This window comes from Cryptomeria japonica, chromosome 9 (genome assembly GCF_030272615.1).
Source record: "Cryptomeria japonica chromosome 9, Sugi_1.0, whole genome shotgun sequence".
NCBI lineage: Eukaryota > Viridiplantae > Streptophyta > Pinopsida > Cupressales > Cupressaceae > Cryptomeria > Cryptomeria japonica.
Window position 1 is genome coordinate 608,266,501 of NC_081413.1, and position 288,358 is coordinate 608,554,858.

The 288,358-nt window shown below is 36.4% G+C and overlaps 1 protein-coding gene across 3 annotated transcripts; it reads right to left on the reverse strand.

The window, feature by feature from the left end:
* Positions 1 to 38,370: 38,370 nt before the first annotated feature.
* Positions 38,371 to 217,397, reverse strand: LOC131039839 (uncharacterized). 3 transcript variants are annotated; one of them, XM_057972784.2, is made up of 14 exons: positions 217,207 to 217,397; positions 199,689 to 199,857; positions 199,486 to 199,597; positions 199,202 to 199,286; positions 198,859 to 198,960; positions 198,701 to 198,759; positions 161,195 to 161,248; positions 128,933 to 129,031; positions 128,604 to 128,683; positions 75,277 to 75,493; positions 55,043 to 55,098; positions 54,029 to 54,160; positions 49,430 to 49,613; positions 38,371 to 38,722 (listed from the first exon to the last, which is right to left on the reverse strand). In XM_057972784.2, the coding sequence occupies exons 2-14, from the start codon at positions 199,769 to 199,771 to the stop codon at positions 38,609 to 38,611; spliced, it is 1,377 nt and encodes a 458-aa protein (XP_057828767.2). In that variant the 5' UTR covers positions 199,772 to 199,857; positions 217,207 to 217,397; the 3' UTR covers positions 38,371 to 38,608. The 3 variants fall into 3 exon arrangements, with proteins under 3 accessions (XP_057828767.2, XP_057828704.2, XP_057828838.2); XM_057972721.2 differs by having other exon boundaries at positions 217,198 to 217,397; XM_057972855.2 differs by lacking the exon at positions 217,207 to 217,397 and adding an exon at positions 216,588 to 216,657.
* Between the last annotated feature and the right edge of the window lie 70,961 nt (positions 217,398 to 288,358).

The following is a 288,358-nucleotide window of genomic DNA, read 5'->3' on the forward strand; positions in this document are numbered from 1 at the left end:
AAGGGCTAGAACCTCGGAAGGCTCACTACCTTATTGATTAATTACAATGATGAATTACAACAAAATGAACTCCAAAATAGCATCTACAATGCCTGGATGAGTTCTGATTAAGTGCCAAATACACCGATTGAATCACATATGTTGCTTTGCTTTGTTCTGCCCTGTTCTTTGTCTCAATCAACTACCAGATCAAGAATACGCACGTGAAACTGTGCCAAAATGGATTCTTAATCACCACTTGCTCGCATACAATCATATCATTCACCAAAAAGATCATCTAGACTGGTCTTATATATCCACAATCACAAAATAGATCATTTACCATGTCGGCCTGTTAATGTAACGTGTAGTCATATGTCGGCTAGACCGGATCACCAAAGATAAATGTGGATCACCAAAACAAAAATAAAATGACGTCTCTATGTCAGCCCAATGACCCCAAACATGATTCATTACACCGCAATCACCAAAAAGCTTCCGGACCAAAAACTGCTCTGCTCAACCTGAAATACTAATTGACTGGCTACTGGTTAACGACCTCTTCCGAAAATCAAGATCCGTGATTACAAGATGGGAATCTCATGAAGAGTTACCATCAATGGCAAACCTAAACCAATAATAAACCATCAGAAGCCACCGGATGAGTGTCAATTGCCACAACTTGTTACCCCTAAAAAGTTGGAAAGGAAGACCATGGTGGAAACCCCAAATCCTAATATTCTTACAAGTAAAAGGGTTAATATAAGAAAGTCATTGATTAGATGGAGGATTTCGAGATTGGAAAAAATATAATTAAGAATGAGGGTTTAAGGAGAAAACTGTGGAGAATTACCAAATTGAGACTCAAGGAGTCAATTGGAACGGGAAAATCATTCCTAAACCCTTAATTGAGGCTTCCTTCTTTGGGACCTTAGACCCTACCCTAGACTTACCCAAGGATTTATCTACCTTTGTTGGTAATGCCTCTTCTAGAAGAAACTTTTTAGCTTTTCAATACTATTAAAGGAGCTATTATAGCTTAAAATACCATGAAAAAATGGGTTTTCTTGTGAAAATAAATCATCTTAATATGAAATTGGTTTCTTTGTATAAGAACATGGGAGTTCAACCAACACGCAATCTGAGAAAGGTGATACTAGAATTATTTAGGGTTGGGTCATCCCTAAGATGAATAGAATGGAGAAAAAATTGTCTAAAATGAAAGGTGAGATTATGGTCAACATGGTTGAGTGGAAAAATTGGAAGCATAATCATAATGATAGATCTTCTAACCTAAAAAAGAAACTCATATCCATAAAAGAAAATATTTACCATGTTATTCAAATCAACAAATGCACCATTCACAAAATTACCATAGAAATAGAAATTCTAATTGAGAAATTGAATAATCTTCATGAGGAATAGATTATTTATGTCACCAATAAAAATGTAGTACTTGGGGAGAAAGGTGGGAAGGCTAGCCTAGTACTTGAACCAAAGCTAATAAAAATGATGTTTTTGATGAAGAGAAAAAGGATGTGTTAGAATTTACTAAGCTATATGAAAACTTTTATTAGTAGGCACTTGAGGTAATGGATATCCTTAAGTAAATGTGATCAAGACCTTGGGCTATAATAACTTAGTCGTAGTGTTTGGTATTTTCTATTTTCTTTCTTTTAGGTTGTCTTGTTGGGTTCATCTTTGTAAAAAAAAAATTATGTTTTGGGTGAGTTTTTTCTATCCCTTAGCTTTTTGTTGTAGGGTTGTGGGCGGCCACTTCAAAATATATTATATCATGTTAATAAAAATTATTGAGTTATACCTAGAATAAATAGTGTTTCCCAATGAGAACTAAAAAAAAATCGAATTGCAAAGGAATTAAAATCAATAAAAGGATTGGTATTTTTTTTAATCAAAGTTGATACTAACTTCCCCTATTGCAGCTCCCAAATTGTCAATTATGAGAAATTTTCAAAGTTTTTGAAGATTTATGGTGAACCTTATGGTTCTTCACTCCAAGTCATGTAGTGTTCTCATAGAAGCCATACATTTGAACTAATTAATGAAAACTAGTAAATTCTCTTATGACAATTCCTAATCTATTGTTACCACTACATCTAGTGCAAGTCTAAGTAGTGGTGGGACAAATCTTTCTACCCCTAACCATTTTTATCATGGATTAAGGCACAAAAAACTGGATAGGAAATAAGATGCTACCTCAAGATGTACATGAATTCCAATATCAAGATCTAGCTAGTTAATGTCAATGACTTCCTTAATAGCCACATTTATCTCTTGCAAGGGATAATTGAAGATAATGTTTAAGTGACTTTGTTATATGTGTTCACAAAAAGCTCTTTCTCTATGAATAGAGAACAATAAGGAGAGAGGCTCCATGAACTCAAAGGCCAATATTTGTAAAATATAATAAGATTTCCACAAAATAAATAGTAGATATAAGGCACAATCATAATTGTTGGACAAGATTGCAATTTGTTACCTCTTTATAATAGCATTTTTATTTAAACTAAATGAAATCATGTTATTCATATTGAAAATATATTAATTAGATTACATATAAGGGAAGCGTATCAGTAGTGGTTAAAGCTAATTTTGTGTACCTACAGATCCTAAACAGTAGATTGGATTTCGACTATTTTTTTGTTGTTGTATCTGTATGCAACCTAACTACTTATAGCTAATGTTCTGGCTTCTGGGTAGTAATGACGCACGTTGTGGAATCAATCATGTGCACAAGGGTCAAAAGATACACATTTCAAAATGTCGCCCGATGCCTACTTAAAGATGTTCCAATAACTACCCACTCAAAATTGCCAATACTTGTGGAAAAATGTCTCAGTAGTTGTGCACAAATTCTCCAGTAGTGGTGCACAAATGGGGCAAGTATGGATCAAAAAAGCTAAAAAGTGATCAGTTATTGATACAGGTGAAACTTATTGATGAGCTTTTCATTATCATTTTTCTAGTTCCTTCTAAATTAGTAATTGGAGGGTTGGTTGCACAAGGAGATCGGCTATTGGAACACGATCCCTAACTGGTGCTCTTTCCCTACATAAATAATATTGCTGTACAAGTCTATCGTAAAAAATCTTCAGTATGATACTTTGAGGGGAATGACTATCTAGCTCCTAGAATGTGTCAAACATCTATTATAATATATTTATAATATAAAAAAAAATATAATACCATGATACATTCTAAGAACTGGATAGCCGTATCTTACATTGATGAAAGAATACCATTTTCATTTAAATCAAACTTTTCCACCTTTAACCAGACTGTCGCTGCATTTCAAGACAATGATTGAAGGAGGAGTTTGAGCAGGGAGCTAGGAGCAAGGAGCAGGACCCACAATGAAATTCATTTGCTTTTATGGAGTTGGGTGTAGCAGAAACCATTATGAAATTAACTGACAGAAAGAAACAAATCATACTGAACTGAGCTCGTTCAGTACTGTGAATCTGTTCTTAAATAATGACAGACAGAACCTGTTTTTCTCCTGACTTTTGAGAAGATTCAGAGGCGTGCTGAGGGTGATTCTCGGTGGGTATTACTATTAATATAGATACAACTAAGACAATTTATTGTCATAGTTGTTCATACCATTCCATACTTAACCTGCCAGTTGGTTAGAAATGAATGTGAGCTAATGCAAATGTACATGCAAATTATGTGTTGAGATACGTCTGCAAATAACAGATCCCTTGACAATAACACCTACAATATCATTAGTGAATGGCAGTCTTATTCAAATGATTTTAGAATTTTCAAAATTCAAATATCTAAATGGACTTGTATGTAGTTGTTATGAGTCAATTTAAAGACAAAAGTGTTAATTTATGTGTTAGTGTGTTGTGCAGAAGGATAAACCTTAATTCATTTTGAACCATCAACAAGTTCTCATTCTAATCCATGTTGTCACTTAAGAGGTACTGGGGTTCAATGGAATGGCTAGTTTCCTACCCACCCGCTAAGGTTCTCCCACCCACCACTATTGAGCCCCACCCAACCCCGTTCTCTTAAGTTCCAACCCCATGCTACTTTAGTTACTCGTAGGGCGTCGACATTATATCAGCAGCTTACATAACATCCTAGATTTCACTACATGTTTGTGTTTTGTTTTTTATCATTAGTATCACCTTTCAATCAATGACAAGGGTTTGAGTAAAAGAGATTATTCTTTACCTAGTGAGCTCTTGAATGATGTTTATTGACAACAACCCTTGTAGGTAACATATTCCAAATATGAGGACAAATAGGTTTTAAACATCAATTTTGATGCAAATCATTTCTATGTAGAGGGTTTAGATTTGTCAATATAATTTAGAATCGTAGGCACAAAACTAAACCACAATAGAAAAGAAATTTTTGATACAAAGGCATTTACATTACATCTTCTAGGGTTCTAACATATCAATAAATCTACTAGTGACACCTACCGCAAGGAATCTTCATTGGCCTTATAGCTAAATTTTGTTGTTTTTAATTTAAATTTAAGCATGTACTTCAATATCATTATTAGTTCCAATTTTGTTATTTATGGTTGATTAATTAATTGTCTTTGTTGATGGTTTATATACTCTAGACTTATTTTAAAATGTTATTTGTTTCCCTTTCATTTTGGTGAATTGTAAATTTAATGCTACATCCCCTTAGCCTTGACCTTAATTTTTTTTAATTATTGATTTATTTTTTAGATATCAGGCTTTATAATTTTCAAAAAATATATATCAATTCCCTTTCACTTGTTTCATCCTTTTTAGGGTTTGTTTAGTGAGTTTTTATAACAAAACCTCATTGTCACCCTAGTTTCCCTTTGAGAAGTCCTTGTCTTAATCCTAAAATAACTTTGAATTTAGTTGATAGTATTGATAGATACCAATCATATTGAGAAGAATGATCTTGTTCATGAGGTGCACTTGGAATAAATAGACAGGAACATGATTTTTCTTTTGTTGCACAATTAATATCTTATTAGATTAACAATTTAGCTAGTATTTCTTCTACATATTTTGTTGATTCTCTATCCAATCCATTGATTGATAGTCCCTTTGGTAGACATAATTCAAGACATTAGTATTAAGGTTAGCTTTCTAAATTCAATGTCCTACCCATCCTTATACCTCAACTATCACTTGTACTTTTGAGGGTTCTCATGTTATCCCCTCTTGTACACGGTACCTAATCATCATGTTTGTTCATGTGTTATCATGATTTGTTTTCACCCTACTAATGTCATCCCTTAATTTCATACCATTATTAGCAGGCACATTCACTATTCTAGTTCCATCCCTTCATCTTATCCTAAAAGTAACATATCTTCATGTTGTACTACTAGTGCCACACTTTCTAGTGTCATATCTCTATCTCCCCTTTCTAACATTCCCATCATTTACTATACTCCTCCTAGTACCATACCATTACCTCTCAGTCTCTTTCCTCTTTTTAACCCTCCTACTAGTTATTATCTTCACACCACCTCTATCCTTATTGCCACCCTTGATGTATTATTGAAAAATATTTATAGAGTAGAGCATAAGATTGATTCCATACCTAGAAGATAAGATGCACATGATTATGTTCTAGTACAACAAACACCTCTTTATTTAAATATAATGACTTAACCAAATGTTACATTTTGGTTTTGTGGTACTGCACATCGAGATGTATAAGGTATGGTGTGACCAAATATGTATTTACAATATTTCTAAGTTACTTGTCTAGATTATATGTATGAAGAATTTTGTTGGCCAAATCTCTTCCTTGTATAATAAGGGACTTTGTTACATAATAGTTTTATTCTTTTCCTTATGGGTGTCAAATGTTCCCTCAAGGATCTATCACTTTTTGTGTCAATCAAAGCTTATTTTAGTCTCTTATTTATGAATATGGGTTTGAAGACTACAATTTCATATTAGTAAATTATTATGCACAAGAGCTTAATGAGAGGCTTAATGATTACGTAATCAAATTTTAGTCTTTCTATTCTAAGATGAGGTAACCTTCTTGATGATGAGCTATAAATTATGTCACCAATTAAATATAGTGTATATTTAAATAAATATTTCTCCTATGTTGATTATGTCATCATGTGGAAATCCGTGGAATGGAAATTGTTGGTTTCCAATTTATTGAAGTATGACTCTTCTCATTTACCTTCTATTCCTTCACATCCCCAAATTTTTTAGAGATGAGAAATAGAATAGTCCTAGTACCAATCATATGCTTCTGATGTTATTTCTTTTAATCCTCAAAATTTGAGAAAGCTTATAAAATTAACTGAACACTTAAATATTTTACTACAAATTTCACTTCATGCTAAAATGAGATTATTCCTACTATTTATCCATTCTGGATCAATCTCCTATGTTGATTATATCGTCATGTGGAAATCAGTGAAATGGAAATTGTTGGTTTCCAATTTATTGAAATATGACTCTTCTCATGTACCTTCTATTCCTTCACATCCGCAATTTTTTTAGAGATGAGAAATAGAATAGTCCTAGTACCAATCATATGCTTTTGATGTTATTTCTTTTAATCCTCAAAATTAGAGAAAGCTTATAAAATTAAGTGAACACTTAAATATTTTACTACAAATTTTGCTTCATGCTAAAATGAGATTCTTCCTACTATTTATCCATTCTGGATCAATCTAGAGAGATAAATAAGGGATATTATGATAATGCATTTAATAATTATAATAGAATCAATGGGCATCATACCTAGCGTTGAATGACATTCAAACACAAGACACAAGGATTAATTGATAATTATATGATATTTATAAGGTTTTAATGTTGGGGCTAATCTTTTCATGGCTCCTTTTAATTAAAATTTAAAATTTATACAAATATTTTTTTATTATATAGTCAAGAAGGCAATGTGGACTTTAAGTAGGTACATGAGCATATAAATAGTGATATAGATAGAAATGATATGGGTGATCATCATGTCAGTCTTAATTCACATTCATGTATGGATTTCTTTTGGGCATGGTTTATCCAAAGATTTTATTTAATGTTGAGGATATCCCTCATAATAACTATTATGACCTATCATGTGTGTGGTTCGATATATGGTTATCTATTTTATCTTATTCCAATTAATTATAATAACCAATTTAATACATGAACTACGTTGTTCTTGTATATTAACAACCTTCATTGTGTAGTTTTTAGTTGCGATGTTTTACCATTCTAGGTGTCTCCAATAGGTGGTTCAAGATTTTCTCCAAAGCTGCAGATTGGCTAAATAAGCATATCAATAAATTTTGTTGCAAGATCATGTCTAGATTTCAAGGTATTAAAGTTTCTATTTTTTAAAGTTGTGAATGAAATTTTCGCAATCAATTTTGAAGGCCAAGAGTAGGCCTTATATATATATATATATATATGCATGTATGTATACATGTATATATGTACATGTATGTATGTATGTATGTATGTATATACATATACATACATACATACATACATACATGTACATATATACATGTATACATACATGCATATATATATATATATATATATATATATATATATATATATATATATATATATATATATATATATATATATATATATATATATATATATGTATGTATGTATGTATGTATATGTATCTATACATATATGTATGTATGTATGTATATGTATGTATGTATGTATGTATGTATATATACATGTATATATACATATATACATATCTATGTATGTATGTATGTATGTATGTATGTATATGTGTGTATATATATATGTGTGTGTATATATATATATATATATATGTATGTGTATATATATATATATATATATATATGTGTATATATGTGTATATATATATGTATATATGTATATCTATGTATATGTATATATATCTATGTATATATATACACATATACATACATATATATGTGTGTGTGTGTGTGTGTGTGTGTGTGTGTGTGTGTGTGTGTGTGTGTGTGTGTAAGTATATGTATATATGTATATATATGTATATGTATGTATATGTATATATGTGTATGTATATGTATGTATGTGTATGTGTATGTATATATATGTATGTATGTATGTATATGTATATGTATATGTATATGTATATGTATATGTACGTATGTATGTATGTATGTATGTGCTAATGTCAAATTGATCAAGAACATCAGATGATGTAGGTGGGGAATTAATATGAGGGGTAGGAACAAAAAAAAAGTCTATGATCCATTAGAACATGCAAGATATATGATATACTCAAACTGTAGTACCCCTACTCATTTGAACTCATTAGACTCATATTTTATTGTTTGTTTTCAGTGGATACATTATCATGATGTGTTATTCAGATTTTTATGACATTATTTCATGCTTTATCTGGATATGAGATGAGTAATTTATTTACAGTATTTCAGTACTTGTGATTTATGCCATTTTATGGGTTATTACTATGTACTGACATTTTACTTTATCTATGCAATGTGTAATTATATGTTGTGTCTACGAGTGTATTGGATGCAAGGGGACGATTTTTCTTCACTTATTTCGGTGAGATAGGGAACGTCACGATTCTCCTTCATCTGTATGTATGTTGTGTTTTCTATATTGTATATATGCATGTGAGGTTCGGTGATGCAGGATATTGCAGGTACAAGTATCGAGTGGGTGAGCTCACAAAGCTGGTTCCCACTTTTTCCAACGAAGGAAATTGGCGAAAGTGGAAAATTTTGTTTACGGGGGGTTCGAGCGAAGTGGGGGTGTTCGAACGGAATACCCTTTGGGGTTCGAGCGAAGACCCCACTTCACTTGAACCCCATCTTTCGAGCGAAGCACCTTTAATGCCCGTTTATGTCATTTTTCAATTATAGCGAGGGGGTTAGATCGAACCCCCCTTCATTCAAACCCCCCTAAAAAAGGGGGGTTCGCTCGAACCCCCCTTCGTTCGAACCCCTTTTTTAACACTTCTCTGAAGATTTCTACATTTTTTTGCAAATTTTTTGCCTTGAAGCCTCTGGTTGAAGGCTCAAATGGAATGATCTTGACAACCCAAAATGTAGTATTATAGTCCTTGAAGCAAGGTTTCCAATGAATATAATTTTATTACATATTGAGTTTATTATGAACTTGTTTTTTTAATTTTACCAAATATAGGTTTTTCACCGAACATGAACTTCTCTGTTCAACACATTGGAAAAAATAGGAAACTAATTCAAAAAAATTCTGAAAAATATCTAAGCCCTGGGTATTGATGTCTTCTTTCTAACAAAAAAAATAAAATGGAATTTCGATATATATAGAATAAGTTATGTGTTCAAACATAAACCTATGTCTGAATTATGACTAGTCGGACTTCAAAACTTAATAAAATGAAAAATATTGAACATGTCACTATCAAACCAACTGCAAGCCCTTGATATTGATGTTACAAACCAAAATTCGAAAGAATTGAGTTTTTTTCATTTATAGAAAAAAAGTTATGCGTTTCAGGAGGCACATCACTCTTAAAAAATGTAGTTTGTTGTAAAAAACTACTTTTCGAGAGAGATGGAAAATTTTTTAAAACATCCTTCAAAAAAATTTGAAAAATATATATATAGAATCTACAGACAAAATTCTACAAATCACTAATTTACATCATCTTCAAATTCTTAATAGTTTAAAAGTTATAGTTGTCGGAAGTTGAAGATTATTTTAAAATTGTTCATCTCAGTGTCAAAAGTGGCAAAAAAGTGGGAACCATTATTGTGAGTTCACCCGGGTAGGTACGAGGTATCGTCTCCACCTGGCTTCACAGGTCTGAGTGTGCCTTATATTTTCCGATGGAAGTGGAGGAGATAGTAGTTGACCCTATTTTACTCATTTACACTCGTGTAAGTGTCGTCAGTTGGTCGTCCAGTCAGTTAGTTCGACCTTCGTATTTTGTCGTTTGATCATTTTATGAGTATTTGCTTGATATTTGTTCAGTTTGTGTGTTTTAGTGGATTTGATTAATTAATTAAGTTTATGGAGTTATCTCATAGTTGATTTATGTTTGCATTGAGATTATAAATTTAATTAATTAAAAGAAGTTATTAAATTAAGTTGCAAGCTGCATGATATTAGAAATATATTTTATTTAAATTTTAGTGGAAAAATAAATTAGATTAATTGCATTTATTGTTTCCTAGAATTTTAAATAAATAAAAGAATAAATAAATAAATAAGGAATAAAAGAATTCATTAAAATTATAGCATTGCTTTAATTTCTTTATTTAGAAAACTAATTAGAGTTGCATGAGAAAAGGAAAGAAAGAATAATGATTTTTAATTATTGCATGTTAACTTATCCTTGATTAGAATATTAGAAAAGAAAATTAAATTGCTTTTATTCTAAATTTAGGTTTTTGGGGGAAAAGATATTCAACCTAGAATTTTAGTTTAAAAAGAGGAATAGGTCATTATTTTAGGATACACAAGAAACAGGTCAGGAATTTAGGTGAAGAAATTTATTGGAAGCTTGTTGAAAATATTAGGGCTCTTCTACAGATTTCTTCCAGGAAAGCTACACCAGGTTGGGTGGCTTCTTTTGATTGTTGTTTTTAAGAAAAATTTTGTATTCCTTTCATCTCTTTGAATGATTTGTGTATTAAGGTGTTTGTCAAATTTGAAATCATGTCTGATTATTTCTTATTTTTGGTTGAAGTCCATTCCTGATGTTAATTTCTAGTTTATGAAAAGAAATTATTTCCTGAGTGTTATGGATTAAGTTTTTGAGAAAATTGGGAGAATTATTATGGCAAATATTGCCAAGATTTTTATTATGCATGGAAATTTTAAGATTTGGGAGGAATGGAATTTACCAGAGAAATCATCCTCTCTTGTTGATTTTGTTCTGAGATTTGGCTATGGCAGTTTTTGTTTAATAATCGGATCTCTGTGAAATGGTTTATTTACTTTAGAAAATAAATTAAATTATTAATTAAATTTATTGGGTTATTTAAGTCTTGAAAAAAATAATTTACTTAAATTTTAGAAAAAAATATATATATATTAAATAAAATTTTGTGAGAGAATTTCATTGATAGTGGAAATTTATTTTATTGTTGTATTGAGCAAAGGAAATTAATTTTAAATATATATATATATATATATATATATATATATATATATATATATATATATATATATATATATATATATATATATATACAAAAAAAAAACTAACCCTCAGTAGCACTACCAATGGTAGTATGGCTACCGTGCAGTAGCCTGCGGCAACACTTGCTACCGGCGGTAGCATGTGCTACCTAGGACAGCACGTACTACTGTACGTAGCATGTGTGTGTGTGTGTGTGTGTGTGTGTGTGTGTGTGTGTGTGTATTCATAGTCATATATAAATTTATTTTATTATGGGTATTAAGTTATTTAATATTATTTTATTTCTGTGGGAATTAATTCTGAGTTGATAGATATATATTCTGTAATATAATTTTAAGTGAATTATTTATAGGTATTGAATATAATTTTAATTTATAGCTATAATTATATTTTATTGTAATAACCCACCATAATTGTTACAACAAAAATTGAGTATTCTTTTTTTTTTGTTTAATGTAATCATTATGTTTTATTCAATTGCATACTCTGGGCATCCATCCATTTAGGATTAGGCATTCATCCATCCGGGATGAGCATCTAACCATACGGGTTAGGCAATTGTCCATACGGGACATAAGATTCCATCTATCCAATACGAGATAGGCATCTACCCATACGGGGTAAGCATCTACCCATACGGGCTAGGCATCTATCCAAACGGGATAGGCATCTACCCATACGAGGTGGGCATCTATCCAAACGGGATAGGAGATGCTCTGGCCAAAGACTTAGACTCATCGGGACCATTCGGGTCCTGAGCCACTCACTAAGTACTACACTCTTCTAACAAAAGTGCACCGAGGTCGTCGTCCTTAGGAGTAATTAAAATAATACAAGCTGGAATTCCGCCTCGGAATTTGGCTTAAAGCCTCGGGAAGTCAAGCGAATCCATAAGGGATTCCTTCCGAGTATGCATTGAATTTCTTTTTCAATTTAATTATCTTATCTTTCAGTTAGGATTCTTACTCAACCAAGCCTAGACCCCACCCACGAATGTCTGAGTACGAGGGACAACTCCGTCCCAGGTGAACTCACAATACTGGTTCCCACTTTTTGACCAACTTTGACACTTATATGAATATTTTGAAAAAAATCTTCACTTTCCGACACCTATAACTTTTAAACCGTTAAGAATTTGAAGATGATATAAACTAGTGATTTTTAACATCTTGTTTGTAGATTCTAAATATATTTTTTTCAAATTTGTTTGAATAAAATTTTATTGATTTTTCCATCTCCCTCAAAAAGTAATTTTTTACTGCAAACAACATTTTTTAAGAGTGATGTGTATCCCGAAATGCATAATTTTTTTCTATAAATGATAAAAACTTAATTCTTTTGAATTTTGGTTTGTAACATCAATACCCAGGGCATGCAGTTGGTTTGATAGTGATATGTTGAATATTTTTCATTTTATTAAGTTTTGAAGTTTGACTAATTATAATTCAGATATAGGTGTACGTTTGAACACATAACTTGTTCTATATATATCAAAATTCAATTTTCTTTTTTTTTGTTAGAAAGAAAACATCAATACCTAGTGCATAGATATTTTTCAGAATTTTTTTGAATTAGTTTACTATTTCTCCCAATGCATTGAACAAAGAAGTTCATGTTCGGTGAAAAACCTACATTCATAATAAATAAAATAAAAATATATTGATGAAATTAAATATATTAAAAGTTATACTATTTGGAAAGCTTATAATAAGGACTAAATACTTAAAAAAAATAAAAAATTAAATGAATTAATTTGACCCCCCAAAAGCTAATGTAAAATTGGTTTTTTGTCTGCATTTGATAGATGCAAAGGAGACTCCATTGCAAGTATTATTTAGAAGTAGAGAGGTTCTATCCAAGAAATTTTGATCTAAGAGCCTTTGATTTAACTCTCTTCATTTAATTACTTTAAATGGGACCTCTTAAAGCTTAAATCATTATATTTTTTAAAAAATGTACGATTTTAGCAAAAATCAGGGCGTACCAAAAAGTGGGAACCAGCTTTGTGAGTTCACCCTCCCAAGACTGCCAACATACCCGCTTCGGCACAGGATCAAGGCGTAAAGTATGTAGTTCTATTTTCTATTCTATGGTTTGATATAAACTGATTTGTGGGTACGCAACCCTTTCTAGGGTCAATGTCGCAGACAGTTTCTCTGCGGTTGCTACCCACGATGGTAGCGCTTAAGCGAAGGCTCAAGATGGCCTATTGCTTGTGGCCTAAAATAACTAGATCCTAATTCTCATCATGAGTGTCACCCTTGACCAAATTGCAAATCACCAATATCCCTTCAAGATAAAAAAAGAAATCAATTTCATGAGAGCATTTAACTTGACCATCCCTAAAAGGGGTTTACTATGGTTTATCTCAACGGATGTGAAAATCATTTAAAAGTTATCTTATTAAATTATCGATCCAAGGGGGATTACCCGCCCCTTGGATTTTAACTTCCAAGTGTCCCTTATTACTCCCCGACAATTTATACGGACGATACCACAGACGTCGTTAATGAAACTTTATTAGGCATTAAGTGCAATAGTTCAACACGACGGCATTACCCGTAAGCGTGACCCAGAGGCACCGTATATACCGAACGCTGCTAGTTTTGGTTTTCCAACTTCCTTTGTTTAGTTTCTAAACTAAGAGCTTATGAAACATCATGCTTGAAATATAATTATGAAATGGATGTACATAATTTAAACTTTAAATACTATTTGAAAAAAAGAAATATCATTATTCTACAATTAAACGAATTAATACATGTATTGGCATGGTAATGATAATTGTGAACTTGCGTGTAATTGCATGAAGATAAAGAATGCAAAATAATTTAAATGCAATGCAAAAGTAACGTCATTTACATACAAAATGCAAAAATGCTTTCTCCTATCACGAGACTAATTAATTATAGAGTTACTAATTCCACATGAGTGATTAGCTTATACTTTTTGAAATTTTGGGTCAAATTGAAATAATAAGACTTATTTGTTTTTAAGTAAATCAAAATCATTGATCAAATAATCCAATAATTCCCTAAAGGAATTGAAACAATAATTTGATTTCCATCTTTTGCTAATTTTTAAAAAAATAAATTTAACTAAACAATTATATAAAATAAAAATAAAAAAACTTAAATTTAATTTAAACTATATATATAAAAAAGATAACTTAAATTTTATTTAAAACGATTAATTATTAACATGGCGAATTGTTTAATGTAGTAATTAGGGGGGCTGGGGACCACGGGTCCCATCATCCCCTATTGTCCTGCATGCGCAGGCCCGTAGGGAATGAGGGGGTCGCGTGGTCCCCTCCACTCCCCTGCGGCCACTTACGGTGACCGCAGGGTAGTGGGGGGTACCATTAACCCTGCGGTTTTCAAAACCGCCACCCTGCGTACATCACGTTTTCGAAAATCGTGCAAACATAAATGCAGTATGCTATAATGATAATGTGGCGTTAGTATTAATATGTTAACATTGGAATAATCACTATGTGTGTGTGTGTGTGTGTGTGTGTGTGTGTGTGTGTGTGTGTGTGTGTGTGTGTGTATAAAAATTCTAATTTACAGTTTAATTTAAATAGGTACAGAAAGTAGATTTTGATAAAAAGGATAAAAATACTAAGGTAAACAATAAGGACTCATTCACAGGGTGAATAATCCAAAAAGTTATTCACACAGATAAACAATCCAGGAAGATGAAAGATAGATGATTATGCTGGGAAGTGTAATCTCATAAAATCTACAGAGATAAACTTATATGTTGTTTCCCCACAGAGATTCATTCTCAGAGATAGACAATCCAGATACAATATTCGTTTCCAACCATGAAGATAGATGAAATATGCTGGTAAATGCAAGCTCATAGAGTGTTTTTTTAATCTGATTTTCAATCTAAAACTTACAGAGATATACTTATATGTTGTTTCCCCACAGAGATTTATTCACAGAAATACAAAGAATAATCATACAGATTTAAATATTACAGGGAGAATAGTCGCAGTAAAATCTCAAACCAGACACAAAGGAAATAATCACAGCGAAATCTCTTTAAAGGATGAGATTCAGATAAACAATAACCAGAGAGATGATTCTAGAGAAAGGAAATAAAGATGGTTCTGATTTAGTTCTTCAACAAGAATCAATCTAAAACTTAATAAGAGATTTTAAACAAATTCCTATCAAGAATTTGAAATATATGGATCTAAGTTAAAAAAATTTGAAACTAATGGATCTAAATGAACAAATGAAACTAATTCTTATCAACAAAATTTGAAACAAATGATTTCTAATTTCTTAACAAATTAATCTACTTCCTATCAAAAATTTGAAACTAATGGATCTAATTAATCTAATCTGATTTGCAGCAAAGATGAGATGCATGAAAAATTAAATGGGAAGAACCTGGATGCTTGAAAATGGTGTAGAATCCCCTATGAATCTCCCTTGATCCTTCAACTTGAAAGAAGTCCTCCAAAGCAAAAATCTTAGCTGAAAAATGAAATATGACTACAAAAGAAGAATTTACTTGAAGAAAATCTTTATGGAATTACCAACCCCTTTTTTTGAAAACTTGTACATCTTTTATAAGAAAAATCTCCAAATTCCACTACCTAATTTTTTTAATTGAAAAATAGAGATTCTCTCCCAATTTGGCCTTCATGCAAATTGATTAGACTTAGTGGGAGGAGTTACATGCAAGGTGGTGGAGAAGCCTCTAGAAGCTTCTTATTCTTCCTACAACATGTGCCATTATTTGGGTGAGGAAATTTAAATAAACAATTAAGAAAAAAAAAAGTATATTTTCCATGTGTGTGTGTGATTTATTATTTTTATTCCTTTATAATATTCATTCAATAGTTTAGCCAAAAGAAATATAATAGAGTTTGTATTTTAATCCAAAGGTGATAAAGGAGGGTTGTGACATTTATGAATATAATTAAATTATAGTTTGGGTGTTTTCAGAAAAGCTTATAGATTTAGAGATTTTATATTTATGCTTGAAAACATTAGGAGATTAATGTTTGTGTGATTGATTTAAATCTTATTGGACAAATGACAGCATTGATTGATTTGTATTAAAATAGTTGTATTTTCTTATCTTCTGGAAATTCCTTATTTGCAAGTTATTTATGCTTTTGGCTGTTGTAAAGAAAGATTGTCTGTATTAGGGTCTTGTGTAAATGTTGTTAGCAGTCAAGCTTAATTTCGTTGCAATTCTGGTTGAGTTATCATTATGTCCTTTGTTATTATATATCCTTGGTAAGGTGTTGTTGTATAACCTTATTGATGTGAGTCATTGTGTGTTTTTGTCCAAATGGTCAATCTTGGGTTAGTGATTGTGTATCCTTCACCTGTGGTTTGTCAGGATTAGTTATGGTTGTCTGTTTCACCATAGAGTTCTCGTAGAGAGACATTTCCTGTTAGTGTCCTATGAGAGAGAGTGGATTTCGAGCGGGGGCCATGCTCGAAGTGGATGACAGGATAACCCGTCAAAAGTCAGTTAAGAAGTGATAACCTAATAATTGATTAGGGGGTGGGTAGAATAAATATTAATTAAGATAATGTACCTCGTGCATAGGTGTATTGCTAGTACAGGGCTCATAATGCTACGAGAAGGCCTGGAATGGCAAAATTACCACCTTGTCTTCACGAAAGGATTGGTAGGGTCCACGTGAGACTTAGTTGGAGCCGGAAGCCGGGAGAGGTTACCAGGACAGAGAGCCAGGACCTAGGAGGCCTACCATGGTAACCATCAAGCTATGCAATGACACTCTCTCCTTAGAGTCACTAGTGTTTTGTGAGTTAAGTCACATGGATGTTTGCGGAGTCTTGTAGTTCTTTTGTACTTGTCTTAATTTTCTTGCTTGAGGGTTTTCTACTATCTCCTAGCACGGTGGGGTGGTTCCATTTAGGGATCACATGGTCGGGTGGTAGTGCCACTTCCCATCGGATGTTCTAGATTGTATCTTTAGGCGAGGAAAGGCTTCGATGGTGTTTCTTGGTTTGTGGTTCATGTACCAGCTCATGTTCGTGATCATTGTTCAGTTGAGACCTTGTGGTCATTGTATCAACTTTTATGTAACCTTGATATTGTAACTTTGTATCTGTGGCATTTTTGGAAGCCATGTAATTATGGATATTGTAATAGTATATCAGTGGAATGTATGTCAATTCAGTTGCTTTGATCTTATGTATAAATGTTTTATGGAAATTGGATACATTGGAATACTTTAATTTCTTCGTTATGGAATTTAGATGTATGTGTAGTTTTGCACTTAAACATTTACTTTATCTAATTAAATGGACAATTGAATTAACCATGGTGTTAATATAATCTACGATTAATCTTCGTTGGTAACCCTTAGGAAGTCATGTGTTAGTCTTCCGCTATGTTATTAGACGTGCAATGGTTATAATTAATGCACTTAATCTTTAAAAAAAAAAATTATTTCACCCTTTAGTTGCCTAGTTGTGTTGTTTTCCTTTAGGGTTCCTAGCGGGGCATTACACAAGCTCCTCTAAACTTATCATCATCAAACAATATACAATTTGCATGTACAAGAACTAGATGACCCTTTAGGCATGGAGAGATATTGGGGTTTCCATGCATCTCCCAAAGTCTAGTTCAAAGTGTGTAGAGACAACTAATGTTTGATATAGCACACATAGTACCATTATGGTACTACTCCATGGTGATTTATTGTCTAATGCAATTGGTCCAAGTATGAGCCCAATCAAACAAGAAAAAAGATCTATCCACCTGAGATGTGCAAGGATGTCATTTCGCCAAGACTCATAATTACTTTTTAAAAAGATCACAACAATAGGATGGGTAAAAAAAACCCATGATAACTCTTCAAAATGAAATAATCATACATAAATAAAATTAATAGATCTAATGATGATATCTTATGCAAAAAGATACCTTTTAGGTTCCAAAGCATTCAAGTAATTGACCATAATGTGAAAACACAAAAAAAAATGAATAAAATGTACTTGGGGTAGATTCTAGAAAAATTGCATCTATGGTTAAGAATAGCTCCAATTCACCTTTCCAATGTCACAAGAATTGTAAAAATTAAAGATATTGGTGAAAATATATGAGTTTACAAGTAGAAATAGAAGATTTAACTTTGACTGAGAATAACAAACATCCACCACTAGAAAGAGATCGGAACCAGCCAATAATGAGCTAAATTTAGCCAATCAATAACTAGTAGACACGACCTTTTTTATCTAATTTCTACCAAATTTACTCGCTAATGGCAAAATCTAACAAATAACATGAAAATTTTTTGGGGAAACCCAAAAATCATTTTTCCAAAAAATTTACAGAGAAAAGTTATGGCTAAATCTTGTTCTCTTTTGTAATTTTTTTTTTCGTTTTGCCTGTTTTCTTTTCTCACAAAAATTTATGATTTTTTGCAAACTAGCAGATATCCAAATGGTTTTTGTGGTAGTGAACAAACCCCATAAATTATTTTTCTCTAAGATGAGCCTATTTTTCTCCTCAAAACTACATCTATCATAAAACACACAAGAAGTCAAAAATTTGGTGCTCTAATACCATAAAGAAATTGATAGCTAACCCCACAACTCCTAGAAATCACCTACAACCAAAATTCCTATCACATTTGAAGAGAAAAAGTCATGATTTATACTATGTAGCCTTGTCAAAGAATTTATCCAAAGAGGAATCTGATATTGAGATTAACCTATAATTGAATTGGATAGATTACAATGAACATAATGATTGCTTATAATAGCATAAAGATAAAAGCTTGGAGCTAAGCTATAGGACAAGGTTAAAAGAGAGCTTAACAAGTGTTCACATCATAATGAATAAGACAACATATGCTAAATATAGTTCAATCCAATAAAATAAAAAGAACTCTTAAATTTAGCTTAAGTGAATAAAATAAAAAAGGACCTAATTAGATAATTATTTAGTTGATTGTCCTAATTAATCCAACACACATGTCAACGAAATGAGGGCAGCAAGGAAGAGGAATAGTAGGAATTCATCTGGATATTAGGGCTCAACCAAGAGAACATTTCACCTTGAAATCAATGAAGATGACGAAAAGAAGGTAATAAAAATGAACCCAACCAATTATACCTATCTACTCACCAAACAAAGAGAGAATCATATACTTTGTTTTATACCACCTAATATGAAGGTACACCCAACCTTCTCTTTTATTTCTTCACCAAACTAATAATTTACATACTCTACTTTATACCAGTAGCTACCACTTATACATATACAAATACTTCTCAATTCAAAAAACTACAAAATGGAAACATGGACTTAAGTAAATGTTTTTCTCACAATAGTAAATAAAGATGTACACCAAAGATACACTACTAAAAAAGACAATTGTTGATTGAAAAAAATTAAAGCTAGACATGATGTAACCAATTTACTATAATATGTTCACCATTAATGTCAGAATAAAGAAAACACAAACAACACGAGAAATTAAATTAATTGTCCTCTACACTTCTTCCATTTTGCTTCTACATTGAAAATAAACCCCTTATAACCATAATCTTAAAATTACCCTCTAACAAATTTTTACAAGATTCTAAATTTGTCATTTTTGGTAATATTTCGTATAACTACCAAACTAATTATTGAAAGCTAACTAGAGTGACACTATTTGTGAGGTTTCTATACTAATTGCATGCATGAAATAAAATATAGCTGAAAATTATAATTTTTGAAAATCCTAAAACAAAAATCAAAATACCCAATTTAAAGCCTCATATGAAGGAATTTGACCCAAGAAAAGTGATGAATTTCGTTCCAATCGAATGGTTATGCTTGGCATCTTTTTGAACTCTGCGAGATGTTTCTCCATGGACAATTTCAGCACAAATAGACAATCATCCCTACATTAAAGCATTTAGCAACCCTCATAGGAAAGAATTCTAATGCATTCAAAGAATGAAGGCAACGGAAATGAATAACTATAATCAATGCAAAACATTTGTAAGGCAATGGGAGATCATAAAACAACTAAACTCAAGAGTAGTGCATGGTAGCTAGCTCCAAGATTCTCTCGCCCACTTCATTTTCTCCAAAGTGGCAACCTATCTCAAAACACCCTACAACTATTAAACAACAAAAAACCAAAATTTTGTAGACTACATTATGACCTCAAAGTTCCATATCCTCCTTATCTACGTGAAAATAAAATTTAAAAATTTAATGGTAATCTTTCACGAACACTTATACAAGGCTCACTTCATGATTGATTTGAAAGGGCTTCAGAGACAACTCACAAAAAAAAGCCATCAATTAGACAACTTATTTAATAGTTCATGGTCAATTCCCTCCCGGTATTTATATGAACAAATATGCTTTGGCAAAGAGTAAATAGAGAACATATTTTAATTGTTACTTTCATAATCTGTGGCCATCTAGAAGAGTTCAATAAATGGATTTGGCAAACCTAGCAACGAAAAGGTGAAACTTTCATTAGCTCCTATGCAAAAGGGTTTTCCTTTGTGATTTGTAACAATGCATAACATATAGATTTGTTGCTTTAGAAGGGGTCTTTGTCATGGAACAAAACATGTTTATGCTTAAAATGATGGTTCCAAGACTTCAACCCCAATACAAACATATAATTACAATTTCAACATCAGTGAGAGTTCTCATTCTACAATTATATTTTTAAGGAACCTCATATCTCTCTTGAACTATAAACTCCATCAAGAAATTGATTTCAAGATCAAGAATGGCCAATTCTCACACAACATTTATGTTTTCCTAAATTCTTATGAAAATGAACCTTTCTTATAACTACCAATAAAAATAAAAATAAAGATAGATCTAGATAGATGTCAAAATATGAAACTAAACAATAGATTATAATGCATTAACAATCAAGTGTAAATGAATAATGCATAAGACAAATGAATGTCCCAAACTTTGGTTTTCAACCAAAAAGTTAAAACCACTAAAGTAAACTACTTGGTAAAAGGGGGGCAATCTTAGCCATCAAAACATTTTTCCTATAAATAGGAAAACTACTGAGGACAAAGCTTCCTCTAATTTCATAATTTTTACAAAGAAGGGTTCTATTCGTGTACAATATAGGCCCTTATATCCTTTGTCCCCAAAAGAAATCACTAAAACAAGGTCCTATCCAAGAAGATATAGTGCTCAAGGTTTAACACAAATCACCTTCCAAAAAAGTCCAACTATAAAGTGAATGAAATTCCCAATATGTCTTTCTAGGTAGAAGATTTTCCCCACCAAGTGTGGGTTAAGTTTTGGTTATCATAGGCACCCTTATTCACAATTTTATTCCACAACGCTTTTTTTTATTTTAAGATTTATTTAATGGTTGAGCTCCCAAGACCAAAATTTATGTTAAGTGAAAACAATTCCACCTAACATAAATATAAAAGTATAAATGAATATGATTTCCAAACAAGAAATTTTTATGATAATGGAAAATAAAATTATAAGTATTAAGGAATAAATAAATGAATATTAAACTAAATATAATTCCTAGAAAACATTTAATCAAAATGAGAATTTTAGATTTTATAGCTTTTTTAGTTAAAGTTGTTTATCCAATTATTAACAATAAGGATTATACTTTCTTACAGTTAAAAAAATAAGTTAATCTAGTCAAACAAATTGAAAGATGTTTAAATGTCAAATCAAGTTCAGAATTTAATAATAAATTACTTGTTCGTAGATTTATTGATGATTAGGTTAAAAATGTTTGGATTAAAAAACTTGGTCTGCAAATTTCTTTATTTAGAATGATTCAAAAACGACTATTTATTGTTTTCTTTAAGGATAATAAAATGCAAAATGTAGTTATAGATAAACAATACTGGAATGTTGGAAGTTGTGTGTTTTGTGCCCTTAAATGGTCACTACAAGGTGTAAATGAAGAAGTTCTAGCTTTGTCATGCCCTCGTTGGCTTACCTTAAAAAAATGTCTCGTCAATGATGTGGATCTTCTTACCACGGATTTTGGCTCATGTCTAGAAGGTTTTAAGGATCAACAAAACTAGACCAATTTTTGCTCGCCTAGATGCTAGGGATTCTGTCTCTCTCCCGTTGGGGCTTTAGATTCCAAAGGTCATAGAAATTTCTATGGAAGACTCATCCTTCTCATGTGAAATTGAGATTCTAGGTGGTCTAAATGCCTTTTATTTATGTCGAAAAGAATGACACATTAGAAAAACTCATCCAATTATTCTCATTTGGCTTGGTAATATGGATCCCAAACAAAAATCTAGGACTTTTTAAAGTGCTAGTAATTTGATGATCTCTAATCATGAAGAAGGGTCTAACCCTCCACCGTTATTAGGGTTGATAACCCTAAGCCCTCTATCTTGGATACTAAAGTGGCTGAACTTTGTAAGGATAAAATGGACCCTCTAACTTTCAATAACAAAAGTACCTATGTTGTTCGAAAAGGTTCACAACTGGTTTCTCCCCTTAAGGTTGGCTTATAAAATTTTATATTCTTGACCCCCAAGAATGATAGTGGGGATAGAGCCAGAGGGCTGTTATAGGTTCATGGGCAACATTCCCTCCTCTTTGACTCTTATGTGGAGCCTTCATCTAATTTTTTTTTCATCTTCTCTCCCTAAGGTGTCTTTGTCTGTTATTTCATCTCATATTGCCAATGGTTAAGGTTCCTCTTAACATTTTGTGGTTCCTCATCATTCAGGTAGTGCTAAGAAAAATGTTCAGTAGATTGTTTTGGAAGGTATTAGGCAGAACATTGCCCTCAATTGCAATAACTCAAAATATAACTTATCACGCAAAGTATCTTGAGCATAATGATTTACAACTATCTCAATCTAACTTTTCAAACTTTAAGATGTGAGATTATAATCCTAATCCTCCTTAGGAAAATGAACCTATCTCAATTGTCAAAAATCTAGTTCATGAAATTGAAAATAAAACCCAATATTGTAGGGGTTTGCAGCTTCCTAAGAGTTTGTCAAAATCATATTCTATTATTGAGAATGTCATTAAAATGAATAGTAGCAGTTCCAAGGATATATCTAATGGCTTAAAGGAATATCCAATAGATTTGAATTCTTCTTCAAACATTCTAAAATATGTGAACAATGTTGAACCTAAAGATATAACTTCTAGCTTAGTGCAAACCCCAAATAAATTGGGCTTGGGGAGTTTTGTTTCAAACCACTACCTAAAATCTTCCTACATTGTACAACAAGAATAGAATATTGCTCATAGTTTGCCAATGTATGAAAAGATGAATAGAGAAGCTATCATAAAAGATAACATGGGTAAGAAGGAATCTATGATTCTCAATATCGCTCCAAGCAAATTGGATTTACAAAAAGTTTATTTAGAATTTTCTTTGAACTCTTCAAGCATAGGAAAACATGAGCTCAAGATCCTAGGCATGATTTGATAATGAGTGAACAGATGCAACTAATTCCTATTCAAAATGTTAACTCCATGAAGGAGGAAGAGATAGTCCCAAGCATCCCTCCAAGACAATTGGAATAGGGGAATGTTGATCAAGATTCTACTTTGATCTCTTCAAACACTACCAAACATGGCCATGATTTTGGGCTTGATTTGGCATTAGAAGAGGATTTACAATTAGAACTTATCATGAATGAGACTCTGAACCCTAATAAGGAGGCTTCTAACATCCCAAATAAGACAGATATTGGTAATAAAAGCAAGATTCCTAAATGTGTTGATAGCTTTAGGAAATCAAGCGATATCTCTTAGCTTGGTTTCATGGGGATTCATTGCACTTCTTCAAATATCAGGGGTCTTGAATCCCTTGGTAGAAAATATATTGTTAGAAGATTTCTAAATATGGATAGTAAAAAACATGATATCCTCTTATAAGAGGTAAAAGCTACAAGCTTCATACTTCAGACTAATCTTAAATTCATCTGAAAAGATGTTGTCCAATTTTCCACCAACCATGAGAAAGGAAAAGGGGGTTCAGTCATTTTCCTTTCAAATAGGTGGGCTCAATTTGTCAACTATTCTAGCTCATCCCCATGCAATAGAGCAGTTTGGCTAATCATTAAGAAGGAGGATGTCATTTTTTTATTTTGCTCAATGTATGCCTCTAATGACTATAGAGATGGTTTTGTAATTTCCAAGATATTCTCGAATTATAAGGGGGGATTTCAATATGATTAAAAATTTTGAAGACAAGGTGGGCGGTATAAATATTGATTGGAAAGGTAAACGCAATCTTATGAACCATTTAGAAGGAAAGACGAATGAGAATATGGGTATCCAGTATATATGGCATGATTCTTAAAAGGGCGATAAAAGAATATAATGTAGACTTAATAAATTTTATGCTAATAAGGACTTCTTCAGCTTTGACAATGAAGAAAATGGGTGTTTTGTCAAGGTATATCCTTATTCCTTGTCTAACAATCTCCCTATCAAGGTCATAATTCAGATTAATACTATGGTGACTAAGAGGGAAATGATAGAAACTACTTTATTCTCAACACCAACTTTTTGTTAGATGAAAATTGCAACGATGTTATCCTCACTCTCAGGGAAGTTAATAAATTGGTGCTAAAAGACAAATCAAATACAAAAAGGTAGGAACAAAATGTTAACAACTGGAAAGTAATCAATCAAACCATTGGAAAGAAAAGAGCCTTGGACAAAAGAATGATGGAAGATGGCCCCAAAGAAAATCTCTTATACAGTAAAGCTCAGCTTCAAAGTGACCATACCAACCCAAAATTTATTGAATAATTAGCTGGTATCATAGAATTAAAAAGTTGCAAACTAGCAAAATTCAAGGCCTTAAAGTTAGGGAAAAGATGAAGTGGTTAAGGAATGGAAATAAAGGTTCTAATTTTTTATTTAGATACATACAAAATAAAGGTAGAAGGGGGAGAATATAAGATATGGGCACAAGATAAAATGATATATGATAGTGATGAGATTAAACAATAATTCTTTGCTTTTTATAAGAATCATATTTCTTATGAAGCAAGTAATGTGGATAATCAAAGAGAAAGGGACCTCTGTAAGCAGTTCATTCCAAAAATATTTTCTTTAGAGGATTTTGACAATCTTAATAAGGACGTCACCATTGAAGAAGTTTAAAAAGCAATAAGTGTCTTCAACTATGATAATTCCCCTAGGGATAATGGCTTACATGTTGAATTCTATAAGAAAAATATAAATTGGGTAAGTCAAGACTTGATCCAAGTGCATAATGAAGCTATGAAAAAAGGTTCTCTTTGAAGTAATATCAATAAGGGAGTGATTCAGTTGACTTCTAAAGATGGTGATAGATCTCTAATTAAAAATTTGTGCCCAATCACTTTGCTTAATGTTTCTTACAAAATCCTTCCTAAGATTATTTCTTTGAGGTTAGTGACATTCTTCCTAACATAGTTAGTAATAATCAAATAGGTTTCATCAAAGGTAGCTAGATTCTTGAAAATCTCCTAACTATCTGGGAGGCCATGGATTTGGCTAAGCACTCTAACAAGAACAAAACTATGTTTCTCCTAGACTTTGAGAAAGCATATGACAACGTTGAGTGGTCATTCTTGGCAATGCCTCTTGAAGCCTTTGAATGTCCTAATTAGTTTTGCAATATGGTGAAGACTCTGCTAAAGGATGTTGTTTCCCAAATTGATGTAAATGGTTCCATAGCTGGAACTTTTTCTTTGGAGAGATCCATAGACAAGGATGCCCACTTTCTCCTGCGCTTTTTGTTATTGCGTCTGATACTTTGTTTTATCTTTCAAAGAATCCTTTATGTCTCCTAACAATAGATGTATATCCCTCCCTAACAAGGAGGATCTCCTTAATATACATTTTATTGACGATATTGCTTTATTCTTGGATCTAACTGAATAAAATATCGGGCTCCTTATATAAAAAATAGACATTTTTTTGTCTTGCTTTTGGAGAAAAGGTGTCTAAATTAAATCCCATTCTACTAGGTTGGAATGAATCCCCTCCTCGGTGGCTTAGCAAGTATGACTTTCAATTGGTGGTCCCACTAAGATAGTTAGATATCTTGAAAACTTTTTTTCTATTAATCCGAACTTAAAAGATATGTGGCTCTAGATCAAGAGAAAAATTGGATGCAAAATTGATAAATGGAAATAACAGTTTTTATCTTTGGTTAGAAGATTCCAAATCTGCCAAAAGATTTTATCTTCCTAGCCTTTTTTAATCATTTGTTTAGCTATTCAACAACTATCAGGTCAATTGGATTTTAAAAAGACTCAAAAAATACTTATGGCTGAATGGAAAGGGCAAGAGGAAAAAGCATTCAATCAAATGGGATTGGTGTTGCTTGGATAAAGTCTATGGAGGCCTAGTATTGAAGGATCTAAAGCTTCATGGGATTCCACTTGCTACTAAGTGGATTGTTAAAGCTAGTGAAGGAAATGACCCTTGGAAGGCATTAGTTAGGAATAATATAAAGCTTGTTGTCCCTAAGCAAGCAAAATCTTAGAACTTGCTCCCTTTCTATGATTTTCTTATTGGCAACTTCTCAGTTATTCCTGCAAGATCCATTGTGTTTAATAGTCTCTAAAAAGCTTGGGAGTTGTTGAGCAACAATATTAGTAATAATGGTTTAGTGGAAAACAATAATAAGCTTCATTCTTAAAAATCCATCTGGTAGAATCTAGAGCATAAAAATAAACCCCTTGTCGTGCTTCAAGGATGTTCTACTAGAAGTTGGTCCTTGAAAGGAATCAGGTGTTTTAAGGATATCTTGGCAAAAGATCAATTAAAATATTGGGCTTCATTAAGCAGTGAGTATGACCTTCCTCAATCAAATTGGAGAACCTACTCATTTCTCAAAGAGTCACACAAGAATATGTAACTACCTAAAATCTGTATTCATGAGAATAATAGTGTTAGTCAACTAAAATGGATTGATGGCAATAAAATCCAAAAGGTATCTACTAACCTAATTTAAAGATCTTTAAGTTTCAATAATTCTATTTTAATTGTCATGTTCCCTTTCCAAAAAATAGTTCTTACTGTTTAGAGTAAGTCTGATTATCCAAAACAAAAAAATTAGGACCTACGGATAATCGATAAACATTATCCTTTATGGTTAAATAATCAAATCAGATTTAATGTTGGACTAATAAATAATATTTGAAATATTTTGAAGGAAATTAAAGAGTGAAAAATTGAAAATTACATTTAAGAATGTTAAGTGGCAATTGGCATTTCTTTTACAACATGACCAAGTGGCAAAATATAACCAAGAAAGTTAGGAGGTGGAAGACTAGTCGAGGGGAAGTTACATTCTTGGAAATGAAAGGAATCTTCCCTCTTGATCGTGAGTTTTGAGTATGGATGTTTTTTATTAAAAAAGAAGCGTTAACTAGGGCGTTGACCCTTTACATAGCCAAAAGGCTATCAATTTTAAACAGACCAAGCATGGGTGCAAACCCCAAACAAACAAAGTTGGACAAGTCAAACAAACCTGTCAAACCTACAACAACCCAACCCAACTCAAGAGTGGGGAGAAATACCCAAAACTTCATGAAGGGGGAGCAAGGAAAGGGGGGCAGATTTTCCCTTCTGCCTGCAACAAACAACCATCTAGGCAACACTATCATTAGGAACATTCAAATAAAAATCAGGTGGCGAAGACCCCACAAATTCATTGTCAGACTATTATTGCAGAACAACAATAGACTATTGCATCAAGAGCAAAATCGCCATGAGAAGAGCGAAGTTGTGGAGTAGGAGTAACAAATGTAGGAGCCAAGGGAGCGGAAGAGTCCACGGTAGCAGTAACATCAGCAAAGGCTTCATCAACAATAAGGGGCACCTCATCTCGAGAGGATTCAACTGAGACAGAGTCAGAAGCATTAATTGTCAAGTGATCTTTAGTAGCATCTATTGGCATTGCCAAAACCGGTTAATCCAGAGAACCAGTATATGACAAGACCGATTAACCTAGAGAACCAATATATGAGCTAAGATTTGTCATTGATGTCTAACACTGGCCGGTAGAGTGGTATCAGTGGAGTGGTGTATCTCAGTAGTAAAAGTGTTGACTTGTAAACACATGGAAACAACATGAGAGATAGATGACCAAAGTTTCAATTAGCTCAAGGGAAGAAAGACTAAGCTAACTAGTCTGTCACTCAAGAAGATTGGTGTTGAGGTCAAATCTTTAGGTTGGCCATTCTGATGATGATGAAGTCACAAAAGGTGACTTAGGCAAGAAGGCTTGAGGTTGTATGCAAACCAGAACCTCATTGGCAAACAGGAAAAGAGACTTGATGTAAGCACAGCAAACTAGCAATCAAAGATTGAACCGGTAATGAAGAGCATAGTAGTATACCAGTACACCGGTGAGGCAGAAGGAAGACAGGTGATCACCATAAATCTCGGAGCGGTGATCGGTTATTTAGTTGCGGTGGCAAAAGGTGAGTTGGTGAGCTTCTGTCTACGCCAAAATAAAAGTTGGTGAAGTCAACTTCAGTCATCGTGCAATTAAGCCATGATTACTTGCGGACTTTCTGGTTTGCATTTATAAGACTGAACCCAACCCAGAAGTCACTATTTTTGGTGGATGCGATGGTAGAATTGATTGAGTAGTTGGCAGAATTTTCGCATGGCATGCAAAGCAAGAGCGGGAAGATTTGAATTCTAAATCTACTGAAAATTTGTGATTGTATTGATTAAGGAAACACCTGAAGGTGACGACAAAGAATGTATAAATTATTTTGAGTTCATTCAAAATATTATTGATCGTAAAATTTGCAAAGTACAAATCATGTGCAAGGCGATCCAAAAAGTGCAGAGTAGAGTGTGAGGAAGTGCTACAAGATTTAGCAGAGGAGAGAGTGTATGAGGTAGACTGGCAGAGTGCAGAGCCGAGGATAAGAGGATCGACAGAGTGCAGAGCCGAGGATAAGAGGATCGGCAGATTGCAGAGCTGAAGGTATAAGCAGAAAAGTGGTGTTGTGCAGAGCAGACACAACCGGTGTGGATAGAGTATGATTTACATTGTGATCTGATCAAGCTATCAGTAACTACTTTAGCAGATCATCTTTATGTTGCTTTCTAACCATTGCAACTCAAATCCCTTAACCGGGTGGACTTTAACAAGTCCCTTTGTAAAATCCCTTAACCGGGTGACATCTTAATTGATGTTCCTAACTCCTTTAACCAGACTACCTTTAATAGGGTAAAGGCACTAACAGGCCTTAAACGAAATCCCTTAACCGAGTGGCACCTAACAGTGTCTTTGTAATCTCCTAACAGGGATGGCTCCTCACCGGGCGTACTCCAGAAGAGTACAAATTTTGTGAGTTCCTACTCACACCGTGGTTTTCTCCCATTTGGGTTTCCACGAGATAAATCTTGGTGTCACTGTATATCTTTTCATGCATGTATATTCTCCTGCAGTAATTATGTATATTAATGAATATTAAGTTAGTACATATTTGAGTTAAAAGTTTTAATTGTGAAAAATTGATAGTGTTGATTCACCCCTTCCCTCTCAGCACCAGTTGGGACAAACAATTGGTATCAAAGCACAGATCCTTAGATTCAGAAGAATCTTAACAGCTTAAACAAAGATCCAAGATGATGTGAAAGGAGGGTCCTAAGTTCTCTAAGGAGATTTACACCTTATGGTGTGGCAGAATGAAGCTATATCTAAGAAACCTAGGAGAACATTACTGGAATCATGTAATCACAGAGTACAATGAACCATCAGGGGTTCTCACTCTAGATCAGATCAAGGAAAGGCAAGACAATATTGTTGCTATGGATTTGATTCATAGCACTCTTTCTAATAATGAGTATGTTGAGGTTCAAGATTTGAAAATAGCTTTTTAGATGTGGAATAAGCTGAAGATAGTTTATGGAGGAGATCCTCATGTTCAAAAGGCTAAAGTGGACATCTTGAGAGGAAAATTTGATGAGATGAGGATGCAAGAAAGAGAGAATATAGAACAATATAGTAAAAGGATAAAGGATGTAGTAAATTCCATCAGAAGTGTTAGAGGAAATCTTGAAGAAGATGATGTGGTTAGCAAAATCTTGAGGACCTTGCTATCACAATAAGCCATAAGAGTTTCTGCAATTCATGAACTCAAATCCTTGGGAGCAGTTAATGTTTTGCTTGATTCACTGATTGGAAAGTTGATTGCCTTCGAACTGAGCAACTATGATAACAGTGTACCAAAGATTGATGTTGACTGGGTCTAGTTTCAGCAGCAAATCTTTCTCATCTGAAAATGTGTTGGACTTAGTTCATACAGATCTGAGTGGTCCTATGAGAACCAAGAGTTTCTATGGAGACCAGTATTTCATGTTGTATGTGGATAACTTCTCAAAAATAACGTGGGTTGTATTCTTGAAAGGAAAATATGAAGCCTTTCACATGTTTAAAGTCTTCAAGGCTTGAGTAGAGAGAGGAACCGGTAAGAATCTGAAATGTCTGAGATCAGATAGAGGAGGAGAGTTCACTTCTCAAGATTTTATGAAAACCGTGAAGAACAGGGGATTATGAGACAGATGCTTGCACCCAGAACACCTCAGCAGAATGGAGTTGCTGAAAGAAGGAACAAAACTCTTATTGATTGTGCGAGGACTCTGATGATACAGAAGGATATTCCACATATCTTCTGGAGAGAAGCAGTGAGCACTATTGTGTACACCCTGAACCAGATACAAATAAAGAAAGGGACAAATAAAACTCCCTATGAATCATGGTGTGGATACTCACCTAATGTTTGCTACTTCAAAGTATTTGGAAGCGGGTGTTACATCAAGAGGGATGAGTACTCTTGAAAATTTGATCCCAAGAGTGATGAAGGAACCTTCTTAGGTTACTCCACAAAGAGTAAAGCATACCGGTGTTTGAACAAAAGGAGCGGTAAGATTGTGGAAAGTACAAATGTCAGAGTAGATGAGTTCTCTGAAAAAAATGAACAAGACAGTAAGAGTGAACCAGAGGATTATAAAGGATTCAAGTACACTGCATCGATCGAATCTGTTGAAGAGAATCTTGTTGTACTGGAAAATGAAGAAGCTTGTGAAGTAAAACTTGTGCAACCGGTAGAAGAAGCTCCAAGAAATAAACCGGTACTAGCAAAGTATGTCAAAAACAATCACTCCGCTGAAAATATCATTGGTGGCAAAGATGTAGGAGTACAAACTAGAAGAAGAGCAAGAGAGAATGCATGTCTTCTCTCCATAATTGAGCCCAAAACAACAAAAGAAGCTCTAAAAGATGATGACTGGATCAAAGCCATGGAGGAGGAACTGGAGCAGATTGAGAAAAATGAAACTTGGACTCTAGTGCTCAGACTGGAAAACAAAAATGTAATAGGAACCAAATGGGTGTTTAGAAACAAAATGGATGAAACTGGTCAAGTGGTAAGAAACAAAGCAAGATTAGTCTGCAAAGGCTATGCTCAGAAAGAAGGTTTGGACTATGGAGAAACCTTTGCACTAGTGGCCAGGCTGGAAGGCGTCAGAATTTTGCTAGCCTATGTTGCTTACAAAAATTTCAAAGTTTACCAAATGGATGTCAAATCGAAATTCTTCAACGATGTTTTAGAGGAAGAATTATGCATAGACCAACCGAAAGGGTTTGCATTTGAAGATGGAAGAAATATACTATGCAGGTTGGAGAAGGCTCTATATGGGCTAAAACAAGCATAGGGTTCAAGAGAACCAGTGATATCAGTAACTTGTATCTGAAGACCAGAGAAGAAAGAAAACATCTAATTGTTGAAATCTTTGTAGATGACATCATCTTTGGAGGAGATGATGAGATGAGCAGAAGTTTTGCAGAACAAATAAAGGAAGAATTTGAGATGTCCATGATCGGTGATAAAAAATTTCATCGGCCTGCAAGTCTCACAGCTAAAGAATGGCATATTCATCAGCCAAACTAAGTACATAAGGGAAATTTTGAAGAATTTTAGAATGGAAGATTGCAAACCTGTTGGAAATCCAATGGTTACATGTTGCAAGCTCTCCAAAACTGATGAGGCTCATGAAGTAAATGAGACACTTTACCGATCCATGATCGGTAAGTTGCGGTATGTAGTACACAATAGATCGGACATAGCACAAGTTGTTGGTTTGGTTGCCAGATTTTTTGCAAATCCGAAAGAGACTCACATGGTGGCAATCAAGAGAATATTTAGATATCTAAAGGGGACTGATGAGTATGGTCTCTGGTATCCACATAAGGGAGACTTCAGCTTAAGTGTCTTCACTGATTCAAATTGGGCAAGGAACATTGATGACAGAAAAAGAACTAGTGGAGGTGCATTGTTTTTTGGAGATAGGATTGTGTCATTGACAAGCAAGAAACAAAACTGCATCTCTTAATCCATAGTTGAGGTAGAGAATGTGGCTGTTGTAATCAACTGCACACAGATAGTATGGATCAAGCAATTATTGGAAGGTATCCAAGAAAAGGTGATTGGACCGATAGTGATTCACTGTGACAACACCAGTGCCATTGAAATATCCAAGAATCTAGTGATGCATTCCAAGAAAAAGCATATAGCTATCAAATATCACTATCTCAGGGAGCAGGTTCAAGAAAAGGAAGTGAGGTTGGAGTATATACCAACAAAAGAGCAGGTGGTTGATATCTTCACCAAGCCACTACAGAAAGATACCTTTGAATACCTCATAAATAAGCTAGGGGTGATGCCCCTACCTACAGTAAAGTAGGTAAAAAGGGGCTCTATATCGATATGGCATGATTTCTTTACGAAAAATCTCTAAGACTAGATTGATAAGTGTGCACTACTCCGATTAGGGGGAGCAGACTTGATTAGTGTACTGAAATACATCTTTGGCATTGTTGTCAAAGGGGGAGATATAATTATAGTGTTTGAGCATTGGTAAGTAGTGACTGAGTTGAAGTTGCTGAAACAAAGTATTACCAGTGTTAGGGGGAGATATTCATTACTCAGAGTACAAGTAATGACCGATATAGAAATAAATAAAGAAATGAAGAAAGTACATGCAACTGATAAGACAGATTCTGAAGTGTTGTCATCAATGCCAAAGGGGGAGATTGTTGGCATTGACAAAACCGGTTAATCCAAAGAACCGGTATATGACAAAACCGGTTAATCTAGAGAACCGATATATGAGCTAAGATTTGTCATTGATGTCTAACACTGACCGGTGGAGTGGTGTATCTCACTAGTAAAAGTTTTGACTTGTAAACACATGGAAACAACATAAGAGACAGATGACCAAAGTTTCAAACAGCTCAAGCGAAGATAGACTAAGCTAACCGGTCCGTCACTCAAGAAGATCAGTGTTGAGGTCAGATCTTCAGGTTGGTCATTCTGATGATGATGAAGTCACAAAAGGTGACTTAGGCAAGAAGGCTTAAGGTTGTATGCAAACCGGAACCTCATTGGCAAACAGGAAAAGAGACTTGATGTAAGCACAGCAAACCGGCAATCAAAGGTTAAACCGATAATGAAGAGTGTAGTGGTATACCGGTACACTGGTAAGGCAGAAGGAAGAGAGGTGATCATAAATCTTAGAGCGGTGATCGATTATTCAGTTGTGGTGGCAAAAGGTGAGTTGGTGAGCTTATGTATACACCAAACTAAAGGTTAGTGAAGTCAACTTCAGTCATCGCGCAATTAAGCCATGATTACTTGCGGACTTTCTGGTCCATTCACTATTTTTGGGGCATGTGATGACAGGATTGATTGAGTAGTTGGCAAAAATTTTGCATGGCATCCAGAGCAAAAGCAGGAATATTTGAATTCTAAATCTACTGAAAATATGTGATTGCATTGATTAAAGAAAAACCTGAAGGTGACGACAAAGAATGTATAAAGTATTTTGAGTTCATTCAAAATATTCTTGTTCATAAAATTTGCAAAGTACAGATCATGTGCAACGCGATCCAAAAAGTGTAGAGTAGAGTGTGAGGAAGTGCTAAAAGATTTAGCAGAGCACAGAGTGTATGAGGTGGACCGGCAGAGTGCAGAGCCTAGGATAAGAGGACTGACAGAGTGCAGAGTCGAGGGTAAGAGGACCGACAGAGTGTAGAGTCGAAGGTATAAGCAGAAAACCGGTGTTGTGCAGAGCAGACACAACCGGTGTGGATAGAGTATGATTTACATTGTGATTTGATCAAGCTATCAGTAACTACTTCAGCAAATCATCTTTTTGTTGCTTTCTAACCATTGCAACTCAAATCCCTTAACCGGGTGGACTTTAACATGTCCCTTTGTAAAATCCCTTAACCGGGTGACATCTTAATTGATGTTCCTAACTTCTTTAACCAGGCTACCTTTAACAAGGTAAAGGCACTAACAAGCCTTAAATGAAATCCCTTAACCGGGTGGCACCTAACAGTGTCTTTGTAATCTCCTACCAGGCATGGCTCCTCACCGGGCGTACTCCAGAAGCATACAAATTTTGTGAGTTCCTACTCACACCGTGATTTTCTCCCATTTAGGTTTCCACGAGATAAATCTTGGTGTCACTGTATATCTTTTCATGCATGCATATTCTCCTGCAGTTATTATGTATATTAATGAATATTAAGTTAGTACAGATTTGGGTTAATAGTTTTAATTGTGAAAAAATGATAAAGTGTTGATTCACCCCTCCCCTCTCAACACCGGTTGACGAAGGAGGGGCAAGGAAAGGGCGGTAGATTTCCCCTTCTGCCTGCAACAAACAACCGTCCAGAAAACACTATTATTAGGAACATTCAAAGAAAAATCAGGCGGGGAAGACCCCGCAGAGTCATTGCCAGACTACTGTTGCAGAACAACAATAGACTATTACTGAAGAACAACATCAATAGCAGAATCGTCAGGAGAAGAGCGAACTTGTGGAGTAGAAGCAACAGATGTAGGAGCCAAGGTGGCGGAAGAGTCCATAGTAGCAGTAACATCAACAATAAGGGGCACCTCATCTCGAGAGGATTCAACCGAGACAGAGTCAGAAGTATTAACCTAGTCAAGTTATCTTCAGCAGCATCCTTCCACCAAGTAACAGCGCCTCTACGGCAAGAGAGAACAATTTGAAGCCAAGTGACCTGTTGAGAAGCACCTTCCGCAGTGAAAGGGGAGGTTCATAATCCAACGGTTGAGTCCATGGCCTATCCCCAACCATAAGAACCACATCCCTTGGGAGGGCCAAAGATATGTCAACATCAATCAATAGGTGAGCAAAGGTAGAATGACCGATGGAGAATGTGGCATCATCAACCTTCAAGAAGTTGCCAATGGAGTTACCGATGGCCTCGAAACAAGAAGGCTCCCAAAAATGGAGAGGAAGATTGGAGAGGCAAACCCAAACCGAACGAATAGAGAGAGATTTAGTAAGGGGGTTGAAGGAAGAAGACCATGGCTTAATAGAGAGAGCATGATCCCCCCAAGTCCACAACTTTCCCAGAATCGAATCACGATCAAGAGTAGAGGTAAAAGAAGCAACGAAAAAACCTTTCGCACAAGGGAAAAGTTCAATGCCATGAGCAACTAAAGGCTTCCGAGAATCACTCACCCAGCAATGAAGGTCCGAAAGAGAAGGCCAAAACCCAACAAATATGCAGACCAAAGCATTGCATTGATAAAAATCAATATTCTCCACAACCTCCCGCCCACAAACCATAATAGAGAAGGTCTTGGCACAAGGAAGAGGACGAACCCCCTTGGAAGGATGGGCAACAGATTTGGCCACACGAGCAAAGCTACAATTCCTAGCAAAAGAAGGTCTAGGCAGAGTATTAGCACCCGCAGGAGGGTCGTCAAGAGCACCACCAATCCGAGGAGAGTCCCTATTAACCTAAGCAACATCAGCAGCAGCAAGGGCATCCAAAACTAAAACCAAATCGGAGACACTAGTCGTGGGGGAACCAGCATGAAGACCCACCACCAAGGGAGCATCGCGCACAAACCCAGCAGCAAAAAGGCAAGGGAAGGCAACAATCAAGGGCGCAAAGAAGCAACCCCACCACTACTCACAACAGCAGCAATGCTAATAACAGCTACGCCATTCGCAACAGCAGAGTCCAACGCAAGAGAGTTGTTGCAAGAAGGTGAGGAGTTTGAAAACGCCTAGGCAGGAGACATTCTTGGGAGCAAGGTTCTAAAATGATTCTATGTGAATGTTCAAGTATGGATGTTATTTAGATGGTTTTGGTACCATTTCTCCCATTATTGACTTGATATTTGCTCATTGTTCTGTTGTTCTTCATAGGTTGTCAAACCTGTGGAGTATGAATAACGAGAGTTTGAAGGTTTCCAGGAAGGCTAAAGATGAGAGATTGAGGCTCTTCCAGGTGCAACCTCATATAGAGTTTGCCATTGTGCTGATTTGGTATCAACTTCATAGTTTATTTCAGCAATTTATAGGGGTTTTGGATGAGGGTTTGCAAGAGTTGTATGAGTTTGTATTTCCAAAACTTTATTGCATTTTTAATAACAAAAATGGAGTCATTTGCTACTATTATTTCATGATAATATCAAACATTATAAGTTCCATATCTTGGATTGTGAGTTAGGTGGTGTCCCTAAGCATTTTGTATTGGGAGGTAGCTCGTGGATTGAGAGGATTTGTGTGATTTGTATTTGAGTGTGATTAAACCCTTTGCAACCTTGAGGACATCAATATTACTGTTATTTGAGCATTTTCTCATGTTTTTTGCTGCGAAGAACATTTATTAAGAATTTGGGGAGTTTATCTAGAAGTTGCAATGGTTTATCTCTATGTTTGCACTTCGAATTGTGTTCTATTTGATGTAATTTTATGTATTTAGTAGCAAATTTGGTGTTAAAACCATGAAAAGGCAATAATATACATTTTACATTGGTTGCATTGAGCTTCAGATTTGTTCAGTTGTATTTTGGAGAGGATTTTGGTATACCCGATCTCACCATTTGTGTTATTTGCAAACCTAAGTTCCAAAGAAGTTTAGCATTCCGATTTGATATTAAATTGTAACAAGAACATTACATTAAATTACCTCAACATAACATGGAACTTGTGTTTAAGTGAGAAACAATTGAAAATTATGTTTAAACAACTTTGGTCTAGTAGTTTAGAGCCTAAGAAAGTATGTTTCAAATGGTTATTCTTACTTCAAAAATTGCTTTACAAACTTAATCACCATGATACTAAAATTTGTACAATGTGTAGACAGCTAGAAACTATAAGACATATCTTCTTTCATTGCATCTATGCTAAGGAAATAAGGAACTTATTTTATTTTAATCTTAAAGGATGCAATGACAATGTTAAATCTTCTAAAAACTTATTTAGTACGTTAGATGATTTGAGCAAAGAGTGTAATATGTTATTGTTTATTTTGTCTACTAAAATCTTGTGGTTAATTTGGATTCCAAGGAATGAGGAAAAGTTTCAAGATTAGAGGTCACTTGTTGAGCCTTATAACAGACTCGTCTTTTACAATGTGGCAATGCAAGTAACAAGGATTATGGAGATTTCCAAACACAAGTTTTTAAGGTTGTTGAAAGTTGGAATGGCCAATAGGAACAATATTGAGAGTAGATATTGATTTTCTTAGCCATTCAACAAAGTTGAGCACTCCACCTTCTCAAAGGCTTCCCAAGAATTTCATAGGAAATATAATGACTAGGAGCCTCCTCGAATGCACTAGAAAGAAGACGATGCAAAAGAAAAAAACCAAGTTTCACATTAACGACAATAGATTTGTTGGACAAGTGTGTAGCTTTAGGCATTATGCTTGAAGTTTCTGGATTCAACTGTGTATTTTTTGTTAGCATCAATGTTTCGGATCACACTCCATGATCCATCATCAGGATGAGAGAGAAAATGAGAGAAAAATGATGTAAATACAATATAAGGTGTATAAGAGAGTCAACAAACTAATTAGTATTGAAGTAATTTTAAAGATGTAAGTTTCATTACCTAAGACGTTGTGTGATTTGCTTATAAGAATTTTTTTTCTAAGTTTTGTTGAGCTTTATAGCTTGATCTCTATTGTATTGAACGTTTTATTTTACTATCAATAATATATATATATTTTTTAAATAGTCTTTGTAAAATTAACCATAAGAAATATTCTTGATTATATATAGGTAATCCCAAGAAAAGACATGTTTCCATGATGTGAACTGGTTTTCTTAGTTCTAACAATAAAATATTAAGCATTGTTATGCACATATTAAATGCCAAATGCAAATGCATCCTCCTCGGCTCAAACAATAGATGTGCACATTTGTGTTATTTTGTTAACAAAATGAAATGAATTTAATATTTATCAATCAACATTAGTAAATGGCACTCACAATACAATTAATACTTACAACACAACAATCAGCATGCCTACAATTTCAATATCCTAGGATAATTAAACAAGGTTTACAAAGGAAAGTAAACCTCATTTAAGATTATGGTACAACATTTATTAATATAATCGCACGTGAAATAGTTAATACAAGGAGAGTTCTAGTTAAGATTTATATTATTTTCCAAAACTCGAAGGTTTTTGCATTTGTTGCAAAAGAATGTCTTCTATCGCATCAATAAAAAGTAAAAGACTTTGTCTTCTTGACATATCAAGAGAGTTTGATATTTCCTAAAACAAACCAAAACTATGTTAGCAATAATTCTTTGCAAAAGATTTAAGTATGGAAAGAAAAACATAAAAACTAATAAGATGAGAATTTAACCAAAAAATTGATAATAAATAAGAAATTGTAAAATAATTTTAAACCTTAGAAATTATTATTTTTGTTACATAATTTTTAGACTAATTATTTGACATACTAATTAAGTATACATCTATGTTTTCAAGAATTTAAATCACTATACTCACCCAGAATTAATTAAAAGAAGAAAACCTAAAAATTGATTCTACATTCTATCATATTCTCTTTTCATTTACATTTAGGAAATTCATCACAAATATCTGAAACAAAATGGAAAATTCTAATTGAGCATATATCTAAACATATTTTTATGCTCATAGCAATTATAGCTAGATCTCAAAGCAATTCATTCTAACTTTGCACTCAATAGATTAGACAAAGTATGTGTATTAAGTCCTCTTACCTACAGCCATGTTTACTTAACATTGATTGTAATTGTAGCGTCCTAAAATTGCGACACTTGCAATTTCCACTGCATTTGGGTCTTCACGATGGCGATGCAACACGGAACCTGAATGGAGACCCCGAAACTTGTTCATGACACCAAAAACTGCATTTCTCAGCACCCTGGCCTGATCCTCCTTGCACCGCGCTGTCCCTGGACGTGGGACCATGGCGCCCAGCGCCCTAGTCCCTGGCCCTATTTTGGGCCCGGTCTCTTATGGGGCTTCGGGTCTTTATGTTTGCAAATTGGAAAATAACATTTCCTGGTCGGCCTAAGGTCGGGAAAATCAGTCTTTTAACCCTAATTGACAAGTATATAAACTACTTTTCCTCTCTCATTTTGGTAAGAGGGGAAAAGGCGGAAACGGTATTCAAGCATTCAAACATTCAAGCATTCCTTCAAGCAATTGATCATTCTAAGTCTCCATTCAAGGCTAAGTGTTGCATTCAAGACAAGGATTCAACCATTGAAGAGGAGATCACTTACAACACATTACATACAACAACATTTACACCTTCGCATGTAAGAATACAAACATTCTTACAACAAGGTATCAGTACTTGTTTACATTACAAACATTTACATTTACAGCATTCTCATTTCTTGGTTAATTCCAAAACCGGGGTTTGACCTAAAGGCAAACCCCTCATCCCTAACCCCCCAATCGTCCTCTCTTTTCTGTGTGTAGGTTGCAGGTACGCGGCTGTAATTGAAGATCTGGAATCCTTGTGCAGAGACGAACAGATCCACCTTCGTTTCGCGGATTTTTCGAAGGACCGTGTGCACGCCGGGCGCCATCGTCTCGTCAACTTTCGCTCAAATTTGCAGAACAGCACCGTCTCGACATTTTAATGCTAATTCCAGGTCCGCAGCTTCATATCATAACCCTATCTCTGTTTATAAGTGAATATTTCCCACTTTACATGCATTCCTAGCTTAATCTTTCTATCTACATTTCTTTACAAAAGAGGGTATCCTTGATGTCTTAACCCTTGAAACTCATATAGAATCCAATCTTGCATTGCGTGGGATTGGATCTTGTGGGTTTCAACCCCTCTTTTGAATGTAAAGTCTCTCCTAAGTGAAACCCATCAACCCTAGTGACTCTCCCTTCTCTCTCCTCGGAGTTGGGAAGGGGAGAACGACTAGGGTTCGATTTTTTCCGCTTTACATTTTGGTGAACCCGACGTGAACATCCTCATTCTGATTATTCATGGTTAGATCTGAAAATTTTGCTTCCCTAATTACATTTCCATGTTTGATCTTTTGCAAATTTTAGAGGCTAATTGCATAAAAACCCTAAAATTTTCTTTTTAGTAATTAAACTTGTGAAATGTTTAATTGTTAATACTTGTTCCAGATCTACCCTTCTATTGCAAATTATCAATTCATATTTGTGCTTTAATTCTGAAAATTACATGGTTAAGTGTCAAAACCCTAATTTTTAAAACCTTCTTGATTCAACCTTTGACTGATAATTTCACTAATCAAAACACCTCCAAATCGGCTGTAACTTTGGATTCCGCAACAAAATCATAATATCTTTCATCCCTGAAAATTTGGAAAAAAGTTGCGAGGACCGTGTGCACCCCGAGCCCCATCGTCCCCGACATTTTTTCCGAAATTTCGGGAGCTAGATCTTACTGTATTTTTCTGCTAAAATCCAGAATTTTCGCTGATTTTATCAATTTTAACACTTTCAAAATTAAAGTCAAAGTTGGTCTAGTGATTGCTTGGATTAAGGCTTCTAATCATTCAAAAATTGTTGAAATTGAAATTCATATCAAAATTGTGTTTCTTGTAGTCCTAAATCTGAAAAGTGTGTTAGCATTCATTCGAAATTTTAGTGTTTTATTCAAATTCTTGCAATTTGTGACTTTTGAAATTAGGTGTTTAATTACAACAACTTTGATTTCCACTTTCAAATTCGAATTTTGCATGAAATCGAGTCAACTTTTAAATTTCAAAACTTGCATTGCTTTCAGTATTCCCTCTAAAATCATAAAATTCAAAATTTCAGTTTCCCTCTCTTTTTCAAAATTCAAATTTTACATTTTTCAACAATCTTGGTAGCGTTCAATTTTGAGATTGCAACTTTAATTTGACCTATCTACAGATCGTAAAATCACTCAATTTTATCAGATTGGCTTTAAAATCATCATAACTTTCATCCCTGAAAATTTCGAAAAAAGTTGCGAGGACTGTGTGCACTCTGAGCGCCACAGTCCCGGACATTTTTTCCGAAATTTCGGGAGATTGTCCTGATTGCATTTAACAGCTTAAATCTAGGAGATAGGCTGATTTTATTGAAATTTGCTACCTATAAAATTCAAAATCTTCTCTCTCTCTTTAGTGCATGAGTTTTACAACAATAAGCCCTACTTACACTATTCCCGTTAGACGAAGCCTTAGAATTAAGTCTTTCCAAGGTGTAGTTACTGAGGAGATGGAACCTAATTTGAATGGCCTTTTTAACGAGGACATGGGTAATTCCTCTAATCCTCTTAATGATGAAGAAACTCTCCATGAGGTTTCTGTAGAACAACTTTCAAAATTGGATAACCAATTTCATGATTTTCGACAATGGATGTCTCAAGAATACCCTGATAGTGAAGCTCTTTCATTAATTGAGGGTCTAAAACGTATGGTTCAAAGTGATAAGAATGGAATTGATATTTTGCGTGGTATTGCACACATTGTGGATTCGAATGTGATGCCGATGAAGAGTTGTGCCGAAACTTTGGGTTATACACAACCTCCTACTCAAGTTAATCATTCTATTCCTTTGACGACTCCTATTGCTAGTATACCTACTTTTACATCAAACATAATGACTACTTCAATACAAGACATTCCACCTATGATCACCAGTCATGGGGGCAATCCCTCTTCTTCAATCAACCCTCTTCCTTCATTCAATCCAACTTCTTCATTCATTCCTTCAGTGAGTGTTCCTATTATATCTCCACAAATGAACATGACGCAATGGGGCAATTCGTTTAATCATTCCATTCCTCCTTGTAGTGTTCCTCCTGTCCAATCATCTCCTATGACTAACTATCATAGTGTCCCACCACCTTACTCTCTACCTTCTTTCAATAACATAACACCTCCATCACAATCTAACACATCTAATATGAACTCTTCGACTGAAGCGACCATTAACAATCTTGCACAAACTGTCTCTTCTTTACAGCAACAAATTGCCTCTATGAATCAATCTAAGTTTAGTGTGCCCACATTTGATGTTGCGAGCCCACTTTCTCTTGACATTGATCAAGCTATCCCCCCTAAACATGTTGAAATTCCGCATTTGGAGCTTTATAATTGTAAGGGTAATCCTTTAACACATGTTAAGACCTTTCAAACAATATGTACCGATTTTGCTTCTGACCAAAAATTGCTTGCAAAACTGTTTACTAGAACATTAAGAGATAAAGCCCTACAATGGTATTGCTCGTTGCCTTCTTATTCTATTACTTCTTTCGAACAACTTGCAAATGCTTTTATTCAACAATTTCAAAACAATATAAGTCCTAAAGTTACTTTGATTGATTTAATGCATTGTAAACAAGGTGTTAAAGAAAAAGTGACTGATTTCATTGGTAGATATAAGCATTTGTATGCTCAAATTTCTTTTCCAGTGCCTGACAATGATATTCAAAGAATCTTTATTTCTAATTTACAAAAAGATATTAGAGAAAAACTCCTCTTTTCTGAGTTTACTTCTTTCCAACAGTTGTGTGCAACTCTTCACAATTATCAACTTACTGTGAGTCAAATGGAACAAGCAAATCCTATGACTCCGAGTGATAAGGGTGATAGTAGTCAACAACCATTTGGGAAGTTTAAACCGAACAGAGAGTCCATTAAATTCAATCAAAACATCATCAACAACAATGTGAATGCAGCATCAGGTGTGCCTCCTATTTCTAAGTTTTTCAGGAAAGAAAGAAAGTTTACCCCTTTGAATGAATCATTGCATAGTATTATGAATAAGTTATTGGAACAAAATATGCTTACCCTTCCTCCTATAAGGCAAATAGATCTTGCAAAGATTAATTCACCCTATTTTGATAACAAATCTTTTTGTCAATTTCATCGTCATCCTGGGCATGATACTGAAAAATGTTTTGCTTTGAAGGGTAAAATTCAAGATTTGATTGATAATAATACTATCTCTGTTTCTGGTGTGAATGATAAAGGCAACACATCTGTAGCTCCTCCTAACCAAAATCTTAAGATTTTTACTAATCCATTGCCTTCTCATACCTCTCATGCGATTGATACTACTGATTCCTCTGTCTCACCTGATGATCTTGTGTCTATGACTCCGAATGTGATTAACTTTGTGGAGCAGCAGAAAATCCCTAAAGAATCTTCCATCACATTTGATTCCAGTGAAACTATTAGGGCACCTGATGGTCCTTTATATATAGTTGCAAAAGTCAAGAATACACCTTGTCGTGGAGTTCTTATCGATCCTTCTTGCATGGTGAATGTCATTACTGAAGAGTTTCTTTTTACTTTGCAATTGAATCAAGTAATCTATGACGAAACAAATGTGGTTGTGAAACTATTTGATGCATTTTCTTCTCCTGCAATTGGTTCTATTACATTACCTATTGAGGTCCATAACAAATCCCTTGATGTGGACTTTGCTATTATTCCATCATCCGAACAATTTCGTGTGAAGCTAGGCTATCCTTGGCTATCTTCCATGAAAGCTATTGCTTCTCCTATTCACAAGTGTTTGAAATTTCCCCATAATGGTGAAGTTGTTACTGTCAATCATAGTCTCTTTAAACCAGCTGAAAGAACTTCTAGCGTTCCTATTGATTACTTTTGGCCTAAACAATTTCAATCTCTTCCTCCGCGAAGTGATCATCTTTTCAAATCTTATCAAAAGTGGAAAAAAGATATGATCCTATCTCTAAGTGAACCTAGAACACCCAAACTTGACATTCCTATCATTCTTGAGAAGGAAGTTCTTCCTTTGAAAGATAAAACTAATGTCTTTCCTCAAGAAGATTCCCAACCCATCCCTATGGATGTGACTATGCCTATATCTAATAAACTTCCTAAAAGTAGACCTATACGTCCTCGTCATGATGGACTTGGTCTCCTTCCCAAACCAAATATTCCTCCCTTATATGGAGCAGTTCCTCCTCCTTCCTCTTATGGAGAGAAGAGAGCTTCCTCTTCTCCTATTGTTCAACCTAAGAGACCACAACCTAAACACCCAAGTAATAAGGATGAGAACATTCCTCCTCTTCAATCTTCGCAACTTCCTACTAAGACTAGACGAAATCGTTCTGCACGTGAACGCTGATGAAAGCGTCGTCTTAGAGCTCAGGCAGCTGCTTCTCAAACTTCGCAATCCCCAAAAACACCTTCAGCTAGTATTATTCCATTTTCTCCTCAGCCAACGATTGAGCCGAAATCCCCTAAACATAAGATGCATGATGGTCTTGATCCTGTGCGAGTTAAAGATCCTATTTTTATAAATCTTGATGATGATATAGATGAAAATGTTATTCATGATGCAAATGTTACTCCTGTTCATTCTGATAGTGAATATGAATATGTTGATGTTGATAACCATTTATCTAACGAGTTTTCTAAAGCACTTATCCTAGCTCCTAGACAAGAACAACGTGGCTCGGAACATGAACGTAGCCCTTGTTTGGATCTTGTGATAGCTCCATCTGCTGTGTTGAATGTTCCTCCTCTAGCATGTTTCCTGCCTTCCCGAAATATTGATCAGCAAGATTGGGGGGTAGATGACGTGCTAGACTAGTTTCATTAGCATAGCAGACTCTCTCCTCCTCTCTTGATCTCTTGTGTTACTTCTTCTATGTGTTATTCTCATTCTTCTATTTGTTGTCCTTAGTGTTGTCTACTTGAGGACGATGCAAAGCATTGAGATCTCTTGGTCTCTCTCATGTTGACTCAAAAGACACATGTGTTCCCTTCTTCTAGGTGACCTTCCTTGATTGGGGAATGAAGAACAATTATGCATACATACATATGATATACATGAATTATCATACAGCATACTGACCCCGAGGAAAGCGAAGTCACCTCGTGCTTTGTGTTTTGTGTCTATTATCCTTGGGTTTATCTCACACTTGGGGGCTAAATCCTTGTGATAACGTGCTCCTTTCCCTTTTTTTCATTTCTTATATCTATCACTACCTTAAAGCAATCACCCCCGGTGAGGCGTGTGCGATCGCTTTAACGTAGGGGGGCATACATCTCGTTCATATCTTTTTCAAGATACTTGAAAATTTCTTGACAAATTTAGCTTTGCCTTGAAAATTTTTGATATCTTTCTTGCATGACTCATAGTGAGGGAACCTTACTACTGACAGTCATGGTTCTCCCTCGTGATCTTCCCTTTTACTTTGTCAATCGAAGTCGTAAGATCCTTAGTCCATTGGGGGCTTGGTGTATCTTGCCTCCTTAACGTGGTGAAAGTTTTTCAATGTTGTTTCCTTGTACTTTACCGGAAGTATTGGCATACGCTTATACTCCCGCTAAGGTGGGGGCTAAATGTAGCGTCCTAAAATTGCGACACTTGCAATTTCGACTGCATTTGGGTCTTCACGATGGCGATGCAACACGGAACCTGAATGGAGACCCCGAAACTTGTTCATGACACCAAAAACTGCATTTCTCAGCACCCTGGCCTGATCCTCCTTGCACCCCGCTGTCCCTGGAGGTGGGACCATGGCGCCCAACGCCCTGGTCCCCCAGGACCATGGCGCCCAGCGCCCTGGTCCCTGGCCCTATTTTGGGCCCGGTCTCTTATGGGGCTTCGGGTCTTTATGTTTGCAAATTGGAAAATAACATTTCCTGGTCGGCCTAAGGTCGGGAAAATCAGTCTTTTAACCCTAATTGACAAGTATATAAACTACTTTTCCTCTCTCATTTTGGTAAGAGGGAAAAAGGCGGAAACGATATTCAAGCATTCAAACATTCAAGCATTCAAGCATTCCTTCAAGCAATTGATCATTCTAAGTCTCCATTCAAGGCTAAGTGTTGCATTCAAGACAAGGATTCAACCATTGAAGAGGAGATCACTTACAACACATTACATACAACAACATTTACACCTTCGCATGTAAGAATACAAACATTCTCACAACAAGGTATCAGTACTTGTTTACATTACAAACATTTACATTTACAGCATTCTCATTTCTTGGTTAATTCCAAAACCGGGGTTTGACCTAAAGGCAAACCCCTCATCCCTAACCCCCCAATCGTCCTCTCTTTTCTGTGTAGGTTGCAAGTACGCGGCTGTAATTGAAGATCTGGAATCCTTGTGCAGAGACGAACAGATCCACCTTCGTTTCGCGGATTTTTCGAAGGACCGTGTGCACGTCGGGCGCCATCGTCCCGTCAACTTTCGCTCAAATTTGCAGAACAGCACCGTCTCGACATTTTACTGCTAATTCCAGGTCCGCAGCTTCATATCATAACCCTATCTCTATTTATAAGCGAATATTTCCCACTTTACATGCATTCCTAGCTTAATCTTTCTATCTACATTTCTTTACAAAAGAGGGTATCCTTGATGTCTTAACCCTTGAAACTCATATAGAATCCAATCTTGCATTGCGTGGGATTGGATCTTGTGGGTTTCGACCCCTCTTTTGAATGTAAAGTCTCTCCTAAGTGAAAACCATCAACCCTAGTGACTCTCCCTTCTCTCTCCTCGGAGTTGGGAAGGGGAGAACGACTAGGGTTCGATTTTTTCCGCTTTACAGTAATTAAATTTGAATTTTCCAGAAATAGTTAGACTAAAATTTTAAGACAATGGTCTAACACTAAACACAGAAATGTGAAAATTTATTGCACGAATGACAAGCTTTTCATCAAATTAAATAAAAAACACATCCATCTTTATTATAGGAATTATGTGTTCGTAACTATATTAATATTAATAAGATATGTGGCCTCTCAAATGAATGAAATATTTTTCACTAAGCCTTTACATAATAAAAATTTGATGATCATTTTCTATCTTCTCATAACATTTTTCACTAAACGTTTATATAATACAAATTTGTTTATCATTTTCTATTTTCCCATACTCAAGTCTCTAGAAAATTCAAACACAAGTTATTATATTCATATTTGACTCTCTTTTTTAAGGGAGGCTTACCTCACTAAACATCTCGTTGTATTTTGGTACTAGTCAATTGACATCTATATTGATTAGCTAGGTTTATGCATATACCCCTTTGATGCCCCTCTTTCTCTTCTTCCTTTAAGACTTGTCAACGTTTTTGTCCATTCAGAAAGCATTTAAGTCATTTGGACCAGTCTCCTAAAACCTCTCAACTCCAATTTCACTTTCTCTAACTAATATTTTCTATGACAGTTATAACACCATTTTCTAATCTAGAATACCTTTTGACAATCTAAAGGTTTCTTTACACCTTTTACAAGTTGATGTCTAACTTCCCTCACAAAAATGGGAGCTATCATATTCTATATATGGATAGAGATAGGTTTATGAGACGATGTATTTCTGTGTGCTGCTACTAGAGGATTTTAGGCCACTTAGTTTCATACCAAACATCTAGATCAATTTGTATACCATGTTTAGAACTGACTTATCCTACTTGCCTACTACCTACGGAAATGGTGTAAAGATGGCATACTAAAATGGTGTGTTAGTTGTTGGGACATGTGAATAGATAAGCATCCTAGTTGGGATCGTTCAGCATGCCTCTCATGGCCTATCATGATGCTAGGCAATGATCCAATTGAATTGGATCTATTTCAAGCTTTCGTTACAAACATGATATTGGTTTCCAATCTTGATTTTAGCATTAGCTTTTAACTATTATTAATTTCTTTGAGAAATTACATCTATTAGTGTGATTATTTGTTCCAACATTAATATATATAATTATACATGGAATGTATGCATTGGGTTTACTAAATGCTTATATTATTTAGGGTCAATTAATTATTCATATCTAAGATTTCTTTCTACCATAATTACTAATGATTTTTTTAGGTTTTCTCAAATACTAACAAACAAAAGAACAATTCATTTTAATATTTTGAAAATGTCAAATACCTATAAATATAGGTATAGAATAAATAGTAATTAGATGCAAGGTTGAATGATTTGTTGGCTCACCAAGCATGAGTTATCTCATAAAACCTTTAAGTTTCTATTACTAAGGGAGAAGCATTACAATTCATATCAGGATCGTGCCTTCTATGGTTTTTTATATTGGAGAAAGCGAAGCAGATTCAACCTTGGAAAATGGTACCTACAACTCATGACCCACTATTATCATTTTGTAATCATAAAAGATAATATAAATTGATTAAATAAAAGTTATGTTTACAAAGTTTTGCTCCAAGAGATCTCAAATTTATTTGTTCCATAAAATTGAAAAAGTGCTAGATTCCAGGAACAAAAACTATTCTCCAGCTAACTTTTATGACTTTTATGATATGCAAATTTATGTGTATGTGTATATGTTTATATCTATTTATTATATATACATTGTATATGTGTATAGAGAGATAAAGGTCAGGATTGGGATGTGGGGAATAGAGGCCGTATTCAGAAGTTTTATGTATGATAGTCTAGAGATTTTAAGTATAACAGAAAATTATTAAAAATATAAAATTACATACTTATATTCTTATAGACAATATATATGTATATTTAGTTTTCATATTTTTGATAATCTTTAAAAAAATTAAATATAATAGAAATTTTTAAGAGACTCATAGATGTTTGTACTCACCTAATAGACCTCTTTCTACAAGACACTAACCTTCTATATCTTCATTTCACTTGTAAAAACTAAAACTACATTACACCATTAAACATGATTGGAGTTGGATTTGATTTGTAATTTATAATAAGTTTACACTATTTTTATAATATTTTATGTACATATGTATCCCCACTTAAATTACTTATGTTTCTCCCATTTAAGTATCCTGAAAGTTTAAACACTCGATAAAGGTGTGCATTACTCATTCTAAACAACTCACCTGCATAAATGCAGAAACATGTAGATTTAAAACAAACCCTCCCTCCAATTCCAATCCATAAAAACCTAAAAAATATATTAACAGTAGCTATTGATCTCCAAGCTCCAAATTCGTGTAAAATATTTATTGCTAGAATGAAAAATCTACTTACCATAGCCTTGCAAAGCATAGAGAATGAAATGTCACCAGCAGACTCATCCAGAGGCTTCAACGAAATTAGTTTTAGAGGACTCGTGGATACCGGCCAACTATTAGCAACTTTAATAAATGCTTTGATTCCTCCAAACACATGGACAGTTATAACTTGATCCCTCTCCGAATAACTAAAAGAGTTCCTGTCAAAAAATAAATAAACAATGAGAAATTTTACATAATGTCCAAATATAAAAGATTGCATGATGAATGCGTGCTTAACGTGTGTATCTAGTTCTTACATTTTTGGAGAAATCTTATACTGAGATAAATGATTATTCAAACTACGTCACAATTTCAATTGATAATTTATTTTTTATGAGATATTTACAACATTTCAGAATTTACATTAGGATCGTAAGGCTACTTAATATAGTAATCTAGCCCATGCACTAGGCCCGCTGAATCGGCCTGGCTTTGGAAGGAACGGAGCCTACACAGCAACCAGCAACAAACAACTTTGAACTGACAGAGTAAGGATTTTAGTCATGCACACACAATATAAGAATGCTGAAACCTCCTAAATTTGAGACTTACAAGTTCTTGTTTGCCCTGTAACCAAACTAAGGGCAGTTTGTTGAGAACTCAACCTAGGAGACGAAAATTTGTGATGCCAGAATTTAAAATCTTATTGAACAAACAATGAAGGGGAAACAAGGTTCTGATACCAACTGATACAAGCACACACAAAGTACAAAAAACAAGAGACTAAGTCATAAAAAAATTTAATGCGCTCTCGTAATAAAAAAGGGTTAAATAGATTTTCAATGTGAATGAGGCCTGATAATGTTAGCACGAAATGGCCAAGCACATCCAAAGTACTATAACTTGGGAAGCAAGATACACCTCAATCAATTTCGTCCAAGATAGCAAAAAGTGAAAATTTTGGCGAAACATATGTCCAGAGATTTTAGAAAATCCCAGTAAGAAATTGCCCAACAACAAGAAGCAATCAAAAGCTTACTTAGCTAAATTAAAGAAGTGACTTAACAATAACTTGTCCAAGATCATGAAATGTGAGGTAGATGAAGCAAGACTAAGGAATATTGAGATAGAATGCCAATGATAGAATGTACCGTTAGAGAGAACAAGAAGCAGCGAAGGGTGAGTGCAACCAAATAATCGAAGAGTGATCAGTTGAAAGAAACTTGCGGAGTCGAAATATTCAAGAGATTGCATCAGAAATTAAATGCAAAATCGAATAATCAAAGGGAGAAATTTACTGAACCAAGGATGCAATAATTCAAATAAATGTGTATGGGGATACCACCATAGATCAAAAAAAAAAATTAAATAGTATGTAAAAAATTAAATGAATAAAAATATAAGTATAGCATAAAAAACACTAAAAAGAAAAGCAAACCATTAAAATTTTCCAGTGCAAAAAAGAGATTAGGGAATGAGGTCAATTATTTAGTTATAAGTAGGTAGCGCTAGGGGCTATTTTGGCTTTTTTTTTTTTCTTAATTTCATTTTTCAATAGAAGACTGCTGTTCAAGTCAGGTAACACTTTATAGCACTAAAAAGGTTAAAAAATGCTCTTAAACCTACACATTTCTAGAATATACTTTTGTGTGTAAGAAATTTTCTCCAAATTTAGAACATTCTTTTTCATAAAATATTTGTGAACTAACTAAAAACTTGAATATCAAAATTAATTTATGAGTTCCTTGACAAAATGGTGGGATGCGGTAAAGCTAAGGGTATTAACATAAACAGTGTCTTTACATATCTAGCTAGGATATCTCATTTATAGGATTGACCTATTTACACTTAGCTTAAGTTTACTTAGGTTTTTTATTGTATTTGTCTCATTTTATGTGGTTGAGGCATGTGTCGTCATCATTTGAGACACCTATTGCATGCATACTTGTCACATGCTCACACACTTGTCATGTGAACTCTTAAGTGTTGCATCTTTTGAGGGATAGCCAAAGCTTCACTTCTAAATTCCTACCACCTCTACCTTGCCAATATATGCAACGTTCATCATTGTTTATTAAGCACTCTTCGTTTTCATAGGATACACATTATTGTTCATATCTGTTCACTAGAGGGAGGGAGGTTACCAACTCATGCTTCCAAATCTTGGCATTCTCCAACATGGTATCTAAGCCATGAATGCACATTCCTTCTTGCATTAAGGTGACTACAACACTTAGTCCTATCATTGGAGCATCCCTGAGCCATATAGACATCGCCATTGTGTTCAAAAAGCCCAAGAAACATAAAAATATCCTTCGTTTCGTCAATTTTTGTGATGTCCCCTTTTTGGATTACCGTAAAATCACAAATTCAAGACAAACTTGCTAGTTAATTTCATTTTCAACATAAACTATGGTGTAATCCCTGCAATAATGTTTAGCCAATATTTGAAATGTAATTCATAAGACCAATTAGGGTTCTAATAGCATACAAATGTTCACATATAATCAATTGTACTAATAATCATTTGCAATAGAATTCCCTAATTAAATCATATAATGTTCATTGAACGTAAAAGTAAATAAGCAATTAAAATCACATACTTAAATCTACAGTTCAACCATAATAGGGGTTGAATGAGGGGAGCACAATAAGGTGCCCAAAGCATCCTTCAAGCTAAGCCCAAAGGTGGATACAACAACCACTTGGCCCACATGTGGCAGGACGTCATCGATCCAACATGGAGTGGTCTACCTAGTGGGGGAGCTCATCTCTACCCTCCCCAATTCATATCACCTTATTCACTCGATTATGATTGTGACTTCTCTTAATTCAATTCCAACAATCAACCATCGTTGAGGTTGGAAAGGAAACCGCAATAGGGTACTTGAAATAGTCCTCTTATCTAAGCCCAAGGGTAGAGTACAACACCCTCCTTGGCCCGAATGTGGTAGGACATCATCCAACCATCATGGGTTGGCCCACTTAGAAGAGAACTTCATATCTGCTCTTCCCCCTTGTATTCCTTACTCGCCTCCACATAATTGCTTGTTGGGGAATAAGTAACTTAATGAATAAGGAATACCATTTCATATTATTGCCTATACAAAATATATAAAGGTAATGTATTATATATACTATCACATTGCATACCACAATTATTTACTATATCACCAAATTGCTGAATGAAAATGCAGGTTCTTATATTAGAGATGAACTGGTCTGATTCCTTGATCTTGTTCGATGTCTTTCTTAAATTGAAATATCTCCTTAAGTAGCCTTCAATTTACCATGGAGGGTTATGTCCCTTCCTTTGGTCACAGCCCTTTTCAAGAGTGGTGTCTCTTCCAACTCATGGTTGTTAACATGCTGAAATCACTGCCTTTATCCATAATGAGATTCGCTGCCTTTATTAACAATGATATCACTGCCTTGATTAATGATGAGATCGCTGCCTGGATTGATATCGCTGCTCCACAACAATTATATGTGCCTTTGTATAGTGATCGTTTTGTATTTATTAATCTAGGCATCAGTACTGGGTTAGATTGCTAACATCCGATATGATAGAATTGATATCTTCTTTGTTTGTCTTGGTCCAATTTAGATTACAGAAAATTGTGCTTTAGCCACCATCCCCACATCCTCTCCAAATTTTGGGAGAATGTTTGTTGTCCCCAAAGCGCACCCCTGCCTCCCTGGTTCTAAGACTCTGTGGAATATTGTTTACTTGAAGTAAAACAAATAAAGGTGAAGAGCGAGAACTGCATGCCACACTGGAAATTAATATTAACTACCCTGGCATAGGAGCTTCTGCCTAGTTGATTTGTAAGTTGTGGCACTGTAAGAAAATGTTGGTGTTATCATTATCTGTGGAGATGTGGAACATGTAAACTGGTTGTCAAGATGAGGCTCATTCATGTTGGTCTAAGCAAGTTGACAATCATCTGCAACCTACCGTGAATCTGCAAAAGCCTTACTGTATCAATTGGAATCTTAATTAGATGGGTTTCTTGATTCTTCTCACTCCCCTCTAGGCTCTATGTTACCTCTATTTGGGAAATTTCTTATGCGTCGTTTCAGTGTATTTATGATTCAATATATCGGCATTTATGCTTATCTTGCTTTCAAGCCAACATCTGTGTAATCTCTACATCATGACTTAGCCTTACAGGTTTTTGTATCTTCATACTTCTGCATATATAATCTTAATGTTTCATTTTAACAGAAGAAAAATATTCCTTCGATGTCATTACTTATTTTATTGTGTAAATAATGTGAGCAACTTTTATTCTGCATGTTGTCTCTTTACTTTTCAGCGGTGACAAAAAAATATTAATGCACTAAATACCCATAACAGCATCTAGAAAAATTTCCACTCAAATGAAGCAAATTATATTAATTGGGAATATTTAGCACTTGTAAATGTATGTTTCCAACCTTTCCACTCTAACCTCATGACACTGGAAAGGAAAAAATGATAAAAGCTTAACTGTAAGAAAAGTTAACAGAAAAATTAAATAATACTAAAATCATAGCTATTATAAATCGAAGGATGCAAAATTGCTAATCACCAATTACATTCTCTACAAAAGAAATGTTTAGCACTAGTTAGTAATAGAAAAGAGCATACCGAGAAAGCTTTGCATCATGCTCGAGTAAAGCCAACCTTATATTATGGCAATAAATGCGAAACTGAATCTCTTTCACCAAAAACTCAAATCGACCTCTAAATTCTGCTAGGGCAATTGCTGTCACTGGATCACTGGAAGAATGTGTACACCACTTTAGCAATGTGTTCCATCAAACATAATCATAACATGAACATGGATAAAAAAATGACAAAGAGAAAACACATACACTATCAAGCTAAAATATCACCAAGTGAAAGATTACAGAATATATACACTATAGCAAAAGAGCAGAAAGATCATTAGCTTCCTTCAGTCCTTACTATATTCTACACTGTTTATACCGAAAATATAAAGTGTTTTGCACATATTTAAATTATACAGCCATCTACATGAGAGTTATTCCCGACAAAAACAAAACTAATATTTCCATAAAAACAACTATTATCATTTCTTAAATGGTTTCTCCACAACTCGTTGCAAGTTGCTGCAATTTTTCATATGCATAAAAGAATTCAAATTTTCTCTCTTTGCTACTCTAAAATGTTATATAGTAGAATATCCAAGCAAGCAATATCATTAATAAAATGAAATGTATTTCTACAATTTTACAAATAAGTTAGCAACTACTAAACTCACTATTTACATCGTAGTTAGCAACTATAAGAAAAAATTCTAAGCAAATCCACCCAAATACTATAATAATATTCTAATGTTGAACCTTGTGTATTTATTTTATATTCTACTCTCTTAAATTTTGTATTCAATGGCAAATAGAAATCCTCCATAGTTATTATAATAATCATTTTTTATGTTGGTCTTGATTGAGTATAGTTTGCCATACCTAACAATATCAAAATTTCTTGTTCCAATTAATGAAATGGTTTTTATTTAAAAGGAAAAATATATACAAGAGAAATCAAAACATATTCGTTATACAGTAACAACTTTTAATGGGCATTTCTAAACATTTTTCTCTTTATGCTTAAAATATTTACTAAATGAAAATTAATTACCTTCTTACTTTGGCAGCATTGACGATATCATCTATAGGCACGTCATTTGGAATAAGCTGTAGAAAATTGAACTTTGATTAAAACTTCATGTCATGAACAGTGAAAGGGCTATAATTAGTTTACCAAAGATACTAAGACAAGTACATTGTAAATATCCAGTCTTAAGGGCAATACACAACCAAAACTTCTAAAAGAATATTTTAGAATTTAAAAAAAAAGAGCTATTATTAAAATTTAAAAAAATCAAGCAAAAATATAAGAATATTATGCACATCCATGAATCACGTGATATAATCCTCTTTTTTTCTAATGAGCCTAGCCTTTCACATACATTACATTTATTTGAAATGAACTTGGAGATTAAGCAGAATTGAATTGGAATTTTCTGGTCCAAGAAGGTTTCCTTCGGAAATTTAAGGTCTGTTTTGGAGGATACTACTACATGAAATTTGATATACTTGTTATATGCACATTTTATACCTATTGAAATTCGGTGACAATGAAAGTTCCAATTTCAACTTCAGTTGATTCAAGATGATATACAACCAACCATTTTGGCCAAAAATCTGACAACAAGCATATACCACATCAACTATCTAGCCAGTGGATACTATTTAAAGAACAAAAGGGCAATCAAAATTTTAGAAGGCACTAACTCTCTAGAAGTAGCTATTTGGTATTACCAAGACCATTTGTAGTTTGTATATTTTATAGTTCATCACCTTCTAAACAAATGATTTGGGAATTGTTAAGGCATTTTAACACAAAAAGGGCTTGCAATAGCACTTATTTATCATGGACATGCATAGAAATCTTAACTAATTGCTCAATTTGTAACACGTTTAGAATAAAACTTTGCATCCAACAATGTTCTTGTCCATATAATAGCATATTCCACCTTCAGTATACCATTGCTTCTACATGATTCGAATTGTTCTCTTCACTTGTGTTATCTAAAATTTACAGATGTATAGTATATAATTTCAGATAGTCCCTTCTACAAACTACAAAGTAAGCTAAAATTTCTTATAGATCCTTGAAAAGCCAAGAATGCTTTCAAAGAAACAAAGGGCTTTCATCCTCTAATTCCAACAACCAATGGCCATTTGTCCACTAATCACAATATCTTTTTGTCCACAAAAGATCACTTGAACACACGGTGCCTAGAAGATACGAAGAAATCACATGGATACTTACAATTGAAATGTTTTCCTAATTTTATATGCTACCCACTGGAAAAAAAAAACTAGTTTGCCTAGACCCAAAACGCCGTGAAGGCCCAAATTTGAATTATACCTGCTACATCACAAGTAGACCTTACAAACGTTTTCATAAGAGGTTCAAAATTTCTCCTTCCTTTCGACTTGGCAATAGTTAGGGGATAGCTCTAACGCTAATCCCCATTATGTCAATGAGTCCCTTCTACCCTTTTTCTTTATCGCAGGTCACGCGATATCCTCAAATGCCTAATCTCCAACAACTCTCTTGCACGCAACGGGTAGCAACCTTGATCCTTGGTCTCTGACAACACTTTGGCATGCGTCAAGCAATAACTCTGATCCTTAATTTGTGATAACTCTCTGGCATGCATCAAGCGACAACCCCAATCCCCGACCTTCGACAAATACTAGGCATTAGTCAAACAACAACTTTGTAACCCCAAGATTGCTTGTCATCAAGCAATGCCAATTAGGATGCTCAAGAAGCACAGACCTTTCCCATGTGGCATCTTCAATTGGTATCTTTTTCTACGTAACAAGATACTCTATGACGCTCTTGCTCCTCAAGTTTTTAATGTGAATTTCCATCACCTCTTTTGGGATCAAAAGCAACTTTCCCTCATCATCCAAGGACAGAAACTTGTCTAAGGGTGTAATGTGTTGACCAAGGACTTTCTTCAAACACAACATGAAAAACACTATGAATCATGTTGCTCTATGGAACCTCCAACTCATAAGCCGCTTCACCTATCCGCTTCACAATTCTGTATCGTCTATAATTTTAGGGTTTGAGTTTTTCAACTTCACTCTTCTTAATACAAGTCTATTTATATAGTTGCAATCTCAAGAAAACCAAGTCTCCCATCTCAAAGGACCTCTTTGTTCTTCTCTGATCTAGGTAAGTTGTAGTCAACATACAATGTCTATTGTTATCTTCATCATATTGGTTATTCGACAATGTATTAAGTTATTTGTCATTCTCAAGTAGTTATAAGCATTGGTTGTTTGATAGTTGTGTTCCTCTTGGTAACCGTCAGGTCATTTAAATACATTGTGTATCGTTACAAAATGCGGTATGATAGAGTCAGAAGAACTGTAAAATTGGCGAACCATCTCTGGTCTTCTTCTCTGTAATAATTTCATGTGCAAATAAAAATATATTTTACTCTTATATATGTTATACATTGTCATCTTTATTATTGCTTCCCATATTTAATTTATCATATATAGCGGTAAACATTTGGTGTCGTTTCCTTAAAAGAAATGGGCAAGATTGTGTGATTCTTGCCCTTAGATCCCAATAAAGAAGAGAAGAGGCCACAAGATGGTCTTGACTGAGCGATCAAGAGATCTTTACAAATTGTAGAACAAGGAGAAAGAAGAAGAAGAAGATTATGAGAGACATTTAAGGAAAATCCAGTCGAACGATTCCATAGTCAAAGCCCTACCTGAGAACAAAGTAAAAGCTAAAGAGTCAGTAGGAGTCGTAGTTGAGAGGAAACAAAACCACCCAGTGAGGAAGCCACACATCATACGAAGAGTGAGTGGGAGGAGATTGCCAGACACTTACCACTTCCGGATGAAACATATCTCGACCTTGTTGACCACGCAAACAACCCATTTGTACAATCAATGTCGAATGAGGAGTAGGAAGAGGGTTTCCCTCCTAAATTCACAAACATATTCTGCCACAATGACAATCTATCCATCTCAAGGGAACAGAGAATTGGAGGATCCAAACTGAAAACCCCCTGACGGAAGCAACACAGGAACGAGTATGAGTCTGAAAGTACTCGAAGTGTTAGGGACGCTAGAGGTGGATGTATAGAGGACGCATGCGTGGCCAATATTGCACGGAAAACATTGGAACATAGCGGTCAAAACAATCCACCCAATTCCAACACACAAGGGAGTAAGCAGGCAAGAAAGATGGTGACTCTTCCAACAAGTCAGAATCTGGATCGGCAAAAATTGCCAAAGTTCATGGGAAATGGGTTGGAGGATCCTACGAGGCATTGCGAGACGTGTGTAGCCATCCGACTGGCAAGTCGTTAGTTAGACAAAGACTATTGGTTGAAGGCATTTCCCACAATGTTACGAGGAATAGCCATCGACTGGTTTACCAAACTAGAAGATGAACACACAGAATCTAGGGAAAAGTTGAAGAAGGTGTTCTACATAGAGTTAAAACTCTTACAAGATGACAATAAAACTGGTGTTCAAATCTATAATACCAAGCAAGGGAAGCATGGGAACTTACGGGTGTACAATCGTAGGCTCAAAGAGTTGTTGAGTAAGATGGAGAACCAACCAGCAAACGGGTTGAAGAAGAGGTCGTTCATTGAGGAATCAATCTCTTCTCTAAGAAAGAAAATGAAAGTGGTACCTCCGTCATCATACGTCGATGCGTATAATCGAGCGATAGGCATTGAGAGCGAGTCCAAAACATCCTCTCGGAGAAAAAGGAAGATTGACGACAATGAAGCACCAAAGGTAGAAGCGACGAAGAATCCAAAACGGTTCAAGCCCTACAACGGGATATGATGAGAATGATGAAAGGAAGGCAAAGAAAGGAACAAATAAAGAAACTAATGAACTATGGTCTGCTAAGTGCAAAATTGAGGGGTACATGAAAGGTAATAGTCCTAGAAATATGTTTTCTGAGATTTACCAAGTGATGGGTCATTCAATAAAGGAGTGCCCATATAATTTGAAGACTACAAGTACACAAGTACTCTTCACACAAAGAGTCCACTCCATTGAAATCACATAATGCATCATTGGGCAGTTATCCAAACCAACGAGAATGGTGAAATCAAATATAGTACGACTCCAAAGGATGTCCTATCATACAATGCCAACAATGTAGTGAATGGGGACACTTTGCAAGAGACTGCCCGAATAAGAAAGACAAAGTACAATTATTGTGCAAATGGTGTGGAACAGGTGCCCATGAGGACATTGATTGCCCAAAGCAAAAGGTTATTAATATGTTGGACGTGGAGGAACAAGACAAGGCAGTTCTAGCAATCACGTGGGCGAAGCAACTAGCTATAGTTGAGATGGAAATCATGGGGAAGAACCTCACATATACCATCATCGATGGAGGCTCAAGAGTAAACGTACTACTAGAAGACACCTGTAAGTGCCTCAGGAAACCAACCCACTGGCCACCAACATTTCACCTTGTAGTTGTCAATCAACATGGAATCAAGCCATTGGTGAAGCTAATGTCGTAGAAGGTAACGATCGGGACCCAACAATTCCTCTTGAATTCTGTGGTCGTTCCATTAAAGGAAGAAAGCATATGATGCACTACTCAGGAGAGGATGGTTAGTAGCTGCGAAAGCTGATCACAATTAGGTAAAGAATACAATCTCCATTGAGAACAAGGGTTGAAGTATTTAATTGGTTTCAAGAACCAAGCCGTTAATGAGGAAATAGCTTCCTCGAACTCCTCAAATTCACATTCAAGAGAACAATGGATGAAGAGTCAAGGTCAAATGGAACCAAATGACAAATGAATTTTGGAGTTAAGAGCAAAGAAACGAGACTCGGACTCGACTCGGACTCGGGACTCAGAGTCAGACTCGGCTTCAGACTCGGCTAGACTCAGGAAAGTGAAAAACTCAAGAAATTTAGAGATTTTTAAAGATTTAAAACATGTTTCAGGCACCCTTTATTGAATACACCTTAAAGACACAATAACATCATCAAACTCGGCTCATTTGATTACATACACAAGTATACATCAATCACATAAGCATAAACGCAAATTGTAGCTGAAGAAAATAAAAAACATAGATATATAAATATTGTCAAATGTATACAATATTACAAAACTCATGGAATAAAAAATCCATGTCATCATATGATCATCATCAAATGTTTCATACAAATACCAAAGGTAAATACAACTATAAGCCTATGGCTCAGAGGAGCTAGCACGGCTGCACCCTCCGGCCCCGGCCCCCTGCGAAGGCGTCTAAGGTAGGTCCTGGATGATTCGACAGCCATAGCCGCTCCCCGTGACACCATGCCATGCTCACCAACATCAGGAACATCTGTGTCACTATCTGCCTCTGAATCTCCTATCTGTGCTTGTGCTCTTCGCTCCTCCTCTGCCATGGCTACAGTCTTAGGCTCTATATCTACCTGGTCGATCCAATCAGTGTCAGACTCGGAGGTTAAATTTTCCCTACTTCTATCGACGCAGTTTCCCCCCATATTTTTCGACGAGGGTTTGGGGGCAGCGCCCCTTGCGTGCTCCCTGTCACAATACAAGGCGAGGTCGAGGGGCAGCGCCCCGCGAGGCCAAAAAAAACTTATTATTTAATAAAGGCGTTGGGTGCTATTTTTCTATTGGCTGACATGTTGTAACTCTATTTTTTCTCATTCTGAGGCGAAGGTTGTAGTGAACAAAGACGAGACCATTCATTTAAAAAAAACTTTTTAAAATGTTTTTTTTTGTCATTTTACATAACCCAACCAATAGCCGAGTTTCAGGCACTGGACTCGCCGAGTTTGGCGAGTTTCAGGAACTGGACTCACCGAGTTTGGCGAGTTTCAGGCACTAGACTCGCCAATTCGGCGAGGCTGGTGAGTTTGCTCGCCAGACTCGTACGAGTCCGAGTCCGAGTCCGAGTCCTAGAGACTCGGCGAGCATGTCTTGGACTCGGACTCGCCGAGTCTGACGATTTTCTGGCGATTTTCGTTTCTTTGGTTAAGAGTCATGCTCAGAGGATGAAACAAATTCTTTTTGTGCCCTATTTCACTGGCAAATGGAGGACTATGAGGTATTTTCGTCAAGGTGTAATTTTCTTGAAGCCATAAGTCTTGGAGAACACTTGATAAAAGTATGTAAAATTGTGGATGATACAACTGACAATATGTAATGTGGAGCATATAAATAGATGTTAAGGAAAATCAACTTCACCAAAAATCTAAACGAAAAGAAAGAGGAAACTAGGAGGGATGGACAATGGAAAGAAAAAGGAAAAAATAATGGAGTCAAAAAAATTAAAAAATTTAAAGAGGAGCCTACCAATGAGAAGAAACTACGGCCAACAAATATTAAGTTTAGAAGGAAAAATTATGGGAAGAAGAGGAAAATAAAGGAGTTCACAAGAAAAATAATAAATTTCAAAGGTATTAAAAATTAAAAATTGTGACTATCAAAAATGTGGCTTTTAGAAAGCACATAGTACGACACAATATGATACCACATTACAAAGTAAACTTTATAGAGGAAAAATCGATAAGATGTTATCAGGCTGCCAATTATAAAGCAAAATTGAGTAGACTTATTATGGTACAGCCAATGAAGCTACGATCATATCTCTCTACAACAACCTTGGTCGTACGACCACTATAGGCACAATAACCTCCATCTAACATACAGGTATCACTTCCAAGAGTACGACGTTGGTTAGCAAGAGTACAGACTCTCAGTAAAAGTACATGGCACAATATTCCACTCCATGGCGTACGACTTTCGTCCTTACGACCTGTTGTGACCATTTCACACATCGCCCCATCGCAAATGGGGACCCCCTCTTTTTGCTCGTTTTTCCCTCGTTTTTCGCCTTCGTTTTTAGGATTTTGTTAGTCAATCAGTTGTCTGGATTTAGGGTCAACCCTTAGGGTTTTCATTTCTGTCTTTTCAAGCCAAAATCCAGTCGTTTCGAGTTTTTTGAGCTTCCTTTTCGAAGGATGCTAATTTTGAATGCAATGAATTCGCCAGAGTGGTCTAATTTTCAATTGGGATGTGATGCAGAGCTTAAATTTGTCTAAGTGTTGGAGATGAAATGTGAATTTTTGTCTGATTGAATATTTTTGGCCAAATTTTGACCTTTTTGATTTTTGATCCTAGGCATTGGAAATGATTTGTTTTCGCCTTGTGAAGTGTTAAAATGTGTAAAATCATGTTATTTTGGCCTGTAGGAGCAAAATCGCTCCTGTCCCTCTGTGAAGGACGGGAGCTCGTTTTCAAATATCTTACTATTCCTACAGAGTCCAGATGAATTACGAATTGGAAGTGATGGAGAGGGGCGAGATCTTTCCATTGAATATAAATTGAAGATTTTCGTGAGCACAGAAATGCCTCCAGGAGAAAAATCGCTCCTGTCCCTCAGTGAAGGACCGGAGCTACAAATCCAATTTTGCTTTGTCCTTGCGGGATTTCGACGACTTGACGATTTGAAGAGGTCCAAAGGAAGATGTTTTATCAGATGAATATAATTTGAAGTGCAAATATGAAGAAGAATGGTCCAGAATGCTAAAATCGCTCCTGTCCCTCAGGAAGGGACCAGGGCGAAGTACATTATAGCTCCCGTCCCTCTCCCAGGGACCAGAGCGATACTCTTCATTGGGCAAAATCCAGGCCAAGATCAAGTCAAGTTCATGTTTGGTGGCAAGGAAGACGGTGAAATGAACTCAGTGAATATAAATTGAATATTTTAAAATGTCAACAAGGGCCCCAAAATGCCTAGTTCGCTCCTGTCCCTCAGGAAGGGACCAGAGCGATTTTTGTTATAAATGATTTTCTTGCCATGTTTCAATCGATCCCAAGGCATGAATGAATGGAAGGACGCATTACGAACCCGTTGAATATAAATTTGGAAGCTAGCAAAGTGAAATGAAGACCACAAGAGCAAGTTCGCTCCTGTCCCTCTCCAAGGGACCAGGGCGATACAGTGAGTATGTTGCCTTTCCCTCAAGTTTAAGACCGATCCAAGACAAGGAAAAAGGTGGCAGGAACGTCTTAAGACATTTTTAATCAAACACAAGCATCAAGGTCGTCACGTTGGAAGGATTTGCGCTCTAAGACCCCAGATCGCTCCTGTCCCATGGGAAGGGACCAGAGCGATATTTCCATTAAGGCATAGATTTCAAGAGACAAGCAAATATCAAGCTACCACAAGGATCGAAAGGACGTCATTACACGCGTTGAAGATAATTGTAAGTTGAAATAAACAAGAACAAGCTCACAATGATGAATTTCGCTCCTGTCCCTCAGGAAGGGACCAGAGCGATGTTGAGTATATTGATCAATTCATGCAAGAATTACGTTGAGTCAAGGCTTCACAAGGTTGTAAAGGGTTCAAGATGTCTTTTAAAGGTGACATGCAAGAGTTTTGAACATCCAAACGTTATCAATCAAGCTAAGGAGTCCATATCGCTCCTGTCCTTTGGACAAGGACCAAAGCGATTTCATCAACAACACTCATACTCCTTCAAAGTCAAGGCAAAGCGAGGATGGACGAGGTAAAAGACGTTATTTCGAAGGCAATAAACAATGAACCAAGGTTAAACGTTACCAACTTGAGCTCAAAACGGAGAAAAAACATGGATCGCTCCTGTCCCTCTCCAAGGGACAAGGGCGATGATCCTTATAACATCAAAGGTACCTTGCAAAAGCAAGTGGGACGTGCGTGGAATGGACTAGCAATGATGTTATTCGCCTAGCAATGGAAGTTCGAAGATCAAAGATGCAAGATGAACGTGAAAACATGGAGATCGCTCCTGTCCCTCTCCAAGGGACAAGGGCGATGATACATCTAAAGACACTCATGCGCACATGCAAGGCAATCTAATTCGAAGAACCCAACAAGATGATCGATTTGGAACGTGGAAATGAAGGAGTTGAACGTTGAAAACGCAAGAATCATGACAAAAATGGTGAATCGCTCCTGTCCCTCTCCAAGGGACCAGGGCGATGAGGTACGTCCACTTCATTTTCAAATTTTTGGCGCCAAATAAACCTTTTTAAATTCATTTTAATGCCAAAATTCGATAAAATTTAAAGTCCTATTTAATTGGCATTTAATATGGCGTTTTGCATTAATTAATTATTTTGCCTTGATTTAAAAAATCGAAATTTATTAATTAAAATAAAAGGCATTTAATTAATTAATGAATTAAATAATTAAAAGTCGAAGAAGAACGCTCATGCATGTAAGTCGGCCTTGTTATTTTATTTAAAAATCGTTTGAAATTGCTTTATTTTATCAAGTCGACCTTGAGGGTGAATTGTGATGTGAGCGCTATATAAGGGGGGTAAAAACTATCATTTCTACATCATTATTTTACCTTTCTACATGCGAATTGAGGAAGACGAAGGAAAGTGCGAAGTGTGTTTGAGGTGGTGCGAATTTCCATTTATCCAAGGTGGCGTTAGTAATCAAAGGTGGTGCGATAGCTCTTCATTTGAGCGAATTTGCTAAGATTTGAAGACCACGTTAAAAGTGAACTTGAAGATCACATTGAAGACAAAGGTGGCGAAATTGATTTCTTGAGGAGATAACGTTAAAGATCATTCATACCTCAATTTGGCCTAGGCGAATTTTGTCTTTTTGCATTCTAGAGTTAGCTCTCTATTGAGGTATGGCGATTTGATTTTTATTGCTTTATTTATTCATCGTCATATTTTAAGTTTTGAAATTTTGAATTTTGAATTTCTTAGCTCAATCTTTCATTTTTTTTTTAGGAAATGATAACTCTAAAGACTTATCATGAGGTTTCCTAAAAACTTTATCTCTCTAATCAACGTTATTCATTGCAAAATATAGTTCTCATAATGAAATGTTGTGTAGGTATGGCGACCCCGAAGGCGGGAGCATCCACCAGTCGCTCAGCTCTCATGAAAGAGGATCAGAAGACCGAAGAAGTGGAGACCAAGATCGTGTCGAAGTGGAGCAACATTGGAGATACAAACTTGGGGAACTTTAGCACGAAGAAGTTTCGAGAGGTCCCTTACATCGGCAAGCCATCACCCGTCGCCCGGAGAATAATAGAGAGTGGCATCATTAAGGCGGCCGGTTTTCCTCCAGCTATTCAGTGCCACGAGTTGATGATCGAGTGCGCTCGTCACTATAATCCACAGTCCAGGACGATCGTGTCCAATGAGGGAGACACTTTGGCGTACCTTTCAGAGGAAGCTATAAGTGAAGCTTTCCATCTTCCAGAGCACAGGGACATGATATACAAGAGCATAGAAGGAGCCAGATCAATGTACGATGATGATCCAGATGCTTGTCTAAGCATAATTAACAAGAACTGGCTACTCAAGAGCCGTCCCCGTCTAAGCAAGATCCCGAACACACCGCACAGGATTGATTTCCAGGACGAGTACAGAGATTTGATTACCATGCTCAACCGAGTTACAGGAGCACCTCATGCCTTCTATTTTGAGAAGTGGATGTTTTACTTCATCCAGGTGATTGTTCAGGGTAAAGGTACGATACATTGGGCTAGGATGATTAGCCATTGCTTAGACGTACAGTTGAGGAGACTCAGGGCTACTAAGTCCTTCCACATGAGTTCATACGTCATCTATGCTTTGATCAGGAGTGTTGAGTACGCAGGACTACCTCACAGAGGAATGATTGGAAGAGGACCCGGCGAGGTCAGAGCTTGTGATTCCTATGCCTACTTGCATCATCCGCCAGGGAAAAACTACAAGTTAGTTAATGATACCTTCACGATGAACATCACAAGGACGTTGCAAGGAGGGATTCACAACAGATTATCTCAGGATGCCCAGGAATTCATCAAGAGGTACGGTGCTTGGTTCATTCAGTTTCCCAAATTCACTTACATTAGAGTGCATGGATGTCCTTTACCTCTATACATGTTGCCGAGGTATCCGACAGACAGAATTGTGTTACTTGAAGTAACAAGACAGTTGGCAGCATATGCAAAGGCATTCAGGCACAGACATCAGAATGGAGTCCAAGTACCTATTATTTTGGGTAATTCAGTTGAGGTATGTCCTAATGTTTTAGCCATGGATGACGCAGAGAAGGAGTTAGCCTTGTATTCTTTTTCTTCTTTTGCTTGGAGAAATAGCTTTGATCCACATGGACATTTAGAGGAGACAGTCGGCAGAAGATTTAGACATGAGTACCAGATTGAAGATTTTATGATGAACCTCCTAGATGATCTTGAGGTGAAACGGAAAATGCATTCTAGATTACCTTTGGATTTCATCAGGAAATGCAGGATTTACAGAGTGGCCGACCAAGCTCAGGACAATGGTAGACATATCCAGTCTTCCTATGATAGAGAAAGCAAAACAATAGGGTTGGATTGGAATGAGCCCGAGGTCGTGGATTTAGATGCTTTGATGGCACCAGTCTTGTCTTGTACTCACAGATGGGTAGACGTTCAGCATCAGAAGTTGAGAGAACAAGGCATAGCTATGTCTTTCACTTTGGAAGAGAAATCAGCCGAAGGTGGAGCCAGTGTGAGTGAAGGCAATCTTAATCCTAGGAATTCAGGTGAAGGTAACCTTCGATGTGCCAGTGAGGGCAATCTCCATCCAAGAGGTTCGAAGAGAAAAGAAAGGTCAGAAAAGAAAGAGTCTTCCAAGAAAAAGCAAGGGGCCAACAAAGATCAGGCACCAGGTACTTCTTCTAGATCAGAGAATAGAACAATTCAAGTAGAAGAGTCCATGGAGTCTATGGTACAGAATGACAGGCAGGAGGAAGGATAGGCACAGCATGTTTCGTCAGATGAATCTCTCCAAGACTATGAGTTAGAAGAAGATAATGAAATGACATCTCCTCCCAGAGAAGAAGAAATGGTGCATAAAGAGATTCAAGTTCAAGAGACAAGATCGAATATCCCAGATTGGTTGAAGGAAAGATTGACTAAGGTGATCGTAGTAGAGGACGAGGACAATGCAATTGATTTAGAGAGCCTTGTTGGACGCTCACGTGAAGTAACAGAAAAGAAAAAGGCTACAAAGATGTCCAAGATGATTCGAGATGAGACTGGATCCAGAAAACTGCAGATAGCTACACCGGCAACAGACAAATATGAGGGTGAGATCCTAGCAGAGGATTATGAAATTCAGACAATCGAGTTAGGACCATCCACTGCAGAGCAGACAATGGATGATGCCACCGACACATTTGAGGCATTGAAGGACAAGCTTAGAGAAGAAATGGAGAAAAATAGAAAGCTTGAGAGAGAGGTCGGTGCATGGAGGACATATTTCAGTCACATCAATGAACCTTTGGGACGTCAGGATCCAGTTAGATCACCAGTGCAGGCATTGCCACTTCAATCAATCAATGAAGCAGAAAGATTCAGGAACCTGGTTCAGCGTACATGTAGTTGGATGGATAGATCTCATACGGTGGCCATAGAGTTTGTTACAAGGATGATGAAGATCATTCATCAGGCTATCCAAGTTCTTGAGATAATCCACAAATTGATGACAACAGTTGCTGCATTCGCCCATACCAAGGACGTTGTCATTCCTGTCTTGAGAGTTATAAGACACACATCAAGGAGAATTTTAGCGCAGGAGAAGATCTTGGAGGGTGATTCTCACAGTTTGTTCCAGTGGTCAACCTTACTCCATATGAAGAATGTTTTCTTCGAAGACATCAGTGTTAGATGTGGCCAACTTGAGGAAGTGATCAATCCGATCCAGGACAGAGTATTTGAGGTACTTCGTACCATTCTTGGCAGACGGATCGAGGTCGAGACAGATGTGGATATGCAGGAATTTGAGGATAGAATCAAGATCATCTTTCGCAAGGACGCAGATGTTACAGATGAGCAGTATGATCAGATGTTTGCCACCATGCTCCTGATTGATAGAACGAAGGAACTTGAACCTTCATGGGACGCGGCTCTTCTAGATGCATTCGATCAGGTCATCCACTTAGAGGAGAGTATGAAGAATCTTCCCGAGATTCCAATCACAGAAATCGAAGGAATCGTGACAAAATTCATTGCATATGCTAAGAAAGAGAATTGGAAGGGGAATAAGATTCTAGATGAAAGGTTGTTACAGATGACATGACATCTTATTTCTCATTGGTTGATACCTCCTAGGTTTTTGTGCCGAATTTAATATTTGGCTATGTATTTAATATTGTTCAGTAAAAGGGAGGTCATTTGTAACAAACCCTAATTAGGGTTTAGGTGTCATGATCTTGTCCGTTGATTTACTTTCAATCTGGACCTTTCATTGTAACTGGGGATGCTATATATACCCCCATTTTTCATTTCATTGAATAATAGTATAATAGAGTCAATAGAGTAAGAGTCAATAGTTGATGTAAGAGAGATTAGAGTTAGAAGCAATTTTATTTTGTAGCAAGATTGAGTTTTGAAGAGAGAAATTCAAGCAATTGTTGTACATGATGACTTGGAAATCAATAAAATATTGAAGTTATGGTGTTTTGTTGCAAATTTCTTGAGTTATCTTCATGGTTGTTTGATCTACTTGAATCGTGCTCAATCAAAGTAGTTTGTTAAATTTGAAGGACAAAGTGTGAGATTTGATATTTGGTAGGATTCGTAATCCAAACCACTAGCTTCTTGCTGATTGTAGGAACGCCTTGCGTGGTCGACTGGAGAATACTTTGAGTCCCTTAATCTTCAATCATTATTGTATCTTGGATATGTACCTTCGTAGTAGTGTCCTTGATCTTTGATGTATTGAGTATCATTTTATTACCTTAGAAGATCGCACTAATTTCAATTGAGTTGTTATCTTATGGCAAAATTGAAGTTGGTTGAATTTTGCCAAGTCTCGTCCATACTAAGTCATTCATAGGGTTAGGCTAGATTAGACCTCTTTTAAACCCTACTCCTTTTGCTATTTTTGAAAGTTTCTTTAGTTTAGAAAATCTTTGAACTTTTGGAATACGTAAGGCCCCTTGGAGGAAACAGCAAATCACATCATACCACTAAAAGCTTGTCCACACGTAGAGACCCTACTAAAAGAACCTTGGAGTCTACCTAACTGATCCTTCGTGCAGATCTTCAGCAGTTAGAGACTATTTTCTCAAGCGAGGATAAGATGCCTATTGGTATTTTATTCTGTGTATGATTGTGTATAAAATACACGTCAACACGACCTCAGATCAACGTACGGTGGTCCTCAACTACCATTGGATGACCTTTTGTACACTAGGCTATCACCATACAAATCACAAGTTACAAAATTGTGCGACGGTTTATTCATTTACCTACGATTTCCTTTTTTCCAAGTGTACCATTTAGCTTGTGCAGCAATGTACGAACAAAAAACTTAGTTTCCTACATACGACCTTTCTCATGCCTCGCTATTCACCCCTCCATGCAGAAAAACATTTGCAACGTATGCCCTAGTCCGTATTGCATCGTATAGCGGCCAAAGTATATTCTCAATGTGCTCCTCCCTATACTTAGCATACTGGATCATTGGTATGTGTGTTCTCCATCCGTATGACTGACTCTTAGAAGCATCATACAACAAATTGGCATTCTTGCATCATACGGAAGCACAACCATCTGAAGGTGCAATTCCTTTACAAGGTATGACCATCAATTTTGAAGTGGAGAGTACAATTTGATCATTATTTTCACACAAAATCTCTATTTTCAGTCTTTGTCAGCATTGCTCTTGGCATCTTCAAAAATTAGGAAAGATATATTTTACTCTTGTATCTGGTATGCATTGTCATCTTTATCATGACTTCCTATGTTTAATTTATCAGATATATTAGTCAACATAAGTCTTCTATTGATTTTGTGCTCATTGCAAGTTATCCTTTTGTGCACTTAAAATCTCTTAATTGTGATCCATCAAGACACCTGCTATCGATGCTCAACAATTTGAAAGCAACAGATTAGTGAAAGATAGCGCATCATAACCATATAGAGCCCTGTAAGGTGTAATCCCAATGGAGATGTGTTGTGAGGTATTGTAGCAATATTCACCCAAGTGCAACCACTTGATCCATGCAATATCCTGGCCTAAAACGTAATTTCATAAGTACCCCTAAATCCACTTATTCACTATTTATGTTTGTCCATCAATTTGGGAATGGTAGTTGGTATTTGGTGTGAAATGTATACTTGTGAAGTCAGATAATTCTTGCCAAAAAGAACTAAGAAATTTGTTGTCCCTATCCCTAATAACATTCTTGGGCAAGCCATGTAATTTACATATCTCCTTGAAGAATATGTCTACTACTTGAGGTGCCTTGAAATCTTAAGCAATAGTAATAAAATGTGCATACTTTGTCAATCTATCAACCACAACATCAATACACTCTCCACCTTGTACCTTGGGTAAATTTGTGATGAAGTCCATGGATAAGCTCTTCCATTTTCGTTCAAGAATTGGTAGTGCTTTAAGAAAGCCTGCTAGAAATATTTTTTTCTCTTGTTTCGTTGACAGATCATGCTTTTATAACATGCTTATGGACATCCTCCTTCAAACCCTTCCATGTAAACCCCTCACGGATCTGCTTGTATGTCTTATTTGACTTGGGCCAGCTCCAATACTTTCTCCAAAAGAATCACATTCAACAACTAAGGGAAATGAAGAATCAAGAATGTCAAGCACAATAATCAACCCAATCAGCCATTTTGTCCTTATCTTTGCCCCCAATGCTACTGATATTTTCCTCTTTCTAGAGCCCTTTCGTATCTTTGAATCAGCTGCATACAACAATTAACCTAATAGGTTGGCAAGATTACTACTCTGATACTATTGTAATGTCCCTTGCTAGATTTTTAGTCAAAATAGCAGATTTGCAACAAACAAAAATGCTCACAAACAATAGCTAAACATCAGCAATTTAGTTATACTCAAACAACATGAACATACTAGATAGTCAACATATGAACATGCACAAATTGAATCAAACTCCACCAGAAAATTAAAGTGATTTGAATCAGGTCTCAATAACAATGGATTGTCATAACAGGTACCACACAACAACACACGAAATTAACTAACAATGTTCATATTAATTCACTGAACTTTCCTGCATATCCTTGAAGCTCCAATGCACCCCCTATGTGAGAATGCTCTTAAAGAACCAACGGATTTTCATCCTCTGATTCCAACAACCAATCAATTTTTGCCCACTAATCACAATCTCCTATGGCTTTTCATTAATAGAAGGTCACTTGAACACAGTGCACAAAAGATATGATAACATCTCATGGATACTTACAATTGAAATGATTTCCTAGTCTTTATATGCTACCGACCCAAAAGATCAAACTAGTCCACCTAGATGCAAAATGGTGTAAAGGCCCAAATTTGAATTATACACGTTGCATCACAAGTCAGCCTTATAGGTGTTACAATTTTTTTTGCCGGGGGTTTGAAGTTTCTCCTTTGTTCCCGACTTGGCATAGGTTAGGCAGCAACTTCGATCCTTGATCCTTGTTTTTTTGTTGAGTCCACTCTATCCTTTTTCTCTAGCACGGGCCCGGTGATGTCCCCATACATCGATCTCCAACGACTCTCTGGTGTTCGTTAGGTAACGACTACAATCCTTGATGTCCTACAACAATTTGGCACACATTTGATGATATCCCCAATCCCCGATCTCCAAGAACTCTTTCACAAACGTCAAGTAGCATCTCCAATCACCAATCTCCAACAACACTTTGGCACACGTTCAGCAAGAACTCCAATCCTCAATCTCCGACAACACTTTGGCATGTGTCAAGCAGCAACCCCAAACTACAACCTCTAACAACTCCTAGGCACAAGTCAAACAACCACATCGATTCTTGAACTCCAACTTCACCCTAAGCGAGCAACATTTTATCAAATGTTTGAAAGAGGGACATGTCTGAAAACCCTAAAGTTGTGATTATAGTCACTACTCCTTCCCCTACTAACATATGTTTAGACGTGCTTGTTTCCTAAATGAGTCTCCTTGAATTGTAATTATAACCAACATTCATGAAGAAATAATATATGGATAGTGTAAATGACTACTTGTGAAATTCACCTTGAAATAACTCAAAATATATAGAAAGAGTCCCACAAAAATAAAATTTCTAATAGAAATGCCTTTGCAAATAATTTATCGATCCTGGTACCAATTCAAGTTTAACAGTTCGGTTCACAAATTTGGCCAAATCAATAGGTTCCTTTCGAGTTTTGCAACCTAATAAATTAATAAGAATATACATATTTCTTAATATTATGAACCTTATATTTATAAACAATATTAATAAAATTCATATATAATTATAACACATAGTTCTATGGAGTTTCTTGATGGTACGACGTGGGAAGGTGGGGACAGATTTTGGTGACGGGTGGACCAAGGGCCTAAATTTGGGGATGGCGAGGGGACGACAGCGGGGCAGCGATGGGGGGGCTACATTGATATACAAATCGAGGTGAATTGAAGTCGTCAAGGCAAAATCTCAAATATAACACCTATGCGAGTGCCCCATGAAAGGCAAACTGGTTTTCGCAAAGTTAAAGGTTGCAATCAGTATGTAATGGCAAGTGCCATATAGAAATCGACCTGGTGTCATCCATAACGCAGGTGGCAGAGGTGGTGGTGCTTTGGGGGGACGCTTCCCCCAAGTCCCCAAGTCTTGGATTGGTCCACCTATCGAGGACACATGTTTCTGTGGGGGAGACACATCCCCATGGAACACTGTTATAATATAATAATGAAGTAGAAATAAATTTTATATTATAGAACTTATATAATATCACTAAATTATTATAATTATAATTTAATAATAATTATTAATAAATAGATAACTAAATAAAGTTTATATGTTACCATCATAATCTCCAAAAGTTCATAAACCAAATAAATAAATAAAATTTAAATACCCAAATGAATTTTTATTTTACTCAAACCAGCACTCGTAATTAATTGAAATGGAACCGACTGGATTTACTAGAACTACAAGTACACCATTCCATCCGCTTTTCTTTTGTCCAGATCTACATGCAAACTAAGCCTTTCCTAGCTGTGAACTTTCCCCTGTGGGATTTTTTGTAATGGTACTATGATTCTATGAAGAAATTTGTACAGAAGATTGCGTGAGCAAGAGTGCAATGCATGCCTGAAAAAGCAATCATGCCCAGCAATAAACGGATTTATTTTTTATGCATCCAAAAACAATTTAAAAAGGCAAAAAATAAAAAATAAAAAACATCAATGCATTCTAGATTCTGTAAAATTTTGCAGGCTTCAACGTGGGCTCATTTAGGACGTACCCACAAGCTAAATCACGACTACTAAACACACCCCTGCCTACACCAAACTAGGTTTCGACACCAGAGAGGATTCAGAAGGCAACAAAAATGAACTGGTAACACATATCAAAAGCCTTCAATACTTAACAAGTGCGGAATGCTCCAAGAGGCTCTTTAAAGAAATAACATAATGTTGTGGAACATAGAAAACAAAAAATTGAGTGACCTATAGAAAAAAAGGAATTTAAACAAAAAATAAAATAGACAATTTACAATTGGTGAGGTTGAAGTGTATTCACCTTTACGCTTCTATTTGACATGATTTCATGCTTAAAGCTTTTGTCAAGCTTGCTAATTGACTGCAGTTAGTAGCAAGGGCACCATAAAAAAATCTTAATTATTGATAACCTTTTTCAATGGTTTGGGGTTCCTCTATTGTCAGACAATTATTTACCTGTGTTCTATGACTTGTGACTTAAAAAATTGCACGGGTCTTCTGTCACTGGCAACCAAGAAAAACTCATCAAACAGGATTAAGAAAAGCAGTAACGAAAGGAGATAGATCATCAATCAAGGCATGGATCACCTTATTTGAGGATTGGTTGTGTCATATAAGAGCTTTCCATACTTATTTAATGAGAAGTACATTCTCTGTTCTAAATGGGGGAGTTATGTTTAACCAAAGAATCTCAACAGCTCATTTTTTGTCCCGCCAAAGATAAACTTAGGGCCTTTCCATTAAAAATTTATCATATGCAGATGCGACTGCTAGATTCCATCCTAAGTTTATACTTCTAGGTAGATTATTGTAAAAGACACATTTCAAACCCCCTGATGGATGAAAATGAAATGTGTCATATCTACTCATAGATAGCTTTGAAAATGAGATCATTATGAGCCACTCTGGCCATTAAGTGCTCTTTGTATTGATGTATTGGCACATAACTTTACCAAATCATTACTGCAAAGAAGACAACATAATTCTGACTTTTATTTAAATTAATCCGACAACGCTCACTTGGAAAGGACTACTATTTAAGTTGTAATACGCAGTTCCATTATAATTAATTATGTTATTCTCCACCGCACTGTATGTAAAAGTATCAGTAATTTGAAAAATGTAAATCCTTCAATGAGCCAGTTTCCACATTTATAAGTTTGTTCTGGAAAAAACGATTCATCCAAGACACAGAAAATTTCAATTTGGGTTGATGAACTGTAATATGACTTAAAATGTAATTCACAACTGTATCATCAAACCAACGAAAGCTCAGTTGCAGCGCACCCTCACTAATGACTGCAAAATTAGTGCAATTCATTGACTTGTCTGTATGTTTGCAACGTCAAGAAGACAAGATGCCAGTGATGTGGGAAGCAGTCTGGGTGAACAAAAATATTTGTGGTTTTGCAAGGCAGAGAAGAACATAATCTTTGACTTCATTCATCTATGTTTATGCATTTTCATCATTAATGAAGTTTGTTCATCAGAGAATTGGCAGCCTTTAAATGTGCTTAATTATGTTGGAGTTTTGAATTCCGTACGAGGATACTAGTGTTGCTTCAGATGCCATAGTCTGATTTTTTTGGTTCCTGTTCTTAAGGTCAGTACCTAAAGTATGCTTGAAATCTACTCGGAATTGTTCATACATGTCATGGTAATGCCAGTATCCTAGTAAACCTGATCTCATTAGAGAATACAAAATTATTAAAACTTAATAGTAGATTGATAAACTTTCTCAAACAACCATTGTCCAAGACTCCAAAGGATTGGAATCATACAAGAAGAAGAGTGCCTATATTATAAACCCTCAAAACTGAATAAAACTAATATAAAGCACCAGTGCAATGACCCAGGACTTCATGTCTTTATAAAAATAAAAGATTAAAATATACACCATCCCCACATACTTAGCCACCCAACGTAAAGCCTGTCACATTCCCATGAATCAATCACAACCATATTTCCTGCCATTCATAACAAATACTATGAGATTTCCAATTTATGGGAATATGGAATAAAAACTGAAAAGTACCTCTGCATCTTGTAGTGTCATGTTTTCTGCCACTGTTTTTATCAGTAGCCTATGATCCACAGCGAATGACTCTTTAATGCAATCAAATTTGAATTGACATAAGGAACCTCCCAATGCAGGGATACAAGTTTTCAGTGATAGCTGAATGCAACCATTCACAAAGCTAATATCCTTTATATCACAAAGAAGATCTTCAACCATTCTGATGGCCTCAATCCTGCAATAAAGGGGAAATTGTCATTGCTTTTACGATCTATCCATCATCCAATTTAAAATAAACAAAATAAAAAACAACAGAAAAGACTCTCAAAAATGAGTAGTATGCTATGTTCCCCAGTGTTTTGGAGACGGCAGTTAATGACAGAGACAGAGACAGAACGAGAGGAAGACTCAAATTTCTAAAATGTCGACTAATACTGAGTAACATGAAATTAAGATTGAGACAGTGACAACAGTATAGCAGCAATAAATATATCATGACAGCAGCAACAGTAGTATAACAGCAATAAATACAGCATGATTCAGATTGATAACTAATTATATAAGTTATATAACAGTTAATGGTTATACAAGTCCTCCAGATTCATTAAGGAATTTTAAAACAAAATTATTTTAATCTCATTAAGTAATTTTTGTTAGAAACATTATAAAAGGTTGCCTTGCCATAGTGGACATTTGGCCATCCACAGGACAGTCAAGGGATATCTCAAATGTCCCCAGCCTCCTTACGGATGGCCAAACTTTCCTGCAGTGTTTCATGTTCCCACAAAGTGTTTCCAAAACATTTTGGAATTTTGAAAAGTTTTGGGTATGGGCAAGGAACATCGCCTGCCATCCCGCCGGACGTGACATGCAATTGGGATGGTAGCATTGATTTGACGGCCAAGGAGATGTCCCCTGGAACACAAGTAGTATACTGTCAAAACCCACAATCAAGACACCACATGGTTTCTCTTTTGTTCCAGCTGACATTTCGTGCAATACTATTTGCAAACTTACATGACGACATTAGTTGACCAAGTACAATGGACATCAATTACTAGTTTCTAGTAAGAGATCAAATAGAAACTCACACAACAAAACATGGCACCAAAGAAAAAGAAATCGAATCACTTTGAAATGAGTCAAGCACAAAAGCAACAGAAAGAAAAGAATAAGACATCTTTTTACCAAGAAATGCATCTTATATTACATCTAAAAACAAAAACAAATTACTTTCACTCAAAAAAAGGGTTTGATTCTACAGATATATATGAAATTACATTAGTGTTCATTAATGACAAATGTCACCTATACGACACTAACAAATGGTACAAAAAAAATACCTAGAAAGAGATGTCCATGAAAATTCCCTAAAACAATAAAGGCACTGCTATAAAACAAACAAGCAGTGTACAGCAAAAAAAGTAAGCCCAAAATCATCTATAAACTAAGAGCTATGAAATTACAATGAAATACAACCCAAGGTTCAATTGATGCCCTAAGATACAAGAAATCTAGTAGTCAGAAGCATCTGTAGCACAAGTTTGTCAAATCATCAACCAAGATGAAATCCCAAACGAAGGCATTGAAACACTACCAAAATTTGCAGACAATGGAAGAAACCACTGAATATCAACATTTTGTGGGGATTCCTCCCAAGAGATCCATTTGATGCCCCCAACATGTTGGGAACCCCAGGGACTTGTAGATTTGAAAGGGACATCCCCCTTTTCAATATTAGAAAGGTTACTCCTATCAGAGCAAAAAATTTAAAATTAAAAACTAGAAGGTAACTTTTCTAGAAAAATAATGCTAAAAACCCCTAAAAAGCTAAAATGGGGAGAATTATCACTGATAATTCAACATAATGTAATTACTTTTTGAAATTTCAGCTTCTTTAAATTTGTTTAAGTTGTCTTAATAGCTACCCCCAACAATCCCTAATATTCTAGAAAAATTTGCCATTCTTTAAACCAAGTCCACACATCCCTTCGCCCCCCCTTCAATAAACTTGAGGAAACATTAATGAAGGCTTCATTAAAGGTTATTTGTTACCCTTTATGAGTGTCCATGGAAGAGACATCTTTTCCAGCCACTTATTCTTTGTGTTTGTGAAATGCCTTGAAGTCTGAAAGAAATGTTCTTGCATGATGTTCTTTTGAGTTTAATGGTGCAGGCATGGGATGGGTTGATTGGCAAAGTATCATAAGTAGTAGTAATGGAAGAAAGAGCAGTTGTATGAATGGTAAAAACTATATGTAGAAACATTTAATGTTGAAGCAACATTAAAAAGAAAATCATCACAAAATTTAGCAAACCAATGGATTAAATTAATGAGACTAACACTATAATTGCTATCATGTTATTGGTCTAAAGATTCTTTGTATCTTAAGGCCTCCATGTTCTTTTCTTGGGCATAGCTAAACGAGTAGAGATCATTGAGAAAATAACTATCAACATAATCTGGAGTAGACATATCAATGTGCCAAGTCTCAACAATTGTGTCATTAGGCTAATTGGAGAGTCGTTTGGGTGTTAGTTTCTTAGGTAGGCATGCATGGATAGTCACTTCTTTATAAGGTGTATTCTTGCAAGATCTCGGTCAAAGGTTAGCGATGACTATTCAATAACATATTGGGGAAGATTGGTTAGTTTGTTTAATGTTGAGTTCAGTGGGCTCACCATCATCGAACATAAGGAGACTAGGTGGAGAATGACCCACAAGTTCTAGTTGACAGCTATGGTTTCTAAAGATATGATGAGATTGTTTGCTCTTTGATAATCTAAAAAGGCGATAAACAGTAATGCATTAGAAGTGAGGATTTTGTATGTTGTTGTTGTTGCCCAAAGTTCCATGCTTGATATCACCTTCTAACTTATAAATGGATTTAACCTCAGAAAAATTAGCACATTAGCAAGCAAAAGGAGCATGGCTCTCATACAATGGGTCTATGAGTGACCCGAAAAAAATTTAATAGGAAATTGAAAATTTGAGGATCACATCTTTCACACTTACAACTTTAAGAGGTAAAATGATGGATGCCAAATGATTCCAAGGCAAGGTTGTTCCCTTCAATAATAAATTTGGCGAGCCTACCAAGTGCTTTAAAGCTTGTCGATGAGGTATCTAAGAATTTTAATTAAATATCAGGGAGACTACACAATTTTTTACGTCTTCACCTATGAACCCTTACTCAACATGAATGTTGGATTTTAGTGAGCAATAGAGGTCAAACATAGACTCTAAATACGGTCTCATTAGGTTTCATACATTCTAGGAGGAAGTTATTTGATAAGGATTGGTCCATTATTTGGTCTAAGTTCGTCATATTGTTGCTAAATGTTTTCATCAAAGCAATGAAGAGGAGCCTCTAGGTCCAATGAAGAAGGATTAAGGATGTTCATTCCAAAAAGAATCTTCATGAATTTATTATAATGTACAATTGAGGTACTCATGATCTAGAGGAATTGTATTTCACTAGGTAGTTTTGCTAACTCAACAATACAAACCCACTCATCAAGCTTAGGTTGTTCCAAAGTGGCTTTTCAAGGAGGGAATTAAGTTACGAAATGTTGTAGAGCTTTGGAAGGGATGCCATGTTTGGTTTCATCTTGAGATCATCCTTTGGCAGTAATCAGTGATTAGTGGCTTCTTCAAGTGAGGATAGAGATTTAGATGTTTGGAATACAAACTTGGGTAAGTGGGTGCCCTTAATTGTCCTAAGGGAATATATAAGCATCCATTTAGTAGCCCACAATGATGCGATTAATAGCACATCGCATGCCAAAAAGTATTAACCACATTTTCATCATGAAAGATATCATTAGAGTAAAATAACACAGTACAACATTACTAATTAGTTGTTGACGGCGGTTGCAATTTCTAGGTGGGCAATAGCTAGGCGGATGGATTCATATTTTGTCTAGGTCAATGGGTTTGTTTTGCCTTTAAGAATTTCCAATCTCTTATAAATCTTGGTGTCGGCGTCACAATTTGTAATTAACATACAGCATAAAGCGAGTCTACATAGATTATGACAATTCTCATGGGAATGCCCCTTGTTGGAGTGCTGCCATCAAAATTTGTTGTTATTGTACCATTGTGGGAGAGATCTAGAGGTGTACATTTCATGAAACTAGTTATTAATGTTTTCGGCATCAATTGTTTAACTTCAATGATACGTAGGGATGTTCAAGAAGCGTTAGTTGGGATAATGTTAAGATTGGGAGGGAATAGAAATCTTAGCATTAACAAAGAAAAGGCTTATTGAATTCTATGATAAGTCGCCTCATTGTACAACAAGAATCATAAGCAAGAGTCACGAGAATTCATTATTCTCTTTTAAATGTCATGTTTGATTTGTTCCTAATAAGCAATTTGGTGATTGTGCATTGATCTACTTGCTCAAAGTAACTTGTGAGATGATCTTGGTATTAGTCGGGTCAATTGTTTTTTCTAAGGTGTTAGGAGAGGAGAATTATTTGTACTGAAGCTTAGGCTATACTGCTATTAGAAAGAGTTTAAATAACCCACCATACTTCATATTATATTCAACTTTGTTAGTTAGAGTCATCCATCCTTTGAAGAAGACATGGGCAATCTCAAATTTAGATTTCTTGGCATTAACAAAGTTGCTTAAGTCATCCTCAAGTAAGGTACTAGCTATTAATTCTTCAAGTTAAGAGTTGATCAAATGCTTAAAATGAAGGATAAAATGTGAAACAAATTGGTTGCACCACCATTAAGACATCTCCAGTCAATGTTTCCATAAAGAGATCTATTGCAATCTATTGGTTGATGTTGGCCCAATCCTTATAGGGATTTTTTGAAGGCATTAAGGTAACAGGTCGTTATTGAGGTAACACGTGGAGTATTAAGAAGCATAGTAGGTGATGGTGGGAGTGATAGAATTAATATCTATGCTATCAATGTAAAGGACATAAAGACCTATTTGCAAGCATCTAAGCAAATTATTGTCGACGAGAAATTGAATAATGTCTCAGACTTACATGTATAAAAGGAGGTTCGAATGAATATTAACCTAGGTTGCCCCAAATGATTTTTGAGAACTACTAGAAAATTTAATTATTTTTTGTTCTATTGGGCATCAATGGCAATTGTATGTTGGTTAAAGGAACACAATGGACCACTGAGAGGGGGGTGAATCAGTGGTAATCAAAAAAAACTTTTACCTTCTAAAGATCTAAGCAACAATAACTTTAATCACAAAATCTATGAGCGGAGATATAAACCACATCAACACACACACACACACATAGAGAGCAAACTCATTACACAAGAATATACGAGGAAAACCCACGGTGGGGAAAAACCTTGGTGAGAAATGTTGTTGGAGACTACTGCTCCAATCTAGCCTCACAAGTAAAACATATTACAGCATTTAGGACACCAACCCAAGGAGCACCAACCCCTGATCTTTAGGGCACCAGCCCAAGGAGCACCAACCCCTAGACTTTACAGCACCAACCCAAGAAGCACCATCCCCTAGCTCTAAGCACCCACTCAGAGATTACAATAAGTATAGATTACAAAAACAAGTTATATACCTTGTTGCAAATGAGGTTTTGCAACACCTTACTGATCTGCTCTCTTTCTGATCTCTTCTTATCTCTGTTCTCTTCTCTACGTCTGTCTCTGCACTTGATCTCTTCTCTTTTCTCTTTGTCTCTTGCTCGAATCACTTCTTTTCTTCTACCTTTTTGACTTGGCTCTATACGCTTTGGCTTTTGTTGCTCTCTCACTTGGTCTCAGTTGTGTTCTCTGCTCTCCTTTTTCACCCTGCAACTACAAAACACCATACTTTGTTCTCTCCTGAGCTTCTTTTCTTCTCCACACCAGCACACGCTCATCCAACTCACATCAACTCCACTATGCCAACAAGTCTATGTTTTTGTATTCAACATCCACCTCCAAGGGGTCGATGGATCATAACTCATCACATACATGACAACCGTTGTTCTTCCACGTTGTCATGCCACATAGTCTGTACAATTCCCTACGCACATGCAGATCATTCATTCAATCGGTCCAGTTGGCAACCCGAGTACCCAAACACACAAATAGCTAACCTGTGTACATGATCAACTTTGAATCTAAGCCATTGATTTGCTCGATTCAACCAAGAAGACTTGATTGTAATTGTCATTGTGGCGGTTCCACGCACCACATCATCCCTAAGTTCTCCTCTGCCTACTCTGCCACTTGTCCACACAACTCTCCCATCTCAGTTGCCTCAACTACTCCTATTGAATCACATCAAATGCCTCTCCATTCAGTCAGCTCTGTAATTGCAAGATTTCCCTCCAAGAATAGATTCAAAATCTAATCTCCTCGACCTTTGAGAGATTGTGTTTTCTTACTGATCAGATTCTCTGTACACCACTTAGTTAGATAGTCATCATCCATAAATGCATTCTCTGTACATAAATTACTAAACTTACTAATCTCAATCTCCTCTTCAAGGATAGGATCTGCTGTAGATTGGATTTTCGTCCTTGAATCGACCACCTGCATTGAATGACCCTGCTTTGTTTTCTTCTTTTTCATCTCTGTACTGTCCACCTTCTGCACTAGGTTGCTATTTTTAGCAAACTTGATCTGCCCAACAGATGTGTTCCAACCATTGTTGATCATCTCGAGCCCATCAACAGACTGCAGCAGGTTCGCCATTCTATCATCACCGACTTCTGCATATCGGATTCGTTTTTTGTCCACCAAGGAGCTTCATGTCTTCATCTCCTTTGTCCAAATCATTTGATCAAAGTCAGTTTGCCACCATGTAGATCAGTTCACCTATCGGCATGCAGACGTATGGCTAAAATCATCTCCTTCAACATCCAAGTCACTTGGTCAAGTCCGGTCAACATCCACGTAGACCTCTGAGTCTATCGTCTTGCAGTCATGGCAGCAAAGTCGATCACAATCTTCAAATATGTCAGCAAAATACCCTTTCATCATTTCGACAGGTGTCCTCTTATTTGCTCCATACATGCCACGTTGTTTGGTCAAGTTTGGTCAATGCCCAGGTGGACTATCGGGCTCTTCATATTGTGGCTAATCTTCGTGTTATACGCCTCAAAGTCTATCGACAGGCATTCGTGGCATCAAAAGTCTTCTGAATCATCATCCAAGTCATCTGGTCAAACTTTGTTGACCGCCACGTGGATCTCTGCATCTCGAGGACCACTATCTTCTTGCCCTACAAGACCATCTGCATGTCCAAGTTACCCATGCGAGATAAGCCTACGCGAGATAAGCCTTCATTATCTTTGTGTGGTGTGCCTTTGCTTTTGTTAGCCCGCACAACATTAGCAAGGTCTTTTAACTCATGCGGCATAAGGATTCTCCCTTTTTGTCTTCGCTCGTTAAGCAACTCGTTATCTTACGGCCCTTTCCTTATCCCGTTATCCCTGCGGAGATGCACGGGATAAGGAAACCTTCTTTTTCCTTTGTATTCTTATCCCGCAACATTGTTCTTGCAATTGTAAACCCTTGCAGGATAAGGGTTTTCTTCAAGGCATGCATCGCTTGTTAGCCCGCATGACATTTTGTGTGCGTCTTAGCCCATATGAGATAAGGGAATCTACAATCTTCCCTTTAGTTCCTTATCCCGCATGACTTTTGTTAGTCACACCGCAGGATAAGAGAGAGTATCTCTCCACTTTGACCTCCTTTGACTATCCTTATCCTACAAGGTTATCTTACCTTGTATAACATGTCGCGGGATAAACCGAGCAACATAACCTGCATATTATTCACATCTTCGTCACGCATGTATAACATGCCGCAGGATAAGCCAAGTAGCATAACCTTCGTGTTATTGACAACCGCGACTGATACTACCTGTAACTGTATGCGATAACTTGCGTGTTATTAACAACCGTGGTCACATAACCAACGTGTTATTCACACTTCCTATCATAGTACACAGCAGCCCTTTGGTAATAGCGATAGTGATAACCTGCGTATTATTGAGAACCCAATCGCGTGTTATTGACATCGGCAATTACACTTTTCCTGATTCAAACCAGTTTGCTTGATGCCTTCACCGCTGCATTGCCCTTTGTCTTCTTCATCCAATTACTTGTCCTCTTAGAATATTCCAGGCTTGCCTTTTGTATCTCCTTGTGCGTATAACATGGCATGTTATATGATGTTGCAATAATACTTATGCCCTTGGTCCTCTATCCACCTTTATCAACCTCCATGTATACTGATTTATTGATTTAGCCTGCACAACTCTGCTACCCAAATACAACACTATATCAGCTACTCTAATCTTCCTCTAGGATGTTCATCATTGTTGCATCACTGAACTTGCCATCTGTTGTGCGTTATGCACACCCACACCGTATGTGACGGGGACCCCCCTTTTGTTGCCCTTGGTCCGCTCCATGGATGGGGGCCCATGTTTGAAACCGTGTCTGCAAATATTGACAAAACTACCTACAATCGCCTGATATTCGCCGAGTATGGTCTAATCTTGAAAGAAGGCTCGAGTCGCAAGTCATGTAGATGCAAGATGGTGAAATAGTAGGTCATTATCATGTCCAAGATCATCGAGATTCCCGAGCAGTGGCCATGTTCAATATCAGTGGGTCGAAGCAAAGTTTTGAGGTTCGTGTGCTGGAGGACAATTTGCGCATTCCTCTCAAAATGTCAGGCAAAACACCTCCCAAGGCCAAAGGTAGCACGATGAAGCCTTCCAATGTTTTCAAATGCCCTCGAATCACCAAATTGTCTCTCATTTCGCGTAGAAATACCTTGTATACCCGAACTCCATCAAAAGAGAAGTCGCACATTTTCCTGTGAGTGGCCGAAAAAGGACATCAAACTCACAAATTCGGCCCATATGCCGAAATGCGAAATTCACCAAAACTCACAATATCGCCTCATTAGGCCGAAAGTCCAAATCGGTAAAATGAAATCTCAAGTCGCATTTGGAGCCTTTTAGGCCGAAAATGAGGTAGAAACTCAAATTAGGCCGAAAATAAAGGTTTCAAATCGCACAAATTTGGTCCCCAAGCCAAAAATGATAAAGGGGGAATCAAGTCGTGCCTTAAGGCTCAACAAGCCGACACAAAAAAAAGAGACGCCAAGTTCATCAAAATCAGCTCAAAACCCAAAATCGCGCGAGTAGGGTAAAATGTGCGAAGTTTAAAGCAAATCATTTCCCATGCCAAAATCGCACAAGGGGCTTAAAAGACTCGAAGTTAAGAGCAAATACGTTAAAAATAACCCTCTCAAATTGCTCAATAGGCCCGAAATTTGGTAAATAGGCAAATAAACATTCAGAAGAAAATCTTGCAAATAACCAAATTCGGCAGAAAATCATGAGCAAAGGCACCTCAACTTGTGCTAAAATCTCACGTTTAGGCTAGAAATCCTGAAATTTGGCAAAAGAAGATAAATGAAGTTTTTTCAAACTTCACATTTTGATGAAAGGGCCCAAAATTGTGAGGAGGCGATTAAGGTGTGTTTTTTTTTAAATCTCTCATTTTATCCTTTCGGTCCGAAACTTTCAAAAGGAAGAAAAGACGTTTAAACAGAAAGTCTCGCATCTTGGCCAAAAGGGCCGAAATGTGAAGGGGATTCATTTTAAACATGAAGAGCAAATCTTGTATTTACCTTCAAGGGTTCGAAATTTGACTAAGGAGGCAAGAAAACATTGAAACAAAGTCTCTCAAAAGGCCCCTTAGACCCAAAATTGCAAAGGAGGCCCCTTTACAAAATTTTAAATCGCTCAAAACATGTAAAAGGCCCGAATTTCATCTAAGTAAGAGAGCGAATCAAGAGCAAGGACCGAACTTCACATTGGAGAAGAGGGGCATTTAAAGACAGAATTTAATATGATTGTTAAATTAATTTATTTAATTTTTAAAAATGATTATTAAAAGTGGAATTCATTGTTTGCAAGACAACGTTACTGAAAGAGCCCGACGACAACCTGAAACGCAAATTGGAGACGCAATCGCGAGCAACGCCGGAAGAGGAAATGAAGAACGTGTTGCAGAGTGCAAGACGAAGCACGGGGAAGCGCGCCATCACCAGACCTCCGGAAAACGAGATTGAAGACAGAGCACAGAGTGCTACAAAATGTACATTCTCAAAACAATACACTTGTGGAAGAAATTCCAGAAAATCAGTTTAAAAAAACTGATTGTTTATTGTAAAACAAGAACTGCTTGTGGGCCCCGTCTAATGAATTCAAAGTGAGGGGACACGGGTCAATTATCTCTAACTGCCAAATTGACTAAATTGAAGCCAAACAGTTGTAGGTAATTGAGATAGTGTTTGGGTGGATAACTAAGAATTGAGTAGGCAAATCAGGGCCCTTGGATGTAGTCAATCCTAGCCATCGATTGAAATTGTAAAATCTATAAAAGGCAGGGGCCTTTCTCTTGTATGTCATGTCCCCTTTTTAGCTCTGTCTATCAGAGACATGTGAGTCAGCTTATTATGGGGTCTTGTAGGCTGGCAATGGTGGATAGAGACTCAGTGAGGATATTCAGTGTTTGGGATTTGGTGTTCTGGCAATAGTAGACCAGTTTGGAGCAATTCCTTAATTTTAGGAGGCAGTTCCTACATTTGTGGAGGCTATTCCTACTATTTAGGAGGTTATGACAGTATCCAGGGTTGGGTTTCCATGAGACTATTCCTTGGTTTTAGTTTTAGAAGATTTGGGTATGTTTCCTAGTTTCTAGGAGCATCCCTAGATTTTAGGGATAAGATTGCCAGTGGATCCATGATTTCCGACTTCAGTCACAAACAGGTGGCAAGGTCTGTTTCAGGCTTTTGGAGTCGTTTGAGCCTTCTGCAGCTATTTGGGTTATATTTTTAATATATTTAAATATTTCCTAAGTTAGCGTTTAATTAATTAAATAAGGCTATGTTTATAGCCATTTTGGAGTAATAAGGGGTTTTTGGCTTCACCTGGATGCATATGCCCATGTGTGATAGCTCGTTGGAAAGGTCTTGAACTTTTCTAAATGTTTCCCATTTGTCAAGAACCCTTTTGATGAACGGAAATCTTTTATATTAAAAAAGTGGCGTTTTCTCTATACTTGGCGACTAAAAATGAGAAATAAGACTTTATTAGCCTAAGCGCACTTTTCATACACTTTTAGGGTTCGAGCTAGAGGGGGGGAGTTATAAGGAGATGGTAACCTAATTATCACTTACCTTTTACACATTTCATCTTTGATTTGGAGAATTTGCTTTGGAGAGAGATTCACCATCTGGGACGAAAACCCCAGGGTCTTGCCTGTCTAGGACGTAGCCCCCAGCACAGTGGTTATTTGGTTCTTGCATTCAGTTTTCAGTGCCTTAGAGTTGGTACGATATCTTTTCTGGAGGATTCAGTGAACAGAGTTAGGGTTCATCGTGGAGATTGGGGTTTCCAGCTTGGCATCACCTAACAGCCGTACGGCTGTACTTTGTAGCCATTTCTCTTCCCACGTGGAGCTATGTAAGAGCTTGGATGTTTGCCGCAGCCTCCTTCTTGATTACAGTATTCACTCTTCATCCAAGTTGGACTCATCGTTATTGTAATCTTCCTGGAATTGTTTGGAATCACTATCTGGATAATTATTTGATTTAAATAATCAGAAATCTGCTTGGTACGATTCTGATTTGGCTATGTATGAACATTTATTTCCAGTACTCTTTTCATGTACTTGTTCTTCAATTATTACTTGGTGAAAAACTATCAAAAACACAAAAATAAACAAACCTTCTGCAACTTCTGTCTATTCTCTAAAACCATCAAAGGAAACACAGGAAAATATAGTTTATTAATTTAAAAACTACAGCAGATCAGCAAGGGGATCCATCAGGGATCTTTCATTGTAAAGGGTTAGATTCTAGTTAGATTTTTAGAGTCAGACTGTTAGAAAAGGTTAGAGTTTTTGTAGAAAGTTAGATTTTAGTAGTTAGGAATAGAGTAGAACTATTGCAGAAATTCTTGTAATAGCAACTGAAATCCATATATGCACAGTGATTTGGTGTTTATCATCTTCGTTTTATTTTGTGTGCAAGTATTTGATGGATTCGGGTTCATACCATTGGGGATATGTTGATTGTGTATCCCTTTGTATGGTTAGTCTGAGCCTTTAAAATCGTGTTTAGTTCAATTGCAAGTGTTCGTCTGAGCTACGTCAGAATTGGGTGCTTAGGCATGCACCTACAGTCTGAAAATCTTCTAAGTCTCCCTTGAAGATTGCACCTTTCTTGTGAGGTTGTGAGTTATTCTAGCCAAGCAGGGATTGGTTATGTCAAATCTTTCTACCCACACACCAGTCTTGTTAATTTTTAGGTCTCTTAAGCCTTCCCTTTTGATTTTATTCCCTAGTCTGAGAATCGCAGCAGACCAGCTTGTTGTAAACGTAAGGCCCCTTGTGCTCCTAGCAAATCACATCAACCGTTGAGCTATCCCGCAGTCATGACCTGACAGTTGGAACCTTGAGGTTGTCCCCTTTGATAAACTAAAACAGCATTAGGGATTCCTTACACAAGAGAGGATAGGATACTCAGCAAGTAAATTCTATTCTGCGTAGGCCCGGTAGAGTTGTAGCGATACGATTTTAGCCACGTCAACACCATCCTGATGTTTCTCCATGCCTTTGCATCTCTCTACCTCTCCATCCAGTGGGTGTCCTGCATGTCTCTGCATTCCAGTGAGCGTGGAGCTATCACATGCACATTCTTCTTCAAGCTGCTCATGGCATTTATGGCACTTATCATCTCCACTGTTGACATCAATCAACTTTGCATGCCTACTACATCTACTAAATCTGCAACCTACAAGATGACATGTCTGCTTCACATCAATGGCATCAATGGCACTCTTCTGTAACTCCACCAAATCAGCCTTGAACACACACATGTTGACATCAATGACAACTTCAATGCCAACATTGGCAACATTGACCTAGGTTGCCCCAAATTATTTTTGAAGAGTATTGGAAATTTGAAATGTTTTATGTTCTATTGGGCATCAATGGTAATTGCCAGTTGGGAAAATCAATCCATAAGTCCCATTTGGGCTGGAGTGGTAACAAATGGAGTGGGTGTGGTAGTGGATTAGTGAATGATGACAAGTTCGATGCTAGAAGTACAAGGCATAAAGGAGTTGGAAGCTAAAGGATTGTGGACCATCAATCTGGTGATGTAGATTGGTGTGGAACAAATCTGGAGCCACGGAGTATTGGTAAGGTGACGTGCAAGATTTAGCTATTCTTCAACAAAAGGATCTATTTCAATATTACTATAATGTCCTATGTCAGTAATCTTGGAGATCCTATAGGGGCCAAGCATGTTAAAAGTGGCTTTGTCGAAGGATCTAATCTTGCTTGTAGGGCTATTAAAGATTGCACTAAATTTCGTAGAACAAAAAATTTTGATCGAATTTAAGTCTTAGAAGACGTTATCTTTGATGCAATGGAATAAACAACTCATTTCATCAAAACTTTCGTAAGTAGATATAGCTTATTGTAGGAATGGGACCTAATTGAATTTTGCCATAAGGAAAATATTCACCAAAAGGAAAGTAAAAATGACCCAGTCAAACACAGAGTACCACTCACGTCTTATTGAACAACTAATGCTTATAGCAATTTGAAGGTCTATAATTATATTATCATCAATAAGCTAAAGATAGAAGCCCTTTCGTACTAGATAGTCAATAATAATAATCTATACATGCTATTAGAAAGCGCAACATATTAATTTCATGGAAATCAAGGCCATAGGTTACCATCTAGTTTCATACTAATTCTCAAATGATTTGCACTACTCTGTGTATTTTGTTTGGCTTTGTCCACACTTAGCTCCCTTAGTGATTCTGATTTGCCTTCCAAATTGTGCTTCCTTGTTTACCGTGATTTTTGCCTAACTACTTGATTATTAATAAGTTCAAGTTTTAAGCCAGGGTAAATTTTTGTAGCAATTAATTGTTTTATTTTATTTACCCGAATTTCAAGGTCCTACATGATCTAATATCTTGGACACATCTAGTGATTGATCAAATCATCATTTAATTTCCTTGTATTATTTCTTTGAGATCCACTTGCAAATTATATCAAGCAACTCCTGATTGTTTTTGTTTTTAATAGTTTGACTAGATCTTGGACCCAACCTACGACTAAATTGAAATATATAAAATGATTATCTCTAGACTGAGACTTATAGTTATCTTTCACTTAAATCTACAACCTAATATGCAATTAAAGTAGATTATATATTCTCATTGCATCTATTTTAACATCAGCAATGTTGTCCCATTTTTATCTTTGATCACTTCAAAATTGAGTTTTGGAACCAAGCTGACACTAAACCTCGATTTATAATTTTGTCACATCGATATGTAAATCAATGAACTTTTCCTTCCATAGCCTTTAATTCACATCTGACTGGATCTCAAACCTGATCTGAAGTTTAAATCCATTTATTTTCATACTGAATTTGGATGTCAATAGTTATCCTTTGTCTCAAAATCAAATCTCTTTTTCCTCCTATAAAAATCTAGGGCCAACTTCAAAAGAAATTTAATTTAATTCTCTAATCAATTTAAATTCGTATCACTTGTCTTTTCATTGTTACTTTTGTTTTGTCAATCCATTGATTATCAGCCAAACTTTATAACCCTAGTCATGTTCATTTTGAGATAGACAATGATTTTCATCTTTGGTGTCTGTTGTGACCATTTCACACATCGCCCCATTAAAATGGGGACCCCCTTTTTTTTTGCTTTTGTTTTGCCTGTTCTTCTCTCTGCTTTAGGGTTTTGAATTAAATGAGTGAGTCGTCTGGATTAGGGTTAAGCTTTAGGAGTGGCCTTTTGATATTTTCAAGCCGAGTCCAGTCTAATTTTGAAAGATTATTGAGCATCCTCGCTGAGATTGCAATTTTGAATTAGCTTGAGTCTGTCAGGAAGTTGAGTATGTCTCAGGATGAGTCCAGTCAGAATTTTGAAGGCACATTCAAGTTATGATTAAGTGTTAGCATTTCAATGATTGAATTATGCAATTTTGTCCGGGTGAATTTTGCCCAAATTTTTGAAGGTTTGCTAACTTGCCCCTGGCCTTGGAGATGACCTAATTTTGCCTTGTCAAGTGATTGAAGACCAAAAATGTGGATATTTTGGCCTACAAAGGTGAAATCGCCCCTATCCCTCACCCAAGGATCAGGGCGAAAGTGATATTTTGTGCATATTGGTTATTGACTTGTTTAAATTGTTTTGTGCAGGATCGCCAGGGGATACGATCGAACACGAATTGAAGATTTTGAAGATTTCGAAGACTCAAAACGATGAATTTTGAAGATTCAAGACAACTTCGCTCCTGTCCCTCACCCAGGGACCTGAGCGATTTTCCTCAAACACATCTCCTTGGACATTTTTTTGGATTTTGAGTCTTGGTCATAGCTTACAAAACGATGGTATCTTCCCCAGCAAAGGAAATTTGAGATGATAATTATGAAGATTTGACCCTAAGGACCAAAATCGCTCCTGTCCCTCACTGAAGGACCGGAGCTTGTTTTTCAAAGTTGCACCGTCCTTGCAGGGCCAAGCTATTTTTTTGATTGGAAGAGGTCAAGGAGGGCACGTTTTGTCCATTGAATATAATTTGAGCGACCAACTAACAATGAAATATGCTAAAATGGCAAGGATCGCTCCTATCCCTCACTGAAGGACCGGAGCTTGAATTCCAAACATACGTTGTCCACACAAGAGTTAAGTGATTTTGCGATATAAGGGGGTCAGGAGAAGAAGGCTTTGTTCATTGAATATAACTTGAGCCGTCTGCGAAGTTGAAAATCAACCCAAATTGGCTAAGGCGCTCCTGTCCTTGACCAAGGGACGAAAGCGAATATCAAAGGTAGCTCCTGTCCCTCTCCTAGGGACCAGAGCGATTTTCAAGCTTGATATGAAGGAAAGAGGGTATAGTCACTCCATTGAAGATAATTTTGAAGGTTGCAAAACGCAAAGTGAGCCCATAATGGCCAAGGCGCTCCTGTCCCTCTCCAAGGGACCAGAGCGATTTCCTCATAAGGCAAATTTCCCGCAAAGTTAGAACGAATTTCATGTTGGAGATGAGTGAAAGAAGGCACGATCAACCCGTTGAAGACAATTTTTGAAAGTTGGCGAAACACAAGTGAGCTTATAAATGCAAGATCGCTCCTGTCCCTCTCCAAGGGACCAGGGCGAAATATAGATTGTCTAGATTTCCCTTCCAAGTTTGGTCGGATCCAAGCCAAGGCGCATGATGGACATGATATTAGGAACGCTTCGAAGAGGAACAAAGTTGCAAAAACCATGAGAACTTGATGGAAATGGCCAAAGCGCTCCTGTCCCTCTCCAAGGGACCAGAGCGAAATATTCAAGTATGCCTAATTTTAAGAGGCCACTTTCGTTTCAAACATTCAAGATGGAGTAAGCAATAACATTTTACGCCTTGAAGACAATTTGATATCAATATGATTGAGGATTTGCGCCATGGACTAAAGTTCGCTCCTGTCCTTCACTGGAGGACCAGGGCGATTTCTATTAAATTAGTCATTTCCTTCCAAAACCACGCCAAGGCAAGGTCATGCAAAGTCCAAAATGCCTTTCGAAGGACGATGAACAAGGAGTTAACGTCAAAAGTTGATTAATTTCAAGCTCCAATGCAAAGTTCGCTCCTGTCCTTCACTGGAGGACCAGGGCGAAAATCCTTGGGATAGCTCAGTTAGTCTTGAAAAGGTGAATTGGACATGCATGAAGCGAACAATAGAGATCATTGATTGCCTCACATCATAAATTGACAATTTGGAAAACGAAGATCAAGGACAAAAGGATGAAATCGCTCCTGTCCCTCACAAAGGGACCAGGGCGAAAATGGTTCTAAAGAGCATTCATTCAAAAATTGAATAGAGCAAACTCAAAGTCACGAATGAAAACCCCATTTGGACGTAAAGAAAGAAATTTCGAACGTAAAAGGCAAGAAGTATGAGGTCTAGAATCAAATCGCTCCTGTCCTTCAGTCAAGGACCAGGGCAAAATTGCTTTAAAACAAGTTCCTTCCAAAGATGAAATAAATTAAAACCCAAATGCCAAGCAAGAATGCTATTTTGGACATTCAAGATGGGACTTTGAACGTGAGAAGCGAGAGATACAAGGCTAAAATGAAGGGGCGCTCCTATCCCTCTCCAAGGGACCAGAGCGATCTTGTTAATATCTATTGTTTTCCATGCTTGGGCGCCAATATCATTCGAATTGCATTAAATGCCAAGTTCGATAAAACCTTGAAACATTTTGAAATTAAAATGACATTTAATAAGTGCGCATGGTATTTAATAATTAATTTTAGCCTTTTAAAAAATCGAAATTCAATTGCAAAGGCATTTAATTAATTAATTAAATTATTAAATGAAAGGAGTGCGCTTGGGGTTTTATTTTAAATATTTTATAAAGCTCGGCCTCCTTTTTTATTTAATTTTGCTTATTATTTGTTTCATTTCCACCAAGTCGGCCTATGGGAGAGTATAATGGTGAGCGCCTATATAAGAAAGGTACTTTGAGGCATTTTAATCCATCATTCAATCATTGTTTACATGCGATTTGGAGGAGCAATAGAAGGAGCGAAATCTCATCCAAGGAGAAGTGCGAGTTTTGATCCAGGAGGAGTGCGAATTTTGTTGGAGGTAGAGCGAATTGTTCCTCAAGGCGTTGAAGACCCACAAGGTGGTGAAGTTGATGAAGGAAGCGCCTTTGCTAAAGGACTTCGATATTCATTTTGCCTAGCAAATCTCTTAATTTTTGCATCTTTTTTTAGAGCTAATTCTCCAAGAAAGGTATGGCCAAATCTTCCTAGCCTAATTTTGAAATTTTGAAATTTTGAAATTCCAATTGCATAATCGTCATATTTAGGAAATGATAATTCAAAGATTTATCATGAAGTTTCCTAAAGCTTAAACTTAATCTATATTTTTACGTTCCAAGATATATTGCTCATTATGAAATGTTGTGTAGGTGTCAAGATGGCGACCCCAAAGCCAGGAGCATCCACCAGTCGTCCAGCTCTCATGAAGGAAGATCAAAAGAATGAAGAATTGGAGACCAAGATCGTGTCAAAATGGAGCAACATTGGAGATACCAACTTGGGAAACTTTAGTGTGAATAAGTTTCGAGAGGTCCCTTACATTGGCAAGCCATCACCTGTCGCAAGGAGAATAATTGAAAGTGGCATTATCAAGGCGGTCGGCTTCCCTCCTGCAGTCCAGTGCCATGAGTTGATGATCGAATGTGCCCGCCATTATGACCCACAGTCAAGATCGATCGTGTCCAAGGAAGGAAACACTTTGGCTTATCTTTCAGATGAGGCTATCAGTGAAGCTCTCCATCTGCCAGAACATAAAGACATGATTTACAAAAGCTTGGAAGGAGCTAGATCCATGTACGAAGATGATCCAGACACTTGCTTGAGCATCATCAACAAGAATTGGCTACTCAAAAGTCGTCCTCGCCTGAGCAAGATTCCCAACACACCACATAGGATCGACTTCTAGGAGGAGTACAGAGATTTGATAACCTTACTCAATCGAGTTACAGGCGCTCCTCAAGCCTTCTATTTTGAGAAGTGGATGTTCTTCTTCATCCAAGTGATAGTTCAAGGAAAAGGAAGAATTCATTGGGCTAGAATCATTAGCCATTGCTTGGACGTACAGTTGAGAAGACTGAAAGCTACTAAATCCTTCCACATGAGCTCATACATCATATATGCCTTGATCAGGAGTTTTGAATATGCAGGACTACCTCACAGGGGAGCGATTGGAAGAGGACCTGGAGAGGTCAGAGTTTGTGACTCTTATGTTCATTTGCATCATCCACCTGGGAATAATTACAAGTTAGTCAATGATACTTTCGAAATGAACATCACCAGGACACTGCAAGGCGGGATTCATAATCGGCTATCTCAGGAGGCACAGGAACTTGTAAAGAGGTATGGTGCTTGGTTTATCCAATTCCAGAAGTTTACATATATTAGAGTTCATGAGTGTCCTTCACCTCCATATATGTTGCCAAGATATCCGACAGACAGGATAGTACTACTTGAGGTGACTAGGCAACTGGCAGCTTATGCGAAAGCATTTAGACACAGTGAGATCGAGGGAATCGTGTCCAGATTCATTGCATATACTAAAAAGGAACATTGGAAAGGGAATAAGGTTCTAGAAGAGAGGTTGTTATAGATGACATGGCACCTTAATTATCATTGGTCTATGTTTCCTAGATTTTTGTGCCAAATTAAATATTTGGCTATGCATTTAATGTTGTGCAATTAAAAGGGAACTTTTGTAATAAAACCCTAATTGGGGTTTAGGTGTCAAAATCTCAGCCATTGATCTTCTTTTGATCTGGGCCGTTCATTGTAATTGAGGATGCTATATATACCCTCATTCATTTTCATTTTGTATTAGAATTAGAATAGAATTAGAGATTAGAGATTAGAGAGAAAATAAGAAATAGTTAGAAGATTAGAGCTTTCAGAGAGAAGAAAGTTATTTTGTAGCAAGATTGAGTTTTGAAGAAGGAATTTCAAGCAATTGTTGTCTATTTTGGCTTTGAGATCAATAAAATATTGAAGTTATGGTGTTTTATTGCAATTCTTTTGGCTATCTTCATGGTTGTTTGTTCTCTTGAATCATTCTCAGTCAAAGTAGTATTTAAGTTTGAAGGACTAAGTGTTGGGCTTGATTTTGGTGAGATTCACATTCCAAACCACTAGCTTCTTACTGATTATGGGAACGCCTTGTGTGGTCAACTGGAGAGATTTGAATTACTTAAACCTTCAATCGTCATTGAGCTTTGATATGTGCCTTTGTGGTAGTGTCCATGATCCCTGATGAATTGAAAAATCATTTGTTACCTTAGAAGATCGCATCAATTTCAGTTGAGTTGTTATTTCATGGCAATATTGAAATTGATAGAATCTTGCCAAGTCTAGCCTACATTGGGTCATTCATAGGATTAGATTAGAATTTATCCCTTGTAAACTCTACCTTTTGATCTTTTTGAGAACTTGTTAGTTTTAGGAAATTTCTGTTCCTGCAAATCGGAGGACGTAAGGCCCCTTGATGAAACAGCATTCACAACGACCACTGGTGCTTATCCACACGTAGAGACCCTACATAAAAGAACATTGGAGTCACCCTGATTGATCCTTTTTTGCGACATCTTCAACAATCAGAGGCTTTATTCAAGAGAGGATAAGGTACCCTTGGGTATTTTATTCTGTGTATGATTGTGTACAAAATACACGTCAACAGTGTCCAATATATCCAACTTCAGTTCAAGCCTTGATTTAGAAATTCAATGATGCAGGAGCATCAGGTCATGATTTGATTAATGACAGTTTTCTCCATTGGGGAAATGGTTCACAGGGAAAACAGCGAAACGAACAAAAAATGCAAGGAGAGAATAGCCTCATACTCTGAAACAGATTAGTCAGTAAGGAAGGATATTGTTTCCCGCACGGAGTTCAGTAGGAGAGTAGAGAGTCATAAGGGACTCGAGGAGAGTCGCCTGACTTGGACAAAGGGAATCGGGTTGGAGTCTCTTCTCATTGGTTCGAATAGTGGTAACACTGATCACGTGAGGGCAGACACAGTGAGAACAAAGAAAGACCAATTCAAGGGGTGGAGTCCAAGACTCCGAACAAGGAGAGAACACAAGAGGTGTAATATCGGATTTGTTCACCAGAAGGACGTAGCAGTTTGGAAACAACAGCCAGGGGATGCATCAACCTGGTTTGTGATGTAGGATTAAAGACTGAAATCGCTAAGGTGTAATCAATTTTCGTTTTTCATATATATTGGAGAAATAAATGATTATTCTGATTATCGGATTCGCGTTAATCGAATGTTATGATGTGATAACGGTATGCCTTCATATAAGCAAATTGTTTGTTGCCTTGTTATGTTTAGAAGTTTTTGTCGCATATACAAGTTGTTGTCATCTTTCTGAGTTCCTATCGCATCACAGGTAGGGATAGTCTGCATCTGTTTTGGCTGTTGTCATGCCCCAACCATGTCATAATAAATTTAACCAAATAACATATAATGATAATATTCATTATCAGAAATAATAAAAGAATAAAAGAATTCAGGAATATATATATATATATATATATATATATATACACTACTGCTGCTCAGAAAAGCCTTTATTAATACGACTTCATACTTTCCTATAAGATTGAAAACGGATATACCTTCCTTTGTTATGAACCTACAGCTTTCCCAAGCGGCAATCTGATCTTAATTAAATCCTTAAGCAAGTAGTTAACATCAGCCATGATGCTAGGAGGCATACCATTAGTTTAAGGGAGGCAGCGATTCATTTAGAAAAGAAACCTCTCCTGAACGAAGGACAAGGGGTGTGGCAATTCACCCTATCTTCAGAGCTATAAAGAGGCAGGAAGTCTTTTAGAGAAGGCATCAAACAAGATAAGATCTGATTTCAGGCAGTCATATTCAAGAATACAAAAACTAGGTAATATAACTGCAGTTTGGTTTGAAGTATTAATTATTCCAATAAACAATATAGGGGATCCTATTTATAATTACTTGCTTATGAATAGTGTGAATGCAATCTGAGAATATAATATCATTATGTGATCTTTATATAGGGAATATAGGCAGCAAAATGTAATTCTTTATGTGTGTGCCAAAATCAATCATAGTAAGGATAATAAGGGAACTAAGATTTATATGATAGCTATGCTTAATTTCATATACATATACATGTTGATAAGGTTGAAAGCACCGGAATAGTAAGGGGGGGCGGGGGGGTTAAACAATATTCCCACTTGATTAAAATCTTTACCAATTGAAGCTATTCTCAAAATATCAGACAGACTTGACTGAACTAAATCAGTTAATGCAGACTAAACAAGAACGCAACCACAAGATGAACACCAGAATTTGCACATGGAAAACTCAAAATGGGAAAAACCACGGAATGTTAACTCTCATGAAAATATAACTAGTTATAGTTGTGTTTACAAGCAGGTGGCTCACTGCCAGATTAAAAAAACGGCTCACTGCAGATACAAAAAGAAACGGCTAACACCTGGAATGCTCACTGCAATTCAAAGGGTTGAAATGAGAAGGTTTGCATCTCCAAATGCATGAAATCAGTTCAAAGTTAAGCTCATATTACAAATCTTAGACTTTACAGAAGATCCGGTTAGAGATCTCTACACCACTAATCCGCAGCAGGTCCGCTAAAGGACTACTGCACTACTAATTACCTTCGGTGTCTGCAACTGCTTCTTTCGCTACCAACTATCTTCCACGCATCACACACACTCACTCTTTACCAATTCGTTTATCTTCTTCATCACTCATGAACATATATATATATATATATATATCAGCATTCCACGGGGACGCGTCCCCCTCCTTTCTGGTCGTGTCTCGAAGATGCGGGAACTAGGACGCGACGTCACCCACCAACGCCACCAAAGCGCCACCGAAGACGGAGAAATGTTTAAACATCTCCCAAGGAGATGTGGGGACGTCCTCAAGTCTCCTTGGGAAATGTCTTCACATTGGAGACGCAGAAGCGTTTCTCGAGCGGCAGGGAGACGCCCAGACGTCTCCCGTCGCCCCACGTCAAATGCAAATTTTAAAATTAAAATTTTAAAAAAAAGTGACACTTTTGGAGGTTGGGGGGTAACCCTAATTGGACATGGGCCCCACCCTTTCCCCCAAAACCACACAAAACCATGTTTTTGTTGATTTCACTCTCATTTTGAAAGACTGATTTTTTTTCCAGCAAGCTGAAGAGGAGGAAAAACTTGTAGAAGATTGATTGAAGGATTGAGAAAACTGATCGCAAGTGTGATAGGAGTGAGAAGACGCAAGAAGAAGAGGAGGAAGAAGATTCTACTGCATTTTGGAGAGATTTTTCAAGTACAAGGTAGGGTTTTTCTTGTTTTTTTGGTTTTATTTTCTGAATTTCAATGTCATTTTTGGTTCTTTGTTTGTTTAGCTTTAAATTTGTTTTTTTTTTCCTATTCATCTCAAAATGAGATTTGATGTTGAATCTTGAGGGCAAAATGATGAATGAATCATTCATCATTTTGCCCTAAGGATTTAACATCAATTTTTTATTATTTTAATTTTAATTTTTTAAATTTGATGTAAAATCCTGAGGGCAAAATGATGAATGATTCATTCATCATTTTGCCCTCAAGATTTAACATCAAATCTGATTTTGAGATGAATAGGAAAATAAAATTATTTGCAAAACTAGGCTGATTTTATTTTTATTTTTATTTTTATTTTGTGAAATGCAGTGTCAATTTCACAATGAGCTCCCAAGACATGAGTGAGGATGAGATGGAAATCCATTCTCGTAGTGAGAATGATTCAGAATTTGAACTTGAAAATGAGGGGGTGACCATGGGGCTGATCCTGGAGCCCAATCTAGTTTTATGGCGAGTGCACCAGCTAGTACAGGTTACCCTTCAGAGTTGTTGGCACCATATGCTAGGGGTCCTTTTGATCCTAAGTCTCCTCTCAAACTGTTTGCTTCAAGAATATCAATACAAGACACATCACATTGAGGTGGGGGAACAAAGAAGTGGAAGTGCAACATTTGTGACACTGAATGGTTTGGTAGCATCAGTAGGGTGAATGCACACTTTCTTTTTTGGACAGGAAAAGGTGTGACATTGTAAGGTTTGAAGGAAGCTAAAAATATAAAGTACAGAATTGAGTTTAACAAGCTTTGGGGGGTTCCAGATGACACAAATATTTCAATGCCTACTACTTTGTCTCTAGGGCAGCCCTTCAACACAGCCAGAATCCATCACATACTTATCATGCTTCACAGAAGGGAGGAATGAAGTTTGGATCTCCATCCACTTCCACTTCTTGTGCCGCCAGGGCAAGGAAACGTAGGTTGCAGACACCACGGAGTAACCCCATTGCTGATATGTTTAATGTGTAGCTAAGAGATGAGATAGATGAATCCAATGGCAAATTCTTCTTTGCCAATGGCATTCCGTTCATGATACACGATCTCCCTATTATAGGGAGATGATGGCTATACCAACTGAGACGAAAACGAGGACCTCAATCTTGGATAAGTGCTATTCCAAGATCAATATTTTGGTGGAGAAGATAAAGGCATGTTGGGAGGCATCGGGGTGCAGCATAGTTATGGATGGGAGGACGGACATTAGCCATCGTCCACTCATCAACATCATGGTCACATGTGCAGAGGGCCCATACTTCCTTAGAGCAATTGATTGTATAGGCCATCGCAAAGATGCTGATTTTCAGTTTTAGGTCCTCAGGGAAGCTATTGAGAAGGTTGGGCCACAAAATATGGTCCAAGTAGTGACAGAAGCAGCCCATGTGTGTAGAGCAGCAAGGAGACTCATTGAGGTAGCCTATAGACACATTTGGTGGACCCAATGTTGTGTGCATGCCATGAACAATGCACTCAAGGACATGGGGAGGATTGACTAGATTAGAGGAGTGGTCACCGATGCGAGAGATGTGCAGATGTTTATCTACAACCACCACACTTCACATGCACTCTTCAAGACCTTCGCGAAGGAGTTCTTGAAACCAGTTGAGACCAAATACACATCCTATTTCATTCTCTTGGAGAGAATGATTGAGTTGCAAGAGGCATTGCAACTCATGGTTATGACTAATGAGTGGAATAGGTGGGCTGAGGCCAAGACAGAGCAAGGGAGAATGGTGAAGGAGATAGTGAAGAGTGATGTGTTTTGGACTGATGCGAAATACATTGTCTCCATCATTTCTCCAATATTCAAGGTGATTAGATATGGGGATGGGGATGCACCCAACCTTGGAGAGGTGTATGAGTCCATTGACTCTATGCTTGACCAGATGAGGGTTGTTGTGCGAGTGAAGGACCCCTCTCTAGCGTTCTACAATGAGCAAATCCGGCCTATCATTCAGCACAGATGGGACAAGTTGAATACTCCTTTGCATATGGCTGCCTTTGCCTTGAATCCTAAGTGGTACAAGTCTAGACGGGGTAGAGTGACACCGATTCAGGATGATGACGTAAAGGCGGGTTTCTTTAGGTGCATAGAGACGATGTTTGATTCCAAAGATGTTGGCACAATTTGCACTGAGTAGGGAAGATTCGCCACTCTTAGAGATTATTCAAATGCGGCAAAGATGGATATAGAGACTATGGCACAGGAGGACCCACTTTTGTGGTGGAATTATCATGGCCCGAAATCTTTGACCACAACTCTAGCCATCCGCTTGCTATCCCAAGTTTCCAATTCTTCATCTGCTAAGAGGAATTGGTCTACATATAGCTTCATCCACTCTCTTAAGAGGAACAGACTTACCTCTAAGAGAGCACAGAAGCTTGTGGTTGTACACAGTGCTTTGTGTCTCATGGACCGCAAGACACTTGTGTACAAGGAGAGTCCAGCGGCACGATGGTATGTAGAGCCAGAGGAGCCTTCACAGATTGATGAGGATGATCCTAACACTTCAAATGCAGGGCTGGTTGGTGTTAGCTTGAGCGCTCTTGATCTTCAGGAGTCCAGCAGTTCCAGCGAGGAGGCGTTTGCAGATGATTAGAAGCCTCCATTAGCTACATTTTGAGTTTTCTCATTTACATTTTGGCATTTTGTCTTTGACTCTTATCTCTTTTGTCATACTATTGCTATTAGTATTTGTATTTGGCTACTCATTGTAATGACGAACCATGTAATCATCTTTAAAGACTTTGCAATGGCATCAGATATTCATATTTTCCGTCTTCAATGTAATAGAAATCTCCAATTTGACAATTTAATTTGTCAAATTTTATTTAGCAATTAGCATTGAAGAAATCTTGGTATTTAGATTTAGTATTTCAAATTTCCTATAGTTTCTTTGAAATGTAATTCTTATACTCTTATACTGTCATACATCTTTTCAAAACTAGTTTTTCGAGTACTATATGTATATGTATAAAATAGTGTCGGCCAAGCCCAACACGTTATCAATAACCTCATGTCGGCCTTCGCAATACTTCTACGCAATTCCTTTACATACTTCTGATTAACAAAGCATATACTGTGATTACCGAAAAAGGGCAAGGGTCATTCGGACCCAAGAGAACGAACCTATTGCCATAAGATTAAGCTCAACATCTCCAAGATGTAGACTCCGCACTTATGAAGGAAACCGCAATCACAAAACTTGAAGAGATACCTCTAATAGATACCAAGGCTAATAACTGTTGACACCGAGACACATAACTGATACCGGGATCAACTAGAATTCCTAACATCGAGATACCGGGGACAATGAGAACTCAAAGGGACCTCAAAAGGTCATCACCCAAAGTTGTCCATGTTGGATAATAACTTCTAACCAAAAACCACAACACCTGAACTAGACATGCATAACCACAACACTTTGCATAACATCCATGATGTCTGGAATGATATCAAGGCCTGCATACAATGTACGGTATAGAACCGGATGTCTAGTTTGACATCAATGACAACATTATTCACACAAGTCTAACAATACATACATATATATATGCACACATATACATATACATGTACATATAAATATACATGTATGTATGTATGTATGTATGAATGTATGTATGTATGTATATTAATGACCTAATCCTTAATCATTTTCTATTGCCCCTCATGAGGATAGGCTGGTGTGTGTAGGGAGAGGCGGAGTAAATCCTCAAAAGTAAGCCCAAGATGGGGTATGGACGGAGTCTTGAACCTTGAGGGAGCATAGTTGTAGACTAGTTTCAAGGCACCCTATGACAACAAATCCTCGTCCTCCATTAAGGCTTACTCTCTGTAGGGGAAAAAAATTATTGATTGTATTATGAAGAATTAATTGTTCTCTAGTTTTAATAATCTGATTGAATGCATGATAAGTGTGGTAATATACGGTTTAATAATGGAAAATAGGCTTACTACCAGTAGGGGACATTACAATTGGTATCAAACCATATTCTTGCCACCCTGCAAGACAAAACTACATAACCGCTATATAATTAGGGTTAATTATAAATAAGCCAACATTGCTCTGATAAGTGTATGCTTCCTACCTTGTGAATATGTAAGAACCCAATAGGTTCTAATTGCTGAAACTCTCAATACTATTTGTTTTTCTGGGTTTTTGTTGTTTTGTAATTTTTTTGTTTTGAGAGGGTTTTACACAAAAAGCAAATGCATTTGAACATAGAAACTTCTGGAATTTAAAACTAATAATTCCGATGAAAAAGATAACTTATATTATTCATCCTCCTCAATTTATTCATCATAGGAATTAATTACATTAAACAAACATACAATTTATTGAAGGAATGACTTAATTATAAGTGTTGATCGAAAAAGCAAGGACAATGGTTGTAGGTAACTCCAACAGACAGCAACTATGATCTCTTCTAATGATGCCAAGTCGTCTTCCTATACACTGCACCCCTTTTGTGATTTTATTGGAATTTATTGAGAGCCCCTCTGCCAAAATTGTACCCCTCTTAGAAGATGAGGTACAGTTGTCGCTGAGGTTACAAAACACATGTCATACAACCTGAAATTCAATGCCAACCACTCCCCAATCACTATGCATAAACCCTTCAAAAGTCTGCACACAAATCTGATAAAAAACACTGCAATAATATACCCAAATCAGCTCAGTGTTGACCTCTGTGTGAAGCCAATCTGTCAAGCAATATCAGGTGAATAAGTCACACCGTCTGACTGCGACTGCAAAGAAGAAGCAGCGCTCTCCAATGCCAATAAGCTCAGAAAACTGCAGAAACCGTTGCTTTTGCACAAACTCCAATGCTCCAAAGAAATGACAAGTAAAAACATCAATCATAATGAGGTTCGATTTCTCTAGGAAAGACTTGTATTCCCTCAAGAAGTACGATTTCCCCAAAAAGCATTTTAAATAACATTTAAAATGTTATCCATTTCAAACTTAGGAAATCTTTTAATAACTCATTAAGTTTGGCATTTATAATTAATTGCTCAAATGGCCCCCTTTTGATGATGAATTCAACCTCAACGTTACGTCACTTAAGTTATAACTTTATAATATAAGCTCATATCATTAATGTTTCTTTTAGCCAAATAAACATTAATATCTCCTTTATTACTCAACATTTTGGCATGAAGTCTGATTTGGGAGCTGACATGACGGAACTACATATGACCATACCCCTTACTAAAAACAACAGGGGTCCATCTCTAAAAATATCTAATTACTATAAATAGTAAGTACTGCATACAGAGTCTTCTAGACCTTAAACGAACACCAATCCTACATAGCTCTAACCACTGAAGAAGTTGCATCCCTCAAGGGAACCTCTATCCAACCTTACTAGCCTTCGAGGGTCTATGATAGGCCAATCTACACAACTAACTGATGTCAACTAGAAGGGGACATCACAGTCCGCCCTCCTTGAAATTGCTTGTCCTCAAGCAATCTCAACTCTGCATGCTGTAATATATCCTCACTCTCCCAAGTAGCATCCTCAACCGACAAGTCCTTCCATTTGATAAGATATTACCTAATGACCCGTCTCCTCAACTGTCTCTCCCTAACATCCAGGATAGCCTCAGGTACTATAACCAATTTCCCCTCATCACCCAGGGGTGGTAGAACTGCAGAAGCTGCCACACAATGTCTCAACGCCTTTTTGAGGAGAGAAACATGGAAAACATTATGCACTCTACTATCTGTCGGTAACTCAAACTCATAAGCCACCTCACCAACTCCTCTGATAATCCTAAAAGGACCACAGAACTGGTATCTGCCGGTAGAACTGCAGAAGCTACCACACGATGTCTCAACGCCTTTTTGATCTGCGGTAGAACTGCAGAAGCTACCACACGATGTCTAAACACTTTTTTGAGGAGAGAAACATGGAAAACATTATGCACTCTGCTATCTGTCGGTAACTCAAACTCATAAGCCACCTCACCAACTCCTCTGATAATCCTGAAAGGACCATAGTGTTGACGTGGCTAAAATCGCATTGCTACGACTCCATCCGGCCAATGCAAAATAGAATGCTACGTATACTATCCTCTATTGAGATAAGGAAATCCCTAATATTGTTTTAAATTGATCAATGGAGACGACCTCAAGGTTTCGATTGTCAAGTCTTGACTGCAGGACAGCTCAACGGTTGATGTGATTTGTTGGGAGCACAAGGGGACTTACGTTTTGCAACAAGGTGGTTTGTTGTGATTTTCAAACTACGAAATAAAATCAAAAGGGAAGGGTTCGGGAAGCCTAAGGACAAGGATGATAACAGCTGATGCAGCGGGTAGACAAATTTCAATAAACCAGTTCTTGTTTCGCCAGAGACACCCTCACAACTAGACAAGAACGGTGCAAGCTCCAAGGGATGAAGGATTTTCAGACCGGAAACACTCGTTTTAGGCACCCAATTCTAGCGCAGCCTAAGACGAACACCTGCAGTTGAACTAAGCACAGTTTGGGTTCAGACTAACCATGCACGGTGACCTACAATCAGCAAACCGCCAATGGTATGAACCAGAAATGCATCAAATACCCCTCTACACTTCACCATTAAAATCCTTACACTCTAAAATTTAACTAGCTGAAAGAAACCATGCAAACAGACTAAAACAAAAACAACAAATACCATATTTCAATGTTCATATATTTGCTTCAGATGCCATTACAACAATTTTTGCAACATCTCTATGCTATGCCTAAAATCTAACCTATTCTAACTCTAAAATCTAACTACAAAATTCTAACTCTTTATAAAAGAAAGGCCTCTACCTTTTATAGAATTTACAATTTTGAATCGAAGGGAAGACTCACTGCATCCAAGGGCTGCAACCTGCCATCCAGAAGTTGGCAGCCTTAACCCATGCCCATTAAACTCTCAGTCTTCTATCCAACCACTATCTCATTTACCTACAACTGTCTGGATTCAATTTGAGTCTATCCAGTAGTTGGGCATAACTAACCTGTGTCCCCTCTGTTTTAAATATCTTGAGTGGGCCCTACAGGCAGTTTTACCTTGATATCTGATTATCGAACCTTGATGTTGTCAAATGACAATCATATATGTATGTATTATTTCAATGTACTTGTTATTGGGCTAGACCCAAATGTAACGTGGGAAAAGCAATTCAATGTGCGATAGGGTTGGGCCCAAAATGTGAGGTGCTAAGGCATTGGGTTGGACCCAAATGTCCAACGTGGGAAATATCAATAGCAATATAACATTAAATTAATAATGTTGCAAGTCAACCTAAGGAGGTCTACCGCCAAAAGAAGGATATATATATAACAACTTCAAGATGAAGTCAAACACATTCATTACTTGCAAAATACGATTTGCTCTTCTATCTTAGTGATCTGCTCTTCTATGTTAGCGATCTTCTCTTCTACCCTTAGCGAATCTGTTGGTCTACACTTTGGCAAACCTCAAGGACATTATTAAGCGAAGTTGTCAAGATTGTCTCTATCATCTTGGCAACTTGTTGTTTGGACAGCAATCAGAGATAAGCTTGTTATATTGTAATTGCCTACCATTGAGATAATACATCTTATAGTTTAAGGCTGGGTTTTTCACCTCCAAGAGGGAGTTTTTTCCCAGGGTATTGGTGTCTTGAGTCTTGTATTTCATTACTATTACTGTTTATTCACAGTCTGATTATGGTTAGTTAGTTTGTTTAACATCTGAGCACTTAAATTTAACAACCTGTGTCCCATTTGTTTTAAAATATCTTGAGTGGGGCCCGCAGGCAATTTTACAATAAAACAGTTTCAGTTTTCAGAAACTAAACTTCTGGAATTAAATCCAGTTGTGTATTTCTGGAGAATGCATAGACTTGTTGCATTCGGAGTGTTCTTCAGTCTTTGGTCCCGATGGTGGACTTTAGCTTGTCGTCCAGTGGCACGCTTCCCAATGCTCTGTTCAGATCTCGCGCTCCTATAGTGCATTCCTGCATATTCTTCTTCAGCTTTCAACACTTGGCTCCTTGACGTTTAAGGCCTTCTCCTGGTTCCTTCCGATGACGTCCTGCGACTTGCAAACAATTGATTTCACTTAAATAAATCAATTTTGAAAAATTAAAATTGATTTAACAAACATTAATTTTTTTAACATCTGGCTCAAGAAGCTCTTTGTGAGATGTATCTTTTGAATGTTTTTCGCTTAATAGAGGTGAAATGATCTTAAGTTTTACAAAAATTTCGAGCCCTTGCACAAAATGTGCGATTTTGGGAGATTTGACCTTCACTTCCATTCGGCCAAAAGAAACTAAAAGTGCGATTTCTTGATTTCGGGTCCTAAGAAGATTTCAACCCTTAGATGAATATGTGAGCCTTTATAGAATATACAACTTGCGTTTTCGGCCTAAAATGGGAAATGCTGCAATTTGGTTGCTTTGGTGATTCTCGGATAGAAGGCCTCTTTTGTGAGCTTGTTATCATTTTCACCCTTTCCTATTATTTTTTGAGCTCACTAGACGATTTCGGCCTAGAACCACGTTTTGCAAGCTTCTGCCATCAGCTTAGTTGACACTTTGTGAACATAGTGATTTTCGGCCCAAGGAGCCTCTTTTTTTTTTTGACTTCAGGCGACTAGAGGGCTCTGCGAGATTGAACTTTGAACAACTTTTCATTGTTTTCGAACTACTGAAGATTATCGCGCAAATTTAAAGATTTTGGTTTGCACAAAAGAAATGTGTGATTTGCTTGTTATTAGCCACTTTCGGCTTATGAGGCTATTTTGAGAGCTTGAACCATTTTCGGCCTGTGTGCTAGCACCACGCGATCTAGGCTTAGCATTAGCGTTTTACTTGTTTTCGGCCTGAATGGCCAATTTGCGATTTAACCTCTTTCACGAATTTCGATGTTTGAACCATCGATTTTATTTTCGGGTTACTAGGCTATTTTGCGAGCTTTATCGATTTTCGGGCACTGTGGACATTTTGTGCGATAATAACTCCTTTTCCATTTCGGCCTGCTCTCCCATTTTGGGTAAAAAGAGGATTTTTCACGATGTTTGGCGATTTTCGGCTTACTGGGTAACTTCGCGAGTTTAAGTGTTTCTTTCTTTTTCGGGCTGACAGGGCATTTTAAAATGTTTTAAAGTTTAACGTTTTACCTCATTTTCACATTTTCAGGCTAAGGGAGGCTTTTCAAAAATTTATAAATTTAACGCTCTCTTCATTACTCACGCAACTTTGACTGTGAATCATTTCGAGTAATTAGTTTATTTTGCAAGCTTTCAACTTCTGGAGTTTTCGCGAACTTGAACAATTTGGGCGATTTGATTGTTAGCCATAGCAAACTCGAGCATCTAAGAGGAATTTACAATTTCATTACTTGCCCTTTTTGTCCACCAAATTCGAGGCTTCTTCTGTCCCATCGAGCAGATTAAACATGACAGGGGGCCTCCTATCGCAGAGATGGGGTGTGTGTGCGATATGCACAACACATACTATCGTGTCTAAAGCTTCTCTGCTCCACTCTTTCTGAGAGTGGACTGACAGTAGGGTTGTACCATCAAAAACACCATATCTCCTACCTCAAATGAACGCTCAATCCTCTTCTGGTCTGCATATTGCTTGTGCTGATTTTGTGCCTTAGCGATATTCTCCTTGAGAGCCTTTACAACATCCTGGCTCTCCTGCAACAAATCACCAGCAGTAGGCACTCTACTGTCACTCAACAGTAAATCTAGAAAACTGGGTGCCTCATGCCCATACAAAGCCACAAACGATGTCATCTGAATAGACATAGGGTGAGTGTTATTATAACAATACTCACAGAGGTAAATCCACTTCACCCAAGCCTTTTGCTGCCCTGCACTATCGTTTCTAAAGTACTCCTCCACACATTTATTCACTATCTTTGTCTGCCCATCTGTCTGCAGGTGGTAGTTGGTGCTCGAGGTAAGCTCGGTCCCACACAATCTAAATAACTCCTACCAGAAGTGGCTCATCAACGGACTATCTCTATCACTGACAATATTTTGCGGCAACCCATGTAGCCTAAATACCTCTAGAAAGAACAACTTTTCTACCTATGTAGCAGTGTATGTAGTGGTAATCAGAAAAAAATGGGCATGTCGATCAACAACTACATATATACAATCCCTCCCTTGGGCTTTCGGCAAGCCCGTGATGAAATCCATAGATAAGCATTCCCACTTCCTGTCAGGAATAGGAAGTGGCTGAAATAGTTTTGCAGGGTAAGTGTGCTCCTGTTTATTCTGCTGGCAAACAAGGCACTCTCTGACATATCTAAGAACATCCACCTCGAGCCCTTTCCACGTAAAGCGCTCACATACCTGCCTGTATGTTTTGAAATACCCCAGATGTCCTGCCATAGGCTCATCCTCAAAGAACCTCATTACCCTTACACCTGTCTACTAATTGTCCTGTATAGAAACCTAAACAATTCCTATAGCCCAAAGTGTCTTTGGCATACTCTGCCACAATCATATGATGCCAATCCTCTGAAATCTGGACCATAGAGCTCAAATATGGACGGCGAGATAACGCATCAACAACTACATTCTGAATCCCTTTGACATAAGAGATGTCAAAGTCACATGCCTGCAATTTACTCACCCACTTCTGTTGGCGATCATTCAGGTCTCGCTGTCCTAGGAAATGCCTCAAACTGTTATGATCGGTTTTAATACAAAATTTGCTGCCCACAAAATATTGTTTGAACTTGGCCAATGCATGCATAATCGCCAACATCTCCTTATCGTATATGTTGTAACTCCTCTCTAGTTCTCTAAGTTTCCAGCTCTCATAAGCAATCGAGTGCTTATCCTGCATAAGAACAACACCAATACCCTCACCAGAAGCATCACATTGAAGCTCAAATGGCTTCGTGAAATCAGGAAAAGCAAGAACGGGGCATGTAGTCATCAACTCCTTAAACCTCATCAAATACTCATGTGCCTCAAGAGTCCACAAAAATGCACCTTTTTTCATCAAGTCCGTCAAAGGTGCAGCATGACGCGAATAGCCACTAACAAACCGGCAATAAAATTCGCAAAGACCCAAGAATCCACGTAGTTGAGTAAGGTTTGTAGGAGTAGGCCAATCAACAATAGTGCAGATCTTCTTAGGATCCATCCACACACCCTCTACACGGATAATATGGCCTAAGTATAGTAACTCTGTCATTCCCAAATCACACTTGGATTCCTTGGCATACAAGGACTCCCTCTCCAAAATCCTGAAGACTGTATCCAAGTGTGTCAGATGCTCCTCCCATGTTCTGCTATAAACCAAGATATCATCAAAGAAGACTAGCACAAATCTCCTCAACTGAGGCTAGAAGACCCTATTCATAGTGGACTAAAAAGTAGCCCGTGCATTGTGTTGTGCGTTGCACATGCTCCCTGTCGCCAACAGGGTCCTCCTTCCTTTTTCGGGCCTTTCCGTCTTCGCCCTATTGAGTTCCACGCAGAGTGTCTTGCGTCCTTTCGAACGAGCCCGCGATCAGTCCGTAAGATGATGGTGTGAACGGAGGAGCCTGTGAATCCATGAGGTCAATTGAGCCCTTGGGCACGAATTCCAAGAGATTGTTCAAGCTTGTAAAATCGCCTTGAATAGGCGCGTGATGATAGAAGCTGGTATAAGTCCACCAAGTAAGGGATAAAGCATCTGAAGGTCGCATGAGGACCCAAAGACACCAATTTTCGCATAAAAATAATGGGAGGGATTACATGATGTTTTTAGAGGTTTGCGGGATTTGTATGAATGGCAATTTTCACCAGCTGAAAGGTAAAAGAACGGCGAAATCTTTAAAGTGCCTCAAGGTGCCAAAATTGACAAAATGCCCAAAAGGGCCGAATTTCGGACCTTTAGGCCAAAGTGAAAACTGACAAAATTCCCAAAAGGCCCGAATTTCGGACCTCTAGGCCAAAGTGAAAGAAAAATGAAAACTGACAAAATGCCCAAAAGGGACGAATTTCGGACCTTTAGGCCAAAGTGAAAGAAAAGTGAAAACTGACAAAATGCCCAAAAGGACCGAATTTCAGACCTTTAGGCCAAAGTGAAAGAAAAGTGAAAACTGACAAAATGCCCAAAAGGGCCGAATTTCGAACCTTTAGGCCAAAGTGAAAGAAGAGTGAAAATTGACAAAATGCCCAAAAGGACCGAATTTCCGACCTTTAGGCCAAAGTGAAAGAAAAGTGAAAATTGACAAAATGCCCAAAAGGCCTGAATTTCGGACCTTTAGACCAAAGTGAAAGAAAAGTGAAAATTGACAAAATGCTCAAAAGGCCCGAATTTCGGACCTTTAGACCGAAGTGAAAGAAAAGTGAAAATTGACAAAATGCCCAAAAGGACCGAATTTCGGACCTTTAGACCGAAGTGAAAGAAAAGTGAAAATTGACAAAATGCCCAAAAGGACCGAATTTCGGACCTTTAGGCCAAAGTGAAAGAAAAGTGAAAATTGACAAAGTGCCCAAAAGGGCCGAAACTCGAACCTTTAAGTTAATGTGTTAAAAGGCGAAATTGGCAAAGTTGTCAAAAGGTCCAAAATTCTCAAATGACACTTAAATTGCAAAATTCTCAAAACACTAAAAGTCGCCGAAGTTGACAAAGTTGTCAAAAGGTCCGAAGTTTAGCAAACCACACCAAACTCCCGAAAATCGCGACTTTGAGAAAATGGCGATTTCTTCAGAGGTTGCGAGGTTGACAAAAGAGGTCAAAGTACCGAACTTCGCGTGACCAAGGATGAATGCGAAGTGTTTAAATTCTGAAAAAATCCCCCATTCCTCCGAAAATCATGTTGTGGGAGAAGTGGTGAAGGCTTAAGTCCATGCAAACTTGCAAAACCCTTCTAATTTCCGAAGTTCGCGGTCCAAGCAAAAGGGAAGAGCCGCGGATTTGGGAGGTGCGATTTTCCTTCAAAATTCAAAAAACGCATAAGGCTCTGAAAGTCGTGATTTAGGGGTTAGTTGCAGGAGAATCTTCCAATTTTGAAAACCCCTTCCGTTTGCTAAGAGTTCGCATAAGGTAAAATCGCCCAAGTTTGGAGCCGTAAAATGGAAACGCGCAAGGTAAAAATCGCTGAAGTAAATCACCAAAATTGCCCAAGGTAAATTGCTAAGTCTAAGTATAAAACCGCAAGTTCTTTTCAAACCATGGGCGCGAAAATTTGAATTAGAAGTTAACCGTTAAAATTCAAAAAATTGCAGAACTCTTCATTTCAAATTTGCAAGTTGTGCAGATTCGCGCCATTCATTGTCGCCAGGCAAGTCTGCTTCACCTCTCTTGAAATCATTCGAAATATTTATAAATTGGATAGATGTGTGTGCAAAATTAATTTAAACTGATTAAATCCGAAATCGCATCTTTTTCCATTTATAAGGCATCATGCAAAGCGGTTAAAATCAGAATTTACTCCTAAGAATCAGCTAGAAAATGCATTTTCAAACTTAGGAAAATTTCTCAAACTTTGTCCATTTTGAAATAAATGCCTAAGTATAAATCCGCAATCAAAAAGCTTCGTAAATACTTATGTTTAAATCAATCAAGCTTTTAGCTAACGATATCGTGTTGTTCTTTCAATTCGGTTTTTCAAATTGATCCTTGAATGCTGATATATCCTTTATCTAACCCACTTTACTTCCTTTATATCGCCTCGTAATCCGCGTCTGGCTATGAAAGATAAATGCCTAAATCGGCGGTAGAATCATCAAAGACACCTGCTAAAGCCGAGACATTGCGCGAATCCAAATCAAATATCCCTCGCCGAGTCGAAAGGATGAGGTATCCGTATCAAAGAGGGGGACTGAGAGAGTCAAAAGTTCAGAGTGTCTGGGACAATGTCGGTGATACTGACCTAGGCCATATTGATATCCAAGATTTCAGGAACCGAGTCTTCTCTCCTAATGCCTATGGCAGGCCTAGACAGATGATGGAAAGTGGTATCGCCCAAGCAGCAGGATTTCCCCCAGTAGTCCAAAACTATGAGTTAGTAGTGGAGGTTGCTCGACATTACCAACCAGGTTCCAGATTGGTGCTCCTCGAGGACATGGTCCTCGCTAACTTCACTCCTGAAACCATTGGTGACGCATTTGATATTCCCTTCCCAAACAATCCCACAGCCACGACTATAGATGAGGCGCAAGTGGTGTATGATCTGAATCCCGCCAGGTGTAGAACACTGATCAATGAAGAGTGGTACAAGGAGAGAAGACCTCCAAGCTTCAGAATTGGGAAAAAGACCCCAAGAAGCAACTTTCACAGTGAGCATGGGGACATGGTCACATTGCTCAGCAGTGTTATGGGACTCCCCAAATCCAACTACTTTGAAGAGTGGATGTTTTACTTCACCGAGCAGGTCTTCGCTGGGAAATCCAAGTTTGACTGGGCCCAGATCATAAGCGACAATATCCACACTCAGCTGATAGAACTTGAGACAAGGAAGTACTTCACTATGACCTCCTATTTGGTCTACATGTTTGCCAGGAACCAGCCACTGCCAGGTCTAATAATGAAAGGTGAAATTGGGAATGAACCTGATCAGGTAAAAGTATACGATTGTTACCCACAGCTACACTATCAGGATATAGCTCAAAGAGAAAGGAACAACCCGGCCTATGCAGTTGGTCAATATGAGCGCGTCAACGACGCCTTCACAGTGCGCCTGGTCAGGCTAATCCAGGAAGGATTACACATCAGGCTCTCAGAGCAAGCTACTAATCTAGTACAGAGATATGGGGCCTGGTTCATCCAATTCCCAAGGTTCTCCAACATCTGGATAGCTGGCTTTGAAGGTGTCCCTCTCCGGCTTCCACGGTACCCAACCGACAAGATAGTTCTTATGGAGGTCGCAAGGCACGTCCAGCCGGCAGCTTACTCAGAGACAGCAAGCAGGTTGGATTCGCATTCCCCATGATTATAGGCAACCAAGATGTCCATCTAAAGACCCCATCCCAGGCAAAGGAATCCTTCGCAGAGCTGGCCTCCTATGGCCTACAGGAGCATTTTCCAAGGAAATGCTTCGATCACGACAATCTGGCAAAGAGAGCCTATGGCAGGCGGTACAGAGCAAAGGAATCAGTTGAAGATTATTAGAAAAACTGCTCTGATGACTGAGGTCCGAAGGCGTGAATATTCGAGGCTGAGTGTGCAGCAAATGCAACTCTTTGAGTACTGTCGGGTCCCAGATCAACTCACAGATTCAGGGAATTGTCTGCAAGTCCTGGAATTTGAGTCAGTGAGGCATCTTTTGTCGGGCGTTGATCGGTCGCAAGACCCAATCACTGATTTTGAGGCAGTTACGGCAGCCCCAGGAAGATATACAGACCAATGGTTGCATCAGCAGATTGAGCGACTAATTCATGAAAGAGTCCAGTTCACTTACCACTTAATGGGTAGCCTTGATTCTCAGTCCTCCGAAGATGAGGGAACTTCCAGTGCACCTAGGGAAGAGATTGAAAAGCCCAAGAAGAGGAAGAAGGCTAAGGCCAGCAGAGGAACTCGAACATCCAAGAGAACAAGGGGGGAAAAGATCCCTATTAGGAGACCAGAGGTCACTTCATCATCAAAGGACCCTAGTTCGTCTGACGATGTAGTAGAACTAGATTATATACCTGCTCCGCCTTCCCAGAGTGATATTGATGCACTTGGAGTTGATGATCCTCCCGCACCCGACACGCTAGACGCTGAGCTAAGAGCCATTCAACAAGCCAAGCCGGGTAACCAAATCGAGGAAGGAGAAATTCCATCCATTTAGGGGATTGAGTTGCATGAACCCACCCAACAGAGCCGCCATGAATTGTTGCTCCATAATGCTACCAAGGATGACTCTACCGCTGAAGGAGAGCAAAGGGCAGAGGAGACCCGCGAGCTCGAAAAGACTGAAGAGCAACCATCACACGAAGGCACCAGACAATTGTTCAGTGAAGTGGGAGAGAACTTTGTTGCAAGCAAAGAACTTGACACCTCCTCCACTCCTCCGGTAACCGAGCAGCTGCAAATTTGTGATGAGATGGTTGAAAACATCAAGGAACAAGGTGCAAACTTAACCATAGCATCAGCCCAGACTGTACCTCAAGAATGGTTAATTGCCCGAGCCCAACGCAAGGCCGCCATAAAGCCACCCATCAATTTAGAGGATATCTTCTCACGTATAGATCAAGCTAAAGCCAAGGGGAAGAAAAAGCCCAAGGCATATTCCAGAATGACCAAAGATGAGCAAAGGAACCGTACTCTTCACATCGCCACCCCGCCTGTAGACAAGCCAGCAAATCAGATTACACTGACAGATTATGGCATCACAACTGTCCCCATCAGACAAGCCACTAAAGAACAGGAAAAGGAAGAATTCAAGGATTCAGTACAGAACATACTCAGGCAACTTGAAGAAATAACAGCTGAAAAGGACATGTATCGAGCTCGTGCTGAGCAGGCCAAGGGATACATCGATCAACTCTTGAGACCATTACACAATGCTTTCGAATTCCACATTCCTCCGACGGCATTGGCACAAAGAACCACGACGGAGTTTGAAGGAGTACGGGATACTGCAAGGACTGTCAGAGAATGGATACAAGGCATCAAAGGGAGGGGAGAACGAATCCTTGAAGAAGTAAAAAAGATGGCCCATCATCGAGAGACCACCCTAGTCAGGCTATTAGAGGTGAAAAGGGAATCCCTTAGAATGCATGAAGTGGTTGCCACTACTCTTCCCCTCGTAAGAGCTCTCTTTTGGACCCAGGCACATTTCCCCACACTCTCCAACATCCTGCATCCCCATGATATCGGCATTTTCGAAGAGTGGTATTGGACTATCACCATGAAGAATGACACGAGAGAAATCATTGATAAAGAAAACGATGCATGCGAGGCAATTCTGAGAGGCATGCAAGAACTCGGCAAGACGATCCTCTGATCAATGGTCTGAGGATGGTGAAATGACCTGTCCAATGATGTGATACAGCCGGACTGGGAGGAAAGACTAGGGACGGATAGGATCACCTATTCCGCCAAGGACCTGAGTTTTGCTGGTCAATTCCATTCAGACATGTTGTGCTTCGAGCATAATCATTCCAGCTGGAAGGACGGTTTGAAGCACGTGGACCAGTACCTTGAGGGCATGCAGTATAAAATTCGCCATCCTCCTATGCCTCCATTTAGTTTGCTATTCCAATTGTGCATCAGGTTCCAGGAATATGTTCGTAAGAACGTGCAACAGGTCGGGACCTTTGGCAAGAATATTTGCACGGCGAGGATGAATTCCTGAAAAAGGGATGTGAAGCTAAAAAAGAAAAAGTGCTCTCCTAAAGTGCTTTTTTCTTTTGAATTCTGAAAAGTGCACTTTTTGGCCAAAGGGTCCTATTTGACTTCCAAGTCAACTATAAATGTAAACTTTATGTATGTGCACTTTTAGATTATTTTGGATAAGTTTTAATTACCTTTTTGGGTAGTTATTGCTCCCTTTGGGGTAGTTGTTGATATTTGCCTCCCATTTATGGGTATGGGCAGCCATGTTTTATAGGATGAATCTAGGCCTCTTGTTTAGATTAGATCTTGGCCATTCATCTATTTTTGAAGCCTATTTAAGGGGACTGGTTTCCCCTGATTTTGTAAGAAGTTCATGGATTGTTGTTGAAACGCTGGCGAAATTTATAGGATTTAATGCAAAGTTAAGACTGTTTCAAGTTTCCCTGTGAATGCATGGTCTCCTTCTTCATTAATTTAGAATTTTCAGTTATGTTTCTTTCCTTTATATAGCATTTTCTAAAGTAAACATCTAATAGAATCCTCGATGTTCATACCATTAGGGAATGGCTGATGGTCTTTCCTTCTGCATGGTTAATCTGAACCTTTCATATGCTTAGTTCGGTTGTTGAATGCTCACTGAATGAATGTTAAAGTTCTGATGTCGTATTAATAGCATGAAAACTCAATTGTCGCTTGAAGATCGCAATAGATTGATGCAAGTATTGTGCTTAAATGGTTGATAATGCTTAATCTAGTTATTTGGAGGTGTTTGTCGGTTTACTTAATATGCTATCCTAATTAAATAGCTTAGATTTTATGTACCTCTCTTTCCCTATCCCTCTTTTTCCTTTTTTTTATCAAGAAGAATTCACAGTCCTACTGAAAACAGTATCAACCCAACTTAAACCATTCGATAAGCAAGACCATTAAAGTCCTAGGGAACTCATCCAGCGATCGCCTATTTTACCGTAAGTCCCCTTGTGTTTCCAGCAAAAAACACATCAAACCACTGAGTAATCCCGCAATCAAGACCTGACAAACGAAACCTTGAGGTTGTCCCCTTTGATCAAACATAAGAAATAGCATTAGGGATTTCCTTATCTCAAGAGAGGATAGGATACTCAGCAAGTACATTCTATTCTGTGTTGCCCGTATGGAGTTTGCAGCAATGCGACTTTAGACACATCAACACATTGGTTAGCCCAAATGGCATAACCACAGACTCATAGTGCCCACAATAACATCTAAATGTTGTGTTCTCTATATCCTACTCCCTAACACGGATCTGGTGATAACCTGATCTCAAATCTACCTCTGAGAAATAACAGGCGCCATGCAACTCATCTATTCGCGGTATAGGGTGCCTATTTTTTATGGTCCTCTTATTCAGGACCCTATAATCAATGCACATCCGCAAAGTACCATCTTTTTTCTTCACAAGAACAACTAAAGAAGCAAAAGGTGACTTACTCAGCCTGATATGTCCCATAGCGAGCAGCTCCTGGATGGTTTTCTCAATCTCATCCTTCCACATGGTAGACCACCTGAAAGAGGCATAAAGCATATTATAGAGCTCGAGGAGGGAGCCAAACTTGTGATGATCACCCCTTAACGACACCCACCATGATACTCTATTTTTTGCTGCCCCTACTTGATTTGATGTTTAACCCTCAACTCCTAGATATCTGGATGATACTATGTTTTCTGCTGCCCCTACTGTGTAGGCATCAACATACACTCAGCCGACCACTCCACCATGTCATGCGGCAAGAGTCTCTCCATCCTCCTAAGTGTAATCATCCTGAAGCTACTGTCTTTGATGGCTTTTAGTACATATGTCTTCCCATCCACAGTGAAAGACATCTCCACCTCATGTAGGTCAAGTGTGAACTTGCCTATCTCATGTAGCCACCGCATACCCAACACCAAATCAGTGTCTCCCATAGTCACCACATAAAAATCAGTTTTAAACTCATAGTTGTTCACAGGCAATGGGCGTCCATTGATCATCCTGTTACATTTAAGGGTGTAACCATCTACAACTCCAACCCGAATGCCCTCAAACTCCTCGGTTCGGATGCCATGTCTCTCCACAAGCTTGGCATCAATGAAGCTATGTGTGGCACCTGTATCTAACAAAGTAATCACCTTCTGACAAGCCAATACACCACGCATTCTAAGAGAACCTTCTTGTTGAATACTAGTAAGGAGTGCTTCCTTAAGTTTGTCATCTTCATGAACATCCATTTTCTCAAGTTTTTCAGGCTCTTTTAAATCATTTTCACCCTCTGATTCTTTTGGATCAGCTTGCTGGTCCGAATTTTCAGATTCGGAGTCTTCATAATAAGCCCACATAACTCTACTTGCTTTCCGTTTTGGCCTCAAGGGACAATCATGGTTTGCATTATAGGGTCCTTTGCAGTAGAAACATAATTTCTTCTTCCTTAGATCATTTAATGTCTCCCTGTCCAAAGGTGTGGCTGCTGATTTCCCTTTTTGATCTTTGTTATAATCTGATTTTTCTTTGTTCTTAGAGAAAGATTTGTTATCTTTGAAGAAGAGGATCCTTTACATGAAAACTTGTTTTGTGAAGCTGCAAGTTCCATGCTCCTTGCTTTCTCCATGGCTGTTTAGAGTGTAAGTGGATCAAAAGCCTTAACCCAACCCTTCAAAGGTTCCAAAAGTCCTTCAAAAAACAACACTACCAACCATTCATTTGAAATGTTGGTAACGAAACAAGACAACTTCTGAAACTCTCCAATGTATGCCTCCAAACTCCCCACCTGTCTAAGTTGTTCCAGGTCTCGGAAATAGGATTCTGGATCCTTTTTATCAAACCTCTCCACCAACAAATGAGCAAACTCCTAGTAGGTGGTGATCTCATCATGTTGTAAGGTAATCAACCCATTGTGCCACCACTCATGAGCAACTCCATCAAGATGCAATGTAGCAAATTTTATTGCATCTCCCTCTGTCATAGGTCTCAAAGTGAAGCAGGTGTCCAGCTTATGTATCCATGACCGTGTTGTGACTGTACCACTCCCATCAAAGAAAGGTAAATTGAGCTTGCTAGTAGCAAACTCCAAATCCCTATGCTGATTTCTAGGCATTTTGTCTTACCTAGCTTTGGCGGTCTCTCTTTTGCCTCATATACTGTTCAAAGTTCATATGTTCTCTAACGTCAGGAGGTAGTAAACTCCACTCATCATGCACCATCATAATATTATCTACAAACTCAGCCTCCCCATCTCCTCTTCCCTCTTCTACTTTTGGTTCATCTCTCAAGAAGGTGGGTCTTGTAGGCCGATCAACAATGCGGGTAACTGTTTGATGTGCTCTGGGAGTGCCAACTTCACTACTATTATCTTCAGGTTCCTCATTCTGTCTTCTCCTATTATATGTTTGTTCCAAGTTCTACCTTTGGGGATTAGCCAATTGTTGAATGGTTGTTGTAAGTTTGTTAAAGTGTATCAGCTATCCATTGGTATCCATCCTGTAACCCCCTCATGGTTGCCCTTACTTCTACAGCCTCATCACGCGGTGGACTATTCTATCTTTTGTCACCCATGGTGTCTTGTTGGTTATAAAAAATTTGTTCCCTGTTCAACAATGCCCTTCTGCGTGTATAATATATGTGAGGACCAATTTCCAATGGCTGCATACGAAATCTTTAACCCTCCAAGATGGCAGGATCAAAGCTCTGATACCAATGTAAGAACCCAACAAGCTCTAACCGCCGAAACTGTCAATATTGTTTTTTGGGGTTTTTGTTGTTTTGTAATTTTTTTGTTTTGAGAGGGTTTTACACAAAAAAAAATGCATTTGAACATAGAAACTTCTGGAATTTAAAACTAATAATTCCGATGGAAAAGATAATTGATATTATTCATCCTCCTCAATTTATTCATCATAGGAATTCATCACATTAAACAAACATACAATTTATTGAAGGAATGACTTAATTATAAGTGTTGATCGAAAAAGCAAGGACAATGGCTGTAGGTAACTCCAACAGACAACAACTATGATCTATTCTAATGATGCCAAGTCCTCTTCCTATACACTGCACCCCTTTTGTGATTTAATTGGAATTTATTGAGGGCCCCTTTGCCAAAATCGTACCCTTCTTAGAAGATGAGGTGCGGTTGTTGTTGGGGTTACAAAACACAAGCCGTACAGCTTGAAATTCAATGCCAACCACTCCCCAATCACTGTGCATAAACCCTTCAACAGTCTGCCCACAAATTTGATAAAAAATACTACAATAATATACCCAAATCAGCTCAGTGTTGACCTCTGTGTGAAGCCAATCTGTCAAGCAATATCAGGCTTCTGACTGTTGTTGTACAGAAGAAGCAACGCTTTCCAATGTCAGTAAGCTCAAAAGACTTCAGAAACCTTTGGTTTTGCATGAACTCAAATGCTCCAGAGAAATGACAAGTAAAACCATCAATCAGAATGAAGTTCGATTTCTGTAGCAAAGACTTATATTCCCTCAAGAAGTACAATTTCCCCAAAAAGCATTTTAAATAACATTCAAAATGTTATTTCATTTCAAACTTAGGAAATCTTTTAATAATTCATTAAGTTTGGCATGTATAATTAATTGCTCAAATGGCCCCCTTTTGATGATGAATTCACCCGCAACGTTAACTCACTTAAGTTATAATATAAAATTGTATTATAACTTTACAATATAAGCTCATAACCATTAATGTTTATTTTAGCCAAATAAACATTAATATCTCCTTTAGCACTCAACATTTTCGCACGGCTTCTAAACTGCAAGCTGACATAAGGGAACTGCATATGACCATACCCCCTTACTAAAAATAGCAGGGGTCCATCTCTAACATCTCTAACTTACTACTATATACGGAGTCCTATAGACCTCAAACGAACACCAATCCTACATAGCTCTGACCACTGAAGAAGTTGCATCCCTCAAGGGACCCTTTATCCAACTTCATTAGCCTACGAGGGTCTATGATAGGCCAATCTACATAGATGACTGATGTCAACTAGAAGGGGACATGACAGAATATTTGTGATTCCTAAATTTAAACTTCATGTATGTTCGATACCTTGCATGCATTAGCACCTTACATGTATTTATGCTTCATTGGCTTCATGTCGTACATGCCTTTATGTGTATATTTAATACGTGCATTTATGATTCATGCATTGCTTCTATTCAATGAGTATAGGTTTCAGGCTTTATGTAATTTCACATGCTTAAAATGTATCGGCATTCCTTGAATGTATTAAAGTATGGTCATATATTTGTATGTATGCTCTATGCCCTACCTGTATACATTGTATTTCATTTGCAGGCTTCTTGCCTTAAGTGTATATTTCATGTTTTAAGTGTATGCACATGCCTTATGTATATATCTCTTAACTGTATGTTTCATGTATATATACCTCACAATTTGCAGATATTTATGTGTTTGTTGTGTCTTCAGCATGATTGTTCCATTGTATGTTTTAAACGTGTACTTTTCTCATGTATGCTTGTATTGTATGTATGCTTATGTCATTGCTCCATATTTGTCATATTTTCAGCTTGATTACGTCATGCGCCTTCCTAATGTATGCTTTGTCTTGAATATGCTTTGCATCGCGATTGATGTGTTTTCAACATGTTTATTCCATGTGCATTTCATGTATGCCTTTCTCAAAAGCTTCATATCTTAAGCATATTTGCTCATGACTGGTGTTTTAAGAGTGTTTACTCCCTATGGATTCTCTAAGTGCCTTTCTCATATATGCTTATAACTTATGTGTATTTATGTATTACTTCATATTTTACATATATGGTTCATGTTTTGCATGTATTCATATGTATGATTCATGCTTTACATAAGCTTATGTGCATTACTTCATGCCTTACGTATACTCATGTGTGTTGCCTCTTGCCTTACATGTATCTATTATTTCATGCCTTATGTGTACACTTCCCTCATATGTATACTTTATGCTACGCGTATTCACGTGCATATTGCATGCCTTAAGTGAATTCATATGTATATTTCATGCTTTGCGTGTTACGTGTATTCATGTTTAGACTTCATCCTTTAAATGTATTCATACCATATGTGTATACTCCATATTTTGCATAGATGCTTCTTGCCTTATGTGCTTCGTTCTTTACACCTTATGCATATCCATGTGTACATCTCACGTCTTATGTATTCATGTGCATGCTTCATAATTGATATATTGGATCCATTCATAATGTGTTTATTTTGTATGTGTTTCATATGTATGCTTTACACCTCTATGTGAAATATATGCTTCATAACTTACGTGTATTTATGGGTATTGCTTCATGCATTACTTATAATTATGTTTCAAGACTTACATGTATGCTACAAGCCTTGCGTGTGTTCATGCAATTGCTTTATACTTTCCAAGCGTTTATGACCATACTTCAAGTGTATCCACGGATGTGCTCGTACCTTATGAGATTGCTTCATGTATTTTTAGCATGAATGCTTTTTGTCTTGAATAGATGCTTCATATCTTACATGTTCCAACATGATCACTTCATGTATGTGTGTGCCTTACTTGAATATGCTTAGTATGCCTTATGTGTACTAATAAATATTTAAGGACTATTCTCTAAATGGGGTGCAAAGCACCCGAGGCCCATCTTTTGCAAACATAATAACATGGGAAGGACAACATAGGGACTATTGAAACCTATACGAAGGAAGAATGTGAGAGTAAAATTGCTCAAACCGTGAACTGATAGTATAAGAACTTGATGAGTCTAGGAAGTTTGCCTATAAATTGTCATTAAAGAAGAAAAGAAATGTGTTAGCCCTCTGATATATTCATGTTACATTTTCAATCTACCACCTAAGTCTATCAATAGGTCACTATCCACCCATAACAATGTATATGCATACCAACTATATGGCAAAAAAGGAGTGATGCCGAATTTCCGTAGTTAAGAAATTGAAATCTTATTCATTACTCACCATTATTTGGTAACTACGATCTTAGTGACATTCACATTACCCACTCAAATTTCTCATTGACTTATCACTCTCCAATATTGAGGGTTCAAGATACATACTCTAATTATTTATGTCAAGTCTAGTCATTATTATTATCTTTTCATGTTGTCATCTAGATCAAACATATTTTACATTCTCTAATTAATACAACCGTTATACATTTTTGCAAAATTTATCACACTAATTGTTTTAAATATTGACCTATTTAACCCAACAACTTATAAAGCAAGAAATTTAGACATATCTACATGTAATGATGGAGAAAATCATCGATAGGGGTTTCCTCAAAATCATTTCTGCAATCATAAGTGATACTGAATAACCCTTTGTATCAAAAGCTCTTCCATTCTTTAAAGCGTACTTAACCATTTCACAAGCTGATTATCAAATATCGTCATATTCCAAAAATTGTATAGAGCATGACTGATCATAGTCATCTGTCATGATATCAAACTTCTTTACAAATGTTATAACATTTTATCCTCCCTCAAAAAATTGTGTTAGGGTACAACTATCATACAAACAATAAGATATAGTGAACTGTAGAGCACATGATTGAGAGACAGAGAGAGGGGGGGGGCGGGGGGAGAGAGGGGAGGGTGGGGGTGAATCAATATAAAAAATGAACTTTACCAATTTAAACATTATTAATCATAATAGCATTATTCATTATCCTTCAACAATCATGCACATAGTAAGAACACAATAACAGAATGTTTTACGTGGTAACCTAAATGGGAGAAAACCACGGCAAATTAATGCTTTTTATATAAGTGTTCTTTTACAATATTTGTAGGCACCAACCTACTAGAGGCACCAATCCCTAACTTAGTTTGCGAGCACCAACCTACTGGAAGTACCAACTCCCACAATTTGTAGGCACGTACATACTGGAGGCACCAACCCCCACTGCTAAGCACCAACTTAGTGAAAGGAACCAATCTTTACTTTAGGAAGCACCAACTTCAAAATCTGCATTCTATTCTTCTTCCCAAAACCTCATATATTCTTATTCACAAATCTGCTATAAATCTCAAAAACCTGCTCAATACTTTCTTCACAAGTCTCCTATAATTCCACTCTTTATGTCTCCTTTAGAACTGCATATAATTCTGATTTGAATCTGTTCCAATATGCTCAAAAATCTTCTTTTCACTTTGCATGAAACTTCCTGTATAAATCAGTTATATTCCTCTTCTTAAAAATTCATGAATCTATATATCATAGTTACAAGCCTCGGACTCGCCTCGGACTCGGACTCGGTGCCCAGACTCGACCGAGACTCGGCAAATTGAAAAACCCAAGATATTCAAAGATTTTTAACGATTTTAAACTTCTTTCATGCATTTGATAATAAATAAATGTTGAAGACACAATAATCTCATCAAATAGAAGCACATACACAAGTTTACATTGACCACATAAGTATACTGTATAAATGCAAATTTTAGGCTTGCACTGAAGGAAATAAGCTAAACTAAATAACACATTAGAAATATAGAAACTGTCAAATGTCTACAAAATTCATGGACTATGAAATCCATGTCATCAAAAGTTCATAACATATATCAAGTTCAACATAACAGCTAGAGCCTAGACCTCTAAGGCTTAGAGGAGCCAATATCAGTCGACCCCGCAATTGTCCTACGTGTGCGCCTAAGATAGGTCCTGAATGTTTTGTAGCCATGATCTTTGCCTGTGTCTAAGGCTCACGCTCACGCTCAGTGACATCTATATCCTCATCCACATGAGGTCCTCCAATGGGTCTCCTCATGCTCTAGACCCTTTTTTCATTTAAAACTAATATTTTATTTTATTTTAACTTATTATTTTCTGCCTGCGCAGCAGAGTCTGACCCATGAGACTCGACGAGTCTGCCGAGTTTGATAGACTCGGTGAGTCTGCCAAAACTCGGCCAGACACGGCCGAGTCTGAGTCCAAAGGCCATGGGCCTCGACAAGAGCGACCCGCCTCTAGACTCTGTGAGTCTTCCCAAGACTCGGAGAGTCTTGTAACACTGCTATATATATCCTTCTCAAGATCTCTTCAACGTGCCTGGAATATGCATGAGATATTTTATTATTTCTTAGATATGAATTGCACCTCTTCAATGATTTATTTGCCAACTTAGAGGTTAGTTTGATTTAGTTAAATCATTTTTTAACACATTTGATGATCACACCTCTATACGTCCTTGATCGCTGCTTAGTTTTTATTTGTTTTATCACATCACCTGTCTTAATCGCATCACTTGCATATCTTTGACATAGCAATACAAAGTTGCATTAGACATTGCAAAGATTTAGTTAAAATGATCATTGTTTGAGGACAAACAATTTTCGGAAGGCCAAACTCTCATGCCCCAAGTGTGTGTGTGTGTGCGCACGCGGGTGGGTGTGCGTGTGCGTGTGTGCACGCGCGCATGTGTGTGTGTGTGTGTGTACACACACGCATATATATACTACTGTTCAAAAGTGCCTTAATCAATAGGACTTCATACTTCCCTATAAGATTGAAAGCCGGTATACCTTCCTTTGTTGTGAACCTAGAACTTTCCCACCCGCCAATCTGATCTTAATCAACCCTTAAGCAAAGTACTTAACATCAGCCACGACGCTAGGACGCATGTAATTAGTTTAAGGGAGGCGCCAATTCATTTAGAAAAGACAGCTCTCTTGAACGAAGGACAAGGGGTGTGGCTATTCCCCTTATCTTTAGAACTAAAAAGAGGTTGGAAATCTTTTAGAGAAGGCACCAAACAGGATAAGATCTGATTTAAGGCAGTCATATTCAGGAATATAGAAACTGGGTATTACAACTGCAGTTTGGTTCGAGTATCAATTATTATGATACACGGTATAGGGGATCCTATTTATAGTTACTTACTTATGAATAATGTGTATGCAATCTGAGAATATAATATTATGTGATCTTTATATAGGGAATACTGGCGGCAATATGTAATTCGTTATCTGTGCGCCGAAATCAATCATAGTAAGAATAATAAGGGAATTAAGATTTATATGATAGCTATGCTTAATTCCATATACATACATACACATTCATAACTCATGAGAAATTAGTATATTAATGAATTAATCCTTAATCATTCTATATTGCCCCTCAAGAGGATAGGTTGGTGTGTGTAAGGAGAGGTGGATTAAGTCCTCACAAGATAGGTAAGCCCTGAAACCTTGAGGGAGCCTACTTGTAGACTAGTTTCGAAGCGCCCTATGACAATAAATTGCCATCCTCCATTAGAGCTAGGAAAGAACAAACGATGGGGCCTAGATATAATAATTATTAATTGTATTATGAATATTTAATTGTTCTCTAGTATTAATAATATGATTGAAGGCATGATTAGTGTGGTAATATATGGTTTAATTATGGGAAACAGGCTTGCTTCCAGGAGGGGATATTACAGTTGTGGAAATCGTCACTAATCATTTGGTATCAGAGCTACAAGACCTGGGAAACGAAGAAGCTTTAAAGTATCTCAAGGAAACCCTAGAAGGAGTTAGTTGCAGAAGAAGAATCTGTACCTGCAGGGGATTAGAGCCTAGAAGAATTTGTTACATGTGAGAGGATATCTGTGACTGTAGAGGGTGGAGAAGAAGCACACAAAAAGATTGCATGTGTTTGCAAAAGCCGAAGATAAATTTGAAGGGAACGACGATATGGGTCATGTGGAGGCCCATAATAATCCCACTTTCGGAAGAGTATTGGAACGAAGTGGAGAAAAGAAAGCTCCATGAGAAATTGAAAATAATCGCAAAAAGAATGAATGCATTGGAAGAGAAGTGTTTTCCTAATAATGTTGTGATTGCAAGACTTGGAAAAGAAATTGAAGATAATGAATTTGAAGCAAAGCCATGTGTCATGGAAGGTATTACAGAAACGAATGAGGATGAAGAGATAAGTGAAGTAGTGACGTAAAGCGAAGAAGCTACGAACGAGATTGCAGTAGTCGAAGCAATAGCAGCAGATGGGGAAGTTGGGATTTAAGAGTTAGAGGTTGAAGCATTGCTTGGGAAAGAATTTATAAAGGAGTGTCTTCGCTCTTGTGCTAAAGGAGAATGGAAAATGAGCAGGGATTCCAGCACCTTTAATCAGATTGCTATCAGGTGTATAAATTCGCTTTTGCGAGCATGGACAACTTGATGAAATGTTTGAGAGGGCCAGCAAGTGAGATTGTTGATACGTTGTGCCGAAGCAGTTTGTTGTTTCATGAGTTTCAAGCTCATAGTGTTGGGTTTGATAGTTTGAAGGAGTTATATGTGGTTGATCCAGAATTCCTAGATGCATATGAAGTTTGCAGCACTTCTATCAGTAGTGCCCAAGGACTGTGGATTGATTTTGTGTTGCAAGAAAGTTTTCTATTCAATGGCAATCAATTGTGCATACCAAGGGGTCAATCCAAGAGAACCTCTTGACGGAAAGATATTGTGTCATTCCACTGATGACTTCATGTGCAAGAGCACATGATTTTTTTTGTCTCCAAGGGAGCCTGATGCTGGAGCATCGGGTCATGATTCTATCGATGGCAATTTTGTCTGTTGGGGAAATTATTCACAGGGAAAACAGTGAAACATTTGCAAAACACAAGGAGAGAATAGCCTCATGCTCCAAAACAGATTAGTCAGTAAAGAATGATATTGTTTCATGCGCAGAGTCGGGCAGGAGAGTAGAGAATCAAAAGGGACTCAAGGAGAGTCACCTAATTTGGACAGAGGCAATTGGGTCAAACTCTCTTGTCATCAGTTTGAATAGTCATAGCACTGATCAAGTGAGGACAGAGACAGTAAGAACAAAGAAAGACCAATCGAGGAGGTGGAATCTGAGAGGTTGAACAAGGAACGAACAGAAGAGGTGTAATATTGGATTTGGTCACTTGAAGAAAGACGTAGCAGATCAAAAACAATAGCCAGGGAAAGTATCGACCTGGTTTGTGACGTAGGATTAAGGGGTGAAATCGATGTGTTGTAATCAAATTTTGTTTTCCATATATATTGCAGAAATAAATGATCATTCTGATTTACAGATTTGTACTAATGGAATATTATGATATGATAACGATATGCTTTCATATAAGTATATTGTTTGTTGCCCTGTTAAGTTTAGAAGTTCCTGTCGCATATACAAGTTGCTGTCATCTTCCTGGGTTCCTGTCACATCATAGGTAGAGATAGTCTGCATTTGTTTTGGTCGTGGAAATCGTCACTCGTCATTCAATTATATTTAACTTTTGATCACATTCAGTTTCAATAGAAAAAAAATTAGGTTTTACCCTTCATTCAATCAAAATTGACTCATGGACCCCACCGAGAGTTACAATTTCAATTCAATTCTACATAGCATCCAATTTGTGATCAAAAATTTCCATGATTCAATTATCTTTTATTCGCAAATGAAAGTTGAATAAGATCAATATCTCAGTGGAACCCACAGACAAACGGCATTTCATGTTTTAGTAAAGGTTATTTAAACAAGTTATAATATTTTTATGGGACTCTTATGAGCGTTCAAGGGTAAACATGATCAGAGGAAAAATAGGTGCCATTAATCCTTTTCATGCAAATTTTGGTAGCCCAGTTTTTAGAATCTTGTCACATCTACCAAGTATGCAACGTGTTATTTGTGGTACTAGCATTATAATGCCTAAAACCATTAACCTGATTTAAGCCTCCATTGACTGCAAGAGGCAAACCTTAATCTCAATCAAACAAATGACCAATTTAAAACTAGGTTCAAACTTGAAAATGGAACTACTTGAAGTTTGTGTGATAGCAACACATCACATGTCAACTTTAAGTTGTAAATGACACAAGATGCAAACATGTGGTAACTGGGACCCACCAATGGTACAAGGACAAGTGGGAACAAAAGAGTTTGAAATGGGGATATTCATAGTACTAAGTGTTGGAAGATGCAAACATGTGGCAAGTGATATGTATTAGTGGTACAAAATTACAAATACTAGTGGGAATAAACTACTTAGTAATAGACATTATGGAACCATACTGTTTACACATGTCATCAAGTTTCTGCAGATTTCTCCACTCTGCTCTTTTCTCAATTAGTTCATCTTTCAGCTTCAGTGCCTGAGAAATGAATGAAACCAGTTAGAAACTGCATGAAATGACTACAGAATTTTCACTATCCATTAGAACTTTGGAACTTATAAATAGAATATTAGTAATATCTATGAAACATTAATATTTTTAAGTACCTCAAATACACGAATATCTATTTGTGTTGATTCCATGCTCAAAAAAGTAATCCCACATAAAGCATAGTGAATACTAAAAAGCAAAGAAATGTTTTGCGAACTTCTCTTATAGATATCTAACCTCAAACTTGTAATTTTCTCCAAATAACATCCAATTCTCATGCCTTTTAAGCTCGTTCCATTTGGCCTCCTCCATTTTCAATTCATTAAGTTGCTTCTCCTGCAAATACAGTTACAGTATCCTTGATTACAACTTCAACTGTAGATTTATATTCAATATTACACTTCTGGTGAATTTTAAGAAATAATTTTCAAAAAAGGATCTTTACAAATATGTCTTCTACAAAACCCATAAACTAAAAAAAACCTTTAAAATAACTCCAAATGCATTATATAACCTCCTTCTATACCTCAAAGTTTAGATCCCTATTATTGGATTGCAAAAGCTAGAATAAATGCAAATTTATTGTCCAGAGTAAAACATCTGCAATTATCCCATTCTTAATATTATGTAAAAATTGCTTTCCAATAATAATAACCTAGATCTGTATGATATTTTCCTTACAACCTATAGCAATTAAACATACATTTCCAGAAGAACATTAAAAAAACTAAGCATAAACCCATACAAAGCAACTATATATAAAATTAAGCACTGAATAGTTCAATTCAAACTTGGCATGCTCTTCAATATTTATTAGGGATAGAACCATATTAAATATATATCAAACTAACAATAAAATAATCTCTTGGTCCTCTGGTCAAAACTGAGCAAAGAAAAACTCCAAGATGAAGCAGAAGTGAATGACTCGGATTTGCATACCCAAGCTTTGGGAGCAAAGCTTCCTTGGAGGTTCTTTGTGGAGCTGAATAACGCTTAGTGTCCTCTTCTCAAAGGTAAATATTAGGCCTCTAGGTTCCTCTAAGTCTCTTTTCCTCTATTGAGATACCTTGGCACCAGTCAATGTAGCTCAAAACTATCTTGAGACATTGAGGACATAGCCAAGGTTTGATTTTGGATGGATTATTGATTGGAGCACTTAACTTTGTATAATTTCCCCAAGCACATATTTTCTTCTATTTTGAAAGGTACAGAGACTACTCAGCTTGTCTAGGAGTACATTTTTCATAGGTTGGGGTATCGTTATGGCAATTACAAGCTGAAAGCATGGTATGCTATAGTACATAATTAAAAAATTCCTCCTCTAAAGTACTAGCCAGCAACTATCATCTAAAGTAGTCATGCTTCCCCTAAATTTAATGATTTTGTGTGGCTCATATCTTTGAATAAAATCCCTACAACTAAAAACATAAAAAAGCACCAAATTTCATAACTTTCACATGTGTTTTGTGCATGATTAGCGAAAAATCTGTCAATCATCTCCTTCTACACTACAACTACTCTAGACTTGACACTACATCATTGAAGAAAATAGCATTCTTATATAGCCTTCAGGGTATTCAGGTTAAGGACAATAGTAGCATTCTTCAATGATATAACTGAATCTACTATTCTAGGTTTTGTTGAACCCTCTCTAGAATCTAAAGGTGTTAATCTTTTTGTTTTGGAATGTCACATTCTAAAGCGTTAGAATATTTTCCCTCCCCAATTAATGGGGTATTCAAGAAGAGTTCAAGAAATTGAAAACCACTAAAGCACCCTGATTGGTTTCTAAATTTCAAATTCGATGCAGATTCAAGAAATAATTGTGGTCTAATATGGAATAGAACATTTGGGATTTCAAGCAATAGCTGATGAAGTGTGGCTCCTTTAAACAGTCAAAGACTAATAATGAGGTGGAATGGTTCGATGCAGAAAAGTCCTGAACCAGGTCAATTTAGTTGGGTGTAAGAAGCTAATTATGGTAAGACAATCATTCATTGCAATCATAGGCTTCAATAGGATGCTCTCTAAAACCTATAAGTGTCGTCGTGTATTGGAAGAGATTCTGAGTCTTTGTAACTGTTTCAACACTACTTGCGTGCAACAAAGTGGTGTTAGTGGTTTCATTAATACCTTTTAGTGTATCATAAACAAAAATTATAGATTAAATTGTTCTACAAATAATAAGTGGAAGTTTTCTCTTTAGCCAAGAACCTAAGGATTTCAAGTATGCAATACAAACTGATATTAATACCTATCTTTTGTTTCCCAAATAGGTCACAAGGCAGTTCAACACTTTACCACTAGATTGGATATTTATATATAAAAGCTATCCACTACAAATAAAGATTGATCACAACTAAAGGATGCTTACAATTTTTAGTAAACTTAAATTGAAAATTATAAGTGAAACAAGACTAATGGTATAGATTACTACAAATCTAACAATAGATTTTGCAAAGTTCACATCACTTGCATCTCTCCAAAAATAGAGTTTTCTCATAAAGCACATCACACTAAAAATAGCTACTCAACAACCCCGCTATACCTCTCCTAGCACTAACACTAAAATGAACTAAACAATTTGTGTTTGAAAACATAGTTCAAACACTTAAATGGATATATCATTTGTTTCTTCTTCATTTTCTGTTTTTTTAATATGACTTAAGATATTCATTAAATCATGCATATTGATCTTTCCCTATAATACTACTGAAACTCTCCTTTAGCTTCATCTAGATCAATAATAGCTTCTTCCTCAATAGCATATTTAGATGGAATATTAATCACAAATTCATTTAAAACATCTATACTTTATTAATTATCCTTTTGTTCAATGAAAGTAGATAAAACTTCGTTGACAATTCTCATTAACAAAGGTTACAACTCTTTCCATGTCAATATCTCATTCTTCTACTCCTCATTCAATTTTAGAACATTCAAGTGTTTCGGTTTTTCAACACATCTTCTCATAAGAAGTGTATCCATAATGCATTCCTCAATACTAGCCATTCGCTGAATAAACTTCTTTGACTTAGTTATCATTTTAAACAAGTTTTCACATATATTTGTGCCTTGTAGACAAATTTCCAAAACTCTTCTTGTACAAAACTAGTTGATCTAGATGCTTCTAATCTTTCGTGAATCCTACAATCTGAGGCAATAATATTATAGCCTTTGAACTAGGTTGTAAAAATCGTGTTATAAATCACCAAAGCTATTTAATTTCTAGCTTCAAGGCTGACTTATCTTCTCCATCCTTTAAAACCCTTTCTTTGATATTCTCATTACAACTACTCAAATGTTAACATCTTCATAACAAGTACCCAACCACATATCTATCTCAACAATCTGAAAACCCCAAAGCTCCTTATTGAAAATAGATTTATCCTTCGAAGGAATAATCGTTTAAATGATCAAATTGCCCTCAATAGTCTTTTTTATCCTAGATTCCCATTTTTATTTCTTCACATCAAATTCAATAAAATTGGTTTTTTTTCCGCAACAACTACCTTCAGCCATTTTCAAGCTTCTTTTATTCTTTCTTCTATACTATCAATTTCTAACGTCACTTGTGGAGAAGAAATAATTTATACAAGGGATGAAATCTGAGAGTCTAGTTGAGTTACTATTAATAAATCATTTAGGGAACACTTGAAAAAGATTCCCTGACAAATGATAAGGGCATTGATGACAAAACAAGCTGCCCATGTTTAGTTGATGTGAAAGAACCAACACTCTTCTTAGTCATTACTCTTAACTTTCCAACCTTTAGAGTTGTATCTAAATTACCCTTCTTTTTCTTTTCTTTTTTCTCCATTACTCCTACTTTTCCTTTTTTCTTTTCTTTATACTTTCTTTGCTTCTCATTGTCTTTAAAAACTTCTTTATGCAAGATGGAAGAAATTTATTCCCCAAATGGCTCTAAAGCTTGTGCTTTTTTCTTGTCATTCAATGTAGTAAAACCTATTTTCCTTCAAGACTAACTTTGCCCCCTCCCAATCTAATGTAGGAGCATCCCAAAGAACCTTACTGCATTTAATTACATAATCTCAATTCGACTCATAACAAGGAATCAAAGTGTAATGCCCCCTAATGATACCCTCTTATATTTTGACCTAGAATCACAAATTTAGTGCATAGTAAATACAATACAGGGGCACTATTGTCAACCAAAGCTTGGTTTGGAACCTGCACAACAGGTTAGACAAAATCTCCATTATGCTATGATAGATCATGTATTCAACATTCTTTATATATTGCCCAATTTATATGAAGGATTCAACAACCCTTTCTCTCCCTACACCTGTCCCCATTATGGAGCTCAAGAAGAAACACACAAGGCGCCTCGAGTCTATCCCTCTCCAAGAAGCCCAAGAGCACCAAGGACGTCATCAACTTGGCCTCTTGGCCCACACTCAAGGTTGGCGTACCTGCTAGAGCCTAGTCCTCTGGCTTCCTTGTATTCTCCCTCCATAATTGGATGGTGAGATTGAAAGGTATTACAGACTCCATCATATAATTTACTTACGTGTCATATGAACATTTAGTGATAGAAAGGCATTATTACACTGGCATACATATTGCAGTCTATATTAATATTACTATTAAACTCTGCATAAGACCATTATCAGGCGTCATATATTAAGCATACATATTAAACATATCCCCATGCATACCATCAAGAATAAGTATGTTACTGCCTGTAACTTAATAACAGTTCTGATTTGATCTAAGCGATGGTGATCCCACAAGATGCTTTGGATTCCTTTCTTTTATATCTCTCAATGTGAGGGAGAGATCACACTTCTTCATCATTTATGCCCTTTGGCAAGAGACACACCCTTTCACCATTAGCACCCTTTGAAAGAGTGCAACTCTTCATTATTTCTGCCCCTTGAAAGGGACACAACCTTTTAAAATCAGATCAGCACTTCTTATTTAAATCAGATCTGCACTTCTCCTTCCTAAATTATCCCCCTCTCAAATGAGGTTCTCTTCTCCCTTTTATATCTCATGTTTGAGGGAGTCACAAATTTTCATTCCATGTCTTTTGACCATTCATTAACTTAATTAATTTTAATTATATTTATTTATATTCTTTTATATTTATTTTTATTCTTTGAATTTTAATTTTATTATTACTATTTACCATTAAATTCTATGTCAAAGTGGGGAAATTACAGTTATTTCTGCCCCTTGAAAGGGACACAACCTTTTACAATTAGATCTGCACTTCTTATTTAAATCAGATCTGCACTTCTGATTCCTAAATTATCCCCCTGTCAAATGAGATTATCTTCTCCCTTTTATATCTAATGTTTGAGGGAGTCACAACTTTTCGTTCCATGTCTTTTGACCATTCATTAACTTAATTAAATTTTAATTATATTTATTTATATTCTTCTATAATTTATTTTATTCTTTGAATTTTAATTTTATTATTATTATTTACCATTAAATTCTATGTCAAAGTGGGGGACATTACACAAAGTCCAATAACACCTCATCCAAGACATATCCAAATTTCAAAAACTTTGGCTCAATTTACTGCAAGTTATCATCACCTGAAGTATACATTACTAAAGAATCAGCACTCAATGCATTGAGTGTAGTTTCGTGAAACTTTTCGTACCTCGTGGCATCAAACCTGACATATCACAAGGCAGCATTCGACCAAGAAGACCTTCAATAAGAACTGCATCAGATTTCATTAATTCTTTGAGTTTCGTCACTAGATATCGCATGACCTACACAATTCGCAGGACATAGAATGTTTGGACACATTCTGGCCAATGCAGATCACTCCTAAATTTTGGAGCTGATATTTAAACACCTTTAGCATTCAATAGTTGGATAAGTGGTTAGAGTTGATGTAGCTTAAATAGTTGGAGCAACTGCAAGTCATTGTGAATCTGGCATGTAAGCTTGTAATGAGCTTGTTGCAGCATGTGAGCCAATCTAATATCAGCATGTAATAGGCTAATGAGCATGTTGCAGTCATTTTGTTATGTTGAATTAATGAAATTTCTTTTTTGTTCAAATATTTCTACTCTGTTAGAGTCTTGGCTCGATTGTTGGACAATCCTTGCTCTAGGCCGCTTGTTCGTGACTGCATCAAGTGCTATCAGAGCAGGTTCTAAATCCCTTGGGAGAAAAGGCAATCCAAAAGATTCTAGGGTGAACATAACCCAAACTTGAGGCAGCCTACAAGTGTTTTCCAATAGAGCACCGACTGTGAAGCAATTGACAGTTTGTAGCCAAATTGTCAACTTGAGGCAGTTGAACCAAATCTGAAAGAAGATATGACCAAGGAGAATTCCTAGAATGGCCAATATTCTTGGAAGAATGGACAAAATGATAGACATGATGAGGTGAATGAAGAACCAATGGATGTTGTAGAAGAAGATAGGAAAAGAGATCTAATCGTTAGACCTCAAGATGAGAGTGAAAATGGTGAATTAAGAGCTCCAGATCTAAATGAAGAAACCCTAGAAGAAGACAAATCAAATTAGATCAAGATGTTAAGAGCTATTTCCAAAATCCTTACGAGACCTAGAATAAAGATTTCAAATTATACTAATAATTTGAATCTAGAGGAATTCATTAACTAGATAAATGATATGGAAGAATACTTTCAGTACAATGAAATTGAAGATTTGAAAAGGGTGAGATTTGCAAAAACCAAGTCAAAAGGACAAACTGCTCTTTCGAGGAGAGAAGTTCACTTGGACAAAAATGGGAGAGGAAAAGAAATAATTGCAAAACAGGATAGGATTGTGACGATTCTGAAAAATCAATTCATAACTACTAACTATGAACTAGAATGGTGAAGAGATTCTACAACCTAAGACAAAAGGAGAAGATAGTGAAGGAGTACACAAAAGAATTCCATTAGGTAATCATTAGAACTCGACATAGTGAAGCCAACAAGGAGAAAGTGGTGCAGTACATAAATGGCCTCAGAGTGAACATCCAAGAAGAATTGAGTTTGGTAAGGATAAAACGGTTCAAGAAAACTATCCATTTGCACTAAAAGTTGAAGAAAACTTGAGCGAGAGATTTAAACAGAGTCAAAAAAAGTAAAGGAGGCAGATTTCAAAGGGGTAGACCAAAATACAGAGAAAGGAAGCCATGTGAAGAGAAAAATACAGATAGGAGTCCATACCACAATGATGAAGAAAGCCATAGCTTCTAAGAGAGCAGAGATCAAAATTCCTACCACAATAACAAAGGAAGCAAATATTCCTATAACAGTGATGGAAATTGGAAGATTGATAGAGGATTTGATAAGAAGCCATTCAAAGGAAAATGTTTCAAATGTGGAGGAGATTGTGCATTTGAATGTTACCAAGGGAAAGCAAGAAAAAGAGAGGAGAACAAAACAAGAGTAGCATATGCTAAAGAAGAGCCTATTGTATCACCAAGATCTGTACAGAAACCCGAGAAGGGTGAATAATTGGTAAGGATGAGATCTTGGTTGCAGATAGACACAACTAAGGAACCAGTGCAAAGGAAATGCTTGTTGAAAACAATATGTAAATCAAGACGTAAGTGTTGTAAAGTTATCGTTGGTAGTGATAGTACAAACAATTTGCTTTTTGAGGATATGGTAAGGAAGTTGAATTTGAAGAGGATAAATCATCAGAACCCATACAAGATCGTATGGATTCAAGATGACCACAAGATACTAATAAGAGAGCAATGTTTAGTGAAGTTTGACATAGGATCATACCATGACAGAGTATTATGTGATATTATGCCAATGGATGCATCTCATATGTTGTTGGGAAGACCATGGCAAAATGATTGGAAAGTAATTCATAATGGAACAAAGAACACCAATACTAAGATCTCAAATGGGAAGAAGCATATCCTAATAACATTGGAGGAGGAACATAAAAGTGAATCATGCGGTAATGCCAAAACATGTTTGGTGGATGGAAGGAAATTTTTGAATGGACTAAGACATTAAAACATTTGGTTTGCATCAAGTCCCAAAAAGTGGGACAATCAAAGCACAAAGAGAATAACCACAGAAAGAAGCATTTGAACTACTAATAGACTACCAAGATATTGTATCAGAGAATGTGTTGGAAGGACAACCACCAATTTGAAGCATCGGTCATCATATACACCTAATACCTGGTGCTAATTTCCCAAACAAAGCGACACAAGGATGACACCAACATAGCATACAGAGCTAAACCCACAAGTATAGGAGTTGATGAGAAAGGGTTTGATCCGAGAATGTTTAATCCCATGTCTAGTACCAGCAATGTTTGCACCAAAGAAAGATGGAGAATGGAGGATGTAAACAAACTCAAGAGTCGGCAACAAGATCACTATCAAGTATAGATTCCCATTGCCAAGCATAGATGACATTATGGATTGTTTCATTAGTGAAAAGTACTTTAAGAAGATTGGCCTAAAGAGTGGATATCATCAAAATCGGAATTAGAGAGAGAGATGAACAGAAGACTGCATTCAAGACAAATGACAGCCTAAATATTTATTTTGAATTAACAATGCACCAAGTATATTCATGTCATTGATGAATGATGTTCTAAAAGAGTTCTTGGGTAAGTTTTTTATTGTTTGCTTGGGTGACATTTTGATTTTTAGTAGAACAAAAGAGGAACATTTGCGACATATTAAATGAGTATTTAACATGTTAAGAGAAGAAAAGTTGCTTACAAATATCAAGAAGTGTAATTTCATGAAAAACCAAAGTAGTTGATTTGTGATTTATCATCTATGTGCAAGCATTAAAGATGGACCAAGAGAAGGTCAATGGCTTGGTAAGTTTCTACAAGAAGTTCATCAAGAGTTTAAGTTCATCTACACGCCAATGACAAAAACAATGAGAGAATGTCGAAATTAATTCAGTTACACATCAAGAACACAAGAGTTTTCAGTTGTTGAATTTGAAGGTTACAAAACAGACAGTGTTCGCATTGTCTCACATTCATAAGGTAGTTCAAGTTGACTGTGATGCTAGTGGAAATGCAAAAGGAGTAGTATTGAGTCAAGAAGGATGACCAATAACATGTTTCAATGAAGGGCTACTAAGTCTATGGTCAAGAATTCTATGCCATAATTCAAGCTTTGAAGAAGTGGAGATATTACTTGTTGCCAAAGGAATTTGTGTTGTACACTAACCACCAAGCCTTACAATACTTAAATAGCCAAGGTAACTTCAATCAAAGACACATTAGGTGGGTACAGTTCACGTAGAGCTATACATTTGTGTTAAAAAAAACTGAGTGAAAAATCAAATGAGGTAGCAAGTGCATTGAGTAGAAGAAAAAAATTATTGATAAAGATGAACACAACAGTAATGGGATTTAAAGAACTGAAACACTTGTACGAGGATGAACTAGAATTTGTGGAATCCTAGATATCAAGTAGAGGGTGAGTGGTGACAGACAAAAGCAAGGGATTCGAACCCAATTATGCATTCCTAGGAGTTCAATGTGGGAGAATTTGATCAAGGAGAAACATAATGGTGGATTAGCAAGACACTTTAGTATTGACAAGATAGTACCTTTGGTAAGTCAACATTATTTTTGGCCTCAAATTTATAAGGATGTAAGGAAATTTGTTCAAGGGTGCAAAACTTGCCAAGTTACAAAAGGGAGTAGTTAGCAGTACACCAACCATTGAGAGTACTAGATAGACCTTGGAGGACATAAGCATGGATTTCATATTAGGTTTTATGAGGGCATGGAGAGGACATGATTCAATATTTATAGTAGTGTACCAATTTTCTAAAATGGCCCATTTCATTCCTTGTAAGAAAACACACGATGATTTGCATGTTGTAGACCTATTCTTCAAGAAGATTGTGTGACTTTGTGGATTATTGTGAAGCAGTATTTCAAATATGGACACCAAGTTCACAAGATATTTTTGGAAGACATGATGGAAGAAGATGAGGACAAAACTTAAATTCAGTTCAACATTTCACCCACAACCTAATGGGGAAATAGAGGCAGTAAACAAGAGTTTGGGCAATCTAATGAGATGTCTAGTAGCAGATAAGGAAGGAAATTAGGACATAATTCTATCACAACTATAGTTTGCATACAATAGTTCAATGAACATAAACACAAGAAAGACACAATTTCAGATCTGATTCAATTGCATCCTAGAGTAGTGGAATGCACAAGCATCAATAAGAAAAATAAAAGGAGTGTTGAAGCAGAGGACTTTGCAGCTTACATTGAGGCAATACACAATCAAGTTAAAAAACACTTAGAGACAATGAACAACAAGTACCAAAATCAAGTTGAAGATAAAAGGAGACAAGGAGTTTAAATTTGGGGATGAAGCCATGGTATATCTTACACAAGAAAGATTCCCAGTAGGCACATACAAGCAGAAGATGAAGAAATTTGGTCCATGTAAAATTCTCAAAAAATTTGATTAAGGAAACACTTATGAGGTTGAGTTACTAGAAGTAATATAAGAAATTTGGTCCATGTAAGAATCTCAAAAAATTTGATTAAGGAAACACTTATGAGGTTGAGTTACTAGAAGCAATAAGCGTATCACATATATTCAACATTGCAAATCTTTATCATAGTTAATGGTAACAGATCTATAAACATACCCGATAATGAATTGGTATCATTGTTAATGGTAACAGATCTATAAGCATACCCGATAATGAATCGGTATCAAAGCAAATGATAATGGATCAATATAAACACACCGATAATGAATCGGTTAAAGTAAACAATAACAATAACTGTTAGCATTATATGCTATCGGGTTAATACCCCGATGGTATATTAATGTCGATTCATATATGAATCGACATTAATATGCTATCGGGTTAATAGCCCGATAGCATTTAGAATGACGCTTAACATAGTTAAGTAGGTCGTCAATCTAATCCATCATTATCCAATACCAATATCATAATTATGATCAATGTTATAGTCTGATAAACATAAAGCATGAATAAGTAAACTAATAACAGAATAGAGGAGATTAATGAGTTAGGAGAGTCTTATCTTGCAGAAGCTACTAATGCATTAACACTCCCTCTTAGCTTTTGGAAGATAGATAAAGTAACTGTTGTCGGGAATAATCATTATGTTATGTTGTTATATTATGTTTATGTTGTCGTCGGTAATAATGAGTTACGGCGGTCAGTTAGTTAGCCGACGGGTAGGTAGTTGGAGTCGCGACGGTTGTGTCGCACCCCTTCGGCTGTCATATATTGTACCACCTCCGGGTGTTGGAGGACATGTAATATGTACGACAGATATAATATGAACATCCTTTGACATTAATGGAAAAATTATTCTGGTACTACTTTTGTATTTGCATTGTGCATTACTGTTCGATTTTTGTATTCTTCCTGTTTACCCAGTGAGGTAAACATTTGGCGCCGTTGCCTAGACGAACTCAGGAATGGAAGACACGGATGGCGCACAGACACAATGGGCCTACTCGTTGGTGAAGTAAACCCGGAGAACCGACGACAGCAAATTTTACGAGAATTTCATGAGCGCCAGGATGACGGACGTAGGGAAGACCGACAAAGGACAAATAATCCTTAAATTGTGAAAGGAGAGAAATAAAGAACACTGTTAGAAGCAGAAGAATTATGTTGATTGTATACAAAAGAATGAATTAATAAAGACGTGTTGTGTTTTGATTTATGTGTTGAGAAACATGAAATTGTACCACAATTAATGCCCAATTTACTGAATAAAGACAGAAATAAGAAATTAGAAACCGACAAGTGGGAGGCTGTGCAGAAGGCTTTGATTCTGGAACAACGTGTAGAACGTAGACGGAGGCTGAGGCAACTTGCCGAAGGACGACCTGCCAAAGGGTTGCCCGAAGGGAACCAAGGAGGTGTCACGGAAGGTGCAGAAGCCGAGGGGAATTTCTACGCGTCGCCAGACTACGGTAGAGCGAGAAGCCTTGAAGAGTTTCTGGAGGAAACTAGGTTACGGAGAGAACTAGTTGAAGAGACTCGAGATCGGTTCAAAAACTTATCTCTCACGCCACAAAGGGAGGATCACCGAAGGGAGCCGGGCACGGGTGACGACGAAGCACCACAAAGGGAGGATCACCGAAGGGACCTGGCACGGGTGACGACGAAGGGGAAGTTAACCGCACGGTAGGTATAAGGCAGAACACTGTACCTTTGGTCACCACCACAGGAGGCATCAGCGGCATCGAAGGGAGCAGCACCGGAGGGCAGACACAGCCACAACCACCTCCAAGTAGACGATTTCCATCAATGGCGACCAAACAGAAGTTACCCAAATTCAACGGGGATAGCAAAGATGATCCCGCACGGCATTGCCGTACATGCGAAACCATCTGGACAGCCAACGGGGTGACTGACCAGGATGAATGGATGAAGCAGTTCCCCGCCACACTGAGAGGAGTGGCTATTGACTGGTATGCAGACTTGGATAAAACCAGTGTAACTACGTGGGATGAATTGAAGAAGGCATTCGAGAAGGAATTCCGGCTTCTCCGGGATGATAACGAGATAGTTTCCGAAATCTACGGAACAAAGCAAGGAAAGAAGGAGACCGTACGGGCGTACGGGCGCCGACTAAAAGAGTTAGTCGGGAAAATGGAAAGCCAACCAGCCGATGGCTTGAAGAAGAGGTGGTTTGTCGAGGGTTTGAACCCTAAGCTACGACGGAAGATGAAAATTGTGCCTCCAACATCCTACGACAACGCATACAACCGGGCCATGGACCTGGAAAGTGAAAATAAGACGGCCAAAAAGAAGAAGAATAGATCTTCATCATCATCTAAAGATGATGACACATCGGAAGAAGAGAGTAGTAGTGACGAGAAGCCGAGGAAGAAAGTCACAGCCCTTCAAAAAGATATGGAAAGGATGTTAAAAGAATTTAAGACAATGAAAGGAACTACAAGTAAGGACGATGAACTATGGTGCACGGAGTGTAAGGAGAGCGGCCACACGAAAGGTGCCTGTCCCAAGAAGGCATTCTACGACATCTGCCAGATTATGGGGCATTCTACGAAGGAATGTCCATACAATCTGAAGGCACGTAACCAGCAAGTGCTCTTTGCGCAGGAGCAGCCATCCACATCGGAGGCAAACAATAATGCATCATCTGGAGGATACCGGGACAACAGACGCGGGGGTGGAAGGAATAGCAACAATACCAATAACGGAAGCCGTATCCAGTATGACGCCAAGGGCCGGCCAATTATCCAATGTAGGGCCTGTAATCAGTGGGGGCACTTCGCCCGTGATTGCACGAAGGAAGCCACCCCTCAGCACCTCTGCCGTTGGTGTGGGCCAGGCGACCATGAGGACGCAAATTGCCCGCAGGCAGGGGTTAATCTCCTCAACATTGAGAAGGCTGAGAAGACTGGTGAGAAAGAAGTACTGGCGATCACCCGCGCCCAGATGAAAAAAGCCACTTATCCTGACCCCCGTATGGAGAAGGAGAGATTACGGGAGGCAAAGGCCAATATTGAACATGAGATGACGACCGAACGACGGGACAACGAGGTGGCGAGTACATCATCCCGTACGGAAGCGGAAAATAACATCATTGGGCAAATCTTGCAGATGGAGGTGCCGATAAAGGTAAAAGACCTTCTAGACTCTATGCCACAATTGAGGACTGCCATCCTCACCAATGTGCAAAGCACTGCATCGTCGAGTGCACCACAGGTAGGGGTTCCCGCCACCGCTACGAAGAGTACACCACAGGTGGAGGTTTCTGTCAGCCCTTCGACTGACCCGATGTTACTAGCCGTGAGCAGTGGTAGACACCCAGCTGTGGTAGAAATGGGTATCCGTGGGACCATTTTGAGGGACACCATTGTGGACGGTGGATCTGGGGTGAATGTACTACCAGAAGAAACATGGAAGTGGCTGGGGAAGCCCACCCTATGGCCACCCACATTCAACCTGGTGGGAGCGGACCAACACGGCATTAAGCCACTCGGCCTGTTGATGGCCCAGCAAGTGACAATTGGTACGCAACCATTCTTGTTAGATTTCGTGGTCATTCCCTCGAAGAAGAAAGGCTATGACGCCATCCTGGGGAGAGTGTGGTTGATCAACGCGAGGGTAAACCACAACTGGAAGAAAAATACACTTTCCATGGAGAAGGGAGGGCGAAAATATACCATTGACCTACACACCCAAGATGTCGGCGAAGAGCTCGCCTCTTCCGACTCGGACTCAGAGTACTCTAATAAAGGGGAAGGGGGTCCCGATGAAAGTAAGGGCAAGAACGCGATGGAGCCGAACAGTGAAGGGGTGCTTGAATTGGAGGGATGTTCTGAAGATGAGAGATGCTCACTTAACGGGCTCTTCCACTGGCAGATGGAAGATTACGAAATGTTCCAAAGCTACAGGCTAGAAGTAGAGGAACCAGAGCAACCAACAGAGGTGTACCTGCCGGAATACAAAGAACATTGGAAGGGAGACGCCCCAAACCCTGGCGAAGTAAATAATCAGAAGAGTGTCGGCACCGATTGGAATCCTGTGTGGAAGGCCGCAGCCTTCAAAATCTTTATTATTCTTCTTCTTCTTATGTACGGGAAGGAGACCATGATCCCTGTAGAATTTGTGGTTCCAGGTCTTCGGATGGCCATGGAAAATAAACTTGCCACCAATAGGTTCAAATGGAAACCCTACCACGAGAAGCGTGTAGGGGACCCGAGAGGCCGGAAGGACACCCGGGAGTTCGGAGGGGGACCCGAGGAGATGGAAGGAGACTCGAGAGGCCGGGCAGGCGACTCGCCAGGTATAGGACCAAAACAGGAGACTGTCGAGCAAGGAAAACCGAGAAGGATGAAGGGCAATCCCAGAGACATGAGACCTGAACAGATGACTCTCTAAGACATCTAAATTAGGAGATGAATAAAAATTAAAAAAATAAAAATAAAAAACGTACGGTCGTATGACAGGTGACCGTACAGTCAAAAAAAAAAAGAAGAAGAAAAGGGACCACCGTACGATGGCCACGGTGGACACCACCGTGCGGTGGCACCACCAACGGTGGACACCACCGTGCGGTGGGACCACCGAAGGTGGAAGCCACCGTGCGGTAGAAGCCGTGGAGCATAAAGCCGCCTACCGAAGGGAAAGCCGCCCACCGAAGGGAAAGCCGCATAAAAAAGGTCATTCGAACGCAGCGCAAAGGAAACACAGGACACGCAGGGAAGGAAGAAGAACCCCGCACCACCACGCCACCACGCGGTAAGGGAAAACAAGAGCCGCCGAAGGGAGGGAAAGAAGAAGAAGCCACCGTGCGGTGGAAACCGAAGGCCGTGGGAGATAAAGGCGTGGAAGACGACACCGCACGTTAAGAACGCCGCACGAAGGAGATGCCGCGGGGGAATGAAGGAAGTCAAACGCCAAAAAATTGAAATGAAGGATTAATTACTTGTATGGGCGAACAGAAGGTGAACCCAATCCGATGTACCAGCCGAATAGCGTGAAGAGAAAGAAGCTACCGTGCGATAGAAGGAAGGAAGTCGAATTTTGGGCGAAGAAGGAGCTACCGTGCGGTAGAAGGAAGAACAGCGTGTGGTAGTACAACAAAAAAAAAAAAAAAACGACGACGACGACGCTGCCCCAGGACCCCGCGAGGGGCGCTGCCCCTCGACCCCGCTGGGGGCGTTGCCCCCAGACCCCCAGTTTATTTTGAGCTACAGAAGACCACGAGAAGTGTTGTGGTTGTCCGTCTTGTGAGAAAGAAGCCTGCAGCTAAGCATTGGCAGGGAAGCCATAAGCCGTAGAGGGAGACGGATTTGGAGGTTGGGAACAAACAGAGTTTGAGGGAAGGCACTGCAGGTCTGCGTAGTTGTATGACGACAGGGAGTTATTCAGTTTAGTTTTTAGCCTTTGGGGAGTGTGATGGAGGATTTGAGGTGTCTCCTAGCATTTGTGCCAATGGATTGTGGCCACCTCCAGGCATGACTGGTACGCTTTGAGGAACTCGGAGGATGTCTCGGCTGGACGTGAGGTTGCCGTGGTGGATGCACAGAGGGCTCGAGAGGAGCTGACCACCAGGTTGGAGGCACTAGTCGCGTGAGACTTAGTTCAGCGTACCCAGGAGTTGGATGCCGGGAGAGCAGCACGGGTGGCTATCGAGGACAAATTGGCTAGGGAGACAATATCAATTGAGTAGCAGTTGGTGGAAGCTGAGACTGAAAAACGTGTTTTGTAGACAAGTTTGGGTTAGGCACAGAAGGACTGTGATGGCAAAGGAAGCAATATTGGTGAAATCCGCACTTGAGCATCGGCTGGTAGCAGAAAAGGTTTTCAAGCAAAGACGCAGCAAGTGTATAAGATCTGGGCCCGACTAGCGTCAGTAGTTCTTGCCGTTCATCTCTATTTTGTATTAAGTCGTCGGAGTCGACTTCTTTTCTTGGGGGGGATGATGTTGTCGGGAATAATCATTATGTTATGTTCTTATATTATGTTTATGTTGTCGTCGGTAATAATGAGTTACGGCGGTCAGTTAGTTAGCCGACGGGTAGGTAGTTGGAGTCGCGACGGTTGTGTCGCACCCCTTCGGCTGTCATATATTGTACCACCTCCGGGTGTTGGAGGACATGTAATATGTACGACAGATATAATATGAACATCCTTTGACATTAATGGAAAAATTATTCTGGTACTACTTTTGTATTTGCATTGTGCATTACTGTTCGATTTCTGTATTCTTCCTGTTTACCCAGTGAGGTAAACAGTAACCTGCATCACATTTCTTTTCCATAATGTCAGTCTCCAAGAATATATATCATCTATACATATGATATGAAGTATCATCAGGACATAAGATACAAATATAAAACATCACTCTATAGAGTATCACCCAGCCATGTGATATAAAAGATTCATCATTTTGTTCTGACAAGATATCACCTAAACACGTGATATCAGTATTGCCTAAACACGAAATACTAAGAATAAACATATGAGGATGGTTAAATTCTCATCTTATCCAAATTGTGATATGTGCACAAACATTTTATACAAATGTTTTATCACAACACCATCATGGCACATCCATGACATACTAGAGATCCAAGATGATAACTGGTTTGAGAATCATAAGATCGTCACCTTATGATGTCTGCATACAAGTGTTCATAATTTGAGAGATCGTCACCTCTTAGATATGAACACAGGGGGCAAAACCCAGAATGTCTTAACATGAAAAAAGAAGTTTACATTTTCAACATCTTATTTACAAAGCAAATTACCTTTCTATCATACCTAAACCCTTTCTGAAGTGATCATCCTTCACTCTGGAAAGTGGTTTGGTCAGAATATCTGCAGTCTGATCTCCCGTACTAACATATTCTAATTTGATCACATTTTTGTCTACCATGTCTCGTACATAATGGTATGGGATCTCAATATGTTTGGATCTATCATGGAACACTGGATTCACTGAAAGTTTTATGCAGCTTTGATTGTCGCAATGGATGATAGTAGATTTCATCGGATTACCAAACAATCCCATAAGTAACTTTCTAAGCCACACCGCTTCTTGGACAGCCATGGAGGCTGCAATGTATTCGGCCTCGGTGGAACTTGTGCTACAGAAGACTGCTTTCAGCTGATCCAGGATATCATGGCTGATCCCAAACTGAAGCAGCACTCAAAGGTGCTTTTCCGATCAGTCACACTTCCAGCCCAATCTGAATCTATGAATCCGTGTAGATTAAGATCAATTTTATCATACCTGAGACCAAGATTTAAGGTGCCTTGTAAATATCTCATAATGTGTTTTACTACTACCAGGTGTATCTCCTTTGGCTCACACATAAACTGACTCAAAGCATTTACTGCATACCAGATATCTAGTCTTGTATTTACCAGATACATAAGAGACCCAATCATTTGCCTGTATAGAGTGGGGTCAATTGAAGGTGATTCTGCTTCTGCTTCTTTAAGTTTATGAAGATTGGTTTCCATTGGAGCAGTCATGGGTCTGCAGTTTAGCATTCCAAATCTCTTCAGGATGTCCAATGTATACTTGCCTTGGTTTAGAACATGTTATCAAAATTCTGCCATACTTCCAACCCTAGGAAATAATGAAGGTATCCCAAGTCCTTCATATCAAATTCTTTGGATAGCTCTTTCTTGCATTGATCTATAAGGTGATCTTCTCCTGTGATTAATAAGTCATCAACATATAAAATCATTATCAGCATATCACCTTTATTTTGTTTGTAGTAGAGATTAGGATCTGCATCATTTTTAGAGAAGCCTAGTTTTGATAGATATGTGTCAATTCTTTCATACCAGGCCCTGGGAGCCTGTTTGAGCCCATATAGAGCTTTCTTGAGTCTGCACACATGAGATTCTGCATGATGGATCTCAAACCCTTCAGGTTGCTCTAGGTATACTTCTTCAGATATCTCTCCATTAAGAAAAGTTGTCTTTACATCCATTTGATGTACCTTCCATCCCTTTGTTGTTGCAATGGCTAGTACAGTCCTTACTGAGGTATATCTGGCTACAGGAGCAAATGTTTCTTCATAGTCTATTCTTTCCTTTAGAGAAAATCCTCTGGCTACGAATCTTGCCTTATATTTTTCAATGCTGCCATCTGCTGCATGTTTGATCTTGAAAAGCCAATTAGAAGAAACAACAGATTTCTTAGTTGGCCTAGGAACAATTTCCCTTACATCATTTTTCATTATGGATTGATACTCTTCAGACATAGCATCCTTCCATACTTGATGTTTAAGGGCATCTGTTACATTGTTAGGTTCGTTTTTAGATAGATCATTCATAAGAGCAACATAGCTAGTAAATTTATTAGGTCTTTTGCTTTCTCTGAAGGTTCCAGAAGGAGCAGCAAACCTCTGAGCTTCTTCTACTGTTTTGGTGGCCCATAGTGGTCTTTTCTTGAGATTTCTAGGTGAGTGTTCATTTTCATTTTCAGTTTCATCTAGACTCTCCCTCTGAAAATCAGAGGCAGGATTTTCATCTAAGTTAAAGTTAGGTACATATATTTCGGGTTCTATGAAGTTCTGAGCTCTTTTGAAAGCCAGGTCCTCTTCAAAGACTACATCCCTACTTAGTTCAATATTTCTTTGACCAGGTACATAGATTCTGTAGGCTTTGGAGGTTTCACTATATCCTACAAGCAATCCTCTTTTTCCAGAAGGCTCTAGTTTTAGTCTCTTTTCTTTAGGTATATGGATATAGACAGGACATCCAAATATCCTAAGGTGGCTAATATCAGGCTTAATTTTAGTGAATACTTCCTCAAGAGTTTTGTCCTCAAGATGGGAGTGAGGGCATCTGTTTTGTATATATACAGCGGTGCTAGATGCTTCAGCCCAAAGATTTGTGTTAAGGTTTTGCTCTAGGATCATGGCCTTGGCAGCTTCAACTATAGTCCTATTTTTCCTTTCCGCTACCCCATTTTGTTGGGGGTTATAAGGTATAGTGAGCTCCCTCTTAATCCCATTATCTCTACAAAATTCTTTAAACGAATCTCAGGTGTATTCTCCCCCATTGTCGGTTCTTAAGGTTTTAACTTTGTTTCCTCAGTGGTTTTCAGTTAGTGATTTAAATTCTTTAAACCTAGAGAGGATCTCTTCCGATTCTTTACTTTTCAGAAAGTAGATCCAAGTCTTCCTAGAGTACTCATCAACAAATATTACATAATACAAGAATCCCCCTAGAGAGGATACAGACATAGGTCCGCATACATCAAAATGAACTAATTCTAGAATTTTACTAGTTTTCCTAGTCCTATTTTGAAATGCACCTTTGGTATTTTTACCTAGGGCACATCCTTTGCGTGCCCCTGAATGATCTTGCTTTAACTTGGGTAGACCTGTGACAAGGTTTCCCATTGAAGATAAAGCCCTAAAATTCAGATGGCCTAATCTTCTATGCCAAACTTCATTTGCATTAGTGGCTTCATGGATTAGGGCTAGGTTGGGTTCCATGCACAGCTCATACAAATAGCCCCGTCTCTGTCCAATGGTCTTTGCCTTCTTGTGGAGGAGTTCCTTGGCCAAGCCAATACTCTGTTGTCCATGAATGTCACTCTGTATCCATTATCTTCCAGTGCCGATATAGAGACTAGATTTCTTTTGATGTCGGGGACATATAGTACTCCTTCAAGCCGCAAGGTTATGCCTGTCTTCAATTTGATGGTGCAGGTTCCTACTCCTCTAACTGGATGTGTGGAGTCATCTCCGATGGTTACGTCCTCATCACTCTCCTCTGTCATGGAATCAAGTACTTCTCTAAACCTAGTGATGTGCCTGGATGAACCACTGTCAATCAACCATGAGTTGATTTTGTTAGAAGCTTGGCTTGTGAGTGCTAAGTAGAATACGTATTTACCGGAGTCATCTTCCCCTTTAGTCTTTCCTGTTTTGACAAATGTAGCATATAAACATACCCGATAATGAATCGGTATCATAGTTAATGGTAACAGATCTATAAGCATACCCGATAATGAATCGGTATCATTGTTAATGGTAACAGATCTATAAGCATGCCCGATAATGAATCGGTATCATTGTTAATGGTAACAGATCTATAAGCATACCCGATAATGAATCGGTATCAAAGCAAATGATAATGGATCAATATAAACACACCGATAATGAATCGGTTAAAGTAAACAATAACAATAACTGTTAGCATTATATGCTATCGGGTTAATACCCCGATGGTATATTAATGCTGATTCATATATGAATCGACATTAATATGCTATCGGGTTAATAGCTCGATAGCATTTAGATTGACGCTTAACATAGTTAAGTAGGTCGTCAATCTAATCCATCATTATCCAATACCAATATCATAATTATGATCAATGTTATAGTCTGATAAACATAAAGCATGAATAAGTAAACTAATAACAAAATAGAGGAGATTAATGAGTTAGGAGAGTCTTATCTTGCAGAAGCTACTAATGCATTAATAGATGCAACATTGGAAACAAAGAATACAACGAATATTTAGTTTTGTGAAAGGGAAGACCAATAGAAGACTCATCATGGATTCCAAAAGCTAAGATAGAATGGCTTGGATTTTCTCCAACACGGACATAGCGTGAGAATCACTTTTCAACCAATCTCAAGTGTCTAATGCATAAGCATCGCAAAGAACCTTATCGCATTTCACCACATAATCTCAATTTGACCCATGCCAAGGAACCAAAGTCCTATAACGCCTCTCCCATAACATATCCAAATTTCAGCAACTTTGGATCAATTTACTAGAAACTACTATGACAATATGTTCACAATACTAAACAAGCAATGCTCAATGCATCGGGTTAGTTTGTTGAACCTTTTTGTACGTTGCAACATCAAACCTAATATATCACAAGGAATCATGGAACCAAGAACACCTTCAATTGGAACCACATCTGATTTCATTAACTCTTAAAGCTACATCACCTAATTTTAGTTGACCTACCCTATTCACAAGACATTGAGTGTTGTGACACCTTGCGGCCAACGTGATCATAATTAAAGCTAGCAGCTGATATATAAACACCTCTAGCATTCATTGAGAGTTAAAGTTGCTGAGTTAGAAATCAAATAAGGGGTTACAGTTAGAGTAGCTTTAATAGTTAGCTAGAGCAACTCATTGTGAATCTGGCATGTAAGCTTGTAATAAGCTTGTGGCAGCAAGTGAACCAATCTATAATCTACATATAACAGGCCAATGAGTATGTTGTAATCATTTTGTTCTGTTGAATCAATGTGAAGTTCAATTTTGTTCTATGATATTGCCGCCCTATTAACTATCAACTGCACAATTGGAGAATCCTTCCTCTAGATCCCACATTTGTGATTGTCATAAACTAAGCAAAACTCTTTCTTGGACCAATTTATCAAAGGCAAAGGATGTTGATCAACAAACTATGGTGAAAGAATGTCTCATCATTTGAAATAACTTCTATGTTCTCCAAAAAAATATCTACAAATTCAAACACTTTTAGACAGCTTAAATCCCTTCTTTTTACCTCAAATGAATCTACAATATTAGCCCAATAATCTTTGATTTTATCAATATGCATGAATTTGATTCATAATCTCTTACATGATGCCCTTTGTATCATATGTGTCATGTCACATTTTCTAGTTAATTTTAATAGGGTATCTCTTTTTTTGTTTTCTATATGGTAAGGGATAAGTTAGGGAGCTTTATTTTATAAGCACAACTTCTTAATTATTACATAAATAAAGTAGTCATCCAAACGGGACATCATAAGCCCTCATGTAATATTTAATTTAAAATTGTTTTTAAAAGAATTGAAAGGAGTTTTGAGAAAAAAATATTCAAAGGAGTTTTAGGAGGTAAAAAAAGGAAATTTAAATCAAGGGGACCACAAGGAATTTATAAAAGGTGGCCAAATTGATCAATTTTGTCATTGCAATCAAATCCTTTTCTCAAGCGTAACAAGTTATATTTATCTTCTCATCTAAGAACAAAAACCACTATATGTGAAAATTTGGAGGATCGAAACTCTCTTGATTTCTAATTTGGATTGGAGGACAAAAGCACTCATGTCCATTTCAGGTAATTCCATCCAGGAATCACATTTGTATTAAAAGTTCACAATTTATTTTTAGTTTCAGTTTGATATGATTCACAATCATTGTGATATTTGTGATAAATAATATTTTGGCCCTTGGATTTTGCCAATTATATATGTTAAGGCCAATTGGCGTACCTTGCATCAATATTCAGATTGCTCCAATGATAGTAATAATATTAAATGTTTAACGTTTTCCAAAACTATTTATCATATTTACTACTACTAATTATTATCGTTAATTTCTATTGGGCTTTCTATGAAATATAATGTGAAAAAAGGATTTTTGTAGTACCTGCCATCAATGTATATGAGTTCCAAATCTTTGCCTTAACAATGATATTTGATAATTAATGAAGTTCAATATTTTTTGTTTCGTATTCATTACTTATCACAACTTTGGATAAATCAAAAATGAAATGTAGGGTTTAGGAATATTTTGAAGGACATTCAAATATTATCAAAGCCAAGGCCTTAAGATCAAGCCTTGTGGATCATGGTGAGCAATCCAAATGAATGTTCCTCCTTTGTGTCTAAGGGTGTGCACCTAATCCACATGGTAAGGCCTCCATTGCAATCTCGAGGTCAAGCCATGCAAAGCATGGTGGGCAGCTCCAACAAATATTCTGCCATTATGCCAACAAGTGTGAATCTAATCCAAATGGTGGACCCTCCATTCTTCCAATCCATGCAGATCCACTTGCAATGTCCCCTTTTGGGATTGCCCTAAATTTTTCCCTTGTAGATATCAAAGTCTGCTAATTTTCACCCTTGTTAATTTTGATATTAGATATTGATCCATGGACTTTCTTGTCTTCTTTCATCTTAGGATGATTCCTCCAATTCCCCCTTCTCAATTGAATTAATCTCTTCTTTATATCTTCATTTGTCAGAAGTCACACCTCTTCATAACAAATGAGTTATCACTCTTCATTGCTGCCCTTTGAGAATTATAAATTATTCTCCAAATTGATCTCCCTTTGGTGGCATCCTCAAATGAGACTTTCTCCTTTTTATATCCTCCAATGTGAGGGAGAATGACACCCCTTCACCATGTCTTCCCCTTTGCAAGGATCACGACCTTTCATAATTACCACTCTTTGAGAGAGACACAATCCTTCATCATTTGTCCTTATTAAAGGAATTGATTACTTATTTTCTTCCTATTCCTCTTACACATCGTCCATTCTTTCTTTCTTCCTCCATCCTTCTCCCCCTTTCAAATGAAGTTCTCTTCTCCCCTTTATATCTCATGTTTGAGGGAGTCACAACTTTTCATCTCATGCCTTTTGACCATTCATTAAACTTAACTAAATTTTAGTTATGGTTATGTTTAATTTTGATTCATTTATATTTATAATTTAAATTTTATTTTTTTATTCTTTTACATTTTAATTTTATTATTATTGTTTATTATTAAATCCTATTTCAAAAAGGGGACATTACAGTCCACCCTTCCCAAAATTGCTTGTCCTCAAGCAATGAGGGTCCCCAAACCAATCCTTGGGGGTATGTATTCCTTATTTAATTTGGTTGTCCCAATGTTTGCTTGCAATACTAGATATCTCTTTGTATCATATATTAAGATGAGGATTAGAAGCATGACACATCTATGACTTCAATTGCAATTCATATATTTCTGGTTATTCTCACATCTAGAACATACTAGGTATGAACCAAACACGAAGCATACACATAAAAAAAACAAAGTATACACAAGAATATATGAAGGCATGGAGCATACATATCAAAACACAAAGTATACATATCAATATGCAAACACATAGTATACAAACAAATACACATGTTGTTAGATCCTTCTTTTTTTCTTGAACCAAAAAGTGGGCCTAACCCCAATCTCTCTTCTTGAGCCAACAAGTGGGCCTAACCCCAATCCTTCTACGCCCAATCTATTTCGAGTCAAAATGTTGGCCTAACCCCAATCTTTCTGCTCCCAATCTATTTCAAATCAGAAAGTGGGCCTAACCCCAATCCTTCTGCTCCCAATCCATTTTGAGTCAAAAAGTGGGCCTAACCCCAATCTTTCTGCTCTTGTATGCTCATTGATGTGTCGTGAACTTTCTCCAATATGCTTCAAACATTTTCTTAATATGTCCCATAGGCAATAAACAAATCTGACCTTGCAGCAGCTGTGTATGCAAAATGATGGCATAAATATACTTCAGAATTTAGCAGACTTGCAGATATAAATTTCTCCTCATTAAAGATTACAGCAATTAGTAACAGGGAAGCGCTAGTTAGCTTTTCCAACCACCTAAACCAACATGTATATCTCAACCTTCAATTGCTGCCACAAAGAGTATGAAGAGGCAACTGTTAATGCACAAGAACAGCGACTGTATGAATTTTCTGAGCATATGCTTCAGTGACCAGCTACAGGTATATTAACATGCATAGTAAAACCCTTCAACTAGACTTAGAAGAGCTCACATTGCATCCTAAATCACCTAGCAGCAACCATTATCCACGTACCACACTATGATAACTCAGTGTGAACCTTTTCCAATCATTTGCAGCGATTAATATGAGCGGCTAGTGCAGACTAGAAACCAACCATGATCCTGACGTTTTTCCGTGAATACACCTTCCCACGTTTGACCTTTCAGAATGGAGTCAATGTAGTGACAGAAAGATTCACCAATCTGAGTATGAATTCAGCATAAGAGTAAAGATTCACATCACGAATGTAATTGTATGCCTAGAATATCCTCCGATCATCCCTCTATTTCCAGTAACTGAAACCTCTTTTGCACCAATGCAAACCCTGTCTGAATTTGCCATTGAGTATGTTTATGTTTTGAAGGGTTTGGAGTAATGCTTGGGTTGTCTGTTCATTCTTTTCCAAAAAAAAACCTCAATTCATGGTTCATTTGCGAGTCCTTTGTATTTATTTTGGTAGGTAGCCTTCTTCTTTTCCCTTTCTAGAGCCCTAATTGCTTGTTGACTGAGTTGCATTAACTGTTTTTCCCTCAGGCTGGCAGGAACATGCTCTGATACCACTTGTAAAGTCCCCTTTTAGGATTGCCCTAAACTTTGCCCTTGTAGATATCAAAGTCTGCTAATTTTTACCCTTATTAATTCTGATATTAGCTATTGATCCATTGACTTTCTTGTCTTGATCTTAGGATGATTCCTCCAATTCCCCCTTCTCAATTGAATTAATCTCTTCTTTATATCTTCATTTGTGGGAAGTCACACCTCTTCAAAAGAAATGAGTCATCACTCTTCAATGCTGCCCTTTGAGAATTATAAATTATTCTCCTAATTGATCTCCCTTGGATGTCCTCCTCAAATGAGACTTTCTCCTTTTTCTATCCTCCAATGTGAGGGAGAGTCACACCCCTTCACCATGTCTGCCCCTTTGCAAGGGTCACAACCTTTCATAATTACCACTCTTTGAAAGAGACACAATCCTTCATCGTTTCTATTTATTGAAGGAACCGATTTCTTATTTTCTTCCTATTCATCTTAGACATCTTCCATTCTTTCTTTCTTCCTCCATCCTTCCCCCCCTCTCAAATGAAGTTCTCTTCTCCCCTTTATATCTCATGTTTGAGGGAGTCACAACTTTTCATCTCATGCCTTTTGACCATTCATTAAACTTAACTATTTTAGTTATGGTTATGTTTAATTTGATTCTATTATATTTATTATTTAAATTTTATTTTTTTATTCTTTTACATTTAATAATATTATTTTTGTTTATTATTAAATCCTATTTCAAAAAGGGGATATTACATCTCTAGACGAGAAAACCCCTTAAGACCCTTGGTGCTTGACCTCAACACTACACCAATCTTTTGACATACCGGTACAGCACAATACATGCGCTTTTCATAAAAGTGTTTATTATTGAATCTTATTGTTTCTCCACTATTATATTTAAAATCTAAAACACTCTTACATTTGTATACTGTTTATTGAATGGGAAAACCAAACCCCAATTCATGTCCCTCTCTCAAAAAAAATACGACTCTTAGAAACAGCAATCATATACATTAACACAATCTTTTGAATTGGACACCCCAGCCACATATATGTATGGGACGCAAAACCAATACCCAAATATCAATGAAAACTGAGAATTGCTTGTATCAATCCACCTAATTTGAAAGCAAAGCTTTCATCTTTTCTAAAATGATAATGTGATCTTCGACCCCTCACACCAAGTGCATAACAAAAACATCATTTTCCCTCTTATAACGTTTAATAGAATTTGTGTACTTTAATTGTGGCAACTATAGGCATATGTGAGCTTGTTCATATGGCCCTACAGTGTTCAATCCATTGAAAGTGCCTTAATGTGCCATGAGATAAACAACATTTGATGTGACTGTGAACTCAACAACTTGCTTGAATTGTCAATTGTTCATGCATACATTCAATAATCAACAAGGACCAACCAAAATATTCCTTTCCATTCCATGCAATACTCATGATACAAAACATCCATGATTTGAAAGTGTGAGCCACCTCTTCTCCTATGATCCAAACTAGAATGTGATCATGTTTGAAAACATGTGTTTGAATTCACCCCTATACATAATTTTTGATATATTTGATTTCTTCTCTTGCAACCACGTCCTACCTATCTACTTTTGCACTCTTGCAAACAATTCTCCCAAGCTCTCTCACATTCATCAAGATCCACTTCAAGAGATTACTCATATGACAAAATGAAATACACAATCTTAAACTTATCTGCAGTAAGCTTGCAAACCGCTTGTCCATTAATAGACTTGTTCTTTCTTCTTAGGGTCATACTGCTTGACACAGGCTCATATAATCTCTAGGCTTTGCACGAAAACTTAAAATAGGCCAGCCTGAACAACACTTCTATCCATTAATTTTTGAGCCATACTATTTCTATTATTTATCTTTTCTTCAAGATTTAAACCTTCTGGGCTAACATACTTAAGTCAGCTTACCATACTTTGAGATAATCACCGAAGGTACATCTATAGCAACAGAAAAATCCTGCATCTTCGAAAATGTGCAGTTTGATAATATGTCCTCCTTGATATATGAATTTGTAATGTATGCTGCTGTTGTAATACAAATTATTTCAAAAACATGCTCATAAACTGTTCTTCTGACTGATTTTACTTTGAATTTACTGATGACTGGTAGAAAAAAGGAAGGAATTTCAAAAAAACAAACTGCTCATTGTTTATGACAGGGATAATGCCTGTTTTCACATTAAAATTGTAGTCTGCTAATGAAGAAGACTGTTACAACCCTGCAAAAGTAAAAAAAAAATTGCAGCTGGTTATTATTAAGCTGTGCTTTAGTGTTCAGCTGATGTCAAAACCTCATTCATCTGTTGTAGCAACATGGTGTACTTTTCTGCTCTACAAAATAATAAATTAAAGAAGTTTATTCGACCAAGTATTAGCTTCAAAAATAGCACCCAAGTCTTCAAAACATACCTGTTGATCTCATGTGATTTCTATCTGCTCTTTGTATTAAAGGCAAGTCTTCAAAATGGGCACTGCACTCTATTTATACGAGTTTTGATTTCTATTCTGAATCGTCATGAATTGTTCGAAGTGGCACTTCCTTCTCTTATTAGTAGCTTATTTGTTTTTATTTGGAAGCATTTGGCTTGTTGCAAATAGCAGCCCATAAATAACATTTGTTCTACCTTTGTAAGATCAGTCAGCTGCTGAAGATGAAGAGATGCACCACCTAATAATTTTTTCCTTGTAGCTGATACAAAAGAAAATATTTTTTCTTTTAATTGACTAAAAATCTCAATTTGTTACTCCAGAATTTAAATATTTCTGTACGGTGTTTCCCTTTTTTCTTTGAATGCATTTTCTAGATTATTTCTTTACTGTTTCACTCATGTTACATTAAATTCCACATTATTTTGCTCATTGGGTAAAGATGTCTGCGGGACCATTCTAAAACCTTCATGACTATTTCATGTGGTGTCTCCTGAAAAATGTTTAAATATTCAAACCTTGTTATCAACTCTTTTAAAATTGCTTTTAATTATCATTCCACGAGGAGGTGAATTTTAAATAATTTATGCAAAAGTTTGGAGCATTTTGTTGATTGAAGTCACAATTCGATATTATGATTTCACAAGAAATTGTTGTTATGACATCATATCAGAGTTCCGGGACTTGCCAAAACTCGCCAAGACTCGGCAAGTCCTGAGCTGGGTGACCCTAGGCGAGTCCCAGGGGCCCAAACTTGGGTTCATCCAAGTCCTAGGCAAGACTTGCAAACTTGGCCCAGACCCAACAAGTGTCGATGCCTGGACTCAGCCGACAAACACCAACGACAAAAACAAAACAAAAAAACTAATTTAAAGAGTTTTAAGTTGGTTTTTTTAACTTATATTGCCTCTACAACCCTTCAAGTGAGCTCATTTCATTCTAGTGGCAAAATAGGAGAAGAGTGAGTTGTAAGGAAAAAGCAAGAGGGCATTGTAGGGCAACCAGCTAAATGGAAGACCAAAAATTCGTCAACAAATCGCATTGGGGCAGCCTAATACTCACATTTGGAGCATCAAGAGCTCCTTACAAAGCATTGCAAACAGGTTGCATTTCATTTGAAGTTTGTTCTAAGAGGTCAGATTGAATATTTTTGGTTTTTTTGTGTTTTGTAAGCAAAAATTGCATTGTCTTTTTTTAAAACATTTATATTCATTACCTTTCAAAGAAATAGCAAACCCTACATTATTTTTTGGAAGAAAACGTACAATTTTTTTGTAATAATTTATAAAAGACAATGCACAAATGTTCATTTTTTTTTATGTCGTATTGCAGTGGCCTTTAGATTTTGAAAATCATATTTTTCATAATTTCTAATCCAAGAACAATCACAAGTAGAAAGGATCCAGCTTGGAAACCTACTAAAAGTTTTCCCAAGCAAAAAAAAGTAGAGGCCAAACGTAAATATTGCAAACCAATTTTCCATGGAGGCATAAATAGATTGAACTACCATCTTGCCCACATATGTGGCTATGATGCTGAACCCTGCAAGGAAGCACATGCTAAGGCTACTCATGAGTGCCAAGTGCAACTAGAAACATTTGGAGCACAAAAGGAAATGAAGAAGAGGCAAAGAGAGGAGTTGGCGAGCATTGGTCGTGTTGGAGAGGCTTCTTCCATGCCTCCATATCATCCTAGTACTAGTATTGCTACTTCTACTAGTGCTTCAACCAGTGGTAGTGGGAGTATTAGCATTGGTCCTAGAGTTCATCAATCAAGGATGGATTCACATTTTGAACCACACACTACTCCTCTAGCCCAACCGTCACTTGAGAACATGGGATGGAACAAAGAGGTACACGATGCAGCTAGACGTGCAATTGGCCAATTATGGTACTATTGCATCATTCTATTCTTTGCAATCAGATAAAAAAAATTTATTTGATTATTTTAAAATTTAGAGTTTGATTCTTTGTCAAATCATTTTTTATTGGACATTTAAAGAACATTGTTGATGCCATAACTATATGTGGAGCGGAGTTTAAAGCCCCTTTTGAATCTAACTTAAGTGGCTCAATTTTGATAGAAATGGTGGCTGATGTAAAAGCCACAATAGACAAGCACCACAAGATATGAAGCAAGAAGAGTTGCACCATCATGACCGATTGTTGGACTAATACAAGATATAGGACGCTCCTAAATTTTCCTGATTCTTTCGCAGGTGATTCATCATTCTACTTCCCTCAATGCATTGAATACTTTCAATTTGGTTTAGTGATTAATATTTTTAATTTATGATTTATTCAACGGTCAATGATTTTGCTTTATTTTCAAATTTCAGGTGGCACCATGTTCCTCAAATCCATTGATGCTTCCACACATTCAAAAAATGTCACATTCCTATGTAAGGCTATAGAGGTCATACTTGAGGTGGGTGAGGAGAATGTAGTTCAAGTGGTGACCAATAATACAGCAAATTATGTTGTTGCGGATAGACTTTTGATGGAGAAGCAAGCAACTATATTTTGATCTTCCTGTGCCACCCATCGCCTTGACCTCATATTGGAGGATATTGGCAAGCTTCCATGGATCAAGACGTGAAGACATTTGCAATTTTTTGTATAAACACACATGGGTCCTTAGCTTAATGAGGCAATACACAAGGCAAAAAGAGTTGGCTCATCTTGGGATCACTAGATTTGCCACCAATTTCATAGCATTACCATCTTTGATTCGTTCAAAAGCAGCTTTCAAGCATATGTCTGTTGGTAAGGAGTGGACTTCCTCATCGTATGCTACAACCACTTTAGGGATTGATGTGGCAGATTGAATTTTTGAAGAGCCAGGCTTTCGGGCCCCTTGTGCAGAGATTGTGAAGGTAAATTTTTTATAAATTCTACATTATGTTCTAATTTTTATTCATATTTTTCTTTTAATTTCTTATTCTTATTCACACTTAAATTAATTGTTTTTGTTTCACAATATTTGCAGTTCATTGAGCCCTTGATAGTTCTATGAATTGTTGATGGGGAGAAGCCCGCAATAAGCTACATATATGAGAGCATGGATACGGCCAAGGAGGTCATTAGCTCCATCTACGCAAAATATGAGAAGGTTCTTAATGGGCTCTACTCAGAGATAGAGTGGATGTCGCCTAGTCATAGCAGCACAATAATCCACAAGATATAGGTCTTTTCTATTGCACAAGGAGAGGTCTTCTCTCGTCAAATTTGCAAACATAGTCAAGAAAAATTGTAGCCAAGCAAAAATATATTTTTTGGGTATAATTTAATTTTATAACTTGAAGTCTTAAAGTTGGAAATGAGACTGATTTTTTTTCTTATTCTCATCTCAGATAGATGGTGACAAATGTTTGGTCCTAAAACACCAAATCTTCAGAGTATAGCCATTCTCATTTTGAGCCAACCATGAAATGCTTCCGGTTGTAGGTGCAATTGGAGTATGTTTGAGCACATAGATTCCAATAGGCGCAATAGACTATTTGTGGAGAGGTTGAATGATCTAGTCTTTGTTCATAACAACCTTCATCTTAGACAAAGACAAGTTTTTCACCATGACTACTACTCAATCATGATAGAGGAAGTTGATCTAGAATTTGAGTGGATCGCTGAGGCTACGAATCCTATCTTTAGTGACAAGGACATTGATTGGGTCGACCAAGCAGATAGAGAGGTTCAGGCTATAGCCATGGCAGAGGAGGATATAGCACAAGAGGACACAAATACAGCTGATGTTGGTGAGTGCGGCATGGAGTCACAAGCAGAGACTATGGTTGTTGAATCATCCAAGACCTTCCTTAGACACCTTCGTAGGAGGGATGCAGGCTCCTCTGAGCCATGGACTTGTAGTTATTGTTATGATATTTGTTTGGAACATTTGATGTCATGGATTTCATACTTCATGAGTTTTGTATACATTTGACAATATTCATATGTCTAAGTTTGCTATTTCCTTTAGCTGCAATTTGCGTTTGTACTTATGTGATCAAAGTATACTTGTCTATGTGATCAAATTAGCTTCTATTCAATGATGTTATTGTGTCTTTAAGATTTATTTAATAACAAGTGCATGAAACAAGTTTTAAATCTCTAAAAATCTCTAAATTTCTTGGGTTTTTTAATTTGCCAAGTCTTGTCGAATCTAGGCCAAGTTTTTTCACCGAGTCCCAACCCCTGAGCCAACTAACCCTTGCCAAGTCCGCACCAAGTCCGAGTGCCATTTCTATGCATCATAATTATAAGATGTAAACCTGATGGAAGAGCATTAGCGGAATCAACCTTGAATAACACAAAAATGCTCTATATAAGAATTGGATGAGTTCAAAACAATACTAAATAGGAAACACTTAAGAATATAATAGTAAGCATTTTCCATGGAGTAATGGTTGTAAATGATTCTACAAAAAACGATTAGACAAGAACAAAGGTAATACTCACTAGTTGATTAATGACTTCGTTCTGATCAGGCTTGCAATCATCTTTATTTTCTTCCTGCATCCACATAGCAAAGTTTACATATATATATATATGTCTTAAGCTTTGCTTGAAGTGTCCTAAAAAATAGCATAAACTAACACAGAAAGTTGAACCTTTTACACTTCACAACACAGTTGCAACAAAAATTAAATAGAATGAAATGTTTCTGAAACACATAAAGATAAAATTCTACATGCACAAGTCACTACAATTTAACCCCTAAAAATATGGTGCTTGCATATTCTCAAAGACAAATCAATATCAAAAAACTCATTAAAGTAATGAATCTGTTTCTTTGTAACAATGATTTAACTGAAATGGAAAAGATTTATATCTTTGCTGTCAAAGATACCAAATAAATTTATCTTTTCACCGTAGCTATAGACAAGTTTACAATAAAAGTTGTACAAATTTTAAAATTGTTGAGCATGTATGTAAAAATTAAGTGCTTTCATATAACTAATTAATCAATGATAATGAAAAATGGTAGTGTCACAACAAATACTCATATTCATGAAAATTTACAAAAATATCATGAATCAAGTAAAAGGACATCAATTTGTCTAGTATTTTACATGCTTTTTGTTCAGAACCATTTGTTCTCATGTTTTATTAAATTTTCATTCCCCAACACAATCCAATAATTACATATTTTGTATTTTGATGAAAATAATAACATGGGCCACAACCCTTGTTATCATAGTTTCTACACAATTTATTAATTAATCTATTATAGTACAAGTTTTCTCTCATTCAAATGTTTCTCTATTGAAGGACAATACTGCAATGTAATGGATCCATCTTCAACAAGTTCTCTTATCATTGACAATGAAGTTCCACATGTTTGGTACACTCGTGGAAGATTTGATCCTTGCAACGCTTTGGTACCCCTTGATTGTCACAAAACAAGGGTGAAGTCCCTGCTTGAGGCATCTTCATATTTGAAAGCATCGTTCTGAGCCATACTATCTCACATGTTCCTTTCACTTTTCCTCAATACTCTATTTCTATCAAGGAAAGAGCTCTAGCCTATTGCTTCTCGGTGGTCCATGTGTTGCACCCATACCAAGACTTAAAACATACCTAGAAGTGGATTTTCTATAATCAAGAGAACTAACCCAATCTGAACCTATGAACACATCCAGCCTAGCATCTTTTCTTCTATTTTATAGAATTTCAAAGTCAATCTACCTTTCACATATCTCAAAAACCAATTCACTGCAACCCAATATTCTTCCTCTTGTCCTATCTTGAATTTGGAAATGAAACTCACTTATTTACAAACTTTGAGTCTGATTTGGCTGAAACCTTCAATCCTTTCTCCATAGGAGTAGACAGTATTTTCCAATTTGTCATTTTGAACTTGTTGAGTAAGCTCCTAGTATATTTGGGTTGAAAAATAAAAATACCACCACTTGTTTGCCAAGCTTCTACACCTAGGCAATAATGTAGGCATAAATCAATCATATCAAAAGCTTTACTCAAATTACATTTGATTTGTTCAATCAAATGAGCTAAAATACCTATAATCTAAGTCACAAGCTTCGCCGAATTTCTAGCTTGAAGTTTGAAATCTGGTGAACTTTTTTGAAAGGCATGAAATTCGTAAAATTCGCGTTTATATTCGTACAGAAAAAGCAGCAGGAGGTTTTCTTATTAAAATACTTTTTCGCAAAAGCAATTTCGTTTAAGTTTTTGATAGTTTTTTAAAATAATTTCAACGTTGACGCCAGTTTCAATGGAGTAAGCGCCTACGAGTGTAGACAAGGCTAATAAGAGAGCTCGTTCAGCCGCAACAACTAGCAACTAGGGCGCAAATTTATTTTGTAGCCGATTCTTCTGCCACCTTAATGCCTTCCTTTCACAGACTCACAGCATAACATTTTTTTGTGGCAACTAATTTATTCAAAGAGTTCGACCATTCATCTGTCGCGAGTCTATGAAAGGAAGGCATTAAGGCAAGGTGCGAAGAATGACAAGAGGGCGATAGTAGCCACCAGAAATTAGCTGCCACACAAAATTAGATGTCACAACAAATTGGTTGCCACTTCAGTCTGCAACTCCCAGCTAGGCTGACAAGATTTGTTCTTAATTTAGGGTTTTTTAAAAGTTTTGTGTTTAGGTTTTTTTAGCACCAAGTTTGTTGTGTTATAAAATTTTAAAGATTGCATTTTATTTATTAATTAATTTATAAAAAATTAAATATTCTTTAATTTTGTATTTAAAATTAATATTTAAATTTTAATAGATTTATATATTCTTTAATTTTTATTTAAAATTAATATTTAAATTTTAATAGATTTATATTTATAATTATTTTTCAATATAAACAATGTATAATTAAAATTTAATATTTTGATATATTTAATTTAGATATTAAAATAATAGTATATAAAAATTAATAAATTAAATTTTTTAACTTATTATTTATGAATGTTTGCATTTATTATATCTTATTAAAACATAATATAATATTATTTTTGTATTTATAAATTACATGTTTTTAATTTAATTTTTTATTTTAATTAAAATTATGTTTAAATAAAATTTGATATTTTTTAGTATTGTTTTTTAAAGTCAAAACTAAAAATTAGTATATTTTTTAATGTCTTTGCAACTCCAACTTATATTTTATGTGTCATATTTTTATAATGATTTCAAATCTATTTAGCAATATTAAACTATTTTGATAATTTTGTGGATATATTATTTGTATTTTGAAAAAATTAAATGTATATGAGGCGAATTTAATGCCATTTTTTTTTTCGAATTTTTACCCTTTTCAAACTTCTTCCAAATTTTATAGTTGTCGAACTCGTACTCGAATTCGAACCTTGTGACTGTGCCTATAATAATGATATTAACTACATAAATAACTAGTAGAATGATCTCATTGCTTACACTTTTGATGTACTAATTTGGATCCAAAGAACTTCAATGGAATCCCTATTCGACAAAATGCCTATCAATTTTAATGTACCATTCCCTAGGTGTCTACTTCAAGCCATAGAGATCTTTCTTCAATCTACATACATGATGCCCCTATCCTGCAAATTGAAAACCCTAAGGTTGATTCACGTACACTTCTTCCTCTGAGTTGACATTGAGAAAGGCACTTTTTATGTCCATTTGAATGAATTTCCAACCAAACTATGTTGTGATGGCCAGAACTAAACGAATGGTGCTCATCTTTGTTGTAGGAGCGAAGGTCTCCTCATAGTCAATACCTTCTTGTTACAAACCTTGAGTGGCAAACCGTGCTTTGTACTTGTCAAGAGTATCATCGGCATTTACTTGACTTTGTACAACCATTTGCAACAAATGAGTTTCTTCCCTATTGGAAGATCTAAAAGAAGCCAAGTCTTATTTTCATAAGACTCTTATGTTCGGTTTCCATGGCCTTTTTTCATACAAGTTTTCTTTTTACTTCTGCAAACTTATGGGCTCATAAACTCCTTGAAGATTGGACATAATAGAAAAAATCACTATGTTTTTCTCTACCCTCAATCATTTCATCATCTTGAAATCACCAATAGTACTTTCCCACCACATGGGTCTCTTTTTAGAAAACAATCCATCCAAATCAATATTGCCAACCTAGGGCTTCCTATTTCTATTTCATCTAGAAACTGAACTCGTTTGCACAAAATTCACCTCCATTATCAAATCTAAGAGTTATGATGTAACATCTTGAGTCTTTATCTACTAATGGGTTGAACTTTTGAAACTCTTTTAACACATTTGATTTTCATTTCAAGAACACCCACATTTTCCTATCGACGTCAACAACAAATAAAAAAAAGTATTATGCAGCTATGGTTGGCGTTGTATTCAATTGTCCACAAATGTTGGCATGAACCAATTGTAGAACTATCGAGGCTCTCCAAGCCTTTCCTTTTGCAAAATGGAGTTTGGGTTGCTTTCCTACTTGCCAAGATCGACAAACACCATGTCTCTACTCTTGAATGCCAGGTAATCCCTCTACTAAATTCTCTCATGTCAACTAAGAGAGGTACGTTAAATTGAGGTGCTCATAACGTTGATGCCAATTGTGCACTGATATCAAATGCACTCTTGACTGCCAAAGAACGCTCCAAATCCTATCCAGCATTAACAAGTCGTTAAAAAGCATGACCTTCCATACCAACAACAATAGTTTTCTTGAATTCCTTGTCAATTATATATCATCTATGTATGCTAGATATGACATCCAAATTGGGACAACGGCACACAATCTAACTCATACAACAAATTGAGCTCCATTCCCAAGACATAGTACACATTCAGAAAAAAGAATTTTTCCCTCCAGGAGATATCTACACATTTCCTCTACCACCAAATTATGTACTTCTCAACGCCATCAAAGATCATTGAATCTTAGCAAGTTGTGTACTCTATTAATTGATCTTTCCTATGAAATGTCGAGATGCTTTGAAACCAATGCACCACACAAACTACTTTGAATGATATACTAATCATTTGGCCCTGAAAGCATAGAAGGTTGACTCCCCAAAATGCTCTAGAACATGAGCCTTCAGTGGAGGCCCTCTCGAGTTGGATTTCTTTTCAACCAACCTCTTTTTGTAGTGCTTCTTCATGTGGCCCAATTTACCACAATAGTGATGTTGTATTTTTCATCTTCTTCAACTTATCATTATTACTTTTCTTTTGTTTGCCTTTGCCTTTGTCTTTGACGGCAAAGGCCTATTCCACACTCTATAAAATTGTTGTTGCCAAATTGTTTCTTCCATCTATCCTGTTACAAGTGCTTATTGCCCAATTGTTCAAACTTCAGGTCAACAATCGTAGATGTAATGTTAAGTATCTCAATAAAATGTTTGAAGGCACATGGTAAGCTTCTCAACGTAATCATCACCATATCTTCTTCTTCCATCTTGTGACCTATGGTTTACAATTGATTGCTAATGTCTTTCATCTTCATAAAATACTCCTACAAAGGCATCCTCTCATCCATCATGATTGAGAAAAGCATATTTTTTTAGGAAAAAGGCCCTACCCTTATCTAAGGTCTCATACAAATCTCATGTGCTTCCAAATTTTCGTAGAAATTTTGCTTGTTTGAACCTATGAAAGCATTTCATCTATCACTCACAACTACATAGACGTGATTCCTTATCTATTATGCCAATCAACATTGTCCTAGTCTATACCCGCAACCATTGGTCGAGTGTCAATACCAAGGTTATTGAGGCCTCTATACTTGAAGATCGTATGTGTTGTTTCCATGTGTAGTAATTCTTGCCAGAAAAATGTCAACTGCCTCACAACATTATGTTGCATATCAAAGTCATTTTCCCTCGTGTAAGGTGCATTTACGAAGTAAGAGCAAAAAATTGCCTTCCCCCACTCACATTCTAGCCACCTTCAAAGAAGACCACATAAAAATTTAGGAAAGAAAATTGAAAACCCTAGTCATCCAAATTCAAACCCTAGCAACCATGATTTTTAAAAAATCATTAGAAAATTGCAAACCATGTGCCTTAACTACTGGTTATAAATTCATTATCGGCAAACCTACACAATAATACTAGAAAGATTAGCTAAAATCCTAGCCATCACGGATTTTCCCTAGCACTGACATTCACTAGTTAAAAATTGTCGATGACAATTTTAAAATATTAGAAACAACCACCACAACTATTTGTGAACCAATCCGTCCTTTTTACAAAAAATAACCCACAACTTCTTTCAAGAAAGGACATGATTCTTAGAAGAAAAAATACTACACGAATTTTAGAAGAAGAAAAAAAGTTGTGTTTTCCAAAGAACAAAGTTGCGATTTTTGCCCAAAAAAAATCATGATATTTAGCAAAAAATATGTCACGTGATTTTTTTTTAAAAGTTGCAATTACATCAACCAAAAACCCTTGACGATTTCATATAATTTCATACTATTTTGTACAACCTCCTTTTGGTACGTTTTGCATGACAAGCAACCAATTCATCACTATGGTAAGCAATTCATAGATCTCCACACATTCATTGATCCGAAGAATCTTGGCTTGGGATCTAATACCGTATTACAAAAAATATAACACAAAATAATTGCCAAGATGTTCAATATTAAACAAGGAACAAAAGTCTCCTTAAATAATATTACAAAATGCTTTATTTGAATGGGGTAAGAGCAACAACTAACCAAAAAAATATAACTAATAATACGAAAGAATAAAGAATATTCCTAAAGTCTATTCTAAACAATATAGTGACCATTATATACTAAATATTACAATAATACTTTAATATAATAGAGATAGTTTTGAAAGCAATTAATGACACACCTTTGGCAATTTATCCAAGGTACTTCAAGACTTACAAACAAGAGAGAGGTAGCGTTTTTATCAAAAAGGACTTAAGGAGAATGTTCTTAAGCACATTAGAGAGTGTCTCAAATGCCAAGAAAATAAAACAAAACACATGTTACCGAAAAGATTGTTGCAGTCCTTATCTATTTTGGATCAAAAATAGGAAAGTACTTACATGTAATTCGTCATTGGTCATCCACGAGTTCATGGTAAGCATTGTATCTATGTCATATTTGACAAACACACTAAGTATCCTCATTTCTTTGTTTATCTTCGAAGTTCAAGCCACCACAACTAGCTGATTTATTTTTTGGAGAGGTATTTAACTCCATGGATTGCCTAAGAACATAGTGAATGATACAAATAAGAGGTTCCTTAGTTTATACTGGCACGAACTCTTTTGATTGAAAGGTGTTGAGTTGACTCCTATAACTAACTATTAGCCTCAAATACAAGAGCAAACCGAAAATGTGAACAAGTAAATCAAAGGGCACTTGGGAAGTATGTAATAGGACAACATCAACATAGATCAAAAAGCTCTATCTTGCTAAGCATTTCTACAGTACTTTGCAACACATGTCTATACGTATCACTTCATTCAAAGATTTGTATGGATATGATGCTTCATCTCTTGCGGATTTGGGTATCATAGACAACAAGCCAAGAAATTTTAAGAACGCTTAAGGAGAATCTCAATCAAACACAAACTCGATAAAAGATTAGCAAATCAATACCATTTGGAAATGAATTTTGAGGTTGGAGATTTAGTTTTCTTGAAGTTGCAGCCTTAGAGGCAATCTTCTCTCAAGAGGAGTGGAGTTGAAAACCTCAACCCACATTTTTGTAGATCTTGCTAGGTTTTGGGGAGCATTGGAAATGTTGAGATTGAGTTGCCAAAGTGATGCCAAAGCATCCAAGTCCACAAGCAATTCTACATCGCCCAAATATACTTGTCCTTTTATTTGTTGGTGTTTTTCTTCTTTTGTTTGATTGCAAATATGGATGATGCAATTTTAAAAAATGGTGGATGGTTCATGACCAAATGAATGAATCACCTTGTTAAGAGGCCAATTGGGTGCTCACGTTTCAAAATTGAAGAAAATCTAAGTAAAATTGTGGAAGTTATGCCACTCCAAGATTTTCCTACTATTTGGGATGTCATATTTCAATTTTGAGGAAGATCCAAGCAAAACTGTGAAAGTTATGCAATTGTGTAATTCTCCCATGCTTTACGCTATTTTGTTGTTGCAAAACTTTTCATGCAATGTGGATGTTATAGACATACCCCCCTGTTGATGTGTTTTTCATGCACATGCGAACACAGAATAAAATACACAAAGTACCTTATCCTCTCTTGAACAAAGTTACTCAAATGCTGAAGATTGGCTTAAAGATCACTTGAAACAACTCCAAGGTTCTGATATGTTGGGTCACAACGTGTGGATAAGCACAGTTGGTTGATGTGATTGCTGGTATCACAAAGGGACTTACGTCGAATTGTCGAATGCTTGAATCACTGGAACTTACATCATCTAATATTGCAATATTGTGATACTTTGTTTTATCCTAAACTAGCTTGTGTTTAAAAAATATGGCAAAAGATGAAGGGTTGAGAGAGTCTATTCTTAGGCCTACAATGTAAGAAGATCGATGAATGATTAGATAGAATCCTACTGAGGGAGCTCTCACCATCAAACTGAACAATTTGACACAAGCTCAGTGCAATCTTCTTAGGACAATTCAAAGATGTTCAAATTATTACCATTGAACATTGCTCACCATTCAAGTTAATGAATAAACAATGGACACATAACAATTCGAAGTTAAGCTCATATCACTCCAATTGACCACACAAGGCACCCTTACACTCAGCAAGAGGCTAGTGGTATGGACTACGGATTCCACATAAATGCATTCAACAAATTCCTCCATTCCATCTAATCAACTTGAAAACAAAATGAGAAGTAGAACCATGAGGCTTGTTGAAATAAAAAATTTGACCACAACTTCAATGAAAAGAGCATCTCATTTACAAGTCATAACAACAATTCTTCCTTCTCCTAATCTATTCTAACTTCTATTGTATCTTCTATTCACTTCTTCTCCCATTCACTAGTTATTAACCTTTACAAATGAGAGATTTGAGCCTTTTATAATGCTCTCAATACAATCCACTGGCTTAGATCAATTTGAGATCGATGGTCAAGATTTTACAATGAAAACCCTAATTAGGGTTTGTTACAACAAACTCAGTTCTGGCCAATGAAATAATTACACACTTTGTCATGACCAATAGATAATAAGGGTAGATGCCTCGGAGTTTGTGCCATCACGAGTGAGTCAGGTACATTGCATCTAGACATGTTGATATGGAACTTCTTCGATTCGTAGAGATAGTGACTGGGATGATGACTAGGATTTGACCTTCAACTTGCACTTGTAGGCTTGATAGATCATCATAAAGGAATATTTCTTGATACTCAACATTGTCCAACTTCTACGATAATGATGATGATCTTCTAACTTTGATTAACTCTTTTGGAAGTATCCTCTGGAATGCTTCAATCATGGAGATGCAAGGTATAGATCTTAGTTTCGAAGTATTGAAGTTACCTTAGAATGAACTTTTGATGTCACCATTGTCTCTCTCCTTCAGAATTACTTCTCTTGCGAATTCCTTCATGTCATTCATGTTGTGGATCATGACCTTTGTGTAAAGGAATGCATCTTGTGTACTCACCTTCTTGTATTTGTCTATGAAGTTCCCTTGAGGATATCTTCCTTACATTTTTATCTTGATGTTGAAATTTGATCCTCGAGCGACTTGTTTCAATCATCCTCCAATGTGATCCCCTTGATTTCTTTCTTCATCTCCTGCAAAACAAACAAGCAAGCATCAAACACACATAATATATATACCTTCTATATAATCTCCCAGTTTGATGTAATTATGTGATTTCATGTGGTTTGCATGTTTAATAAGAGCATATAGAGAGAATTCGCCTTCCTGGAGGAGCACTTGAGGCTGTTATTCGCTCGTAGAGAGGAGTTCTTGAAGTTTACTCCACCCTTGATGTTCATGAAGTTGCCTTTGTCTTTGAACTTGCTCTCCTTCATTTTCTTTCATTATATCAGCTCAACTTTAAAGCTTTTAGTCATTAATAGATGACAACATGACGAACTACCTTTAGGAGAGGTCTTAATAGGAATTTCACTCTTGAGAATGCTGCTCATGAAGTTCGCCTTGACTTTGCTTCACATGAAGTGATCTTTGAACTTCTACCTTCATCAAATCAGTTCAAGGTGGCGGTCTTGTAATCAATCTTGCAAATTTGCCTTCAATTAGGAATACATGGAGTAGAGTACACTCATTTGAAATTCGATCTTGAAGCTCAAATTGTGAAATTCGCTCATATACTTCAAATTGTGAAGTTCGCTCCACCTCTTTTGATCATAAAGTTCGCTCATATAGGCCGATTTGTGAAGTTAGCTCATATCCCTTTAATCATGAAGTTCGCTCATGTGTATCAATTCTTGAATTTCGCTCATATCATTGAGTTTGTGAAGTTTGTTTTAGATTGAATCGACTCAAGGCAAATCCCCTTTGTTCTTCCATCATGAAGTTCGCTCACCCACCTCAAGTCATGAAGTTCGCTGATGTGCATTGAGTCTTGATGTTCGATCATGTGTATTGATCCTTGAAGTTTGCTCATTTAGTGGAGTTCATAAAGTTCAACATGAGATTCACTCATGCGTATCAAATCTTGAAGTTTTCTCATCTAGTGGAGTTCATGAAGTTTGCTCATATAGTGGAGTTCATGAACTTTGTTTCAAATTGAATCAACTCAAGTTAAATGTTTTCAAATCCCTTTCACTCCACCACTATGAACTTCGCTCATCTACCCCAAATCATGAAGTTCGCTCATGTGGACTGATTCCTGAAGTTCAACATGAAATTCGCGCATATGGGCTGATTCCTGAAGTTCAACACGAAATTCGCTCATCTTGGCAAAACATGAAGTTCGCTCTACTTGTCCAACTCATGAAGTTCGCTCCACTTGTCCAACTCATGAAGTTCGCTCCTCTTGTCCAACTCATGAAATTCGCTCCATTGGTCCAACTCATGAAGTTCGCTCTACTTGTCCAACTCATGAAGTTCGCTCCACTGGTCCAGCTCATGAAGTTCACTCCTCTTGTCCAACTCATGAAGTTCGCTCCACTTGTTGAATTTGTGAAATTTGTTTCGAATCGAATCCATTAAAGGCAAATGCTATTAAATATCCTTCACTCCTCTTCTTACAATTTCGCTCATGTAGGCTTGAAGGTGAAGTTCGCTCATGTGGGGTCAAACGTGAAGTTCGCTCCTGTGTCTCAAGCCATGAAGTCCACTCCTCTCTCTCAAGTCATGAAGTTCACTCCAATGTCTCAAGTTGTGAAGTTCGCTCATGGGGCTCAAAACATGAAGTTCGTTGATGTAGCTTGATCCTTGAAATTGGCTCATGAGTGTTTGAACATGAAGTAAATGCTCTCAAGTTTCCTTCATTCCTCTACTTCCAACATGAATTTCGCTTTGCTCCTTCAAGTCATGAAGTTCGCTCACATGCCTTCAAACATGAAGTTTGCTCCCCTGACCTTGAAGATGAAGTTCGCTCATGTGGTTGAGATTATGAAGTTAGTTTTGAATCAACACTAAACTCTCTTTTGCTCACTTTCACTTACTTTCTCAACTTCAATACATGATAACATGCTCAACATAGGGTCCTAGGATGAGTTTTCCCTCTGTGGGAGAAGTGCAAGAAGTTGGCTACATAAGGGGTGTACATGAAGTGGAGTTTTCTCCTCAAGAGGAGCGCTTGAAGTGACCCTCTGATTAGCAATCCTTCCTCACTCATGATTGAAGTCATGATATCTAGACTTTACAAACCTACTCACTTCACACTCATACAAGGCTATCCACCTAACTCCTAGCTTTTTGAGCACCTATACCCCTCTAATGCAAAGGCTAATAACTAAGGACTCTAACACTACCTTAGAAAGCAGGAAAAAAATGGGGCTCCCCATTTGCAATGGGGCGATGTGTGAATACCTCACGACACCCCCAAATCTCCGCAACATTTATATTTCTCCTAAATCTTCGCAATTTCATTGAAATGATATGTTGTAGAGCTTCTCAAGCAATGTGTATATTATCCACATACCCACCAAATTTCCACAAGAAGCTTATTTTCCCTCAAAATGAAGCAATTGTGGAACTTTCAAACAACCAAGATGTATCCCTATACCCCTTGAGTTGTCAAACTACTACCAAAATGCAAATTTTTGCAAGAAAACAACAAAGTCACAGTTTTAACCGCCTGCACATGGATTCTAAGGGTCAATGTGGGTCTAACAGGTGTTCTATCATGGGGAAACTGCCTTTACTCTATTTGTAAGCTATAACTAAGGATCTTAAGCTCTTTTGATCTAGTGTTTAGAGACTTCTTCAACAAAAATAAACTAGAGGGAAGTTAGCGAGTGTTTGCAAATTGAAGTGGATTTCCAAGTGAATGATGAGGAAATTGTATGGGTCAAATATCTATGATTGTAAGCCTTATTTCCAAGGCATGTAAGAAGTCATGTATGTGTTGAACTACTATGTAATGAACATCTAATACTCCTACTAAAATATTCTAATGTTTTAGTTGCAAGTAAATAGAAGATATTCAAAATTGTTGTCTGGAAGTTTCATTTTGTTGCCTGATTCAATAGCTCGAAAGAGCCCCTAGATCTTGCCCTCCACCAAGTGGTATTAGAGCAAGGTCAAATTGCTTGAGACTATGGAAATGCTAAAGGAACATAAGGAGATTGTTGTAGGAGTGAAGAAGAAGAACCTACAACTACAAAGGGTCTACGAACATGGCATACAAAGAAAGAGGCAAAAGAGGCATTCCATGAGCTAGGTGTGCAACACTTGTAGAGATGTAGAGGCATCACAAATAGATTTGATGCAATGGAGAGAACACTGCGGAGAAGAATACCTTTAGAGGATGTGAGTGATAGCAAGGAAGAAGTCGGTGAAGAAAAGGTAGACGAAGGAGAAGATGAATATTAAAGAAGGTTGAGTGCAATGACCTACATTACCAATAGACCTCATCTAGATCTAACAATTTACAATGGCAACATGAATCTAGATGAATCGATAAACTGGATCGTAGAGATGGAGAAATATTTTGAGTTGGAATCCATTTAAGACCCCAAGAGGGTAAAGTTTGTAGCCACATGGCTGAAGTGATATGCATCTCAATGGTGGGATCATGTACTAATTGAGAGATAGAGAAAAGGAAAAGAGGAAATCAAAAATCTAGGAGAGAATGGTCACCAAGTTTAAGAAATTTCTTACCAGCACCACCAAATCACCATATTCAAAAAGTTGCAAAACCTTAAGCAGGAGAAGAATGTGAAAGAGTATACAAAGAAGTTCTATAGACTAAACATCAGAACTAGTAACATCAAGGATGATACTGAGAAGGAATCCAAGTATGCTAATGGATTACATTATTCTATTCAAGATGAAATTAGCATGGTCAAAATTACTAGTGTAGAAGAAGTCTATCATTTTGCATTGAAGACTAAGGAAAAAATTTCCAAAAGATAGAACAATTTTAAGGGAACACGTAAATCCTTCAAAGGAAGAAGACAATCAAATCTTGGATGTTATTATCAAGATAAGCAAGGAGAAGCAAGCAAATCTCAAACCAATACCTAAGGAGGTAAACGAAATGGTGATTACTCTTGGCCTGGCTTAAACAAATTATGAAACCAAAAGGGATAAAAATTAAAATGACACTTTCATAGATTGGTTTGAGAATTTAACCATAGCATAAAATAGAAAACTAGACATAGTCTCCAACAATAGGTCTTGTTTGAGGACACATGATGAAAATTCAAAGAACTCTAGGATGCAAAACAAAAGCAAGAAAAAAAAATAAAACTTCACCATGAATAACGAAATAACCAAGGCTTCACAATACAACACAAGAAAAGGACAATTGTGCAAGGAAAAGAGGACCTAAAGCTCATAAGAAATAATGCTTCAAGGATTGTCTACATTTCCTAAAATTCTCTATTAAAATTCTTAATGAAATAAAAAAAATTAATGACCATGAAGCCCAATCACATGAGATCAATTTTCTCATGTTTCCCTTTGAAAGATCCCTGATGTATCTCTTTTACTAATCTGCTGTAATTTTTATTATTTTAAATTGATTTTTCCTGCTTATTAATATTTTCTTTCAGAAATAGACAGAAGTTGCAGAAGGGTTGGATTCTTTTTGTATTTTGATGATTTTTCAACAAGTAAATAATGAAGAACAAGTACATGAACAAAGTACTGAAAATGAAGTTCATATGCAGCCAAAACAAATTCGATTCAAGGCAGATTTCTGAATATAAAATCAAATATTTGACCAGATGAAGATTTCCAATAATTCCAAGAAGATTACAAACAAGAATAATTCCAACCTGAATGCTGAAAGAGTAACATAACCAGGAATGAAGCTACGGCAAGATTCCAGCCCTCCAAGTGCTGCACGTGGGAAGGAAAGTGGCTGCCAGGTACAGCCGTACGACTGCAAAGTACACCCAACTGGTTAGGAACCCCAAATCCCACGCTGAACTCTGTCAGAATCGCTGAACCTCCAGAAAGAATGTCGTACAATCTCCAAGATGCTAATAGCTGCAAGCAAATCCAAACCACTGTATTGGGGGCTACGTCCCAAACAAGCAAGGCATTGGGGTTGGCATCCCAGATGTTGAAAAGCTCTTCCAGAGCCAAATCTCAAATCCAAGATGTAAAATGTGTAAAATATTATAAGAATTAGGTCTCAACTTCCTTATAACACCTTCCCACTTAGCTCGAACCCTAAAAGTGACTCAATGGGGCGTTTAGGGTTAAAATGTTATATTTCTCATTTTAAGTTGCCAAGTGCATAAAAAATGACCTTTTTTCAAATATAAAGAAATCCGTTCACCGAAAGGATCTGAGTCAAAAGAGAGATATTTAGAAAAGTCCAAGACCTTTCCAACGAGCTATTACACCAAGAGATACGCATCCAGATGAGGCCAAAAACCCCTTATTACTCCAAAATGGCTATAAACATAGCCTTACTTAAATAATAAACGCTAACTTAGGAAATATTAAAAGTATAACCCAAATAGCTGCAAAATGCTCAAATGACACCACAAACCAGAATGTCAACCTGCCCCCTGTCTATGACTGAAGTCGGAAATCAAGGATCCACTGGCAGTCTCATCCCTAAAATCTAGGGATGCTCCTAGAAACTAGGAAACAAACCCAAATCCTCTGAAACTGAACCCAAGGAATAATCTCAAGGAGACCCAACCCTGGGTATGGTCATAACCTCCTAAATAGTAGGATATCCTCCATAAATGTAGGAACGGTCTCCTAAAAATAAGGAACTGCTCCAAATTGATCAACTACTGCCAGAACACCAAGTCCCAGACACTGTATTACCACACTAAGTCTCTATCCATCACTGTCAGCCTACAAGACCCCATAATAAGCTGACTCACATGTCTCTGCTAGACAAGGCTAAAGAGGGGACATGACACCCTTTATCCTCTAACGTGGCATTCCAACCAACACCAAGTCTTCAATTTCAAATTTCTTTAGACTTGCTATCTTATCAAACAAATATTTCACTTGTTGTTCAAATTGATCTTTTCAGCATTTTGTCTACTTTCATCGAACTCGATCAACTAATTAATTCTACATGCCATTGCATCATCTACTTCTTCAATTGTCTCTTGTAGGAACTTATAAACAGGTAATAAATTGTTGATGGTTAAAAGAACATCCGCTCCATATACTAAATTAAAAGGTGATTTGCCACTAGACTTCTTATGAGTAATCCTATGATTCCTATCTACCCATAGTAAAAGCCTTAGCTCAGATCTCATGCTTTCTTATTCTAACCAAGCATTCTAAAAATAATCTTCATCAAAACTTTATTGCCTAATTCAAGCCATCCATTCCCCTACAAATAATATAGGGACAAGCAAAATATCACAAGTCCATACTCAACAAATTTTAATAAGTCAATGGATCTGAAGCATGTTGCATTATCTCCCATAATCTTATTAGGGACACCAAATCTAGTCACAATATGATCCATTATAAAATCAATTACCACCTTATTAGTAGCTCTTCTACTAGGAATAGCCTCAACCCACTTAGAAAAATAATTTGTTGCACTAGAATCCATCTATATCTTACACTAGATTTTTTAATGATCTCCCTAGAAAAATCTATTCCCCATTGCTGAAATTCATCATAAATCTTAAAGCAAACGCACTTGATTCATTTAACTTACTTGAGAACCTCTAACATGAATCACATCTTCTAACCGATTTGTGTACATCAGCAAATAGAATTGGCCACCAATTTCCAATTCTGAGTATTCTATGAGTCATAAGTTGTAGTATTTGCTACAAAATGACTACTACATTCACCATTATGCATCTCCAATGACACTTTGTCAGCTTCCTCTTCTTTTAGGCATCTCAAGAGCACTCAATCATTACTCCTCCATAACAAATTCCCATCAATTATTACATACCTTAAAAAATGTAATTTCAATGTCCTTTTCTGATTTCCATTCATCTCAACGGGATGATTCATATAAAACAAGTAATGAACAGTATCCTTATACCAAACAGTTTTCTAGATTGCACCTTTCTTCAATCACCCTCCCCTCCACTTGATTTATTTCTGCACCTTCCACGTTTAATTATGCCATTAATTTAGCCCATCCCCATCCTTTCACCAGCCTTGTGGTCTGCAATTTAATATGAAATTCCTAGAGTTTTATTAATCCATCAGCACCTTCTGCCCGTTACTTCCTAATGTATAAAAAATATCCTTAACGGCTGCATGTGGTACATAAGAAATCATTCTAGCACCTACCAAACATGCTCTAAACCCAGCCTTCACTACAGCATAAGCCTCTTTCTCCATAATACCATATTTCAAATCAGCATGTTGAAGACATTTGCTAAAAGATGAAATAGGCTGATCATATCCATCCTAATTCATTTCCAATAATATAGCTGCAATTGTATGATATGAAGCAAAAGAAAACAATTGAAAATGTTTGGAGAAATCAAGTGAAGCGAAATTTGGAGCCTCCTTGATCACTTCCTTGATTTACTGAAAGTATTGTGTTGCCTCACCTTCTCATTTATCAGTGTTCCACGGCCGTTGGGGATGGGGAGACGAGGGACGTGGGGATGAGCTTTGGGGACAGGGGGACAAAGGAAAAAGTTTGGGGGACGGGTTTCAAGGACGGGGGACTTGGGCCTAGCAGGGGGGAAACACGTTTCCGTGGAACACTGCCATTTATGCTTTGTCCTTTCTTTAGGATCATGGGTATGGCTTTTGTTTTCTCAGCAAAATTAACAATAAATCAGTGTTCCACGGAAACGTATTTCCCCCCTCCAGCCCAAAGCCCCCCGTCCCCGAAAGCCGTCCCCAAATTTTTTTCCCTTTGTCCCCCCGTCCCCGAAGCCCATCCCCGCGTCCCCCCGTCTTCCCGTCCCCAACGGTCGTAGAACACTACAATAAATCTTCTTACAAAATTAATCTACACAAAGAAAGATTGAATACCTTTGATTCTTTTAAGCAAAGGAATTCAATCAATTGCACCAACTCTTTCTGGATTAATATTAATCTTGTCCTTTAATACTATATGCCCAAGTAATATCCCTTATGTAACCCCAAATGTGCATTTCATGGAATTCAAGAATATACAATAGTCTAGACACCTCTTGAAAATCTTCTCCAAATGGCCACAATATTCATCATCCTTCTTTCAATAAGTTGTTAAATCATCCTAATATGCAACCAAGATATCATTTATAAAATTTGCAAAGACCACATTTATTGCTCTTCAAAATGTTTCTCCTACGTTTGTTAGTTAAAATGGCATTCTAACATACAAATATGTACCCCAAGGAGTTGTAAAAGTTGTCTTGTATTATTCTGACACCTTGACCTTCACTTGATTGTACCTCGAAAAGCAATCCATCATGGATAACAACTCACATCCAATTACTCTTTGCAGCAAAGCCTTCATATTTGGCAATGTAATGTCCCTTTTGTAGGCATGATCAATTGGTGGAGATCCTTAGCCTATTTTAATTCCCATAGTTTATTTGGTGTGTGATAAGGGAATAACTGATTGATTAAATTAATCTACCTAACATGAATAATTTTAAACAAAAATTTATATTTAATTAATTAGTTCATTAATTTTAGACAGGTTGTTAAAAAATGACTTTTCGAAGCGAAATGTAAAGTTAAATTAACAAGAAAAATTAAAAGTCACTTTGAGAGAGATGAAATATAATATTTCAAATATTAGAAAACAAGTATAAAAAGGGAGAGGTTTCAAAAGAAAATTCATTTTTCGCATTTTATTTTTCAAATTCCAAATTTTGGAGATTGACTATTAATCTTTCTACCCTAAGACGAAAACCCTACAACAAAAAACTAGTTTTGAAGAGGGAAAACCTCCTGGCCAATTTGTGAGCAGATTCATAGGTGTGCTTAATGTTTGGAATTTGTGGAGATTTGTACTTAAGAGTTAAAAATTAAGTCCAATTTTTTTTTGGCATTCGAAGAAGTTGCAAATTGAAGTATTATTGAAAAGTTAAGTGTAGCAAATAATAATTGTTATTTGAGTGCTTGCCATAGTTTCGAGTTATATGCTAGATAAACAAAATATTATTTCAGATTTGATCAAACCCTAGTTGTGAATTATTTTGAAGCCTTGACATTAAGGGGCGGTCGTAGGTCTTGCTGAAGGAAAGATAGGATCCTACAATTCTCAATGGGCAACTTATGATGTAATTTTTGGACTTTGCAGATATTAATTTTATATTGTGAGTTTTCAATGGAATTCAATCATATATTAACTTAACTTTAAGGTTAAATTTCCTATTTATTTTTTTGTTACAAGTATGTGTGTGGCTAGTTGCTTCTAGCTGTTGAATTAGTAGATTGTATCAGGATTTCAAAATAATGCAATAACTAATTTCACAATAGAATAAACACAGTTATTCCCAAAATGATCTTGTGGATACAACATCATTTGGTGCATTGTTATCTCTATTGTCATTTTATCAGACACTTGCACACATACACAAAATAGTTAAAATATGCTTTATCAATTGGCATTTTATCAAACATTTGTCAAAATACAAAAAAATAGCTCAATAAATTATAAGTAATGGGTAATTATCTTTTAGAGAAGAGATATTTAAGTTTTTGAAGTCTACACACAACCTAATATCTCCATTTTCTTCCTAGAAAGTGCTAGATTTGACACTTAAATAGAATGTCTAATGGGCTTGATTATTCCTCCTTCTCTAAGCTTGGCCAACTCTTGCTAATCTTAGAAGCTAATGAAAGATTTATGGGTCTTTCCCTCTAGAACCTAATTGGTTTAGCATCAAGTTTAAGGAGTATTTCATGTACAAATTTTTCTTATTTATATGCTTTCAAATCATCGTACGACCATGCAAATACCTTATTATACTTTTTAAACAACACAATCAATAATATTTTGGTTTTGAGACTGATTCTTTAATTAATATTATAATATATAGAGATGATTGTGCGCCTATATTAATCTATTTTGAATCATTTTCTTTCACGGTAGAAGGCTTAACTCAACTATTATCTGCTCAATCAAATATTCTTTCTAGATTTACTAAGCCTTTGGGAATTCTGTCGGTCTTCATCTAAATTAATTCATTCCCAAAAAGTGTTTCTTTTCCATCCACACTCTCTAATAATTGTTGAAAATCAATTTCCTAACTATCATATAGATAAAGACAATTCAAAAATTTAAACAAATAATGATCATCATTGAATACATGCGATGATATATACAATTTGGAACTAAAGATCCCATCAATAGTTTGACCTTTGTTATGCCTGTTAAGATACATCTTAACTAATTGCTGCAACTACCAAGAAATCAATAACTACGTTATTTTCCGTTGTGACGTATTCGCACATCGCCCCATTGCAAATGGGGACCCCACTTTTTTTTCACTTTCTAGGGTAGTAGTTTGAGTCTTTTGCTATTAACCTTTGCATCGGAAAGGTATAGTTGGTCAAGAGGCCAGGAGTCAGGAGGATATCCCTTCCTGTGAGGGGTGAAATGAAGTGATATGAGATGAGAATTCAAGTCAAGAGGGTCACATAGGAAGAAATTTCTCTAAGTATGGTAAAATTTCCATTGCTCATGCTTTGGAGCGAACTTCCTTTGCCTTGGCATTGGAGTGAATTTCTTCCTTGGCCATCAAAGTGGAGTGATTGCACTTTTTCTACAGGAAGGTAGCAAAAGAAGACGAGATTAAGATTGATAAACTTCCTTTGCTCCTTTGGATCAGAGAACTTCCCAAGTTGACTGACCTTGCTTGTAATGTACCCAACCGTACGGTACCCAAATTTCCACTGCACATCACGTACCACTATGATCTACCAGCACTCTCTTACGGCACAGTATCCAAGGGCAAAGTTCTAGAGGGAAATACCCGAGGGCAAAGTACCTGAGGGAAGTATACTCGAGGGCAAAGTACCCGAGGGCAATTACCGAGGGAAGTACCTGAGGGAAGTATACCCGAGGGCAATTACTAAGAAAAGTACCTGAGGGCAATGACCAAGGGAAGTACCTGAGGGAAATACCCGAGGGCAAAGTACCCAAGGGAAGTACTTGAGGGAAGCACTCGAGGGCAAAGTACCTTCGACACCTTCAGCCTTGAATCAACAGCACTCGGCACCCTTCGGCTCCAGACGTAAGTTCCACTCGTACGGAAAAGTAGGCCACACACTTCCAAACACTTTGTATGGCAATGTTACTTCCACCAATGGATCCAACCACACTGTAATGTACCCAGCCGTATGGTACCCAAATTTCCATTGCACGTCACGTACCACTATGATGTACTGGCGCTCTCTTACGGCACAATACTCGAGTGTAATGTCCCCTTTTCTAGGTGACATTAGATGAGCAGGGGTTGACCTACCATTCAAGTTCCCGTACGTCAATGACATGGTTAGGGGACTCATTCTGAGGGTCTTGGAGCTTTGCAGGGGCTCTATGAGCCATTTTGGACCTTCAAACGACAGTTCCTATTTTTTAGGGAGAACTGGCAGTTGACTGAATGACCACCTGGGGGACCAAGGAGTAGAGCAGGATCCTTTTGAGGAGTTACAGGTGTTTGGAGAGAGGTTCCTACTTTTTAGGGCGATTCCCTACTTTTTAGGAGGTTGTGGCAATTTCCATATTTGAGGTTCCACAGGACCATACCATGGTTTCTGTTTCAGGAAGATTGGGTGTGTTTCCTAGTTTATAGGAGTATCCCTAGATTTTAGGGATGGGACTGCCAGTTGGCCCATCTTGTCCAGCATCACTCACAGACAGGTGAGGAAGTCAGATTCATGTTTGGTTGGTTATTTTGGGCTATTATTGGATCTATGGAAATATTTTAATATATTTAAATATTTCCTAAGTTAGCGATTAAATAAATTAAAATAAGGCTATGTATATAGCTATTTCGGAGTAATAAGGGGTTTTTGGCTTCATCTGGTTTGATATGCCTATGTGTTATAGCTCGTTGGAAAGGTCTCGAACTTTGCTACATGATTCTCACCTCCCGGAGTCTTTTTGGATGCTTGAAGCTATTTATTCGCAATAAAGTGATATTTTTCTATAGTTTGATGCCATAATTGGGAAAGTGTCACTTTAATTATAAAGCACAAGCTTTATTATTCTTTAGGGTTCGACTTGCAAAGGGAAAGGAGTTATAAGGAGATGAAAACCTAATTGATAGCATCTTTGATCATTTTGAAACTTGCTAATTTGGGAATTGCTCTCGAAGAGTGATTTTGGTCTGGGACGCAAACCCCAGGTCTGAGCTTGCTGGGACGTAGCCCTCAGCAGGAGTTGACAATGGATTTATACAGGATTACACAGAGATTGTCAGAGGTAGAAGACACATCTTCTTGTCCTGAAGATTCAGCGTGCATATTGGGGGTTTCAACAGGGCGGCTGGTCTATTTCAGCTGGCACGTGATTTGCAACAGCTTCCACGCCTCCTTTGCAACCACGCCTTGTTTGTATGTTGGCTTGAAGGGTTGTATTCAGCTTATTTGGTCTTCCTTGTTCATTGCCAGTAATATTCCTCCATCTGGCATCAATCCAGATTGAGAACAGCTCCAAATAAATGTATGGATTCTTGCTGAATACAAAACTAGGTTATTTGCCTAGTATGATTTGCAGTATTTTCAGATTGCTTAAGTGTTCTTACATATGAACATTGTTTACTGTTTTATTTCACAGTTGTTGCTATTTATCAATTACTTTACTTATAACATCAAAACCCAAAAAGAAACAATCCCTTTCTACAACTTCTGTCTATTCTATAAGATCACCAGAAAATTACAAAAATATAGTATGTTTAATTAAGAATTTACAGCAGCAACAGCAAAAGGATCCATTTGGGATCTTTCATCGAGGGCAAATACTTGAGGGCAAAGTACCCGAGGGAAGTATACTCGAGAGCAAAGTACCCGAGGGAAGTACCCGAGAGCAATTACTCGAGGGAAATACCCGAGGGAAGTACCCGAGGGCAAAGTACCCGAGGGAAGTATACCCGAGGGAAGCACTCGAGGGCAAGACACCTTCGGCCCTCAATCAACGGCACTTGACACCCTTCGGCTTCGGATGTAAAGTTCTACTCATACGGAAAGTAGGTCGTACTTCCAAATAGTCTATACAACAATGTTACTTCCACTGAAGGATCCAACCGTAGATAATTCCTCTGTCGATGAGATTATTGCAGATACGGGAATAAATTGTCAACGTAGAGCATTCACCAACAACATTGAATGGCCAAGAACTAGATATTTGTAATTATATTCCACACGATAGAGATAGATCTGACAATGAAGTACAAAGTGAAATATCACAAATGATATCTCCAACAACAGACTAGGGTGGCTGCTAACCACCGAAACTGCGATTACAGAATAGGGAGGATCTTGCACCTTTGAAACTGTACAGTGCCAAACTCCAAACTGGAATTCGCAAACACAAAGAAAATATAAAATTCACCATCCTACAACTATGCTAAACTCGGCCTGTTAAATGTGCTCCGGGAAGTTTCCCGAATGGTTACAAACGGACCGACACCAAAAGTTTATTATTTTATTAATTTGGGCCCCTTTATATAATAATTAATTTAATTAATTAAATAAGTCCTTATGATATTATTTAAAATTTAGGACCACTTAATTAAGTCACTTTATTAAAATTGGGGATATTACATTGCTCATTAGCTTGACATAAGCAAGAGATAGAAAAAAAATTGGAGGAATCCCTTAGATCAAGTCTAGCTAAATATGCAGGTGTTTCCTTCATCATCCAAGTGACCCAATTGTACTTTAGTGAGAGATGAGATACGGGAGCAAAATTTGACTAAGTATTCAAGAATTTCCATTGCTCCTCCCTAGGAGCGAAATTCACTTCCTTTGCTCCAATCTTTGAGCGAATATTACTTCCATTGCTCCCCTTTAGGAGCGAAATCCCTCTCCAAGCCTTCCAAATCATTGAAAATTACCTCTAGCCATCATGAGATGTCTTGGTTCGAACAACGAATGCAATGTTTGATCAACAACCTTGAAATGGGCTAAATGTGAGGGCCATTTCCATTGCTCCCTCTCAAGAGTGAAATCCTCTTCCTTTGCCCTCACCTTGGAGCTATTTTGCTTCCTGTGCATATTTAAGGGCAATTTGATGAATTTCAACTCTAGGAACCTTGTTTTGATCATTAAAAGGATCAACTTCATCAAGTTCTTTGTGATTTTGACTAAGGAATGGAGGAGAGATGGCAAATTCGAGGTCACTTCTGTTGCTCCTCTCCACAAGCGAAAAACACTTCCATTGCTCTCCTTTGAGAGCGTGTTTCTCTTCCTTTGCTCTTGCTTAGGAGCGAAGTTGATTTTAGAGCCTTCCTTAAGGTTGGTTTGACATCATACGCATAGATGGCAAAATACCCCAAACTTAGGTTGATGAAGAGTGAATTTGAACTTACTTCCATTGCTCCCTAATTGGAGGTGAATTATGCTTCCATTGCTCCTCAAGTGGAGCGAATTCCCCTTCCATTGCTCCTTCTTGAGAGCAAAATACCCCACTAAGCATTTTTAAAGATGATTTCATGACTTTTACACAAGGAGGATAAAACTTAAGGTATGAATGGGTGATAGGAGATAAGATGGATAGAAAGTGAGCTAAATTCAATGTCACTTCCATTGCTCATGATTTGGAGCGATTTTCACTTCCATTGCTCCTTGCTTGGATCGAAAATTACTTCTATTGCTCACATAAAGGAGCAAATTTCTTCCTTTGCCATCCAAGTAAGTGGACTTCACTTTATTGAAAGGTAAGTTGCAAATTTTGCTAAGTGTTGGAGAACTTCTTTTGCTCTCTGATAGGAGCGAATTGCACTTCCATTGCTCCCTGATAGGAGTGAAATTCACTTCCTTTGCTTCTTCTTAAGAGCGATCTCCCCTATACATGTGCCTATCCGACCTGCAACATATAAAATAGATCATGTAAAATTTATTTATCATGTGTGATTGATACCCATTTGTTTGTTTTGTAGGGATAAAGAAAGAAATCAAAGGGACCAATTTGGAGGAAGATCAAAACAAGTATCACAAGGAGGAAATTTCAACATCAAGGTCAAGATACAAGCATGGCATTCAAAAGAAGAGGGATTTCACCGACAAGCATAATGATATTAAGGAAGTTGACTACACAAGAAGCATTCATTTATACAAGAACATGATCCACACATCCAGGGATGTGGATGAAAGAATCAACAGCGTGAAGCGAATTACAAAGAGAGAATTTCAAGGGAGTGAGGAAGCAGTTACGACATCAAGGGCTCATTCCAAGGCAATATCAAGATTCAAAACTAAGAGGGAGTCAACATCTACACCTTGTACCTTCATGGCTTTCAACATTGAGATATTCAAGAAGATAGTCTCAGAAGAATTAATCAAAGTTAGAAGATCATCTTGAACAACATGATATAACTCAGAAACACGCCTCCATCATCACCACATTGAGCAAGTGACTAACGATATTGCTTGTGATGAGATATGAGCTCTACAAGTGCAGATTGAGGTGGCATCCCTGTCACCACTCACCCAATCAAGGAGTTCAACATCAGCACGTCCGGATTCAATGAACCAAGCTCATCATATGGAGGCACAAACTCTGAGATACTGTTGACGTGTATTTTATACACAATCATACAAAGAATAAAATACCAATAGGCATCTTATCCTCTCTTGAGAAAATAGTCTCTAACTGCTGAAGATTCGCGTAAAGGATCAGTTAGGTAGACTCCAAGGTTCTTTTAGTGGGGTCTCCACGTGTGGACAAGCTTTTTTAGTGGTATGATGTGATTTGTTGTTTCCTCCAAGGGGTCTTACGCTTTCGAAGCTCGAAGATTTTACTAAACTAAAGGAATTTTCAAAAAAAACAAAAGATAGGGTTTAAAGAGGTCTAATCTAGCCTAACCCTATGAATGACTTAGCATGGACGAGATTTGGCAAGACTCAACCAACTTCAATTTTGCCATAAGATAACAACTCAATTGAAATTAGTGCGATCTTCTAAGGTAATATAATGGTATTCAATGCATCAAAGATCAAGGACACTACTACGAAGGTACATATCCAAGACACAATGATAATTGAAGATTAAGGACTCAAAGTGTTCTCCAGTCGACCACACAAGGCGTTCCTACAATCAGCAAGAAGCTAGTGGTTTGGATTGCGAATCCTACCAAATATCAAATCTCACACTTAGTCTTTCAAATTAACAAACTACTTCGATTGAGCACGATTCAAGTGTATCAAACAACCATGAAGATAACTCAAGAAATTTGCAACAAAACACCATAACTTCAATATTTTATTGATTTCCAAGTCATCATGTACAACAATTGCTTGAAATTCTCTCTTCAAGACTCAATCTTGCTACAAAATAAAATTGCTTCTAGCTTTAATCTCTCTTCTCTATTACACTATTATTCCCTATTGAAATGAAAAATGGGGGTATATATAGCATCCCCAGTTACAATGAAAGGTCCAGATTGAAAGTAAATCAACGGACAAGATCATGACACCTAAACCCTAATTAGGGTTTGTTACAAATAACCTCCTTTTTACTGAACAATATTAAATACATAGCCAAATATTAAATTTGGCACAAAAACCTAGGAGGTATCAACCAATGAGAAATAAGATGTCATGTCATCTCTAACAACCTTTCATCTAGAATCTTATTCCCTTTCCAATTCTCTTTCTTAGCATATGCAATGAATTTTGTCACGATTCCTTCGATTTCTGTGATTGGAATCTCGGGAAGATTCTTGATACTCTCTTCTAAGTGGATGATCTGATCGAATGCGTCTAGAAGAGCTGCGTCCCAAGTAGGTTCAAGTTCCTTCGTTCTATCAATCAAGAGCATAGTGGCAAACATCTGATCATACTGCCCATCTGAAACATCTGCGTCCTTGCGAAAGATGATCTTGATTCTATCCTCAAATTCCTGCATATCCACATCTGTCTCGACCTCGATCCTTCTGCCAAGAATGATACGAAGTACCTCAAATACTCTGTCCTGGATCGGATTGATTACCTCCTCAACTTGACCACACCTAACACTGATGTCCTCGAAGAGAACACTCTTTATATGGAGTAAGGTTGACCACTGGAACAAACTGTGAGAATCACCCTCCAAGATCCTCTCCTGCACTAAAATTCTTCTGGATGTATGTCTTATTACTTTCAAGACAGGGATGACAACGTCCTTGGTATGGGCAAATGCAACTACTGTTGCCATCAATCTGTGGATTATCTCAAGAACTTGGATAGCCTGATGAATAATCTTCGTCATCCTTGTAACAAACTCTATGGCCACTGTATGAGATCTATCCATCCAACTACATGTACGCTGGACCAGGTTCCTGAATCTTTCTGCTTCATTGATCGATTGAAGGGGCAATGCCTGCACTGGTGATCTAACTGGATCCTGACGTCCCAAAGGTTCATTGATGTGACTGAAATATGTCCTCCATGCACCGACCTCTCTCTCAAGCTTTCTATTCTTCTCCACTTCTTCTCTAAACTTGTCCTTCAATGCCTCAAATGTGTCGGTGGCATCATCTAAAGTCTGCTCTGCTGTGGATGGTCCTAACTCAAAAGTCTGTATATCATAATCCTCTGCTAGGATCTCACCCTCATATTTATCTGCTGCCGGTGTAGCTACCTGCAATTTCCTAGATCCAGTCTCATCTCGAATCATCTTGGACATCTTTGTAGCCTTCTTCTTCTCTGTTATCACATGTGAACGTCCAACAAGGCTCTCTAAATCAATTGCACTGTCCTTGTCCTCTACTACGATCACCTTAGTCAATCTTTCCTTCAACCAATCTGGGATATTCGATCTTGTCTCTTGAACTTGAATTTCTTTATGTACTATTTCTTCTTGTCTGGGAGGAGATGTTATTTCATTATCTTCTTCTAAATCATAGTCTTGGAGAGATCCATCTGACGAAACATGCTGTGCCTGCCCTTCCTCCTGCCTGTCATTCTGTACCATCAACTCCATGGACTCTTCCACTCGGACTGTTCTATCCTCTGGTCTGGAAGAAGTACCTGGTGTTTGATCTTTGTTGGCACCTTGCTTTTTCTTGGAAGGCTCTTTCTTTTCTGATCTTTCCTTTCTCTTCGAACCTCTCGGATGGAGATTGCCCTCACTGGCACATCGAAGGTTACCTTCACCTGAATTCCTAGGATTAGGATTGCCTTCACTCACACTTGCTCCACCTTCGGCTGGTTTCTCTTCCAAAGTAAAAGACATAGCTATGCCTTGTTCTCTCAACTTCTGATGCTGAACGTCTACCCATCTGCGAGTACAAGACAAGACTGGTGCCATCAAAGCATCTAAATCCACGACTTCAGGCTCATTCCAATCCAACCTTATTGTTTTGCTTTCTCTATCATAGGAAGACTGGATGTGCCTGCCATTGTCCTGAGCTTGGTCGGCCACTCTGTAAATCCTGCATTTCCTGATGAAATCCAAAGGTAATCTAGAATGTATCTTTCGTTTCACTTCGAGATCATCTAGGAGGTTCATCATAAAATCTTCAATTTGGTGCTCATGTTTAAATCTTCTGCCGACTGTCTCCTCTAAATGTCCATGTGGATCAAAACTATTTCTCCAAGCAAAAGATGAAAAAGAATACAAGGCTAACTCCTTCTCTGCGTCATCCATGGCTAAGACATTAGGACATACCTCAACTGAATTACCCAAAATAATAGGTACTTGGACTCCATTCTGATGTCTGTGTCTGAATGCCTTCACATATGCTGCCAACTGCCTTGTTACCTCAAGTAACACAATTCTGTCCGTCGGATACCTCGGCAACATGTATGGAGGTAAAGGACATCCATGCACTCTAATGTAAGTGAATTTGGGAAACTGAATGAACCAAGCACCGTACCTCTTGATGAATTCCTGGGCATCCTGAGATAATCTGTTGTGAATCCCTCCTTGCAACGTCCTTGTGATGTTCATCGTGAAAGTATCATTAACTAACTTGTAGTTTTTCCCTAGCGGATGATGCAAGTAGGCATAGGATTCACAAGCTCTAACCTCGCCAGGTCCTCTTCCAATCATTCCTCTGTGAGGTAGTCCTGCGTACTCAACACTCCTGATCAAAGCATAGATGACGTATGAACTCATGTGGAAGGACTTAGTAGCCCTGAGTCTCCTCAACTGTACGTCTAAGCAATGGCTAATCATCCTAGCCCAATGTATCGTACCCTTTCCCTGAACAATCACCTGGATGAAGTAAAACATCCACTTCTCAAAATAGAAGGCATGAGGTGCTCCTGTAACTCGGTTGAGCATGGTAATCAAATCTCTGTACTCCTCCTGGAAATCAATCCAGTGCGGTGTGTTCGGTACCTTGCTTAGACGGGGACGACTCTTGAGTAGCCAGTTCTTGTTGATTATGCTTAGGCAAGCATCCGGATCATCATCGTACACTGATCTGGCTCCTTCAATGCTCTTATATATCATGTCCCTGTGCTCTGGAAGATGGAAAGCTTCACTTATAGCTTCCTCTGAAAGGTACGCTAAAGTGATTCCCTCATTGGACACAATTGTCCTGGACTGTGGATTGTAGTGACGGGCACACTCGATCATCAACTCGTGGCACTGAATAGCTGGAGGAAAACCGGCCGCCTTAATGATGCCACTCTCTATTATTCTCCGGGCGATAGGTGATGGCTTGCCAATGTAGGGGACCTCTCGAAACTTCTTCGTGCTAAAGTTCCCCAAGTTTGTATCTCCAATGTTGTTCCACTTCGACACGATCTTGGTCTCCACTTCTTCGGTCTTCTGATCTTCTTTCATGAGAGCTGAGCGACTGGTGGATGCTCCCGCCTTCGGGGTCGCCATACCTACACAACATTTCATTATAAGAACTACATTTTGCAATAAATAACGTTGATTAGAGAGATAAAGTTCTTCGGAAACCTCATGATAAGTCTCTAGAGTTATCATTTCCTAAAAAACAACGATTGAGCTAAGAGATTCAAAATTCAAAACTTCAAAATTTAAAAAAAATGACGATCAATAAATAAAGCAATAAAATCAAATCGCCATACCTCAATAGAGAACTAACTCTAGAATGCAAAAAGGAAAAGATCGCCTAGGCAAAATTGAGGTAAAAATGATCTTCAATGTTATCTCCTCAAAAGATCGACTTCGCCACCTTTGGATTTCAACGTGATCTTCAAGTCTTTAGCAAATTCGCCTTTGATGTGATCTTCAAATTCGCCCAAATGGATCTTCAAGTTCGCATCACCCTAGATAATTAAGCGCCACCTTGGGTCTTCAACGTAATTCGCACTCCACACTTCAAGCACACTTCGCACCTTCTTTGCTTTCCTCAATTCGCATGTAGAATAAAAATGATTATGTGAAAATGATATTTCTCACCCTCCATATATAGCGCTTTCACCCTTTCATCCCTTAGGCCGACTTGGAGATAAAACCACTTTTTTAAAATGATTTTTAATTAAGATAACAAGGCCGACTTGGATACATGAGCGCTCCATGCGATTTTTATTAATTAATTAATTAATTATTAAATGCCTTACGTTTTTTATTTGCAAATTTCGATTTTAATAAAGGCAAAAATAATTAATAAAGATCAACGCCATATTAAATGCCAATTTAAAATAGATTTTCAATTTTTATCGATTTTAGCATTTAAGGAAAATTTGAAATGTTTATTTGGCGCCAAAACTATGAAAACAAAGGGGACGTACCTCATCGCTCTGGTCCCTTGGAGAGGGACAGGAGCGATCCATTATTTTGTCTTGATTTTGCATTTTTCACGTTCAACTCCTTCATCTCCACGTTCAATATTGATCATCATGATGAGTCCTTCGAATTTGATCATCTTGCATGCGTACTTAAATGCCTTTTGAGTGTTCATCGCCCTTGTCCCTTGGAGAGGGACAGGAGCGATCTCCAAATTTCCACGTTCAATATGCATCTTTGCTCCTCGATCTTTCATTGTTAGCGAATAACATCTATGCTCATTCCTTTTGCGCTCGATCCATTTGTCTTCATGATGTGTTTGGACATTTTAAAGGGATCATCGCCCTTGTCCCTTGGAGAGGGACAGGAGCGATCCATGTTTTCTCCTTGACCTTGGCAACTTCTAACTTCGATCCTTGTTGTGATGTCTTCCAAACACCGTCCTTCACCTTATTCATCCTCGCCTAGCTTTGATCTTGAAGGAATATGCGTGCTTTTGATAGGATCGCCCTGGTCCTTGTCCAAAGGACAGGAGCGATGTGAGCTTTTAGCTTGACTAGCAACGTTTGGACGTCCAAAAACTCTTGCATGCGATCTTCAAAGAACGCCTTGGACCTTGTGTAACCTTGCAAAGTCTTGATCTTACGTAAATCTTGCCTGAAATGACCAATATACTTGACATCGCTCTGGTCCCTTCCTGAGGGACAGGAGCGATCTAGGTCTTAGAGTGCAAATCTCTTCATTATGATAACCTTTAAGTGCTTGTGCTTGATGAAGACGTCTCAAAATGTCCTTTGCCTCCTTGTCTTGACTTGGGTCGGCTTCAAACTTGAGTGAAAAGCAATATATTCACTATATCGCCCTGGTCCCTTGGAGAGGGACAGGAGCGATCCTCCTTTTGTGGCTCTTATTTCACTTTGTCAGGTTCTAAATTTATATTCACCGGACTCGTCATGCTCCACTCCATTCGTCCATACCCTAACATTGCTTGTAACTTGGCCAGAAAATCATTTATACCAAAAATCGCTCTGGTCCCTTCCTGAGGGACAGGAGCGAACTAGGCCTTTTGGGACTCCTGTGGACGTTTTAAAATATTCAATTTATATTCAATGGGTTCATCTCACGCTTTCTCTTGCTTTTGAACGTAAACTTGCCTTGGTTTTTACCTGGATTTTGCCTAATGAAGGATATCGCTCTGGTCCCTGGGAGAGGGACGGGAGCTATAAGATACTTCGCCCTGGTCCCTTGGAGAGGGACAGGAGCGATTTGGTCATTCTAGGTCATTCTCCTTCATTTTTGCATCTCAAATTATATTCATTTGGTAAAGCATCTTCCTTTGGACGTCTTCAAATCATCGAGTCAACGAAATCTCGCAAGGACAAGGCAAAATTTGGTTTGTAGCTCCGGTCCTTCACTGAGGGACAGGAGCGATTTTCCTCCTGGAGGCATTTCTGTGCTCATGAAAATCTTCAATTTATATTCAATGGAAAGATCTCGCCGTTCTCCATCACTTCCAACTCGAAACTTGTCTGGACTCTGCAAGAATAATGAGATATTTGAAAAAGAGCTCCCGTCCTTCACTGAGGGACAGGAGCGATTTTGCTCCTACAGGCCAAAATAACATGATCTTTCACATTTTAACACTTCACAAGGCGAAAACAAATCAATTCCAATGCCTAGGATCAAAATCAAAAAAGGTCAAAATTTGGTCAAAATATTCAATCGGACAAAAATTCACATTTCACCTTCGACACTTAGACAAATTAAAGCTCTGCATCAACATTCCAATTGAAAATTAGACAATTTTGGCGAATTTATTACATTCAAAATTTGCATCCTAGAAAGGAAGCTCAAAAAGCTCTCAAAAACGACTGGATTTTGGCTTGAAAAGACAAAATTTAAAACCCTAAGGCTTGACCCTAAATCCAGACGACTAACTGACTAACAAAATCCTAAAAACGAAAGCGAAAACGAACGAAAAACAAGCAAAAAGAGGGGGTCCCCATTTGCGATGGGGCGATGTGTGAAATGGTCACAACAGATACCTACCCCCGTTTTCTATTGGTTCACATTCAGCATTGAACCTAAATGTAATTTTCTCATTGGCTAGAGGGAGTTGTTTTAACAAACCCTAATTAGGGTTTTCATTGTAAAATCTTGGCCATTGATGGGGTTTAATCTTGGCCACTCATTGTAATGAGCTCTCTATATAAAGCTCTTGCTCTTCATTTGTAAAGGTTAATTAATAGTTAAGAGTCTATAGAGAATAGTTAGTAGTTTGATAGCAGATAGCAGCTAGAGTAGAGGAGGAAAAGGCAGAAATTGTTGTCAAAGTTGTAAATAAACTTCCTTTTCATTGAAGTTATGGTGGAATGTGTTGTTTCTTTTACACTTGCATGGTTTCTTGTTGGATCTTCACGTTAGCAAATGATAATTAGGTGAATGAAAGAACGTTGTGTATGATTTATGGTGAAACTCCTAATCCATACCACTAGCCTCTTGTTGATTGTAAGTGCACCTTGCGTGGTTCACTAGAATGCTTGAATGAGTTTAAGTTCAATTGTTATTCAACCATTGATATGCATTCAATTGATGGTGTATATGCTTGATAATGATTTGAAAATCATCTAATTTCCTTAGAAGATTGCACTAAGCTTTATGGAGTTGTTGCTTTGCATGTCAAAGCAAGGCTTTGTCAAGTTTCACCAAAGATTGTTCGTCATTCCAACATTCCTAGACTTCCCAAACCTTATATCTTTTGCCCTTTTTTACTCCCCAAGCAAGTAGAAAGAATCTAAGTTCTAGCAATCCAAGTATTTGATGTAAGTCTCCTTGTGATTCCAGCATTATCACATCAAACCATTGAGCTTATCCACACGTCGTGACCCGACATTGAGGAACCTTGGAGTTGTCTCAAATGATCCTTGTGCGAATCTTCAGCAATTGAGAGACTTTGATCAAGAGAGGATAAGATACTTTTGGGTATTTTATTCGGTGTTAGATGGTGTCTAAAAAACACATCAACATTTTCCCTTTCCACCAACTCAATAGAGAATGCATCAAATAATTCTATACTATCCAAAACAACATTCTTAAATTGTTTTTGTGTCTTATTCTTTGAGGCATATATTCCTTTGATCTATGAAATGACCAACACGGTATCACAATCACCCAGAGATTCACCTTATGCTTCAAAGCTATACTCAAACCCAATAGTAAAACTTAATAATCTACTTCATTATTTGTACACTCAAACCTTAATTTGAAATAAAATATGAAAGCTTTTTTATGAAGATAGATCATTATAATTCTAGCCCATGCTCCATCATTGGAACAAGGACCATTAAATGCCATAGACCATACCACATTTGTACTTTGTTCTTGACATTTCTGATTTTTTATCAAACTATCTCCTCTTCTAGATCATCAATCTCACCTCTAAACCTATCCAATTTTATAACAACATAAGACACTTGTCAATTCAAATCAAGAACATCTTCAATCATATCTAAGACTTGCTATTATCCAATCTCACATTCCCCCAATTCATTCGGATCATGGCATAAGAGGAGTCCATCTCAATATGTCCACCTATGGTACTAAACCCGTTTCTTGATAAAAGCATTCCATATTGTTGTTCAAATTATACACCTGTTGATGTGCCGCTAATTTGAATTTCACATCTTTCACTATTCCTATGACTAGAACCCCTCTAAAATCCATAGCAAAACATTTAGAAAATGACTTCACAACTTCAATATTTAATTGTTACATGATTCAAAGAGGCCTGATGCTCGTAGATGAACTAGAACCAATCATGCAATTCCTTACGAACTTATCATTTATCAACAATGTAACATGAAACCAATCTACTTGAGATGGACTTTTTAGTAGATGTTAACCCCAAATACACTTCAGGCCTCTCAACATTATCTGTTTACTATTAAATCGTACGATTTGGCTATCCACGTTTTATTTTGTGTTGCATCCATTGCTTTTATTCAATTGATCTGAAGGAATATCACAGATAAAAGTTGAAGCTTTATTCATATGCTCATTTAATCTCACCATTTCAATCAAAGGAGCCTGAACTTTTATCTGATTGACCATGTGAACCATATCTACTGGAATATATTTACTTGAAGGAACATCGACTGGTATATTATCTTTTGAAAGGAGATGGATATAACCAGCAATATCTTGTTTACCATGCCCCCTTACAGCTACTACATATGAGACATTATAAAACTTGCTTCTTTGCTGATCTTGTTTATTTACATTTTTTACTAGCAACCCACCACTTTTGCTTTCATTTAAATTCTATTTTCTTGTAGCAGACTGGAACTTTGGCTGTGTTTGCTTCTCTTCAATGAAAACACCCTTGTCTTTTTCTAACTCGTTATTTCCCTTTTGATCAACTTTACTTCTCAAATTATAATAACTTTCGGCTTTAATAACTCCTACTGCATTTGTCTTTTTAATCTCCTCCTTAGAAGACTTTCCCAATCAAATCTTACTCATGGCTGAATTGACATCACACACATGAGAATCTTCTTTTCCATTACCTGAGAAAACTTGTTGATGATAAGAATTTAGAGTATACCTCATGTCTTCAATATCTAATTTAGCTCCATAGTCATTCTGAGAAGAGTAATTATCACTATTACAATCTCCTATTGAAAATAACATATTTACTTCCTAATGATCTTGATTTTATCATAGTTCACAACCAGCGTCCTCATATCCCTCATATTCCTCATTATTATTCAAAATTTCTAAAGCCACAAAGTACTGCAATGTAGAATGTGAAAACTTACAAGCAAGGCATCATGGAGTAGATTATACATTATTAACTCCAGCCGTCTTCAAAGGATTTGGGATCTATATTTGCTGATACTCTAAGATTTAAAACCACTGGCCTTCCATTATTTCATTTAGTATTCTAGGGCTGATCTAATAATCTGGGCATCCTTCCTTATCTTGGTTGGGTGGTCCCTCAACATTCTTACTCTTCTCATTTTTATCCCCTATAACTCAATTCTTTGAGAGCATGTATTACCTGATACAATTTATCTTCTTGTAATGGAGCTTTATTGCTTTCTCCCTTGTCCTAAGGTAAAGTTCTCACATCGCTTCTTTTCTAAACTTTTTCTAAAGATCTTTGATTGCGTTCAATATTTGTAGCAATCTTATATGCTTCCATTAATGTGTGAGCATTCTTTATCTCTTAACAGGTATCCCATCTTAGCATCATAGACATCAGAATATAATACTGAACACATAGATTCATTAGGTGTTATGTACGCTGAAGTCTTTGATACTAATCTAACAAATCTAGCATTTGAGTTCATTATACCCTTTTACAATGTTTGTAAATTCATTGATAATAACTCTTGAATCTATTTTGCAATTGTGCTGCCCTCTAAAAACCCTTTGAAATTCATCCCAAGACTCAATGCTTCAATCAAGTAAACTTTTATACCAATCTCTAGCAAGATTGAACAAACAATTTCATTACTACATTCTCATCTTCAATTTCATAGTCATCAATTAAATTATTGAATGACTTCAAGTGATCTTACCTAAAAATACATTCTTTACCTGAAACTTAGGAAGTTTTGATCTAACTTCAAATTGAGACATCTGTTGGATACCCAGATATGCCTATGAAATTCAGTTCTCTATACCTATCGAAATTCAAAGAAGGTCCTTCAAGGGCATACCTTCTGTCAATTCTTGCACCTCTAGGAGGTATTTTTCTATCAATAGGAATCTCTGCTCTTCCTCTATTTGCCAAGTTAAAATTTCTTAAATTTTCAACTCCAACTCTAAGATTTTCCCGACCTTTCTCAACTTCAAGATTAGTTGCTTGTGCTCTCAAATGAGCTATTCTCTAACCAAGATCTTCACCTGATTTTTGTGATCTACATTTATTTTAGATTGCTCCTCTTCATACTCTTTATTTGCTTGATAAATTAAATTATCTCTATACCAACAGAGACTTTCAATTCTATTAGCTCGTGGAGTTGGCATTACATCATATAGTGTGTTTCGTCTGGTATTCACTCTTTCCATGAATGTACCATTTAGACAAGCTTTTGCATCCCTTTTGTTTGCGGCATTCATAATTTCATCTACCATTCTCTGATATTCCAAACAATGTCATTCATGCCTATCTCCATGTTTTGGGCCTCCAGAATCAAGTCTATCACTATGCTTTCCAACTTGTTCATCTGTCAACGATTGACTTGTAGCATTATTTTCATTCAAATTAATATATGAAGCAACATAATTACTAGCATTTTTTTGCTTTCCATTGAAGTGTATGTCCTTGTTCATCTCACCAACTAGCTTCTTTTCAAGATTTCCCTTGAACAATGACCTTCTTCCATCCATACTGATTCTTCACAAAATATCACTAGGATTGTATCAACAAAGTCACCACCGTCAAAGAGGAAAATAATTTCTTCTTTCTAAACTCATTTCACCAGCAAAGTGCTATATTTTCACAATTCGGAAATAAATCTTCATATCTTGTGACTCTTCCCAAGTAGAAATTTTTTTCTAAATATTTCCCAAAACAGTCACCAATCTGTTGGTTCTCCAACCTATTAGTCATTTCTAAGGGGTTGCAAATCTCTATGATCAAAACAACTAAGATGTTAGGCCAACAAACAAGAGCTGACTTATGCACTTTAGGTTTTGCAAAACCTAGATGAGTGGACCTAATAACGACAATGGATATTTGTAGAATAATGGAATTATCATATTGAAAAATGCATATAAATGGTTGATGTGAATACAACAAAGGTTAGAGAATAATTTCGCAATGTTCATTTCCTTGTACCTTTAATGGGCAGACATGGACAGATCACAAACATCTAAACCGCAAGGTAAACATTGCCTGACCCGCCAAAAATACAGAGCTGTTATGGCATGTCCTGTTTTCCTTTAATCATTTCGTAACAAGAAACAAAGTGTATCCAGACTTCAAACTTTTTGAACACGCCAATAGATTTACTGCAAGTGTTACCGCCTGTACTATTCTGCTTTCAATAGTGACCAAATTTTAAACTCATTGGTTGATCTTTAGGATTCCAAAAGCCTGAAAAGTCTCTTGGGAGAGACTTTCATGGTAGCTAGTTGCTAGTTGAGTGCCAAGCACATGTAGGCCACCTACAACTTACACTAGAAGATATTCATATAGATTTTTGCAGAATTGAAAACACCCCCTAGGGGGATGTTTTAGGATTCAATGTGTGTATACTGTGCATATGTACATATGTATGTGGATGTTTGCATTTGTATTTGCACGTGTAACCTATGCCCAAACAACATTAAACCATGATTTATGCACTAGTAGCAGTACACAGACAAACAGATACCCATGAATTTTGGTAACTTTGGGTACTTAGGAGTTGATATTCTTTAAATGATGTTATTATTACTATCCCCTCAATTAATATTTGGTTAAGTAATATACTGTGACTACCCCTAGAAAAGCATTGATGTAATGTACACAGCTATAGAAATTGCATTCCCTCTGACTATTCAAACATTAAAAATATAGGCCTGAACGCAAGCTTTAAAATTTATCACATTTAATACAGAATGCATATTATATTTCTCCTTCAGGATTATCAAGACAAGTCACTAACCTTTGAAGAATTTAGGTATGTTTCCAAGGCAAATAATTCGTGTGCAAGTTGACTCACATCTGAAATCGGAATGCAATTAAATATCAAGAATAACAAGATATTAGTAGCTCTCGGATACTAAATTAATAAACATAATTTAAATACTGAATAAACACCACCTCTTGCAGCTGTTGAAGCTAGATTTTCAATTTCCTCAGAAATTCTTGCAGACTCAACTTGTGCACAATGGAGCTCATTTTTAAGATTCTGCAGCTGCATGTCTGGGATCAAACACAAGAGACTCAAGCAATATCATAACAAAAAGGTTCTGTGAATTTCAGTAACATCAAAAATGCTTCCCTTTAAACCAAACTAAAGCTCTCAAAAGAAGTCTAGAAATAAAAGTTTAAAACATTCAGAAACATAATTTGTGAACATCATGACTTCAGAATAAAAAAGTAAAACTAAAAATAAGAGCAATAAATAATAACCCACAAAAAGTTTTAGGAGTAGAAGGCATACCAGAATCATCAATCCCACTATATTCCAAACAATTTTCCTTTTCTGTAAGGTCAATATACTCAGACCGTATCCCTAAAGTCATTTCCTTGTAACCAAAACCTTCAAAGTCAGTAAGTCGCAAGTGACAAAGTAGAAAATTGTGAATAAAATTCAGAATTTTATTTTCACTAATTTATATAACATTTCCTATGAAAAAAAACTTAGTTTAAAAATTGCCTTCATCAGTTCCAGAATTCCTATTCAGCTCCCATTATTTCCAACCAAACAGGATAAGCCATGTGTACCTTGAGTTTCTCAAAATACGAATCAGTACACATTTCCAACTCTGCTATAGCCATAGCTTCATTCTCAAGTTCCTTTATATGTCTGGGTAATTTAGCCAGCTCCTCTATGCGTCTACCATTATTAAATATTTTAGCTTAATTTTTGAAAATAATTCATCAAGGGTTAAAAATTCACAAATTCAAGAAAACGTATGACACTACACCTGTAGAAAAAGTCAAGATCAATGGATGCATCAACATCTTCATCAAAGTCAAGCCTCTTAGCAATGTCAGTGCTTTGTTCCATCTAAAATTCTTCAGGTTGAAGGATAAAAGAATTAGTTTGAATACTTGCTAATGTTCCTCTGTTGGCTTTTCAATCCCTTGTTAGATCTAGCATTATCAATCACATGCTTGTTAGTGTGAGTACAAAGATGGAGTATTAGATATAAGCAAAAAATAAGAGTAGTGTTTACTTTTGCTCCAAAAATAAAACTCCATAACCAACAAATCAAACATACAATTGAAGAAAAACCAAATTAAGCTAGAATCTCAAAACCAATAACTAAATTGGGACCGTTATAGTTAACAGAATGTGAAAACTCTGATAAATTACAAATAAAATCAAGAGAAAGTCAACAGATCTCTAAAAAACAGCCACACAAAAGAAGAAAATCTCAAGAGTGTCATTATGGCATGATAAAGCTTGCAGAGCCTTTTACAAGCTCGGCATGAGAAAATTACTTGGCAGGAAAACACTATCTTCGTAAATCATACAATTCTTTGGAATAATTAAATGTTTGACAGCCAACTCAATTAAAATAATTGATCATTTGGCCCACTGAAAATGAAATGGCAAGTTTTTGAGGGAAAACAATATTTTGTGTCCTGTATCCGTAGTATGTACAAATGACAACACATGATATACAGAAACAGAACATGTTTGATCTGTCTACATTCCCTATAAAATGTCGGACTAACAACCTTCCACATAGATCCTCCCTTCTCTCAAGGCTTACAAAGTGGATTGCTTATATTCAGCTTGACTGTTCACCAAACAAGGTGATTGACTTAATTACTTGGTATAATGTACAGGTCACCATTCAATGTCTCTACCCGCGATGTGTTTTGAACACTCACACCTAATAGGCGTTGGTCGAATTTGAACACTGAATATCACGAGAATGCAACCAAATTTGGAATTTAGACAATTCCCAATAACACGTTAAAGCAAAAATATGGATTTCACCAAGTTCAACTTTTTTTGTTAAACTTCATAAAAAGCCTACATGGTGATAAAAAGTGCCATCTTACGTACAAACTTGATAAAGAGTACATCCATGGATTCTCCAATGTTGTGATCCAATTCTTCTTGGCGCTATTACACCTTTCTCAAATAGAAGGTGATGACCTCCTCCCCATCACCTCAAATTTCCTTCAAGATAACAATATCTGAAAATTATAGAACACCTTCAAGGTAAGCATGCTCAAATGCCTACAACTACATACTCAGAAAATAGTATTTAACTTCTTTCCCAGCAAAGGAGAATGGCTGCTATCTGAAAATGGATACTCCAACCAACCCAAATGCATTTCCCTATGGAAGAGAAGAAACACATGAATTTCGTAAAAGAGATTGTTAGTGTATCATTTGATGAGAGCAGAATGGAACCCATAATACTAAGAACATCAGTGTATGAACACTGGTAAACTTTGGGATCCATAGAAATACTCATGACAAAAAAGGTTACTCCATAGCCATCTCCACCACTGGATCAGAAAAGGACTATCTTCCATGGGCCATGATTCATGAATAGAGTTCATTTATTCTTAAAACTATGCAATCTTTATCTTTCAATCGCATCAATGACATTCCAAGAACAATTTGATCTTGGCTCCATCTCTCACTTCTACCACATGAGGGAGTATCGCTGACACTATACCTACTAGCACTTGCACCAAAAGGAGGTGCAATGGTTACACTAATAAATTACATGTTAAATAATATATTGGAGAGTACAAATAAAAGAATTAAATAACATCTAAAAATAAATGCATTAGATTTACAAAATTGTTCTTGGATATATATATATATATACTTGTGTGTGTTTTTGGATAACATATAATAAATCCAACAAGTCTAGAATGATACTAAATCATATATCTTCCTACTAAAAAAAATTCAAGATGTAATACGGTAAAAAACAAGCATTTAAGAGCTTTTAGTTTTCGCTATAAAATTATGTAATAAACCTTACAAAAGCTCTAAATTTAGGAAAGAATACATAGAATTAGTAGATTAAAGTCTATTAAAATATACTTGAGGAAGCATAATAGTGAAAACCATAAGCAAAACAATGGGAGTGAAATATTTACAGGTGGAAAATCTAGAAAGTGCTCTATATCTTAGGCAGTTATTCATAAAACAATGTCATACACAAAAAAAAATTGTACAGAGGTATTTACCAATGAAGAAAAAGAAGCTTTCAAATTGGTTTGTCAAGAATTTGGTTATATTACAACATATAAAGGTAAATCCCATTTAATTTATATATCCCAAGGTGAATCAAAAAGTTGAATGTTAAAATGTAACATGTACATTTTTAAGCCCTTAAAAGGCTACCTCTACTATTACACAACCCAATAAAACAAAAACATATAAGGACCATATATGTTTACAAATTTAAGGCCATAACACCTCAAAATACCAATATAACCTAAAACAATATTGATCTTTGTTGAAAGGGGTGTGCTCGATTAACCACGAGCAATGACCCAATGTTGCTCTCCCAACCATAGACAATACATTGTTATTGTCTCCCCTGAGCACAACTATGTGGCGACCTGCTTGTCTTCTACGCTCTGCTAGGTGTATTCGATCTACTTATTGTATGTTCATTCGATACCAATAAGGCCTTCATATATCCGTTGATAGATGTTATTCTCCAAGAGTCGACTCCCTTCAAGGAGACACGACTTCACATAAAGCAACTCATCCCTTCAATAAGGGTGGCGGACTTTTGCCAAAAGTCGATCCCTTTGATAATTATATTTATTTAATAACAAGCAAATTAGTTATACAAATCGACATGAAGATTGCACATAAAATCGACTATATAATTGTCTAAGGCCAATTAGAACAATTAGACAATTATGTTGGCTATGTCGGCTATAGAAGAATCCCGACCATAGCTACAACATGAACACTCCCTCTTAGCTAGGGAGGAATCCTTCTTGATATCTGAGTCATATAGTGACATCCACCATGGCTACTCCCAGAGGGTGGGTCCATCATGGCTACACCCATGAATGGAAAAAAAAAAAAATGAACACAAGTGCCCATCACAGAATCACTCAACGTGATGTCGTAATCTCATCATGACATTCACCATGGCTACTCCCAGAGTGTGAATGAACACAAGTGCTAAGTCATGGAGTCTAGCACATGATATCCACCATGGCTACTCCCAGAGGGTGGAACAAGGGCTTTCACCTCAAGCTTCTCTCGTAGAGAAGAATGCACTAACAAGGGCTTGCACCTCAAACTTCTCTTGCAAAGAAGAATGCATTAATAAGGGCTTGCACCTCAAACTTCAGTCGCAGAGAAAAATGCATTAACAAGGGCTTGCACCTCAAACTTCTCTCACAGAGAAGAATGCATTATAGTACATCTCAAAAAATCACTGATGTTGAGACTCCCTCTCAGCAAGGGCTTCAAGTACTAGTATCAACCTCCTGACCTTCCTGTCCAAGGTTGCCTCTGTTGGTTTGTCAGACTCCCTCTGAATGACAATAAGGATTCTTCCTCTTTGATAGATGTCCCCAATCATCAACTTAGTCTCATGGCTACAAGCATCAAGTTCTTCCTTCCTTGAATGCAGTCTCTTATTGCTTCTTGGTCCGTTCTGGACAAGTTGTGGACCTGCAAGCTTTAGAAAGGTTGCATTAGTCTGCACGGCACATGCATGTGCCATGAGTGTTTTACCAGTGTCGAGGGAACTATGAAGCAGCACACCTTGATCAACCCTATCAACTAAATCCCCAATTCCTCGCACTCCATCTGTTTCTTAGTCAACACATCGGGACTCTGTTCCACAAGTTCTTATAATAAATAGGTGAAGGCTTGGGCATAAACTCAAACCCTCCAATTTCACTCCTGAGATGCATCTCCTTGAGAGTGGAGAATATATCGAAGCATAAAATAGCAAGATGCTAAAGACCAAGGTCCTCATTATGCTCCAAATAAGTCTCAATCTGAGACTTCCTCTTAGTCCCATACATAGGCTCATTCATCGGCAGCAACACCATCTCATTATTGCTAGCCAACACCATTGAATTGAGCCCGCTCTCGATAGTCACAACGCCCTCGAAAACTCCACTCTCCTAATCCAAGATATTACGAAACTCCTGCTCCAGTTGCGTCATAGTAATATGCAGAACATTCTGAGCCAACCTATTAGATCATTTCCACCATTATTATTATTATCATTCACATTTTCAGGAAGCGAACGCATGGCGAGGCTCTCCGTCAAGCAATGAACTTCATCGACGACATGCGAATAAGAAGCCGCCTCATCCAACACCCCTTCCCAAATCATAGATTGCCACGCAGCTTCTGAAGAATTCATGTCCTACTGCAAGACCATTTCTTCCACAAAAGCCAACCTCTCTTTAATTTCGTTGCGCACCTGCGCGAAGCTCTATTCGCTCATGTTGGAAAAAAGATTGTCAAAGCTCCAAAGCACATCATTAGTCATCGGTCAAACAAGTAGAAGCTAAATCACATCGAACTCTCTGATAAATAATGTCGATCTGAAGTGACTAAATCTCTTGCAAATTGCATCTAAGGAGCAAGGACTCCAAACACAAGTCAAGTAGAAATCTGACATGATCTCTATAAATAAAGTGGGTTGATCCAATGAAGAAAGACACAAGCAAACTGAGATTGCTTCCAATAAACCCCACCCAAGTATGGAGATGTCGATGTCGATGCCAATGCGCCATCAGAGACAATCCACAAATCAATACAAGGTCTCCACAGGCCAAAAACAAACAAATCAGAACACCACCATTGCTGATCGCACCACCTATAAAAATTCTCATGAGACCACGATTAGTGATAGAGAGTTTGTTCAATAATGTGCTCCGTTAAGCAAGATTCGGACCTACTAAAAAATATGCTCCATTGATCATGACGATAGAGAATAATACAGCCAATCGAAATATAGCCAAAAATTGGAAGTGGAATTGGCCAAATAATTGCAGAGTCGCCAATGAAATGGCGCTAGATTTAATCGCCTAAAATTGCCTTAACAATACATCATATGCAATCTACCAAACACCATCAATAAATATTGTCAAGGAAATAGTCTAGAAAGGGCAATAAAATCGATGATAATACAGAGAATTGAGCTTTGTCTAAACAATTACACAGCTGCTGATATAGCCGGAATATATCAGAGATTATTATCAAATGCTCTCATCAAAATAGAGAAGCTCCAGTTTGCAATGACAATGGTAGAAGAATACACCTATACTGTCACATAAAACACTACGCAATGCATTCAAAATAGACTACCAAAAGCTCGATGGAGATAGAGGTCCACCACATGAATTATTTCGATCTCCACTCCCATTGGCATAGGGACCTCCAAGAAATCAGAGGTTGTGACCCAATCTGGAACTACAATTTGCAACACAATAAATAATTGGCAGAGAATCTATATAGCTCTGATACCATGTTGAAAGGGGTGTGCTCGATTAACCACACGCAATGACATAGTGTTGCCCTCCCAACCATAGACAATATTTTTTTATTGTCTCCCCCAAGCACAACTACGTGGCAACCTGCTTGTCTTCTACGCTCTGCTAGGTGTATTTGATCTGCTTATTGTATGTTCATTCGATACCAATAAGGTCTTTATATATCCGTTGATAGATGTTATTCTCCAAGAGTCGGCTCCCTTCAAGGAGACACGACTTCACAAAAAGCAACTCATCCCTTCAATAAGGGGTGGCGGACTTATGTCAAAAGTCGGTCCCTTTGATAATTATATTTATTTAATAACAAGCAAATTAGTTATACAAGTTGACATGAAGATTGCATATAAAATCGACTATATAATTGTCTAAGGCCGATTAGGCCAATTAGACAATTGTGTTGCCTATGTCAGTTATAGAAGAATTCAGATCATAGCTACAACATCAACAATCTCAAATCTCAATGACCAAATCTCAACATTTATAGAATATGAAAGGCATAAATCCAATTAGACATTGTCCATAATTCATAACCTACTTACACCTAAAATGTACAACAATAAAAAAAGCTACATATTGGTTTGTAGAAGCATACAAAGTAGTTATTCAAGGCTACATCAAAATTCAATAGTGGTAATTTAGTAATATGCTATACTAAGGAACTTTCCACCACTGGTGCAGATTAGAAAGGAAGCTTTTTCCTAATAGCATTACTTTATAGTTTGTTCTGAAATTCTCTCTGTTTCCACTTTCGTGTGCCTGTTTGAGATGTTTATTTGGCATTGCTTATATGTCTTTCTAGTGGTCAATCTAGCTTTCTCTGCATCTCTGTCTATATATACATACATACATACATATATAGATATGTATATATGTATATGTATATGTATATGTATATGTATATGTATGTATATGTATATATGTGTATATATACATGTGTATATATATGTATGTATATGTATGTATATATATGTGTACACACATATATATACATATGTATATATACATACATATACATACATATATATACACATGTATATATACACATATATACATATACATACATATACATATATATACATATATATGTGTGTGTGTGAAAGATCCCTAAATAGGTCTTTTGCTGCCCTGTTTAAATTTTAATTTAATAAACTATATTTTGGAGCCTTTTTGGTGTTCTTAGAGACTAGACAGAAGATGCAAAAGAGTTTGTTTCTTTTGTGTTGTTTTTTGGTGATGGGGTTTGCAACATATGACAAGAAACAACATAAAAATGAAATGTAATCAAGAGATCAGCTTCTAATTTTTTATACGACAGCAGATTACAATCATCTAGAAGTGAAATAACATTCACATGTACAAGCAGAAAACATACCAAGGATCCAGTGCTAAGGTTTGAGGCTGGTTTGCTATCCAGAAAATGGATACAAGCTGAGAAGGATGGTGTAGGAGCAGATCAGTGGATACAATCTACTTATTCTGCCATAAGATGAATTACCAATAACAAATTGGGCAAGAACCCAATTACCAGCTGGAAATCCAACCTTTGCTAGGCAAAATTATACAATTTTGACCTTCTTTTCCCACTGTTTTGCTCACCCTGATCACAAATCTAGTCAATTGACTGTGATTTCTTCCACACTACCCTTTCTAATCCCAACAATGAGATCAAGCACAAGAAATGGAGTTAGAACCCTCCATTTAATTTTAAATTGATGCACAGCCTTCTAGAATGGTACGACACTGCCTAGAATGGTACGGCTGCAATTATGAAACCCACACTTGCTGCAATTTCAAGACAAACTGCTCAGAACTGATATATCATACCTAATGGTGATTGCTAGGCTGGTTTTGTTGCTAAATTGACCCCCATTGGGTCTAGACAAGGCACATCCTTGTCCCACGTGGGCAAATTAGTGGGTACACCTCCACTACCAATGCAGATCTGAGGGCTTACGTCCTCCAAACACCTGCAATTTCTGCTGCTAATGCAGAGCTGACAAAATAAGAAAATAAAATAATAACATAATGCCAATTCCCTCCTCCAAAAAGTCTAGTAACCGTTTCCAAGGAGTGGTGTAACCCTAAATGGAATATCCAACTAAAAAAGCATCTTCCTTGGCATCTTTTGGGTCTACGTAGCTGAAAGGCTTAAAAGGCTTTTAAAGTAAGACAAGGGTCCCACCATGCCATGTCATTTAAGTGATTTGAGCAAAGGGGTGGCATTGACATTAAAGGGGCCACTTTATTAAAACATAAACCTTTATTAAAAAAAGAAACTTAGGCTTATAAAGTAACTTTTATAAAGTTACTTTTTCCCTTATTAACTTTTGACACTTAGAAATTTTTAAGTGTCTTTATTCAACAAATGCAATGTGGGAATTGCATCAAAAGATGGGGACATGACAGTGTGTGTGTGTATAAACAGAGACGCAGAGAAAGCTAGATTGACCACCAAAAAGACATATAAGCAATGCCAAATAAGCATCTCAAACAAGCACACAAAAGTGGAAGCAGAGAGAATTTCTGCACAAAGTATAAAGTAATGCTATTAGGAAAAAGTATATATACATATACATATACACACACATTTATGTATATATTCATTCATTTATTATTATTCTTATTCTATTCTGACTTTATTTATTTGTATTTATCCAAACGATCATTTTAGCCCTTCATATATACTTTCTAATATATTGTCGTGTGTATTTATAATTTTATATATATCTTCTTCTAGCTCCTTTTCATTGCTCTGTACTTCAATATCGCTTCTTGCTCATCAAGGTCAGACTATTCAGGCTCTTATAGCCCATATAAAGAATTGGAATCCGGGAGACGAGGTAAATAGTTTCATTTCATGAAACTGGGCTCAGATAACATTGTATTTAATGAATTATTAATTCCTAGGTTAGGATGTTAGTTTGATAAAACAGGTTTCAAAGGGTTCTAATGATCTCTAGATATTTGTTTGTTATATACCTTATGTTTAATTTCTGGTAATTACTTTGCTCTTAACCATGAGTTATTATATGCAACCCATCAGATTCAAGCATGGTTTTCTGCATCAATGACAGCTTTTTATGGATTTGCTATTCTTTTCCATGTATGCATAAAGAGTCAACTAGGCCGGGTGTTTCAGTTATGCAGATTTTGGAATAATATTACTAATCTATGTATCCAGAATTAGAGTGTATGTTTCAGGTTTGATCCAAGAAGGATAGCGGAGTAGTCAGTGATGGAGGCATTTAAGGGATGTAGAGACAGCTCAACAATTCATTGCACTAAGGGGACAATAGAACAAACTACTCTAAGTTTGTCGACTGAATGTAACATTTTTCCTACTTGTTTATATTATGGCAAAGCGCCATCTTTGTAACAATATTTAGATAGGATTCATCTAGCTACAACCGGAGGTTTTCTTCCTGGTTCTTTCCTACCGGTATGCTCGCCTGAACCAGGACAAGTGTAATCTATTTTAATTAATAAAATTCTTTCGGCTACGGCCCATTGCCTATCAAAAATAAAAAATAAATTCAATAGTGGTAATTATTTTTAGCAGTCCACAATAAACATAAATCAACAAATAAAGATGGCATATGACAATCCCACGAATTTCATAATGAATGTAATATAAGGAAAAAATGCTCTCTAAAACTATTAGTCCGTGACATAGAAGCATTAATCGTTTGGGGAATTAATTGGCAAACCAAAAGTATAAGATTTTTTGAAAAAATCGGGAAAAAATCGGATTTACAAAAAAATTTAAAAATCAAAGAAAAACAGTCAAAAACTATTTTTTTTTATATTTAAGGGTTCCATAGCATAGAGATATTGTAAGCAAATAAAACAAACTTCAATAAATGAATTGTAGAAATCAGATTTTTGTTGTTTATATTTATATCACTGATCAAATTACACAAAACATACTACAACAACATAAATAATAACTAGATGGTGAGAGTTGTCAAAATATCAATTACAATATAGTTTGTGACTTTGCATAGAGTCAATCTATAAACTAAGTGCAAAGTTACAAAAAATAAAAAAGTAGCCAATGACATGCTAGAGGGTGTTTACCCTCTGGGTGAACAGTTTAGAACATACAGATAGAATACTCAATGCAAAACCATAATGCCATAGATACCAGATAAGATCAAGCAAATATAAGAGATACTATTCCATTCATAATCATACATGTCTTTACAAATGACCTTCCATCGTATATAAAGGAATTGAGGGGGTGCGAGGGGCAACCGTTGCACCCGTAACTGACATCCCTCGGTTACCATACTAACAAAGACAAGTACTACTTAATTAACTACGGTTTTATTCTCGTACAATATTACCGCTAACATCATCCCCAAAAAAAAACAAGGTCGTCTCCAGACGACTTACAAACAAAATGGGGAATACATTTTTACAATAGAACCCAAAATCAAAAACTAAGGGGGTGCAGAGGGCGTCCTTGATGAAGAGGGTGTCGATCTGCGGGGTGCGGCTGTCAAGTGAGCCCGTAGCTCATAGACCTGCTCAGTTCGCAGCTTGAGGTCCCGCTCTGCAACCATCTAGCATTCCATTGCTATCTTCACCATCATTGCCGCCTCAAAGACCTCTTTATCTTTTTGCTCTACCATCTCCAAGGCACTACCCAGGCGACTCTCCAACATAGCCCTATCCTCACGGGCGTCCGCCAACTCTACCTCCAAGTTGGGTGAGAGCCTATTCTTGCTCAGTCAATAATACGAGGATCCAAGTTGGCCTCTGCCATGATATCAAATTCATGAGGCCCAAGAAAAATCATCATCAGTAGCAATCCACTAACTCTAGATCAATCTCATTAGGTCAATTGGCTTGTCTTCCTCAATGGTTCTTGGTTTTGCCCATATAGAAATTAGTCTTCGATTGTGACATTTGAACATAAATGTTTCAAAGGAAGTTACACTACACTAAGGTATTTGGTCACTTTTTGGGCAATACATGATAAAGGTTAAGGCTTGTCCAAAGATAATCATTTGTGAGAAGACAAAGGTAACTATTTAATAGACTATTTATGGAGGATGAAACATGTTTTTTAATGAAATCTATGTATTAAAAATATTAAAAAAATTGTTGATATTAATTAAGAATTAATATATTCTTTAATTTATTTAATATCTTTTATTATTATCCTTTAAAGATCATTTAAATAAAATACAAGTTTTTGTGTTTTTATAATATTGAACGGTATTCAATATTTAATTTGAGCTTCAATCTATTTCATATTTAATTTTTACTTCACACAAAAAATAAATATATATAGTTTAATAAATTATATATGAAATGGATTGAAGCTCAAATTAAATATTGACTACTACTCTCTATTATAAAAACACAAAAATAGGGGATGACCCCACGATGCAACGGCAGTTGCAACTCCGTGTTTATACGAAGGTCATGGGTTCGAGTGTTCAGACCGAATCCGTGATGATGGTATTTGTTGTTCCTGCAGGTTTGATTTGGCTGTGACGGACCAACATTAGGGATGTTCATATCCCATTGGCGGTGATTTGACTGTGTTGTTGGTACGGTGGACAACGAAAGGCTCAAGGTGTAGGTGTTGTTGTGATGGCCCGTACATGGCAGTCGGCAGTTTGATCGAGGTGAACACGAGGGTGTTAATGCCCATTCCTACACAACCTTGCCATGTTGGTGGTGATCATGGAGGACGGAAAGACAACACGTGGAGTGATAAAGAGGGGGGCATAAGGAGTGATGATGTGGAGGGATAAGGAGCGGCTTGTGGAGTGATAAGGAGGGGAGGCATAAGGAGCAATGATATGGAGAGATAAGGAGCAAGAGATATAAGGAGAATGATTGGAGAGATAAGGAGTTTGGTGATAAGAAGTGGAGAGATAAGGTGTGCTTGGAGTGATAAGGGGAAAATGATTTCAAAGAACACATGCGGAGGTGTTAATCCCTCATCAGTCAAGACAATGTACTCGAGGATGGGGTCCCCCTCTGTGGCCCCCCTAGTTCATAGCTCCAATCAAAAGCGATTACCGAGCAAAAAAAAACACAAAAATAGAATAATAATAAGAAACATTAAATAAATTAAGAAAAATATATATTTAATTAATATAATAAAATTATTTATATTTTTCATACACATTTTATTAAAAAACACTATTTTTCTACCTAAGAAATTTTGATAAACACAAAAAGATAAAATAATAATACTAAAAATTTTGATAAAACATTTGAAGCAAAAAAACTAAAAATTAAAAAAATTATTGAAAATATTGTACATACCACGTGAAAAAACCGAGCGCTAGTTTCTATCATGCAACAATTTCTGGTTTTCACATCGTCGAAGCTTGAACCCAACAATGGTGCACGACCCAGCTTGCTCCTCGTTCAACTCCAAAAAATTACTTCCTATGAAATGTCATCATGATGACCAGTAGCCACCACGCAATGCATTTATTAATTTTTTTGCGTGTTTTCTGTGTTTTGTGGGCATCTAGTATTTTCGCAAGCTTTTTTTTCTTGTGCACGCATTTTACAATGATTAATCGCATGAATTTTGTCCAATTTTTTCGCGATTATACGCGATAAAGTCGTTGAAAAACTTTGACCAATTTTAATGCAATTTTTTGGGGAAAAAATCGGCATCACTGGCGATTGACGATTAATCGCAACTAATCGCAATTTTTTGCAGAGTTTTGCTTCTATGGTCCATTATCCTTCAAGGTATTTCCTAAGATCCCTATAGAAGGCAATCTGTTTTATGTAATTGATGACAAAGCAAAAGAGATCTTATGTACAATTTTTGATATTAACATCCAAGAATATAGATAATCACAATAGTTTTGTAACTTTTCCATTACAAGCCAAAAATAAAGCATACATTTCTATACATTTTCTTAAATCCCTCTACACAAACAATACAATATGTGATTCTTTAATTGGTTAACCTTTCAAGATTAATATCACATACCACAAACATGCTAATGAAATTCAGAAGAAAATTCTCCATATTTCTTCTACATATCTTTGCACTGAAAAGAAAGAAAAATTATACTTCAAGATGAATGGAAATGAAGTACATTTCCGATGAAGGGTACTCCCCTTACAAATCCAAACACATAACAAAAACAACAAGGAAATAAACAGAAAATGCAAGAAAGAAACACTTTCTTTCTTTCATACCAATGAAATGAAACAACATTCAAAAAAAAAAACACTACAGCCACGTGGACTTTCTCATTACAATAATTTGCAAGCCAAAGCCACAATTTGCCCTTCTGGAACTATCTTTTGTCACCCCTCGTTCGCCTTCTTTATCTGGAATGTATAACTGCCCTAGAATGTTCTGGAAAGTGTAATCCCTGATTTTGTGACCAGCCACTTTTCTCTCCTTTTTCCTTGCCTTGGAATAAGCCAAAAACATGCCCAAAATGGGTTTTGGTGCCCACTGGAGTATTTTGAAGTGATCTATACCATGCTTCTCCTAGATCAAGAACTGATCGGACATTCATCAAGGTCCCATTCGATTCTTTAAAGATCCAAAATTCAAGTTGAATATTTTTTATAGGATTTTTGAACCTTGAAACATTAATATCTCCCAATGATATTGAGACGATTCTTTCACCAATCATTATGTTTTCCCATTTCGTTCCTTGGGGTTAGTTTTTAGATTCATACGTGCACAAATGCAAGCTTACTAAAAATAGTAACCCTGCAATTCTATGCCCTTATTGACAATTATTCACCAAACTTAACAGAAATCAAATCAACAATATTTTTGGGTGATGCAAGAGTGCCCTTACACCCTAGATGCTCCTACATCAATTTCAATTTCATATTTGAAATGGCATTTCCATACAACCGTGTCTCCATATAATCACCAACTTTTTCTTGGGTTGGACAAGGAAAGTCGCCACTAAATTTGGCATTCCAAAAATAAACATGGAAAGTTCTCCACCACATGCAATGAACCTAGTTAGATTGTTATTGATTACTCAAATGAATTTCCCAAGAACCTTGTAGAAGGCAATCTGCTCTATGTAATGTCCCCACTTTCAAATAGAATTTAATAATAAATAATTATAATATTAAAATACAAAAGAATAAAAAAAAAATTAAAATTAAAATATAAAAGTATAATTAAATATAATTGAAATTTAATTAGGTTAACGAATGCTCAAATGACATGACATGAAAAGATGTGACTCCCTCAAACATGTGATATAAAAGGGAAAAGAGAACCTCATTTGAGGGGGAAAAACTAATGGGAATTAGAAGAGCAGATCAGATTTAAATAAGAAGTGCAGATCTGATAAGACAACAATGAGGAGGTGTGACCCTTTAAATGGATGCCTCTTTTCCAAGAGATGTGTCCCCTCAATAAAATATGATAGTATAATAGGATATGGAATGAAGAGAGGAAGAAAGAAGGAAGGATAGGGATTAAGGAAGGTTAATGGAAGAAGAAACGAATGGACCAAAAATAAGGAAGTGACTTTTAAGGAGAGAAATGATGAAAGGTTGTGAGCCTTTGATAGGGTGGTAATTGTGAAAGGTTGTGACCCTTGCCAAGGGAAAGCATGATGAAGGAGTGTGACTTCTACCTTAGAATGGAAGATATAAAGGGAAGAAGATCTCATTTGAGGAGGAAGAAAACACACAAGCACAATCACACCAAAGAAGCAACTCAGCAGATCAAAGGAGAATATACATTAACTTATTGGTAGATTGTATTATATTGGCAATCGTTGTGTAACAGCAGATTGGGATGCTGTATCTCACTCATAAACTGAATGTTTACTTACAGTAATATTACATCTGAATTCTATAAGGAATAAAGGACAGATATATGGCCTATAGTATAAACTATTACATTTATTCTTATACACACATATAACAAAAATAATAGGATTTATATTTGTTAATCAGATTTACATAACAATTATGCTTAATTTCATTTGTTTACATATATATTCATAATACATGAGAGAATAGTATACTCAGCCTAATTCTTAATCATTCTCTATTGCCCCTCATGAGGATAGGTTGGTTTTGTTAGGGAAAGGTGGTTGCAATACCTCCCAAAATAGGTGAGCCCCAAGAGGTGTTATGGACATGTGTTCCAAAAACCCTTAGGGAGTCCAAAAGTGGTATGGACAAGTGGTCCTGAAATGCTTGGGCCTATTTGTGGAGAATGGTTTTCCTAGAGCCCTAACAAGTAATTCCCCATCCTATATTAGGGTTGATGATTAAGAAAGAAGTAAGGATTGGGGATTCAGTATGGTAACTATCAATTGTATTATGAATGCTAATTGTTTTGTAGTTTAATGTTCTGATTTAAGGCATAATGATGTATGTTAATTAAACAAGCAACCTCCTAGTAGGAGACATTACACTCTATTTAACCGATGACAAAGTAAGAGAAATTATGCACACATTTCAATATAAGCATCCACAAGGAATTGTTCGCTGCGCATATAAACTATGAAAACAATTCTATAGTTTTTTCATTATATACACATTTCCTTAAGTTCAGAATTCCTCTACACAAAGATGATAGAACAATGGCACTATGATTTTTTCGTTGGCTAACATTTAAAGATTAATATTAGATACCGCTAACATGCCAATGAAAGTGAGAAGAGAACTTGTCATATATCTTCTACAAATCTTTGCATTCGAAATGTTGATTCCATACTGCCTCCTCCTACATCAATAATCACCAAAATTTTTTGGGCTGGATAGTTGAAGTTGCCAATAAATCCAGCATTCTCAAAATAAACATGGGATGTTCTCCACTACATGCAATCAACCTAGTCAAACCCCTTTGGATTATCCTCCCACACCTAGACTCCTAGAGTAACTTTTTAATTATGGAAAACTTATAAGTTAAATTTGACACTTGTCTATGGTCCTAACAACCATTCACAAATTACAAAATTTGCAAGACTAAAGTGTGATGGAACATAGGAATCAAAGGAGCTAAATCAAATAATTTAATTAACTACAAAACACGAAAAAGTTAAAAAAAAATATTATTAGTAGAATACAAAATCAATCAATGATCCATTTGAACAAATATTTGATAAAAATATATATTTACTGAAACGAAACAATTTCTCAAATATACAACTAAATTAATTTGTGTTACGCCTAATCAAAACTACTCAAAAGTTTAAATTGGGCAGACTTTGAGGGCTAGAGCCATTGAATATGCAACAAGACAACCTATAGATGGAATCAATTTCACTGACACACCAAAGTGTTTTCAGACCATTAAAGTGAGAACGTGAAATCCACACACAACGAAAGAGAGATCTAAAGCATAGCTTTAAAATGAACCAATGTTTCATGGAGTTTCCTAGTTGGGGACGGGGGGACGCGGGGATGGGTTTCATGGACGGGGGACCAAGGGCCTAAATTTGGGGATGGTGAAGGGACAATGGGGGACAGCAGCAGAGCAGTGGTAAGGAGGTGGTGCTGATATTAAAAATAGAGGTGAGTTGAAATCTTCAAAGAAAAATCTGCAATATAACATCTATGTGAGGGCCCCATGAAAGGCCAACTGGTTTTCATTAAGTTAAAGGTTACAATCACTATGTAATGGCATGTGATATATAGCAAGCGACCCAGTGGCAGAGCTGGCGGAAGTGGTGGTGCTGTTGGGGGACGTTTCCCCAAGTCCCCAAGTCTTGGAAACGTCCCCCTATAGAGGACACGAGTTTTTTTGAGGGGGGACGCATGGAACAATGGAATGAACCAAACCAAGAAAAGAAGTTTTCTCAACAAATCAATCCAAGGACCTAGATTTCTCATTACTTGAATTTAGAACAGAAGTCATATAAAAAATCAAATCAATTTTTTAAAAAATATTGATAGATTTTCTCACCAGCTCAAGCAAAGGATTGACAATCTCTATCACCAAATTAGTAAGCAAGGTGTCCTAGGAAAGAAATTTCTGAGTAAATGAGAGAAAAAGTACACAACTTCACAGAAAACAAAATTTCAAATAAGAATTTTCTTAGGGACCCAATGTAACGGAGGAGACTCTAACTCTCAAATTCATTTTATAAACACCCTCAAATTCATTTTATAAATGAAAATAAAACCATCTACATGTTAAATTAAAACCGCATCGAGAAAAAATTTCTCAATTTTCTTCACTAATTCACTGATTTTCAACAGCCTTAAATAAATACTTTTATTTAGTTTAATGACTAGTAAATCTTAGTTTCTGGTCTGAAAAAAAAAAAGACGGAAGTAAAATATATTAGTCGATAGGAAAATCTAGGGGCTCTACCCAAACAACAAATCAATGTAATGCCATAATTGACAAGTTGGTTGTAAAGAAATACATGCTGTTGAAACTTGTAAGATTTTTGATTGACACAGCTTCACGTGTGTTTCTTTGTTCGTTGAACCAGATATCACCTACTTTTCCCTGTGGCATAAGGTTGGAAATTGCATGTTACACCTATCATTTCAAATGGAATACCTGTCAAACTACATGCAACTAACGAAGGAAGATGACGGATGCAGAGACTTTTCACTGGGTTAGTTTGTGAGTGTTTGAAGACTTTTCACTGAATATTTCGTCAAATTCAGTGAAATCTTGCTGCGGATTTGGCGATGGAGCCAAAACATAAAGCAGGCAAGAATTGTAGAGCTAACCTTTTTCTTTGACAAGATTGATTGTCATTTTTGGAATCAGATCTTCCAAACTTTCACTCTACTTTTCGGTGGAGTAAATGAAAATATTATGCTATTGTGAGTAAATGAATGGTGAGTAAATGGAAGGTAGGAATGCCGTCTGAATTTGAATTTATGCTATTGATATTTGGGACTTTTTAACTTCTAGGCGAGAGTTCGATCCACAAGCGACATAAACAAATCCGCTCTTCTAATTTAGCTATTGATTATGAGGGTTTTAAAAAAAAAAAACATTGCTGCTTTGAATTAGCCGACCTGGTTTACCGTGTAGAGGCTAGAATGTATGGAAATTGTATCTCGCTTGGCTCGCCTTCCCTTTTCCTCGCACAGAACTACCTGAAACAAAATCCGGCCCACCTGCAAATGGCGCCCTCGGACACTAATTTGAATCTTTCAAATTTTCAAATTGTTGGTTAATGGTTTACTATCTTTTTAATATGGCTCGTTATAGTGATTATGCCCCAAAGTTACCATTACGCTCGGGAAATTGACAGGTAATTGTAGCATTATGTATTATGTGATGGGGAAATTTGTATAGTTATGTTATTTTTATTTAGTTTTATATTTTTGTTGAGGATAGTATTTTTATTATACATTAATATATTGATGAAAATTACAATTTTATGTAAAGTTAATTTTCTTTTCTTAGGTTACTGATTTATCTCTTATACATATTCTGATGCATTTTATTTCTTATTTTATCATTTTTTCACATAATAATATTATTTGTCTCATCCATACATTTATTGTGTCATGCATGTACATATTTCTATATTATTATTATCCATGTTGATTGGACTCTTTTTATTTTGAGCTTATTTTCATGATCTCATACTTGACCTCTCTAGATTAAAATTTTTAAATTCATTTTTTGTCCAACTCTCGCCTATATGTTTCTTTCTAAGTCTAACTAAACAAAAATTGGTGTGATATGTTATTATTTCCTTGTATTTAAAGGCACTTGATGCATTTGTATTACACATTGAAGAATCAAAGAATCATTTGCATTACACACTTCAATTGAAGCACTAAATGGATCTATATCTAAACAAGCACTCCTACAAGCATTTGCATGTCTAAAAAATGTTATGTGAGTTAACCTAGGAAAACATGTCCCCTTGTGATATAGCGACAACCCTAATAAATATATATAAATACTACCAACCCTCAAATATCATAAAAATTAAAGGAAGCTAAGGCAAATTAAACCAGATGAAAGTAGATATCACAAACTACTAGATCAAATTTATAGGTGAAGGACAATTTTGCAATCATGAACTCACCCCTAGCTCTCTAAAAAAAATACTTTGATCTTAAGGTGAATATCAAATTAAGATTTCATATCGAAATCTTGAAGTGTCACTTAACTTTAGAGTATTCACTTGGATAATTTTGTATATGTTTATTTTGCAAAGTAACATTATTTATATTTACATCCATAAATTTAATTAGTGCAGATAATCAAAAAACTATTCCCCCACAATTTTTCTAAATCATTTACTAATCTAGGCTAATTATATTTATATGTATGCATGTTACACTAATAGATTTGGCCTAAAATTCTGACGGAGGTTTCCGACGGAGAAGGTATATTGTGATCAAATTTGATTTTTTTTTGAAAAAAAGCCCGCATTCGTCAGAATTCCGACAATAATTCAACATTTGGTTTCGACGGAGAAGGAATTGGCAATAAAATTTGTTTTTTTGAGAAAAAAGTGTCCGCGTTCGTCGAAATTCCAACGACTGCGAGCATTACTTAAAAAAAAAAAGGAAAAAAAAGACCAAGTCATTTGATAAACATTAATCTTGCCTCTTCGTCCCGTCGACCTCTACCATCACAAAAAAATTGGGCATTACAAGGAGGGAAACAGTTCTAGATTGGGGTGCCGCCAAGATCTGATTGAAGAAAAAAGGCAGGGTAATCAACCAATTCATTCACAAGATGTTTTCTTGAAGAAAAAATCGTTATGTTTGTGACAATGTGTCAAATTTGCTTGATGTCGTGATGAAATTGTTTGAATTTTACATAGGAGGTTGCATTTGTCTTGGTTGATGATCAAGTTGTATCCTTCTTATAATGAATTTTACTACTCATAAAAAAAATTTCCTTGGCTCATATTCATTGTCTAGTAGAAAAAAGAGATAAATAAGATTGAATTGGATGGTTGATCAAATGAAATGATCAATTATCCTCTTTATAGGAATAACCTCTTAGGGAAGACCCTAATTAAGGAGCGGGATGACCTAAACTTGCGTGATCAAATAGGGAAGAACCACAGATTGTGTCACTCTTGTATCTGACATCCACTAGAAGTGGCCTGAACGTAGGCTCTAGCTGAGGAGCTTACCTTAGGTATGGATGCTGGTATATATGGTTGTGACAGAAATTCCCTGCTGCAGGACCGTGAGACCACTGTGTAGTGATCGAGTGCCATTTTTTGTTGGTGTTTTGGAAGGGAGGATAAGTGTACTGTGATAGGAAGGTGGTATAAAATGGAAGTTGGGAGATACAAGGTTATGAGGTGTGGGTGAGGATAAGATAGGGAGGTAAGTGATGAAGGATGTAATGGTGAAAGAGTAAGTTAGGATATGTTGGGGGTTTGGAAGGTAGGAAAGTGAATGGGGGGAGATAAAAGGATGTGAAGGATGGAATGGGGTTAGGTAGGTGAAGTAAAAGTAAAGGTGTGTGAGGTTAAGGTTTAGGATAGGATGTAGGAAAGTGAAGGAGGCTAAGAGAGGGGATATGAAAGGTAGATGGAAGGTAGTAATGATAGGAAGTGAGGTGAAGGTTATGAGGTGTGGGTTAGAAAATAGGGTGTAGGAAATGGAAGGAAGGGTCGTCCATGCCATAGTGCTTCAAGAGGAGAACATTCACATGAGGGATAAGAAGAGTCATATCACTTTGAGAGTTTTCACCAAGATGAGTAGCCCGAGTATGGACCTCAAATCTTACAAGTCTTATAGAATTTGATAGGTGTGATACAGGATAGGTTTTCACCCACAACCTACACAAAAACTAGGACTAGTCTCTTGGGCTTCCAACCTCCCAAACCCTCCAACAAGACTCTGTTTTGCAGCAATGACAATAGTAATTTCAATTTGTCATAGTTTGTCCTTCTTGGACAGTCAATAGTGCTTGTGTTCTTCCTTTACAACATGAGCTCCAACCTTGTTGATCGGATGCGCAGGGCCCCCACACCTCTCTATCACCAAACACAAGGTGAATTAATCTCTATTCATTGAACATGGTGTATATTTAATCTTGTTGTCCTTAAATGTCCGATACATGGAGATATCAGACCCTCAATCCTTCACCACAAATATTGACATCTATTTGGAATTTAGGAGATGTTGGATATGAACAATTGTTATGTGAATAAGCTCTTGATTCTAGTGAATGTGAGCCTCTATGTGACTGGTGCTATGAAATTTTTATGGTACTACAACTTTTATAGAATATGATAAATGGTCATTCGAGCTAGATACCAAACTTCGGGAGAATATGTTGAAGGCAAATGGATTTTTCTACTAAGATAGAGTTGTACCATTCCCATTAGGTTGGTAACCTAAAATGGAAACCTGATGGGGGGCAATGTTGAAAACATGCAAGGGAGTCAAAGGCTACAAGCTTAAGAAAAACATCCAAAGTAGGTTTCAAGTAGATAAAGTCATTACAAACCAAATGTGACTTGTACAACTAACTTATGAAAAGAACAAAGAAGAACAAGAACAACTAACTTATATAAAGTAGATAAAGTCATTTCATCTCCCTAGTTGGGTTGCTCTTCTTCCATTGGTGTTGTCCCTTCCTTTTCCAGAAAATTGGCTTTAAAGGCTCTTGTATTTGGGTTAGCTAATTCCCTATCAGCACCAAAGCTGCTCCCTTTGATCCCATTTTTAATAGGTTTACCAGTACTCAGTGGTTCATATAGTCCTCTTAGGAGTTGGACCATCTCAACCATAGTGTGCCTCGTATTAGCTTGAAACCAGTGTGCCTCATATTAGCTTGAAACCTATGCCCCCTATTGGTAGCCGATGGGGATAGAATACCATTTATTGTACATATCAATGAGGTGTGCTTTACGTCTAGATAATAATCATTTTTTTATTTTTTTAAATAAATAAATAGCCGTCGGAATTCCGACGGCAACCAAACTTTGCACCAAAGACCAAACCATCGGACCAACAACATTCTCGTCGATACAAAGTTTCTAGTTGTCATCAAAATTTTGACGCCAACTAAAGAAACATTTGACGAGGATGTTGTATGTTCGACGACACTTCCTTGTCGGACGGTCGTCGATGCATATTAGTGGGGGAGAGTCAAAATTCTGACGGCCATCCGACGATATTTTTGGTCAGAGGAGTGATCATGGCCATCGTCGAAAGAGTTCACGATATCATCAGAATTCTGACATTCAATGGCATCGTTGGGAAATACGACGATGAGTTTTCGACAGCCTCATTTGTCGATAGTCCAACGAAAAGTAGTCGAAATTCTAATGATAGGCCGTCGGAAATTAGCCCCGAATGTACTAGTGTTATTAGATTAGCCTAGACAAAATCTAAGAAAATATTATTTTTGTTTACATCTTTGGTGATATCGATTGATCTGACATGACCTAGATTATTTTTATGGAGTTTCCTTTCACAGATTATGGTTTAGTATTTGATGTGACACTAATATATCATATATTTTTAGATGTCTCCAATGTGGGTATGTTGATGTATCTTTTATCTTCCCAACCCACCTCCCCACCTAGATGAATTCACCTTCCAAATCTACTTCACCTTCTTCTTCATCTGAATCAAGCATTTCATTGTTGTTCACTTTATGATTGTTTTCAATTATAGCCATTAATAGGAGCTCTTCTTTCTCATTTTTAGAAGCACACAGAGTGTCATCATCATCAACTACGGAACTACTATCTTCCTTGGAATACAATCTCTTCTAAGAGTTTCCCTTTTTCATATTTTTAATCCTTAGACTAATTACTTCTTTCATTGTCACAAGGAAATTTAGAAGCATAGTGGACTACTCTACATTTATAGTACCTCTCAAGGTTTAATCCTTAGTTGATTCACATATCTCTATATCATATTTGACCATATTTTCTAACTTTCATGTCTTATGGCACATCCATCCTTGATATACTTAGAGAATTTTACGCCATGGATGTGAGCTTTTATCTATAAAGGATTTGTTTTACCATGAACTTAATAATTTCCATCCTTGATTGAATTGAACAACGTATGTCTTATGATATTAGATTTGGTTCATTTATCTACACATTTCATGACGAGCATATGTCTTTAATAACAATGAGAATACTCTTGGCAAGGATCTATGATGTGTTTCACTTATGTATTCAACATCAGTGTAACTTTTGTGACACATCTACTACAAGTCACGTTGACCTTATATTCACAATAATATTCTTTCAAACACATTGATGAGTACAGTGATTATCGTTGTTTTTTGTCTCATTTTGAATCCATGGATAGTTGTTATTCAAATGATGATGTCATTGATAGGTAGTAGAAATGAGACCCTAGTCAATGAATGTGAACTAAGATCTCAAAATTAGATTACATATTGAATTGCAATTATAAATAGGTTTAGCTAGTCCTGGCAGGAGAGATAAATGCTTGTATTTATGTTCCTTTGTTGCAATGGATTTGAGATTAGGAAATGTGTATAAATGAACTAGGTTAAATGAAATGAAATGAATCTTTTAGCAATAATATTGAAATAAAAAATTGGAAATCAACATAGTAGCTCAAATTTGGAAAGAGGAGAGAGAGAGAGAGAGAGAAGAACTCTTAGTTACAATTGGGACCTAAAAATGCAAGATTGGTGTGTTGGGCATCCCAATATGAAGGTGTCTAAATCAATAATAGTGAGTTTCTAATTTCAAATCAGGATGTCTTGTAGTTTTGTCTCTCTGAAAAATAGTTGAAGAGTGTTTAACACAATTCAAGGGAACCCTAGTCCAAGTGTTTATTATTGTTCAAATTTTGAGATTGTTTATCATTGTCCGTCCTATACACTTGTAGCACTCTTTTCAATCGGATCTAAACTTGCGCACATAGCAATGAAGAAAAATGGTTGTGTTGTCTAAGGGCTTGCTTAAGTCAAACCCTGTGTTGGTGTTCCACCTCCACTACAACAATGTGCGATGAAAAAGAGAGATTATCCTTGGGAAGGACAAAGGCTCAAACCTTAATGTAACTGCTCAAATTGACAAATATTACCTTAGATATGAAACCCTTGGCTTGAAGTCTCAAATAAGGCTTTATGATTCTTGAATGGTGTTAATGCATACCTTCATCATGGAGGAACACATAGAATTTGATTATGATTGCTAAAACTTAAATGCTTGACTCCTTGATTGCAAGTAACTACTCAATTGCCTTGAATGTGATTGATTGTGTGAATTGAATTTGCTAGATATTATGACTTAGAGAACTCAAATGAGAGAGGAAGTTGTATTTAAATGTAACTTACACTTTTTTGGATTTAATTTTCAGGGAAGACTGACATTCAGGAGCAATTTCCTACTACTAACAAAGCAAATCATTTTAATTCAAATTTTAGGGTCAAAATATCAAGATGGGGGCACTAGGTGCCCTGGTGCATCGAGACAAGGACAATGGGCAGCTTGGTCCCAACAATTTAGATAAAATAAAGGTCAAGGGTAATGTATTGCACCAAGTTTCTAAAAATAGTCCCAAAACTTAGCACAATTAGACATGAAACAAGTACATCAGGCACAACCATCGAAGTGGGCCTAAAGTGAGTATGAAATTGTAAAGGGATATAATTTACTACACTACATTTAGCCCTTACTTTAGTGGAATATGAACTTTCACTCATACTCTTGATAAAGTACAAAGAAGCAAAAGATACTTTCACAAAGACATCAAAGAGACAAAACAACACCAAGCTTGACAAGGCGGTAAATCCCAAGACCTAGGATCTTATCAATCTGTAATATCAACATAAAAGACAACTATAAAGTGACCATATGAACAACATTGGTAACACACATGTAGCATGCATAAACAAAAAGGTATGGCATCTAGGGCTAGTAAGATTATCGGGAGCTTACTAGGAGCCATATTAAAATGCACTACATGACCTCTAGAACTAGTAAGGATCCTCAAATACTTACTAGGGATCATGTTACAAAGGAGTCACAAGGACTAGAAAGTTTTGTCTCAGTGCCAACTGACACATGTAAGAGTTAATACCTCACAAGGGCCAGTAAGTTCTATTATGCTAGGTGAGCTTCATTCCAAGAAATACAAGACCAAGCAAAACTACTTTATTTTTTGGGTAATATTGTACAGGATTCTATAAAATGGGTGTTGTAATGGAACCAAGCAAATTCATGGTGTGTGATCAAAGTGTACAAATCAATCTCATGGCAAAGTGAAATACATAGTGGAGTGTATGCTCCCACCTTAAAGTGAATACATTTGCAAACTAGTAGCAATTATTTTAAGATAGTATACATCCAAAGACAAACATGTTACAACATTGAACTACCCCCAAACATAGGCAAAACAAAGGTATAACTCATATACAAACCAAGAGTACATAAAGGATTCAGGATCTAGGGTTAGTATGTGTATCAGTTAAATCATGTATATGAATATGATTATTTTGAATTGAAATCATCTCCGAAATGAAGTGGAATTACAAGTACAAAAGAGGAAGAGAACATAAGACTCAACCAAAGGGTCTTTTTGGGGTCAAATGGAAGAGACCCAAAATTATCAACACTTTGCATCGTCCCCAAAAAATAACACAAAAGCACATTTATGACACAACATGTATACGGAAAAATAGAATAACCAATATACAAATAGAGTATTGTCACAACAAGATCGCTCTCTTTGTATCCTTGTGCCAATGGAGCCTTAAGGGTGATCCAAAAATATCCTAATAAATAAAATACACACTTAGTAGCACATCGTGGAGAATCACATCACATGCAAGCAAACACACAAAAACAAAGAGGTACTACACAAACAAGGTAGAATATCAATTTTTTTGCATCTCAATCTTGCTCATCATTATAAAGAGATGACAGAAAAGATGCTAAAGGTGTTACAGATAGTACATTATAGGGAGCTATGTCTAGTTCCAAACATGGACAATGCTCTAATGATGGATGACTACGTTTTTAACCAATAGTTAGAGTTGGTGCTTTAGAAAACATCAAGGACAACTCATTATTTTCAATAGTTTCAAACATGTTATTTGAATCATCATCCAAATTGATTACTATAGGTGATTTAATAGGAAGAGGATATGAATCCCTTAGAATAGTTAACTTCAACTTTTGACAAGGTTTAGTAAGGTAAGGATCACCTCTAGGGGGTGTGATGATGGGGTAAGTTGAGAAAGCTAGGCCAAATCCACATCCTACTACTTAGGGGAAGATTCACTTCTTGATTCAAGCTCATGGACCTTAGCACAATGTCGTCATTAGCATTCTCTCACTCTACAATTTTATTGGTTACAGTTCAAATCTTATGTAGGAGGTTGGGTATGTAAAATCGATTCATTTTCTTTCTTTACTCGAGGAACAAAAGGAGAAATAGTATGAACCTCTAAAGGTTGAGAGATAGGGGAGTTCCAAATGGTGTCAAGCATTTCCCTCATTGTCCTTTATAGGATGGGAAAGGTGCAACTACAACTTACACATTAACACTTTAGGAAGAGGTAGGCTTCCCAGTCTATGATGTGGTTCACTCGTTGCCTGTGGGGCAAGAAGAGTTACTTTTGTATCCATATACGTTGAAGGATCCTTAGGGATAGCATTCAAAGTGGATCTTGAGGGATTACCTAAGGATAAATCAACCATTCTCTTGTTTTTTTAACTTTTGGTAGAATAGGAATAAGTTACCTTCATCAGGTTTAATGGGTTGTGGTTGATGAGATCGAAAATAGTCAACTATGAAGTTTTCACATCTAGATAAGGGTTTTAAACCACTGTGATATATAGTTTGAACTTTTGTTTCCAGGTGGGGACTTCAAACGCTTATGAACTATAAGTGAGCCAAGGATGGCCCAACTTCACACAAAGTTGGTCTGAGGTAGGGATAATGGTAAAGATAGCATCTAAGATTTTAGTTCCAAATTGAACTTGAAGGGTGATGGAACCAATGGTGGGAAAATTGAAACCATCACACACCTTAATTGAGACTTGAGATTTATCATAAGTGTCTTCATATGATTCATGTGTAAATATATTCTTAGGCAACCATATTAACCATGCATATTGGATCAATATGCATCCCATTGTGAGATATTCACACATCGTCCCATTACAAATGGGGACCCCCACTTTTTCACTTTCTGGGTTGTTCATCTTAGCTTAGTTGGTAGTCGTGTCTTTGTTATTAGCCTTTGCATTGGAGAGGTATAGGTGCTAAAAATGGCTAGGAATCAGGTAGATAGTCTTATATAAGTGTGCAGTAAGGTTTGCAAAGTCTAGGTGATGAGTTCAATCATGAGTAAGGAAGAATTGTCAATTTGCAGGTCACTTCAAGTACTACTCTTGATGAGCGAACTTCACTTCATGAATACTCCTTGTGTAATGAATTTCTTACACTTCTCCCACAGAGAGAAGACTAGCTCTAAGATCTCATGTTGAGCAAGTTACAGGGTATTGAAGCTAAGAGCGTCAGTGAAAATGAACAAAAGGGAGTTTGGTCTTGGTTTGAAATTCACACTTCATGACTTCACCTTTTGGAGTGAATTCCCAACTTCATGAGTAGATGAACTCAAGCTAACTTCATGAGTTGGGGTATTGGAGCGAATTTCACCTTCAAGGCTTCACAATAAAAATGGAAGAAAGGAGATGAAAGAAATTTGGAATCACTCACTTCATGCTCAAGTAGTTGCAAGCGAACTTTATGACTTCATGTTTTGGAGCAAATTTTTCAACTTCATGACTTGTTGCCTTGGAGAGAACTTCATGAATTGTTGTCTTGGAGTGAACTTCGTGACTTCATGTATTGGAGCGAACTTGAACTTCATGAGTTGGATTTTTGGAGCAAATTTCTTCATGTTGAAGGTAGAAGAATGAGGGAAAGTCAAAAGGTGCCTACTCCATGATCAAATAGCCAAGTGAACTTCATGAGTTGCCTTCTTGGAGAAAATATTTACAACTTCATGACTTGCCTCCTTGAAGCTAATTTCACCAATGAGCATACACAAGCAAGCCTACATGAGCGAAGTCGAATGAGAAAGGAAGGATGATCGCCTTGAATAGATTCAATGCCAAGTGAACTTCATGACTTGCCTTCTTGGAGCGAACTTCATGATTTCACTTCTTGGAGAAAAATTCCTACTTCATGAGATGGATTTTTGGAGTGAAATTCATGAATACGGAGATTGGAGCAAATTGCATCTTCAAGTTTTCATAGGTGGAGTTGGGAATAAAGGAATTAGATAACATGAACTTCATGAGTTTCTAAGTTGGAGCGAAAATCCTTACTCCATGAGTTGCAAGAGTGGAGCAAAATCCTTACTTCATGAGCTGCAAGAGTGGAGCAAAATTCACAACTTCATGAGTTGAACAAGTGGAGTGATATCCTTACTTCACGAGTTGAGCAGCAAGAGCGAAATTTCCTGCTTCATGAGTTGCTAAGTTGGAGCTAAATTCAGACTTCATGAGTTTAGCAAGTGGAGCGAAAAAACATACTTCATGAGTTGAGCAACCCAAGCAAAATCCCTACTTCATGATCTCACAGTTTGGAGCAAATTCCACATTTGAAGCAAATTCATGAGTTGGAGTATTGGAGTGAACTTCAGGTTTGAGAGTTTTGGAGCGAATTTTATATTTAGAAAAGACAAGTAAGCTTAGCAAACAAGGCAATGAAAACAAGACTTCATGTACACACCCCTTAGAGGGAATTTTGCAACTTCATGAGTTGCCACTTTGGAGCGAATTTTGCAACTTCATGAGTTGCCATCTTGGAGCGAATTTCATGTTTAGGACATTTGGAGCGAATTTCATACAAGTCTACTTCATGAGTTGATGATTGGGAGCGAATTCCATTCAAATGAACTTCATGAATTAATAAAATGGAGTAAACTTCATACAAAATGTACTTCATGAGTTAGAGGTTGAGGGCGAATTTCATGATTTGAGAAAATGGAGTGAATTCCCTATGAAGGATAACTTCATGTTTGAAGGATATAGAGCTATCTTCATGTTTTGAAGAGATGAAGCGAAATTCATTCAAGCAAACTTCAGGAGTTGAGTATTTGGAGCGAATTTATACAAGGGTGAACTTCATGACTCAGAAGATTAGAACGAATTTTGGAAATTGAGAAAGACAAGAACTCCTCACCACAAACGAAAAGCAACTTCAAAGTGCTCCTACATGAAGGTGAATTCTCTTTATATGCTCTCATTAAACCTATATATCAAGTGTATTTGATACTTGCTTGTTTGTTTTGCAGGAAATGAAGCAAGATACAAGGAGAACCTTTTCAAGAAGCTTCATCAACAAATACAAGAGCATCAAAGAAGGATAAACTACATGATGGAAGGATATTTTACAATCTTGAATTCCCTTGGGGAATCCAAGAATCAAAGTTAGTACGATGAAGAGCTACATTCAACCAATTGCATCACTCATCAAGTATGTCGAAAATGAAGGAGGATCAACCAAATTCATCACAAGACCTACATCAAACATGATTGAAGAAGCAGATAGTTCACAAGAGTTAATCAAAGTTTGCTTCTCATCATCATCATCACATTGAGCAACTGAATAATGTTGAGTTTCAAGAGATATCTCTCAATATCCCTTCATGATGATGAATCAAATCAAGTTTACAAATGCAAGATTGAGGTGGCAGCCCAATCACTACCTCCACCAATCAGAGAGGTCCACATCAACACGTCCAAGTTTAATGAATGAATCTCATATATGAAGGAACAAACTCCAATGTAACTACCCTCAGTATCTATTGGTCCACACTCTTTGAATGCAATTCTTTCATTGGATAAGAAGAGTTTGTTGTAACAAACCCTAATTAGAGTTTCATTGTAAAATCTTGGCCATTGATGGAAATTCAATCCTGGCCATTCATTATAAATGAACTCTCTATAAAAGGCTCAAACTCTTCATTTGTAAAGGTTAATAGTTTGTTAATAGTTAATAGTGAGTAGAATAGTGAATAGATAGCAAATAGTGAATAGAATAGCAATTAGAATAGAAGCTAGGTTGGGAGAAGGCAAAGATTGTTGCCAAACCTTGTTGTAGAAAACAAATGAAATCATTGAAGTTGTGGTGAATTTGATTTGTTGCTTCAACAAGTCACATGTTCTTTACTTCTCAATTTACTTTCATGTTAATTAGATTGAATGGAGGAATTTGTTGAATACATTCATGTGGAATTTGTTTAGTCCATACCACTAGCCTCTTGTTGATTGTAAGTGTGCCTTGTGTGGTCAACTGAAGTGATATGAGCTTAACTTCGAATCGTTATACGTCCATTGCTTATGAATTAACTTGAATGGTGATCAATGTTCAATGATAATGATTTGAATATCTTTAAATTGTCCTTAGAATATTGCACTAAGCTCGTGTCAAATTGTTTAGTTTGATGGTGAGACCTCGCTCAGTAGGATTCCACCTAGTCATTCTTCTATATTCTTACATTTTAGGTCCTAGAATAGACTCTCTCAACCCTTTCCTTTTGCCCTTTTTTTTAAACTCCAACTAGTTTACGATCAAAAGCATCACCATATTGTAACATCAGATGATCTAAGTTCCAACGAATCAAACATTTAGGCATTCAAATGTAAGTCCCCTTGTGATTCCAACATAATCACATCAAACCAATGAGCTTATCCACACGTAGTGACCCTACATTCATGAACCTTGGAGTCTTCTCAAGTGATCCTTAAGCTAATCTTCAACATTTGAGAGATTTTGTTCAAGAGAGGATAGGATACTTTTGGGTATTTTATTTTGTGTTTGCATGTGCATAAAAACACATCAACACACCCCACATGTGGGTTAGCCATTAATTCTAGTAGTAATGTTTAGTGGTCCATCCAATGCATTAATTATGTTATCACTCAAGCTAAAGGTGACATTAGGTTCACATTTAAGTTTAGGTTTCTCTTGCTCTATACAAGGTTCTATCACATTTGCTAGATGTTTAGCTCAGTTGGATTGGGAATTAGTTTCAATATAACTATAATCATTAAGCTCGACAATATTTGTGGAATGAGAAGCCAAGGGATTGGTAGAGATTTGCAACTTATTATTAGGTGGTGCTAAGGATTTATTCCCTGTGTAATTCACACCATCCACCTATATGATATTAGAGTGATCTTGAATTTCATTTCTAAGACACATACAATTATTTGTATCGTATCTTATAGTATAATGATATTGAAAAAAGGCCTTCAAGTTAAATTAAGGGGACAAAGGATTTGATGTATCTACGAGATGGATGGGGGGACACTTAATCAAATTGTTGTTTAACAACTGAATCATAATGGAATGCAAGGACTCAATTTTTTTTTGTAAAGTTGTTGCTCCTTGGTTTAGAAGAAAAGTGAGGCACAATAGGAGGTGTTGTAGCTACAATTATATTTCAATATTATTACAAGAATGAGTGTTTATCTTAAAGAAAATCTTGTTTTGTTTCTTAAAGCCTTGGTAAGTTTGAGGAGTCGCTTTGGGTTTGTCAACTAGAGTCATAGATGAAGAACCTTCATATTAACTAATTGAAAGTTGATAATCACAAAGTGTTGTGCACAAGTATGTGAAGGATGGACAATTCAAAACATGATCTTATCTCTAATATGCAGTTGTAAATTACCAATGAAAAATCTCTAAATATTAACATAAAAATAAAAAATAAAAATTTGTGAATACAAATTTTGATATTTACTAATAAAATTAGTTACTTTCTCTTTCACACCCTATTTATGGTGCACCAAATCAATTAATGTAACTTGGTCCAGTGATATTTTAAAAATGTTACAAGAATTGATACACCAATTGTTCAAAATTATTGATTGAGTTATTAGACAAATAGAAAAAGCAATCCAAGGTAGTTTCTTTCAAGGATCTAAGGAAAAGTTTTACAACAAGATCATCCTCAAAAATGAATTCACTGCATAAATTGCTCAATTCCAACACATGAGTATTATGATCAACTTTTCCATTATATTTATCAAAATGAGGTATCACTATGTGTTGTTGTATGGGAGTCTTAAGAATCACAATTGAATGCAAGCTACTTGTGCAATATGATGGGACAATTGTTTGGGACTAGGTTTGTTTCAAGTTGGTCGATTATTTTTGTAACAATGGCACATTTTGTAATGATCCATTTATAGTGGCATCAATAGGTGAATTAGTTTGTAAAAAGTTCAACTATGATAGTGGGTTTAAAGGGATATTACATGGTAGGTATGTGGACCGTTATGGTAAATGAGAGGTGGAGATGGTTGATAGGTGTTTGGAGAAACAAAAGGAAGATTGGTTGAAGGTGGCACATAACTATGTTGATTGATAGGATTATCTAACCTACTTATAAGATTTGTGGCATTACAATTTTGTGCAACAAAAGATATAACAACGGATGTGTATGTAAGAATAGTGAGGATTGTTGTAGGTATGCACATTGGTATCTCAACTTGTATTTTAGGATTAGTATATATAAGTACTCATGTACAACTAGCTATATTCATAGTGTTTCCATCCACTATGTGAGCTATACTACACCATGTGAACCACCTTGTATCAACTTCCTTAGATTCTTAGTAAAAGGGATTGCCTTTTCAACCAAGTGTTCTCTACTCGCAAATTTTTGAAGACCTTCCAATTCCTTGTCAAGCCTCATCAATTGTCCATTAAACACTTGTATTGAAGGGTTATCCTCGTCATGAGAAGGTTGAGGGGAATAATTTATAGGTAAGCTAGGTAAGATGCATTTGGATTGTGGGATGATTGCTCTCCTAAGCTTCTTAGTGGGAATACGTTATCATGCAACTCAAGCTCAACACCATTAATTTTTAAGGCAAGGGAAGCCATAAATCGATAACTTATTCTAACATATATCTCTTATTCCTAAAAAGCAATTAAGGAAAACTAAAGGCCAAGATGGGGAAATTAATTTATGTGTTTAATAAACTGATTTCTCACAATTTTTTTTGCAAATGTAAAATGAAATGATAATGATGTAATCAACGAACCAACTAATTAAGCAATGTGTAATGATAACAATGATGTAAATGATTAACCAATTAATTAAACTATGTGAAATAGTACCCTTATGATCAATTAACCACTTAATAATTGACATGAGATAAAAATATTATGATTAATTAATGAATCCAAGCACATGAGCAATAAATGTTGTCATGTGTTATGGTAGGTCTCCTTATCCTCTTACACCTTCAATTATTTCCTCTTATGATAAGGAGATTCACCATAATGATTACTACTGACTACTCCAATTTCAAGGTTCTATGCGTGCTTGCCCATATGATGAAATTCTTTGTGAACCAACTAATTCAATATTTATGTAAAATATTTTTAATACAATAATTATTTATAACAAGACAACTATGCATATTCTATTATTTCCTTAAATATGACTAATACAACACTCTTTGATACTCTGTGATGCATAATCTTGCCTCTACAAGTGGGGATTAAGTAATTTGAGGACTTTTTCTAAATTATTTCATATTTTAATATATTTTATATGTAACTTAGAAATGCTTTATGTTGATTAATTAAGAGTAGTTCCTTATATGGTGCATCATTATTTAGAGTATGTTCATGGTGTTAGAATTGTAAAGTTAAAAGAGATAAATGTATACTTGTTTCTAAGTTTAGTCATTTAACATTCGATATATGTATGGAATCTCCTTATGAGTGTTATGATAATATCCACGAGGTATACAATATGCATTGAGATTAAAAAGAATAATGAAATAAAGAATTTTGGGACATCGAGATATGGAGAAAACAAAGCCCTCTTCCTTTCCTACATCATAGGAATATCAAGTACAACCAATGTACCTAAACTTACACATAGAAATCATCCCAAGAGAGATGATATGAATACTTTCAAGCCTCTTTACGAACAAATAAATATTAACCTTATAAAGGCAATATGAAAAGAAGAAAAAAATCCAATAAATCCAATAGAAAATTCTTTTGTTCAACCAAAATAAAATCATGAACATGCCTCTCCCATTTGCAGTTTAGAGAAATGGATGTCTTGTTATGGGGAGACAACATTTCCAATGATGTTGAGTTATGCATATGTGTATTTCTTTTGAGTATTTGAATTGTAAAATGCTTCAGTGTGTTTTGGATGTTTCGTGCCTTATGATATGATGGACTATTAGCTATTGTAGTGATTACCTTGGTTCAATGTGTGTATTCTTGTCCTTGGCGCATTTAAGAGTTTAATGAATTCCTAGATGATGAAATTTATGAGATGATTGTGATGTGGTATTTTACTTGATTTTGATGTGAAACCTATAATGTTAGTATATTGGCTAAATGGGGATTAATCGTGATTCTAGCATTTGATGACATGTCAAGACAAATTAATATTATGATTGTGAATTATCATATTTTGAGATATTAATGTTAATGTTGAAATGTAATGTTAACTTGATTAGTTATTAAAATGTAGGAAGTTGTATTTTTATGATATTTTATTTTCTTCAAGGTATTATATATTTATTATTGTGGTTGGTTATACATGTTAGATTCTGTGGTTGTTTATGCTCACAATGAGATGATAATGTTATAATGTATAAACTATGTTAATGATGTTGAGGTACCGGTTAGGGAATATTTATACGTGCTTCGACTATGATGTACATGCACAGGTACCTGTGACGTTTGTTGAGTGATGCAAGTATCGGGTATTGACTCCACTTAGCTCCATAGGTCTAATCATGCCCTTCCCCAATGGTAGTTAATAGGAGATAGCACATTGACCAGAACATCTCCAAACTATACCCAACACCTTACTAAGGACTATTTCCACGTGTTTATTAGTCTGAACCCCGACTACCATAGTTGGTAAGACTAGAAAACCCAATCGTCTCAGTGTGTGGTCGACCTGTAAAGTTTGTTTGTGCATATAGGTTTAAAATGCATTTTATAGTTAATTTCTATATATAAATGAGTTTAAATGATCTTTAGTTATAATTTAATTTCTAAATATTAAAACGTGCCTTGTGTATTCATTGTGTTGGAAAATACATGATTAGGCTAATGGGGCCTTTTAGGAATTTATAAGTGTTATTTAATTTTAACTATTTTAATTGTTCTAAGCATGTTGAATAGTAATTGAGTTATATATTGGGAAAAGAGTCATTTTCATACTTAGCTTATTTTGCAATTTTGCTCTTATAAAACCCTCCTATCTTTTTAAATTTGGTCTTTGTCATTATGAGAGATCTTTTGGGAATATTTTTGTGGGTAGCAACTATTGATTTGTTTTGGTGGATTCTACTTGTTGTCCAAATGATTTGTGGTATCATTTTGATTGTGAAAAGATCTTCATCTTTGAAGTTCGTATACGAGTTTGAGGTAAGTTCATGATTTCTTATTGGTTTCTCAATATTTTTAATTCCAATTGCTTGTAATAGATCTGAATTATGATTTTAGAATATTTCTTTAGTTTATGGAAAACCATTTCATGTATTTAAACAAAAGATTGAGTAATTTTCATAAAACATGCCCTACGAAAGGTTTTATTGTCAAAGTTTAGATTGCATGCATGAAATTTGGATTTTTGTTGTTGATTGCATGGGAACCAAAAGGGTACCCTTGGATTTTAAAGAATTTCATTTTGAGTTTTGAGTACTTTTTAATATTTTTTAATGGTGAAATTGCACCCCTCCCTAGTTATCGAGATTTTTATGATGAGTTAAAAGTGGAATTGGATGGTTTCAATGTGATATTCTAATATGGGATAATAATAAAAATATATTATATTTTGAATTGGATCAAATCAGATCTGTTTACATGATGTTGTGATCATATGATCTTTTGTGCATAAAGCATGAATAGTGAATATGTAAAGGGCAATTATGTCATGTGTTTTTGGTTGGAATCTCTTATGATGTTTCAATGTTGATTTTGATTTATTACGTTATATATTAAGAATGATATGCGCTAAGGATTGAGTACTAGAGTGGGTTTGAGGAGTGGCTCCCAACGAGTACCTGACCTGTAAGAGGTATGCTGACAATCACATTGGGGAGTCTCTTAATCAAGTGATAACTTAGTTAAAAAATTGGGATAAAATATTAATAAGATAATTGGTGCCCCAATCATACCTTGAGCACTAGTATAAGACCAAGGATGTATTGGGAAGGCATGCCTACACATGAGCACTGGAACTTGTCTAAAAGACATGCCTTCTCATGTAGCGTTGGGAATTGCATGATTGCACATTGTTGTCCATATGAGAAGATGCCTGGTTCCACGTTGTTCCATCCCTTCGAGAACACATGATGATACTCTCTATACTCGGCCCTCTAGCATCTAAGTCCTAGTAGTTGAGTAGCATTCATGAATTGTTGAGCTCTTTCTCATTTTAGCGTTGGCTTCTTGATATTGTGCCTTGTGGAAATTTCGGTGTTGAGTTTTATTTTTTTAGGATTTGACTGTGTATGAATTTTTGTGCATCAACATTTAGAATCACCCTCTATGGCTCATCATTAGGATGAAAGGGTGCAATAAAAGTAACAATCACGTAGGGTAATTCATGTATGACGTGTGTGCTTCATGTTTTGCATATGTGTAAGCCTATATATTCTCATGTGTACTCTTGTATGAGTGTTTAGTCCATGCGACTATCTCCACAAGCATAGTGGGGTGGACGTAAGGGTTCCACATGGTTGGGTGGCATGACAAACCATTGTTGGGGATTGAAGTTCTTGGCTTCAAGGATCAACTTCTAGTACACTTCATCTCTTTATTTTTCATGCTTTCATATTACCATTTTAAAGAAAATGTAAACTATGCATATGCAATGTAATAATTATGTAATTATACAACGAACTCTTCTTACAGAGATTGATGTAATTTTATGATGTGGAAATGGATTAGAGTAGTTATGTGTGTTAGTGTTGGTATCAAACACAATTGGTTATGTTCCATTCTTTATTTCCAATGTTGTAGGTTGGAAATATATTAAGGAAAACTTCAATTGGTGCTTAAAATAAATTAGTTGAGTCATATGGTGTCTTGGAGGGTTTTATTATCCCCTCTCTACATTGTCATGTATTCTTATACGAGTTCAGAGTGGATTATAGTCAATTTGGGTCCATTCATGAAAATCCAAAAATAATTGTACATCCTTAGAAGGAGGTGTAGGCATAGTTGATACTAGTTAAGGTCAATTAAAATCCCTTTTTGGGAATTTTAAGGGTGGATTGAAAGTGAATAGGATCGACCCAATCTCTTCCCTTGCTTGTAGGTGTCACCTAGTGACTGGAGGTGTAGATTGAAACTTGGTCTCCACACCTTTTCATCATTTTCTCATACCTTGGGTGTCATTAACCACACAAACATGTACATGGTGTCTTGGGGATTGCATTGTTAAGCTAGTTTGCTCACTGCCTTAGACACTAGCACATTTGGAGGATGACAACAACATAGAAACCTAGTAAACAAAGGACTGCATTATTGAAAGTGAACCAATGTGCATCTTGAGGACTAAGGAACACCATGGTTGTCTCCTTTTGGCAAGCAAGTGTCTCGACACCTTATGGACGCCCCTATCTAGCTAGTTTCTTAAAGAGGATTTTTTGAGTCCTTGAGGGCCAGTTTAACCTCACCGAAGTTGTCAGTTAAGTTTTTATGTGTCTAGGGAACCTTTGAGGTGTCCTTGTTGTGTTTCAAGTGAGTGTGAGTAGTATTTATGGTGTTTGTGTGTGATTTGATGCTTGTTAGAGCCCATATGTGACACCTAGGGCCTAAGAGAAGGCCCCGTTTATTGAGTAGAGTCTTGAATATTCTTGAAGGGCCTTGTATGTGTATTATCACCTTGTAGATGTTGTTGGAAGTGAAATCACTCTGAGAGGGGGGGTGAATTAGAGTGAACGAATTTTGACTCAACAAACACTTTAAAACATTTTTTAATCTTTGACAACCTTGTTTAACAATTTGAGACTGATGAGTGACAGTGAATTTGCAAGCCAAGAATTTGAACCAATGTGACTTAACTACTTAACAACCAAACTATTATTAAAGCATGTAAATATGATCATTCAATTATGAAGATGAATAATCTTTTTGACGCTTTCAAATAGGAATGACTTTGTCTTTTCAACAAGTTTAAATTGTGTATTGCAGAGATAACAACTTGTAAACAAAATAAGAACTCAAGGACAACAGTGTATACCATGAAATAATAAATGAATTGAAATATTAGAGCATCAACTAATGGAACACATTAAGGGACAAAATAGACACATAACACCATGAATTTCATGAGTGGAAAACCCTCTTGGGGTAGAAAAACCACTCGGTAAAAGTTTATTTCTATTATCTCAAAGAGCACCAACTCTTTACATAATAATTTTGAAGCACCAACTTCAAGGAGCACCAACCCCTATTCCTCATGCAAAGTATACGTCTCTGATTACAAATACTCATAACCTTATAACTGCACTATGTAAGTGCAATTATAAAATTATCAGTGGCTGTATAAGTTTTGGATAATGATGCTCAATGATTCCAATTACAAGGTACTGTTAATATAGTACATGAATATCTCCCATAAATCTCTGTAACAATATCAGAGAATCACAAACAAAATCTCATAAAAACTTTGTTATGAAAACCAGAGTAACCAATGAATCTCAAGTATCAATAAAATAATGCTCTAAAGAATTCTCTGAAAATATCCAACGCCTGAAATGTTTGAGTCTTCCGTTTAAAATAACAAAGATACCTAACCAAATCTTCAGAGGATACCCTCGAAATAGGGTTCCTAAACCCTAGTTAGGGTTTCAACAAAAATATTATTGCAGAAAAGTAAATAAATTCTACTTTTTCAAAACAACTTTTTACATATTACAATTTATTGGTATATGAAACCAAAATGAACTATTGACCAGTAAAATAAGTTTTTCATTTTTGAACAACTAACAAAACTTCTTTCAGTTTCACTAAAAGTGAAAATGAATCTAGCAGTGAAAAACTCATAAAGCAATAATCATTCGCATCCCCTTTTTTAAGCTTTTCAAACTGAAATGAAAAATCACTCTCTCTTTCATTTGTAAAGCTTCGAACCAAGCTGAAAGCCCAGAACAATAATAACTAAAAATAATGAAGGTAACACCTGCAAACAAAGATCCCTGAAAATCTGCAAATGACTCCATAAAATGCGGCCAAGAAAACCACCATTTAAATTTGTGTTGCCTAAAAATAGGCATACTCAAAAACCCCATTGAGATTCCACCAAAAGACTTCCCTGTAACTGCCGCAAAGAATACCATGGCGGTGCTGCATGTAGGGTTTCACCATTCAGTAAAATGGTTCTTTGTTTTTGCCCTAAACATAATAAATCGAATCCCAAATAAAAGTAGAATATCATTTGAAGTCTGCAAGTCAACCATAAAACTCTATTACAAACCGATTTCCAAGTCATCATTATATGTCGAATCAACAAAATGACTCAATCAGAATCCATTCGAAAACACAATCATATCGGCCAACACATGTATGAGATCAATACAAAAAGAATCATATGCCGAGTCACCAAATGAGTATCACATCAACACTATAATGTGCATCCATAATCGCCATCTGTCCAAATGCTTAAAGCACTTAATTAAAATGAATCAATATAGCATCGATAGCATGAATTATGCTACACCATATGTAAATGCCAATGCACCACAATATTGAGAAATTAAACTATAAGTCAGCTTATGAGTGATGCCTATAACACATTTCAATATGCTTTGATAATAAATCAAAACATCTTTATTACTGACATTAAAAAATATGCTATATAATATGTGACATTATTTGCATTAATAAACCAATGTGATATGCTAAGCAACATATGCACTATATTATACCAAGCCACCAGTGATGAAACCATATACCTTGAATCAACTGTGAAGTGAACAAAATGCAGAGCATGTCAATCTTGTGCTAGTAAAGAAATACTCATATACCTGAATCAGTGGATCATATGAACATGGAGATATGTGACCCTGTGAATCAAAGAGCGAGATGACTCTGCATAAAAACTGAAGTCATCAGTAACACAATATAAATCTGACCATGACAAATCTGATATCATGAAACATGTCATAACCACTACCAAGTACTTAAGTGTATCATTTTTGTCATCAAGGACAAACACAACAAAGGGTCAACATACGTTTTCATTTATGTGTTTGGAGACCTTTCCCCTTTCTTGGTAGGCGTAAAGTTGTTTAAGTCTTTTGCTTGTGTGTTGTCGCATATTGACAAGTTGTCATAAGTTCAAGGTTTGGGCTATTGTTATTCTATGAGATATATATGTTAAACTTAAATGTTTCAAAAAAAATTTACATGGATTTTCATGTGTATTTAGCTCATATCCTTAGGGGTTCCTTAGCAGGGTATAATAATTCTCACCCTCCTTATGTACCAAACAAATGTTAATTCCATCCTTCTAAACAAGGAAACAAAGTTATACTTGGTAATCTCATTGCTGCCTCTAAAGGATTCCCTACTACTTGGGTACCAAAGAATAATTCCAATATCAAATAAGATTCATCTCCAAAGTCACAAGAGAAAGGGTGCAAAAAGGAAAGGCTACTACTTATCATATTTCAAGAACTTAACTAATGCACTACCTTTTATCATAATGCAAGCCACTTACTTTGAGTGTGGAACTTGTAGTGAACATAATTATGAAAAATATTATATGATGGATATTGATCATATAATGGGTTAATATTTGGAGCTTTCACTCTCTACATATTAATGTAAACATATTATTTTGTTTATATGACATCTCCCACTTGGAGTGCATATCTTTCATGATATTTTTCATATTTTTAATATAACCCTAATATATTTTTATGATATCCATATGAATCTAATGATTATGATTTAGAATTATTGGTTATATGTTTCATTAACATGATTTATTGTGATTGCAATATTTTCCATAAGTACCACACTTACATCTTTTGATTCTATGCTAACCATAATTACACTTGTTTATGGTAACAAAGATGACATCTTTATCGTATTTTTATTAACTTATTGTGATGATCTCTCATATTTTTGGTACCTATGAGACCTTTTGTCTAAAAAATGTGGCTACTTTCACTTGATTTATGTCCTAATTTGGTGTAACATTGGGCACTTTGCTTATGACCATTACATGTGCTCTCATTAATATATCATTATAATTTTTTTATGGTGTGACATAATATAATATTCATTATCTTACATTATTATTGAGCTTTCCAAGGTCACATCATTTGACATTTTTTTTTTCTTTTCTTCCAAATCAATTGAATTATTTGCATGCAAGTAATTGTAGGTGGAATTTAATGTCACTAATATTCCTTTCTTGAGTATGTTTCAAGTCACCACCTTACAATCCTATACCATTTTTAGATGGAAATACATTAATTTCTATGCTCTAAAGCATTACATATTGATATTTCCTATCCCTAGCTAGTATCTTTGTTCCACCATACAATACAATATTTTTCTTCTTTCCCTTTTTCTTTTGTTCATAGATACCATACTCTTATTTCTAATACTTATTAGATGCTACTAAGTGAATCTTTATATTGTTATAGTTTTGAGATTAAAAAATTCATTACAAGGAAACATGCACAAAAAATGACATCTATATTCTTATTGAAATTATTTTACGAGTGAATAAATTTACTTTCATATTAATTATTTGATTTTACTTTGACATGTACTATTATAACTTAGTTTGTATGCAATTCATTTTTACACATCTAGAACCTAGCACCCAACATATCGAAATTGATTCAGGTTGATTAGTAGCAAGAATTTTAATGGGGAGTTTAGGCGGGAGCTTTCGGCACGAAGATTGACTAGGGAAGTCTGTAAGTCGGGTCGCTAGTAGTTCGCAGGGCATGAGACATGCTGGACAAGAAGGGGAAAGGACAACAGTTTGCCAACAAGGAGACACAGTCGTCTGTTGTGAAAGGGGTTTGAAGACTTTGCCATCTGTCGATGATAGGGTTCTATCGAATACCGCCATTGGTTTTGGTGCGACTATGTCCATTAGGTAGAGGCGGACTAGTGAGGCTCCAAGGTCATGACAAGGGAGACAACCGTTTGATGGTGGGTTCATTCCTATTGCAAAAACCATTTTCATTAAGTTGAACAGGAAAACATAAGAGGAGATAGATTATAATGTTTATGTTTTTCCCACACAAGGTGTGATATGTCGATTTAGGGGTTTTTGGCCTAGCCTCCCTCAGCTGCATACCTGGATCTCAGAATACTGGGGTCCTCTCATTACTGGTAAAGTTCATATTTACCTCATGGCTAAAGGGTTTTTTATTACAAAGTTTGAGAATGCTCAAGATAGAAATAAAATCTTATGTGATCATTATTTTAGTTGGGAGGATAGATTTTTGTTGATGATTAAACCTTGGCACTCTGATTTCAACCCTTCTTCTGAAACGTTTAACAAGATCCCGATTTGGGCTCCACTTCCTAATCTCCCCCTTAATTTATGGGTTGATCCTCTTTTAGAGGAAGTGGGTGAAGCCCTTGGAGATTTTTTGATGGTGGATGATGAGTCATCTGATATTATTCATTCCACCTTTGCTCGCATTCTGGTTGAAATGGATGTTTCAAAAGGATTGCCTGTTGAGATATTACTCAAATATTCTTAGGGTTGTTGGGTTCAATCTTTGGACTATGAAGAGATACCCTTCTGGTGTAGAAGATGTTTTAAAATAGGTCATGTGGCTGCACAATATGGATTTGAGAAAAAGGCAATGATGACTACGTGGTGGAAAGGTGCTTCTAAACAACATTATATGGTTGAGAAGAAATCTGAGCAACATAGGAGTTTTTCTCAGGTGGTTGCGATGGATTCACAGGGTCTTGTGGCATCCTCTCGAGATGTCACAAATGGTTGGGTTGTTGAAGCTATGCAAGATTATCATGTTGAAACCCCTAAAGAGAGAGGGAATGAGCCTCAGGCTGCAATTTCTTGTGATAGCATTTCGGCTATCAAATCTGATGGCTTTTTTGACAATGTGATCCCTGTAGGGAGGAAAACTGATGATATTGCTGAGACGGTGGAGACTCTTTTTACAGGTATTCATTCTCGGGATAATGGTGGTCTTTCGCTGGCTTGGCATGGTATGGCAGCGCAAGTGGAAGAGGGTTGGATTTCTATTAAGGGTAAGAAAGCTAAGTTCTCTAAGCCCTCTTTTGACATGATTCTCTGCTCCCACAAGAGTAGCTCTAAATTTAAAATCTTGATGGTTCTTGGTTGGGGGCTGGTTTTAGGCTGGTTGGGTTGTTCTTTTTGCATCTTTTGTTTTAGGTTGTGGGAGCCTATTTTTAAAACCCATGTATATGGCTATGGGAGCCAAAATAAACCATCATTGTCTAGTGCTTTCATGTTCCTTTTGTTGTGACAACATTTTGGTTGAGGGTTCCAGATCCATTCAAAATTTGGTTGTAAAGGGTTTTGGGTCCCTTCAAAACTTGTTTTTGCCTTAATAAAAAACATATCAAACTTGATAATTCAACATTAAAATGAAAAAAATAAACATTTTCATAAACATATAAGTATTTGTGCATGCCCCCTTTTTGTATTCAATATTTATACCTACTTTTTAAATCAACAATTTTATAGGTTTGACTTAAGAAGAATTAATCCTTGCCTACAAAACTCCCAAATAATATTTCGAACACCATCCCTCTATAGATACAAGTTTTACTGACCTAGAAAAATAAGATTTAGGCTATTGAATATAATAAAGTCACATCTATCCAACAAAATTCAAATTTATGTGTCTGGTTTAAATCCACAATTTATATAAATTGATATTATATTTTTTTTAAATAACCATAATAATAAACATTAATCTTATAAAATTATAAATTATAAATAATTGATTTTATTGATCCTATTTTCTTATGTATTAACACATCAACTACAAACACCCTACACTATTTTTTTCACTTATTAAATTTCAACAAATATTATTCATTAGTTTATTTAAATTCTACATTTATTAAATAAATTATTCAAATAACATTATATTCTAATTATTTTAGTTTTAAATTATTATGTAACTACTATTATTTAATTTATGTAAAAATATATTTTATCTTGTCTTCTAATATTAAAATATATTTTATATTATTTAAAAAAAATTAAGACTTAAAGGTGGGATATACTTATACTTTAGCCCTTGACAAAATTATAAAGCTCAATGAGATACCTTTCAAAAGGAGATGCTAAGCTAGACTATAAGTTGTGAAATATGTCCCTATGATTTTATGTGATAAAAATACCACTAATGTCAATTTATGACCTGAAACCACAATTCATTTCATTGCATCCTTATCTACTTGTGGATTATATAAAAGTTGAATGGTGTTCCTTTATTAATATTAGATGTGATTAGTCTTAAAAATTAAATGTGTAAAATTGTTAAGTGATTTTTGGTTTATTATTGAAGTTGAATAATTTATAAAAAGACTATTGTAAATTTATTTTGATGAGTAGAAGATCATGACATTTAAAAAAAGATAAAGACTAATAATTGTATTCAATTTTTTTTGTGGAACAAACATCCCCAATTTTTAATTCATAAGTGAAAAAATGATTAACTATATAATTTTATTGTTCATATATTACCAATACCAACACATTAAAAATATAATTAACATTTTTTATTCACTTTAAAATAAATACAAAAAAGTATTTACACATGACATAATATAACCATTCAACATCTTTAACCTTTATTGAATCTATCATTTGAACTCTAATAATACACAAAATGATATATTTAACATTAATTCAATAAGTAATATTTACAATAATTAACCAATATAATTTGATTCTAAACTATAAAATTAAGAGAAATGATTTCGCATATTTAAATATAATCTTAAAATATATATGATATGTTTTGATATAATGGAAAAACACATGGTATTTTTATGGCATTATGTTTATTTCTTTTAAAAATATATATTTTCTTTCATTAATTTAATATTGAGATAGAATATTATATTTGTAACAATGTTGTATTTATTAGATATATTTATTTGGCTTAAAGCTTGAAAATTATTTTATTTTTTAATGCTTTTATATGAATTTAGAAGATTATTCTATCTCTTTAGAGATTCATATGGTTGTTTCTAGGTTCTTAAAGCTCATGGAGATCAAAGATGTTATATTACCTTATCGTAGTAGATATTTGATTTTTGTTGAAGACTATCTAGAGGCGTGACCACTATAGTGGTTCATACTAGATTGATTGCTTCGTACGTCTAATTTTCTCATTTTAGTAGCGAGGGCCCCTTAACAAAATTCCAAATTCAAATTGTAGATCTGTGAGGCGTCGCAAACCTAGTAATCCCACAACCTAATATTTATAAACATAATTTTTGTGATATTGAATCTTATAAATACTACCTAAATATTTTAGGATTCACCTTTAATCCACACTTTCTTTTATTGCATTGTTCACTTTTTATTTTATATTTTTTGAGCAATGTCTCTACATTGTCTTTGTCTTTTCGACATTGTATTTTTTTTTAACCCAATAGATCAACTATAATTATCCATAAATATTGATATAAATTAAGTTAAAACATGTTATATTTAACATATTAAAAAATGAAGTTATGTACTTTATTGTTCAATTATAAGTTTTTAAAAGCCATAAATATATATTTTATTTGTAAAGAATTTATTTATTTATGAAAAGACCATACATTAGAATTAAAAAAAAACAAAAACACATAACTCCAAAAATGAAAACAATTACACAAAGTATACAAACCCCACAAGAAAAATAGATTAATTTGGAATTATAATAATAAATAGCTATGCAAGTGAAATTAGTTAACTTCGTACAAGCATATTCCTCAAATCACTAATAAATGTGTAGTGTGAATGAGAGCTCCAAAATCAAGGAAGATTTCAACCATCTTGAAATTAACACCACTTTTAGTATTTCTATCATATAGATGTCTATTTGGGAAGGCTTGAACACATATTCAATGTTTATTTGTGAAGGCTTGAACAAATATTTAATGTTTATGATGTAAAAAAATAATATGGAGTTTAAATTATGATTTGGTCCTATACTATTGTCTTATTAGAGATCATTGCAGATGCCTCAATTTGTCCCATTCAACTATAAAATTTATTAAAATATCACTAGGTTGTCTTCATTTGATCAGTTCAATTCACAATCCTTAGCTTAAGGGGCACAACATGTGAACTTGTATTTTATAAGACTCTTCACATATATTTATAGCATGCACTTTAAAAGGGCACAAAAATAATTGTAATTTACTAATTTTATTTCGTGTAGGTAGAAACTATAATAATTAATACAATTAAGTTGTAATAAAATATGTAGTTTTGAAGACTATTGAAATTTAAAATAAAAAATAAATCTAATAGTGAAATGATTGTGTTGTAGAGGTAGAGGAAGGCATGTGAGCATTTTTATGCAAATGATTGAATCCTTCCCATCCGGCCAAGCAAATAAGACAAAGTTAGCTGTCTAAATTCATTCTCCTCATTTAGTGGCTCATAACAAAAGCTCTCCATTGACCATAAATAATATTTTTAAGTCTATGCACAAGCTTTAGTGTCCCTCATGTATGAAGAGGGGTCCACACTAGAAATTTCACCATATAAATTTCTGAAGGAATAAGTTTAGGAATTGTAGTGAAGTATAAAAAAAAAAATTCAGATGTCTAAGGGTGGGTGGATTTAGAATTTATATGAAAAACATGTTGAATCTAATTTTCGTTGTTTAAAAATTGATGGCTTCGATTTGATGAATGTTTCAGATCATTTGAACACACACGGATTTGAATTAATGTACAAAATTGATTGTGTCACATATGAATGATTTAATGGAACATGCATCAACAAATTCATTTGCCTTCATCTTACATATAGTTGAACTTGTCAAAGTGGTTCCTTAGAACATTGTTTAGGAGTTTTCTAGAACAATTGGTGAATGAGTTCTCCAAGGTCAAACCTATTTGATGGGCCAAATTACTAGTGATGAGAAATTACAAAGATAACATTCAAAGAGATGTGAATGTCATAAATGAGAATGACTATAGATTTGATTCTTTAATTTTATTTGAAACTAAAGTGTGCTCTAATTGTTCTTCTTATAATCCCCTAGATTACTAGATTAAATCAAGTGCTCATTTAACGTCTTTAAATACCATCACATAGCAATATTTCATACAAAATGCATGTTAAGTTGGTTCATAATGGCTACTAGAAGGGGGGGGGGGGGGGGTAGGGGGGTAAATTTAAATTTAAGCTAAATATTTTAATTTCAAGTTCATTGTTATGTACCATAGGATTGAACTAGGTCAATATTGATCACTCGAAAATGAATCTTAGGGATAAAATGGTGAATATATGAAAGTTAGTGTGAATGATAGTGCAATAATGATGAATAATTGTGAACTTATGAGATTATATATAAAATGGGGGTAAATAAAGGTAGATAGAGATTGAACAATGAGAAAACCAAGTACAAGAATATGCTACTTTTCTATATGTTATTATATTGGGACATACCACCAAGATGGACATAAAATCAAACTAGGAATAATTGTGCATGCTAATTTATTATTACGATCCCCCTACCTTCTTCCCCCTCTCCCCAGTTTTATTGTGCATGAAAATTTAACACAACCGTGCATTGCGAAGAAACAGACTAGCATGAAAATTCAATATACAAACACTCATGGAAGGATATTGTCTTTAAAAAATGATACAATAATTCTTCTTGTATTCTCCTTAGTTTGAGCATTCCATCAAAACTTGTAAAATAAAAACAAGATACTCAATTAATATCTTATGCTTCATAATCAAAATAAATTTAAACTATGTAGAGAGAATGGATAGAATATTTAATGTGTACAAAAAGTGATACTCTAAAAGACGTGGTAATGCACTATGGGTTTATGTGATATAACCATGTGATTTAAAAATCTACATGATATGGCAATGTTTTAAGATTTTGGACATGTGGGAAATGCAATCAACATTTTGTGTGATATACAATATGGTCAATCTTCATGTAATGTGGTGAATTTGATAAGTCCATGTATACACTAAAAATTGGTCTGGAGAATTGAATTAATTAAACACAAAAATATTTAATTAATATGACCTTTATTCCTCTACTTATAAATAAATTCAATAATTTATTTATATGGTTCATTTATTCCTATACTTCCCACTTTAATCACCTTCTTCTATTTTTTTAATTAAATATACAAATTAATTAGTTTGTTTATTTAAATTCCCCCTTTCATCAAATTTCAATTTAAAATTCGAATTTAAGCAAATGGTTCCTACTCCTAATCACCTAGCCTAACCAAATGCTAACCTAACCCACCCAATCCAACTAATGGTTTAAAAAATCCTATCCCCCCAACTTCTTATCCTAACCATCTTTTGAGTGTCTACCCTCTCTTGGAGACACGTGGCATCTATGACACATGTCTCTTATCTCCATGCCACTTGCCCCTTTGTTGGCATGTGGTTGGAGATTCTTTGACACTTGTCTCCTTAGGAATAACAAGTGTCCATCTCCTCAACCTCTTTCCTACTTCTTCGATCTTGACCGTTGATTTATCCAGACTAAATCTACACCGTCGATTCTTGCCACCTCACCTCTGGTCATGCAAATCTTATAAATATCCCCTCTTTTGGCTGTGAGAGGACCTTAACATTTTGAGCAATTTAGTATTCTAGTAATCATTTCCAACATTTTATCAATCATAGCTTAGTATTGTTGCATCATAGCATAGTAGCATAATATCATTATAATTACATGGCTTTGATGGTAGCTTAATCATAATGTAGCATTAGCATAGATCTTGCATTAGTTTTTTGCATCACAATTGCATAATCAGTGCCCATTTCTTGAGTTGTCAATTTATTAAAATCACGTATCTGAGAGCCATCAATTGCAAAGTCCTCAAGATTAGGGAGCGATGAGAGGACATTGGGGAGTATTTTGATTGTTTAATTTTATTTTCCTCAATACTATGTTTCATTGAGTATGTGTGATTTATATGCTTTTTAATGGATTAAACACAATATTTTTGCACACATAAATTTTGGGGCCCACTGTGGGCATAGCCCCAAAGTTTTTAACAAGATTGTTTGTAGGAAGTTTACTTGATAGGTTCTCACAAATTTGCAGAATACAGTTCTAGAAACATAGATTAGCACCATCGGAATGCAAAATGGCGCTCTCAATCACCGTTTTAGCATTTACGTCAACTAAACGGGCGTTCTTCTGATATCCCTCTTTGCATTACAGAGGAATTGCTTCTTAACTTTACCTTTTTCTCCATTTTAGCATTTTTGGTAGCTGTTTTAGCTCTTCTGGTAGCATTTTTAACATTTTTGGTAGTTGTTTTAGCTCTTTTGGTACCTGAAATGGCATTTTTGGTAGCTAAGATAGCGTTTTTGGTCATTTTTGTTGCGTTTCTGGTAAATATAGTAGCGTTTTTGGCTAATAGAGCAACGTTCTTGGTTTCCAGAACAACGTTTTGAGCAATTCATTTAACATTTTGATGCTCTTTTTGGCATTTTTTTATTCTGCATTTCTTAGATTGTCAGTTTCCAGAATCTGATTTGTAGTTCTCTATTTTGCAGGTACCTAATTCGTTGACAAAGACCAAAGTTATAAAACCCTTTTGCCACCAAAGATAAAATTACAAACTACTAACATTTTGATGCAGTTGCGGGGGATTGCATTACTTGTTTTTATTAATGTAGGCACCTAGACTAATTAGGAAGGAAAAAGAACCATCATGTCTTGCATGTCTTCGATGATAGGGGAGTATGCTCTCACCTTCATGAGGTGATTAGGAAGCCAGACTCATCACTTTTCTTTTCAGTAGTGTATTAATCCTCAGCGGGCCTTCCCTCCCGAGTAGCCCATAAGGTCGAGTGAGAGGGAAACGACCCAAGTGGGAATGACTCAAGCCAAGTTCATCTAACCCACTATAAAATAGATGTGATTTTGATGAAAATTAAAATCAACGACAATATTGGGAATAAATCTCCTCCATACCTCCAGGTATATAAAAACTTGGTTCTCAAGGCTGAGAGACCTCTTAATTGAGTTTATACCCCAACGTGTCGAATGGATGCCCTTACTAGTACCTTGTTAGTTAGAAGCCACCCTTTTTAGCCTTGGCGCGGTAATCTCAGTGCAAGGGGATAGAAGGTTTCCCCCCCAAGACACTCACCATTTGGCTCCTTGGAGGAGAGGCAAGAATCCTCGGCTTTGCATAGGCTACATGTAGCCTTCCGGGGAGAGGATGATTGGGTCATCCTTCCAGTTCAGGAGGCCCCTATCTGCCACCTCTCAAGAACGTCAAAAGTGGGCATCCCCTTTTAGGGTGTTTACACTTGCGTCATGGAGATTCCAGGTTGTGGGCTAAGTTATCGCATTGTCACTGATTCCTTAGAATAGATCTGCTTGAAGTGTCTTCTTTGTGCAAAACCCATGGAATTTTGGGCTTTTTTGTGAGCCTTTGGAACATACACTTGATGTTTAGATCATAGGGAAAACAAAACAATTATTTGAAATTTCGTCTTCTGTGTTTTCAGACAATAAATCAGACATATATCATCCATTGATAACACAGAAACTCTAAAATCAAACATCAAACTGTCAAGATTACATAGTTCAAAGCAGATTAGAGTTCTCAGTGCAAACAACAACATTCTTAGTCCAAACAGTAGAGTTCTCAGTGCAAACCATAGCATTCTCAGTCCAAACAATAGAGTTCTCAGTGCAAACAATAGTGTTCTCAGTCTAAACAGTAGAGTTCTCAGCTCTAACAGTAGAGTTCTCGGTCTGAAGAGTATAGTTCTTGGTCCAAACATCAGAGTTCTTAGTTCCAACAGTCAAGTTTCCACTTCAAAATTTAAAATGTTTGGTCCGAACATCATCTCTTTTGGTCTTAACTTTAGCTCTCTTGGTGTGAATGTCAGCTTTCTCATGTTTCAACATTAACTCTTCAATTTTTAACTGGTTAGCCCCAAACATCGGTTGTCTAAGTTTGCACATTATCTCTCTAAGTCAAAATAACCAATTTCTAAGTCTAAACATTAATGTTTTAAACTTTAGAGTTCTTGATTTGCAGAATAACACTTTCAGTCTAAACAACAACGTTCTTGGTAAAAAATAATAGCGCTCTCAAGATGAGAAACAACACTCTCTGTCCGAGAAATAGCATGTTCAGTCTAGGAAACAACATAGATCAGTTTAAACAATAGCATTCTTGGTCAAAATTGCAGCATTTTCAGTCTGAGAAATAGCTCTCCTTGTCTGAGAAAGAACATTTTTGGTCAATATAACAACTCTCCTAGTCTGAGAAATAGCATTTCTGATTAGAACAACAACCCTTTCAGTTTGGTAAATAACTTTGTCAGTCTTAGAAACATTTCAGGAGCTAGCTCTTTTAGGGTAAACATAAGTGCTTCTGGTCAAAACAGTGGCTCTCTCGCCCTGAGAAATAGCTTTACTAATCTAAGAAATAGTGTTTCTGGTAAAAACAGTGGCTCTTTCAGTCTGAGAAACAACTCTTCTGGTCTGAGAAATAGCGTTTTTGGTCAAAACAACAACTCTTTTAGTTTGAGAAGCAACTCTTTTGGTTTGAGAAATAACTCTTTCAGATTGAGTAATAGCTCTTTCAGTCGGTAGAGTAGCTCTTTCAGTCTAAGAAATAGCTCTTTAGGTCTAGGAAGTAGCTCTTTTGGTTGACAACATAACATCATATTTTGAAACATCTATTTGTTGAACATGACAAACATTGCCTTTGGTTAGGTCAAATTCAAGACTAAAACACACTAGGTCTCACAAGTATTCATCTCAAACAAGTTTAAGATCCAAATATCTCAAGTGCATAATCAAACATCTTTGATAATCTGATCTTTCAGACATAGTTTCTTATCAGGATTTATCATCCTTCATCATGAAACTACAACGCTAGATCAGATTGACCTTGTTTTCTTAATAGGTTACATCTTTCCTAGTTGACTTGATAATATCATAACAAACTTTGCAATTAAAACCAAGATCAAAAACTTGTAAATTTTCAAATACTTGATGACCATTTCACATCGCTTGAAAAAGAAGCAACTTAGTCACAAGGCAACTTTGAAAAACAAGAAACTTAGTCGAAAGGAAATCTTGAAAAGGACCAAAATTCTCTACATAAATCATTAAATATTGTTGAAATATCTCATATTTTTACATTGTTATCAAAATTATTTGTGTGGTAGAAGAAACAAATTTGACGAAGAACCTTTGAGAATGTGTGCTATGCAACAAAGATCTGCGTTATCACAAAGTCTAAATCAAGGTGGTCGAATTAACTTGTCTCTTTTACCTTAAGAATTGATCACTTATTGAGGAACGTTTTAGAAGAATAAAACCTTTTGAAGCAATTAGACCACTTGTATGCCAATTTTCACAAGAAATCAAAAGAGATTGAAATAGTAGAAACAAGGATAAAACATTTACAATGGACGAAGAGTACCCTTTCTATCATCAATTTGGATCCACTACTCACAACAATGACGATGATTATGAAATATTGGAAGAAATAATTAGAGTAGCGCAACAAGATCCAAAATTCAGTAGATTCTTGGAAAGAATCCTTGAAGTAGATAAGGAAAGATATTTTCTCACGTTAGCATGTCAAGGTGCCAAGCTACCAAGTAATTTTGATACCACTAGGATAAAATGAAGTGAAGGGACAAGCGAGACTCGAAGTGACACCAATAATACTCGCAATGAACGAACTCAAAATGATACTCATAATGAAAAAACTCAAAATGGTACTCACAATGAACAAACTTAGAATAATACTCATAATGAACGAACTTAGAATGATACTCACAATGAACTAACTCAGAATGATACTCATAATGAACAAAATCAGAATGATACTCATAATTAACTAACTCAGAATGATACTTATAATGAACAAATTCAGAGTAACAATTGCAATCAAAGAAATAAAAATAACCGAGATGGTGAAGGGAGGAATAATGTTGACAATCTGTAAGTATGACAAATACAATGGTAAGAATAATCCTCAAGATCACATTAGGGAATTTTGCACAATGAGTATGGAGTTCGCACATGAGGACACATATTTGATGAGACTATTCCCCAAGATCTTAAGTGGACAAGCAATGGAGTGGTTTTCCAAGTTACCAACTGGTATAAGAATATTTTTCAGAATTGGTAGACAAGTTTGTTCCCCAATATTCGTATAACATTCAACATGAGATTACTATGCTTGACCTATGTAATACAAAGCAAAAGAATGGGGAACCTTTTATGACATTCTTACAAAGGTGGAGAAGATTTTTTGCATGATATCCTCGTATGGTTCCTGACAATGAAAAGATGGAAATTTTTTATTTATAACTAGAACAAACAGATGAGTTATGCACTTAAAATGTGATGTCCTCCAAGCTTAACAAAATTGTTGAGAATGGGATCAAAAGTGAAGAATCCTTAGTCAAGAAACAAGTATTAAAACTTTAGAGAGAAGGGAATAAATCTTCCAACAATACTCATCATAATGCTAACAAATTCAAATTTTGGAATAGAAATAAAAACATTTTGAATTAACGATAGGATAGTGGATGCTAATATCGTGAAACCCAATCAACTCATATTTAACTTATCAAGTCATACCTCGACAACCAATCAAGATAATAATAAACCAAGGTTACTCTTCACCAAATTTCGTAGGAAATTCACACCTATTGGTGAACCACTTGAATCAACATTAAAAACACTTCTTGCAAACAAATTAATTACATTACCAGAAGTGAGAGATTTTGAACCAAAGGTAAAATCTGCATGGTGGAGTGACAATCATTTTTGCAAATATCATCAGAATAAAGGAGATCAAACTAATGATTGTCAACAATTAAAACATGTCATTCAAGATTTGTTAGATAACGAGGTAATGACGGTAAATGGGCACACAACATTTAAAACTCTTCTACCAAATTATGAGAAGGGCGAGACATCAACAACTAGAGATAGCAAGGACAAAAAGAAGGTGAATTATGCTCACATTCATGATAATGTTGTCAATGTCATCGTAGTCAAAGAAAAATCCCAACCAAAACTTGCACATGCTATTATGCACAGTAAAGCTAAGGTCACTTTACCGAGACCCACAACCAATGCACCCTCTACTTCTAGGAAATACAACATAGTGGACCAATTAGGGAAGACCCTTGCACATATCTCAATATTAGAACTTCTAAAAATATCACCCACACATAAAGAGATCCTAGAAAAGGCTCTAGTAGATACCACAGTCCCCAAAGATTTGGGCATTGATCAATTTCAAACCATGGTGGGACATCTTATAGCACCTCATTCCTTATCCTTCATAGAAGATGATGACATGTCCTTGCAACATCCACACAATGCTCCTTTGTATATCAAAGTCTTAATTCATAAAACTCGAGTAAAACATGTCTTAATAGATGGAGGAGCTGGCCTAAATATTTACTCGTTAAGTATTGTCTACGCATTAGGATATTATAAAGATGCAGTTGATCCTCGCAAAAAGATAACAATCAAATCCTATGATGAAGAAGAGCGTTCGTCCAAAGGTGTTGTAGTGTTTCCAATCAGAGTTGGACCTGTGCAAAAGGATACAGTGTGTCAAGTATTGGATATTAATTTGTCGTATAACATACTTGTAGGCAAACCATGGATCCTTGACATGTAAGCTATCCCTTCAACTTACTACCAGTGCCTTAAGTTTCCTTATAATGGACAAGAGATCACCATTCCAGCAGATTCAAATCCATTTCAATATTGTAGTAATCTGAAACCAGTTCAAGAGATTATTGTTTTGCATAATAGAGAAGCATCCTCTTCTAATACACCACTTAAGAAAAATGCATTTTCTTCAATCTTATCGATATTTGAGAAAAAGATGCAATTGAAAGACAAAGGTCTAGGGGAATATTCACTACCAGACCTACCAATCTCTCCAATATCATATGGCATACCATCAAATTCAAAACAACCACCTATCGCAGAACCAATTAAAATTTTGATGGATCATTTGTCAAAGTTGGTACCTTAGCTGAGGAGACCGATGACAAGGATGTTTTGCAATGGTTGTACAAAGATGAGCCAGAATCCCAACCATAAGTCAATAATGTCAGTATCCCAGTAGAGCAATATGGAAAAGGGTATGATATCATGAGAAAGATGGGATACGGTGGCAGTGGTCTTGTAGGAAAAAAAAGAAGGTATCTCAGAACCAATAAAACCTCCTTCGCAACTTCCTAAGGATAAATCAGGATTAGGTTACAGGTAGAATATTATAGATCCACAACAAGAAGGATCATCTCACAGTCAGCAAGAGGAAGAATATGAGCAACAACTAGAAGAATTGGCCATTCAAAGAGAAGAAGAAACCACTTGTAAGTAACAAGAGGAAGATATCTGCAAACAACAAGAAGAAATGGCTCACAGGGAGCAAGAAGAAGTTGAGGAACTTCCTAAAAAGCGAGAAGATGCTACTAATAACCTTTATGAGCAAATTTTCAGATTACAGGCTTCTAGCAAAATAGATTCCCATGAGTGGGAATGAGACTCTTACCAATTTGAACATTCCTTTGAATGGTCGTGTTATACAAAAGATGTAGATGTCGATATAGTCCACTCGTATGAAGGGCAAACATCAGAGCATAGGCCACTCAAATCAGGACAACAATATATTGATTTTTACTCCATTGAGGATGATCAGGAACTACTTGCTGGAGGTCATTCTGAGGAAAGTGTAGCATCATGAAATTGCAACTCCCATAATTTCAACCATAATTTAGGTCCTCACCTAGGTGACAACATCTCCTCTCTCAGTCGAAACCCCTCTCTGCACCTTCACCCCAAGTTCCTCCTGTTTCAGCCCTAAGACTGCCTTAGGACCCTGTCCAAGCCCCAAGATAGGGCAGGATAGAGGCGTGGTGCCCCTATCCCCCCCTCTTAGGGTGGCCCCGAGATAGGTCCCTCCGGTCCTATCTGCATTTCGGGATTTCAAACCTCCCCAATTTCGGCCCTTGGTGAGGTGAATTAATTCTCTGAGGCATATATAAAAGGGAGTTAGTCTTCTCATTTTAATATAGGAGAATTACACAATATGCATGAATATACAAAATACATGATAGGTGAAATTCAAGCGAAGGTCTTCATCAAGCGTTCAAGTCTTCAAGCATTCATCAAGTCTTCTTCTTCATGTGCGTTCTTCATTCATCCATTGGAGCAACATTACAACATTCATTTGCAAGCATGTGTGTGTGTTAGGGTTTTGCCATGTTACATGCCATTGCATACAACATTTGTGAATACATTCAAGAAGCAAAGCAATCATCATAAATTAATTACAGATCTACAAGGTATACATTTCTATCATTTACATTTAAGAATTTGCAATTACTTTCTTTTAAGGTTGATTCCTCAACCGGGGTTTGACTAAGGCAAACCCCTATCCACAACCCTTCTTTCCTTATTTTTTGTGTAGGTTGCAGGTGTGCAACTGTAATTGGAGGATTGGACTCCATTTACAGAGACAAAAAAACCCTTTTCGACGCGTGGATTTTTCAGAGAACCGTGTGCACTTTCAACACGGTCCCGACGACTTTTTTCCAAATTTATAGGGTAGATCCATATCAATCTAAATATCTCAGATCTGAAATTACAACGCGATCCCGAACCAATAGCTCCTCATTTTATTCATTTTATCTCCCTTTTCTACATAGTCATCAAGTCAACATATATATTTACAAAAGAGGGCAAACCACGTTCCAATTCTTGCAATCCACTTGGAATTCATATCCTTGTTTCCCTTGGATTTGGATCTAGTAGATTCAAGCCCCTCTTTTGAATGTAAAGTTTCTCCCAAGTGAAAATCATCATAGTGACTTCCTTTCTCTCTCATAGGTGGGGAGTCACTAGGGTTCAATTTTTCCACTTTACAAAAAGTAATATCTTGGACCTAGAAATAGTCATTGAAGACTTAAATATTTCTATCATGACTCTTAGTGCTCTTGACACGAAACAATCTAACAATCCCTTGCCACTAGTGTATCATCAGCTTATTGATTAGGACAATGAAGGACCTATTGAAATAGAAAACTTCCCTAATGATCATGCCATTGCCTTATACCTCAGTGCAGTCGAACCTACAACAACTTCTACTAGTGAATCTAGTAACGCATCTTCTACTTAAGGGGGTGCCAAATCTCTTAGTCACAAAAGTGAAAAGAAAATAAAAAAATCAGGTCTAATGTTGAAAACCACTTAATGGCAACATTAGATCAAGAAAGATCTTTGATATGACACCTTACTCGAGTATTTCCAGGAAAGATCTTTGATATTGATTTAACTAACTGAAGCAGTCAACATTGCAACACCAAATCAACCAAAGATTCTACATCCAGTAGCATCATTATCAGAGCAAGAGAAACATGACTATATGGCATTTTTGAGAGAAAGGCAAGTCAATTTTGCATGGTCATACATAGATATGCTAGGATTTGATTCGGATCTCATCATGCATCACTTGAATGTTTCTCCCGTAGTAAAACCAGTAAAGCAAAAGCTAAGAAAGATGCATCCTCATATAGCCTTATTGGTCAGAGCAGAATTGAAGAAATTGTTAGACGTAGGATTTATCGGACCAGTGGCATATCCAAAATGGGTATCCAATATAGTTCTTGTTTCTAAGCTAGACAAGAATATCAAGGTATGCACAAATTTCAGAGATATCAACAAGGGGTGTCCTAAGGATGATTTTACTTTACCTAATATAGATATCATTATGGACTTGACAACTGGACATGAAATTTTCTCTCATGGACGGTTTCTCAGGCTATAATCAAATCAAAATAGAACCAAAAGATCAAGAGAAGATGACCTTCACATGTTCATGGGGTACTTTTTGTTTTAATGTAATGCCTCTTGGTCTCAAGAAAACAGGAGCTACCTACCAAAGAGCAATGCTGACAATTTTTCATGATATGATGCATACCTTCATGGAAGATTATGTTGATGGTCTATTGGCTAAGTCACATACTAGAGAAGCACATTTGAAAATACTAGCAAATATCTTTGACCGCTTGGAGAAATACAAACTAAGGCTAAATCCAAAGAAATGTGCATTTGGTGTCACATCGAGCAAACTTTTGGGATATATTGTTTCAGCATGAGGCATTGAGGTAGATCTAGATAAAGTTAAAGAAATCATGGAAATGGAATCACCCAAAAACATCGGTCAGCTAAGATCGCTTCAAGGAAGACTTTAGTCCATTAGAAGGTTCATATCCCAACTAGCTGATAGATGTTATCCTTTCACACATCTATTGCATAAAAATGTTCCATTAAGATGGGATGACACCTATGAAGAAGCCTTTCATGCAATAAAGGAATATCTGATGAACCCACCTATCCTAATGTCACCGATTGAAGGCAAGTCATTATTGTTGTACATATTAGCCACTAATGTATCATTAGGAGCTTTGTTAGCACAATTAGATCATGAAGGGAAAGAACAAGCTATTTATTACATCAGCAGGACCTTAGTCAGATATGAGCTCAACTACTCATCTATTAAGAAGGCATGCTTAGCAGTAGTGTTCACATCCCAGAAGCCGAGGCACTATATGCTAACCCATTTAGTGAAGTTGATAGCCAAAATTGATCCATTGAAATATCTTCTTAGCGAGGCATCTTTAACATGTATATTGGCAAAATGGGTAATGATCCTGAGCGAGTTTGACATTGAATATATTAACAAAAAATCTATAAAAGGACAAGTGATCGTTGACCAATTATCAGAAGCACCACTCCAAGATGATCATCCAGTATATATTGAATTTCAAGATGCAAATGTTCTCACGGTCACTAAGCAAACATGACAGTTGTATTTTGATGGCTCTTATACACAACATGGATCAAGGGTAGGATTTCTATTTATCACACCCCAAGGCCACACCATCCCAAAAGCATACAAACTGACATTCCCTTGCACCAATAATATGGCAGAATATGAGGGATTAGTAACAGGAATCAAGATGGCTTTAGAATGGAATATTACACAATTGCAAGTTTTTGGAGATTCTCAGTTGGTCATCAATCAAGTCAATGATGATTATCAAACCAAAGATGAAAAGCTAAAGCCTTACAAGAAGATGGTTGATGAATTTAGAAAGTACTTTGTGGACATTTCTTTTGAGTAGATCTCAAGGAATGACAACAAAGCAGTTGATGCCACGACCACAATTGCCTCTCTACTTCAAACACAATAAAACCAAGATCGTTACGAATTCCTGGTGGAAGAACTGTTTCACCCTGCTTACGATTGTCCTGGTTCCTAGATCATATGTCACCTAGTAGGACCCAATTCCTCCTGTTATGGCCAAATTTACACCTACTTGAAAGACGTAACCCTTCCTCTTGACCTACCAAGGAATCAAAAACATAATTTCATTCGACAATCCGCTCGTTACACCCTTGTCGCAGATACCCTCTATAGATGAGGTCTGGATGGTACTCTTCGTAGATGTCTTGAGCAGGAACAATTTGAGAAGGCTCTAAATTAAGTTCATAATGGTATGTGTGGTACTCATTAGAGTGGTCTTACTCCTTCAAAGAAACTCATACAATTGGGTTACTATTGGCCTAATATGGAGAGAGATTCTTTTCAATTCGCCAAAAAGTGCAAACAATGTTAGGTCCATGGTGATCTCATACACGCACCAACACAAGAGCTGCATTCCTTGGCAATGTCATGGCCATTTTTTCAATGGGGCCTGGATCTAGTAGGGAAAATTAATCCACCTTCTTCAAATGGTCACAAGTTCATACTCACAGCTACTGAGTATTTCACGAAGTGGATTGAAGCAATGCCACTCACTAATGTCACAGGAAATCAGATCGCCACATTCATCTTGAACTACATCATACGTCACTATGGTATTCCTATGACTATTATCATTGACAATGAGTGGCCATTCAAAAATCAAGATGTAAGAGAGCTCTGTGAAAAATTCTAGAATTAGCACAGATTTTCCACGTCGTTTTACCCTCAGGGAAATGGTCAGGCAGAAGCATCAAACAAAAAAATCTTGAAAATTCTAAAGAAAATAGTTAATGATGCTGGCAGAAACTGGCATGTTTAGTTGAACCCTGCTCTATGGGCATATCGCACCAGTATCCGCATCTCGATAGGTGCTACACCATATTCTCTTGTTTACAGGTCTAAAGCAATATTACCAGTGGAGGTTGAAATACCATCTCTCCGTGTGTCATTGAAGGGTCTCATTCCAGTTGAAGAGCAACGAGTGTCTAGATTGCAAGAGCTTGAATTGTTGCCAGAACGCCAACAAAATGTTGCTGATCATTTGAGAGTATACCAACAAAGGATGTCACACAACTATAATCATAAGGTCAAACCCAGGATGTTTCAAGTTGGTGATCTTGTGCTTAAGGAGAATCCACACAATCAACAAGATCGTGAAAAGAAAGGGAAGTTTGAGCCATAATGGTTAGGTCCTTTTGTTGCCACAACCGCATATGGATCTAGTGCTTATTAGTTATCAACACCAGAAGGAGATCAGCTCGAGGAACCCATTAATAACATTCATCTGAAAAAGTTCTATACTTAAGAAAATCCAAAAAAATAAAATAAAAAGCAAAAAATCGAAAAAAAAGAGAGAGCAAAAAATCGAAAAAAAAAGAAAAGCAGAAAACCGAAAAAAGAAGTAGAAAATCCAAAAAAATTAGAAAAGCAAAAAAAAAGAAGAAAAAGTGCAATAAAAACAAATGGTGAAAACCTGGAAATAAGCACCATTTGTTAGCTAGCTTCTCAATCTATTCGGTCACTTGCCTTGCATCCATCCATCACCATTGTACATATCCACAATAAAGCCTTTTGTGTCTAATTACGCCTAATCTATAAATCCCACCATGGTTTTGAACATTGTATATATCTGGTGTGTTTCTGGATTGGGGGCAAAATCTTGAACTCAGTCAATAATAATCTACATTGAGATTAAATGCATTAGACAAGCAACAGTTAGGTAACGTTTGTCACAAGTGCAAAGATTGAGAAATTCAACATTGGAATATGAGTATCAAAATCAAACTTAACATCAAAACAAACAACAAATCAATGGATGATATACTCTTAATCACATCTGAAACACTTTAGTCTTAATTGATGTCATGGAAATGGGGACAAGGCAACAACAAAGTTCAATGTTAATAAGTTAGTTTCAACCATAAAACCAAAACAAAGAACTAAAAACCATTCCAAACATATCAAAAGAGATTTCAAAAAAGAATGAAAGAAGTTTAACAAAACAAAAGAAAGGAGAAGAGCCTCCCTAAGATGCTTCCATGATGTCTTTTGATGTTTCTCCCTTGTTTCTCCCCTCTCCAAGTCCCAAATGAGTGTAGCTCTCAGGTTTTAGCACTAGCCATGGATGCCATATGGAGATTCAAGATGGTTGGATGTGATAAACAAATGCTACGCAAGTGTAGATAGTGATGCTATAAAAAAACTCTATGCTAATACCAGTATAACAACAATACTCTAATGCTTCCTCCTTTGCTTGAGGAGAAGGGTTCTATTTATAGAAGAAATGGGGAAATGAAGGGTTAAGATTGAACAATCTTAATAAGGGTTAGGATTGATAGATATTCAATCCATGTGAGACTTTCAACCCAATCCCATGTCGACAAGTGTCACCATGAGGAGGCTTGAGAGGAGAGATAAGGAGCATTAAATGTTTGAAGGGACATGATGGTTACCTTGGAGGGTTGGGTTAGGGTTAGGTTAATGGCTATTCCTTTTATCCAAGGGATAAATGAATGTGCAAGGGTTAAATGGTTACCTTAGTCAAAAAAATAAATGCTTTGAAGAGACCCATGAGTCAAAAGGATGGTTAAGTAAGAGGAAAGTCTCTAACCAAAGGTAAAAGGTGAGTTAATCATAAATGGTTATGTAAGAACCTTTAATGGTTTGGAAAACTTTAGAGGTTAACCATTTGAAGACATAAAACCTTTAATGGTTATTGAAGACTTTTGAGGTTTTTGAGAAGTGACTTCCTTTTATTTAGGAATGTGACAATGATTAGGATAGGATTAGGCTAATTAGAAGGAGTTGGAAGAATCTAGAAGGGATTTAGGCATGCAAGTGGATTTTCTAGGAGAATGCAAGTGGGAGAAATTTTGAGATTTTCAATTAAAATAAAATCATTTATTTCAATTAAATGGTGTAATTTGCATTTGGATAGATATTTAAATAAATATTAATTTATTTAAATGTGAATGTGAATTTTGGATTTTATTTAAATAAATCTTAATTTATTTACATGAGAAAAAGGAAGATAAAGCATTAAATGCTTGAAGACTTTAAGGGAAACCATTAAAGGCTTGAGAAGACTCTAGAAGGAAGACATTAAGTTTGAAGATTTGAAGGGAAACCATTAAAGGCTTAAGAAGACTCTAGAAGGAAGCCATTAAGTTTGAAGACTTTAAGGGAAACCATTAAAGGCTTGAGAAGACTCTAGAAGGAAGTCATTAAGTTTGAAGACTTTAAAGGAAACCATTAAAGGCTTGAGAAGACTTTAGAAGGAAGCCATTAAGTTTGAAGACTTTAAGGGAAACCATTAAAGGTTTCAAGTGGGTGAGGATAAATAGTATTTTAAATAAATAATCTATTTATTTAAAATAGTTGCGCAACTTGCATTTTCAGGAAAATGCAAGTGGGTGGAGGATAAAGGTGATTTAAATAAATGTTAATTTATTTAAATGTGAGAGATGGGATTTTGGGGGATTTAAATAAATATTAATTTATTTAAATGTGAGAGAAGATTTAATTAAACAAATATGATTTATTTATTTAATTAATGGTATGAATTTGGTTAAGTGAATTAAATCAAATAAATTGAATAATTTATTTAATTAATAGGAGAAGAGGGTTAAGATGAATTGATTAAATATTAATTTAATTAATTATTGATTGATGGTTAAATAATCAAATAAATACTAAATATTCATTTAATTAAGTGGATAGATTTATGTGACTACATTTGCCCCTTTTTGAGACGATGCAATTTTATTGCGTCGTTTCAAAGAAAGAAAAAATAGGTGTGAAGAAATATGCCCCATAAATGTTAATTTAGTGGGTGGTATGCCCCCTCGAGAGATGGGCCAATTTTTTTTTGAAGAATCGGGTGATTTGTCAAAAAAGAACGAGAAGTGGAGGGGAGATAGAATAAAAGAAATTAGAAATAATGGTGAAAGAATGGAAGAAAACGTAGTGAATACGAAGAGATGGCAAGCCAGTGAGTACCCGTAGGTTATGCAGGAGATACAGTGCAAATGTGGTGTTGTGCGTTTGATTGATACTGTACAATTGATCAAAATTGGTTGGAAAATTTGGTGCAATTGGTTTAATTGCCCCGGTCGAGTCAAAACATGACAGTTGATGCAAGTTGTTTGCTTGGACATGATAAAGTCTGAGTAAGTGAATCAATGTGACCTGATGGTGACTTAGACAATTGATGTAATTACCCGATGAAGTCAAGGTATTTGAAGCAAAATACTCGTTGAGACTTAGACAATTGATGTAATTGTCCGTTATGATTGTGTTTGATTGGTTGATCAATTGATAGTGTGTGTGTGTGATGGATGGTTGTGGTGAATCATAGCAGCCCCGTTAAGACTAGGTCATTATGATAAATGCCTGTTGTAGTCTAGGTTTTCCATAATCGATTACCTATTGAGACCCGAAGATATTTGATCAGAGTATCTGTTGATAGTCTAGGTGTGTGTGAGTCGATGTGCCTGTGTAGACAGAGTAATTGGCTTGATTGGGTTGATGGGAGATGATGTAGGGTATGTGATGTTGATTATCGAGATGGGGAGGGTGGGGGGGTTCGATGTTAGATAGAAGAAATGGAGGAGCTATGACACATTCCTATGGAAGAAGAGAAAAATAGAGTATCCATTGTCATTACTATGTATGCATGACATGCATCTATTATGAATGTATGGATGGATGGAATGCAATAGAATGCAATATATACAGATGAGATGGAATGACGATCCATAGTGCTTTATTTTTCATCATTGAGCATGGTAGTATCAATCTTGGATGAGGCAGTAGGAACCAAGGATGGAGCATTGTACCTGCAAGCAAGCAACATAAATAAAGAATAAAGAATATGGACCCTCCATAATGGTTCATGCTCATATGGTCAAGGTATATGCTGTAGTCAGCAAGCCGTAGTGATCCATAACTGTATTTTGCATAAGATCACGTAGCTTAGTGAACTTCCCACGTAGATACCATTAGTACATGCCCCAAAACTTCATTGGAATAATTCACAGAAGACATACAAACAATGCTTAGGAACCATCCCAAACACTCTAATCACTTGTGGATATCCTGGAGTAGTGTAGGAACTTGATATAAATGAATAAATAGCTAACAAACCGACCAAGTACTTGATAGCTTAAACAAAAAAATTTCGTCAAAGAAAATGTTATCTTGTCTTTGTTTTGGTGAGGAAAGATTTATCCCTGTTAAGATAGTTTGCGTGTCAATGTTGATTGTTTGGTCAATGTGATAAGTGGTCATCATTTGATTATTTCACAATGTTTGTTTGATATCTGCTTTGAAAAATGTATGTACAAGGTGTTGCCATGTTTTTGTTTGTTTGATATTTTTGGATTTTGTGAGATAGTTTTTCAATGTTTTGGGATTTTGTGAGATAGTTTTGAATGAAGAACTCAATGAATCACAAAATAATGTAGAATCCACTTCCATCAACTAGATTAAGGGCATTGCCGCCAGTTTAGATATGACTATGAAAAAGCGGGATGCAAGACGCATGAAGTACTATCCTTGATTGCAAATCAATAACAAGCCATGGTTTTGGACTGATGGATGAGAGTGAATGTGATCGCAACAAGTCTGAAAGACAATGGAGCCATAGCCTTTACGAGTGGTGCCTGTTTGCCAGGTTTTCACCATCGCACTTACCCAAGGTGCCACCAGAGTGGTTGTTCACCGTTTGGATGCATGATTTTTCTTTACTATTTTGATTTTTTTGTATTTTCTTCAGGACATTTATTTGAATGTTTTTGGTGTTTTTCTTGATATGCATGGGAGCCTGATGCTCTGTACAACTTATGTATAAATTTTTTTAAGGTGCATGCTGTTGATCGGATCTGCTAGCGGTTCTCCTTCTGAAGTAGCCTACTGATATGCCCCGGACCCAAATACAGTAGTGATAACATATGGACCCAGCCAGTTTGATTCAAACTTCCCCTGATGTTCTTGGTTTGGTTGGTTACGAGGATTCTCTCGAAGAACAAGATCACCTACCTTGAATGTGTGAGGTCTAACTCGATGATTATAGCTTCTGCTCATACGCTGCTGATAGGCCTTGAGGTGATTGTATGTAGCTTGTCATTTCTCATCAAGTAGCTCTAAGTCTTGGAGACGGGATACTCTATATGCTTCATCATCGATGAGATTGTGCAAGGAAACTAGTAGAGATGGTATCTCGACCTCGATAGGTAAGATAGCTTCTGTGCCATAGACTAGTGAGTAGGGAGTTGCGCCTGTAGGGGTTCGAATGCTAGTTCAATATGCCCATAGTGTTGGATTCAATTGAACATGCCAATCACGACTGACATCATTGACTGTCTTCTTGAAGATTCTTAATATGTTCTTGATTGATGCTTTGGCCTGACCATTGCCTTGTGGGTAATAGGGAGTGGAAAAGCGGTGTTGGATGTGAAATTTCTCACAAAGCTCACGAACATCCTGATTTTTGAAAGGAAGACCATTATCTGTGATAATGGACATGGGTACACCATACCGACAGATGATGTAATTAAGGATGAATGAGGCAATCTGCTTGCCGGTGACTTGGGTAAGTGGAATAGCTTCAATCCACTTTGTGAAGTATTCGGTGGCGGTAATGATGAACTTGTGGCCGTTGGATTAAGATGGATGGATTTTACCCACAAGGTAAAGTCCCCATTGACAAAAAGGCCATGGTGTTGTGATTGGCTACAATTCCTGTGCTGGTGCATGTATCAGGTCTCCATGAACTTGGCATTTTTTGCATTTTATGACAAAGTAATAGGAGTCTTTTTCCATAGACGACCAATAGTATCCAACGCGTATGATCTTCTTTGCTAGGGAAGGACCGCTTGCGTGAGTTCCGCAAATTCCTTCATGTACCTCTTCCAAGGCCTTTGTTATCTCATCTTGTTCCAAACATTGAAGGAGAGTACCATCAAGACTGCGTCGGTATAGGGTTTCAACAATAATGGTATATCGAGCGGTTTGGCAAATGAAGGTTTTACGTTGGTTATACAATTGGTTAGGAGGAAGTGTGTCATCGCTAAGGTAGGTGTAGAACTCACCATACCATGGTGATTCAGAACTGACAAGGCAACATATCATAAGCGGGAATCATGGAAGATCTAGGAGAGATGCAATGGTAGCCATAGCGTCAGCAGCTCGATTATGATCTCTGGGTATCTGCTCAAAGGTGATAGTAGTGAATGATGTTTTTAATTTGTCCACCATTTGTTTGTACGGCATGAGTTTGTCATCCTTGGTCTGATATTCATCTGTTGCTTGTCGAATGACCAGTTGGGAGTCGCCATATACTTGTAGTTCTTGTAACTTCCATTGTATAGCTAGCCTGATTCCTATGATCAAGGCCTCATACTTGGCTATGTTGTTCGTGCATGGAAATGTGAGCCTGTAAGACTTTGGGATGCTGTCACCTTGAGGTGTGATAAACAAAATGCCTGCCCCCGAGCCATGCCTAGTGTATGAACCATCAAAGTATAGTTTCCATGGTTGTGTTGTTGTGATCATGAATATCTCGACCTTTGATAGCCTTACGGTCCACATACTCGATGTCAAATTCACTTAGAATCATCACCCACTTGGCCAAGCGACCTGTCAATGCTGCTTTGCTGAGTAAGTATTTGAGTGGATCAATTTTTGCAATTAGATGTACTTTATGTGTCAACAGATAATGCCTTAGTTTAGTAGCTGCCAAGATTACTGCTAGGCAAGCTCTCTCAATAGGTGTGTAGTTGAGTTCATAGCCAACCAATGTGCGAGAGATATAGTAAACAACACACTCTTTCCCTTATGCATTGTGTTGTGCCAGTAGTACACCTAATGCTGTATTTGTTGTTGAGATATAGAGTAATAAAGGCCTACTTGGATCTGGTGGAATCAGCAATGGTGTATTCATGAGATAGTTTTTAAGGCATCTGGAATTCTTGTTGGCATCTGGCGTCCCACTGAAAGCGGATGTTTTTGTGTAACAGGTATGTAAAGGGGTGACACTTATCTACCAGTTGTGTAATGAATCTTCGGATGGATTGAAGTCATCCTTGTAATGTCCTTAGATGACTGTTAATCTTGGGAGGTGGCATGTCCATGGTTGCTTTGACCTTTGTTAGGTCGACCTCAATGCCTTTGCTTGAGACAATGTATCTTAGAAGTTTCCCCGAGGTTACTCCAAAGACACATTTCTTTGGGTTGAGTCGAACATGATATTGTTCCAATTTTTCAAAGATTTTCTCTAATATGTCCAAATGACCTTCTCTTGTGAGTGATTTTGCCAGTAAGTCATCAACATAATCTTCCATTATAGTATGCATCATGTCATGGAAGATGGTGGTCATTGCTCTTTGATAGGTCGCTCCTGCATTCTTTAGAACAAAAGGCATGACATTCCAGCAGTATGTGCCCCATGGACATGTGAAGGCCGTCTTATGTTGATCCTCGGGTGCGATCTTTATTTGGTTGTACACTGAAAATCCATCCATGAAAGAAAGCATGGCATGTCCTGTTGTTAGGTCCACTATTATGTCGATGTTTGGTAGGGGGAAGTCATCTTTAGGACATGCTTTGTTCAGATATTTGAAGTCAGTACAGATATGGATGCCCCCATTTAGTTTGCCGATAGGCACAATATTGGATATCCAATCTGCATAATCAATTAGTCTAATAAAACCAACATCTAAGAGTTTCTTAAGTTCTACTTTGACTAGTACTGCAATCTGAGGATGCATCTTGCGAAGCTTCTGCTTGACAGGTTTGGCTCCTTCTACTACGGTGAGGTGATGCATGACTAAATCAGGATCAAGCATAGGCATATCTGTGTATGACCATGTGAAGTTGATTTGACGCTTCTGGAAGAACTCTACAAACTTAGGTTGTTCCTCTGGAGTTAAAGAGATTCCAGATGTATGTGGTGAGGTGTTTCAGGAGTCCCCAGTTTGTATTCTTTTGTCTCTTCAATGAGAATTGTTGATCGTTCCTGTTGTGTGCTAGAGGGGAGAATGTCAAACCTTTCATCATCAGGCACCTTAGAGAGGTTTTCACCATTGTATACGCTCTTTCTTTTTACCTTTGTGGGATCAAACAGTGCCACAGTGTGGTTTTCACTGGAAGAGCCATGTTTTGTTGTTATATTTTTGCAGCTGAAAGGTTTGGCATCCGCCCCGAAGTATGCTGTGCTATTAAATTCAATGGCGAATCTAGCTTTGTGATCCCTACTTGGTATGTTATCCTGTAGTTCCAAAAAGTCAATGATTGCCTCATCATTTTGGAAATGGTCAAGACATGGGGGATTAGGTTGGTTCCATTCGATGAGTTCAGGATGGATAATGGGCATTACCTCGTCGATTAGGTTAAGTTTGTTAGATGTGTCAGTGAGGGTTAAGACATTATGGTGAAGGTCGTTGATGGTACTCTCCCTATCAGAATCAAGCATAGGATGTGACGTAGGGTTTGTGGAAGATGTTTCCAGCTCAGGAACCCAAGAGGTCTTATCTGTGCTTCTCCGTAAGCAAGGATGTCTTTGCGGGGTGGAGGTAGTGATGTGTCTTCCTCATATGAAGTATTAAGTTGGATGGAATCAAATTCCCATTCATGTGAGTCAGTCTCTGAGTCACTTTCCAGTATCTGATTACTATACCATACTAGGATGTCCTTTGAGTTAAACACTACAAGTGTGATTGGTTTTGTAGATGAAATGATCAGTGTTGCAGGAAGGATTATGAGGATCAATGAATCCGATATGGGGAGTATTGGTAGTGTTGACTCTGCTGCTTTTGCTGGAACTGCTGGTGTTGTGGATACTACTGTGGGTTCTGATATAGTTGTTGTTGCTAATGGTGCTATTGATGTTATTGCTGCTGTTGATGGGGTTATAGGTTTGATTGGTGGGATGATGGGTATTGTAGATGGTTGTGCTAGGATTTTTAGCCTTAATGGGGTAGTTGCTATGGTGTTTGATGCTACTTTTATAATCAAAGGTGACCTATTTGTAATAGGCTGATATAGTGGTTTGTTGGGTTTCCCTTTGAATCTGAGCTTAGGAAGAATCTTTTTTTGAAAGCCTAGGCAAGTGTTATCTTTGGGCTTTAATTCCAACTGCAGCAGTTCATGTCGTCCTTGCTTGCAAGGTCCTAGAGCACTCTGACCATTATAACCTATTCTTTGCATAAAGAGAAGGCCTTTGCCATACTGGTCTATGGGAAGCTTAGCTTGTGGAATATCGGTGGTGATGGGATCTTTATAGATCCATTCTGCTAAGTCCTCATCTCTGGTCTCTTCTTCTTGACTCTTTCCAAGGATGAATTGCGTCAAAGTACATGTTGGCTTGACCAGTGGTGTTTGAAGTAACTGTTGAGGTTTGCCATGTGTTATGGGAGAAGTGGACATTTGTCCAACATAAAAGAGTTGGCTGAGATTGTATTCCCCAGGACCTTCCTCTTCTATTTTCATCTTGAGCTTCTCTTGCTTGGGTATAGTGGTGTTTGAATTGGAAAGAGAGGCTGGACTTACGTATGATGTGGAGGATATGGCTTCCCAATTGTTGGGAACGGTAATCTCTAGTTGATGACCTATATTATGACAATATGCAAAGGGGTTTGCATCACCCAGGATTGTGATTTCTACACCATTATGCAGGAACTTGATACACTGATGGTAAGTGGATGAAACGACTTGCATGGCATGTATCCAAGGTCTTCCTAACAATAAATTGTATGGCAGAGGAAGGTCCAGAACTTGATAGATGATGTGTTTCACCACAGGGCCCACTCGGATTGGTAGCACAACAACTCCTTTGGATGAACGCTCTACATCATCATAGGCTTTCATTGTGATCTTCTTGCGGGGATCCACTGATTCAATTGCATATCCTAAAGTTGTGACCAATTGCAGCGTACAGATATTCAGGCCTGCTCCATTATCGATCAAGACTCGCTTGATCCTATGTTGGTTGATAAACCGTTCAATGTGGAGTGAGGCGTTATGAGGTTGCTAGAAGGATGAGTTGTCACTTTCAGAGAAAGTGAGACAAGGTGATGACCTTAGATTTCCAGCCATAGCTTGGAACTGATCTGTATTTAGGTTTGCAGGGAGTGACGCCTCTTGGAGAGCTTGATCCAAGATTGTTTTATGGGATGGAGATAGGCGCAATAGCTCTAAGATAGATATCAGTGCGGGCGTTTTGTCTAACTGTTCCACAAGGTTATACTATTTTGGGATAGATGGGGTGCCTTGTGGAGTTGCTTTTATGGTAATCTTGCCGTGACGTGTAACAACATTGCAAGTGGAGTTGGGATTTTTGATGGTAATAGTTGCAATTTGTTCACTAGCGTCATATAGGTGATTCACAGTGTAATTATATGCGGCTTGCGTATAATTGGTGGTATCTGTGTTTCGCCCTGAAGTGGAAGGACCCCTTTGATCTTGTGATGGAAGTGGATTTTTAAGCATGAGATGATCATTGTTTGTTGTCTTTGGGTCATGTCCTTCGATTTTGATTTCACCTCGATCAATAAGATCCTGAATAAGATCTTTCAATCTGTGACAATTGCTTGTCTTTGTCCTTTCCCTTGATGGAAGTCGCAATGCTCAGTATCCCTCCACCATGAAGGTTTGACTTGAGGTTCATAATTTGATGTTTTGGGTAAGGTCACCAGATTTTGAGAAACCAACTGACGTAACACTGTTTCAATGGGTTCCCCTAAGGGAGTGTATATTCATTTAGGTTTAAAATTTTGTTGACATTGTCTAGGTTCCTCTTGAGATGTATTGCGTCCTTGACTTGGAGGAGCAACTGTGTTATTCTTGGGTGGGGGGTTCTGTCTTGCAAATCGTACCATAGGCTGTGCACTTTTGATAGTTCTTGCATCCACAACCCCGTCGTTGATGACGTTTTTATTTTTGTTCCAGAAGTTAGGCTTGTCACTATTGAAGCGTGGGCGAGGGCCATCCTTTGGTTCATTATATATTTTGATAAGCCCTTTTTTTATGAGAGCCCGCTCACATTTTAAGCCTTTTGTGATCATGTCATTGAAAGAGTCTGTGTCTTTTATGTCTATGTGAAATTCCATTTCATCATTTAAGTTGGAAATAAATATTTCCACTAGTTCTTGTTTAGGTAACTGAAGAGAACGTCTGCTAGACATTTGACGCCTTCGTTGCAGAAAGACTGAAAATAGCTCACCTAGTTTTTGTTTAGTGTTACATAGATCAACCATTGTGATATCACGTTCGATGTTGTGTGAGTAATGTGCCAAGAATTTCTGGATGAGTTCTTCAAATGTCCTAATGCCACCTTGTAATCGGGAAAACCATGATGTGGTTGTTCCTCCCAAGCTTTGGGGAAAAAGTTACATTAGGTATGTATCCTCGTATGTCACTTTGAGGCAAGCTGAATGGAATTTTCTAACATGATCACGAGGATCTCCTTTTCCTCGGTACTTTTCAAACTTGGGTGTTTCAAGCCCTCACGAAAAAGGTGGCATATGAAGATTTCTATCAAAGGGATAGGGACAAATGTCATTAAGTGAAAACTGATTAGTTTTCACACCACTATGAAGTTGTTGGGCAAGATTCTCAACTTGTTGCCGCAACATTTCTATTTCATTTGGAGGAGGAGGAGGTGGGAGAATACCTTGATGAAGGTTGTATCTGATATGTTCTCGACCTCTTTCATCCTCATTATGACTTTGGCATTCCGATGCTTGTCTTAGTTGTGCAACATCAAACTCGGAGGGTAGTTTAGCCCCCTCTTGAGCAAGTCTTAAAAAGTGAGCATCGGAATTGCTCTTGAGTATTTCATCAAAAAGTCTATTAAAGAGAGGGTTGTGTTGTGCCCTTTCTATTGCCGCCGAAGTAGAAGTGCCTGGATTTTCATCATTTATATTTCCTCCTAGGGCTTCTTGGAATTCCTTGATATTTTCTTCCTCTTCCTCTTCAATTTCTTGTTGTCTAGATCTTGATTTGCTATGAGTCATTTTGTTTATAAGTTTTTGTTGAAGTTTGATGAAAACGATGATGAGTTGGTGATGAAATGAAAGATTGATGTTTGGTGAAGTGTTTCACATATGAATCTCTAGCACTAAAGGTAGATGGTACCAAAGTTCTTTCTTGAATTGCTTGTTGTGTTTGATTGACAAAGTTTGACGTGATAAGGTTTTAGAGAAATTTGAGATGTGTTACATACTCAACTACCTAGTAATGAGAGGATTCACTCATAGACTAGTTTTAACCTGCGTAGAAATGCCTCTTAGGATGAGTTTATCCTAGATGTAGAGACACTCTATAAAGTGATGTGTTGTGTTTGATTCAACCAATTTTGAAAATAAAACTTAGGACAAAAACCTCTTGATGTTTTGAGAGTTGGATGTGGATTTGATGAGATATGGATATGATAATGGATGAAATGTGAACTTCAATAAAAGCTTTGGTTACATATGGGACAAATTCTTCCTCTTCTCTTTCGGGAGTTGGTGGTTCTTCTTGAGCTACGTTATATGTGATGCAAATGTTGGGAAAGAAGTCAAGATTGATTTTGCTTCCTTTGTTCTTGTGATAACTCAAAGCTCGATATTGCATAAAAGCTCTGCAGTTTAATGACTCTTGATCAAATTCGTTTGATTTCCCTTGAAGATATAGACGTATGCGATGTATGAAGGTTCTATGAGAGACTAATATTTGTCTATTAAGATAGAAGAATTTCCTCCTTTTGATGAGAGTCTTTGAGGTCAATGGTCTTTTCTTCAAGTTGATGTGTTGATGAAGATTCTGCTTTCTCAAGATGTGAAGAATGGTCATATAATTTGACACTTTTGTTGTTGCTCTTGGTTTTTCAATCTTTTGTTTTTGAAAATGTTTGTGTTGGATGAATGCTTGTTTTGGATTTTGGTTTTATGATGTTTCTTTGACAAGAAAACAAAGCAAGCACACAAACATAGGAATGTTGCCTCAAAAGGCACAAGTAAGTATGGGTCTAGATCAAACCAATCTTTTGAACTTTTTATGACCCTTTCTTTCAAATGTATTTTAGGTGTTTCCCAAAGCTTGAAGTCGGCTAAATTTGCACTGGTTTTGACTCAAAAACAAAAACACTTTAAACACTCTTTATCCCTAAGGTCAAATGGCCAATTGCGATAATTTCAACCCGCATCTTGATATTTCTTCGACTTTGGTACTACATACCTTATGAATCCCGTCGTGGCAGGTAAGGATGTGATATACTAAGTCTTGCATGAGTATAACAAATAGATGATCCCTATGATGGGGGAGTCACCACTTTTATCGGGCTACAAGTAACCTTTCAAAAAGCTATGTTTCTACTTAAGGAAATATGTATGGTGAGTATCTTGGGAGCAAAACCTTCTATGCTCTTGCACTGAATTTATCACAAATATCCTCAATCAATAGAACGGGTGGGCTACTACATAAAGGTGTTTAGTAATTTTCGATGTCTTTGGACATAAGTTCATTATGCAGTGACTCACTTAAGAGCCTTGTAACTTGTGGTGGGGCCCATTTGTCCTTTCGACAAGTTACACTGTAGGAACAACTATACCCAAGGTTACAATTTTCGCTCACACCAGATTTCTATAGCGGCTCGAAGGATTTACTGCGCGAGGTCGTTCCCAAGAGTGATGTGTCTCTTGGCAGACCTCTCTTAAAAAGATAAACTTTTGAGTGTTACTAACACTTTTCTCTTGCACCTAGGGCCACGAAAGCCAAGGAAGAGGATAGTGTGTGTTAGAAGTAGGACCACTCTATAGATTTTGCACAAGTGTGCCAAACACAAAAGACACTTGTTCTTTTTAAACCATCATCGCAATGTGATCTATTTGCTCCTTGGAGATGTTGCTCCAACAACCATGGTGTTCTTTTTAGCCAAGATAGTAAAATGAAGTGTTCGTTTTATCCAAGATTGCAAAATTATTGTTCTATTTTAAACTCAAAAAATAACAAGTTGATCGTTCTTTTTAGCCCATATTGCAAGATGTGAATGTTCGTTTTAGCCAAGATTGCAAAAATGATAGTTCGTTTTAATCCAAGATAGCAATGTGATTGTTCTTTTTAAACTAAAAAAAAATAACAAGTTGATTGTTCTTTTTAGCCCATATTGCAAGATGTGAATGTTTGTTTTAGCCAAGATAGCAAAAATGATAGTTCGTTTTAATCCAAGATAGCAATGTGATTGTTCATTTTTAGACCAATATAGAAAAATGAAGACAATGTGAATGACTATCCTAGGATTGATCAATTTTTCCAATTATAACATGTTAAGGAATTATTTTTTCCAATTTTGACACTTTCAACACCTGCAACAATATGTTAGAAAGAGGCTCCTTATGTCCTGCACAAGATGTAAACCCAAAATTAAATTAATCATATTAACACAAATCACACTAACAAACAAATTAGATCTAAATTAATAAAACTAATTTAAATCTAATCGAAAACTAAATTAAAAACTAATTTAAAATCTAAATTAGAACTAAATGAAAGACTAATTTAGAAAAATCTTAATTTAAAGACTACTTAAAAAAATAACAATAAAAAAAAATCTAATTTTAAATAAAAACTATTTTAAGAAACTTTAAAAAAATCTATTTAAAAAGACTAATTAAAAAAATAAATTTTAAACAACTAATTTAAAAGTCTATTCTAAAAAAAGAAAATTCTAAACAACTTGATCACTCTTCTTTCCTCCCTTTGGGGTGTTTTTGTAGCAGATTATTTTGAAATTGTGACTAGTGGACCCCTTAAGCTAGCTAGATGGAAGTCGATTGATTTCTTAGATGTTGATCAAAGCATGAAATTAGATTTTGAAAAGATTTTGGGGGATAGAATTGTATTTCTTTCTAATTCTGAGGATGAGCTTATTTGGACAAAGAATATTTCTGGTAAGTACACTGTTAAAGATGGTTACAACTCTCTTATGGTTGCTAAAGATTTATCTTCTTGACCTTATAAGTTGTTTTGGCATTCGGCTTGTCTTCCCAAAGCTGGAGCCTTTGCTTGGTTGGTAGTTCAAGATAGAGTCCTTACAGGTATGAGACTAGACAGGCTTGGTATTACTGTTGTTTTCCCTTGTGTCCTTTGTAACAAAAATTTGGAATCTTCTTCACACCTGTTCCTACATTGTGATTATGCTTATGAATGTTGGCAGTGGTTGTTTGAGAAGTTAAATATATCCTTTGTTATTGGTAAGGATCTCATTTCCAATTTTAGATCTTGGCCCTTTATGTTTGCCTCGTCTTTTTATGCATGCCTTTGGATCATATCTCCATCTATTGTGATTTGGAATGTTTGGCTAGAGAGAAACAACATGATATTTAAAAAAACAAGGTCTCCTATGTCTGAGTTCTATTAAAAATTGAGTCTTCAATCTCTGAGGTTGCTTTGTCATTTATTTATAAGAATTTGGAAAATCTTACTTCTTTTTCGCACTAGGATAGTAGAGTTACTAGAGTTTGGAAGTTGCTGTTAGTTTTACCCTCTCATGGTTCAATTTTAAAAAAGAATGATGCAATAGGTAAGAGATGCTCTGCTAGATGGAAACCTCCTCCGCAGGGGCACTTTAAACTGAATTTTGATGGGGCCTCTCATGGTAACCCTGGGCCGGCTGGGGTAGGCATGGTAATTTATGATCACAATGCAAATTTGATTCGAGCTAAGTGTCATGCTATTGGTTTTAAAACTAACAATTATGCAGAATTTCATGCTTTGTCTTTTGGATTGGATATGGAAATCTCTTTGGGAATTAAGGACTTAATGATTGAAGGTGATTCTATGGTGATTATTCAATGTGTTATGAAAAAGAAATCGAATTGTTGGAATTTGCAGTATATACTTGATCCCATTTTACAAAAATTAGAATTGTTTGAATCTTTCTTGGTATCCCATTGTTACAGAGAAGTTAAAAAGATTGCAGATTATTTGGCAAATTTAGCCATTGATAGCAATGCTAATCAGCGAGAGGTGGGTTTTGAGGAAATTCCTTCTAGGGTATGGGAAGGTTTGCAACAATAGTCATATGATTTTCTTGAGTAATGTCGATGTAAAATTGTATGATGATAATTATTCACGCTTTCCCCTTTCATTTCAAGTATTCATGTTTGTTGTCTAGAGAAGAGTTCAAGGTCATGGTATTTGATATAATAGTGTTTTTCCAAAGGTTTTTTGATACTTTCTCTTTTGGTAAGAAGGTTTTTGGCTCATGGGATTTGGCACAGGGCTTTGGAAAATTTTGTCTTCTTCCATTGATAGCAGCTATGGAGTCTACATTTGAAAATTATCCGACGGTTTTTTTTGGCAAATTGTCATATGGGCACTATGCAAAACTGATATTATATGTGTTGTGCCCGCATTTTGTATGTGGTTTTGGGTGGGGTGTATAAATTGATCCGTTAGATACTATAGGTTTATTTTATGAGCTGTGACTGAAGGTTTTCTTCCCAGGGTTCTTTCCTCTAGTATGCTCTTTGAATCCTGTGTAAAAAATAAAAAATATTAATAAAAAGAGTTTAGTGGAATAATCCACTTTTTATTGAAATTTTTTTTTTTCTAAACAACTAACTAAAAAGGCTTATTCAAAAAAAAAGAAAAAAAACTAATTTAAAAGAAAAATTCTATTCTTTCACGTCGGGTTCACCAAATGATGCCATAGAAATGGGGACAAGGCAACAACAAAGTTCAATGTTAATAAGTTAGTTTCAACCATAAAACCAAAACAAAGAACTAAAAACCATTCCAAACATATCAAAAGAGATTTCAAAAAAGCATGAAAGAAGTTTAACAAAACAAAAGAAAGGAGAAGAGCCTCCCTAAGATGCTTCCATGATGCCTTTTGATGCGTCTCCTTTGTTTCTCCCCTCTCTAAGTCCCAAATGAGTGTAGCTCTCAGCTTTTAGCACTAGCCATGGATGCCATATGGATATTCAAGATGGTTGGATGTGATAAACAAATGCTATGCAAGTGTAGATAGTGATGCTATGAAAAAGTTCTATGCTAATACCAATATAACAACAATACTCTAATGTGTCCTCCTTTGCTTGAGGAGAAGGGTTCTATTTATAGAAGAAATGGGGAAATGAAAGGTTAAGATTGAACAATCTTAATAAGGGTTAGGATTGAAAGATATTCAATCCATGTGAGGCTTTCAACCCAATCCCATGTTGACAAGTGTCACCATGAGGAGGCTTGAGAGGAGAGATAAGGAGCATTAAATGTTTGAGGGGACATGATGGTTACCCTGGGGGGTTGGGTTAGGGTTAGGTTAATGGATATTCCTTTTATCCAAGGGATAAATGAATGTGCAAGGGTTAAATGGTTACTTTAGTCAAAGAAATAAATGCTTTGAAGAGACCCATGAGTCAAAAGGATGGTTAAGTAAGAGGAAAGTCTCTAACCAAAGGTAAAAGGTGAGTTAACCATAAATGGTTATGTAAGAGCCTTTAATGGTTTGGAAGACTTTAGAGGTTAACCATTTGAAGACATAAAGCCTTTAATGGTTATTGAAGACTTTGGAGGTTTTTGAGAAGTGACTTCCTTTTATTTAGGAATGCGACGATGATTAGGATAGGATTGGGATAATTAGAAGGAGTTAGAAGAATCTAGAAGGGATTTAGGCATGCAAGTGGATTTTGTAGGAGAATGCAAGTGGGAGGAATTTTGGGATTTTCAATTAAAATAAAATCATTTATTTCAATTAAATGGTGTAATTTGCATTTGGATAGATATTTAAATAAATATTAATTTATTTAAATGTGAATATGAATTTTGGATTTTATTTAAATAAACCTTAATTTATTTACATGAGAAAAAGGAAGATAAAGCATTAAATGCTTGAAGACTTTGAGGGAAACCATTAAAGGCTTGAGAAGACTCTAGAAGGAAGCCATTAAGTTTGAAGACTTTAAGGGAAACCATTAAAGGCTTGAGAAGACTCTAGAAGGAAGCCATTAAGTTTGAAGACTTTAAGGGAAACCATTAAAGGCTTGAGAAGACTAGAAGGAAGCCATTAAGTTTGAAGACTTTAAGGGAAACCATTAAAGGTTTCTAAGTGGGTGAGGATAAATAGGATTTTAAATAAATAATTTATTTATTTAAAATAGTTGTGCAACTTGCATTTGTAGGAAAATGCAAGTGGGTGGAGGATAAAGGTGATTTAAATAAATGTTAATTTATTTAAATGTGAGAGATGAGATTTTGGAGGATTTAAATAAATATTAATTTATTTAAATGCGAGAGAAGATTTAATTAAACAAATATGATTTATTTATTTAATTAATGGTCCGAATTTGGTTAAGTGAATTAAATCAAATAAATTGAATAATTTATTTAATTAATAGGAGAAGAGGGTTAAGATGAATTAATTAAATATTAATTTAATTAATTATTGATTGATGGTTAAATAATCAAATAAATACTAAATATTCATTTAATTAAGTGGACAGATTTATGTGACTACATTAATGTTCAACTATTGTGTTTTGATTTTTGTTATCATGCTTTCTAAGTGACTCAAGGATGTCTTGTACTAGAGAAACAAGGATGGAACATGATCTTTTATTTGTCCGCTGCCTATTAGTTAATCATTATTACTGTGCAAATGTGTCATGGGACATGATCGATAAAATATCATTGATGACATTTTGGGTTTGCATATGAGGATGATTAACTTTTGTCTGTTTGCACACAAGCAATACTTAGGTCATCTTGGTCCATTATACCTTGATGCTTGTGTTAACTTGCAATATTAAGATCCAGGTAACCGGTGCTTAGGCCATCATGGTTCATTATACCATCAATTTTTGCACTTGCTTACCACATTTTCAAGGCTCAATGATGATAAAAAGCATGATCAAAGTGACTGGTCCGAAGATAGCACGTCATTACTTGCATAATTGCAAATTTAGATTAGATTGCATGTTGCATTCAAGGTGCATAAGGGATCAAATTTCATTTTCAAGAGGCTAAGGTCAAGTGATGTTATCTCTCATATTAAGTGATTGAGTACATTGGACATCAACAAAAATAAATAGTTCATGCATCATGCATTTTAGATCATAACATTTCATTGCATTGCATTTCACCAGCATACAGTAGATCATGTAATCATTTAGTTAATTCGTATATTGCGTATCTCACATCATTATAGCATTGCATTTCACATCCGTTACGTGAGAAATCATAAAAAAGTAACAAAAAGAAAGTATATCATATAGTCAGCATCTCATACCATTGCATATGCATCACATAGTACATAAAATTATTCATAAAACATCATTTCATAAATCATTATTGCACTGTAGAATCATAGCATCATTTCATATTCATCGCATATAGCACCATTGCATCATTCTTACATAATAGAATTATGAAATCATTCATCTTAAAAAGCATAAACATCTCAAATAGGATTTGTCATTCATTGTATCCAATCATCAATAAAACTCATATTCATCACATAATCACATAGGCATATATCATGTAAATATTACATCAACATCGTAAATACACATTCATTACATAATCATATACATCGCTCAACATTGGTAGATCCATCATATATATATTATGTCATAAAATGCATATATCCATCATATCATCCATCATATAGAAAGTAAATGCATAGTCATGTAAGTAAATGCATCCATAATATAAAACTGCATCGTACAATAGTAGGGCAATCAGGTAAGCTGCATCTCATATATCATAAAAAATAATCGAGCTCCAATGTACAATGATATCACAAAAATATCGGAGATACATCACATGAATCATCATTATCTCATCAAGGTGTATTTAATATAATAAAAAAGGTGTGATATCTCATGTATCAAGAGGGGCGATGTGTTGAACTCTTGCTATACCACCTCTTTGCTAAAGCTATCAACAAACCCCAGTTAATCATATACTGGGGCATATCAATCAATGAGGATAGTCCACATCGATCAATCAAATCAAGCTCTACCTGTGTCAGACACGAGATCAACTGACATGTCTTTGAGAATCACTCCTGAGATTGGATAACACCAATGTTCTCCTGTTATCACATCAAATCAATGTATCGGTTTTTGATTATCGATTCATTTGTGAATCAATCAATCAACCTAATAAGCTCATGTGAGATTCGATCAACCTCGTTGAGCTTTCATCATCGACTCTCATTCCTCATGAGGTCGTTTCTATCTATCCTATCGACCTATTATCATCACGGTAATCAAAATTGATAAGAATCCATCAATCAGGTGACCAAATTATTTATTTTTTTTAAACAATCTGGCATAAAAATGCCAATCTGTCTCATCAAAACGCAAAAATCGCACAAGCTCGTGCAGTGATCAAGATTTTTTCTTTATCGGGAGATTAATCAAAAAATTTAAAAATCTCTAAAAATCTAAAAATCATTATAATTCCCAAAAAATTCAAATTTGCAAAAAATCTTAAACAATTGAAAAATTTCCGATTTATCTCCTGAGGGGGCATCCTCAGATCTGTCATCCAATAGTTAGTGTCTTGGGCATTTTATCAAACTGAATCAGCAACAGTGATCAATTTTTTCTTTGAATCGATATGTTGTCACACATCGCTTCAAAGAGGGGCAAAATGAATACACTACAAAATAGTCTGGAGAATTGAATTAATTAAATACGAAAATATTTAATTAATATGACCTTTATTCCTCTACTATATAAATAAATCCAATAATTTATTTATATGGTTCATTTATTCCTATTCTTCCCACTGTAATCACCTTCTTCTATTTTCTAATTAAATATACAAATTAATTAGTTTGTGTATTTAAATTCCTCCTTTCATTAAATTTGAATTTAAAATTTGAATTTAAGCACATGTTCCTACTCCTAACCACCTAGCCTAACCACATGCTAACCTAACCCACCCAATCCAACTAAGGGTTTAACAAATCTTATTCCCTCCAACTTCTTATCCTAACCATCTTTTGAGTGTCTACCCTCTCTTGGAGAGACGTGGCATCGATGCCACATGTCTCTTATCTCCATGCCACTTGCCCCTTTGTTGGCATATGGTTGGAGATTATTTTCTACTCGTCTCCTTAGGAATGACAAGTGTCCATCTACTCAACCTCTTTCCAACTTCTTCGATCTCGACTGTTGATTTATCCAGACTGAATCTGCACCGTCGATTCTTGCCACCTCACCTCTGGTCATGAGAATCTTATAAATACCCCCTCTTTTGGCTATGAGAGGACCTTAGCATTTTGAGCAATTTAGTATTCTAGTAATCATTTCCAGCATTTTCTTAATCATAGCTTAGTATTGTTGCATCATAGCATAGTAGAATAATATAATTGTAATTACATGGCTTTCATGGTAGCTTAATCATAATGTAGCATTAGCATAGATCTTGCATTAGTGTTTTGCATCATAATTGCATAATCAATGCCCATTTCTTGAGTTGTCACTTTGTTAAAATCATGTATTCGAGAGTCATCAATTGAATCGACAAAGTCCTCAGGGTTAGGGAGGGATGAGACAACATTGGGGAGTATTTTGATTGTTTTATTTTGTTTTCCTCAATACCATGTTTCATTGAGTATGTGTGATTTATATGCTTTTTAATGGATTAAACAAAATATTTTTGCACACAGTCCCTACATGGAATGAGAATATTATGCAATAAATACCTATATGATGTGGCAATGTGATAGATATCCATTTTATGCAAGCATGCAATATAATCAATATGTGTCTAGATATGGTAATGAGTCTTTGTCTAGATATGGTGTCGAGTCTTTGTCTATCAGGTAAGCACTATTTAAAATCTCAACCATAATCTAGTGTTAGTGATAATAAATGTCTCTTCAATTTGTTTTATCCAATAGATGCAATAAATTGGAGAGGAGAAAAAAATATGATAATGATAATAACATTATAAGCATGTAAGCACATATAAAATCATATAGTATGTAATGACTATCATGAGTAAGGATTTAATGACAAGTAAAACAAATTGAATAATAATGATGTAAGAATATATAATTAGGAGGTGAGAAGGTTCCCTCAATGTTTCCCTTAGTGGAAAGATAAATCATGTAGGAACAATATGACACATGGCATGTTGATCAAGCATGGGATAAATGGCATATGTGTAAGAATTATATATTTCTAAAATAGCATATAGGCATCATTGTTAGCATTGAAACAATAATCTATGCCAATTTATCATAGTTATAAGAATTATATATTTCTAAAATAGCATATAGGCATCATTGTTAGCATTGAAACAATAATATATGTCAATTTATCATAGTTGTTTGTTTTATAAATATTTTTTATATTTAAAGCAACAAAAACTGATAATGATACCAAGTAGGTTGTTTTATAAATGTTATGAAGTGATAATGATAAGAATAAATATGTAATGAAAAAAATGCCTAAAAAATATGGTCATGTCATCTATTATAGCCAAAAATATGTTTCCTTGCATATAAGACTATGGATCTCAAAAATAGGGAATTTATGGCTAAGAGGGATCAATGGGTAACAATGAATGCTTAACAATAGAAAATTGAGAGTGATAGATAGAGTTTGTGCATGCATCAAGTGGGGTGAGCTTTTAGATGTGATAAGTTCATTTCATCTATTTTTTATTTGTGTTTTTTCATTTAAATAAAATTTAATTTAAATTTTATTAAAAATACATAGGTATTATTTTAGTAAGTCATAGAAGTGAACCACATCATGTGGGATTAAAGTCATCTACATATTAATTCGATGTTTAATCAATTATGTATCACGTTTATGCGATGTGTGAATTTGATTTGTGGGATTGAATAACTATTTCTGTGATGTTTATTTATTGATCAATAATTTGTATTATTTTTATCGTTAGATGTTAACTAACAATAAATTTTATGTTCAACTGTGAGTGAAAATGAATTCAATATTTTAAAGTAACTCCAAGATTATCAATTAGTTGAGGGTATGACGTTGTCATTATCTGTAATTATATATGGGCATTATTTGATGTCACCAAGTTTATAAAAAATAGTCTATTTACCTCAATTTTTCAATGATGCTCACATGCTTGCTGCCCTTTCAAAGAGGTGAGACTTAAACACTTACACCTTTCATCTTTTGACTAGCAATATTGCTACTCTTCAAGATGATTGGTTTATTATGAGGCATCCTATCAAAGATAGACATGTATAGGTGTACTACAACACACTACAACAATATTTTTTAGGTGCACAAGTGGTGTATTAGCCATGTCAGTAATGGGAGGGACAATATCCCATATATTGATAATATAGTTAGATGGGTATCCTAGGGAAATAAGTAGTTTCTTGAAATGATTGTTCTTTGGGTCTTATCAAATGTAAACCATTTAATTATTTTATATGTTTAATCTAAATTACACAAGAGATTGAGAAGTTTCAATGGTTGTTTGCATGAGGTTGTTGTATATCAACTAATTTATATGATGGTTTACATAGGTTCATGAATTATGGAGGTACATGGATTTGAGCAACATATCTTTTACAACTATGGTGTATGGGCATATATACATTCCATGCTATTTAGAATTGCCCATTACCGCAAAAGCATGTATGCCTTTTATTCTTCAATGGGATATGATCCATATTAGTTATTGACAAGAGAATCACATTATTAGGTTGACATCAAAATGTTAATTGACTAACACCATGCAAGATCACGTGGAGGATACATGGATATATAGTTAGTTTTGTTGATGGTAAATTTTAACTTGGTGCATTATCCCCTCTTAATTTTTCTACAAAAATATTTATGGATGAGTACTCAACATTATAAGATGCAAAGAGATTGCCTCCATTATATGCATTAGATGCCCTTGGGGATTCATCACCATTGATAGTATATTAAGAAAAAACTAGGGGAGAGGAACTTTAGGAAGGAGATCTAATGACCAAGCATGATGTTTTTTTAGCTCCACTACTATAGCTACCGATTGGTGAGGAATGGGAAGAGGGTGATGCATGCATTAATTACATGTCATTAAATGGAATGAAAGTAGGTAGGTCATTATATGAGCATATGTTTAATGATGAATATGTCCATGTGATATGTAGGTTTCATAGCAAAGTAGGTAGCTCTTATTTCTCCAAAGATGGAGTTGCTCATTAGTGTTCTACCCACAATGACAATATTGTATACTAAGATAGATCATAAGAATGTTGGCCAACTTACATTTGTATTCAATTTAGTAAGATATATTTAAATAACTAGCAAAGTCTCTAGTGTAGACTAGAGCAAGGTAGGTAGATATAACATACCTTTATGAAGGAGATTAGTAAACTTAAATTCATGATATAGTGTTATAGGAGTGGTTGAGGTTTAGGTCAAGATACTTGTTTATGGCCAAATTGACACATGCAACATAAGAAAAGTGCAATCACCTCCCTTCTCCTTAAAAAATAGTAAATATGAAGATTCGCTATCTTCCAAGGTCTTTGTCCGAGTCAGGTCACAATTGTGTTCTGCAAACAAAGTGGTCTATGTGGTTGTTTGTTCAAGGAGCCTGTTGGCGATTTCTTGGTTAAATACCATATTAGATGTTATCCTAAACCTATTCTAACTAGAGAAAAATAAAGAATGATCAAAAGATTACAAGAATGCAAGAAGATGGTGTGAACACCCTACTTAAATCTTAGTCCATTGCAAACTCAAGAAATTCATTAACCATTGCATTAAAGATTGGATTAAACACAATCATTTATACAACTAATGCAAGATTCAAGGGATTTAATAATATTAAGTTGTGACCCATCTCTAATTCCCATAATCCACGCAAAAAATAGAAATAAATTTACAAATTTCATTTAAGCGCAAACACATTTCTTAAATAATTAATGAATACAGCTTAAAGTTTAGATGTCATACCATTTGAAAGAAGATAAAACTAGAGAAATATAAGTCACATTCAAAATCTATTCCAATTTTATTTCAGATGTACTCTAGTAGCTAAACACATTGGAACTTTTGATTTAATTTGTCCAAAGTCACCTTTAGCTAATATGAAATGATGCAAAACTAGAATGGCAAGTAGCCAAATTCCTATTCTCTATTTTTTTTTAATTTCTGAATTCTAGTTTCTAAAAACCCCCTCAAACTGAACACCATTTTACATTTTATAGGTCTAGAAGAATAAATTTCCTTCCCCAAAAAGAACATGCAAACTCAAGTTCTCTTCTGTATGCAAACACTAAAACGACAACATTCTATTTTGGACTTCAACTTTGCTCCAGTTAACCATTCGATCTCCAATTAGAAACCTCCCAAATCGACTCCAGTTACTTATATTGGAAACTTTTCCTTTTCTAGTCCAACTTCCTATTCTAGATTGAGTTTAATTTCCCATTTTGGCAATACTGTCATTTGCACTCAATTTGCAGTTTAACTTGCCAAAATTTCTTTTGAACTCTTAAGAACATTTGCAACAATTAATTCTTGAAATTAATTAAAATATTTTGATTTATTTGAAATGACTAAATGTGTGATAAACCTTTTTAAACCTTCACAAGTTTAAATAAAACATAGATTTATCTCTATTGTGAATTTTGAAAATAAAATAATGCAAACCAAAGCTCCTTCCCTAATTAATGGACCATGACTTAAATAATTCAAATAGGGTTTATATTATAATGTAATTGATAAATCAGCTTTGAATTTGTTATTTTTAAATAAATAAAAATTTATACTTTGGCACCTTTACTACTTTGGGACTTTTGGAGCATTTAGGGATTATTGCAATGGCAGGATCCTTAATCATTTTGGGACTTTAAGTCTGACAAGGTTTGTGATCTTGGGAAGATCTCAGACTTTGGGAATTTTGTTCGATAGTCCTTTTTGTTGGCAGCAACAATGAAGGAATACTGAGAGGGGGGGGGGGTGTTGAATCAGTTTTCACTGGATCTACCAATCTTAACCACAAACACAAATGTGATAAGCTGCAGCAACAACAAAGATAAGCAAATAAATAACACAACACACAACACCAATATTTTGATTTGGAAAACCCAATTAAGGGAAAAACCATAGTGGGAACCTACCTAGAATGAGATGATACTCTGCAGTAGTATGTGTAAATATTACAATGGGGAATGCACCAACATTCAGGCACACTATTTAGAGCTTACAACTCAAGATACAATAACTCATAAGGATACAACCCTCAGGGAAGGTTCACTACCTTACAAGGAAGTCTCATTGACTTACAAAATGTTCAGGCAACAATCCGGAATCAAACGAACTGCAATAACAACATTTGGTAATGCATGATGATAGTTTTGGTTAAGCACATTTATCTTCTCTGCAACACCAATCTACAACACACCAAAAGATGAATGCCTTGTTCACACATACATCACTCTTCGATAATGAAGACACAACCTTGATACATAAATTACATGACTATACCACCTATTTATACAAATCATCAACCTTTACAACAAGGTCGGCTTACAATTAAAAAATTACATCACACGATACAAAGATCGACCATGGGACCAATATAATGGTATACATGATATAACATGGACCTAATTCAAATATCCAAATGCTCATCATCATCGGTAATCACGCCAAGATCAACCGCAACACGCTACACCACTAGCAAAACCGCATAACATGAAGAACATCATCGTTTCAACAAAATCACCAAGAACTCACACAATGATAAATGCAGATCATCAAAACAAATAGTACACAATTATTAAACACTATAAATCACATTAGAATAATAGCTATAACAACACCACTTATCAAATCTTCATCGATCAACATTTAAACCTCAAGAATACTCAAACAACAACAATTGTCACGAAGAAAGATAACTTGCGGAGCACCAAATCACGAACCATTTGAAATGAAGATACACAAGACCATCTCAAACAATCTCCCAAAAACTTTGCTCAAGATCTGATCACACCAGAATATACCAAAGGAAATACCGAACTCTGCAAAGCATTGATCAGAAAAATAAACTACAAACCATATCATATGATATGATCAATTAATCTTCCCAGATCACCAAAACCAATACAAAAGAATATAATGATACTAGAAATACTCCATACACCAAACCATGATCCTAATAAACCAATATGCAATCACAAGAATATGTTGACATCAATGACAACAACATATCCTAGCATTAACAATGTCTAACAATCTCTGGCTTTGGCATTGATGACGACATATGAATGTGAAAAACAATTAATGCAAAGAAAAAACATTTCCGACAAACTCCCCCTAAGATCAAGCTCACCAACAACAGATAAGACTATTTTTCACATGCTTCTCTCCCCCTTTGACAACAATGCCAAAGATGCTCAAAACCAAACTTATTCTCCCTCATAAACACACTGACAACTCCAACAGAGTAGCAACACCAACTCATGAATCCAGACAAAGAGATAAGACTATGAAGTCCACTAGATTGATGCAACTCAATGTATCTAGTTCTCATCAGGAGGGGTAGATACCCCTAACTTGTCTCTCAAGTAGACAAATATATATGCAGGAAAAGGCTTAATGAAAATATCAACAATTTGTTCCTTTGTAGGTACATATTCCAACTTCACTTCCTCTTCACTGACTTTTTCTCTCGAGAAATGCTACTTGATTGATACATGTTTAGTCTTTGAATGTTGCACTGGGTTATTTGACATATTAATAGCACTGGAATTATCACAATATATGACAGTAGGCTCGTCATAGATAACTATGATATCCTTCAACATTTGCTTAATCCAAACTACCTGAGTGCAGTTACTAGCAACAACAATGTACTCAGCTTCAACAGTAGATAAGGACATTGAATCTTGTTTCTTATTCGCCCAAGAAACCAATTTCTTACCCAAAAAGAAAGCACCACCAGAGGTACTCTTCTGGTCATTAACATCACCAGACAAATCAACATCACTGTAAGCACATAACATGAAATCATCATTCCTTAGATACCACAAACCATAATCCACAGTTCCTTTTAAGTATCTGAATATCCTCTATACAACAGTAACATGACTCTCTTCCAGATTAGCTTGATATCTAGCAGCCATGCACACAATATGCATAATGTCTGGTCTAGTCTGAGTAAGATATAATAGTCCACCAACCATAGATCTGTACAAAAGTCTGATTAGCCTTTGGAGATTCATCATTTTTAGACAATTTGCAACCAGACACCATAGGAGTTCCAACCGGTTTGGAGTCATCTAACCCAAACTTCTTCAGCAATTCCTTCACATATTTAGTTTGAGATATGAAAATATCTTTTCCAATCTGTGAAATCTGCAATCCTAAGAAAAATTTCATCTCTCCTATCATAGACATCTCAAATTGTTTTTGCATATCACCGACAAACTTCATGCTCAAGTTATCATCTCCTCCAAAGATAATATCATCAACAAATACTTCAACAATCAATATGTTATCATTCTCAATCTTAAAATACAGATTACTATCAACAGTACCTTTATTAAATCCTAGTTTTAGCAAATACTTATCCAATCTAGCATACCAGGCTCTAGGGGCTTGTTTCAATCCATAAAGAAGTTTCTTCAGTTTGCATACCACGTCTATATATTCTAATAATGAAAATCCATCAGGTTGCTCAATGCAGACTTCTTCCT

What these genes read in the sequence shown, in the direction of transcription:
- LOC131039839 (XM_057972784.2), bottom strand. Translation starts at nt 199,771, where the DNA reads ATGGAACAAAGCACTGACATTGCTAAGAGGCTTGACTTTGATGAAGAT. An exon ending in GATCTTGACTTTTTCTACAG is followed by an intron (nt 199,598 to 199,688) that starts GTGTAGTGTCAT and finishes TAATAATGGTAG; the next exon opens with ACGCATAGAGGAGCTGGCTA. An exon ending in CGTATTTTGAGAAACTCAAG is followed by an intron (nt 199,287 to 199,485) that starts GTACACATGGCT and finishes TTTGGTTACAAG; the next exon opens with GAAATGACTTTAGGGATACG.